We start from the raw sequence: 278,170 nt of genomic DNA, 5'->3' as shown, positions 1-278,170 counted from the left end.
CAGTTGCATATTTAGAATTTACAAGTGTAAATATTAACAAGCGGTTTCAACTGTACTGCTGTATGACTCCACAATGCTCAAATTATTTTAGGTCACTTTGGCAACAAATTTATATAATGTGCAATGATCTTAATTTCCAATGTAGTTGTGGCATACGGAGAAGAAAAAAAAACAGGTTTGGATCATGCTGCAGAGTATTCGCTGTGCTATCAAGTAAGTTTCCATTATGTTTTAATTGTTCATACTACAGCCCAGCATCAGATTACTACATTATATTATAAAAGATAAACAGTACCAATAAGGAAAGGAAAGCATAATTGTAGGCCTGCACTCCAATCTGTTGTTGGCCAGCTGAAAAGATGCATTTCCAGAACAATCAGCCTTTATGAAGATGAAAGGAAGGAGAATAAAGAATACTTAAGTCGCAAATTTAAAGAATGTTATAAGGCTCGTAAGTCATTGTCCTGTTACAGTAAACAAAACATCCATCAGGACCATTTCTAAGTTAAATATTTATTCATATATCTAAGACATTTTACATAAAGCATTTCATACTTTCTAGTTAAAATCTGCCAATTATATTTGAATCTAAATGAGGGAAAATATTTAACAAATATTTCTTTCCCCTCTAATCAATCAGGTTGGTTAATCAAGATATGACATTTTTTAGAAAACAGATCTTGTAGTCTTCCAGTTGTTGGCCAGTATGAAAATATCTTGACGTTTCAGGCATATTTTTTAGTAAATGTTGGTTTGGTACAATTGTAATTTTTTTTAATTTCAAGAAATAACTCTTTTCCTCCTTTCAAAAGTACTTTAAAACCATAAAATGGGGACCATAAGAATGCCAGCATAAACGAGTTAGACTAGATTGAACTCTAATTCTATTCCTCCTTCCGCCTTTCAACTTACTAAAGTTTGAAGGCTTATAAAAATGAATCCTTTTTAATAGTGAAAATTAAGCTCTATCTATTCCAAGCCATATTAGACTGTTAGAGGTGACTAATATTATGGATATATGTGTAATCAGCATAGGTAGCTTCATTTTTTTAACAAATGGATATTTTATTTTCTTTCTGTTTCATGAAATCATGTGCAGGACATTGCCACACTTCATACTTTCTATCGACATAATTCAAGTCTAACATTAAGGTTCATAAAGTCTCTACTTTGTGCACTGACTTCATTTTGTCTGTTAAACATGATTGAATTTAAAAATTATTTTTGTTAACAAGAATGGTCTATTTCTGAGAAGCTTTCTTCCAAAGTGAACAATGACGTCCCTGCTATATATCTATGGAAGTGTTAAGTCATACCAATTTATCCTCCAATAGTTTTAAGTAGGGATAGCATCTTTCATTCCTGGGAATGTCTTGTGAAGACATTTCAGAAAGATATTCCACATACTCACAGTGTTGATGTTGACTGAATTTTCCAATAGAGTCCTAACCAAGAGTCTGTCAGAGCCTGGTGAAAATACATCCAATTTGCCTTCCCTGTGAAGAAATCCACAAGCTGAGCATCCAACTGGTCCATTTTTCTCAGTATTCCCAATTACTTCAGATTGTGGCCTTTAAAATGCTGGACTGAGCCTGGTCCCCACAATCTTCATTAACAGCAGAAAAGTTGTCATCAATGCAGCCAGAGTTGTAAATAACTCCACCAATGATGTTTGAAGGGTTCAGAAACTAATACCTATCCATTTAACCTTTAAAAAAATTCTTAAATAACCAGACAAGTGGAAATGCTATCTTTAAGAAATATTCTTGTAAACAATGCTTAGTTCAAATGAAACGGGTCTTCACATATCCTTAAAGCAATAAATATAAATTAAAATTTACATACAGTAATACTGTCTATCACAACAGCACCAACACATTCCACTGTACTGACCTATCACAATGCAACAGAACACTTACATAGGAAAAGAGTTCACATTTCTAGGATCTACTAAGAATTGTTTAAGTTGAGTTTTCAGCCATTGATGATGATCAATTTTGTGCATTCAAATTTGTTTCTCTTTTGCATCCATTGAGAGTCCTGGGTAAGCAGTTTTCGTTTCCAAAGTTCATATCTATTAGTCAATCACAGAAACAACCCTGCCCATGTGCCCTGTACGATTCTGTTGCAGTAGACTATCCAATTCAGAAAGGGAAAACACTTTTAGGTGACACCTGGATATTTGTCCGCTTCTAAAAGTTAAAGGTGACAGGACAATAACCAGTCTCCTCCTGAATGATTCCAATGATTACATTCATCACACTTTCACTGGATCACTAGTCAAAGGAAGGATTCTAGTGATTTCCTTGGTCCTTTTTCCTTCTCTGGGTTCGTTCTTCCACCAAGATACAAAATTCTGCAATTAATCTTCTCAAGATCTATCTAACTAACATTATTCAAAACTTGACTCTGCAAATTTGTATCAAAAATAGATTTTACACTGTGGTCTGTTCCAAGTTATCATCCAAAAACAACAGGACCAGCAGCATCCAACATTTTTCATCATGTCAACGGTGTCAACAATTTTGAAATTATTTATGTAACAAGCAACTTCATGGGTCTGATGGTCTTTTCTGTTTGGGTGCTTTCCCAGTTATGCTTTCACTCACTGGATGTTAAATTTGGTCAATTGGCTATAGTGGGCTGATATGTACAATGTTTGTCAGTCTGAGTATTAAACATCAACCAAACTGGACATAACCAAAATTGTATAGTATTGCTTTGTTATAAATTGAATATTAATATGCTGTCATTGAGAGGTAAACAATGGATCTGAACAATTTACAGATTTAACTTTGTAGTTAAACATTTGTTGTTTTTCCATCTCACTCCAATGCTTTTGTCAACAGTTAATCAATTTGCTTTTATTATTTACAAAAATCGATTATTTAATGAAAATAGTTTGGCTCTTCTTCAGTCAAGTCAATAGTAGACAATGCACTTTTCATATTCAGTTTTAAGCCTGTTCTACATGAAAGCTGCATTCCATTTGCTAGATCTTGCATACAGCATGGAGTGTAAAATTCTTTCCAAAGGCTAAACGATTTAAGACAACCAAATCCATTGAAAAAATACAGCCTTACATGAGAGTTATGTAAGCTTATAATTTAAGAAGTGACATGGAAACTCTTTCCACTGATGTTATATGTTTAGTCCTCAATACATTGGTTATTAACAGGTCACCAAATCAGAGAACCTTTGCTTTATTGCAGTGCTATTGGCTTATTCCCTTGTGTGTTCAGGTATTGTGCCGGGACATTCTCCAAGCTAGCATAGGTGGTGTAAAGACCAGTAACCTGTAGATCAGAAAATGAATTCTCGCTTCCACTGGACACAGGAGTGAGACCTACTATTCCAAGAGGAGAGTCTGAGAGGCGGAGCGGAGATGTGCTAAATGCACTGAGCGTGTCCAGGTTGAAACTCTCATCTTTCATTTCTTCCCATAGATTTCCTGTTAAAGGAGAGAATGCTGGTTTAGGGTGAGTTGTTTTTAGCTTTACCTTAACATTTTGATTATTATACACTTGTTTTTGAGGGAAGTTCCCATGTCTAAAGAAGGAAAGGTCAAGTAAACAAAGATTTTATGACTAACAATTTTACCCAAAAGAAATCTATTGGAAGTTAATTCTTCAACTAATTTACAAATGCAAGCTCAAATTCTGCAGCATGGGGATACTTCAAGAATCATACTAATACATGCTGAGAAATGCAGTACAAATTAGGCATGTGTTTTAGCTTCAGCCTCCTGAAAACTGCAATACAAACCTCCTCAGTAATTCTTTCCGTTCTCAAGAATGAAAGCCCTGGGAAATATAACAACTGCAAGTCCAAGCTTCTGAGTGAAATTGAAGAGGGAATTATCAGTAACTGCAATTATGGTTAAAATAATTGTTTGGGAACCTTACTTGGGGCATTAAAAGTTTGGAAAAGGAAAAATGGCAAAACTTAATATTTTTAATTAACCATTGTGAACAATCCAATGAATTAAATTCTATTTTCCTTTGATAGCTTTTTCTCATTTCACAAATTTGGGGTTTTAGGAATTTGAAATTACATTTAATATAATGTAAGTATGTCTTGTAGCCACAGATGGAAGTGTAGTGTGACAGCTACTCTCGAGCAGTCTGCTGTTCTCCACTATTTGCCTTTCTTCAGTATATTAAGCACCCAGCAGAAGCTTCAGATCCACCACTAGTGGTTAAAAGGGAAAGAATCCAGCTCAGTTTAGCTTAAGTAGAAACTCAATGATAGTGTGAGCTCAACAAAAAACCGTGGCCTTCAATGGGATTAAAAAGGTCCCAGTTTTATAGTATCAGCATTCCTCTAACGAGAAAAGAGTTGACATGGCAACACAGAGTTACGCGTTCCTTTGTTTTCATTAGTGTCATTCTGAAATCACATACTTTGGATGCCATTCCCTTGGGGTATTCAGATCACTTTCAGTGCATCCTCACATTGTTACAACTAAATAGAGTTCAGGATGTGTTGGATCATAACTGCAGGTTGTATCCAAGTGATTCTTTCCACCCATTCCACTGTTGTTCTGATAGGTTTGTTCATCCCCCTCCTTCTGCTTTAGCATCTCAATGACCATTAATCATTTGCAAATCCTGACAAGTGTCAGCAGTTTGTTTTAGTATGGCAGACAACATACATCAAATGCTGTCTTACCTAACAACTACATGTCTTTAAGCAGGATTTGTGATGTGAACTCTGCTGGCTGTGCCAGTATTTGTTATCCAATCCTAATTGCCCTTGAGAAGATAGTAGTGAGCTATTTCTTGAAACATTGCAGTGTATGTGGTGCAGCTCCTCCCACAGCGCTGATAGGGAGGGACTTCCAGGATTTTGACCCAATGACAAAGATGAGAAGGCAATATGGTTCCAAGGCAGAATAGTATGTGACTTATCATGAGAATTCCCCAACACTAAAAATCCCTCAATTTAGCTGTGTGCTATTTCTGAGTCCTTTGTCTATGGTCTCACATTTGGTGCACAGACAGTAAAAATGCTAATTATCGCACCATCAACAGTGTGCACGTGGGTATTTCATATATTTGAAGGACAACAAGTGAAGGAACTAACGATTGCTCAACGTATATACAAAACTGGTGCTATTTTGATTGTGGACATGGTGCATGCTGCCATTTGGTCTTGAGGAATCCTGATTGATAGGATGAAAGGCTCCTTTTTGTAAATGGGTCTGCACACCCTCAACCCTCTGCTGTGTGAGCCTGTGTTGCACAAAGTTACTCAGTAGGGTACTAAATTTGCAATCTCACTCAGGTCCATGTGATGTCTGGTGTAGTAAATGGATTTGTCACACAAAATGAGACAATACTAAAGCATTTATGACGTTCGAACAAAGTGACTGCTGTTGTTGACTTGGAAATTAATTCCCTGAAATAAGCCAGAATTTAGTCCCTATCTCTTAACAGCTTTTGCCTTCATAAGCACATTCCATTCCTTTGACATGTCAGTTTCCATTGCACACTGATCAACTCTAATTAATATCACGAGAGATGGAGCAGAGCATTCTAATTCCAATTTGCAAATATTTGTTAATATTGTATACTTTGCTGTTAGCAGACAGAACCCATTCTCTCCCTTTCCCACTTTATATTAGATTAGATTCCCGACAGTGTGGAAACAGGCCCTTCGGCCCAACAAGTCCACACCAACCCTCTGAAGCCTAACCCACCCAGACCCATTCCCTCTGACTAACGTACCTAACACTATGGGCAATTTAGTATGGCCAATTTACCTGACCTGCACATCTTTGGATTGTGGGAGGAAACCGGAGCATCTGGAGGAAACTCACTCAGACACCGGGAGAATGTGCAAACTCCACATAAACAAACAGTCACCTGAGGCTGGAATCGAACCTGGGACCCTGGTGCTGTGGGGCAGCAGTGCTAACCACTGAGGCTCGAGTTTACATCCATTTTATATCTCTTTCTGTTTCGCCACCTCTGTCTTTTGCACTACACCATCTGCCCTCTTGCTCATCTTCTGTCTCTCTCAAAAGTATTTAAAAAACAACACTCCGACATCTTTCAGTTCTGAAGAAGTTATTTCGGACTCGAAACGTTAACTCTCTTTCTATAAATGCTGTCAGACCGCCTGAGTTTCTCTAGCATTCTCTGTGTTTGTTGTTAATATTCTTTATGATTTAGTTGAAATGCCATGCTAAGAGTTGGTATTTTCCCAAGTGCAGTCACAAAGTTTATTGTTTCCAGTAAGGAATAATGATGGGGAAGTAGTGTACTTTCATTTAAACAATGCTTCTCTCTGCAGAGATTACTCACCGTGCAATGCAAAGTCCATGATGGTTGGGTCAAGGGCATCAACGTCAGTGTTCATATCTGTTGTCATGCAGAATAAATCAGAAGCAACCCTGCTAGGTCCATGGTGTGATAAAGGACTGTGGCTAATATCTGGCATGGCGTGGAGAGGTGGGGTCTGAGCTGGTGCCGGTGAGTCAGGGCTAATCCGCGTCTGCTGCTGGTGCTGTTGGATATGGTGATGCAAAGGCAGGGGATGCAAGGAAAGGGTAGCCACAGACTGGTGGGGGAGATGTGGCATCGTGAGGCTTCCTTGTGTGCTGGTCACCTGTGTTGCCATGTGGATTGTTCTCTCTGAATATTTTGACAGTCTCCTGCAATTTTCTGGCCGATCAGATATCAATTTGTCCAGTTCATCTGCAGTGAGAAAGAGGTCGTTAGAAGATGAGATTTCTGGGAGCCTTACATAAGTTGACATCTACCAATATTTTGTCCCTCACATCTTTTGAAAGCACTGACATAGTGGAGTATAGTGCCACAACATCACCATTATCTGCTCATAATATATCAATTTGTGAAGGAAATTCTGTCTCCCCTCTGTCGTCCAACACCACTGATCATTACCTGGGTTTGCCATGCTCCTGCAAATCGCTCCAAGATCCTTGCGCTTCCATTTCTGCATCTCTTCCTCCATCTTTTCAATCTTGGCTGGGTTGAGTGCCCAAAGGCACCCTTTCCGTGAAGACCCACTCAGCTTGTTCTCCACCTTCTCGAAGCACTTGTTCAGCGAGAGGTTGTGCCTGACAGAATTCTTCCAGCCATCTGGAGCAGTCTGAAACAGAGGTTCAATGTCCTTACGCAGAAAAGGAAATTCAGAACTAATGGTCTCCTTCCACGCCAAACTGCAATTTGCATTGGTATGGATGGTACAGAGTTTATGCTTTCTATCTGTTTCCAATTTTCTTTGGTTCTCAAATGGAAAATTCATACTGATTAAGCAAAGGGTGTTAAGTAATGTGATTCTTTTTGTTACTAGCAACATCTGGCACAGATGATACATAGTAAAGCTTCCTACACTCCACACCTCTACATAAACCACCAAAATGGCCTATGAGTGAGTGAATTGCCAATTTGGTGACATATTATGGGTATTATTAGAGTCAGGATCTCTGTTGATGAGGTGTAGAATTTAAATTGCTTAAAATCACCGCAGTAGCAGAGTGGTGCAGCAGGAGCATGCTGGACTCATAACCCAGAGGTCGATCGAGGGTTGTGCAGGTTAGCTATGGTAAATGCGGGGTCTGGATGGGATGCTCTTTGGAGGGTCAGTGCAGACCTGATGGGCCGAGAGGCCACTAGCTGCACTACAGGGATTCTATGATCATTCTGTTTAAGAACTTTGCAGCCAACAGAGCTAGCTTGAGTTTTGGAATAAAAGAATAAAGTTTCTTGGTTGCAATTCCTTGGTCATATATTTCAGGGCAGAAGCAAGAGAGATTCCTGTGAGAGAAAATCTTGAAAGATTCATCCTCCCTTAACAACCTTGTGCTTTTTCTGTGAATGGAGATGGCCATTGTGATGGCTACTTTACTGTACTATTGAACTTAATGGGACCATTCTGTATGTTTCATGAATCTCCTACCTTGAAATAGGGAAAGTGCTCCTTCATGAAGCTGTAGATCTCACTGACTGGGAGACTTCCTGTCTTGCTGTTCTTCAGTGCCATGGCAATCAGGCAGCTGTCAATTAAATAAATGCAAGAAACAGTCTAAGGCTAGAAGAATGATGCACATAAACCATACTTTAAAGATTTGTTTGTGGTTTTGTTTGCCAAGTTTTGTCCTATTGTAGCTGTCATTGCAAGAGAATTGGACCTTTTACCATTCTGGTCACTCAATCAGTACTAAACACACCCAGGTTATCTGTGGCACAAGAACGGTTCTCTGCACTCTACCAAACCCCTTAACCACATACTGGTATCCTTACTGTACCAGTATCACACTTTCAGTTCCCAAAGTGGTCATCCTTATCTGTTCTGCTAGTAAAGGCTGCCAACTTGTATCAAATTGAGAACAGTTCAGTGAAGTGGTTATTGGACTATTCGGAACTGATTTCAGATAGCTTCAAGTTAATTTTATATCGGACACATCCAAGTAGAAAACATGAGGCATATTTCATCAGCCAGATTATGACTAAGGAAAGGGTTAGGCTTATCAGCGATGCATTTGGTGACTTGACTGTGAATGAAGAAAATGTGAGCAAGGTTCTAAGTTAGTATTTTGTCTTTGCCTTTGCAAAGGAGAGGGATAACCCAGACATTAGTTAAAGAGCAGAAGCATGAAATATTAGATAAAACCAGCACAATGCAAATGAAGTATTTGAGGGACTCTTTGTAGATGATGCACATGTCTCTCCACTTTCGTAAATGTCACTTGTGTTTTAGGAAAGAGGAAAACCAGGGAATTACAGATCAGTTAGCCTGACATCTGTGCTGGGGAAATTGTTACAGTCTATAATCAACAATAGGATAATTTAACACCTTAAAAATTGGCTGCTAATCAGGGAGACCAAGCATGGATTCATGACAGGCCAGGTTATGCCTGACAGTCATATATGACAGACCCCATTGAATTATTTGAGGAGGTGACTATGATAATGAAATTTCCATGGATGTTGTTTATATGGACGTCCAAAAGGCATTTGATAAAGTCGCACATAAGAGACTGTTACGGAAGGTAGATGCTCATGGAAGGGAGGAGGAATTACTGACATGGCTGGGAAATTGGTTGAGTGGTTGGAGACAGACTGGAGTGATAATGGGTAGGTACACAAACTGGCAGGATGTGACCAGAGGTGTCCCACTGGGTTCTGAGTTGGGACCTCAATTATTCACATTATTTATTAACAACTTGGAGAATGGCATGGATAGTCATATATCCAAATTTTTGATACTTGAAATGTCAGTTGGCATTGTTGTCAATGCAGGTGATAGTCTCTCAGTATCCCTTTATAATTTTATGCTAAGTAAATGGGCAGAACTGTGACAGGTAGAGTTCAATGTAAGCACATGTGAGGCTGTCCATTTCAAATCAAAAAATCAAGATACATTGTAAAAAATATGAAGTTAAATATAGTGGATAGCCAAAGAGCTGGAGCGGGCCATTCAGGTACATAGAGCACAAACAAGTCTTGAAAAAAAATCGAGAAAGCTAATCGAGAATGCTGACTTTTATATCTAGACAACTGGAGTATAAGGACACAGAAGTAATGCTGCAGTTACACAAAACCATGACTACATCCCCCTTGGGGTATGGTGAGTAGGTCTGGGTACCACACCTTAGGAAGGATAGATTGGCCTTGGAAGGAGTACAAAGTGGGTTTACAAGAATGATACGTGAACTTCAGGGGTTAGGTTATGAGGAGAAATTATACAAATTAGGCCTGTTTTACTAGGTTTATTAGGTTAAGGAGTGATCTTATTAAAGTCTTCATGATGTTAACAGGAAAAGACAGGGTTGATAAAGTTAAACTATTTCTACTGGTTGGAGGTATAGTTTATGAATTAGGGCCAGACTGTTCAGGAGAGATGTTGGAAAGGGTCATAGAGGTTTAGTACTCTCTTCCAGGAGCAGCAGCAGATGCTGGATCAGTTGTAAATTTTAAACTTGAGGTAGATACATTTTTGTTAAGCAAAGGTATTAAAGGGATATGGGCCAACAGCAGGCATAGTGAGATAGGCCAAGATCTGTAAATTGCGGAACAGGTCTGAGGGGCTGAATGGCCTACCCCAGCTCCTATATTATGATTTCTTCACTCAGCTACCTAAAAAAGTGTGAAGATTTAGTCATTCCAAACATCACTTCAGACTAGTGCAAGGTTAGACAGAAGTTTCCCATCTTCTTTGATTACACATCTATTGATTACATTGAAAGCAACATCCTCATACCAGATGTGGGGAGCAATATGCTGGCATTACATACCTGTAAGAGTAGATGGGTTTGGGGTAGGTCTTGGGTTGGAGGTCCTGGTCACTGTGAGTGGCAAGTCGGGGCTGTGCATACTGAGACTGTGTATGGTAAGTTGGGCTGTAAATATTTCCAGGAGAGCACTGAAGAGTAAGAAACAGAGCAACAGAAAAAGTCAACATACAGAAAACCAAAGGAAAAAGAATAGCAAAACGTGGCAGTAAAACCTTAACTTATTAGTTTCTTCTGTCCCCAGTCTCGTCATAGGGACGGATAACTAAGATGGGGCAAACTAACACCCACTCATTTTTCTACTCACTTCTTTTTGGTCAGGTAGCAATGCCAAAGGGCATGCAGAGGTGCCACTTAGGCACAGAGTGGTGCATTAAAGTACAAATGATTTAAAACAATGCAAACAGTTTTCAAAAGGAGAAAACATATCAGGTGTTCCTCTAACCGAGTTGGCCTTTGCTGGAAGACTATAGTTGGTCTAAGGCAGAAATGTGAGCAAGATGGTGTGTGAAATGGTAAGAGACCATAAGATCTGAGGGTTTCTAGTTCTTTGAGTGGGGGTATTGTGCAAAATGGCCACCCAATCTCCATTTGGCCTCTCCAGTGTTAAGCACTGTGAGCAGTGAAGGCAGTCATCCAAATGCAAAGAGGTACAAGCAAATCACTGTTTCACCTGGAAAGCAGTTGGGGCCTTGGATGGTTCGTTCTTCTATCATTCCCACACGTCATCCCTCTCCATAGAATCTTGCCATGCAATTTGCAGGAGGTGGGATTCTTGCTCTTTTACCACCTGTCCAAATACTTCTCTTAGTTACACTTTACTTGTACTCTTTCCACTTACTACACTGTCTTCACTGCTCACAATATGGTCTCCTCAACATCGGAGTCACAAACTGGGTGACTGCTTTGTAAATCATCTCCTCTCCACCAACAAGCATGACCTAGGCCTTCTGGTCCTTCACCATTTCACACTCCAGTTTGCTCTCATGCTGCAGTTTCTAACCGAGGCCAGTTACAGTGTCCACGAAGGCCCAATGCAAGCTGAAGGAACAGCACCTCGTTTTCTATTTCAGCACCTTATAGCTTTCAGGATCAACGTTGAGCCAAACAATTTCAGATCATGACCTCTGTCCTCTGTTTGTTTCCTCCATTCCCTCACAGATATCTGCTTTTTTTGGTTTTGCGGTCAGCAACTGAGCTACATTTTGCTCCTAATATTTACTACAAACACCTAATCTGGATCCACCTCTCTTTACAACCATTACATTTTCTCTGCCTTTTGATCTCCCTCGCCCTCCAGCCTTCTCTAACCTTCCCTCTTTTTCACTTGTTCCTTTACACCAATTTGGACAGCATAAAACCCATCACTTGTCCATGTCTTTCTTTAATTGCAAAGAAGAGTCATATCAAACTCGGAAACTTTAGCTCTGTTTCTCTCCCGATGTTTGCTGAATTTTTCTAGCACTCCTTTTTTAACTTGAAATTTCCACCATCCACAGCATTTTGCTTTTGATTTGTATTAACCCCAGGGTTTATTCCTCACAGCCTGAAGGATGATGCTTAGCAGATCACCAAACTCTGTCTGTGCCCTTACAGCGGCTGTCCCCTCCTGGCACCTTCCTCTGTCACCGCTGGAATTGCAAAACATGTGCCCATACTTCGCCCCTCACCTCCATCCAAGGCCCCAAAGGAACCTTCCACATCCATCAAAGTTTCACCTGCACATCCACAAATGTCATTTATTGTATCCGTAGCAGTCTCCTTTACATTGGGGAGACTGGATGCCTTCTCGCAGAGAGCTTTAGAGAACATCTCCAGGACACCCGCACTAATCAACCCCAATGCCCCTTGGCCCAATATTTAAACTCCTCCTCCCACTCTGCCAAGGACATGCAGGTCCTGGGCATCCTCCACCCGCCACTCCCTCACCACCCGACATCTGGAAGAAGAACGCCTCATCTTCTGCCTAGGAACACTTCAACCCCAGGTCATCAATGTGGACTTCACCAGTTTCCTCATTTCCCCTCCCCCCACCTTACTCTAGTTCCAACCTTCCAGCTCAGCACCATCCTCATGACCTGTCCTACCTGCCAATCCATCCACCTATTGTACTCTTGGCTACCTTCTCCCCAGCTGCACCCCCCTCCCATTTATCTCTCCACCCTGGAGATTCCCTGCCTCTATTCCTGATGAAGGGTTTATGCCTGAAATGTCAATTTTCCTGCTCCTTGGAGGCAGCCTGACCTGCTATGCTTTTCCAGCACCACTCTAATCTAGACTCTAATTTCAACAAATGTCTGTTCACTATAGGAATTAACTCATTGCAGAAAAATCACACCCAGGCCACTCCCACTTGAAATCATTGCATTGTGTGACCTCAACTTGGCTGCAAGCCTGTTTCCAATTATCCGATACTTCAATCGTTCTAAATTACATGTTGTGTTCCATAGATTTCACACGCAGTTTAGTGGTTTACGTACAATTCCTGGCACAATAGAATGCAAATGAGCAGGCCCAGCAAAACAAAACACACATGCAATTCCTTTAGAAGCCACTGGAGGGTGCAGTTGGGCTGTAACTCATTGCAGGAACACTAAGTCAATGCTGATCAGTAGCCACTTTCCAATTCATGTTGGAGCAAGATTGGAAAGGAGCACAGCTTTAATAATCTTTTTCCATTTTGCACATTTAATTTATCCATTTGATATCTGAAAAAAAATACAATGCTGTCCTCAAAACAACATCCCACAGGCCAGGCTAATCACAAGGTCCGAAGTAAAGTAACTGAATCCTACAGGATAAAAGTTGACTGAATTGTGAAGTGTAATAAGAAAGAATACTGTACCTGCTGGCCAGGTTGTGAAAGACTGTACAGCTGTTGAGAGTGTGCTTGGTAAAGGGACTGCTGTGTCTGAAACCCAGATGGGTGTTGTCCTGTAACAGAGTACTGCAAAATCAAAGTGGAGTTTGGGGAGGGGGTTGGGGAGGAATAGAGAAAGTTCTCATCAATAAAAGTAATTTCCAGTGTTTTAAGTATTTATGAAACTTCTGCATATTTCTTTTGTCAGATTTTTTTGTTGTCAACAGTTACAATGATTTACTTGAAAATGCAAGAAATGGGATAGGATTGAAAATCAGATTTGAGGTTCAGATCCTTCCTAAATAGTTTTGTTTAATTTCTAATTTTTAAGTGAAATGAAAATCATATTTAGCACTCAAAAAGACTGTATTAAGCTTTTGTATTCTCCTCAAACATGTGTTTCATCATTGTGCACAGTTTTTTTGGCTCAAGTCGGAGTTTCCATGTCTCTATCCTGTGCCTCTTCTCATTTGCAAAATTTCCTTCAATTTTCAAGTGATGCAGCATTCATCTTCTTTTACTATGAGACCTTCCAACCAGACCTTCCAGATGTCTCTTACAACTCATTTTGCCCTATAAAGTGCTAGATTCTCTTCCTTTTCCAATTATATTCAATAAACTTATTTCTTCATTAAGCATGTGTTTCTTAATTATGCAAACATAATTAAGGAACTGAAACTGAATGGGAAGATTGAATATGGAGAGTGATGTGATAATCTCCAATCATTTACTGTAGCACCTTGCTGATCCTTATATGATCTGCTTTTAAAGTTGTCAGTGGATTTCTGTGCGGAATGATGCAGAGCTCCCATAAATTTAAAATTAGACACCAAATTAAAGTTAGTGATTAGAACTAAGCCAGATGGAATAGTTTCATTGAAGAAATTGTATGGATTGTGAATTATATAATCATGGAATACCAGTACACGTAATTATTGGACTCAAGTAGACAATTAGATGCCGGTCTGAAGAGACAATGGACTGAGGTGTTCTCTGAGGAGATTGGACAGTGCATTCATCAATCAAATAAGAATAGCCTTTTGAGTCCAAATATTTTTCCTGGCGCTCAAGATCTTTGTTATGTTTTCTTTAAAAAGAATTGTACATATCTCTTGATCTCAGTCCAGACTTGTGGCTCAGTAAGAAATTAGAGTCAAACTGTCTCACCTAGACTAATGCTGGGTTCATCACACTTCAGTGAGGGGGCTTGGGAAATCAGTGTTCACTAGAAAAGGCAAATCACAGCCTCCTCTAGACCTTTCTACTCTTCCTTAACTCTACAAAAAAACAATAATTGGCACAAGCTTACATTTTGCCCATGTGTGGTCATGGTGTTCAATCCCATGATGCCATGCTGCATAGTTGCCTGTACCTGGATCATGGCTCCTTGGACTGATGTTGGCGTCATATTGTTAGACATGTCATGGAGAACCAGGCCTAAGGGAATCAATGGGAGGTGTGTTAAGTAATAATTAAATAAGTTTCAGTTCAGGAAACTGAAATTGGAACTAGCAAAATGCAAAAATAGTCCACAATAATATCAGTCTCCGTTTAGACCTGGATTTTTACCAGTTTTATAACATTACTGCCATGTTTCTCTAGATGTTTGTTTGTATTCTTGTACCACCAACTCTCATCCCTCCCATCATGCATCCTGGACAACTGAAACCTGCTGCCAATTCTGTATAATCATCTTTAGTGACTCACTGTGCAGTGGGTGAGATTGACAAAAGATGGTTCCCACTTGCAAAATTTCTGTCTGCTTCTCATAACATCCTGGATGGCAGGGTGGCACAGTGTTTAGCATTGCTGCCTTGCAGCACTAGAGACAGCCTTGGGCAACAGTCTGTGTAGAGTTTGCCCATTCTCCCTGTGTCTGACTGGGTTTCCTCCAGGTGCTCCAATTTCCTCCCACAGTCCAAAGACGTGCAGGCTGGGTGGGATGTTCTGTGGATGATCAGTGTGGATTTGATGGGCCAAATGGCCTCTGTCTGTACTGTAAGGATTCTATAATTATCGTCTTTATGATTATTCTGTTGTGATAGTCCACCAATACTGGGACTTTCTTACATTAGAATCAGACTATAGGGTTCCTGTGCACCATAGAGAGGAGAGGGAGTAGGAGCACTCTGGTACAACTGAGACTCACAACAGCAGAAGTCGGTGAATTTTAATGTTATCTTCAATGTCAGCAATGGGAGCATATCTCCTATATTTAACTTTACCATTACTCACTTCTTGACCAGTGGGGTCTGTGTTTTAACTTGAAAGAGGTCCCGTTCCCCAATCATTTACCTTAGCACCCTGTCAGCTATAGCTTGAGTTTAAAATTCCCATTCTCATTTTCACATCCCTGTATGGCCTTGCTTCTCCCTATCACTGTAATCTTCTTCAGCCCGGAACCCTCTGAGATATCTGTACAATCAGGCCTCCTTTGTAACTGCACGGCTATTGGCGACTATATCTTCAGTTGTTGAAGGCCCAAGCTCTGGAATTCCTTTCCTCCACCACACTGCCTTGCTTTCCCACTTTCAGACATTCCTGAACATTTTGACTAAGATTTGGTCACCTGATCTAACATCTCCTCAGTTGGTAGAGTGTCATTGTTTGTATTTGTTCATGGGATGTTAGGCCGTCCCATTTATTGCCCATCCCCAGTTGCCCTGGAGGTGAGCTGCCTCACTGCGGACCTGGAAGTGTAGGATCTCCCACTGTTTTTTATAATGTTTGTGGAAAGTGTGTTTCATTACATTATAGGTGCTATACAGGTTGTTGTTGTTGTCGACAGAAACCAGAGCTGCTTCTCAGTGCCTTGAGACGTTTTATTATGTTCCAGGTGCTGTGTAATTGTGAGTTGTTGTTGCTGCTTCAGTGTTACCTGTTTGCGTTGTCAACGTTGGATTCTGGGCACTCAGGTTAAAGTCCATGCGACCTGTCGCCATCTGTTGTAAACGGGGGACATCAACAGATGTCAGCCAAGACAAGGACTGCAGGTCACTCGGGAGGTCATCCTCACTCAACTGGCAAGGGTCAGGGGTCAAAAGGCTGGGCCTGGAGGCAGAAAGGTTCAACTTTTACTGAGGATACAAGCTGCTGTGTCCTGCATCAAGCTCAACAAAGGCTGTTTATTCTGCCAGTGCTCTCATGGGGCTATCAATTATCACTTTACATCAACACAGTCTGATATGTTAAAATACTGGTAACACTGCTTATCCTTAGAGACTATCTACTGCCAAGTAGTCTAAAATAATGCAGTGCTTGGATGCTGCTTCACTTCTTACTGTCTCCTGGCACTATTCTGCCATTTAGAACACAATGGTGCCATGTCTGTCTAGTCACTCCATACTTTTGAGGGACCGTTTCCTTTAGACTTCACACCAGTGAACATTCCTTCTTTCCTCTGGTCAGGTTCCACCTCTCCTTGGCACTATGTCAGGCTCTGAGGCTGGCTCCTCACAGCGGGGAGCCCAGTGCAAAACCATAGGTGGTGGTGCATCGGCTGCCACGGTACCATGGCAGAAGGTGCAAAGGACAATGGGCACTGCTCTCCTCTGGCAACTCCTCCGTTCCAGAGGCATCACCCTCCCATCACCAGCCAGGCCCAGTGTGCAGGCTGCGTCTTTGCCAAAGTGAGGAAAAAGGAATGAGAAAGGAAAGACACAGCCTGGTGATGCTTATGTCCGTGTTTGCGTACCAAGTACTGTCAGAGGGTTCCGGGCCCTTTGAATCACGGATGGGTGACCACCTGCATAGCCCCTTAAACGCTGCTTCCTGCCCCAAGGTTTCAGATGTACTGGACGGGAGGGAAGACAGTGGGAGGGAAGGCTTGCTGTTGAAGTGGAACTGAAGTTAAAGTACATCGTAATTCGATTTGATTCCTCATGACCAAATAACTTCGAAGATCAGAGCATCTTTTCATTGCTACCTCAAACTAAAAGTCTTCGTGAATTAGAGACAATGGCAAGGAGAGAAAGGAAAGGAAATGAAACAGTTTGAATTACGATTGGATGCAGAAGAAAAATAGGAAGAGAGAGAAGAAAAGAAGTGTCTTTTCCCTAAGGGGGGGGGGGGGGGTTCAAGAGGAGGGGGCTTGTTTTTAAAGTGAGAGGCAAGAAATTTTAAAAAGACATGAAGGACGGTTTGTTTACATGGGTTGTTCGTTTAAAAGACATTTAGATAAGTACATGAATAAGAAATATTTGGAGGAATACGGGCCAAGTGCAGGCAGTGGGACTAGTTTAGTTTGGGATTAATGGATCAGTGGTGCTGGAAGAGCACAGCAATTCAGGCAGCATCCGAGGACAGGCAAAATCGACGTTTCGGGCAAAAGCCCTTTTTACCTAGTTTGGGATTAAGTTCAGCCTGAACTGGTTGGACCGAAGGGTCTGTTTCCGTACTGTTTGACTGTATGACTCTGTTCACACAGAGAGGGTGGGTGTCCTACTGCTCGCTGGCATCCATTGAATCTCAGAGATGTACAATTCCCACATTTGGATGTCAAAGAACAATTTCTTTTCCCAGTGCAAGAGAAAGAGACCCCAATAAGTCTAAGGCTGATTTGCTCTCCATGGCTATTTTTGACAAACAGCGGTTTAATTTCGACTGTGCCTTCCAGTTTGTAAACACTCCACTGGCTGGGAGGGTGAACTGTGAGGAGGATGCTTCAGTGTGATTTGGACAAGTTGAGTGAGTGAGCCAATGCTTGGCTAATGAGGTATAATGTGGATAAATGTGAGATAAATTTGGCAGTAAAAGCATGTAGGCGAATTATTATCTGAGTGGCGATAAATTGGGGAAGGGGGACTTGCAATGAAAACTGGGTGTCCTCTTTGACCGGTCACTGAAGTAAAAAGCAGGTACAGTGGTAAACGGTATTGGGGGTCTTCCTAATGAGAGGATTCAAATCCAGGAGCAAGGATGTCTGGCCGCAATTGTACAGGGCCTTGGTGAGACTACACCTAGAATACTATGTGCAGTTTCCTTATCTGAGGTCTCCTTATCTGAGGAAAGATGTTCTCGCTATGTGGTGAAGATTTACCAGACTGATTCCAGGGATGGCAGGACAGATGTATGAAGAGACACTGTCTAATTAAAACTATATTCACTAGAGTTCTGAAGAATGAGAGGAAGGGGGTTGGATCTCATAGAAATCTTTAAAATTCAAACACGACGAGACAGGGTAAATGCAGCAAGGATGTTTCTGAAGACTAGGCAGTACAGCACCAGAGGTCACAATTCAAAGGTATGGGATTAGGCGGGGAGGAATTTCTTCACCCAGAGAGTGGGGAGCCTGTGGAATTCTCTGCCACAGAGAACGGTTGAGGCCAAAATATTGAATGTTTTCAAGGAGTTTGATATCATTTTTAGGCCAGATGGGATCAAAGGGTATGCAGCAAAAGCGGGAACAGGGTAGTGAAGAGGATAATCATATTGATTGGTGGAGCAGGCTCGAAAGGCCTCTCATTCCTATTTTCGATTGGTCAGTTAAGCTTCTGATCGCCTGTTCCAATGTGGCCACATGTCAAATTGTTTGATATTTACTCTTGTGTTAAAGGGCGTTATATAAAAGCAGGTCAGTGTTGTTGTTCACTGGGACCCTCATTGTACTAAGGTCTCGGGCAGTCAGTGAAGAAAACCCATAAAGTACACACACGAGGCCACACACAAACCAAGGAATATACTCCGACATATTTATGCCTGCACTCTGGAGATATTGATCAGAGGCAGTAATCTTGTACTTGATTCTGGTGTCGTTTGCACTGCAGACTGTGATTGGACGAAGTCCCCATGAAGTGGGTTCTGCTGACTTCATGGACGACTGGGTTGTTGGGGCACTGGGGGTGGGGGGAAGTGGTCAAATAAACCCCTGAAATAATTACCTCACTCGGGTAAGGCCTGAGGAAATCATGTCAGTGTCAGACACTGCTGCTAAAGTTTGTAACGTTGAACAGGGCAGTGGGGCGGGTGTGTGTGTGTGTGGTGTTCAGGAGGACAGTGAGTGCAAAAACGAAATGAAATGTTCAAACTGCCTCTTTAAAGTTCAGAGAGAGAAGCAGTTTGAATATTCAAAAGGAAGCCAATTACAGCCACTCAGTGATTAATAACGCACCTACTACTTAAAGAACAATAAAATTAGGGTTGCCATAGTGACAGGAACCAGGCAGTTAGTTTTGAGCTATGCAATTCAAAATAAAAGTCAGGATGGGAAGCCGTCAGATCCAGTTTTGTGATTGGTTGAAATCATAAGAAAACAAGAGAGACTGGGTGATGATTTGAAAGCTGGGCAGGGCTTGTCCAGAGGCTAACAGTTGGCTCTTGTTTGCTTGGCTGATGGCTCCATTGTCTCCTAAAACAGCTGCTTCACCCAGAGGCACGTGGGCCTATTGTGTCTCTCACTATCCCCTTAATTGTGTTTTTTAAACTTTACATTATTGTGAAGGGGAGAAACGACAGCATGTACTTAACAGACAGAGAATGCCATCTGCCACTTCACACTCTGCCAATCCAGCCATACAATTCAGCTCACTGCCCATCAATCCTAACCCAGCCTGGTAGACTCCAACCCCCTCCCCATCAGCCCCAGCCTCAGCCTGCTACAACTTCCCCTGGAGAGTGTTGGTACACTCTCCAACACCACTACCGCCCCACCCCACCCAGCCTGCTATCCTCTCCTCCTCTCCATCAAACCCACACACCCACCCTCAGCCTGCTTTTCCCGCAATCAGCTCCACCCCAGCCTGCTATACCCACCTCCCCTCATCTCCCCCCTCAACCTGGTGCACCCTCCATCCCCACTCCCACCCAACCCCTCCCCACCCCCCCTGCCCTGCTATACCCACCTCCCCCTCATCTCCCCCCTCAGCCTGGTGCACACTCCATCCCCACTCCCACACCCCCACCCCTGCTATACCCACCTCCCCCTCATCTCCCCCCCTCAGCCTGGTGCACACTCCATCCCCACTCATACCCCCCCAACGCTCAGCCCAGCTATACTCACCTCCCCCTCATCCAGGTATACACGCGGTCCCCACTCCTGCCCCAACCCCCCCAGCCTGCTATACCCACCTCCCCCTCATCTCCCCCCTCAGCCTGGTGCACACTCCATCCCTACTCCCACACCCCCACCCCTGCTATACCCACCTCCCCCTCATCTCCCCCTCAGCCTGGTGCACACTCCATCCCCACTCCCACCCCCATCCTTCAGCCTGCTGTAGCCCCATTCCCCCCTCAGCCTGGTATACACTCCAACCCTGCTGCCCTCCCCATCATTCTCCTGCTCCTTGGATGCTGCCTGACCTGCTGCGCTTTTCCAGCAACACATTTTTAAGCCCCCCTCCCCATCAGCGCTACACCCCCCTCCAACTTCCCCCCCCCCCCCACCTGAGCCTGCTAGATTCTCTGCCCCGTCACTAACTGAAATGTTTAGTTGTGTGGGTGGGAGCTGACCGTATACATTTTCCACTATAAATAAACCTTGTGCACTCATCCACAAAGATCTTTCTTTCACACAGTGTGGCTCACTCACAATTCTAAGTGGAATTCTTAACCTCTTCGAGGTGTTGCCGATTATTGAAAAGGAACTGATTTAACAGCAACTACAACTGCACCTTGTCATCTCTCATATATTAATCCCATAAGGAGAAACCCATTTTTAAACCGTGTATCTGCATTTTCTTTTAAGATATCACAGTCTCCAGTTTCTCCTTTCATTTCAACAATTCATTGCTTTAATATCTCTGGATTGATAGTGAATAAAACAGAAAATTATTCTTTATTTTATAAAGTCGATTTCAGTACTTCATATCAGTAAGTTTTTTTGAACTTGTCAATCTCATGGTGATTAAACGCTGGATGTTGTTATGGAACAAGGTTTTATGAACCCATGCCAAAGGTTTCAAGTGAACGAGGTATTGCTGAGCCCAGCAATTCTCAGGAAGCTGAATAAACCATCAGAGAATTGAAAAGACTAGACTGTGTGGACAGGGTCACACTTATCACGGTCTCAGTAAGAGAACAGGGAACAAATAACTAAGTTGGAGAACCAATGCATTCAGTCGGTAATATTGGAGCAATGGTTTCACCTCCTCCATCCCGCCTCATTATCCCTCACCCACTCCCTCCTCCTCCTTTCCACATCCCCAGCAGACATTTCACTGATGTTGATTTTTTTTTCATTCATTCACAGAATGAGGGCATGCTGGCTGGGCCAGCATTTGCAGCCAGTTGCTAATTGCCCAGGAGGAAGCTAAAAGTCTGGAGTCATGTGTAGGCCAGACTCAGGTAAGGATGGCAGTTTCCACATTAGTGACCCAGGTGGTTGTTTTCTCCTCCTCCTGGTAATGGATTCATGGTCATTGTTAGTCCCTTAATTCCAGATTCGTAAATTTGAATCTGGGTTCCCCGAACATTAGCTGACTTTCTGGATCATCTAGTCTAGTGATAATACCACTGGGCCATTGCCTTCCCGATTACTGTGCTCCAGACAGCAGTTTTGATATGCAAGGAACATCACTAGGATTGATCTTCTGGGCTACAGTCACATGGCTTCTCAGATGTAGCCAAAGAGGTGATTTTACCTGCGTAGCTGTCACGGAGCGGTGATTGGTGGTGTGAAATACCAAGAAGAAAATGGGGGGATGTTTACTGTTTGAGGGGAAAATCAGTGTATTTGGAACATCTCTTAAAAGCAACTGAGGCTGTTTAAAATGGGCATGGTGAAAATTAGGGCAAAATAAAGTTGCCACAGTTCATATAACCATAGCGCAGTCTCTCTCCCATTAGAGAGAGATTGAGAGAGAGAGAGAGAGACAGAGGGAGAGAGAGAGAGAGACAACTGGTGATGGTTCAAACCTAATTTGAGGGGAAAGGTTGGGAAAGGTTGAAAAGGTGCTTAATGGTAACCTCAGCCAGTGCAAGAATTCAACCCTCACTATTGGCATCACTCTGGAGAATGCATGTAGCACTATCCCCAAATGTCCTGATTTGGAAATGCTGGTGTTGGACTGGGGTGTACAAAGTTAAAAATCACACAACACCAGGTTATGGTCCAACGGGTTTATTTGGAAGCACTAGCTTTCGGAGCGATGCTCCTTCAGAACCACCTGATGAAGGAGCAGCGCTCCGAAAGCTAGTGCTTCCAATTAAACCTGTTGGACCATAACCTGGTGTTGTGTGATTTTTAACCCAAACGTCCTGGAAGTGATGGGCATGTTAACTTAAGTTTGTATGACCTGGCAGTGTAGCAATGGTGTGCTGATGAAACCACAGTTAAACTGCACTGATGGCATAGAATATGGAGATGTCAAATAGTTTGCTCTAATTGTCCATGGTTAACTTCTTAATATTTAATGTTCCTCTCTGCTTCAACACCAATGTAATCACCACATTGTGAATGTAAGAAAGGTATGTAATTTACAGTTATCTGTACACCATAGAGAAGATATTAATGGTAAATGCGTTCACATATATTTATAACTGAGATTCCAGAATAAACTAAATTCTGGGAGGGGAGCAGTGAGAAATAACATGCTCGGAATTAAACCTTATCACCTAAATACAGGTAAAATGTCTCTCTTCCCTCCATTTCATTAACAGTACCATCATTTCCTTAAGACCACAAGATATCGGCCATTCAGCCCATTGAGCCTGCTCCACCATTTCACTGAGATCATGACTGACCTGATAATCCTCCACTCCACTTTCCTGCCTTTTCCCCATTACCATTAATTTCCTTACTCATTAATAATCTCTCCCAGCTTTGAATGTACTTAATAACCCAACCTTGACACACAGCTGTTGCTCCTCATAATTTTTAAAAAATTATTTCTCCTCCTCTTGAATACTCTTCTTCCATTTCCAACCTCAGTTTATCAAAATTAAGACCCATCTCACCATCCCCTGATGACGTATTCTTTCCCAGGAACTCAAAACTGCAAAACCCATGTTCTTCCTTCCATCTTCCCACCCTCTTAAAGATCTTGAGGATTTTTAAACATAAGTTTGGTGTTTATTTCAAAGTTGATGGTACTACTTCAACTGTGGCCAGATCTTTCATTAGGGTTCTTTTTTCTCGATGATTCTTCCCCCATCTGCCATGAGTTATAGTTGACCTTAAATTCAGTTCCTGGGGAGAGTGTAAGACACAGGTACTAAGATAAGGGCTATGGCATCACTCAATATCATCAAAGTTCCTGATCAAGTTATGAACAAAGTATTTTAGTAAGAACGTGCCATGATGGATGTTGTATAAGTTAGTGGTTCTGAAGGGATTAATGTTCATGTTCCATCGGCTGCACTGATTCTACTCATATCACACAAAATCTGTGGGTAGATACAAGACGTTTGACTCTAGCTTTCGAGAGAGCAGATGTAGCTATAACAACTCCCCTAAGGTCCTACTAATTATGCCTGACCAATAGGATCTGTACTGTTTAGGGAGGCGTTTGTTGGACTACTAACCCAGAAACTTGGGTAATGACCCGGGACCCTGGGTTTGAATCCCACCATGGCAGATGGTGGAATTTGAATTCAGTAAAAGTCTGGGACTGAGAGTCTAATGATGACCGTTATTGATTGTTTGGAAAACCCCATCACTAATGTCCTTTAGGGAAGGAAACTGCTATCCTTACCTGGTCTGACCTACATGCAACTCCAGACCCACAGCAATATGGCTGACTCTTAATTGACCTCTGGGTAGTAAATGTTGGCAGATCCAGCGATGCCCTCATCCTATGACTGAATTTTTAAAACTCACTGCTATGACACAGTAAACTTCTTGATAACTAAGAACACGGGCTCTATTGTAGCGACTCCATGATGGTGTATTCTCTCCAACTAACATGCACAGGTCCGAGACAAAGTAAAGACAATGGAGGATTTGGTAGCAGAGTACAACCTCATAGCACCACATACTGGTAGAGGTAGCAAATATCACAAAGGTGCCAGGAAGTGGCATCTAGAAAATAATACATTGTTGTACTAGTGTGGATCTAGCCTCCACCAAAAAAAAAGAAAATCCATTAGAAAGGAAAATATTTCAAGTCAGTGGGTCTACACTTTAAAAGCATCAATGCTTTAAGAAGACACAGACAGTCAGCTAACAGCTGAAACGCAACAGAGAGAGAGAGCTACAGCATCAGCTATGGAGGCAGTAAAATGACAAGCACAGCACTCCAAAGGCAAAACTTCATCCAGAAGCTGATAAGAAGCGCAGTCGTAAATGTTTGGATGAGGAAAAGAGAGAAAGTCCAGTTACACTTAGAAATGCTAAGGCCTTAGTGATGGAGACTTTGTAAGCAGCATCTTAAGGCTCCACAATGTAAAGTTAGAAATACCCCAGGGGAACAAGGAATAGTGAAAGGGCCTGAAAAATATTTAGATTGGAACCACAGCCTCGGAAAGACCTCAGCATTTATTTAAACTGAACCCAAGTGAATTTAAAGCAGTTTTGTGTAAGAGTCTAGTGAAAGAAGAAAAGTCGAGGAAAATTAAAGGTGTAAAGGGTCAGGGCTCTGTAATTATACTGGGATTTTGATGAAGAGGGCTTTACTTTGAAACTCATGTCGAGCAAAGTGGCTGATATTTTGGATTATGCAAACTGGGAAAACATCCCGCTACAAAAGTATGGAAGAACTCCATCTTGCCAGCAGAAGGCAGAAAATCCTTAGAAGATGTGTGCATCCACCATTTTAATTGTTCAAAAAGGGAAAACCCTCAAAAAGGTTGGAAAACCCAGTAAGCCAATACAAATTTACAGTATTAGAAAGAAACAATTTTACAAACTTGAAAGAAGTAAATTACTACAGAGCAGTCAATAATATTATTTAAACCTTTATTGAAGAACTCAACACAGTATTATGGAAATACGGATTTAAAAAGAATAACAAATAAAGGCAATACTGCAGTATCAAGTCTCACAAGCTTTATAATTATTCAATTTAAAATAATATTGGCATATACAAGAGTACAAGCTTAAAAGAACAGCACATTTATAGTAATACTGAGATATACAGACTTAAATATCTTTGTGGGAATACACTTAATGGTAAGGACCTAGGGAATGTTGCTGAAGAGATCTTGGAGTGCAGGTTCATAGCTACTTGAAAGTGGAGTCGTAGGTAGATAGGATAGTGAAGAAGGCGTTTGGTATGTTTTCCCTTATTGGTCAGAGTACTGAGTACAGGAGTTGGGAGGTCATGTTGCGGCTGTACAGGACATTGGTTAGGCCACTGTTGGAATATTGCATGCAATTCTGGTCTCCTTCCTATCGGAAAGATGTTGTGAAACTTGAAAGGGGTCAGAAAAGATTTACAAGGGTGTTGTGTTGCCAGGGTTGGAGGATTTGAGCTACAGGGAGAGGTTGAATAGGCTGGGGCTGTTAACCTCCCTTTAGAGGTTTATAAAATCATGAGGGGCATGGATAGGATAAATAGAAAAAGTCTTTTTCCTGGGGTGGGGGGAATCCAGGACGAGAGGGCATAGGTTTAGGGTGAGAGGGGGGCAAGATATAAAAGAGACCTAAGGGGCAACCTTTTCACGCAGAGGGTGGTACGTGTATGGAATGAGCTTCCAGAGGAAGTGGTGGAGGCTGGTACAATTTCAACATTTAAAAGGCATCTGGATGGATATATGAATAAGAAGGGTTTGGAGGGATATGGGCTGGGTGCTGGCAGATGGGACTAGATTGAGTTGGGATATCTGGTTGGCATGGACGGGTTGGACCGAAGGGTCTGTTTCTGTGCTGTACATCTCTATGACTCTATAACTGGAATGAAATAATGATTCCTAGTAGATGCAAGGTCAGAAAAGGACTATACAGGACACAAGATTGGACTTCATGGTGGTGACAGTTCTTAAGTTAGAACATCACTTCAAAATTAAACAGCCACCAAAGCTGGGCAAAAACACTACTCAGTGGGTACAATTGAAGTTGGCACGATTAACAGACGAAACATCAAAGAGACTACAGACATTTTGAAGATGTCTCAGGAGCTTTTGATAAGCAATTCTATTTAAGAACAAATAAAATTCTTGAAAAAGCTAGATTTAACACAAGAGTTTCGCTTCCAGCAGAAACTGTAGACCTTTATAAATTTGTGAAAAAAATGTAAATTTGGAGCTTTGAAATCAGAATTCATAAGAATTAATTGTTGTTGGAATTCCATGAAACTTTGTCAGATTTTGTATGGTCCAAGAAAGCTTCAACTTTTCAGCAATATATTCAAATTGTGCTGAAAGCAGAAACCAGAAACTCTTGTAGGCAAATCCTGAGAGCAGAAACCAAAATATTCTCAACCAGTGAAAGAATCTATTCAATTTGTATGGTATAGACACCTTCTAGAGAAGTTTATGACAAGTTCTACACAGAGAACAAAACAAAGACCTAATGCTGAAACCAGTGTCAGCTTTGAGATCAACAGGACTCAGGTACAAACAACATTTAACCATCGCTAAGGAATATTACATATTAAAAACTGTACGTCATTTCTAGTTGATGTAAGACACTGTTACAGAACAGCAAAAGTACTGCTGGTCACATATGTAAAAAGAAATTCAAGTAGGACACTCACCACTATTAGACAAGATATCTATCTGAATTGGACAAGATGCCTCATTGAAGACACCCAAGGGGGAGCGAGCTAAATCCAGCCAAGCCAGAAGACACAGAGTTAATCTATGTCAATGAAAATCCTGTTGATTTTGTGCTTAATACAGGACCAAGTGTTACTGTCCTATCACAACAGTATGAGTGTACAGATAAGACTGCACAGGAGTAACTTACAGAAGTTTAGGAATGCTACAGGGGCACTATCACACAAGGCCCATGACAGAGTTGAAAATATGTGCATTGTTCACATTCAACCAGCTCCACTTTTGAGTCTGCATACTTGTCTCGACCTCAGTTTTGTCAGTAGACGTGGGTGTAATCGACAACTTCCTAGAGTCCAACTGATTCAGAGGCTAACTGCTGTCCAAACACTGGTCCAGAAATCAAACCATTATGGACTTCACTTAACTTCCCAATCTCATGGCAGGATCCAGATGTGAGAAAGAATCCAGTGAGATCACTTCAAGAAAAAGATGGATTTTTTTTTTAGATGTTAAAGGCAAGGGTAGATATTGGAACAAAGTAGGAACATGACATTGAGACGGAGAATCAGCCACGATCATATGGAATGGGAGAGCAGGCTCAAAGGACTGAAAAGCCTATTCCTGCTCCTAGTTCCTATGTTTGCATAAAAGTTCTGTTTACCATTGTCAACACAGAGGAAACCACCACCATCACAGGACTGGTGAAAATGTTCAATTCTCCGTCTCCTAAAATAGATGAGTTGATGAGTGTGACAGGGATAGTGCTGAGTAAGGAGTGGCCTTTCAGTAATGCAACTTAGAGTCGAAAAAATAGTTCAGTCAAACAACCCATAGGTGACTGAAGATGTCTAACCTATGCAGCAACCCAACAACTTATGGAAGGTAATGACTCAATGAGAGACAGACCAACATGCACAGCTTCAGGGCAGCATCAAGAAGAAGAAACTGCCTGGTCTAAGCATCTGGGATACTGCAAAAAAGAAGCTATCTCTTCCATTTTAGAAGGTGATTGCCTGTTCCAGAAATCCAGGATACTACAAGAATTTTAAAAAATCAATATTTCAACAGAACAACTGTCTTCTGAGAAATTCAGGAGATTGACGTTCCACCACATATGGTGAGAAACCAACAAGAATACCTACACAGCAACTACGTCCTTTGTGAAGGATTTTCAAGTGAAAGAAGGGCGGCACGGTGGCACAGTGGTTAGCACTGCTGCCTCACAGCGCCAGAGACCCAGGTTCAATTCCCGCCTCAGGCAACTGACTGTGTGGAGTTTGCACATTCTCCCCGTGTCTGCGTGGGTTTCCTCCGGGTGCTCCGGTTCCTCCCACAGTCCAAAGATGTGCAGGTCAGGTGAATTGGCCATGCTAAATTGCCCGTAGTGTTAGGTAAGGGGTAGATGTAGGGGTATGGGTGGGTTGCGCTTCGGTGGGGCGGTGTGGACTTGTTGGGCCAAAGGGCCTGTTTCCACACTGTAAGTAATCTAATCTAATCTAATCATCGAGCCAAGGACACATCCATTGATCAGATCTGGGATCAGTATTCCTCAAGCAAGGAGCCATTGATGCTTCCAAGTCGGAAGAAAATGCACTCTGAGAAAAAGTGCCAAATGTCCCCACCCGCATTTGTGAAGTTGGAGTCTTGGTAAAGTTATATACGTGATTGTAAAATGGGTTAACTATGCTGAAAAAAGCTCAGAGGGAGATGAATAAAGTTCTGAATGTACATGCTAAATTGCTTCCAACCATTCTATTGCTCTCAAACACAGTCTGTGGGGTAGACACAAGAAGTTATAATTTAGCTTTTGGAGGGGCAGATGTATCTGTATCAGCTCCCTGAATCCTTATAGTAATATCTGTCCAAATGTATTTGTACCTATTTCTTTCGTGCAATAAACCTTCTTAGAATTCAAGAACAGTGCCCCTTCTGTAGATACTCTAAGATGGTATATCCTCTACCATTAATTGTTACATCCAAGACAAAGCAAAGATGAAGGGACTGATGGCAGGGAACTACCAAAAATGACCCTTACCCCGTGCCACATACTGGTAAACATGGCAAATACTCAAGGTACCAAGAATGATCATCTGGGAAATGCAGTTGGCCAAGATGCATGATTGGGCACAGATGCTAGAAATCCTGGGCAGGCCTGATGGTGACCTGTACTTCAGCCGGCAGCAAGTGGGAGAATATGGGTGAGTGGGACGCCATAGGGAGCTGGTGGACAGATAGGGAGGCAAGTTTGGGAAGTTAGTGCAAGGAAACCCGCCAGGGCTCATGGTGAGAAACTCTCCAGGAAACTCATCAAAAATGGCACAGCCAATTTCTGATAAGATTCAGCCCTGGGTCCCCCTTCACCCAACTCTTCTAGGGGTTTAATATCTCCCTCATTCAAAGATGTATAATATGGACTGTGAACACTTGCCAGTATCTCTCAGACTCTGCCATTATAATGAATGAACTGATGCTTGTTGTTATGTCTTTGAAACACTAAGTAGTATGTTCAAGTAAGGGCCAAGTGCAGGCAAGTGAGACTAGTTTAGTTTGGGATTATGTTCAGCATGGACTGGTTGGTTCAAAGGGTCCAAATGTTTCCATGCTGTATGACTCTCTGACTCTATAAGCAGTATTAATATGGTTCAAAGTATGATTGTGGGGTTGGAGAGATAAAGTACAAGCAATGGAGGCTGAGTGAAATCCTCATGAGAGACTTGAAGACTAAACATAAAACATTCCTCGAAGATTTAAGTCTGAGTTCACATCTACATCTGCTTTTACTTTGAAAAAGGGTATGTCAGCCCATCACAATTTCTGTAATCAGTTTGATTGTCACCGCCCCACTCTTCTTCTGAAGATGTTGATTGATGCTAAGCTTCAATACCTCAGTGATAAACTAACACAAAGACCTGAATTAAATGGTTTGTCTCATGCACAATATCACCTCCAGATTTCCTGAACATCAAGGGATTCGGAACATTACAAAGTGCCCAGATGAAGACATTCTACCAAACTGAAGAAGGTTACCCATGAACCCTGAGATGACAGCTGCTGGAAAGAAAGGCTTCCATTTATATAGTGCCTGTCATGACCACAGGACGGTCCAAAATGCTTTCTCATCAATGAAATACCCTTGAACCATTTTTTTCACACAGCAAGATCCCACAAACAGCAACATGAAAATATTTAGATGAACTGTTTCTGTCATTTCAATTAAAGAATAAGTATTGGTTAGAACTCCAGAGATAATTCCCTGCTGTTCTTCAGAACAGATCTAAGTGATCTATAGGTCCACCAGAAGAGGCAAATGGGATCGCAGTTCAAAATCTGACATGAATGACAGCATTACTGACAGTGAAGCACAGGATTGGGTCCTGCAGTTGATCGTCAATTTTCATTTTTAGACTTAGATTGGGACTTGAGCTCACAACCTTCTGACTCAGAGGCAAGAGAGGTACCCAGTGATGTCACACATGTGGTAGGAAAAAGTTTCATTGTACTGTTTGGCTGCAAATATGAGACCATCCACTGATATATCCAGAGTTCCATGCCTAATCTGATCACATTAATGGCAATATGGAATACACAAAGCAAGTGTTCTGCCGCTGGCATATCCTACTGCAATGAAATGCTTCCAATTAATCCTTATGGATAGTGAAGGTTTTTTGGAACTTGCATATTTGAGAAATACCAGAAATATCAGGAATGCAGCTCAAGCTGAAGAAACCGTGTTCTGTAGATGTATGTTTACATTATGACTGCAGGAATCCATTTGATAGTAAATTAAACTGCTCATCTATTGTCCACTCAGTGAAGACTTAAACCCACATTTGATGGTGGTCTGATGAAATAAATACCGTCCTCTGGGTTTGGAGGGAGAGAAAAGAGACTGTAATTGGCTCTTCTTGGTTTGAAGGGAAATTCCGAATGTGTGTGGTGTGTAAGGCCAACATGGTAACCCTCATAGCTGAGGCAGGCTGGTATAATTCAGAGGAGAGCATCATTAACCAACCAGTCTGGCTCACTAATTCAACTTGGAAGGAGAACCTATCTAGGGCTGTTTCACACTGTAAGAACAGTCAGTGTTAAAGAAGGAGGTGTTTACCTCTGCCCTGTATTCGGTTTCACTAGTTTAGCTAGTTAAACTTCAGCACCTTAAGCCTTCAGCAGTGGGTGGGTAGCAGTTTTAACTCTGAGCCAGGAGATCATGGATTCAAACCCACTCCATGGTCTTGAGCACATAACCGAGGCTGACAGTTCAGACAGGGGTATCATCCTTCATGTGAGATAAATCCTAAACCCTGCACTTTGGGTTGTAGCCAATTATTCACCTTTAGGGCAGAGCTTGATGCTGATGAGCCAGTGCACATATGCACCTTCCAATATGGCTAGTGATACATTAGCTGATTTCGGTCCATGTTAGATCTGGGACACCAAAGCAAAGGGTATTATTGACTGTTGTGCTGGCTGAAAATTGGTTACCTTGGTGCTATTATTCATTCACAGGATTTGGGCATCACTGGCAAGGTCAGCATTTATTTCCCAATGAGATTATGATAATCTGCACCCATCTTGATCCACTGCAGTCTGGGTCATGGAATGGGAAAAGCATCAGCTAAACCTGGAACATTCCTGTTTTTTTTTTGTTTCTGTTTGAAGATCAAGGATTATCTTTATTGGATGAGTCCCAGTGGAACTCTAAAAAACTCCTTTTAAACAATACACTTGCAAAGGCAAAAGTGCTCAACTTCAATATGCATTTTATTCGTGTCCCTTGACTTCTGCCCAGGAGTTGTGTCCAGTGTGGCTGTGACAGAGTTGAATTAATGTCTGCAGAATGATTAAGGTGTGATTCAACATTTCAATTGTTTGTGCCTGTTCAGCTTCTTTCAGAATCTCAGCTTCTTTGACACAGGTTAGCAAATTCTGTCAGCATTCTCCATTTAAACAGATATTAATTTTTTGTAAAGAATAATAAATGCAAAACACAAAAAGTAAAATGCTTTCATTCACAAAAGGCCGCTGTAGTTACTGCACACAGCCACTGGGACTCAGCAACATGCATTGAAAACTCCAAATGAAACTGGGAATGGGACTGGATTGTGCAGTAACTATCCATTCACCTGGATCTGACTTTGAAACCTGCCTGAATGGTGAGAGATAGTTTTCTGTCTCAAGTCTCCCAGTGAAATGAATCTGCAGCAATGATGGGAGGTGCAGCGAAAAGTAGATTGTGCTAATGATCAAATACTAAATCAATTGTAGGGAGGTTTTGAACAGTCCTACCATTGAACCAAACACTCACGGACTTGATGCCCAAGGAACGTATGCTCATAATACAGCCAACCAGGCTGAATGTCAACTGATAAATCATTCCAACACATGCCAATGGTAGGCAGTAACAGCAGGAGAGATTTCTGGTCAGACATGTGGTAGAAAGAAATTGGAACCTCTCTCATCACTATCCACAGCACCGGATGACAACATCCAGATTAAAGTGTGTGTCACCACAACAGGTCAAAGACTCTTCACTGGTGGCTGGATGGTCAGTCTGACTCAGATCAGTGCCAGCAACCTGGGCATTAATTCTTTATCTGGCTGAGTGAACTGGGACCTGTCTCCTTGCCCAACCTGTGGTAATGGTTCTGGTAATTATGGGGAGGAACAACCTTCAAATAGAGAACTTGAGAAGAAGAGAGAAATAATTGGCCTCAGAAGGTCACCAGGGTGGCTGAGGTGATGGATAAACAATTATATATCATCGAAGTGGGAAGTTAGAGTTGAGGTAAATCAGTGGAAAATAAAATAGGAATTTTGCTGTAGACACTGCATACGTCTCCTTGCAGAGAGATCCCTCACTTTTATGCACTTAAAAGTTGTACAATGAATAACTATTAATTTAAGAAACCAGGAAAAAGACCTGTTTTGACATTTTGAAGCACTCTCTCATGCAGGTATTACAAAGTGAGCAGTAATGAGTATACATGAAGGGCTTATGCCTGAAACGTCGATTCTCCTGCTCTTCGGATGCTGCCTGACCTGCTGTGCTTTTCCAGCACAACACTCATGACTCTGATCTCCAGCATCTGCAGTCTTCAATTTCTCCTAGATGCTGTAGATGATAGCTGATTAATTCTAAATGAATGTATAACTCAGGAAATTAAACTGCAATGAACAATTCTGCATGAGGGGCATCGATGGAGTGAATAACCAAGGTCTTTTCCTCAGGGTGGGGGAGTCCAAAACTAAAGGGTGTAGATTTAAGGTGAGAGGGGGAAAATTTAAAAGGACCTGCAGAGAGTGGTATGTGTATGGAGTGAGCTGCCAGAGGAAGAGGTGGAGGCTGATACAACAATAGCATTTAAAAGGCATCTGGATGGATATATGAATAAGAAAGGTTTATAGGGATATGGGCCAAGTGCTTGCAAATGGGACTGGATTATGTTATTTGGTCAGCATGGACGAGTTGGACCGAAGGGTCTGTTTCTGTGCTGTGCAGCTTTATGACTCAATGACTAGAAGGTGAAGGCAGATGGCTACAATAACAGGCAGTCTTACACTGTTCAAAAAACCAATAATGTGTCTCTCCCACATTGGTTGTCTGGACATGATAATACTGCTTTCTGAAAATATGAAATACATTGGCAGTATCATTATTGCTTTAATAATAATATTGCCTGACAAAAACATGAAGGATATTCAAAATGTAGCTGGATAACAACAACATTAAAGGAATAGCCTTTGATATAGTGGACAGTATGTATCCTCTTCATTTAAAATGAAACATTACTGGGATCAGTTACAAAACAAGGAGATGTCAGGATAACTAAACAGTGGTGAAGACAGAGGGGCATCATATGCAATCTGTGCAGATATCACCATCTTACCCATATGCAACACGTGTATAACTTTGCCCTTTATACCCTACAATAACATATAGGGAATACACAACAATATGCACACTCTGGGGCTACTACACAACTCAACTCCTTGCGTACAATAATCACTTCCTGTATATACCTCAGTATAAGAGAAGCAGGATGTCAACTGAATGTAAAATATGATTTTAGGTTACCATGAAGGGCTCTCCATCTCAACCTCTCCCCTTGCCTAAGGTATGGTGACCCTCAGATTAAACCACCACCAGTCGACCCCTCTCTCCAATGAAGGAGCAGAGCTATGGCAGCTTTTACATTTTTCTACAAGAATTTGAATTGTTTTCTTCAGTTGCAGTTGTTATTAAGGGATGGATCCCCTATTCTGAGGATGGCAAGGACAGAAGCTGACAATCCATCTGATGCTGCAGAACACTGAAAATTCTCATGCAAGCACCAGAGGCTATGTGCAAAGATTGGATTAATGCATCTCAGAGGGAACAAGGAGAGCTTAGGGGTTTAAAACTAGAAGAATGGACACTTGAGAGTAAGTTAAAGTCTGAAGAAGAGCTTTTGATGATTTAAATATCAAACAGCATAGAGTTGGGACACAGGTGCAATCGAATTGAGGACATCAAATTTCTTCAATCCTGATTCATGACCACTTCATAATAACTCCAGAATATCATTAAAAACATATTGTTCATTTTACATTCATACTGTGGACTTAAGGCACTGAGGTAGAGTTATAACCTTCGATCCAACTCATCCATGCCGACCAGATACCCTAAATTAATCTAGTTAAAAATCACACAACACCAAGTTATAGTCCAACAGGTCTAATTGGAAGCACACTAGCTTTCGGAGCGACGCTCCTTCATCAGGTGATAGTGGAGGGCTCAAACCTAACACAGAATTTATAGCAAAAATTTACAGTGTGATGTAACTAAAATTATACATTGAAAAATTGATTGTCTGTTAAGCCCTTCATCTGTTAGAATACAGTGATGCTGTATTCACACTGTAAATTTTTGCTATAAATTCTGTGTTAGGATTGAGCCCTCCACTATCACCTGATGAAGGAGCGTCGCTCCAAAAGCTAGTGTGCTTCCGATTAAACCTGTTGGACTATAATCTGGTGTTGTGTGATTTTTAACATTGTACACCCCAGTCCAACACCGGCTTCTCCAAATCATAAATTAATCTAGTCCTATTTGCCAACTTTTGGCCTATATCCCCTAAACCTTTCCTATTCATATACCCATCCAGATGTCTTTTAAATGTTGTAATGTATCAGCCTCCACCACCTCGTCTGGCAGCTCATTGCACACACGCATCACCCTCAGTGTGAAAGAGTTGCCCCTTAGGTCTCTTTTAAATCCTTCTCCTCTCACCCTGAACCTTTAGTTTTAGACTCTCCTATTGTGAAAAAATTATCTAGGCTATTCACCATGCCCCTCATGATTTTATAAACCTCTATAAGGTCACCCCTCAGCCTCTGACACTCCAGGAAAAACAGCCCCAGCCTTTTCAGCCTCTCCCTCCAACCCTGGCAACATCCTTGTAATTGTTTTCTGAATCCTTTCAAGTTCAACAACATATTTCCAATAGCAGGGAGATCAGAATTTATCTCGTGACAATCTCACCCAAGGATAAATGACGGTGATAAAATTATTCCAAAACAAGTGAGAAACAGTTTGCAATCAGACACAAAGAAATTGGATGAATGATGCAGATTATCCTACAATGGGTGTGGACTTGTGTATGAATATAATGATTTTTTTTGGTTAGTTAACCACATTTATACAAGAGGATCTACATTCCAGTGTGACTGTTCCTTTGCTTGTGACTTCATTTGCTGAGAGGTCTCTGGGTGTGAAATGCAGTGAAGAGCTGCAGCTACCTTCTATTCCTCTCACCAATGTCTTTCACTTGGCATCACTGCTAAAATAGCTTACCCCCTTCAACAAAGGTATCTTGTCAGATTATCAAATCTATTCTTGTCCACTTTAACAGTATAATTTTTTTGTTAAGTTCACATGTAATGGATATTTATGTCAAGAATATCGTCAATTCTTCAAAGAGTTGCCTCCATTCTCAAGGTCACTGTGACTGCAGTAGCCATTTTAAACTTATAAGACAAATTATTATTGCAAGATGGAGATTTAAAATGGATGTTTTTAATTGTTGATTCACCCATACTTTAGCACATGTCCGCTTTAACAGTACAATTTTTTTCTTAAATTCATATGTAATGGATATTTATGTCAAGAATATCATCAGTTCTTCAAAGAGTTGCCTGTCTGCAAAGCATTTTTTGATTTAAATAGTCCTAGGAGTATGGTTTTGTCAGTCACTGTTCGCTGGCAGTGGGGACATGCAAGTGACTTATCCTTAGGTTCTCAGCCACTGTTTCTGTTCACCTGGACTTGAAGAGGAAGAGGAGTGAGGGAAAGTCAGATTAGACTTACTCTCCAGTTTTCTTGACTTCTAATGGTGCAGCAATTAACACACATTCTGAGATTTATCATGAAATTGAATCAAGCAGCCTCCATCACCCATTCTCCTCAGAGCCCTGTGCTCTGATTTTATTTTTTGTAGGGTGGAAAGACAAAAAGAAACAGTTGTAATTGCTGCTCCTGATTTTTCCCCTTCTCCACCCTTCCCCAAACCCCAGATGTCAATGTCAGGTATTCAGATTTGTAAAAGGTGCTATGTAAATGCAAGTCTTGACTTTTAATTCCGTTCAACTCCTTCCACAATGGTCAAGCTTGTGTGTATGGAGCTGTACAGTTTTTTTTTACTGACACGTCTACTAGAATGATCTGGATCATTTTAGTCCCTCAATTAGCCAACCATCACTCACAGCATCATGACTGAGACTGAAAGCTTGACAAAGATGGGGTTGCAGCTACATCACATTTCTGATATTGATTGGGAAAGCTATAGCTCAAGTTCGTTAGATGGGTCAGTGTTTGTTCAATGTGTGCAGGAGAGTTTCCTGACACAATATGTAGACAGGCCAACAAGAGGTGAGGCCATACTGGATTTGGTTCTGGGTAACGAACCAGGCCAGGTGTTAGAATTAGAGGTAGGTGAGCACTTTGGGGATAGTGACCATAATTCGGTGATTTTTTCTCTCGTGATGGAGAGGGATAAGTGTGTACTACAGGGCAAGAGTTATAGCTGGGGTCAGGGAAATTATGATGCGGTGAGGCATGACTTAGGATGTGTGGCTTGGAAAAGTAGACTCCAAGGCAAGAGTGTAAATGATATGTGGAGCTTGTTCAAGGAGCAACTATTGAGTGTCCTTGATAATTATGTACCTGTCAGGCAGGGAGGAAAGGGTCGTGCGAGGGAGCCGTGGTTTAATAAGGAATTGGAATCCCTTGTTAAATGGAAGAGGGCGGCCTATCTCAAGATGAGACGTGAAGGTTCAATTGGGGCGATTGAGAGTTATAAGGTAGCCAGGAAGGACCTGAAGAGAGAGCTAAGAGCAGCAAGGAGGGGACATGAAAGGCCCTTAGTCGGTAGGATTAGGGAAAACCCTAAGGCTTTCTATAGGTATGTTAGGAATAAAAGAATGACTAGGGTAGGAATAGGTCCAGTCAAGGATAGTAGTGGGAAGTTGCGTGTGGAGGCGGAAGAGATTGGGGAGACACTGAATGAATACTTTTCTTCAGTATTTACTCAGGAACAGGGCATTGTCGTCGATGTGAATACTGAGTCACAAATAAGTAGAATGGATGGCTTTGAGGTATGTAGAGAAGAGGTGTTGGAAATCCTGGAAAAGGTGACAATAGATAAGTCCCCTGGGCCTGATGGCATTTATCCTAGGATTCTTTGGGAAGCAAGGGAGGAGATTGCAGAGCCATTGGCCTTGATTTTTATGTCCTCTTTGTCTACAGGAGTAGTGCCAGAAGACTGGAGGATAGCAAATGTGGTTCCCTTGTTCAAAAAGGGGAGTAGGGATAACCCTAGTAACTATAGGCCGGTGAGTCTCACTTCTGTTGTGGGCAAAGTCTTAGAGAGAATTGTAAGGGATAGGATTTATGCACATCTGGATAGGAATAATGTGATCAAGGATAGTCAGCATGGTTTTGTGAAGGGCAGGTCGTGCCTCACAAACCTTATTGAATTCTTTGAAAAGGTGACGAAGGAGGTTGATGAGGGGAAAGCGGTAGATGTGGTATATATGGATTTTAGTAAGGCGTTTGATAAGGTTCCCCATGGTAGGCTACTTCAAAAAATACGGAGGTATGGCATTGAGGGTGAGTTGGAGGTTTGGATTAGGAATTGGCTGGATGGAAGAAGACAGAGGGTAGTAGTTGATGGTAAAGGTTCATCTTGGAGTGCAGTTACTAGCGGTGTTCCGCAAGGATCTGTTTTGGGACCATTGCTGTTTGTCATTTTTATAAATGACCTGGAAGAGGGGTTAGAAGGTTGGGTGAGCAAGTTTGCGGATGATACGAAAGTCGGAGGAGTTGTTGACAGTGAGGAAGGATGTGGCAGGTTACAGCAGGATATAGAGAAGCTGCAGAGCTGGGCAGAAAGGTGGCAAATGGAATTCAATGTAGCTAAGTGTGAGGTGATTCACTTTGGGAAGAATAACAAAAAGATGGGATACTGGGCTAATGGTCGGATACTTGGTAGTGTGGATGAGCAGAGGGATCTTGGTGTCCATGTACACAGATCTCTGAAAGTTGCCACCCAGGTAAATAGTGCGGTGAGGAAGGCATATGGCGTACTGGCTTTTATTGGTAGAGGAATTGAGTTCCGGAGTCCTGAGGTCATGATGCAGTTATATAAGACTCTGGTGCGGCCGCATCTGGAATATTGTGTGCAGTTTTGGTCGCCATACTATAGGAAGGATGTGGAGGCACTGGAACGGGTGCAGAGGAGGTTTACCAGGATGTTGCCTGGTATGGAAGGAAGATCGTATGAGGAAAGACTGAGACACTTGGGGCTGTTTTCATTAGAGAAAAGAAGGTTTAGGGGTGACTTGATTGAGGTGTACAAGATGATTAGGGGGTTAGATAGGGTTGACAGTGTGAACCTTTTCCCGCGTATGGAGTCGGGTATTACAAGGGGGCATAGCTTTAAATTAAGGGGGGGTAGATATAGGAATGAAGTTAGGGGTAGGTTCTTCACTCAGCGAGTTGTAAGTTCATGGAATGCCCTGCCAGTAGCAGTGGTGGACTCTTCCTCTTTATGGGCATTTAAGCGGGCATTGGATAGGTATATGGAGGATAGTGGGTTAGTATAGGTTAGGTGGGCTTGGATCGGCGCAACATCGAGGGCCAAAGGGCCTGTACTGCGCTGTATTCTTCTATGTTCTATGTTCTACATGTAGGAGATACATAGGCCATTCGGCCCATCAAGTTCCACTCCATCAATAAGATCACAGCTGATCTGACAATCCTCAACTTCATTTTCCTGTGTTTCCCCAGAAAACCAACTTTCTATGATACCATGAGCTGGTGCTCCAATGTGCCATTGGTTACATATATTGCACCCTTCAGGGTCATAGTTTTCACAAAAAATATCATCTCACGCCCTCTGATACCTCAACCATTTACAGGTGCCCGTGGTGTCAATCTCCTCTCAGTTGTTGAGGGAAGGAAACCACTTGCAAAAAGCAACAAAAAATAAAACGTAATTAATGCCTGTGCTATCAGGAAAACCTTCACACTTCAATACAGCCCAGGTGGGCAGTCAACCTCTCCATGACACTCGGCTCTCAAGATGTGCACTTACCTTATTTCAGCTTGGGGCAGAGACATATACAATATGCACAGTATCATGCCTGCCACTCTAGCTGATCTGCAGGGAACAGAGGGTTAGAATTCATGATAACAAAACTTGAATCAAAATGAGAGATATGTTGTCCTTCAATAAATATGTGTTATTTTCACTTCAAGAAGAACAGCTTTATTTAAAACAAAACAGTAGCTTTTTCAGCTCAAACAACACAGCTTTTTGGGAGGAGGATGACAGTAGGGTTCCAATGGAAAACAGCAAGTGGTGTTGTGGGTACAATTTCATTTGGTTCAGAGAATGCATATGAAAATATTCTCCAAGGACTCTATGACTACATTCATACAGAGTATGGTTCACACATAGAGCAAAATATAAAACCTTAATGCTTCCTTATATAAAGAATACCAACGAAAATGCTATAACATTTATTTCATTTACGATAGCAAATATTTAAGCAATTTTCTAGGTCTTGTCCAAGCTTTGGTCAATTCTGCTTTGGTATTTAAATGTATAATGACTAAACAAGGTACATATAAAGCCAACACCCTCAAAGAATTATGCTCAAATAAAATAAGTTTGCTTTTTAGTTGATTGTACCTTTTTGAAAAATGTATTTTTGTTTGAACATTGAGATTACCGTGAAGGGAGTGAGACTAGCTCAGTGCAGTAGCCAAGTCTGACAGCATGCAGGTTCTGAATTGACAACTGTAGAGCTACAATAATTTCGCTCAGCACAGTAATCCAGCTTCCTTACAAACATTGGACTTGGCCACTTTTTTGATCCGATTCCTTTGACACTCTCTGCAGCAATCACCATTGAAACAGGGCCATCAGCCAACAAGGGACTTAAGCTTAATGATAATTCTTTGCAATAGTTTTCTGTTGAAAGGACATAACTAGCTTATACGTTTGGCCTTGGCTGGATCTAATTAGATGATGTGTGTCATTAGATAGAACAGCAGAGACAAAATACCCCATCTTTCCTTATAAATTCTCTCACAAATTCTCTCATAATAGACCATCCAATATTAAATATCTGAGGTGAACTCTCATGAAAATCTGCCTTTATGCACTAAATGACACCTAAACTTATTGTTAAAGAGGATTTACTTTATTATTATTGACATTACTAACTTTTTTCTACAATTGTTTACACACAATACCAACAAGTCACTTTTAAACACATTAATACCACATTTATATGTTATGCCACCTCAACAAATATGACACAACTCTCCACCTCCCCTGACAGAATGGAGAAAGGTTCAGCAGACACTTATTTATATGAATGCAAAGGTCTCATTTTAGGTAACTCCTTTAAAATCACAAAAATCTAGTTGCAAATATTTGTAAACACTATCTGTCTTACTCTTTTTAGGCAGCATTGCAAAATCAGAACTTCCCATTGAGCAATGTTATAAGTGAAGCATCCTGCATGACAAAGAAGCTCCATCATGTACCGTGACACAATGCAGGACTCAGCAAATAGCTAATGGGGTTCAACAACTTTGCACTGTTTTGAATGTATCCATTTGATATTAATGAATTTCATCCAATCAAATAAGAACATTTTTTCAAGGGCAAAGTAAATATCACATTAAGACCAGAAAAGGAAATCCAGTTTCATTGTGAAATTAAGTTAGGACAGAATGCAACCTTTTCTGAACCTGCCAAATGTTACCGCGGTCAGGCAGCCACCTTTCCAAATGCATGCTCAATCAATTATTGCATTACATGGGTGACACGGTGGCTCAGTGGTTAGCATTGCTGCCTCACAGTGCCAGGGACCTGGGTTTGATTCCTGCCTTGGGCAACTTTCTGTGTGGAATTTGCACAGTCTCCCCGTGTCTGCGTGGGTTTGCTCCGGTTTCCTCCCACAGTCCAAAGATGTGCAGGTCAGGTGAATTGTCATGCTAAATTGTCTATAGTGTTAGGTGCATTAGTCAGAGGGATATGGGTCTGGGTGGGTTACTCTTCGGAGGATTGGTGTGGACTTGTTGGGCCGAAGGGCCTGTTTCCACACTGTAGGGCATCTAATCTAATTGGAACCTCTCTTACAAAAAAGGTTCAGATAAAAATCATTGCAAATTTTTAAACAGTATAATTAAAGAATTAAGATGTCATGAAGCATTTGATACAATTAATGATGTGATTGACTGTTAATTGGACAATAAATCTGTACCAGCAACTACTCAAGAAGAGCAGCAACCTTAATGATTAATTAACATTTTTGACTAAATCACTGGGTTATAGGAAAAGTGCAAGGGAGAAAGATTCACTAGGTTGTTCTTTCAAAGAGCTATCACATGTAAGATGGGCCAAATGGCCTCCTGTCTGATTTTAAGCAGTCTTTGTCAGGCAGGGCACAAGGAGATCTCTTGGCTAATTGGATAGGATGTTTAATACCAGACTGAACTATGGCCTTGATCAAATGCACGAATCACAGAAAGGCAGCTCCCAAACTGCAGAACTGCAGTACTGCACTGGAAGGCAGTGTTAGCATATCAGTTCAAAGTTTTACTGCAGAGTTGATCCTATAAACGTCTCACCACATAGTAACCCCTCCACCTCCACCCCCCTCCCCCACCAGATCAACTGGACCTTACTCAACACTATTTTGATGTTTAATTTCTTACTAGTAATATACACTCAAGGTGATTGCTATAAGATTCTTTTAAATTCAAACCTAGCTATTATTTAGGTGAATTTTTCTTTTCAGTTTTATGAATTTTCTCAAATTTGATCCAACCAGCATCTCCCCATGCAGGAAATATGAAGGTGAGATCACCCCGAGCTATCTATCTTGCCAACATATCACGTGTTAAATTTCATAAGACGGCACATGGAATACTTGCCTTTATTAGTCAAGGCATAGCGTTTGAGCAGGGAGGTTATGCTGCAACTGTATGAAATGTTGGTGAAGCCACAGCTAGAGTATTGTGTGCAGTTCTGGAATCCACATTATAGGTGTGATGTGATAGCACTGGAGAGGGTGCAGAGGATAATTACCAGGTTGTCGCTGAGGCTAGAGAGTTTTAGTTATGAAGAGAGATTGGACAGGCTGGGGTAAATTTCTCTGTGAAATTAAGTTAGGACAGAATGGCAACTAATGGCTTCATGTCATCTTAATGCAGAGGGGATTGGGAGGGACATAATTTAGATGTAAAACATTATGGGGGACATAGAAAAGGTAAACAAGATGGAAGAATCAATGACTAACAGTTATAGGTTTAAGGTACTGGACAAGAGGTTTCAAGGAAATGTGAGGAAAAATCTTTTACTGGCATAGAATCATAGAGATGTACAGCACGGAAAGAGACCCTTCGGTCCAACCCGTCCATGCCAACCCGATATCCCAACCTAATCTAGTCCCACCTGCCAGCACCCGGCCCATATCCCTCCAAACCCTTCCTATTAGTATACCCATCCAAATGCCTCTTAAATGTTGCAATTGTACCAGCCTCCTTCACTTTCTCTGGCAACTCATTCCACACACGCACACACCACACTCTGCATGAAAAAGTTGCCCCTTAGGTCTCTCTTATATCTTTCTCCTCCCACCTTAAACCTATGCCTCTAGTTCTGGACTCCCCGACCCCATGGAAAAGACTTTCTCTATTTATCCTATCCATGCCCTTCATGATTTTATAAACCTCTATAAGGTTACCCCTCAGCCTTCGTGCTCCAGGGAAAACAGCCCCAGTCTGTTCAGCCTCTCCCTATAGCTCAAATCTTCCAATCTGGCAATATCCTTGTAAATCTTTTCCGAACCCTTTCAAGTTTCACAACATCCTTTCAATAGGAAGGAGACCAGAATTGCACATAATATTGCAAAAGTGTCCTAACCAATGTCCTGTACAGCCGCAATATGACTTCCCAACTCCTGCACTCAATACTGTGTATTCAATACTCAATACTCAATAAAGGAAAGCATACCAAACGCCTTCTTCACTATCCTATCTACCTATGACTCTACTTTCAAGGAGTTATGAACCTGCACTCCAAGGTCTCTTTGTTCAGCAACACTCCCTAGGACCTTACCATTAAGTGTATATGTGCTGCTAAGATTTGCTTTCCCAAAACGCAGCATCTTGCATTTGTCTAAATTAAACTCCATCTGCCGCTCAGCGCATTGGCCTGTCTGATGAAGATCCCATTGTAATGTAAGGTAACCTTCTTTGCTGTCCTATATTCACATCCAAATCATTTATATAAATGACAAAATGTAGAGGACCCAGCACCGATCTTTGTGGCACTCCACTGGTCACAGGCCTCCAATCTGATAAAAACAACTCTCCACCACCACCCTCTGTCTTCTACTTTTGAGCCAGTTATGTAAACAAATGGCTAATTCTCCCTACATTACATGAGATCTAACTTTGCTATCTAGTCTCCCAAGGGGATCCTTGTTGAACGCCTTACTGAAGTCCATATAGATCATGTCCACCTCTCTGCCCTCATCAATCCTCTTTGTCACTTTTTCAAAAAACGCAATCAAGTTTGTGAGACATGATTTCCCATGCACAAAACCATGTTGTCTATCCCTAATCAGTCCTTGCCTTTCCCTCATGTAATTCCTGTCCCTCAGGATTCCTTCCAACAGCTTGCCCACACCTTCCACCCCAACAACCTCCACGTACATCACATCATCCTCTGCCATTTCCACCACCTAAAAGCACACCCCACCATCACAGATCTATTTCCCTCCCCACCCCTATCCGCTTTCCATTAAGACCGTTCCCTCCGTGACTACTTGGTCAGGTCCATGCCCTGAAGCAACCCACCCTCCCCTCCTGGCACCTTCCCCTGCCACCGCAGGAATTACAAAACCTGTGCCCACAGCTCCCTGCTCACCTGCATCCCAGGCCCCAAAGGAGCTTTCCACATCCATCAAAGTTTCACCTGCATGTCCACACGTCATTCACTGTATTTGTTGCTCTCGATGCGGTCTCCTCTACATTGGGGAGACTAGATGCCTACTTACAGAGCGCTTCAGAGAACATCTCCAGAACACCCGCACCAATCAACCCCACCACCCCATGGCCCAACATTTCAACTCCTCCTCCCACTCTGCCGAGGATATGCAGGTCCTGGGCCTCCTCCATCACCACTCCCTTACCACCCGACGCCTGGAGGAAGAATGCCTCATCTTCCGCCTCACTTTCCAACACCACTCTAATGCTGACTCTGATCTCCAGCATCTGCAGTACTCACTTCCACCACCGACATCAGGCTCACCAGTCTATAGTTCCCTGGCTTGTCCTTATCAACTTTCTTAAATACTCAAGGAAGTCAAGTTTTGCTCTTCTAAACTCAAGTCTAGGCCCATCCTAATCAACCTTAATTCACAAGACAAAGCCTTCATGCCAGGAATCAGTTTAGTGAACCTTCTTTGAACAGCTTTCAATGCAATTAAATCCCTCTTTTCACCCAGAGGAAGGTGGTAATCAGGAACTCACAGTCTGTAAGGGTGGAAGAGGCAGAAATCCTCATAAAATTGAAGAAATGTGCACCTATGGACTAAATGCTGGAAAATGGGGTTAGAATAGTTGGATGCTTGTTTTGGACTGGCTTGGAAATGATGGGCCGAAGAGACTTCTTTTTGTACTATAGACGTCTCTTACTCTAAATGTTCATCAATACTTTCTCAATTGGGGACTGGCAATAAATGTGGAACTAGCCAGCAACACTCATCCCACAAATGAGGAGTAGGCCATTCCTCATAACAAAGCAGGAGTAGGCCATTCAGTCCATCCGTCCTGCTCCACCACTCAAACAAGACTGCGGTCTCAACTCCACTCGCCCTTCGCCGCCCTTGTCAGTACTATCTCTCAGCCTGGAATATATTCAATGAGCCAACCCCCACTGGTCTCTGTGGAAGAGAATTCCTAAGACCAGACAGAGCGCCAGACAGAAGAAATTTATCCTGAAGTGGGACTTTCCCTTGCCTGGGAGTAGTTCAAAGACACATTGGCACCACATCAAAGCGACTGCGGACCGCGCCGGGGAAGAGAGACGGCCACTGAGCTCTCAGACACGGCCTGGGAGCTGGACTTCAGCGGGGCCCCTAAAGGATTACCAAAAATCGTTCCAGAAACAAAACATCGCGGTCAATCCTTTCCCATCGCTATTCCATTGCACCACAGACCTGTCCCGCCTACTTCACTCCGTCCCAGAAGTTTGGGGGTGGGGAGGTGAAACCTATTTTGGAGAGAGTCCCACTGCTGTACAGGATTTGACTCAGGTCAACAGAATGGGAGGAACTGACACCTTGTGGAAGAACAGGAGAGAGGGATGGGCTGGGAGGCAGTGGAATGGTCCAAACGAAACGACTCTAAACAATGCCCGGTATCACATCCAGATTTATCCAGTTTCCCATTTCCATGGCTCGATACTTTCTTTTCTAGAACGGTGTTGTCGTTAAAGTGAAGTCACAGCAACCCGCCCCCAAAAGTTCAGAATGGGAAAGAGGAATTTTAAGAAAGTTACAGTAGGAGGCCATTCGGCCCTCGGAAAGATCTGACCGCACTATTCTAAACTTGAACCCCTTTAAACTTGCAGATTTAATTTTCTTTTCACTGTTTTCTGTTGAACCTGTTCGCGCCAAGCGTGTGAAAAATCGGGTGTTGGAAAACATTTCGGATCGCGCCATATCTCATTTAAAGTGTTAAATGTGAAACCACAGCGAGAGAGACCATGACTGCCTTTCCTCTTTAGTAGTGACTGCTATTTGAGTTAATCTCCCCCCCCCCCACCCACTCCCTCAGCGTGTTCCCGACTTTACCTGTAATCCTGCGCTGAATGATCATGTCCCGAAGTCCTCAGTAACCCTGACATCTCCGATCTAATCTCGTTTTCTATCATCGCCTTCCAGAGACTGTACTGGTAGGGAGAAAGCAAAATGATTTTAGTTACCAATTCGTAGCTTTTAAATTGTAGCTATCCAGCATTTCAGCAAAACCATTTCATCCCAAAGAAACACCCCCCCCCCCAATAAAAAACAGGCAAACATTCGGGTGTCAATAAACATCACAAATCGAACAGATACAGTCGCTGAAATAGCAATATTTTAGACTATGGAGTAAATTAATTCCACTCTTCTGGAAGAGCAAATCCTTCCAGTTCTGTTCAATGCACAGGTGCGACTGTGTTAAAACTAAACTGTGCAAAAGAAAATAAAACAAACAAAATAAAAGCCACGGTGTGTGGAACTGAAAATCAAAGCAATCACCTTCACAGCAACAATTAGCTAATCATTAACCGGATTTCTTTTGGTATGCTTTTTTTGCAAATCCCTTCGAAACTCCACGCAACTCTCTCTCTCTCTCCTCCCTGTCCTTTAAAAACACAAAGTTTCAAAGTTGCATTTAGACAGCGAGGGAGAGGGAAGAGAATGCGAACTGGATTAATGCAACACAGTTGCAAGAGATTTGGGGTTTTTTTTTGTTGCTTTGTTGCGGAGGGGTTTTTGCAGAGAGATACTGAAGAGCTTTCTGTACCTGCAGAGATTTCCCCAATGCTGCGATCTCCTCTTTTGAATTTTTTGAATCGATACAAACGGTTTTTAAATTTCCCGGCGCTGGCAGGCAGCTCTCCCGGCGCATGCGCGCAGTCTGGGGATTTCTTTTTTTTGGTTGGGGAGGGGGGGAGGGGTGAGCCAAGGAGAAATCGATTTAATCGGGATTTACGATCAATCCCTCACTGCGATTTCTGCCTGATGTCAGCCCAGGCCAACCCCCCCGACCCCCTCCCCTAGTCGATCCTGCAGGGGGAAGGGGCGGGGAGATGTGTGGGGAAAATGCAGCCAGGAGTAAGTTCACCCCCTTCTCTCTCTCTCTCTCTCTCTCTTTCCAAATGGATACAGTTGAAGAATCCTTTTTCACTCCAAAATAACAAAGCTTCCTTTTCTTTTGCAAACTCCAGCAGAATTAAATTGCCATCGACTTTGGACTGAAGCTTTGGCAGAGTCTCCACTCCCCGGCAGCTGAAATTACAATCGCTTTTCCAATTATGACTTTTTTGTTAAAAGAAAAGTTATTTCTGCTTTTTTTTTGTTTGGGTTTTTGGGGGGTGAGGTTTGAACTGCTTTGAGCTTTGCTCTCCCTGGTGCTGGAAGCGCTCTCTCTCTCTCTCTGTGCTGACAGTTGGAGATAGTGAGTGAATGAATGACTGACTGAAGCCGTTGACTGGCTCCTGGTGCTGGGTATTGATTCACACACGCTCCCGCCTCCCCGCCCCAGTCCCCGCCGCTCTGCCCGCGCCTTCCTCTTGGCTCTGCCTCCGCGGGAAAGGGCGGCCAAACTGGCGGGGGCTGTGATCCCAGCAACTTCCTCCCTGCTCCCCCACCGTCACCCTTCTTGTGGAATATCTTAAATAAAACAAAAATAAAGTCAGGATTTTCTTGTTTGCTTTGGGGAAAAAAATCCTCGCAACACCAGCGACTCAAATAGTACAGCAGGTTCCTATAACAACCAGCGATAGTTGACAAGATCCCCATTTGCAACTATTCTGCGAATTACTTTTCTATAGTATTTTGCGCTCGCTTATCACAGAATTGTTCCGGGTGCAGAAGGAGGCCATTCTGTCCATCGTGCCTGCACTCGTTCTATCCCTCAGTGCCAAACTCCTGTCTTTCCCCCGAAAAAAAACCCTGTACACCATTTCTATCCAGATGATCATCCAATGCCTCAACTGAGCCTGCCCTCCAACCCCTGCCCCCCCCCCCCCCCCAACATTCCCAGGGAGCGCGTTGCAGACCCGAGCCGCTCACTGAGTGAAAAGGTGTTTTTCTCTCGCAACACCCTTGCTTTGTCTGCACATCCTTTTCAATGTGTGTCCTCTAGTTCTTTTTGCTTTCAGGCGCAGGTACAGTTCTATCTACTCTCGTCAACCTGCTTGTGATTTTGAAAAACTCTATCAAATCTCCTCTCAGCCCTCTCCCCTCCACGGAAAACAGGCCCAACCTCTTCACACCATCCTCTTAAACTGAAGTTTCTCATTCTTGTAAATCACTTCTACACTCTCTGTTGCGTCTTTCTGATAAATACAGATTTCATTTCTTGACTTTGAAGGAAGTCATTCCAGAATTTATGTCTTAGAAACATAAGAAATAGGAGCAGGAGTAGACCATTCAGCTCTTCAAACCTCCTCCACCATTCAATATGACCATAGCTGATCATCCCATTCATTTGTTCTCATTTTCAACAGAAATCTGTGTCATGATTGAGATGTTTTGACTTGAGTAAGTGCCTATCTGAAGCTACCGCTCTGTACATCAGTGAAAAGGGCCTCTTTTTCCTATTTCCCCTCCAATTCTGACTAGCCCCAAATCTTTCCTTGGAATATGCGTCTCTGAGGTCGAGTCCACCCAGATAGACTTCCTGTGGTTTCAGACAACACATATTGCCATTTGAAGATAGTGAGGACTGCAGATGCTGGAAGTCAGAGTTGATTAAAAAGTAGAGCTGGAAAGACACAGCAGGTCAGGCAGCATCAGAGGAGCAGGAAAGTCAACATTTTGGGTCATAGAGTCATAAAGATGTACAGCACAGAAACAGACTCTTTGGTCCAACTCATCCATGCCAAACAGATATCCTAACCTAAACTAGTCCCATTTGCCAGCATCAACTCAGCCTCCAAAGCTCCGCCCTATAGCTCAAACTCTCCAACCCTGATAACATCCTTGTAAATCTTTTCTGAACCATTTCGATTGGAGGGAGACCAGAATTTGCACACAACGTTTCAAAAGTGGCCTAACCAATGCCCTGTACAGCCGCAACATGACTTCCCAACTCCTATACACAATCCTCTGACCAATAAAGGAAAGCATACCAAACACCTTCTTCACTATCCTATCCACCTCTGATTCCACTTTCAAAGAACTACGAACCTGCACTCCAAGGTCTTCAGCAACACTCCGAAGGACCTTACCATTAAGTGTTTAAATCCTGCCCTGGTTTGTCTTTCCAAAATGCAGCACCTCACATTTATCTAAATTAAACTCCATCTGCTACTCCTGAGCCCATTAGCCCATCTGATCTGACCCTTCTTCAGGAATCATGGTGCCATTTGACTGAGAATGATTTAATGATCTACTCTTACCTTTGCTCACCCATGTCTACATGAGCCTTGTTTCTAGAATGAGAAATCACTGTGTTGGGAGCCTCCAGTCTGAACTTCCTGGGCTCTAATCCAATATTTGTAGGGCCTGAAGATGAGTCAAACAGGACACAAAATGTTAACTCTGTTTCTCTTTCCAGTTCCAGAATCCGTCAAGGTGGAGATATTCACTTCAACTCACCCTGGCAAATGGTCAAATACTGTTCATTTAGAAAGTTGTCGTTAATTAAACCAATTGGGTAGAATAAGCTTGCAGTACTTTGCAAACAATGAACCATTGTTTCAGTAACTGTAATTTGAACAGAATGAGACTGCTATTACAAGGAAATATTATAAACAAAGCCCTGAGCCACTCAGCTTCCTTTACAGGCAGAATCTGACATCTGGTACAGAAGTTCAGAGACACATCGTGGAGTCCAAAGGACTAAATAAAAAAGTTCTGGATACACCAGATTCTTTGCGTGTTTGGGTCTGTGTGGGATTCAGGGTAAAGAAAGAAAAGGGAGTGACTTGCCTCTCTGTCCTGGGCATAATGTACAAATCTGGTGACTCTAATGGATCAGAAAAAAATGAGTGTAAAATAGGTGGCTGAATTACTTTTCTTTATTCTGTGTTACTGTCCAAAACATATTTAGTCCCAATTATTCTTTCTCAATTGTAAGCAGAATTTTCAGGATGCTGAACTGTGCCATTGTTGATTCATTGCTGGTCACTAGCAAATATCTGGGATGTATCAGTTAGGTGGGATGTTTTAGGCTGACATATATTGTCTGTCTCCCAAGACAGAACACCCTCATTTCTCTTTGACTTCTCACCATGATGATGCAGTCAGGATAATAAGTTCACTGTGAGCATTGACTTATTAAATGGACACCCTACTTTTACCACTCACCTAAAGGAATCAGGTTATTGAGGACAGTAATCAATCATGTTAAAGTGGAGAAGGTGGCTTGTTGGACATTGCACTGGACTAGAAGTACCCCAGAGGCCCAGGTTAATATTCTTATGTTCCAAAGAAGACTCATATTGTACTTGATGTTTTAGCTCTGTTTTATTTTCTACAGATGCTGCCAGAATTGAATTTCTCCTGCATTTTCTGTTTTTATTGGCAATACTAAATGGATAAGAATAACATTAGTAATAATAAATAGGATGGCACAGTGGTTCAGTGATTAGCACTCCTGCCCCACAGCATCAGGGACCTGGGTTCGATTCTATCTTCAGTCAACTGTCTGAGTGGTGTTTGCACATTCTCCTCGACTCTGTGTGGGTTTTCTCCAAGTGCTCTGGTTTCCTCCCTCAGCCCAAAGATGTGTAGGTTAGGTAAGTTGCCTCATAGAGTCCAAGAATATGCACATTAGATGGATTAGTCTTGGGAAATGCAGAGTTACAGGGTTGGGTAGGTCTGGGTGGGATGCTGTTTGGAGGGTCAGTGTGGACCTGATGGAGTGAATGGCCTGCTTCCATACTGTCGGGATTCTATGAGTACTTTGGAGACATGTTCAAATCCCATCAGGGCAGTCTATGGCAATTCAAGTAATAGTTCTGGGAATAAAATGTAGCCATATCAATCTATCATTGCTTTTTGTAAAAATAAACTGGTTCACTATTGCCTTTTTCCAGAGGAATTCCAATATCTTACCTCATCTGACCTATATGTGACTCCAAACTACCCTCTGTAACAGCTTAGGAAGCCACTCAGTGCCAGAACAATGTAAGTGACACCCACATCCCCTTAAGAAACATGTTGATAATCTATTGCTTGTCACTTCTGAAAAGAGCATATATTTAATATTGTTTGAAGCTCCCAATTTGATTTTTTTCCCAAACAACTTATTAGCAAAATGAGCTCATCAAATATAAATCAGGTGTGGACTTTTACAAGATTAACCTGTATTGTGTAAATGTTAAGATTATTATGTTATGAAATGTGATTTAGTTGATCACAAAAAGATATTGAGAATACAAACATATTTTGATGGTGCAGACTGGATGGGCTGAAAGGCCTCTTCTGCACTGTAAGACTATGATTTAATAAAGCAAGCTTTCTTCATTGGAAAGGACATCGAATAAATGATAACATTGACAAACACAAGTGAATGAAAGATGATAGGCCAACCAAACAATTCATTAAATTGAGTATTGCTGAAAAAGGGCACATTTTATCAAAACTTATCATCTTGTGCTCATCAGGAGGGATTACCAGAGTAAAGAGAAAATAGCATTTACAATGACTGAAAGGAAAATGTTGATCGGTTGGCATGTGATCACTGATTTGCAGAGGTATTGCCATAGAGAATGCACCAGTTGATTATGGCTGACAGTTAACTGCCAAGCTTTGTATAAATTTGAAACCATGCGAGTTGTCTGACTACTCAAGGCATCACCTTGCGAAATTAACCATTGAATAACTTGCATCTATTTTGTTGCATGGAAGCAGGCATAATGCATGCACATGTTCATCATGTCTGCAAATAATAGGGTCCTGTGTATTAATATAAATAGTTTTCAGTACACAAAAATGCCCAATTTTCCATACACATTGCAAGCCTGACAAACAATCCTAACTTGGTTGTTAGCAGAATCTTCCACATGCTCACGTACTTGTTGTTTTCCTTTTAGTATGGTTTGCAGATTGCCCTGATGAGTGCAAGTGAAAAGCTTTCACAAAATGTGTCTCTTATAAGAAATACTCAAGTTCTGTACCCCCAGAAGACTAATTCATTCACTGTCACATGGATATATGGAGATATATACCTGTACACAACTATATTTTATCTAGTAAAAGCCAGTGAGTTTATTTCTTTAGCAACTTCCTCTCCAGGTTTGGTGTGACTTAATGTAGCAAGGATTGATTTGTTGTACTTCGAATGTAGCAATGTCAGGCATTTGGTTTCACTGAAAAAGAGTCTTCGAATGCAGTGAATGACAATCAAGCAATAACCAGCTGAAAGAGGGAATATAACTGGTCAACGTTTGTGTCCCAGAGATTGGGCCAATCCTGCATTAACAAAGGATTTCTCTTGGACTGAAGTAAACGGATGTGTAACAATGGTATGGAATGGTAAGGAAAGAGTGTGTGTGTGTATTTTATAAAAATATAAATACATATAATACATTAGGAATGCAATTATACATCTCTACATTCATACTTCTAGTGGAAACTCTGGAATAATCTGTGGAGAACGAGTAGCGGTAATAGCATAGATTAGTAATCCAGGTGAATGTCTGGAAAGGGCCCCTCACTGGGTAAGGTGTGAGCTGGAGAGGATCAGATGGTAAAGCACTGACAAACCAGCATGACAAAGGAGGGATGACATCAGCGGTGTTTGAACAGACATTTCCTGCGACATGTTGTAGTGAGCTGATGTCATGGGTCACCTCTGCATGAGCACAGGGGCATTTTGCCATGATTATGACCTCCCCACCCCCTGCAAAGGCAGGGTTGTAGCACTTTAATCTTGCATCCCTCAGCTCTCCAGTCACTATCACAGAAAGTCTCCCATTTTGTATAGCTTCTGGAGCTATCATTTCGTCTTGTCAAAGTATTATTTCAAACCAAGGACAGAACATTGGATTTTAAACTAGGGACTGAAAAGCATTCTTCAATTCCATACTATTTTGCTGCCCTCTAACTTACTTCTACCTTCAGTTTACACTCTCAATGTTCATTGGTGTAGGAGATCAACTCATATTTTGTAAATATAATTATTAAAAAACTTGTAGGAGGACCACACATCCAGTCTGCTAATTTGTTTTTCTTGTTGACAGATTATTTTTGTCATGTTCTGCTGTGAAAATTTATCATTGTAAATTGCTCTGTCAATATTTCCCACACGATGTTTCAATATCGACAGTCAGGATATAGCTCTAGTTGCTATATCAGAGGCTGCTGTCATCTCCAACGTACCTGGCAACAGAAAATAGAGGGAAGTCTGCCAGTTCCCAACCCTGGGAGTAGTTGGGGGCAGCATTAAATGTAGGGTAAGGAAATACAAAATTATCTGCTTGTGGATAGAATGGCCAAGTGAATTAGCACGATAATCTGACTGTTGGTCAGTTCAGCAGGTACAAAGCTTGAAAGCAGACACAGGCTTCTGTTGAAAGTCTGACAAGGATTCAATCACTGTCCATAACTCAACCTCTGTTCATTTATGGCACCCTGCACTGTCATTCTACAGCACTATAGCATGACCCACTCTCTATTAGAATTGCTACCTTGAAATTGCTGTTCAGCATTCACCCATAAATATTTTGGAACATTTTGCTATTGGAGATTGATATGTAAAACAAATCTAGAAGGAAAAAAGTTCAGACACGGTCTGCTTTAATTAACTTGTGCAAGTTATATTTGAGAAGAATTTAAACTGCGCGCTGAGGAATTAGGTATTGGTTTTGGCTTCTGTGACCGTCAACTGACTTTTTTATTCACTGTGGTTTAATGATTTTTTTTTCCATGGGATGCCTTGAACACTGTAGCTTTTAATATATTTCTTTGTGTTAAAAATGTCATTAATTGTGGAAGTGTGAGTTAATCCTTTAGGGAATCAGGATTTTACAACGTACCAGTTCCCTTTGGGACTGTGCAGATACCAGACAGATGGTGGGTCAAAGTATTTACAATAGACACAAAATGTGATTACACACAGAGATATAACGGTCAAAAAGAGAGAGAGAGAAAATGGGAGTGAGAGAGTGAGAGCCCTCTGCTCTTCTTCCCTCAAGCTTGAATATACTTATAACCTCAAGATAACATTTGCCTCTCATCTGAAGCTGTTAAAAAAGTTCATTCCACATGAGTGTAGTCCAGTCAGGAATAAATTGTGCAGCAGTGGATCAAAGGGAATGCTACTCAATGTTCTCATTTCCTCGAACAGTTGAATGTAAACCAATCTTCACGCTGATCAGTTCAGTGGTGTGTGGCACAGTTTAGTGGGTGGGCAAGCAGAAACATTTGGATAGCAGTCAGCCTTTCAGGTTGGCAAGTCATTCTGTGCCTGCGATGTTTCTGTGAATCACATTTCCACTGGCAGTGCCCATTAATTTGAAACCATTGCAGAGTCTACCTGTGCCGCATGTACAAAATGGCTGTGAGTTTACATCCAGAATGTCCGAACATAGTCAATTCATCGGATATGAGATGAGAAGGAAATACCTGAGGGAAAAATGCTGTTTCCAACTTCCAAATTGCCACCAATTTTACCTTGTTGCTGTACTCCACATGTTGTAATGAGGCTTTGTATAGGCTCCACAAACATTTGATCTCAATAGTGCCTTGCAGCTTGGAGATGTTTTGTTAAATCTGTAAGATATGTTTTTAAGGAAGGCTGAGTGAAAGAGGTCTTACACTTGGACAACCAGTTGGGAGAGGGCTTCATGTTCCTCTGTTTCCACAGCTGGTTAAGACAGGGACAAGTTGAGTCATGCATCAACCTCAATAGAAAAAAACCTACTTGGCAGCTTCAGTCACTGAAGAACTGAATTTGTGGCAGCCCCAGCAATATTTGACCAGGCCTGGGAATTCAGGTAATCTTTCTGAGGCTGTCATGCAGAGCAATCATTAGCATACATTCCAGTGTGGGGAACAGTGGGGGTTTGTCAATACTGTGGGACACTCATGAGCACAGTCTGCAGTTAATGGAGCAGCTTACCTGGAGTGAACAAATTAGTTCAACCGTCATTCCCAGCAAGAGCCTCAGAATTGCAGTGGCTCTTTCTCCTTCAATGACCACAAGAATGTGGAGGAATATCAGAGCTGGTGGGGGAGCTGGGGTACAATCATGTCATTTTTACCTCAATGAAAGTGCTGGAGAAGAAAGAGACTCACATTACTTTTTAACCTGGGAGCTAGGATTCTCTGTGTTGTTCCTTAGGTAAAATATTTTTTCTGCGTCGTATACAGTTGCCTTTAGAAGCAATGCTTTACTCACATAAGGGTCAACGTTTTATTAAATATATTCAATCTTTATTACAAGGCTGTGAGTCATACAGCCATAAGGCCATCTTTTTTACATGTCCCACTTTGATTGTAAACCTTGGAATTATGACACTCCTGTCATGTCTCCGTGCCATTATAAATGCCTGTCCACAAAAATCTCTCTACATAGGGAGTTAGCTCTCAGTTATAGCAATTATGTACAAATTAGGAGCAGGTATAAGCCACCCAGCCCATCGAGTCTGTCAGACGTTCCACAAGGTCATGAGTGATTTGGTTGCTCTGTATTCCTGCCTATTCACAGTATGCTTTCACTCTCTTGCTTATCAAGAATCAATCTACTTCTGCCCCTAAAAAATATTCAAGAATTCTACTTGCCCCATCTTTTGAGGAAGGAAGTTCCAAAGACCCATGACCCTCTGTGAGACAAAATGTTTCCTCCTATCTATCTTAAATGGGTGACCACTTATTTTTAAACAGTAGCCCCTAGTTCTGGATTCGCAGAAATATTTCTCTTTCACTCTGGATTGTAAGTGTCTCAGATCTAAAACATGTCCTTTTTTGTGTGAAATGTTCACTCCTGTCAGACCGATAGGAATGTATCTTGCAATGGGGTTACTGTCTTGCAGCTTCCCCCGCTTGTTACTGTTTCTCCTGTTGCTACTGCTTTTAATCTCCATGGAGGTTCCACAACAAGATATAAACTGTGCTTTACACAACGAACCACCTCAGGTTGGAGAACTTTGTTGGATTCTGCAGCATTCTACCACCAGGTTACACCAAGGGGAGGCAATAAGAGTGGGAGCGACTTCTGGTCAGCCATCATATGGAAAGGAATTGGATCTCCCACTCACTATCCACATTCATACTTTAGGTCAGTTGGCAGTGGAGTAGAACCCAGGGCTCAATTTTCTTTTTGGTTTTCTTTCTTCTCTTTCTTTCCTTGTGTCTTTTTTTTATTTTACTCATCTATGGTTGAAGAGCTCAGATGCAGCGACAGCATCAGTGGTGGTGAGTGAGCCCAGTGCAGACTAGAGGCAACAGCATCAGAGGTGACTTTGGTGCCCACACCCAGGGCAAATTCATGGAAGCAGGCATAGAGGTGATTTTGGGCCCAGTACAAGACCTGGAAGAGGTTGTATTGGCGAGTGGGCTCATGGCGCTGGTGGAGGCGAGAATGGGCCAGTGTGGTACAATGTGGCCTTGGCAGCAGCTGCAGTGGTGATGACTCATAGTAGTGAGGGCGTCAGTGGAGGCCAGGTGGCACCGAAGAATGGATGACCTTCATTCCATGGCAGCGGCAATGAAGTGGACCCGTGCCTGGCCACCAGGCCCATGGCCCACACTGGAGCAGTTAACAGGAAAGACTGTAAAGTTGGACACTATTTATTTTGCTGCCTTTATATTCTATGTTTTGGTTTATTTTTCTGAGTTTTCAGATGGCGCCAGAGAGGAACAACACTATGCAACACTTTTCACCATATTTTGTAACAAAATACACACAACGATAAATCAATCAAATCAAATAGCTGCAGGATGTGACGTGCAGAGAGAAGTGTATGTTGCCACAGCGACTGACTTCTCATTGGGTGATAGGTGGGGTGCAGGTCAGGCTGGAAAAGATTGATGTCAAATGTTTTGGAATCAAACCCCACTCCGCTCCCGCCTCCTCCAACACCCTTCCAGAAGGGGTAGAATGAGCACCTTGCTATAACCATGTCATGCCACTGTGGGCCAGAGAACTGAAGAAGGAGAGAATATTATCGGGGGATCAGGAAGCTGAAACATCATTTTGTAACGTCAGTATGATCTATATAGAGCAGTGGGTCTCTCTCCATTAGGAAGACAAGGATGAGATTGTCCCAATGTAATTCACATTGAACCCTCACAAACAAAGGAGACTTTTGTCCCATTTATCTGGGCCAGAGTCTGGACTCAGAATTGAATGGTTGGGTGAGGGGGTTTGGGGGCAGATTGTTCTCTGAAGGATCTCCTTCTAGGTCCAAGCCTACATTAATTCATTTTCCATGACTCATCCTGAGAACAAAGGAGCCCAACCCTTTTGCGTACCAACAGACATAGAGTGCTCCCAGTAAGGACTCACTCCCAGCAAGTTCTCACTCCCAGCAAGACCATACTCCCAGAAAGACCTTAACCCACACCTTTACTACCAGCAGGACCATACTCCCAGTTGGACCTTAATCCCAGCAGGACCTTACTGTAAGCAGGGTGTTACTCTCATTGGAGACTCAAGCCCATCAGAGACTCTCCCAGCAGAATCTCACTCTCAGGGAAGGGTTTTTCCAGTGGGATGCTGATTGCTGGCAGCAGCTTATTCCAGGCCTGGCCCTCATAGGGTTTTTGGAGGTAATACCATAGCTCCTGGCCATTGGCATCAGTGCCTCTGGTATTTGCTGGAGAAAAGTGGAAGGACCTGTGTGAAGGACTAGTTCAAAATCTTGCAAGATCTTTTGGACCAAAGGGTCTGTTTCCATGCTGTATGATTCTATGAGCTTTCCCTCTGCTATACTTAACTGACTTTCCAGAGTGATCTGCAGATCCTACAGTCTCAAAGTCCCATCAGAAAATCTGGTGTATGGATTCTTCAAATACTCCATTCTACTGCAATGGGCAGTCTCATTGAGATCCTTAGACTAAACTTAGGCCTTGTTAATGTGCAGATTTTCTGATCTAAATTGAGGAACGCTAGACAATCCCATAGCCATGAGACTGCACATTAGAACCAGTCTGTCTTCACCACTGTTTCTCTTTCTACTGTATCTCAGAACAGAGTCCAAATAACATGGAAAATCTACTCAATTGGATGAACCCACTATTGTACCGAGTCCCTAAATGGAAACATTTTGTAACAGACAAAAATTATGAAAAACAAAGGAAGTCCTCCAATTTTAATTTACCATTCATCGAGCAAACGGAACCAATTTGCAAAGATGTCCATACGACCATAAGATGTAAGAGCAGACTAGGCCAGTCAGCCCATCGAGTCTATCCCGCCAATCAATGAGACTGCGGCTGTTATGATAATCCTCAAATCCGCTTTGCTGCCTTTATCCTGGTAACCTTTAATTCTTTTACTGATTAAAAATCTGCCTCCCTCAGCCTTGAATATAACTTGACACACAACGTCAAGGTGTAAGTCCTATTTGCCAGAAATAATTTTCAGCAATGAGAAATTAGAACACAAGTAGAGTCACCATAGTCTTACCAGACCATAGGGCTCTGCTGTCATTACAGAGAGATGATTGATGGTGGTTTGACCTGAGGTTCACCACACCTAAGGCAAGGAGAGAGGTTGAGAAGGAGAGTCCATTAGAATGGCCTCAGTCAGTGTAGGAATTGAACCCAGGCTGTTAGCATCACTCTGCATTAGCAAGCGAGCTATCCAGCCAACTGAGCTAACCAGAATTAGAGCACAAACTGCTTTAGACATTCTGACCTTCACAGTGTTTTTTTTCAGACTGAAATGCACTGAAGTAGTTTTCACCACTTGAGCAAAACAGACTCAATCCCACTGAATGGTAACCCACTGGGTTTGAGGTTGTACAATAACTGAGGAGAATTACCACATCTACACTTTTTGTTTGGCTTTATTTTTGACTGCACTCGCATATGAAGTGAAAAGAGGAGGGATTTGAAATGTAGGACAACTTATTTTTCTTCCTCTTTCACTCTGCAAGCACTAATATAGATGGCTATACAGTAGTCTCCTAAACCAAGAAACATTGGGATCGCCGTCAATTTAAATAGGGACAGCTTTTAGGACAGATTCTGTACCTCAATCCAAAGGAACTGGGAAGAACAAAGTCTCCAGGATTTGAAGAACTGAAAAATAAAACACATTTCATTGATATTTGAAAAGGAGAGATAAAACATGGAAAATAAGGTAAAATACTATTTTACTTTTGTTTAAAATGAAATCTTTGATATATTAATGTTGCTTTCTACCAATAAGAATTAAATAATCATTAAATCAGAATCTTTTGGGATAACTGTTATTTAATTACAATGCAAAGAACTCTATTGACCTCTTGGAAAACATTGGGTTAAAATTTATAAACCAAACATCGAGTAATAGTTATTTCTTTATAGACTGGAGAACATGAGGAAAGCAACATACTGTAACATTTTTTTAATTGTGTTACATCTCAATTTGTCAATGTTTTGTAATAAAATGAGTCAAAAGGATGCATGCAACAGAAGGAATTTTATTATGACTGATCTTAATTAGTTGAATTCACTAACTGATTATTTTAAATATGGTACCTTTTGCTGTCTTAGAAACTGTCCAGTTATAAATGCGAAGCAATGACCCCATTTATTGCAATTCTGTTTCATTGCTAGAGAGGATTCCCACAAGTAAGTGGATCTAAGGGCACCGTGTCCTCATGCATAATGCTTGGCTAAACGTTCAGCCAAGACCTGTTTAATTATCTCAGGTTTGAGCACCGAACTTGCTAGAAGTGGAACGGCTCTGATTTTTTCTCCACTCCCGCACAAGGATTTGTAGTTTTGTGAATAGTTTGCTGCATGGCATTTGCAGGAGATGTGCTTTGATATTTGTGATTTCTTGGTGTAATTGTCCCTACATTTGGAACAATGCATTTTGGACAGTTGAGCCAATTCTTTGCATTTTACTCTTTGTCCTTGGGGTGCTGATTATGTGGGGGAGGTGTAACTGCAAAAAGATGTAACTCAAGGGCAACTGGGGATGAGCAATAAATATTGGCCCAGCTAGCAACAATTTATGAATGAATGTACAGAACATCTAAAGATTAATAATGGTGATGATCTGTTGAGTGAGAATGCCCCTAGTGTCCAAGGTTCATTTTACAGAATAAATGTGTGTTATTTTAACCAAGAGCTACATTTTCAATAATACTTTATAGTTTCTTATTGATGTTAAATATAACAGTTAGATACACTATGATTTAGCAATTTTTGGGTTTTTTAATAGTTTTTCATTTTCTCAGGTTCTTACTTAACACCTACTCGACTGAAGCCATCTTCAGAATTAAAGGCAGGAGTAGGACATTCTGCCCTTGCTCAGTTATTCAGCCAGATTAATACAGTATGGACATCTTGCACTGAATGGTCACCCATCTGCACTGTAATACCTCTGGCTCAACTTCATTTAACCATGCTGAAAAAGTAGAATACTGTACATGTCAGAAACCTGAAATAAATCAGAAAATGCTGGAGAAAACTGAAGCAGGTTAGGAAGCAAATCCCTACACAGAGATAAAAATCAGGAAGTACTGGAGGCTGAAGAAGAGTCATAGTGGACTCAAACCATTAACTCTGTTTCTTCCTCCACAGATGCTGCCAGAGCAACTGAGTTTTCTTATCCAGTGTTTTCAGTTGTTGTTCCATTTGCCCCATGAAAATCTCTCCATTCCAGTTTTGAAAACTCCAATTGTTCCAACATCCATTTGGAGGACAGATCTTGTCATTACTGCCTGTAGTGTAAAAAGGTGCTTCCCAATTTGTCCCTGGAATGTCCTAGCTCTAACTTCACCGTACATCTCCTAGTCCTAAGTCCCCCTACCAGGGGAAATAATTTCTCCATTACCCTTCTCCTTGTTTCAATAATTGGATAATCTCGATCAGATCTCCTCAAATCAGGGGAATATGAGCCAACTTTATGTAACCTGAGCTCATCATGTAACTCTCCGAAACTCCAGTACCATTCTGGTGAATCCATCCTGCACCCTTTCGAAGACTAGTAAATCATTCCTGAGGTGTAGTGTCCAAATTTAAACGTAGTATCTTAGACAAGATCTCACCAAGGCTTGATACAACTGAAGCATAATTTCTTCCTAGTTGTATTTCAACCACTAGATATAGGTCAACTTTGTAATTTTGCTTTGGCAGCTGTCTACCGGTTATTAATGACTTACAAACTTGAACTCCTAATTCTTTATACTGGTCTACAGTCATAGTTTCTCACCATTTAGTGAACGGTCCAATTTGTCTTTCTCAGCATTTTCATCAAAATGGCAGCCATCCTGAAGAAGGGCTTATGCCCGAAACGTCGACTCTCCTGTTCCTTGGATGCTGCCTGACCTGCTGCGCTTTTCCAGCAACACATTTTCAGCTCTGATCTCCAGCATCTGCAGCCCTCACTTTCTCTCAAAGCCACCTGTCAATGTTTGTTCCTGAACAGGATAGCAAGATGAAGACATGACAACAGTTCTTTCTTGGATGACTTCAGGAATTTGCAGTAGATAAATACCACCTTGTATAATGAGATAGAAATAATATAATTTCACCTTCAATGCAATTTACTAATCATTGCTCAAGAATCACTAACCGTGCAAGTCTAGTACATGTGGTGACCAACCTGAATCACAGACGTCTTACAGCACAGAGGAGGCCATTTGGTCCATCATACCTACACCAGGGTTGTTAAGTGATGAGCTATGCACAATATTAGATTCAAAATAAGGCAAAGATAATTTCTGTACCATTACGTTTTCATTTAGTCTGTTTAATTTGCGCTAGTTCATGGCTTTCGTAAGCCTTTGTGAGGCTTAAGGTTATGGGTTCAAGTCCAACCATGGAAAATCAGATTTAGAATGATGCTTCAGTACAGTGCTGAGGAAGAGCTGTACTGCCTGAGGTGCTATCTTTAAGACAAGACATTAAGTCAAAACACTGTCCATCCTCTTAGATGGATATAAAGGATTCCATGGCTCTAATCGAATAACATCAGTCAACAGACTAGCTGATCTTGTGAGACAAGATTCATCTGAACAAATTGGCCACCATGATTTTTGCATTAGAAACTGTATTACAACATTATCATCAAAACTTCAGAGACTGCAAAACACATTGGGATGTCCTAAAGATGAAGGTACAGGTGCTATAGAAATGAAAATCCTTTCCTTTCTTTCTTTTCATACCACATACTGCACTCATGTTTTCTTCTAAAACATCCTACCAACTCGTTTGCGAAATGGTTATGAAATGGTACAGATTGTGTGAAACAGGTTGTGCTGTGTGAAATAGTTGATAGATGTAATTCCGTCCACATATATGCCTTTGATGCAGTAAGCTGGGCTAAAGATAGAGGGAGTTGGCTGAAACATATGGCAGTGCTATACTTCCCATTAACTTCAGGTGACATGGCAACAGTGGGCGCAACTCTGTATGTTAGCAATCTGCTTGGCAGTTCTGTGGAAAGTAATTGCCCACAGTCATTACTGGCAAGACGTGACAAATATAGTTGGCAAAATCTTCCTTGCCTGCAACCTGTTTTGGCATAACAGTCATCTTCCAAAGAAGCCGCCAGTGTTGTGGTTGATGAAAACATTAATTCTGTTTCTTCCTCCAGAAGGCATTTACGGAAACGAGGAGGTGTTTGCAGGAATGTAGCTTTAGACTTGAAACGTTAACTCTGTTTCCTTCTCCAAAGATGCAGCCAGACCTGCTGAGTTTCTCCAGCACTTTTAGTTTTTTATTCCTGTATCTGAATGGTGCCATTGTTTCTATAGTCTCACCTTTCTTTGGGAAGATGAGAACATGCCTTTATCATTTGGTTAAGGCAGGAAAAACAATGGTTTGCCAATCATGTCCACATTTTAAACTATTTTTAGGTTGTAAGAATGTTTCCTCTCCTCACCCTGTTTTGCCACTTTTCTTCAATTATGGACATTAATCAGCATAAGCCTCCATCCCCACTGCTCTCATATTCTTGATGTAGACATTCAAATCTTCACTTGGAGCAATGAGTAACTATGGAAATAAATTGTTACTTGGAGTTTGTCGACTGCATACACCTTAATATCTGTATCATTTCACAACCATTTAGCATTTGTATTTTCCTTATCAGAAAGAGGCCGTTCAGTGATAGTTCTTTGAATGAATTATCCAATGCCCAATGCCCCCTTACCCAGCAAATATCTCCCATCTCTCGAATTGTTTATCCAATTCCTTTTTGAAATGTACTGTTGTATCTCACTCTGCGGAGCAGGTAAGGGCTGTTTGAGTTCCGGAGTCCTGAGGTCATGTTGCAGTTGTATAAGACTCTGGTGCGGCCGCATCTGGAGTATTGTGTGCAGTTTTGGTCGCCATACTATAGGAAGGATGTGGAGGCACTGGAACGGGTGCAGAGGAGGTTTACCAGGGTGTTGCCTGGTATGGTAGGAAGATCGTATAAGGAAAGGCTGAGACACTTGGGGCTGTTTTCATTAGAGAAAATAAGGTTTAGGGGTGACTTGATAGAGGTGTACAAGATGATTAGGGGTTTAGATAGGGTTGACCATGAGAACCTTTTTCCACGTATGGAGTCAGCTATTACAAGGGGGCATAGCTTTAAATTAAGGGGTGGTAGGTATAGGACAGATGTTAGGGGTAGATTCAACTCAGTGAGTCGTGAGTTGATGGAATGCCCTGCCAGTAGCAGTGGTGGACTCTCCCTCTTTATGGGCATTTAAACTGGCATTGGATAGGCATATGGAGGATAGTGGGCTAGTGTAGGTTAGGTGGGCTCGGATCGGCACAACATCGAGGGCCAAAGGGCCTGTACTGCGCTGTATTTTTTCTATGTTTCTATGTTTCTACAGTGGTTCATGTGTGGAATGAACTTCCACAGGAAATGGTGAATGTGGGTACACTTACAACATTTAAAAGACATTTAGGTAAGTACATGAATGTTTGAAGGGATATGGGTCAAGCACAGGCCAGTGGGATTACTTTAGTTTGTGATTATGGTTGGCATGGATTGGTTGGGCTGAAGGGTCTGTTTCTGTGCTGTATGATTCTATGACTAAGGTAAGATTCAGTCTTTTAGGATTCAAAGGTGTTCTGGATTGGTGCAAACCATTCACTAGTTGAACTAAAATAAGCCAAGTCACTAGGTTGTTTTCACACTAAAGGATAAATCACGGCTGATTGTTTAGAGTCTGAATCCTATAAAGAATTACTCGGACCCCCGTTATTAGGTTTTGAACTTCGGCCATTGAAAGATGGCAGCTATACTTTAACCCTGGGACTATTACAATTCTGAAAACCCAGTCAACTGAAAATTGCAAGGAACAATATGGGAGTGTCTCAATTTGCAAGACATCATTCAAAATAATTATTTATTGCAGGATTTGTTCCAATGTACACGATATTAAAACCCAAAAACCCCTTCTCCAATGTCCCCTTTAATATATCTTTCATGGAGATATTCCCTGGAAATATATAGTGTAGTTATGGAGCAATTGTATCTCATGGCTCCGCAGAGATGCATTAACTCTCAGAGATGTAATGCAGTCATGTTTATATTTATTCAGAATCTCGGGATATACTTTTGTTGCAACAATGCAGGGCTTAGCAGTAAGGGAATGAGGGAACAAACTAGGGGAAGGAAAGCATGAAGGAACACACAAAGACAGCAAAAAGCAAACAAAGAGCAGAGAGAATGGATTCAAGCATTGAAATGCCCAAAAGGACCATATGGATTCAAATTCAGGCAAATTGAGTTTAGAAAGTTGCACAAGCAAGCACGAATCAGTCAGCTACTCTGAGGTACTTGATAAGAGGTGTGGATTGGCCAAATCTTCCTTTTACACTTTGCACATCCATTGGAGAATTTCAACATTTTGGATTGTGTGTGTGGAAATTGTTGGGTGAGAGAATGTGAAACATGCAGATGCCACATTATCAACTCAAATTGGTACTTTGCCAATTATGCCAGTTGTGACATCATGCATTGTAACACTGCATCATTCTGCAATGACACCATCGTTAAAGATGAACTTGAAGATGATTATTAAACAGGAGAAAGTGAGGGTTCAAGACAGAAACTGTTCTCCAAGTCAGTCATTGTAGCTTAGATACAACTGGTTTATCCAGTTAAGAGCAAATTGAATGTTGGATCTTATCTCCAGCTATATTTCAATCATCTACTGAAGGCAGTAGTGGGCCAGAAGGATTGCAGCATTAAGAAATCCAAAACAAACTCTTGACAACTTGAAAATGCTGAAAAGTAGAGTTTCCAGTCCAGAGTGCCCTCCTGAATATACTTAGTCTGTCTAACACCCGAAAGGGTGCTTCTAAAGTTCAGAGTCAAGTGAATTATTGCACTGTCAGTTCATTCAATTTGTTGCTTGCCATGTCAGATAGGCACTGCCCTATATAGTGGGAACGATATTGACATTGTGGGACTTAACATGTTAGAACAGCAATAGGCCCTACAGTGGACCAGTGCACCCTTCACCACAAAGTGTCAGGGACTATTCGCAGAATTAGAGTCACAGAGTCATAGAGATGTACAGCATGGAAACAGACCCTTTGGTCCAACCCGTCCATGCCAAACAGATATCCCAACTTAATCTAGTCCCATTTGCCAGCACTTGGCCCATATCTCTCTAAACCCTTCCTATTCATATACCCATCTAGATGCCTTTTAAATGTTGCAATTGTACCAGCCTCCATCACTTCCTCTGGCAGTTCATTGCATACATGCACCACCCTCTGTGTGAAAAAGTTGCCCCTTATGTCCTTTTTATATCTTTCCCCTCTCACCCTAAACCTATATTCTCTAGTTCTGGACTCCCCCACCCCAGGAAAAAGATTTTGTCTATTTATCCTATCCATGCCCCTCAGGTTTTTATAAACCTTTATGAGGTCACCCCTCAGCCTGCGATGCCCCAGCCTATTCAGCCTATCCATATAGCTCAGATCCTCCAACCCTGGCAACATCCTTATAAATGTTTTTTGAATCCTTCCAAGTTTCACAATATCCTTCCGATAGGAAGGAGACCAGAATTGCACGCAATATTCCAACAGTGGCCTAAACAATGTCCTGTACAGCCACAATATCATCTCCCAACCCCTGTACTCAATACTCTGACCAATAAAGGAAAGCATACCAAACACCTTCTTCACTATCCCATCTACCTGCGACTCTACTTTCAAGGAACTATGGACATGCACCTCAAGGTCTCTTTGTTCAGCAACACTCCTGAGGACCTTACCATTAAGTGTATAAGTCCTACTAAGATTTGTTTTCCCAAAATGCAGCACCTCACATTTATCTAAATTAAACTCCATCTGCCACTCCTCAGCCCATTGGCTCATCTGATCAAGACCCTGTTGTAATCTGAGGTAACCCTCTTCGCTGTCCACTACACCTCCAATTTTGACGTCACCTGCAAACTTACTAACTACACCTCTTATGCTCACATCCAAATCATTTATATAAATGGTGAAAAGTAATGGACTCATCACTGATCCTTGTGGCACTCCACTGGTTACAGGCCTCTAGTCTGAAAAACAACCCTCCACCACCACCCCTGTCTTCTACCTTCAAGCCAGTTCTGCATCCAAATGGCTAGCTCTCCCTGTATTCCATGAGATCTAACCTTGCTAACCAGACTCCCATGGGGAACCTTGTCGAATGCCTTACTGAAATCCATTTAGATCACATCCACCACTCTGCCCTCATCAATCTTCTGTTACTTTTTCAAAAAACTCAATCAAGTTTGTGAGAAATGATTTCCCACGCACAAAGCCATGTTGACTATCCCTAATCAGTCCTTGCCTTTCCAAATATGTAGAAATCCTGTCCCTCAGGATTCCCTCCAACAACTTGCCCACCACCAACATCAGGCTCATCTGTCTATAGTTCCCTGGCTTGACCTTACCACATTTCTTAAATAATGGCATCACGTTAGCCATCTCCAGTCTTCTGGTACCTCACCTGTGACTATCGATGATACAAATATCTCAGCAAGGGGCCCAGCAATTACTTCTCTAGCTTCCCACAAAATTCTAGGGTACACCTGATCAGGTCCTGGGGATTTATCTACCTTTCTGCACTTCAAGACATCCTGCACTTCATCCTCTGTAATGTGGACATTTTGCAAGATGTCACCATCTATTTCCAATTGTTGAGGTGGCTACATCCCACTCCTGACCCGTACATCTCATTGCTTAATTAATGGATTCCTTCCTGTGCTAAGAAGAAATTAGTTAATCGCAAAATGGCAACAAAACTGAGGAAACAAATCTTAACTCATTTAACACCATGAAATGCAGCTTTCTTCATAGTTTAATAAATTTTGAGTTTCAGTCAAGCTGAGCTCCGATTTAACACCTGTCTGTATCCTGCCACAAACTGGTGAATTAAATCACTGTGGTCAGTACACAGTTTTCCATTCATTGGCGTCTGATTAATAGCCTCAGAACTTTATAATGTGCGGCTCACATTACTTTGGGTTTGGTATCAGATATCAGCTCCACCTTCTCTCTGATCTGAAATCAGGTACCTTACTGGGAAATGTCACTCCCACAGTGACATAAGCAGCGAGTCTGATGAGGGGCCCGTGGAGGTCAAAGAAAGGGCAAGTGATTTATTCTCACTCAGAAATTGTCACCATCCTTGCCTCCAGGACTTGCTAGTGTAAACACATACCTTGAACTGCAGCCAGTAGAGAAATCTACATGAAAGACACCTGAGGATGTCACATGACACAATATTATTTATCCAATTCAAATGCTGTTTCCCTCCTCTTCCCTGCCACATGATATTTGAAAAGTTATTTTCCCATGTATTTTGACTTCCAGCACTCCCCCAGGTCACATGTATTGTTCTTAGTGCTCTGAAAACCTTTCCAGTGTCTCAATGGATTTGCCACTAGATATATTCAAGAGCAACATAAGATCCTTTGCCTTCTTAATTTCCCTGTCCGGTTGCAGAAGATTTCTAGATATCTTTTAATCAACCTATTCAGAAATGCTATTGCACACTTCTGGAGTAACCTGGGCATCCTTGCTCAGAGATAGGGAGAAGTTTTATTTCCTCCTTTCGATGAGACTGATTTTTGCTTGGTCATATTGGTCGCAACAAGATACCAACAGTCTCAAAGTGGAATCAGTAGAATTACAGTTACATTAGGTAATGTTCCGGCACAACAGTTCTCTAAGGGATTTACCATAGGGCAGCTGGTCTCCCTCTTCAGGAAGTAGACAATTTTAATATGAAACTTAGGTTGTTAGGATGGAAATAGGACAAAAGTAGCCATTTTGGAAGGGAGAAGGAAATGAAGAAAAGAGTGAGTGGAAGAATCAAAGGAAGGAAGGGAGGGAGGAAGATGGATGGATTGATTTGCATTGCCTTTGAAGTGTAGTCATTGATATAATGTGAGAAACATGGCAGCCACTTTTGTTCAGGAATCTCTTACAAATAGTAAATGCTATAATGACCAGATAATTGGGGTCTGTGATATATTGGTTGAGGAATAAATATTGGTCAGGACATGATGAAGAATTTACCAGTTCTTCATTGATGAGAGTTATGCATTCTTGTATATCCTTCTGAGAGCTTTCATTTAACATTGGAATGGTTCCAGCCCCTTCATTCTTGGTGTCAGAATGTTCAATTGTAAATCTACCCAACATCTTTGTCAACCAGCACAACTAGAATGAGAAGCTCACAGGCTGTAGAGTCAGGATCTGGAGCTGGAAGTCAAAATACATAGGAAAATAACAATATTGTGTCATGCAACATGACAGACAAATGGATCTGAAAGGGGAAGCTATGTCCAGAGGGAGAAGGTGGGCTTATTGTAGGGTTGGGAGGTGTGCCATCTGATCCTTCTGCAGAACTCATTTGTGATCTTGCTCTTTCTCTCTTGGGTGAGTTTGCAGACAAGCTGTCCAAAATTCCTGGCCTGACTGCAGGCCACCTATGCCCAGGGATTCACTTTACCTGAACCATTAAATTTGGCAAAATGCCAATGTGTGAACTGGTTGCTATGATGATCAGATCAAGTTACAATTCTTCTTCACTTGTGGTGTGATTCTACCCTCCATGAATGGGAGCCTCAGAGGACACATGATATTTCCACTCTTCCAATGCTGTCCAGCTCTCCATAAGCAATACACATTAAAAGCTTTCTATCTCATCATTATTAATAACTGGCTCCCCAACATATATATTTACAAGGCATTATTAGTCACATCTTGCTAAGTAGAGTACCTACCCATTTTCCATATTCTGGTTCCTGCTCCTCAGCCAATTTCCTGACAGAGGTCAATAATCTGTCTTCAAATTCATAGCGTTCAGCTTTATCCAACAGTCTTTTATGAGACATTTGATCAAATGCTTTATTCAAGCCCATGTAATTAATGTTTCTTAGTTTACCATCTTAGTCACCCCTTCAAAAAGTTCCTCAAGTTCATTACGTTTGACCCACCCTTTACAAACCTTCTGATCAGTCATTCTATCTTTCATTTCCCAACAACAGGCAGCAAGCTTGTCCATAATTTCCCTTCTCCTATCTCTCTTAAATAGCAAATGGCATTCAGTTTTCCAACAGAATAGTTCCTAAATTGGAAAGGTTAGAATAATCAGAATTTGGGCATCACTGTTCTCACCTACTTCCTCTGAAAAAGGGAAACTATCTGCTGCTGGGGATTTGTCATGATTTAATGCTATGGTTCTTCTCACTGCTGTTATTTTGTTTCTATTAATTTCAGTAAATCACTGATTCCATATTCATCTCCTTGGGATGTTTGGCATGTTGACCTCTACCTAAGTACTAATACAAAGTAACTGCATGATGCATCCAGGATTTCCTGATTGTCATTGATATTATCATGATGTTACCAGTTTTCAAAGGTTCCCACAACATTCCTGATCACCCTCATTTATTGAATGTAATTGTAAAAAAGTTTGTGAGCTTTTCCTAACTTTGGCAACTTTCTCAGCACGCTTCTTTCTATTTAGCTCCTACTATCTGTTGTTCTTTCGATTTCTCCATGTTCCCAGAATCTCTGCTGGTGTAGGCATACCTTGTATGTAAAAAGTGTGGTGCTGGAAAAGCACAGCAGGTCAGGCAGTGTCTGAGGAGCAGGAGAATCGACATTTCAGGCATATGTCCATCATCAGGAATGAAGTACTACACTTTTCGACTCTGACTCTCCAGTATCTGACGTCCTCACTTTCTCCTACCTTGTATCTTAGTTTTGTGTTGTTCCTTATCCACTTGGCTATCAATGCCACTTTTTTTTTAACAAGTAAAGCTCTTGCTCTTCCTGAATATAAACTGATTCAGTACTATGTTGAATCCTTTCTTGACCATTTCTTACCAATTTTCTGTAACTCATTAATGATTTGCTCAGTTTACTGTGGACAGTCTTGACTATGTCACATTGGAGCCAGCCTTGACTCAAGCTAGAAGCTAAATAATTGTTTTTGAGTTTCTCCCACAAGTACCTAACGTATAATTTCCACTTCCCTCATGGTGATGAGGAGGGGAAATAATCAGCTCTGAGAGTACTTCACCCTCTTCATGCCATCTCACCCATTAAGTGCTGAGTGGAAAGGTCCACAGGGGACTTTCTCAACTTACAATTAAGACCCTTAATTTGGCAATTAATGGTCACTTAAGAAGTTCAACTTGCCGCCTCCCAGATTACCTGCCTTCCTGGCAGGTGAGAAAAGTAGCCCGTTTTGTGCCCGATAACTGGAGAAACCAGCCTGTTGAGTTGAGGATTGGAGCTATGTTTCCCAAATATGGGGCCAATCAGAGGCACAGATGAGGAGCAATGGGGTGGTCTCTGAAATATGCACCATTGCAATTGCCTTTGAATGCCTCTCCCTGTAACCTCAGCCAATGAGAAGCAAAAGGAAAAAGTCTTGGCTTTCACTGTTGCATCCCCCAAACAGTAAACCTCAACCAATAGTGTTTAGGGCTCAGAAGCTACCGGTCATTGATTGATCAGTAGCTTCTGGTGAGGCAGAACACCACTGTCAAGGCCCGTGATTAGTCCAGAAGCTTATGGAGTTTACCAGTTATCTCTGAACACCTTATAATGGATCGAGGGTATCTCCACGTGTTATTACCCCTGTATCTACCTCATCAATTTAAGCATGCTTCTATCTTCAAAACTCCCGTGCTTTCTCTAAAATTAAATATTTATCCCCATCATAATACTGCAGGTAGCCTTGGAGACAAACCTTATGAGCACTCATTTTAAAAATGTTTCTTTTTCATCATTATTGAACACTGGAATCTTTGTTTGGAAAACTCTTGGAGATGGGGAAGAGAAGTTCACTTGAGTGAGAGTCAAGGGTTATCCAATGGTATGACAATCTGCTTGCTTTCTAATGGGTGTAGGGCTATAGGGCTGCACAAAGGTGAGCCTGGTGGGTGGTTAATGCAGGAACACAGACCTCTTGAAAGTGTTGTCTCTTCCTACCACGTGGAACCCAGAGTTGCAACACCTTATTTTACATCTAAACATTTTCTAACTATGGATTTGGACAATGCCTGGAAGTGGAAGTTGATATTTTTACATCACAACTCTGGGACTCTGAGGCCAGTTGTAGCACCTACGTAATGCAGGTCAAGCTAAGTATGTCAAACACTGTATATCACAGGTCAGATCTAGAGACTTGCTGGATGCTTTAACCATTTCCTGAAAAACATACTGAAAACAAAAAATGAATGCTGGGGATCACAGAGGGTCAGGCAGCATCCATGGAGAGAGAGCGAGCTAACATTTCCAGTCGAGATGACTCTTCTTTAAAGCTCTGATTAAGAGTCATCGGGACTTGAAACATAATCTTGCGCTCTCTCTCCGTGGATCCTGCCTGACCTGCTGTGATTTCTGTTTTCAGCACAGATTCCAGCATCTGCAGTAATTTGCTCCAACCTGCAAAACGTTATCAGACATTGGAGAATCATTACTAGGAGGAAGGTGGTTATTCAGCCTATCTAGTCTGTAGTGGTTCTCTGTACTGCAATCCAGTCTGTCCCATTTCCCACTCTATCCTTACAGAGCTGCAAGCTTATTTCCCACAGGTGGCCATCCACTTTACTCTGACATCCTGAAGAAGGGCTAATGCCCGAAACGTCGATTCTCCTGTTCCCTAGATGCTGCCTGACCTGCTGCGCTTTTCCAGCAACACATTTCCATTCCTGACATCATTAACCATTTCTGCTTCCAGCATCCTTGTAAGCCTCCCACTTGGTCCCGCACTGTGCATGCAAAATTAAAACTTACTCAATTGAATATTTATTTTTCTGAAGTGTTGTAAATTAGTTTAATGGTTATGGTCAAGTGGTATCTTAACTACAACTTAACTACGACATATTCCAGCATGTGCATAAAATGCCCCATTAAAATGACAGTCTGTTGGTTTGGAATAAATGGTTAATGCAGGGTGTAGGGCTATAGGGCTGCACAAAGGTGAGCCTGGTGGGTGGTTAATGCAGAAACACAGACCTCTTGAAAGTGTTGTCTCTTCCTACCACGTGGAACCCAGAGTTGCAACACCTTATTTTACATCTAAACATTTTCTAACTATGGATTTGGACAATGCCTGGAAGTGGAAGTTGATATTTTTACATCACAACTCTGGGACTCTGAGGCCAGTTGTAGCACCTACGTAATGCAGGTCAAGCTAAGTATGTCAAACACTGTATATCACAGGTCAGATCTAGAGACTTGCTGGATGCTTTGACCATTTCCTGAAAAACATACTGAAAACAAAAAATGAATGCTGGGGATCACAGAGGGTCAGGCAGCATCCATGGAGAGAGAGCAAGCTAACATTTCCAGTCGAGATGACTCTTCTTTAAAGCTCTGATTAAGATTCATCTGGACTTGAAACATAATCTTGCGCTCTCTCTCCGTGGATCCTGCCTGACTTGCTGTGATTTCTGTTTTTAGCACAGATTCCAGCATCTGCAGTAATTTGCTCCAACCTGCAAAACGTTATCAGACATTGGAGAATCATTACTAGGAGGAAGGTGGTTATTCAGCCTATCTAGTCTGTAGTGGTTCTCTGTACTGCAATCTAGTCTGTCCCATTTCCCACTCTATCCTTACAGAGCTGCAAGCTTATTTCCCACAGGTGGCCATCCACTTTACTCCTGACATCATTAACCATTTCTGCTTCCAGCATCCTTGTAAGCCTCCCACTTGGTCCCGCACTGTGCATGTAAAATTAAAACTTACTCAATTGAATATTTATTTTTCTGAAGTGTTGTAAATTAGTTTAATGGTTATGGTCAAGTGGTATCTTAACTACAACTTAACCACAACATATTCCAGCATGTGCATAAAATGCCCCATTAAAATGACAGTCTGTTGGTTTGGAATAAATGGGTTAACCATATTTCTATCTGATTCTGCAACTAGAACAAATTTCTTTGAAATTCTATGCAGCTGCAAGCTTTGTCCTGTATCTGGGTCACTGCGGTAACATACCTTTCCCTCAGCTAAGACTAAAATAGTTGCACTTATTTTAGTCTAAGATAGGATGTGGAGACAAAGGATTGTAGTTGGTTTACTCTGTTTAAAGAGAACCATTGGATATTATACTGCTTACCTGTCAGTGTGTGCATAGATGTGTGTGTCAGTATATGTGCATGTATATGTGTTCGCATGTTTGTGTATGTCAATGTGTGTGTCATTATGTTTCTGCTGTGTGTCAGTGTGTGTCAATGTGTTTGTGTCAGCATATGTGTATGTATGTCCATGTTTGTAAGAGTATGTGTGTCAGCATGTGTGTTTGTCAGTAGGTTTGTGCCAGGATGTGTGCCAGCATGTGTATCTGCATGTGTTTGTGTGTCAGTATGCTTGTATCAGTGTATGTGTATGTATGTTTGTCAGTGTATTTGTGTCAGTGTGTGTATTAGTGTCTGTTGCTACACTCTCTGCTAGATTCTCCCAGCTCATTTTCCTGGCTGAAAGCAACAAATGCTGGAGATCACAGTGGGTCAGACAGAGGATCCATGGACATAACGTTTCGAATCTAGGGACTTGAAATGTTAGCTTGCTCTCTCTCTTTGGATGACGTCGGACCCACTGTCATCTCCAGCATTTGTTGTTTTCAGTACATATTCCAGCACCTGCAGTAATTTTACTGCATGTATGACTTGCAATGCAATCTGCAGGCAGTCCTAAGGAATTACTCTCAAATAAAATTATCTTAGATTGCACATATGTCATATTATTATGATTTCAGGCCAATGTCTCTGCTAATAATTTTTGAAGGTGGATACAGAACATAAAGGAGTTTCAAACACTCATTTCTCCTTCCAGAGCCACAGTCCAAGTTTACACTGTGTTTTCTTATCTTCCATTTTTATGCTTCATCTTTCCAACCTTTGGGCCTAATCTCCTGCTCAACATCCTGTACATTCATCCAGCTTTTATATTTATGAGTGGCCCTCCCTACTCATAATCATCACATTTCACCATTGATTTACCCATTCTGATTAATATTTCACTTTAGTGCTACTTTTGGTAATTGTTATGTGGAACTTTGGCATCATTTTGATCATCAGAACTATTCACTTCTTCATCAGACAAACTTTTAATTGAGACAGTCTGATCCTTGTGTCTGTGTAGTATGAGAGGTACCTGGGTCCATGTTGCTTTCTATAATTCCTTTCGAATTTGCAAATTTGTCATCCATGCCCAGTAACATTGAAGAGTGTTATTGAATAGTCTGCTTCCCATGCTATATAATAATGATTATTTTCGTCTTTGCCAATAACCTTTCTTGGAACTCTCCACTCTTTAAGCCCCTCCCTTTCATAACAAACCATGTCCCCAGATTGTAGCTGGTTTCCAATGGCCTTACATTATGTCTTAAGGCTGGCTAAATTCTTTCTCAGATAGTGGCCTTGCTATCTGCACTCACTTCGAGAGAAGCAAAGCTAATTATAAACATTGTTTTAGTTGGGGACTGACTTCTTCATAATTAAGATTTCAGTCAAAAACTAACTGATATCGATTATATCCTCCAATTGTCTGCAGCATGGAAAGCCCACGCTGGCACAGATGGTAATTCACATTTGCCAATGTTTCATGAACCATATTATCTATTACTGTACCGTTCTGTTCACATACCCTATTGCTAAAAGGGCTTTTTGCTTCTATATTCGTTAACATTTTGTTCCAATTTGTGCACAAATCTCTAAATTCATATTTAACAAATTCCCTTCCATTGTCAGTGAGAAATGTTGCTGGGAGGTCCAAGTCTAGATCCCATCCACTTTACCATTACCTTATCCACAATTGTTTTCTTAACTTTATTATGTATTGTTGTTGACTGACTAAATCTGGTTGTCAAGTGGACAAAATGTCAAATGGAAGTGCTTTTTTCCTTATTCCACATCTTTAAATCCATAGCCACTACCTCACTGAATCCCTCACAAAGGGCAGACTTACTCTAGGTCAGGATGGTGTCCTTCAGCATTTCATATTTAAAGTTCACATCAATTCTATATTTCTCTGATATGTTTGTTGCATCCCACATCCCTTATTCCTACATCCTTCACAAAAATGTATAACTCTGTCTAATTGTATAATTAATGCCTGTCTGGGTTAAAACAATTAACTTTGTCTTTTAAATCTTTGGTCCCTCCCTGATGTCAATAACATGTCTTTGATTTATTTTGAGGAAGGGATATGTTCCATTATAGGAATACAATCATGTCTGGATTGTGGAAATTGCAATTTCACACATTTTCTGAATACAATAGCTGTTTCATCAGTACATTTTTCATGAATGCCCCACTTAATAACAATAGTATTTCACTGGATATACATCCGTGCTAGTAAAATGACTGATTCTGGATATTTTACAATGGATGATGATCCTTTTTAAAGATTATAATGTGTTATCATCGCCAAGTCTGAAACTGTTGGAAATCTCAAATCCCTTAAAATAAAAGAGGAATGCTTTAGAGGCTGGAGATCTGTAATAAAAAAAAAGGTGCTGCTGAAATCTCAGGAACTCTGGCAGCAACTGTGGAGAGAGAAACAGAGTTAATGTGTTGAGTCCAATGATACTCTTTAAATGACTCTACTTTGTAACTATTCCAAAGCACTTCGTTTTTATCTCAAATTCCTTAACTTATTGTCTGTCCTCAATATTCAGAGAGTCGCGGTAACATTTAGCCAGTCTATTCCACACACTGTAGACAATGCATTTGCTGTCTAATACTACACAAAGAATCGTTCTGCCACTAACACATTCATCACTGGCCAGAAACCTCTTGTGAACAATACAATGCTCTCTTTTTGATCCACATTTTAATATTCTTCCTCAGAATCTTCTATTTTGAGTTTACTTTCAAATATTGCAGGAATATCATTTGGGACAGTTCATGGGTAATGATATTTTAAACCACAGCAGAAACATCAATTGACCACATCCTGGGTATTTCTGGAATTCAGCCTGTTTCAGCCTGAAAATTCTTTTCAGTTCACAAAACTGTCAACAGCATATCCTTCCCTATTTCCCTTGAAAAGATTTCTTCTTTCATTTTGTCACCTGCGACCTGTACCTAGACAGTTTTGCCGGCCTATTAACATTGTATCCTCCATTTTCTATCATATGGCTGATCTCCTTAAGATAGGAGCAGAATTAGACAATTCAGTCCATCAAGTCTGCTGCATCATTTTTGATCATGGCTGATATATTTCTCCACCCCATTCTCCTGCCTTCTCCCATAACCCCTGATCCCCTTACTAATCAAGAAAATATCAATTTCTGTCTTAAATACACTCAATGACTTGACCTCCACAGCCCTTTGTGGCATTGAGTTCCAGATTCACCCACTGTCTGGCTGAAGAAATTCCTCCTCATCTCAGTTCTTAAGGGCTGTCCCTTCACTCTGAGGCTGTGCCATTGGGTCTTAGTCTCTCCTACTAGTAGAAATATCTTCTCCATGTCCACTCTATCAGGCTTCTCACTATTCAGTAAATTTAAATCAGATAACCCCTCCTCCCCATCTCATCCTTCTAAACTCCATTGAGTACAGACCCAGAGTCCTCAACTGCTCCACATATGACAAGCCCTTCATCCCAGGGATCATTCTAGTGAACATCCCCTGAACCCCCTCCGACACCAGCACATCCTTCCATTGAAACTGGGCCCATTTGCGCAGGTGATCACTGCTGGAGAGGAATGTGTTCCAAAGAATATTTTCAGTTCTTCTGACATTTCTTTCTGTAGTGTGTGCTAATCTGCAAATTTGATTCCCATCAAAACTAGAAGTCTGTTAAAATTGATATTTTGACATAGTCTAATAACTAAATGGAGGAGAAAGTGAGGTCTGCAGATGCTGGAGATCAGAGCTGAAAATGTGTTGCTGGAAAAGCGCAGCAGGTCAGGCAGCATCCAGGGAACAGGAGAATCGACGTTTCGGGCATAAGCCCTTCTTCAGGCATTCCTGAAGAAGGGCTTATGCCTGAAACGTCGATTCTCCTGTTCCCTGGATGCTGCCTGACCTGCTGCGCTTTTCCAGCAACACATTTTCAGCTCTAATAACTAAATGCCAGCATAGATTAAAGTTAAAAATCACACAACACCAGGTTATAGTCCAACAGGTTTAATTGGAAGCACACTAGCTTTCGGAGCAACGCTCCTTCATCAGGTGATTGTGGAGGGCTCGATTGTAACACAGAATTTATAGCAAAAATTTGCAGTGTGATGTAACTGAAATTATACATTGAAGAATTGATTGTCTGTTAAGCCTTTCATCTGTTAGAATACAGTGATAGTTTCACTTCTTTCATGTGTAAATCACAAAACCCTTTTTTTTAAAGTTGCATTCTCGGGTTAGCTGTTAACAATGGTGATAGCTAGACAATATGTTGAAGGTGTTAGCCCTCTGTGTTCTCTGTCTATGACCTGATGTTTAGATTGATTCCAATCTAAAAAGTGAAATAACAGAGTTTTACATAAATTCATGCAGTTTTTGAGCTCAGAGTTCTACATGAATGTATGTGGTTTTTGAGCAAAGTGCAATGTAACTCTGAAAGTACCAAAAACAATTCACCACACACAATATATATGTGTGCATGTGGGTCTTTGTCTGTCTATGTGTGTGTCTGTCTGGGGTGGGGGTTGTGAGTGTGAGAAAGTGTGTGTGTGTGTGTGTGTGTGTGTAGTGAGTGCAGAGTGTCTTAAGTCTGTGAGGGGGTGCCTGTGTGGGAGTCTGTGTGTCTATAAGGGTGTGTGTGGGTGTCTGTGTGTGCGTCTGTGTGTATCTGTGTCCGTGTGCATGTGAGAGTGTGTGTGTGTGTGTAGGAATATCTGTGTGTGTGTAGTGCAATGGTGATCACCTGTAATGTGACATGAACCAAAGGTCCCGGTTGAGGCCCTCCCTATGGGTACCGAACTTAGCTATCAGCCTCTGCTCAGCCACTTTCCTCTGCTGCCTGTCCCGAAGTCCACCTTGGAGGATGGTCACCCGAAGGTCCGAGGCTGAATGTCCTGGACCACTGAAGTGTTCCCCAACTGGGAGGGAACCCTCCTGTCTGTTGATTGTTGTGCGGTGTCCATTCATCCGTTGTCGTAGCCTTGCTCAATTTCCCCAATGTACCATGCCTCTGGACCTTCAGGTGACCATCCTCCAAGGTGGACTTCGGGACAGGCGGCAGAGGAAAGTGGCTGCTGGAAAACACTGGAAGTTTAATGCAAGTTAAACAGAATCTAAGGCAATTTTTTTCTAGCCAGAGTTTTATTTACACCTACAGCCCACAAACTATGTCACCACTGATTCCCTCTTCCTTCAAGTGCCCAACCAATTGTCCCCTACTTCAATTTCGTTTAAGGCATTCCTGCCAGGCCATACTAGATGAATATACATTTCTCAATACCTTAAACATTTTCCTAATTTTGTTTAGCTTGTCATTCTTTAATAGATATATTAACTTCACACAGCCAGGTCTGAACATTTGCCTTAAGAATGTGAGTCTTATAGACAGATGTGCTTGGAAATGGCATGATGATAAATTGAAGGGGGACTACAGAGGACATGGGATCAGGGCTAGGATAGTGTACAGGGGAATAGCTTTTACCTGCTTTCATGTCAACTTTGGTTTTTTTCTGTGTGAGAATGTTATTGCATGTTAAGGCCACAATCATGAAATGTAGGAGCAGAAGTAGGCCATTCAGCCCATCGAGGCTTTTCTGTCATTCAATGGGATCAAAGCCGATTTGATAATCCTCAATTCCATTTCTTGCCTTTATCCCATAACCCTTGATCCTCTTACTGATTAGAAATCTGTCTATCTCAGTCTTGAATATACTTCACAACCTAGCCATGATAGCCCCCTGTGATAAAGAATGCCACAGATTCATTACCCTCTGACAGAAGAAATGCATCCTTGTCTCTGACTTAACTGGGGAGCCCCTTACACTTAGGTGATGCCTTTTGGTCCTAGACCTTCCCACAACAACTTCTCAGCATCTACCCTGTCAAGCCTCTAACAATCTGCTACGTTTTAACAAATTCATCTCTCATTCTTCTAAGCTCCAGTGCATCCAAACACAACCTAGTTAACCTCAGTTTCATACTCAGAATCAACTTAGCGAAACTTCTCTGGACTGCCTCCAATGCCAATATATCTTTCCTTTGGTAAAGGAACTACACTGTGCACTGTATTCTAGGTGTGGTTGAACTAGAGACTTATATATTTTTAGCAAGACACTATGTTTTCTTTAGAGGAAGTGAGGACTGAAGATGCTGGAAATCAGACTCAAAAAGTGTGGTGCTGGAAAAGCACAGCCGGTCAGGTGGCATCCAAGGAACAGGAGAGTTGCATTTCAAGCATAAACTCTTCATCAGGAATGCTTATGCATGAAACATTGACTCTCCTGCTCCTCAGATGCTGCCTGGCCGGCTGTGCTTTTCCAGCACCACACGTTTTGATTACATTTTCGTACACCATTCCCTTTGAAATAAAGGTCAACATTCCATTTGCCTTCCCAATGACTCACTGAACTTGGATGCTAACTTTTTGTAATGCATGACTGAGGACTCCCACTGGACTGCAAATTTCTGCAGTCTTTTACCATTGAAATAATATTCAGCACCTTTGTTCTTCCTGCCAAAGTGCATAACCTCACGTTACCTCACATGAAATTCCATCCATCAATTTTTTTGTCCAGTCACGTAAACCATCTGCATCCATCTGTAAACTCTGTGTGCCATCCTCACCACTTGCTTTCCTACCTATTTTTGTGTTGTCCGCCTGTACAGCTCTTAGAATCCTCATCCAACTGAGCGGTATATATTGTAAATAACTGTGGGCCCAGCACTAATCCACAAGTTACAGACAGCGGTGCCTCCAATTTTCTTTCCGGCTGCAGGAGGTCCGCAGGTGTCAGTGATGCCCAGATCAGGAAATCAATGCTGCAAGTGGAATACCAACAACCATTACCATGCAGTTACACAGCTTATAGCGTAGGTTGGTTACAAGTTGCCATCCTGAAAATGCACCCTTTATCCCAACTCTCTGACTTCTATTTTGTCCTCCATCATCTACATCTGAATCTCAACCCCAAACAGTGTATAAATGAGATAGATCTATTTTTGTCATTGCTTCACTTCTCTGAGAAGGGAGATAGACTATTTGGGTTTCAAAGATACTGAACAATAATAGTCTCTCAGGAAATGAGCCTTATAATTCATCTCATAAGAATAGAGGCTTATAATACAGCATTTTGTGGCACAATAGGAGTATGGGACCAAAGGTTTGGATTCAAGTCCAGGAGGTGTACCATAGCAGGTTTTGGAGGTTTACCATATCCTTAATTCTATCTAAAACTCTAAGCCACCATCTAAGATTCATGGAAGGTTGAATGATTCCAATCTAGTCATCATTAATTTACAGCCAGTGTAAGATGAGAAATGGCAGGGTATTATTTCCCCTACTTTTCTACAACTGTAAACTGTAACTAATATAATATTAACAATTGCAATTGTATAAAGAACAACCAGTCACACTGTTTCGCCGCAAGTGCTGCTTAGCCAGAAGGAACAGTATCTGCATCACAATCGGAATTCTCTTTTGCATCATACTTGCGTTTTTGTCTATAAACCTTTGTTGCTGTCTCTCGTTTTCAGGATGCGTTTGAGTCTGAGGTATGCAACAGTCAAAAAGATTCCTTGTTGGAAATTTATTGCAATTCCATCCTCAGTCTCTTCCCCACCCCCGCCCCCCACCAAGAAGATATGGTCTGACACATCTTGTAAACTTCAGAATTAAGCTCAGTGAGTACACTGTTTCCTGATATTTACTAGTTTTAGGGTTTCTTCTTTATCACTGGGCCATCCCAGATCCACCTCATCAATCCCCACAGCTTGAAGGTGGTGACTGAAGTGTTCAGAAAAAAATGCCTGAAATTGGATGGTGCGTCTCATTCAACTTGATGATATCAGATCTGTTAAATGTTTTTCTGCTTTAGGGCAAAGAGCTCATATCACTTTTGAAATATTAGTATTATTTTTCTTTTCAAAATTCACTCAAAGACCAAAGCCTAAACACACCGGGGACCATAATTATAGTCAAATTGAATCTTCTAATTGTTGACATTTCTATCCTGAATTCCACAGAAACACATTGGCAGAGCGGTAGATGTGATCTATATGGACTTCAGTAAGGCGTTCGACAAGGTTTCCCATGAAGGACTCATTAGCAAGGTTAGATCTCACAGATTACAGGGAGAACTAGCCATTTGGGTACAGAACTGGCTCAAAGCTGGGTGGTGGTAGAGGGTTGCTTTTCAGACTGGAGGCCTGTGACCAGTGAAGTGCCACAAGGATCGGTGCTGGGTCCTCTATTTTTTGACATTTACATAAATGATTTGAATGCGAGCATAAGAGGTACAGTTAGTAAGTTTGCAGATGACACCAAAATTGGAGGTGTAGTGGACAGCGAAGAGGGTTACCTCAGATTACAACAGGATCTTGACCAGATGGGCCAATGGGCTGAGAAGTGGCAGATGGAGTTTAATTCAGATAAATGTGAGGTGCTTCATTTTGGGAAGGCAAATCTTAGCAGGACTTATACACTTAATGGTAAGGTCCTAGGGAGTGTTACTGAACAAAGAGACCTTGGAGTGCAGGTTCATAGCTCCTCAAAAGTGGAGTTGCAGGCTGGTAGGATAGTGAAGAAGATGTTTGGTATGCTTTCCTTTATTGGTCAAAGTATTGAGTACAGGAGTTGGGAGGTCATGTTGCAGCTGTACAGGACGTTGGTTAGGCCACTTGTGGAATACTGCGTGCAGTTCTGGTCTCCTTCCTATTGAAAAGATGTTGTAAAACTTGAAAGGGTTCAGAAAAGATTTATAAGGATGTTGCCAGGGTTGAAGGATTTGAGCTTTAGGGATAATAGGCTGGGGTTGTTTTTCTTGGAGGGTTGGAGGCTGAGGGGTGACCTTATAGAGGTTTACAAAATTATGAGGGACATGAATAGGGTAAATAGGCAAAGTCTTTTCCCTGGGGTCAGAGAGTCCAGAACTAGAGGGCATAGGTTTAGGGTGAGAGGGGAAAGATATAAAAGAGACCTATGGGCAATTTTTTCACACAGAGGGTGGTACGTGTATGGAATGAGCTGCCAGAGGAAGTGGTGGAGGCTGATACAATTGCAACATTTAAGAGGCATTTGGATGGGTATATGAATAGGAAGGGTTTGGAGGGATATGGGCCAGGCGCTGGCAGGTGGGACTAGATTGGGTTGGGATATCTGGTTGGCATGGAAGGGTTGGACCGAAGGGTCTATTTCCGTGCTGTACATCTCTATGACTCTATGACATTTATTAGAGTTTACAGTGCAGCCAGAAGCAAAGAGTTATACAGAGAAGCTCATTTTCTCACTGGTTGTTGCTGAGACCTCGATCAGAACAGTTGCAACAAAGGTGAAAGTTTGTGGCTCATTCTTTACCATTGATCACAACTGTATAGTCCATGTGTCTGAATGATGAGTGAGTTTTGACTGTCAAGACATGAAGACAGTACTGTCTCCGACTGGGAATCAGATGGTAAGAGTTACCACTTCATAACAGAGAGGACGACATTAGAGGACAAAGTAAATTAAGAAAATGGAGGCAAAGAAAAGCAGAATAAATGGCAATAGAAACTGAGTACACACTGGGTACATTACCAAGGGAAAAGGAGAGAGAGAGAGAGAGAGAGTGAAAGAGAGAGCATGGATGTGTTCCTGTTGTACAGGTAACTGTGGGACAAATTCAGACACATTACTTCAGCTGCTGAATTTTTAATCACTCCCTGTCATGCAAGTAACTCACTGATGTGTCTTGTTTAGCACTAGTATGCAATGCAAAATTAAGGATCTGGGATCTTTTACTCTGTTACTTGCGAATAATTGAATAGAAGACCTTACAGTCACAATGCAGGTATTCTTTTCAATATAATTTGAAGGATAGTGGTGAGTTGCTGAAGAGAGACAGATTATCCCTTAACGATGCAATGAGTTATTTCACTCTATTACAATACCTGTGTTTGAAAATATTATCAAAAATACAAGAGGAATACCCATCCCTTTCAGAAGGGTGTTATGTTACAATGTAAATGTGGACTAACAGGATTATTGGAAGTTTGTTTTACTTGTGTTTGAGTTAACTTTGCATTGAGGTTGAGAGAGGCACAATTGAATTTTATGAAATATGGTAGCCAACAACATCAAAGTAGTGACATTTTTTGGTTAGAAAATGTCACTGTTGGATTTTTATATTGTATATTACAAGGCACCAATTTGTGTATCTCCTAGTGCTGGCTAGAATGAAGAGGCAGGAAATGTACCTGATAGCATGAATGTTTAAAAGGCATCTCTGGAGGTGTATCTGGTGCCATCTACTAACCCTAATTAAATGTTAACTCTAAAGGATGTTAACTCCTCTCACATTGTAAGAACCAACACTGTGTGTCAGAGGGGAAATAAGCAAGGAGTGGCAGGACATCAAGAGTCAAGAGAGTTTTAATATTTCCGACAGGGTAAGCACTTGGAAATCACAAATGTTATTTCATTTCCCCTAACCTGAGATGATACCATGTGGATAAGTGTCTCAGACTGAGCTGTTCTCTGCTAGTTTGAAAACAGAACAGAGACTCGACCTTAAACTGTGTTTAATTTCATTCCTGAAAGTTTTGGTGATGAAGGGACATGTATTAGGTTGGCACCAGTTTTCCCACTGGATTTTCTTTTATCAATCTGAATTTGGTCTGCTGAATTTCACTTTGCAATCAGATCTGCTTTTCAGAGCCAGCTTACCTTTGACAAAAAAAAGTTTAACTTACTATTTTAAACATAGTGACATTTTTCTTCTGTTCTGTCAAATGTTTGGATGTTTTCAATAAGAGACTGGTAGACATGACAGAACATGATTTCTTAAGGTAGGTTACTTTCCAAATATATTATATAGAAATTTTCATTATCAATTTGCTAAATTTTATGATTTAAATCATTCAAATCTACTTGCCCCAGTAGTGAAAATTTCAGAGATTGATGCCAAGCTCTGTTAGTGAATGTATGATCGTAGGTCTTGACAGTCCAGTGTTCTCTGAAAAAATATAGTCTAAGAAAGTTTTCAGTTTGGATATGTGTTGTAATTTTGGATATCCTGCATTTGATGTTCTCTGGAGAGTTTGGTGCTAAACTGGACAGCCTTGATTTATTTGCCATTGACCCCGTGCCTGTGGCTGAGACTGTAGAGTCCAGCCAGTGCTAATCCTACTGCTTGTTGGCTGCGCTCCTCAATAGGGGGTCAATATCTTGAGCACCTAGTACCATTTAGAGCTAGCTTGCATATCTTAGAGGGGAAGGGTATTGTGTCTAAAGAAGATGCTGGGAGTCTTGCTTGGTGAGATTCTGACTTGAGAGAAAGTGAGAAACAATGGAGAGCATGCTCCAAGGTGTTTTGGATGCTGCTCTGAAGATCTTGATGCAGGAGATGGAAAGCAGGAGGCCTACATCTACTATAAGCTGGGAGACCCCCAGACTAGGTGTCAAAGGAACTGGGAGCAGATGGCCATAGACACTATTAGCAGGAGTCAAATTCTGAGGAAGCTTAAGAAGGTTAATGGCCTCACATGAGTGGTCAAGGTTTGCATGTGAATCTTTGAATGTCACCACTACCCTCTGCCACTGCTCATTACTCTACCCACCAACAATCTCGATCAGTCAGGACTCATACTTATTAACATTTGTAAGTTTCACTGTAGTCTCATACTTAGCATTGCTGTGAGCTCATACCAATAATACATAATCTGTGCACACTATCAGATATTCAACCATGACAGCCTCATCACTCGAACTCACTGTCACACCTCTCTTGCATTGCTACATGGAGCTGACTGCTGCGAGAAAGGACTGTTTGGAAAGTAGCCACCCTGATATTTTAATTTTTTGTCCTTTTGGAAAACAAGTACTTTCCATAGAAGAGACTACCCTTCATTGTCACATATAGTCCAGTAAAGAGCCGCAGGGGTACAGTGAAAAGTTTTATAATGACACCTCATATGGCACCATTTTAGGTACAAGTACCGAGGTAGAAACCTTGGATACAAAGGAGAAATAAAAAGAAAAGTAGTTGCATTATTTTCCAGTGAGTAAAGGATAAACTAGAAATAAGACATAGTCAAAGGATTGACATTACAGTCAGAAAAAAAAATTCCAAGTAAGCTTGGCGTTGCAGTGGCTCAGAGCAGAGGCTTCCCAATACGGTCTGACCACCTGCCCGGTCCAATAGCTATCCCTGCTCTGTTCCAGCCTCCAGTCTGCTCCATACCAGCACTCAGCTGCTCCAAGGTAGATCTGGAACTGCCTTCCCATTTCGCCCTCCACCAGGGACTCGCTCCACAGGGCGCCCGCTGCTCCCGACTATGACCCTCACCCTGCCCCCTGCTCCAGTACTGTATCCCCCCACCCTGCCCCCTACTCCAGGACTGCACCTCCCCACCCTGCCCCCTGCTCCAGGACTGCATCCCCCTACCCTGCCCCCTGCTCCGGGACTGCATCCCCGGCACTGTCCCCTGCTCCAGGACTACATCCCCCCACACTGCCCCCAGCTCCAAGACTGCACCTCCCCACCCTGCCACCTGCTCCAGGAATGCATCCCCACACCCTGTCCCCTGCTCCATGACTGCATCCCCACACCCTGCCCCCTACTCCAGGACTGCATTCCCCCACCCTGCCCCCTGCTCTGGGACTGCATCCCCACACCCTGCCCCCTACTCCAGGACTGCATCTCCCCACCCTGCCCCTGCTCCAGGAATGCATCCCCACACCCTGCCCCCTACTCCAGGACTGCATCCCCCCACCCTGCCCCCTGCTCTGGGACTGCATCCCCGGCACTGTCCCCTGCTCCAGGACGACATTCCCCCCACACTGCCCCCTGCTCCAGTACTGCATCCCCCCACCCTGCTCCCTGCTCCAGGAATGCATCCCCACACCCTGTCCCCTGGTCCAGGACTACATCCCCCTCACCCTGCCCCCTGCACCAGGACCGCATCCCCCCACCCTGCCCCCTGCTCCGGGACTGCATCCCCCCACCCTGCCCCCTGCTCCAGGACTACATCCCCCTACCCTGCCCCCTGCTCCGGGACTGCATCCCCCCACCCTGCCCCCTGCTCCAGGACTACATCCCCCTACCCTGCCCCCTGCTCCGGGACTGCATCCCCCCACCCTGCCCCCTGCTCCGGGACTGCATCCCCCTACCCTGCCCCCTACTCCAGGACTACATCCCCACACCCTGCCCCCTGCTCCAGTACTGCATCCCCCCACCCTGCCCCCTACTCCAGGACTGCATCCCCCCACCCTGCCCCCTGCTCCGGGACTGCATCCCCCCACCCTGCCCCCTGCTCACGACTACTACCCCCACCCTGCCCCCTGCTCCAGGACTGCATCCACCCACCCTGTCCCCTGCTCCAGGACTGCATCGCCCTCCCCCCCCCCCCCCCAACCCTGCCCCCTGCTCCAGGACTGGATCCCCCACCCTAACCCTTCTCCCCACTACTACCCATGCACTGCCCCCTGCTCCCGGCTACTACCCCCACTCTACCCCCTGCTCCAGGACTGCATCCCCCACCCTCCCCTCTACTCCAGGACTGCATCCCCCCACACCCTGCCCCCTGCTCTGGGACTGCTCTCCCCCACTCTGCCCCCTGCTCCAGGACTGCTCCCCAAACCCTGCCCCCTGCTCCAGGATTGCTTCCCCCACCCGGCCCCCTGCTCCAGGACTGCTACCCACACCCTGCCCCCTGCTCTGGGACTGCATCCCCCCCACCCTGCCCCCTACACTGGGACTGCTCACCCCACCCTGCCCCCTGCTCTGGGACTGCATTCCCCCCAACGTGCCCCCTGCTCCAGGACTGCATCCCCCCCACCCTGCCCCCTGCTCCAGGACTGCATACCCCCACCCAGCCCCCCGCTCTGGACCTGCATCCCCCCACCATGCCCCCCTGCTCTGGGACTGCATCCCCTAACCCTGTTCTCTGCTCCGGGACTGCTCACCCCACCCTGCCCCCTGCTCCAGGACTGCTCCCCCCAACGTGCCCCCTGCTCCAAGACTGCATTCCCCCCCCACCCTGCCCCCTGCTCTGGGACTGCATCCACCACCCTGCCCCCTGCTCTGGGACTGCATTCCCCCCAACGTGCCCCCTGCTCCAAGACTGCATTCCCCCCCCACCCTGCCCCCTGCTCCAGGACCGCATCCCCCCACCCTGCCCCCTGCTCCAGGACCGCATCCCCCCACCTTGCCCTCTGCTCCAGGACCGCATCCCCCCACCCTGCCCCCTGCTCCAGGACCGCATCCCCCCACCCTGCCCCCTGCTCACGACTACTACCCCCACCCCGCCCCCTGCTCCAGGACTGCATCCCCCCCACCCTGTCCCCTGCTCCAGGACTGCATCCCCCACCCTGCCCCCTGCTCCAGGACTGCATCCCCCCCACCCCACCCTGCCCCCTGCTCCAGGACTGCATCCCCCCCACCCTGTCCCCTGCTCCAGGACTGCATCCCCCCCACCCTGCCCCCTGCTCCAGGACTGCATCCCCCCCACCCTGTCCCCTGCTCCAGGACTGCATCCCCCCCACCCTGCCCCCTGCTCCAGGACTGCTCCCCCCATCCTGCCCCCTGCTCTGCGTCTGCATCCCCTACCCTGCACCCTGCTCTGGGATGGCTTCCCCCACCTTGTCCCCTACTCCAGGACTGCATCCCATCCACCCTGCCCCCTGCTCTGGGACTGCGTCCCCCATCCTGCCCCCTGCTCTGGGACTGTATCCCCCACCTTGCCCACTGATCCGGGACTGCTCACCCTACCCTGCCCCCTGCTCTGGGACTGCACACCCACCCTGCCCCCTGCTCCAGGACTGCGTCCCCAACCCTGCCCCCTCCTCCAGGACTGCATCCACCACCCTGCCCCCTACTCTGGAACTGCATCCCCCCTCCCTCCCCCCTGCTCCAGGACTGCGTCCCCCACCCTGCCCCCTGCTCCGTGATTGCATCCCCCCACCCTGCCCCCTACTCTAGAACTGCATTCACCACCCTGCCCCCCTGCTCCACGACTGCATCCCCCAACTTGCCCCCTGCTCTGGGACTGCTCCCCACACCCTGCCCCCTACTCTGGGACTGCGTCCCCAACCCTGCCCCTTGCTCCAGGACTGTTCCCCTCACCCTGCCCCCTACTCTGGGACTGCATCCCCCACCATGCCCCCTGCTCCGCAACTGCATTCCCCCACCCTGCCCCCTGCTCTGAGACTGCATCCCCCACCCTGCCCCCTGCTCTGAGACTGCATACCCCACCCTGCCCCCTGCTCCGGGACTGCATCCCCCACCCTGCACCCTGCTCCAGGGCTGCTTCCCCCCCACTCTGCCCCCTGCTCTGGGACTGCATCCCCCACCGTGCCCCCTGCTCTGCGACTGTATCCCCCACCCTGCCCCCTGCTCCGGGACTGCATCCCCCACCCTGCACCCTGCTCCAGGACTGCTTCCCCCCCACTCTGGCCCCTGCTCCAGGACTGCTCCCCAAACCCTGCCCCCTGCTCCAGGATTGCTTCCCCCACCCTGCCCCCTGCTCCAGGACTGCTTCCCCCACCCTGCCCCCTGCTCTGGGACTGCATCCCCCTACCCTGCCCCCTGCTCCAGGACTGCTACTCAAACCCTGCCCCCTGCTCTGGGACTGCATTCCCCCACCGTGTCTCCTGCTCTGGGACTGCTCCTCCCACCCTGCCCCCTACTCCAGGACTGCTCACCCCATCCTGCCCCCTGCTCCGGACCTGCATCCCCCCACCATGCCCCCCTGCTCTGGGACTGCATCCCCTAACCCTGTCCCCTGCTCCGGGACTGCTTCCCACACCCTGCCCCCTGATCCAGGACTGCTCCCCCCACCCTGTCCCCTGCTCCAGGACTGCTCCCCCCACTCTGCCACCTGCTCTGGGACTGCATCCACCACCTTGCCCTCTGCTCCAGGACTGCCTTCCCCCCACCCTGCCCCCTGCTCCAGGACTGCATCCCCCCCACCCTGCCCCTTGCTCTAGGACTGCATCCCCCCCACCCTGCCCCCTGCTTCAGGACTGCTCCCCCCCACCCTGCCCCCTGCTCCAGGACTGCATCCCCCACCGTGCCCCCTGCTCCGCGACTGCATCCCCCACCCTGCCCCCTGTTCCGGGAGTGCATCTCCCACCCTGCCCCCTTCTCCAGGCCTGCTTCCCCCCACCCAGCCCCCTGCTCTGGGACTGCTCCCCCCAACCTGTCTACTGCTCTGGGACTCCATCCGCCCACCCTGCCCCCTGCTCTGGGGCTGCATCCCCCCACCCTGCCCCCTACTCCAGGACTGCATCCCCCACCCAGCCCCCTACTCCAGGACAGTTCCACCCACCCTGCCCCCTGCTCCAGGACTGCTTCCCCCACCCTGACCCCTGCCCTGGGACTGCTTCCCCTACCCTGCCCCCTGCTCTGGGACTGCATCCCCCCACCCTGCCCCTTGCTTTGTGACTGCTTCCCTCCCACATCATCCTCTGCCTTGTGACTCCTTCCTCTGCCCAGCCCCCTCCTCTGGGTCTCCTACCCCATACCGCCCCCCTGCTCCGGGACTGCTTTCCCTGAATTGGCTACTGCTCCAGAATATGCCAGCTCCTGCGATCTCTGAATGCCAAACGGGGATAAAGAAGAAGGGAGGCAAAAAAGAAAAAGGGAGGATAGGAACGGGCAAAGCCTTGCAGCTCCAGCTGGAGGGTCTTACTCTGGCTCCATCTTGCCAAAAATCCGCGTGTTTTTTGAAGGGAAGTCATGGTCAGGGTTTACATCAAACCCCGATCCCAGCACCACTCTGCAACACCCCCTGGCTCATTGTTCCTACCATGATTTCTGTTGCAGATTAAGTGATGTTTCAAGCACTCACAGACACCAACGCAATGAAAGATTTGACTCTGGACCAGGGTCCCTATTGTTGACAGGATATCTGTATTTGTGTTGGTTAAGGTGTGTTGCTTTTAGACACAAGCATGCCATTGTACCTACGTCCCATTGGGTACAGATTGTGGCTCCTATTTTGGATCCTGAACATATCAGCAACAAATGGCGATTTCTTCCCTGTACAGTTTGATGCTGGTCTGAATCCTTTGTGACAGAGAGTTGTGGCTGTGGGCATGGAATTCTGAAGGATCCAAAATAAAGGAATTTACTCCAGTGGAATGAATGGAAAAGTTTGGGAATGCTGGTGTTTATTGATGTCAAGTAAAATGCATTTGAATCAATATTTTCCAAATATCTTAAAAAGGTCAGTTTTATAAATCAGACCTCTTGAACTCTTGCCATTGTGATTCAATAGCAGTAACTCTGAGTGAAAGAGTCTGTGATACAGTTCTCTGCGTTTTAGTATTCAATAGAGGATCCTTATTCATTAATTAATGTTTACAACTGTTTTGGGCTCAATAATGTGTGTGAAGTGAAAGTCTGTGCATGAAATCCGATGTGTAATTGGTGAAAAGATTTGTGGCTCCATTTACAGCACCCCCAGTCAGTTTAGTTTTCATAATGGCTACTTTTCTCGGGTGTAGAGAGAAAGGAGGGGGTGGGGATATAAAGAGTGTCTGGACTGCTGGCTCCTAAACACCCTTCCCCCCAACTCCCCAAATCTACCCCCCCACCTGCCCTTCTCCCATCCTCTAATAACTTCAGTTCATTCTTAAAGTGTTTCTTGAGGTAAAGGAAATCCCAGTCCTGGAACAGAGGCTCCTAATGTTGTGGAAACTCAGCCTCAGTCATTGTCAGACTGTGACGGACAATTGTGATATTAGACCTGACATTTGTAATGGTGCTGTTTTAATGATATTGTCCACCTGTCTCATTTGGTTAAAGTGAGGGCAGACTGACTTGAGGCAGGGCCGGGTGGGGGAAGGGAAGTAGAGGCAGGAATGGGGGAGTGGTGAGGGTTGGGGGGGATGGGGGATGGAGGGCTGGTGGGTGCTGCCCTGTGGTTACATGCCTAGCAGGTGGAGAGAGCAGCCCGGCTCCTTTTCCCATTGTAACGACCGGCCCAAGCGACATCATCCTCACGATGAGGCAAGGAGGCCCCACGAACAAGAGCCAATTGTTCCTCTCAGCTTTTAAATGAGGGGCAAAGTGGGCAGGGGAGCTCTGACCGTTAACTGCACGTCCAGTCTGCCTGTTGTCTGGCGCAGACCCCACCTCATTCTTAGTCTCCCAGATTAGAAGTGGGTCCTCAGTGGGTCTTTAAAAGGGAGAAAAGCCAGTCCTTTGTGATGAGCGTTGTTGAAACTGGCCTGTGTGAAATGCGGCCTGACATTAAATGCTTTCTAATGAATATATATTCAAAGCAAATTTTGAAATATATTTGTAGTAGATTGTTACACTGTGGAACTTTTATTTTACGCGAGAAGTGCTGAGCTTTTCTCAATTATCCACACAAGTTTTACTTTGACAGCTGAAGGCTTTTAGAGGCAGCTTGGTTCAAAGGATTTTGAACACAAGGCTTTAAATATAAGATAGAGAGTCAGAGCATCTGTTGACAAAACCAGCATTACTCTAAAGGCAGGCCTGTGAAAAAGCCCCATTGATGGACTGAAAGTTTTCTCACAAAGGCCAAAGGGATTTATAATCATTATTCTGCTTTTATATTCAAAGCTTTTAAGGGCAAAACTGATAGTTCGGCTTAAATTTCCTCAGATTTTCAGTTTTAAATTAACCCCTTCAGTGCTGTCTCAGATAATAACGACTCAGTGAGCCAAAAGAAAACAGTTGCCCTGTTTTTTTTGGGTAGGATATGTGATAACTTTCATTGTTAAAAAGCTTCTGTTATTTTTTATCTTTATAAGAAATTTGTATTTAGTGAAATTAGAAAGATAGGAGAGAGTTACATAGAATACGGTAACATAGAAACAATCCAGCTGGTAAATGTTGGTATTTACAATGACACATGCCTTGCCCCACTGAAGTTACCTCTTCGGCCTCGTTCCCTCTTGTCCCCATTTTCCTCTATTTATTTTTTTTCAACATGTCTGCATAAAGCCTCTTTGTCGATGGCAGAGTGAGATGAAATAAGATGGGGCAGTCAGTGATGACTTATGTGAAATCTGGTCGAGAATCTCTACAGTATGGAAACTGGCCGTTCAACCCAACAAGTCCCTCCAAACAGTAACCCACCCAGACCCATTCCGCTACTGCTCTACATTTACCCCTGACTACTGCACCTAACCTAGACATCCCTGAACACTATGGGCAATTTAGCCATGGCCAGTTCATCTAACTTGCACATCTTTGAACTGTGGGAGGAATCTAGAGCACTCGGAGGAAATCCACACAGACAGGAGGAGAATGTGCAAACTCCACACAGACAGTCGTCCGAGGCTGGAATCGAACCTGGGTCCCTGGCGCTGTGAGGCACCAGTGCTAACCACTGAGCCACTGTGCTGCCCAAAACAGCCTGACTGGCCTTTTTCTGTGCTGGGGATTCTGTTTAATTCTATGCATTAATGTTATCCTCTTCAACCAATCTATGCGGCAGTGAGCTCTTAAACTCCTTAACCGCTTTATTGGAACCATTTGCGGTGATCTTATAGTTTCGTTCCTTGTTTTGCTGGGCTTGCTCAGCACTGGATGCTGTTTCATCACTTCTAACTTGTTGAAGATACTTATAAAGAACTCGATCAGTCTCCTTTCTGTCTTCTCTTATTCTTTCCACTTCTTTATGTTTCTCTCATCATCCATTCCTTCCCCTCTCCTTTTTGCTTTTCCTGTTGATTGAGATTCACTCTGTGTCCTTTCCTATTCCTCTTCAGCTTCTGCTCAGATTTTCCTGGTAGTTGTATTCTGTCAATTCCGTTAGTGGTCTTGTAAAACTTATTTGCTGTTTCCACTCTGCTTCAATGTCCTTTCAGTAATGGCCTATTCAGAATGCTTTGTCTCCCTGCTTATGTGTTTTATTTTTCTTAAAATGAACCCTGGTATATTGTCAACTTGCATCTGATCATTAGTTTGAAATCTCTTTGCTCTTCTACAAAGTTTAATTTCTAATTTACATGGAACTGAAGGTCATGAAAGGTAGCGAGGGTCTTGAGAAAAAGCAGGAGCTTGGTACTAGGTAAAAAAACATCCGTTTGAAGAGCTGGTGCAGGCCTGATAGGCCAAATGGCATCCTTCAGTGCCATAACAATTCCATGATTCTGTGATTTTATTTTGAACCAAAGGACTCCTAATTCCTCTCAACAGTTTGCTGTATCACATTTAATTCACCATTTATCCGTGACATGGTACATCTTGCTGTACTTCAGTGAGAAAGAACCTTAGATTGAAGGATCAAAATGTTTGGGTGGAGCTATAACTGAGGAAGAAGCAGGAAATATTGGTAAGAATTATTTATAGACCCTTAAACAGCGTGGTAATGTTGACTGTGATATAAATCAGGGCCTTAAGAGGTGCAGAGGTAACACAGTAACAACGGGCTTCTTCAGTTTTCGAATGGATTGGGTAAACCTATCCAGCACTGTTGCTGTGAAAGTTGATTAATGGAGTGAGTATAAGCTGGTTCACCAAACTGTTTCCTCAAATGGCAGTATGAAGAAAGGTTCAATCAGTTAGGATTATATTAGCTGGAGGTTATAAGAATGAAGGGTGATCTCATAAAAACCAATGAAACCCATGAGAGGACTTGACAGGGTAGATGCAGGAAGGATGTTTCTGTTGACAAGTGAGTTCAGAACTGTTGATCACAGCATTAGGGGGCAAGGTGAACCATTTAGAAGTGAGATGAGGAGAAATCTTTTCACCCAGAAAGGGGTGGTCCTGTGGAATTCTCTATCACTGAAAGTGGTCGAGGCCAAAACATTGTTTGATTTCAAGAAGGAGTTGGATATAGCTCTTGGGGCTAAAGAGATCAAAGATTATGGAGGATACACAGGAATAGGATATTGAGTTGGATGACCAGTCATAATCACAATGAATGGTGGAATAGGCTTGAAGGGCTGAACGGCCTAATCCCACTCCCATTTCCAATGTTCCTATGTATTTCTGGAGCAGTATGTTGAAGAACCAACCAGGGATTAGATTTAGATTTAACATAATGTATTGAGAAAGGACTATTTAACAAATTTGTTGTAAAATAAACTTTAGGAAATAATATGATGAGATTTTACATCAAGATTAAAAATGATATAGTTCATCTGGTTTCCTTCCTTTCGGAAAGATGTTGTGAAACTTGAAAGGGTTCAGAAAAGATTTACAAGGATGTTGCCAGGGTTGGAGGATTTGAGCTATAGGGAGAGGCTGAACAGGCTGGAGCTGTTTTCCCTGAAGTGTCGGAGGCTGAGGGGTGACCTTATAGAGGTTTACAAAATTAGGAGGGGCATGGATAGGGTAAATAGGCAAAGTCTTTTCCCTGGGGTCGGGGAGTCCAGATCTAGAGAGCATAGGTTTAGGGTGAGAGGGGAAAGATATAAAAGAGACCTAAGGGGCAACTTTTTCACGCAGAGGGTGGTACGTGTATGGAATGAGCTGCCAGAGAATGTGGTGGAGGCTGGTACAATTGCAACATTTAAGAGGCATTTGGATGGGTATATGAATAGGAATGGTTTGGAGAGATATGGGCCGGGTGCTGGTAGGTGGGACTAGATTGGGTTGGGATATCTGGTCGGCGTGGACGGGTTGGACCGAATGCTCTGTTTCCATGCTGTACATATCTATGGCTCTGTGATTTTATGTAGAAATTAGGATCTTAAATCAGAGCAAAAGAAACTACAAAGGTATAAGGAACACATTGGCTATAGTGGATTACAAAAATACACTAAAGGATTTAATGATTAGCAGGCAATACCTGCTAGTTAAAGAGCTGTTATATTATTAACAACAAATATATAATCTCCCAAGACACAAAAATTCAATAGGCAAGGTGAATCAACCACCATAGCTAACAAAATAAATCAAAGATTGCATTAGATCAAAAGAAATGGTTTATAAGGATATCAGAAAAAGTAGTAAACATGAAGATTGGAATCTCTTTTGAATCCAGCAAAAGATGGGCAAGAAATTGATAAAGAAAGGGAAAAGGGAATATAAATGCAAGCTAGTGAGTAGCTACTGGAAAAGCCTCTTTAGATTTGTGATAAAGGAAAAATTAGCAAGGACAAATCAGGGTCCATAATAAGTCGAGGTAAGGATATTTATTATGAAGAATAGAGAAACCAAACTATTACTCTGTATCTATCTTCACAGAGGAAGATACAGAAAAACTTTCAGTAATTCTAGGAAACCAATGGATTTAGGAAAATGAGAAACTGATAGAAACTAATAAAGAGGTAATGCTAAAAAGATTAATTATGTTAAAGGTTAATAAATCACCTGGACTGGGTGAGTTACATCCCAGAGTGATGATGCAGGTGACCACCGAAATAGTGGAGGCTTTGGTGCAAATGATTCAACTTCTTTAAATTCCAGCATGTTCCTGCAGGCTGGAAAGTAGCAAATGTAACCATAATGGAGGGAGAGAGAAAATGGAAAACTACAGTCCTGTTAATTTGATGTTAGTAGTGGTGACAATACTAGAATCTATTTTAGACGGTGCGATAATTAAACATTTAAGGCTGAATCTTAAATTTCTTTGGCTGGGCGCCAGTTTCATCAAGACCTTTGAACGGTTTTTCACTGTGAAGCCCGGTGAGTTTTCTCGCCATAAACTCACCCCATCTACTACCCAACCCAGCCCATTGTGTCCCTCTCATCTACTTCCAGCTCCATCTTCCCACACACTGATCCAGGAACATTTGCAGCATTTCCTGGAATGAATCTGCCATCCTGTAGCAGTGGTGTCCTCTTTACAAGGTCGTACACTTAAACAGGTGCTGTCAGGTTGGAGCTGTACTACTCGGTTCCTGATATTGTCCCAGATATGGCAGACAACATGTGGTGGTCCGGAGCAGGATGCCCTTGTCCCCAGGACCTGCAGAGGAGGCCACAATGCCAAACCATGCCAGTCTGGTAAGGGGTTGCCACCTGGGTCAGTGCAGTCTCAGTGGCTGGCCGATAAACATCGATGACCTTCTCCACTCTGCCAGAGTGAGTGTCACTCTCTTCTCCCTGTTACCACACACGCACTCTCTCACTGTTCCTGTACTCACCTCCCACTAAGGCACATGCTGTACCATACTCACTATCGCTTTCAGTGCCTTCTGTCACAACACACTGTCAGCCAGCCCCTGTCCCCCAACACCCTGACCCTGCATGCCCTCACTTGCTTTGGGAACCACCCACACATGGAGCAAACCTAACAGCTGTTCAATGCAGGTTCATCTCTCTTTATTCCTGCCTCCAAGAGGAAACCAGCCCAAAATAGGGCAAAAGGAGTCAAGACCAACATTCAGCTCCTCCCCCCTTGGGAAGAAAGACTCTTGACTCTTATCACCACCAACCACTAACTGGTCATTTCCAAGCCCTTGAATTGGTATTGAACACTGCCCTTGATTTACTCTGCCAGTACTACTCCATTCCTGATGAAGGGCTTTTGCCTGAAACGTCGATTTTCCTGCTCCTCGGATGCTGCCTGACCTGCTGTGCTTTTCCAGCACCACTCTAATCTAAATCCTTACTGTGCCAGTACCCCGTGAGGGAAGGCTATCCCCCTTGACTTGGCTAAGGCTTGCTCATTACAATGATAAGCTTCCTGACTCTCTGTATCTACGCTAAATGATGAGAAAACACAGTAGTACTGTGAGTTCTCTGGCTAAGGGGCAAGACTCAAATAAAAGCAAGCCAAGGCAAAGCAAAGCAGGAATTCTGTAAGCATCCAGGTCGGCTCAGAGGGAGTGAGCATTGTGAGAGCAAGTGAATGGACGGAGCTGCAGCCGGGCACAGTGACTGTCCCTGGGCTCCTTCATTCCTTACAATGATAGGTTGCGGAGCTGAAGCGCAGCATTGAAATGCAGAAACCTGCTAGAGTAAGATCAGAGATATACACCAAGGGCTGATAGAGTCAGCACATGTCAGATACCAATGTCTGTGGAAGTAGTGTGCCCTGTGATGACAGTGCCTAATGTCCAATATGGAGGTCACTTGGAGCAAGTGGCAAGCTGAAGTTGCTCACTCCCTGCTCTGGTTTTCTTGTCGAGAATTGTCAGCGTCAGCTTGTTTGACATGTTAGGTAAGATAAGAAGCTGAATATTAATGGGCAGTGTTGTGGCACTAATTTAGCATTTAGCAAGCTAGAATCTCCCTTCATTCCAACTCACCACCACCTAGCAAGAAACAAGCTTTGCTACTTGGCAAATTCCTAAAAGATTCACCAAGAGGACTTTACTTGTAGAATAGATAAAAGGGAAACCACAATCCTGAATTCTGTAGTTACATTCTCCTTTTCCAAAGCAAAGACAGAAGTGAAGCTCGCATTTATCATTCTGCCAATGTCCTCAAGCTCCACACTCAGATTGCCCCCTTGGTCTCTAATAGGTCCTACCCTTTCTCCAGTTATCTTTTTCCCCTTGCTACACATGGAGATTATCTTGGGATTCTCCCTGATCCTACCTACTAGTGCTTTTCCATGCTCCTTCTTTGCTCAACTACTTAATTTCTTAAGTTCCCCTTACACTTTCCGTATTCTATTTGGGCCTCTGTTGATTTGCTTCCTTTGTACCGAGTAAAAGGTTTTTATTCCCCTTTTTATTCAGTCCTGAATATTCTTAGATATCCAGGGTTGTCTGGCCATATTGATTCTACATTTCATTCTAAAGTGAACATGTTGGGCCTGGACTCTCACCAGTTCCATTTTGGATACTCTTCAATTCTGCTGTAGATTTACCCAGAAGTTGGAGCATTGGAGGCTGAGGGATGACCTTATAGAGGTTTATCAAACCATGAGGGGCATGGATAGAGTAAACAGAAAAGGTAGCCAGACGTTGGGATGGGGGAGTCCAGATCTAGAGGGCATAGGTTTAAGGTGAGAGGGGAAAGATTTAAAAGGGACCTAAGGGTGGTACGTGTATGGAATGAGCTGCCAGAGAAAGCGTTGGAGGCTGGTACAATAACAACATTTAAAAGGCATCTGGATGGGTACATGAATAAGAAGGGTTTAGAGGGCTATGGGCCAAGTGTTGGCAAATGGGACTAGATTAGGTTGGGATATCTTGGGGTCGGCATGGACAAGTTGGACCGAAGGGTCTGTTTCCATGCTGTACAGCTCTAAGACTCTAAGTAGCTGTTTCCAGTCTACTTTGGCCAGACTCTGCCTTATTTTAATAAAATCTGTCTCCCCCAATCCAAAATCTGTTTTTGCAGATCATCTTTTTTCCTTTTCCATAACAAATTTAAAATATACGGAGTTGTGGTTGCTATCAATAAAAAGCTCTTTCACTGCGAACTCAAATACATCATCAGTTTTCTTCCCCAAAATTAGGTTCAGCACTGTCCTGTCCCCTGTTGGACTTTCCACTTGTTGATATAAAAAGCTCTTGTGAAGGGCTGGGATCAGGATGAAGCTGTGTACCAGTAGCAGTGCGGGATTCTGTGTCCTCTCACATTCCTGCTATTCCTCCTATTTGGCTGTAAAACTTCCTCTTCCTGATATCATTCCTTGGTGACCACCTGCTTGCTGGAGATTACTGTGTGGGGATACATGTCCAGATCAGACTCAATGAAACACTCCAAGGAACTGATTCCTCATTGTCTTTAGACCAATGTGTAAAGGTGGGTTTGCTCCTTAAGTGACAGGGTCCAAGGAGAGACTGAATGTTGTGATTCCTTGCGTCAAACACCATTGTTGGTATGATATGTCCTGACTGCTACCCTCTGCATTCAGTCATGTGACATAGATCACAAAGACTGGGTTTCTGTTCAGACAGATGCCTGCTGTTTATTAATAACGTTGACTATTTACACTGGTGTGATATAAGACCATAATAAATAGCAACATGAGAAGTCCATTTGGTCCCTTGAACCTGTTCCAGCCATTCAATAGGATTGTGGCTGATCTACCATGCCTCAAGTCCACTGTTCTGTCTTTTACCCATAGCCCTTGATTCCCCAACTGATAAAGAATCTATCTTTCTCAGCCTTAAACATACACAAGGACTCTATCCCAACAGCTCTCTGTGACAAGGAGTTCCAAAGACACATAACCCCCTGAGAGAAGAAATTCCTCTTCATCTCAATCTTAAATTGGTGCCCCTTAATTCTCAGACTATCCCCTCCTGTCCTAGACTCTCCCATGAGGGGAAACATCATTAGCCAATTAAAAATCCTAAATGTTTCAATGAGATCACCTCTCATTCTTATAAACTCAATTGAATAGAATCCCAATCTGTTTAACCTTTGCTCATAAAACAATCCATCTATATCAGGAATCACCCAAGTGAACCTTCTCTGAACTGCCTCCAGTGGAAAAATATCTTTCCTTATATAAGCAAACCAAAACTGTTCACAGTCCTCCAGATGTGGTCTCACCTTGTACAGTCCATATCCCAGACTTATACATAGTTTCGGTTCTATGCTTACTGTTATGTATGCCTAAACTGATTCAACATACCACACTGACTCCTTTGCACTTAGCAGTGAGTGATTCAAAGCAAAATCCTTAATAACAAAGCTACACATGTGTTATATCGTGGAGCTCTTTTAAAGGTATACTGGCTCTCTGGATGGGAATCTATGCAACAACACAGTGGAGGATATTAGTTGGAAGAGCATACAAGATTGTTTAGCAAGTGCTGCCCAACTGCAGAATCACATCTAACAGTAGACATCTTGTTAACTTATCTGGAAAAGTAAATACCTCAAAACTGGTCAACCAAGGCATTTCATGGTGTTATTATGGAATGGCTATGTGAGGGGGATATTATCAACTACAAAAGGGTACTGTCACTTCAAAACGACATTCTGAGGAGCATCCAATTGAGCAATATTGTGTGTTAATTCCAATGGTAGTGCGATATCAGGTACATCCCAATGACGAGCTAATCAAATTAAACAGCATGTTCCTCCAAATGTTCATCATAGGCAGAGTGTAGCCCTGTGGTTGCAAAAATTCAAAAACGTCATCCACTGTTAGGTGTGATTCTAGGTTTAGGTGGGATTTCTTGAACAATTCTGAGTGTGCTAACAGCTCCATTAACAACCAATTTAAGATAATCAGTTGAGATTGTAACATGGCTTATTGACACTTGAATTGAATACAGTTATGCAAGGCATCTATTTTGTACAAGCCTTTCCATGTTATGAATTACCTGGGAGTACAGGGTCTCTGTTGGTTTCTCCTTGGCGATGCCTGGGCCAATCAGAGTCAACTTGCCAACCAATGAGCACCCTTTTCCACTCTGGTAGATGTTGTTGTATTCATTTGAAATTTGGTACTCTTGCATTCCTATCTCTCTTTTCAGCAAAATTAATCTCTATTTTTAAGAATGAGATATATCAAAACAATATACATGTTTAAGCTAGAATGATTGAATGGATCTCATTCCAAGCAAAAAGGCTAGAGAATATTTGAAAATATTCAGCAGAATTCGCAAACCAAACAGACTTCCTTCTGAAAATAGACAGAAAATGATAGCAAGATTCAACAGGTCTGGCAGCTTGGATGGAGGGAGAAACTGAACTAAGATTTCAGGTCAAATGTGACTCTCCTTCCTTTCTGATTTGTTGTATTTATAGTAGCCATCTTTAATAAAGAGCTTGTGGTGATATAATGCACGTTACATCTTCAGATTCTCTCAAACTGCCCTTCTGATGATCAAGTACTTCTGAGGTAAAAGTCGAAAATGCTCAAACTTTAGCAGGCCAGGCAGCATCTGTACATTAAGAAACAAAGTCATAGAGTCATACAGCAAGGAAACAAAGCCTCATTCATACTGGCCAGGTTTTTTCCAAACTAAATTAGCCCTACTCGTCTGCATTTGGCCCAGATCTGTCTAAACCTTTCCTATCCATGTATCTATCCAAATGTCTTTTAAATGTTGTAACTGTACCTGCATCTACCACTTTGTCTGGCAGTTCATTCCACACACAAACCACCCTCTGTGTGAAAAAGTAACCCCTCGGGTCCCTTTAAAATGTTTCTCCTCTCTCTTTGAAACTATGCCCTTTCGTTTTGAATTCCCCACCTAAGGGAAAAGGCCTTTGCTACTCACCTTATCTAAGTCCCCCATGATTTTATAAACCTGTATAAAGTCATCACTCAACCTTTTATGCTCCAGGGAACAAGTCCCAACCTCTCCATGTAACTCAAACTCTCTAGTCCTGGCAACATCCTTGTAAATCTTTTCTACATCCTTTCCAATTTAATAATATCCAAAATGTTCTTCAGGTGTTTGGTGTGAATTCAATGGGCCAAATGGCCTCCATGTGCACTGTAGGGATTCTATGAGAACCCCCCTGCTCTTTGAAGAAGCAGCATGGCATTTATACAGCAAGCGGAGAGGGCCAGAAAGGCCTCTGTTCAGCATCTCATCCAAAAGGCCATCCCTCCCTTGAGTGATCTTATATCCATGGAGTGGGTTTTGAATTCCCAAACCGCCTAACTCAGATGCGGGAGTGTTGCTGCTTGAGCCAAGGCTGAAAACCCAATGAATGTGGCAATAGATAATTTACCAGCTGTTTAGTCAAACAACAGAAGGAAATTGGAATGCTTTCAAAGCTCTTCACCACAAAGTGTTCAATCAATATGAATCTGTTCTACAGACAGATATGTCTACACATATTGGACTGGAAAATCTAACCTGGTATAAATCATTAGTAAGGGCACTAATACTAAGGACATCTAATACTAAAAATTAAACTGTACATTGGAGGGCTTCAGAGATGAATGGCAAGAAGGTGCCCAAGACTTTGAAAATAAACAGTGTTTTAAATTGCACAGAGCATGTCAAAGAGCTGATGCTGTTGGTTGTGCGAGAAAGAGAGCTGAGAGAAAGCACACACCCTGACGGCAGCCATGAAAGCAGGCAATTTAATTTGGACTGTGTTCACATTATTTATAAGTTTAAAAGCAGAACCACATTATTGTTATAGTGCAGAAGGAGTCTTTCAGCCCATCGTGCCTGTACTGAGTCCATTACTGAATACCAATCTCCTGCCTTTTTCCCTAGTCCATTCCCCATAACCCTGAACACCGATTTCTATCTATATAATGCCTTCTTGAATGTCTCAATGCCTTCAAAGAAAAATACCTGCATTTGTAGAATACTTTACATGACCACCAGATACGTCAAAGACCTTCACAGCCAGTGAAGTACTTTTTGAAATGCTCTTACAGCTGTAATGTAAGAACAAGCAGTTAATGTGTAAGCTTCCAGAACAACAACATGATAATTGTTGCATAGGATGGAAGGATTTGAAAGGATTGATACTAATGAGTGCCTTAATGGTCACCCACTATGATGATATTATTTGTTTCTGGTGGGATAACAGCTCAGGATCTCAAAGGAGTAAATTCCATAGTCCTGGTCCTCCTCATAATCTCTGCAACTTCTACTTGGTACTACTAAGCTGTAACAAACTGTATCTTATTTAAATCAATAGACTTTCGTCATTAGCCTAACAAGTGCATGTTCTCCCCTTTAGCAGACCAAGAAGATGTAGGTCTCTATCCTAAAAGACAATAGTGGCAGCAAAAATGCCCTATGTTGAGCATTACTGCAGACAAGCCTCATGCAACATAGTGAGCTGCAGTGAGATTAATTATAGAACATGGTAAGCTGTGGTGCAGATCTATTCATACAACATGATAAATTAATTATAGTGAGATTAATTTATAGAGTATGGTGAGGATACATGGTGAGCTGCAGTGCCGGTTCCATTTAGCTGCCACATCTCACGGATTAACAGTGGCAGAGGTCTGAAGGTTTCTTTGGACGCAGCCTTAAGGAGCCTGCTCATACAGCCAGTCAGCAGCTAGAAGAGCTGGAATTTATTGAACCTGCAGCTGAAATCCTCATGGCAAGATTCAACAAGACAGAATCTACAATCAACGGGAAAAGCATCTCAAATCTGGTGACGAGATAGGCTCCAGCAAGAGAGTTTGGAACTCCCTGGAGGAAACAAAACTACCATAGAGTGGTCACAAAACAATTCAAACTAAAGTTGCAGACTTCGGGATGTCACAAGGCCTGGTATAAAGTGATAATGGACCATATTCGAAGGCTAATCAGACTAGTTCTAATAGAAAAGAAAGAGTAGGAGATTTTATTAATGTCACAGAAATGGTGAAAGATCCTTTATTTAAACTTAGGCAGGAATTGTAGGCAGGAAGCATTTGGGAGAAATCATGAAAGAAACAAAGATTATGTTTGGAGATACAGATAGTGGGAATCTAATTAAAACAGGAGTGGTTATTAAAAGAGTAGGCAGCGGGATCCATTCCGTAAAGCCAGTATTTATTTTAGGCCATGAATAGAAGAGTTCATCCATAGAAGTTTTAACTTTTAACTGTACAATGTTTGCATCCTAAATTTTGACTATGCTATGCCTCACCAAGTTGTAAAAGAAGCAGCAGATTCTTGAAAATTAATTTAAACTCAGAACATATAAAATTCTTGAGACGGCAAGATTTAATGGAAGAGTTCAAAATTTAGAGGAATCTATTAAAGAACATTACTGATCTCTACATAGTAGAGGAAAAATGTGGCTATGATGATTTACATCAAGATTGATGAGAGACAAATCATTGTGGAATTGCTGTGGGCTCTTTCTCAGATTAGTTGCAGTCAAAGAAAGGTTTGACTCCAGAAAAATGCTTTTTCTCAGCTCTCTTTCTCACACAACCAACAGCTTCAGCTCTTTGACATGTTCTGTGCAATTTAAAACACTGTTTATTTTCAAAGTCTTGGGCACCTTCTTGCCATTCATCTCTGAAGCCCTCGAGATGATAAGTGAATTGGAAGTCTGGAAGCAGCATGGATCAATCTCAAGAGGAGAAGATCAATCTTCTCACAGGAGATCAACAGAATCCGTTCAGTTCTTAAATCATAAAAGAGACATGAGAAATCAGTGCAGTGAGTGGATATTAAAGGTTGTTGTCTGTGCTGTGGAGCAAAGAAACCTCACAGATACAGATAGTATCTAACTGTTGGAAAGGAATGCTTTATCTGTAAGACAATACCTCACTTTCAGAAAAAAATGTGCCAACATAGGACACAGTTGCAGAAAAACATTAAACCAAATAGTTGCTTACATAAAGAAGTTTTTGTGGTAGAACAGCCTACAATATAAAATAAGTCTTTATCTTCTTAGGGGAAATAAATGACCTAGCCTTTTAACAAGAGGACATTCATGTCAATGGGCATTTCACTAATTTCAAGTTTGATACAGGGGTAGTATCATTGTGTTAACAGATAGTGAACCTTGATTGAAAATGTAATGTCTACAGCAAACAACAGTGCAATTACATGATCCAGGAGATACAATACTTAAAATGAAAGTTGTGCTACAAGGAACTCAAGAGGTGTCAGATAGAAAACAACTTATGAGAATTGTAGTTGACCATCAAAGTTTCTGTTTCTTTCTCAAGTGTGAATGCGTGTCTTGATCTCAATCTTCTTCAGATGGCAGAAGGAGTCAAACTTGTTAAAGTAAAGAAACAACTGGTCAAGCAACAGCTGCAATGGAACAACAAATGAAGGAACATTCACAAAGGGAACAACTGGCTAAAGAACAATCAGTACAAAGTTTCACAGGGTTTCCTAGACTCAGTGCAGAACCCAACAGGATGCAGAATCCATTGCGATTGCTTCTGGGAGCACACAAAACATATATCATCCTGCCAACAGGAGCTGGTGGCCAACAAGCCACAGCTGGCTCAACCAAATACCACAGGAACAAAAAAAAGGCCAGGAATGTCTCACCATTCATCATCATTGTGTCAAAGATTGGCTGGCCCAAAGGCCCAGTCGGTTAGCTATTATGATATATGGTGAGCCCCTACAGCATTTCATAATCATTGATGACTTGATGGTGTACAATGGAAGACTAATTATTCCAGCTTGACCTCAGGAAACTTTCCTGGAATAATTTACTTGGGTATTGCCAGGTGCAGAGCCAAAGCTCCATCAGTTTTGTGGGGTCCTGAGATCTCCAAAGCCCGTTTTGAAATTTGTGACTATACAGGGTTGGCAGAAATGTTTTCCAGAAAGTTCAGACTGCAAGGACAGGTGAGGTTCATGAACAAACACCAGCAACCAGGGCTAGCTCCCTTGCTGTTCTTCAAAATATGCCATGTGATTTTATTACCACCTCCTGAGCAGCTAGATGAGCTTGGTTTAATCTTTTGTGGAAAGAACCCCTCTCTCAGTGTGTCTGTCTCTCAGTAACGCACAGAGGTGTCAGTCTTGATTCTTACACCAACAGCCCAGAAGCTTATGATTTTCAGGTAATTGGGCCACAGGTGAAACTAAGTTTTGGATCTAAGCAAAATTTGGCATTGAGAGGGTTCATATCCTGGGCTAAGGCAGTTAATAAGTTTTGAAAAGTGCTAAGATTCGAGGTAGGAGGTGTGCATTAGAGTTGGGGTTTGCTGCACTGGGTGGCTTCTCTGTTGTTGAGTCAGTAGATCTGGGTTTGAGACCCACTCCAGAACTTAATGGCCTTAATGTTGTATATGAAGTGATGCTAAACTGCAGAAAGAAGCAACTACAAAACAGACATAAGCACGTTCTTAGTTTGCCTGATGCATTACTAGATGAAGGGTGCTACTAAGTCCAGCAGATGTGGAGCCTAGCCACTAGAATGGGGGCGAATGACTTATGATTCTGTAAAGTTGGTCTTGTGTAATTCTATGTAAAAATTACAGCACAGAAACAGGCCACTGGCTCCACTTGGTCCATAACACAGTTTGTATTGATATGAGTCACCTCCCACCTTACTTCATCTCACCCCATCAGCAGTCTGGAATTTTATTTAATGTACATTGGATAATGGGGCAAACTGAGGCAAAGCCTGTGCAGCTGGGTCTGTAGAAGGAGCAGGCCACAGTGGGATGAATGGTCTCAATGATTCTCTGCACCTTCTTGTATTTGTGGACAAGCAGCTTTCAAAAAACTACTCACTCTTCCAAACTTCAGTGTGGACATGTTTTCACCTGTTTACTGTGCTATTTGCTTATTGTCATAGAGACATAGAGATGTACAGCACGGAAACAGACCCTCATTCCTACTCGTCCATGCTAACCAGATATCCTAACCTAATCTAGTGCCATTTGCCAGCACTTGGGCCATTTCCCTCCAAACCAGTCCTATTCATAAACCCATCCAGATGCCTTTTAAATGCTGGAATTGTACCAGCCACCATCACTTCATCTGATAGTGCAATCCATACATGCACCTCCCTTTTTGTGAAAAAGTTGCTCCTTAGATCCCTTTTAAAATTTTCCCCTCTCATCCTAAACCTATACCTCTAGTTCTGGACTCCCCAACCCCAGGGAAAGGATCTTGAATATTTACCCTATCCATGTTTCTCTTGATATTATAAACCTCAGGCACTCCAGGGAAAATAGCCCTAGCCTATTCAACTTCTCCCTATAGCTCAAATCCTCCAACCCTGACAACATCCTTGTAAGTCTTTTCTGAATCCTTTCGAGTTTCACAGCATCCTTCCAATAGGAAGGAGACCAGAATTGCACGCAATATTCCAAAAGTGGCCTAACCAATGTCCTGTACAGTGCAACATGACCTCCCAACTCTTATACTCAGTGCTCTGTCCAACAAAGGAAAGCATACCAAACGCCTTCTTCACTATCCTATCTACCTGCAACTCCACTTTCAAGGAGCTATGAACCTGCACTCCAAGGTATCTTGGTTCAGCAACACACCCTAGGACCTTACCATTAAGTGTATAAATCCTGCTAAGGTTTGCTTTTCAAAATGCAGCACCTCGCATTTATCTGAATTAAACTCCATCTGCCACTCCTCACCTGTTGGCCCATCTGATCAAGATCCTGTAGTACTCTGAGGTAACCTTCTTTGCTGTCCACTACACTTCCAACTTTGGTGTCATCTGCAAAATTACTAACTTTATCTCCTATGTTCACATTCAAATCATTTACATAAATGTTAAATTAATACAAAAAGTAGCGGACCCAGCACTGATCCTTGGGGCACATCACTGGTCACATGCCTCCAGTCTGAAAAACAACCCTCCACCACCACCCTCTGTCTTCTAGTTTCAAGCCAGTTCTGTATCCAAATGGCTAGTTCTCCCTGTATTCCATGAGATCTAACCTTGCTAACTAGTGTCCCATGGGGAATCTTGTCAAATGCCTTACTGAAGTCCATATAGATCACGTCTACTGTTCTGCCTTCATCAATCCTCTTTGTTACTTCTTCAAAAAACTTAATCAAGTTTGTAAGACATGATTTCCCATGCACAAAGCCATGTTGACTATCCCTAGTCACTTCTTCAAAATGCATGTAAATCCTTCCCTCAGGATTCCCTCCAACAACTTGCCCAATGCCGATGTCAGGCTCATTGGTTTATAGCTCCCTGGCTTGTCCTTACCACCCTTCTTTAATAGTGGCACCACATTTGCCAACCTCTAGTCTTCCAGCGCCTCACCTGTGACAATCAATGATACAAATATCTCAGCGAGGGGCCAGCAATCACTTCCCTAGCTTCCCACAGAGTTGGAGGGTACACCTGATCAGGTCCTAGGGATTTATCCACTTTTATGCGTTTTAAGACATCCAGCACCACCTCCTCTGTAATATGAACATTTTTCAAGATGTCCACTATCTACTTCCCCATATTCTGTATCTTCCATGTCCTTCTTCACAGTAAACACTGATGCAAAATACTTGTTTAGTATCTCTCCCATCCAGCAAGGCTGCCTTGCTGAATTTTGAGGGGCCCTATTCTCTCCCTAGTGACCCTTTTGTCCTTAATATATTTATAAAATCCATTTGGATTCTCCTTAATCCTATCAACCAAAGCTACTCATGTTCCTGTTTGCCCTCCTGATTTACCTCTTAAATATATTCCTACTGACTTCATACTCGTCGAAGGATTCACTCAATCTCTGCTGTCTATACCTAACATATGCTTCCTTCTTTTTCTTACCCCAAACCTCAATTTCTCTCGTCATCCAGCATCCCCGACACTTGCCTTTCATCCAAGCATGCTTGCCTTGACTTTCACCCAAACGGGATCATACTGTCTCTGGACTCTCGCTATCTCATTTTTGAAACTTACCATGTTCTAGCTGTCCCTTTACCTGCGAACATCTGCCCCTAATCAACTTTTGAATATTCTTGCCCAATACTGTCAAAATTGGCCTTTCTCCAATTTAGAACTTCAACTTTTAAATCCAGTCTATCCTTTTCCAACACTGTTTAAAAACTAATAGAATTATGGTTGTTGGCCTCAAAGTGCTCCCCCACTGAACCTTAGTCACCTGCCCTGCCTTATTTCCCAACAGTAGGTCAGGTTTTGCAGCTTCTTTAGTAGGTGCATCCACATACTGAATTAGAAAATTTTCATTATGGTCAATTCCATTTTCCATTCTGATTGCGCAGTTACAATTTGCATGAGATAGGGAAGGCAGTACAGGTTTCTTGGCACATTAAGTCTCAGGCTCAGCTAGGTAATCAAAGGATTCCTCTAAACAGCAATCTTCTTCCTTGCTGTTGTCCTATCAGTACTGAACTTCCACACATTCCCATACATCTCTTTGAAGTATAATGTTATCTGCAAACATTATTCCCGTGGGTCATGGCCCCGTTACTTAGTCATTCCAATCATCATGCTGCACTGATTGAGGAAGTGACAGTCAATAACTCCCACTCCCAAAGTAATTGAATTCCTCCAGTGCGCTGCACTTCATCCTCTTTAAGGTTGTGTTGTCCCCTTCACCATTGTTGTTCCCTCTGCATCCAAGCATGCTGCCTGAAATCTGGCTATTAACCGAAAGGTTGGTGGTTCGAGTCCAGTCAGTGACAGAGCTTCTGGGAAGATAACGTCCTAGTTGTTTTATCACTCGACTATTAATCCAGAAACTCAGTGAATGTTCTGGGAGCCAAGTTCAAATCTCATTCTGGCAGGTGGTGGAATTTGAATTCAATAATTGCTTTCACAACTGAGGCTGACCAATAGATTTCTGTCCTCAGAAAAGTCAAAATATCCTCAAGGAATATTTAAACAATATAACACTAATGATTCACCTCTATTATAAAGGCTGAAATTTTTATTTCATGTCCAAATTTTAAAGAAAGCATTTTAATGTGACTTGAGTAATATGTGTGTTTTTGCATTTGTACATGTGTATGCTCATGTATGTCTATTTGTATGTTTGTGCATGTGCATGTTTATGTATGAGTATGCATGTCCAGTTATATATGTTTACACATGTGTGCATTTGTATGTGTGCATGGTGTATGTTTGTATAGGTGTGTATGTCTGTACTTATCTGTATGGGCTTGTGTATATGTGTATGTGTCTGTGAAAGTGTGCACATGTATGTGTATGTGTACATGTATGTGTATCTATATATGTGCACATGCGTATGTTTGTGTTTTTGTGCATGTGTGTGTATATGTGCACATGTTCATGTTTATACATTTTTGCATGTGTATGTGAGCATGCGAATGGTTGTGCCTAGATTTGAGTTCACATTTCATTTGCTTGAAGAAACTTCCTCTAGTGGTAGAAACAGCATACTGCAAATAAATTCAGTTTCTGCTTGTACAGTCTGCATAAATCTGTGTGAATCCTCTGAACTGTATCATGCTGCCGAAATACAGACAGGTAAAAAAATCTGGAAAAAACTACTACTTCTGCCTTGCCACTCCAATTACTCCTGTATACTTAGACTCTTCCTTCCCCAAATGAAATTTTGACTATTAGTCACACAGCCTTGCATTCCTATCTTCAATAGTTCAATAAAATCGAAGTGAAATTCAAGGAAAATGCAAAGCGCTTGCCACTTTTTTGAATGTACCTATGATTTTCCACCAGGGTTGCTTACACCAATGTCTTGGAGGCCAATCTAGAACATTTTCCAACTCAACACCTACCTCTTATTAACTTGGCTGAGATGAGTAGGTACATAAGCGGCTCAGTGGGTATACATCCCAGGTACATGTCCAACCACTGCCTGGTATCCCAGCCTGGCATGTCTCTGTTCTGTGTCACTGAGCTTTGGTGCAATACCAGAGCTCAGATGTTTTTCTTAAATTATCTTTGTACTATCCATTTGTTTTTTAACTGTCTCACTTTGCTGTTGCACTGTGCTTTGGGAAGCTGTACATCTCCATGTGGAGGAAGGACTGGGCAATGTGTCAATGACACAATGCAGTCAGTGAAGGAAGCATTCCCTTTGCGTGGCTTTGTATCTGCTGGTAGTTATCAGTTAACTCTGAAATGATAGTAGGTAAATTGTGCTGTCAATGGGATTTTTAAACTTCATTCACGAGACTGACTGGGCCGACATTTATTGTCTGTCACGAATTGCCCTTGAGAAGAGATGCCTTCTTGAGCTGCTGCAGTCAATGTGGTGCTGTAAGGACGGGAATTCAAGGAGTTTAACCTAGCAACAGTGAAGGAAGGGGAATATAATTCAAAGTCAGGATGGTGTGTGATTTGGAGGGGAATGTGCTGGTGATGGTATCCCCATGTTTCCTCCTTGTTGGTCCAGGGTGTGGGTCTGGAAGGTACTGTCAAAGGAGCCTTGGTGAGTTCTGCAGTGCATCTTGACAAAAGTAGACACTGCTGCCACTGTCCATCAGAGGTGAAGGGAATGCATGTTGAAGATGGAGCCAGCAGATAGGTTTGATCCAGTTTCAGCTAATCTACAACTTGGATACAAATGGGGACAACTGTGCTAGCCCTTAGGATTCCCAGGAGTGGGATATGTAAACTTTACAGTGGAATATGAGACTCACCACCTCCCCCCCTTCGTCAAAGCCTGTCCATAATCTACAAAGTTGAAGAGGGTGGTGCTAGAAAAGCAAAGCCAGTCAAGCAGCATTCAAGGAGCAGGAGAATCAACGTTTTGGGCATAAGCCCTTCATCAGAAATGAGGCTGAGAGATAAGTGGGAGGGAATAGGGCTGGGGGGAAGGTAGCTGGGAAAGTGATAGGTCAATGAAGGTGGGGGGTAAAGGTGATAGATCAGAGAGGAGGGTGGAGGTGGGAAGGAAGATGGACAGGGAGGACAGTTCAAGAGGGCAGTGCCAAGTTGGAAGGTTGGGACTGAAATACGTTGGGGAGAGGGGAAATGGGGAAACTGGCGAAATCCACATTGATCCTGTAATCTCAAGTCATCTCCTCAGCCCTGAAGCTGTTCAGCCATGTGCTGAAGCAGACTTGCTAACACAGCCACATCACCTTCTTCAGCACCTGTCTACAGAACTGACTGATCCTGCAGGGACTCCAGACTACATTCAGGCCATTACAATTTGGACTTGAACCGACAACCAGTACCTACTCCAAACCACACAGGATCAATGTGGATTTCATCAGTTTCCCATTTCCCTACCCCCACCTTATCCCAGTCCCCACCCTCTAACTCAGCACTGCCCTCTTGAATGGTCTTCCCTGTCCATTTTCCTTCTCACCTATCTGCTCCACCCTCCTCTCCAACCTATCATTTTCACTCCCACCTTCATCTACCTATCGCATTCCCAGCTACATTCCCCCAGCCCCACCCCCATCCCATTTATCTCCAAGCCCCCTTGGCCCACAAGCCTCATTCCTGAAGAAGGGCTTATGCCCAAAACGATGACTCTCCTGCTTCTCAGATGCAGCCTGACCTGCTGTGCTTTTCCAGCACCACATTCTTCGACTCTAATCTCTAGTATCTGCAGTCCTCACTTTCTCACAATCTACAAAGTACAGGTCAGAAGTGTGATAGAATATACCCCAGTTGCCTGGATGGGTGCAGCCTCAATTAGCTCGCCACCATCCAGGACAAAGCAGCCTGGTTGATTGACATCACATCCACCAGCTTCCCAAGACCTCAGACAACTTTTTATTCATGGGAAGTGGGCGTAACTGACTAGACCCAGCAATTATTGCTCATCCCTAATTGCCCAGAGGGCAGTTAAGAGTCAACCTCACTACGGTGGGCCTGGAGTCACATGCAGGCCAGACCAGGTAAGAATGGCAGTTTCCTTCCCCAAAGGACATTAGTAAACCAGATGGGTTTTTCTGACATTGACAACAGTTTCATGATCATCATTAGACTCTTATTTCCAGATTTTTTTGTTGATTTCAAATTCCACATTCTGCCGTGGCAGGATTTGAACCCAAGTCCTCAGAATATTACTTGGGTCTCTGGATTCATAGTCTACTGACAATACCACTAGGCAATCGCCTCCCCCAAAAGATGGCACAATGACTCTGTTCACTCTGGAGTGTAGCACACAGGTTGTCTAATGTGCTCTTCAGTGACCAGCTTCACTCAATGATATTCAGTCAGTAACAGAGATGGCAGCATCTGATCCTTGGAAGTGAGCCATACTTAGACCAGATGGAACTGTTGTTCCAAATCAGACAGAGGTTTCTTTTTGTGACAGTGACATCCTCTTGAAACAACTCAGGAAAGAGCAGCATCTCATGCACAGTAAAATCATAGTTCAATCTGCTTGGCTTCAGATTTTAGCTTCCGACTTTCCTGTTCTTAGGATGGAATTTGGGTTTCCCTTATCATGTTTTAGTGGCATCTTGTTTAGCTTGGCCTCAGTTTATCAATAAGGGAAACTGAATTCAGGAAATTCTCCTCAGAACATTGGATTGTAGCCATCAAGTGGGGGCTGGCTCTCAACATACCCTGTGACCAGCGATTGAATAAAATCAAATGGAATTCAGCCTTTTTAATGCTTTGATCCAAGGTACAGGAAAGGATGTTGTGGTTCTGTTCGCCGAGCTGGAAATTTTTGTTGCAAACGTTTCGTCCCCTGTCTAGGTGACATCCTCAGTGCTTGGGAGCCTCCTGTGAAGCGCTTCTGTAGTGTTTCCTCTGGCATTTATAGTGGCCTGTCCCTGCCGCTTCCAGTTGTCAGTTTCAGCTGTCCGCTGTAGTGGCCGGTATATTGGGTCCAGGTCGATGTGTTTGTTGATGGAGTTTGTGGATGAGTGCCATGCTTCTAGGAATTCCCTGGCTGTTCTTTGTTTCGCTTGCCCTATAATGGTAGTGTTGTCCCAGTCAAATTCATGTTGCTTGTCGTCTACGTGTGTGGTTACTAGGGATAGCTGGTCGTGTCGTTTCGTGGCTAGTTGATGTTCGTGGATTCGGATTGTTAGCTGTCTTCCTGTTTGTCCTATATAGTGTTTTGTGCAGTCCTTGCATGGGATTTTGTACACTACATTAGTTTTGCTCACGCTGGGTATCGGGTCCTTCGTTCTGGTGAGTTGTTGTCTGAGTGTGGCTGTTGGTTTGTGTGCTGTTATAACTCCTAGTGGTCGCAATAGTCTGGCTGTCATTTCAGAGATGTTCTTGATGTATGGTAGTGTGGCTAGTCCTTTGGGTTGCGGCATTTCCTCGTTCCGTTGTCTTTCCCTTAGGCATCTGTTGATGAAATTGCGAGGATATCCGTTTTTGGCGAATATCTTGTATAGGTGTTCCTCTTCCTCTTTTTGCAGTTCTGGTGTGCTGTAGTGTGTTGTGGCCCTTTTGAATAGTGTCTTGATGCAACTTTGTTTGTGTGTATTGGGGTGGTTGCTTTCATAGTTTAGGACTTGGTCTGTGTGTGTGGCTTTCCTGTGTACCTTAGTGGTGAATTCTCCGTTTGGTGTTCTCTGTACCCTCACGTCTAGGAATGGGAGTTGGTTGTCCTTTTCTTCCTCTCTCGTGAATCGGATTCCTGTGAGTGTGGAGTTGATGATCTGGTGTGTTTTCTCTATTTACGTGTTTTTAATGATTACAAAGGTGTCATCAACGTATCTGATCCAGAGTTTGGGTTGAATTTGTGGTAAGACTGTTTGTTCTAACCTTTGCATTACTGCTTCTGCTATGAGTCCCGAGATCGGTGAGCCCATGGGTGTTCCGTTGATTTGTTCGTATATCTGGTTGTTGAATGTGAAGTGTGTTGTGAGGCACAAGTCCAGTAGTTTAAGTATGCCGTCTTTGTTGATGGGTTCAACGTCCTGTTGTCTGTTATGTCTGTTCAGCAGGTTGGCTATTGTTTCTCTGGCTAGGGCTTTGTCAATAGAGGTGAACAGTGCCGTTACGTCGAATGAGACCATGGTTTCTTCCTTGTCTATGTGTATATTTCTGATGATGTCCAAGAATTCCTGTGTTGATTGTATAGAGTGTCTGGATCCGCTGATCAGGTGTTTCAGTTTCTGCTGTAGTTCTTTAGCCAGTTTGTGTGATGGTGTCCCTGGTAGTGATACTATGGGTCTGAGTGGGATGTCTGGTTTGTGCACTTTAGGTAGTCCATAGAATCTGGGGGTGTTGTTGCTTTCAGGTTTCATTCTTTGTAGGTCAGCTCTGGTTATCTGTCCGTTTTTTTGTAGGTTCCTCAGTGTGTTGTTTATCCTCTTGGTGAGCTGTGGGGTGGGGTCAAACTCCCTCTTTTGGTAGGTGTTGGTATCTGCAAGTAGTTGTTGAGCTTTTTGGATGTACTCTGCTTTGTCCAGGATGACCGTCATTCTGCCTTTGTCTGCTGGTAGTATGATTATGTAGTTATCGTTTCTTCGTGATTTTTCTAAGAATCACTAAGTGTGCAACACCTGATCAGCGGATCCAGACACTCTATACAATCAACACAGGAATTCTTGGACATCATCAGAAATATACACATAGACAAGGAAGAAACCATAGTCTCATTCGACGTAACGGCACTGTTCACCTCTATTGACAAAGCCCTAGCCAGAGAAACAATAGCCAACCTGCTGAACAGACATAACAGACAACAGGACGTTGAACCCATCAACAAAGACGGCATACTTAAACTACTGGACTTGTGCCTCACAACACACTTCACATTCAACAACCAGATATACGAACAAATCAACGGAACACCCATGGGCTCACCGATCTCGGGACTCATAGCAGAAGCAGTAATGCAAAGGTTAGAACAAACAGTCTTACCACAAATTCAACCCAAACTCTGGGTCAGATACGTTGATGACACCTTTGTAATCATTAAAAACACAGAAATAGAGAAAACACACCGGATCGTCAACTCCACACTCACAGGAATCCGATTCACGAGAGAGGAAGAAAAGGACAACCAACTCCCATTCCTAGACGTGAGGGTACAGAGAACACCAAACGGAGAATTCACCACTAAGGTACACAGGAAAGCCACACACACAGACCAAGTCCTGAACTATGAAAGCAACCACCCCAATACACACAAACAAAGTTGCATCAAGACACTATTCAAAAGGGCCACAACACACTACAGCACACCAGAACTGCAAAAAGAGGAAGAGGAACACCTATACAAGATATTCGCCAAAAACGGATATCCTCGCAATTTCATCAATAGATGCATAAGGGAAAGACAACAGAACGAGGAAATGCCGCAACCCAAAGGACTAGCCACACTACCATACATCAAGAACATCTCTGAAATGACAGCCAGACTACTGCGACCACTAGGACTTATAACAGCACACAAACCAACAGCCACACTCAGACAACAACTCACCAGAACGAAGGACCCGATACCCAGCATGAGCAAAACTAATGTAGTGTACAAAATCCCATGCAAGGACTGCACAAAACACTATATAGGACAAACAGGAAGACAGCTAACGATCCGAATCCACGAACATCATCTAGCCACGAAACGACACGACCAGCTATCCCTAGTAACCACACACATAGACGACAAGCAACATGAATTTGACTGGGACAACACTACCATTATAGGGCAAGCGAAACAAAGAACAGCCAGGGAATTCCTAGAAGCATGGCACTCATCCACAAACTCCATCAACAAACACATCGACCTGGACCCAATATACCGGCCACTACAGCGGACAGCTGAAACTGACAACCGGAAGCGGCAGGGACAGGCCACTATAAATGCCGGAGGAAACACCACAGAAGTGCTTCACAGGAGGCTCCCAAGCACTGAGGATGTCACCTAGACAGGGGACGAAATGTTTGCAACAAAAATTTCCAGCTCGGCGAACAGAACCACAACAACGAGCACCCGAGCTACAAATCTTCACCCAAACTTTGTACAGGAAAGGATTCTGACAGATAGGATTTATGACTATTTGGAAAGAGATAGTTTGATTAAAGATAGTCAGCATGGCTTTGTGAGGGGCAGGTCATGCTTCACAAATCTTATTGAGTTCGTTGAGGATGTGATGAGATAAGTTGACGAAGGTCGAGCAGTGGATGTGGTGTATATGGATTTCAATAAGGCATTTGACAAGTGTCCCCATGGTAGGTCCATTCAGAAAGTTAGGAGGTATGGGATACAGGGAAATTTGTCTGTCTGGATACAGAATTGGCTGACCGAAAGAAGACAGTGAGTGGTAGTGGTTGGAAAGTATTCCACCTGGAGGTCAGTGACCAGTGGTGATCTGTAGGGGCCTGTTATTGGGCCTCTGCTCTTTATAGTTTTTATAAATGACGTGAATGAAGAAATGGAAGGGTGGGTTAGTAAGTTTGCCGATGACAGAATGGTTGGTGGTGTTGTGAATAGTGTCGAGGGCTGTTGCGGGCTACAACAAGACATTGACAGGATACAGAGCTGGGCTGAGAAGTGGCAGATGGAGTTCAACCTGGATAAATGTAAAGTGATTCATTTTGGAAGGTTGAATGTGAATGCTGAGTACAGGGTAAAAGACAGGATTCTTGGCAGTGTGGAGGACAGAGAAATCTTGGGGTCCACGTACATGGATCCCTCAGAGTTGCCACCCAAGTTGACAGGGTTGTTAAGAAGTCATATGGTGTTTTGCCTTTCATTAACAGGGTGACTGAGTTTAAGAGCCGCGAGGTTTTGCTGCAGCTCAATAAAACTCTGGTTAGACCACACTTGGAATATTGTGTCCTGTTCTGGTTGCCTCATTATAGGAAGGATGTCAATGCTTTAGAGATAGTGCAGAGGAAATTTACCAGGATGCTGCCAGGATTGGAGGACTTGTCTTATGAAGTGAAGTTAAGTGAGCTAGGGCTTTTCACACTGGGGAGAAGAAAGAAGAGTGGTATTTTGATAGAGGTATACAAGGTAATGAGAGGCATAGATACAGTAGATAGCCAGAGAATTTTCCCCAGGGCAGAAATGGCTGTCACAAGGGGTAATAATTATAAGGAGAAAGTGAGGACTGCAGATGCTGGAGATCAGAGCTGAAAATATGTTGCTGGAAAAGCGCAGCAGGTCAGGCAGCATCCAAGGAGCAGGAGAATCGACGTTTCGGGCATGAGCCCTTCTTCAGGAATCCATTCCTGAAGAAGGGCTCATGCCCAAAACGTCGATTCTCCTGCTCCTTGGATGCTGCCTGACCTGTTGCGCTTTTCCAGCAACACAGTAATAATTATAAGGTGATGGGAGGAGAAATATAAGGGAGATGTCAGAGATAGGTTCTTTACACAGGGAGTAGTGGGTGTGTGGAATGCATTGCCAGCGGTGGTAGTAGACCCAGAGACACTAGGGACATTTAAGCGACTGCTGGACAGGCACATGGACTGCAGTAAATTGAGGGGTGTGTAGGTTAGTCTGATCTTTGATTAAGATAAATGCTCGGCACAAAATTGTGGGCCGAAGGGCCTGTACTACACTGTACTGTTCTACGTTCTATGTTCTAAATTGCCTAATCAGGTCCAGGGATGTGTAGGATAGGTGGGTTAGCCATTGCAAATGCAGGATTATGGGGGCTCTGAGTCTAGGTCTTCAGAGTGGTCAGTGCGATGCAATAGGCAGAATGGTCTCTTTCTGCACTGTAGGGATTCTTTGATTCTACTGCACATAAGAACAGTTAGTGATGTCACACATGGGGCCCAAGTCCAGAGGTGTCTTCTTTTACCACCTATTATATTTAGGTATGTTCAATAAAGCCTGTTCATCTTCACTCAGCTGAGTGCCAACCTGATCTTACTACAGAAGGGTACTCCCTTTCTAATGCTGGTTATTTGATTGGGCATTATGTGTCTTTGAGAGACAGAACCCCTGTGGGGCCACCGATAGATTTTGGTGAGTAATGAGTATATACACCTGGGAGGCTGTCCAGCCTCCTCCTCAATCCTGTGCCATCTATCCCATCCTTGCATACTCCATTTAGTCCAGGCCACAGAGTGGGGATCAGACTTGAACCTTGCTGACCTTGATAATCACCTTCACCAGGGGGTGCAACCTTTGCCTGCTGAGCCATTGAACCATATACTTCAAGTTTCTCGGATGAGTTCCTGGGATAGTCTGGCTATTGCTGTCTGGCATCCCAGTTCCCAGGCTTCAGAAACCCATTCTAACCCAAAACTCTCCTGGCTGGATCCTATTTCATCCAACTTCCCAATGTTCACTATCCTACCTTGGCTTCTAATCTACCAACATCTTGGTGTTGACATTCTGAGCCCTGCGTTCAAGTCCCTCCACCTCCCAGTGCTCCCCTAACCCTGTGAGCTCCTCCATCTCTAGGATCCTTTGAGAACTTTGCACTCCTATTGCTCTAGCCTCTAATACATTCCCTACTGCCTTCACCCTACTATGGTAGGGCCACCCTTCTTATATTGAGACTTCTAAGTTCTGAAATTCCCTCCCTAAACACCACTGTCTCTCCACGTCCCCTTAAGGTGTTCAACCTACCTCTTCAACTGAGCGTTTTTCCACCCATTCTGCTATTTCCTTTGGATCCAGAGTCAATTTCTATCTGATTGAGGTCCTGTGAAGCATTCTTGTGCTAAAGTACTACATAAAAGCATGTTGTTGTAGCAATAGTGGGAATTCCATAGACCCACTCAGCCGTGGGACAATTTCACCAAATAACCCAGAACCAGAGCGAGATTGACACAAGCAGTGAAGCTATTGTACGAATGGCACAAATTATTTCACTCGATGTGGAAACAGAAGAGTTCACAATGATGTGGCTGGTGGTGGATTGTGAATCACAGATGACACCACAGTGTTAACCTTCCCATTAGCATGAATGAGTTGACTTGTCCTTTTGCTGCTGGGCTGTGTGATGGGGGCCTAAATGACAAGTCCAACCACTCAAGACTACAGCTTACCACTGGGCCACCATTTTCCTCAAAGGATTCACCCAATCACATCCACCATGAGATTGTTTCTGCGTGGAGAATCCGAGCTTTTGATTGGCTGGAAGACTTAATCCTGCCGAGTAAAGTGAGCATAGGAAAGAAAGTAGGATAAAGACCTGAGATTTTAATGAAGAAAAGTAATATCAAAGCTCAATTCAACAAAGGTAAGGGAAGGAAATAAAGGAATCAAAGATCAAAAAAGTGGATTTGATGTTAAATTTTGTTTTGTATAGATCCCAGTAATAATAAAAACAGATTATGAGAATTAAGTTTGTTTATTGCCAATATTTATACATCAATTTTAAACAGCTTCAGGGGAGCAACTGTTTCAGTGAATCAGCAGAATTACAAACTCAAAGGGACACCCTACCCTTTAGAAATCCTTTGCAAATGTTAGTGTGGTGTCTTACCTCAGTCAAGGGAGGCGATGTCAGACTGGTACTGCCAGTCTATTAATCAAGTAATGTTGTGGTGATCCAAGTACAAATCCTGCCATGGTGGAACCTGAATTTAATAAAAACATCTGGAATTTAATAAAAACATCTGGAATCTAGTAATAACCATGGAATTATTGCTGATAGTTGGAGGTAAACCCATCTTGGTTCACTAATGTCCTTTAATGCAGGAAGCTGAGGTTCTGGCCTACATGTGACTCCAGACCCACAAACAGGTGGATGAGGGTAAAGCGGTTGATGTGGTGTATATGAATTTCAGTAAAACATTTGATAAAGCGTTTCCCATGGTAGGCTATTGCACAAATACAGACGCATGAGATGGAGGGTGATTTAGTGGTTTGAATCAGAAATTGGCTAGCTGAAAGAAGACAGAGTGTCGTGGTTGACAGGAAATGTTCATCCTGGAGATCACTTACTAATGGTGTACCGCAAGGATCTGTTTTGGGGCCACTGCTGTTTGTCATTTTTATAAATGACCTGGATGAGGGCATGGAAGGATGGGTTAGTAAATTTGTGGATAACTCTAAGGTCGGTGGAGTTGCGGATAGTGCCAAAGGATGGTGCAGGTTACAGAGGGACATAGATAAGCTGCAGAATTGGGCTGAGAGGTGGCAAATGGAGTTTAATGTGGAAAAGTGTGAGGTGATTCACTTTGGAAGGAGCAACAGGAATAAAGAGTACTGGGCTAATGGTAAGCTTCTTGGTAGTGTCCATATACATAGATCCCTGAACGTTGTCACCCAGAGTGATAGAATTGTTAAAAAGGCATACAGTGTGTTAGCTTTTGTTGGTAGAGGGAATGAGTTTCGGAGCCACGAGGTCATGTTGCAGCTGTACAAATCTCTGGTGCGGCCGTATTTGGAATATTGCGTAGTTCTGGTCACCACATTATAGGAAGGATGTGGAAGCTTTGGAAAGGGTTCAAAGGAGATTTAATAGGATGTTGTCTGGTATGCAGGGAATGTCTTAGGGAAAGGCTGTGGCATGTGAGGCTGTTTCCGTTAGAGAGAAGACGGTTGAGGGGTGACTTAATTGAGACATGTAAGATAACCAGAGGGTTGGATAGGGTGGATAGTGAGAGCCTTTTTCCTCGGATGGTGATGGCTAGCACGAGGAGACATAGCTTTAAGTTGAGGAGTGATAGATATAGGACAGGTGTCAGAGGTAGTTTCTTTACTCAGAGAGCAGTAGGGATGTGGAATGCTCTGCCTGCAACAGTAGTGGACTCGTAAACTTTAAGGGCATTTAAATGGTCATTGGATAAACATATGGATGAAAATGGAATAATGTAGGATAGATAGGCTTCAGATTGGTTCCACAGGTCGGTGCAACATTGAGGGCTGAAGGGCCTGTACTGCACTTTAATGTTCTACGTTCTATGATATAGTTGACTTTTAACTGCCTGATGGATAATGAATGTTGGCCCAGTCAGAAATGCCCACATCCTGCGTACGAATTAGAGAATAGCACAAGTGGTCACTGGGGGAAAATATGGTGACAGATTTTGTTGGAAGTGAACCTTTCTGAACACTGCTGAATTCTGGGGCAGTGAATAGTTTGCAGATTAGGGCAGTAAGACTCTTTGCTCTCATACTCGGAAACAACTTCTGGCTGCCAGCTTTTGCAAGATTACTTGGCACAGCAGAGGGCAGCTATCCACGTACTCACAGACTGTCAAATGCAACTATTATCTTTTGACAGGCTGTGCTCTCAAATGAAGGTTTTACAAATCCAACTAGGCCAATGTTTTGAGCATCATGAGTTATTTTTTCCCTTTTGTGATACCCAGAACTGCTATCACACACAACTCAGCAACTTTACCACCACCAAATCACTCAGACATTTTTTTTTAAACTACTAACCGCCACCAGTAAAGAACCCAATTTGCTATTTACCAGCAAAACCCATAATGGGAAATGTGAACCATCAAAGGTGAAGGGCAGGTAAGGAAAGCAGGAAGAGGCTAAATCAAAATGGAGTTGGAAGGGGAAATAAAATTCAGTATACCCTGTGGTGCCCACCTGTTTCTAAAGACATCAAGATTATTGATGGATAGTGCATGGTCCTTCACCAAGGACACCTGGACACCAACCGCAGAAGAGGGGCAGGCAGCTAGCAGAGAAGGCCTCGCCCCACAGCCCGCTGCCTGGATCTATTTATAGCCAGCCTTGATCATGGGTTTTTTAGTATTACTGTGTGCAAATTGATTCTGCATTTCGTTCATTGGGACAGTGACAACACTTCAAAGTGACTTCGTTGGCTGCAAACCACTTTGCAATGTCCCTGGTGTGAAAGGCACTAAACAAATGCAAATATTTCTTTTCTGGGCTTCATAGAATTACCTAAAGGTTACAACATAAGAAGGAGGCAGTGTGGCTCAGCCAATCCATGTCAGTATGTAGTGTCCACATGATTGGCTATTCCTCAATTCGAATATGATGTGTAGTAAGGGTTATGAGTGACTCACCAGGCCAATAATCAACCTGCAGCTCTTTGGGAGCATGGGGCAGGACATTCCATGAGGTCATGGGGACCCAGAATCCAGGACCTACCTCCTTTCCTTCTCTTCTCTGCCGTTGTTCTGCCTCATCATTAAGTTGCTAATGCCAAAAAGCATGATGTAGCTCAATGGACAAGTTGTCACCAATTTGAGACTCTTCCCAGTCACTTACAGTCAATGCTGCCAGGTTTGAAGGAGAGCTTTCATCTGAGAGTTGCGAAGCCTGGTGGGAGGAGGTGTTTTTCAGCTTCTGGACACAGAATCCAGTCTATTAAAGCTAGTTTTGGAGGAGGCTTGCCTGAACGTTTGGAGATACTAGCATTTGCTGTTGTCCTTGCACTGGAACTGGTGATGCAAATTATTTTTTGCTGGAATTTCCTCAGTACTCCTGCAAATTGCTGATTCACAGTCTAAAGACTGTGCATTTACCATCCACACGTCCACGTGTCCTCTCTGTTCCTGCGTCCCTTTATCCCACTTTCCTTTGTAGTTGAGGCACATGGGTTAGATGTTATCAAATGAAAGTTGATGAGTGCATGAGAGAAAAGGGACTAGAAACAGATGGCGAAAAATTGAGATGAAGTAATTGGAATAGGAGGAGACCTGCATAGAAGCAGAAAACAAGTTGCTGTTTTAATGTTACATACAATGTTGAGATGGTCTCTGTTTTAATCACTAACTCCCACACACCATTCTATAATCACAAAGCCCCCTGTGTCAAATCATTTCTCCTACGCTCTACCCTAAAACTCATCCATTTATTTCTAAAATCTATGCCCCTTTCAGTCCTAGACCTCCCAAATATTAGAAACAGAGGTTTTCACTCTGTCTCATCCTTTCAGAATTTTAAGCATCTCCATGAAATCACTCTTTAATCACCTACGAGTATTGAAAATGCATCGATTTTTTCAGAGGCTTTGTTTGGAATTATATTTGAAAATGAATCCACACTGTACCCTCCTTATTACCTCTGTATCATTCTCTTGTTGTACAGCCTGAATCTCTCATATTCTGATTCAGGTAATATGTCGATTCACCCTCAAATGTTGACTTGTATACAATACTTTCTTGGCAGAAAATTCTGCATTTAAGTTATCTCCTTTGTAATGGCCTTTGTTATGGCCATTTCAAACGCTGCTTTTAAAACATTATGACTTTAAACATCCAAATCCTTCTATGCTTCCAGAGAATTATCCCACTCATCTGAAGTGTAATGATCACTTTATCTTTATCACGGTCTATCGCTGTGTATTTACCCAAGTTGAATTCCATCGGCCACTTGCCATCTTATCAATACCCTGTTGCACCTTCCTTTGATCCTTGAATGATTCGCCATGTTTTCTGTTTGAATTTTGTCCGCAATTTTGTAGCCAAACCATTAAATCCTTTAATGGATGGACACTGCAGTATCATTTGTGATAATCATTGCTTTAAATAATATTCACAGGGAACAGAAGAAGCAAAAACAAAACAATTCAAGTCCTTCTGGATCAACACCTCATTTGCCCTTTTGCACATTTAAGCTATCCTTGAACATTGCTTCCACCCTAAGCTTTTTCCACCGTAATTCAAACTGACAGCAACATTGGCCTCTCCTGCTGATTTCCTGTCCAGAGGTCAAGACCCATGCCTTACTTTCGTCTCCAAAGCCCTCCAGTTATCAGAGTGGATTGTACACACATTTCAAACATGAACCCTTCCCCCAACACCCATCCTTCATGTTGCAGTAAATAACAGTACAGGCTTCCTATTGGTTGGGCCTTAATCTCGATCCCCAAGTACTTTCCTGCACACAGATTCCCATCTCACATAATCTGCTTCTGTATGTGCAACCTACATAAGTGTACATGCCATACCCTTAAAGAGCAAAACCAGAACAAAATCCAGACCAAGACCAAGAAAGTGGTAGGGGAAAGGATTTCATTTGATGCAAGAGAAAAAGCCAGGGTTGGAAATCAGGCAAAAGCAAGGGTGAAGACGCATTGTAGATTCATCAGATGAGAAAATCGATTTAAAGTTTTTGATGAAGATCCAATTCTGAACTGCCAACAGCAAGGTATTCAAAATATTGACCTCTTCTCTTTTTTCAGTTTCAGATTAATTTTCTGTGTTGTTTTATTCTATAATTGATTTGTTGCTGTTGATTTGTTAAGTAAAATATTATTTTGGCTGTATATCTGATCAATAATATGTCTCTGATGAAGTGTAGCATTAAATTCTAAAATACGCTTATCAATCTATTCAGGATCTCTGCTTAAAGGCAGAGAGTGTATACACTGGCTGTCAATGCCCTCTGACTTTTTAAAACTGTTGTATGGAATAGTTTAATGCCTTTTTGCAGAGCTGGTACTGTTTTTGATTTATTTGCTTTTAACAATGATTGCATTGGGTGTAAAATGTTGGTATCCTGCAGTAAAAAGAACTTGTTTTGTGTCTAACAAGATAGAAATAGTGAGACACAGGGAAGAGGTTGTCACTTCCTTTCACCAGACTTCAGTTGAGGGGAGAGGTTGAGAAGGAGAATCTCTCATGATAACTTCTGCCTGAGCAGGAACCGAAACCACGCTCTTGGTATCGCTGTGCATCACAAACCAGCTGTCCAGCCAACTGAACTAACCGCTATTCCTGTAACTTGAGAGAGGGACAGTCAGAAGAGCTAGTGCTGTAGACATAGAGATGTATAGCACGGAAGCAGACCCTTTAGTTCTACTCGACCATTCTGACCAGATATCCTAAATTAATCTGGTCCCATTTGCCAGTACCCGGCCCATATTTCTCTAAACCCTTCCTATTCATATACCCATCCAGATGCCTTTTAAATGTTGTAATTGTGCCAGCATCCACCACCTCCTGTGGCAGCTCATTCTCTACACGCACCACCCTCAGTGTAAAAAGGTTGCTCCTTAGGTCCCTTTTAAATCTTTACCCTCTCACCTTAAACCTATGCCCTTTAGTTTTGGATTTCCCTGTCCTGGGAAAAAAAGATTTTGTCTATTTACCCTATCCATGCTCCTCATGATTTTATAAACCTCTATAAGGTCACCCCTCAATCTCCGACACTCCAGGAAAACAGCCCAAGCCTATTTTGCCTTTCCCTATGGCTCAAACCCTCCAACCCTGGCAATGTCCTTGTAAATCTTTTCAGCAACCTCTCACAGTTTCACAACATGTTTTCTATAGCAGGAAGACCAGAATGTTGGTTTTTGTTGGAGTGTTGGTCTTTTGTTGCACTAGTTTCTGGATCAAGCATCGTGACAAGGAATGAGCCTCATCCCTGATGAAGGGCTTATGCCTGAAACATCGACTCTCCCGCTCCTCAGATGCTGCCTGACCTGCTGTGCTTTTCCAGTGCCACACTCTTCGACTCTGATCTCCAGCATCTGCAGTCCTCACTTTCTCCTCAAGCATCGTGACAGTCAATTTGTGTTGTTTTCCACTGTGACTGGAATTATGAAAAAACAGTGCTTGGAAAACACAGAGGGAAACCCTGCTAAATTTTGTAGGATGCACTTAAAGAAAGCCTTGGGTTATCTGTATGTTTTAGTGTTCCTAATGTTCAACATCAGTTTAGAATGTAAAACTTTTTTTAGATTAGATTCCCTACCGTGTGGAAACAGGCCCTTAGGCCAAACAAGTCCACACCGACTCTCCAAAGGGTAAACCACCCAAACCCATTCCCCAACTCTATATTTACCCCTGACTAATGCACCTAAATAGTCAATTTATCATGGCCAATTCACCTAACCTGCACATCTTTGGATTGTGGGAGGAAACTGGAGCGCCCAGAGGAAACCCACACAGACACGGGGAGAATGTGCAAACTCCACACAGAGAGTCGCCCAAGGTAGGAATCAAACCCGGGACCACAGAGTCACTGTACCAATACATGTGGGAAAGAAAAGAAGGAAATGTTGACAGAGTGAGATGATGAGGACAGGAGGAAATTCGCGTGGAGCACCAAGACTACCATTGACCTGTTGGGCTCAATGGCCTGTTTCTGTGCTGGAAATACTGTGTAAATGTACTCAGACAGTAAATATAACATTATGGGATCTGTTAGTGTGCTTCACATGGCAGAGACAGGACTGGGGACGATTACGTAGGGGTAATAATTGACTAAGGCCATTTGAAAGTATTTTCTAAGAGATGGATTTAGACACTCTTCAAGGTAGAGGAGATGTAATAAGTTGGGATGTTTAAGATGACAATTTCCAAGTGCGGGACTGTTATCTTCGAAGGCTCTGATATCGGTAATAAGACAAAGAAAAGCCAGACCAACACCCCCACATAATCGCTGCAATGTAGCCACCAAGAATCTTCTTCCCTGAGCCTACAAGAGTATCCAGGGTCAGGGGTAAGTTCACGATTTATTGAAAATGGCTGCAACTTCTGAAATGTTAAGATGGTTTCCGTTGACTTTATCTTTTGAGGGAGTAATTTTCCGACCCACAAAATCTCGGGATTGAGACATTTACTATTTAAGCTCTCTCACAAAGGAGACACCTCTACATTTTCTCAATGAAACTAATATATTGCAGTTAGCTGTGATTAGGTGCTTATCCAAATTCAGGTAAAACACTTGTCAAAGATATTTCCTTTTGCCTTAACAAGTGATTATAGTGGGAAATGCTTGCAGTCAGTTCAAACTGGTTATACTTATGACGTTAGGGCCTGTATTTCCTGTGCTTAATACCTGGTGAAAGAGAAAGGAAAATATACACAGTGACCTGAGACACCAGCTCTCCTTCAGTTTCCTTTTAAGTTCTGGAGCCTCCCCCAACACACACAAGTTAATATCGGTAATTTAAACAAGGTTGGGAATGGCATTCTGGGTTTACTTTTCTTTTTCACCTACATTGAGGGCCTTTCCGAAAAGGTGGGCATCAATGGTTGTTAAACATCCAAGTAATTCAAATCCTAAGGGGCCAGTGCTATTGAATTGTGTTCCTCTTTCTTTCATTCTTTCCACCCAAAACACCAAAATGTTTTTATTTTGTCTCTCTGTTTGTGTGTGTCTAGGGGTTTTCGAGGTGGTAGAATTTTAAGAAGTAGACTCTATGTCATTAGTTCATAGTGTTTACCTGTGGCTACAATTTATAATAAATAGTAGTTCTTGTTCAATAACTGGTCTGTGTTTTCTGCTAACCTTTGTCTATCCAACATATAAATTGGGAACATTTGTAGTCTGAGAATTTTTTTTTAAATTTTTATAACCAACTTTGGGGATCATGGAGTTTGATTTCAAACACACTACCCAAGTGGGGCATACCATAAATGATAAGTTTAATCTTTGCTGATGCTTACTGTCGTGCTTAGTCACTGAAATATACTCATAGGAGGCTGCAGATGCTCTTTCACAATAGATCATAAGTTTATTGTAAAAAATACACAAAGCTTATATATATATATTTCTAAAGATCTCAAGACAACAGCATAGTAAAGCTTCACATTGATCCAAAACTCTCAGCTATTACAGATACTCAGTTCCAGAGAACATTTAACTGATTCCTCCTAGTTTATTTTCCTTGGACTGTGGAGACGGTTCTGCAATTCCTTTCCAGTTTCACTAGCATGAACTTTTCACAATTCTGAAGACCTAAGCTTTTTCTGTCAAACTTTCAACTTGAAAGCTTTTATTGAAGCGCTCCCAGTGTGGAAACTTATGAACCAGCAACAGTTTGGATGTCGTGACTGTTCTCCTGTACTAAACTCGGTTTGGCTGCTAGGAGAAACATTTATCCGTTCTGAATTTTTTTTATTTATCATGAGTCATGTATATCGCTACCTGAGCCATTATTATTGCCCATCCCTAGTTGCCCTTGAGAAGGAGGTGGTGAGCTGCCTTCTTGAACCACTGCTGTCCACCTGCTGTGGGTTGACCCATAATCCATTAGGGAGGGAGTTCCAGACTTTTGACCCATTGACACTGAAGGAATGACGATACATTTCCAAGTCAAAATGGTGAGTGGCTTGGAGGCAAAATTGTAGGTTGTGGTGTTCCCATGTATCTGCCGCCCTTCTCCTTCTATACAGAAGTGGTCGTGGGATGGAAAGTTGCATCTAAGGATCTTTGGTGAATTTCTGCAGTGGTTCTCGTAAATGTACACGCTGTTCCTACAGAGCATCGATGGTGCAGAGTGTAAGTGTTGAAGGTAAGGATGTAGTGCCAATCAAGCAGTTGCTTTGTCCTGGATGGTGTCAAGCTTTTTCAATGGTGTTGGAGCTGCTGCCATCCAAACAAGTGGGGAGTATCCCATTACACTCCTAACATGTGCCTTGTAGATGATGGGGAAGTTTTGAGAAGTCATGAGGTGCATTACTCACTGGAGGATTCTGGTAGCCATAGTATTTGTATGGTGTGTATGGGTTCTCATCAATGGTAAGCCACAGGATGTTGGTAGTGATGGAATCAGCTTTGATACTGCCCTTGTTGATTAATGGCAATAGTTTTCTCTTGTTGGAGATTGTCATTGCCTGGAACTTGTGTGGCATGAATGTTATTTGCTACTTGTCAGTTCAAGCCTGGATATTGTCCAGATCTTGTATTTGAACATGGACTGCTTCAGTATCTGAGGAGCCACAAATAGTGCTAAACATGGTGCAAGCATCGGTGGACATCCCTACTTCAGACCTTATGATGAAGGGAAGTTCATTGATGAGCAGCTGAAGATGGTTGGACCAAGGACACTGCCCTGAGGAACTCCTGCAGAGGTGACCTGGAGCTGAAAAGACTGACCTTCGACAACCAAAACCAGATTGCTTTGTTCTGGAATGATTCCAACCAGCAGAGAATTTTCTCCCTGATTCCCATTGACTCCATTTTTGCAAGGCCTCCTCAATGACACACTCCATCAAATGTGGGCTAGATGTCACAGCGGTCATTCTCAACCCCTGATCTTCTGAACTGAGACCTTGAATCTTCTATTTTAAAGTCAAACTAAAACTAATAGCATTCTGGTCTGTTATAAATTCTGCAATATTAACACTTTATCAACTAACACCTCAAGGGTTCTCCCAGATATTTGACTCTAGTGACATGCTTTCTTGGACACTTAAGGACGCTTTTCTAAGTGATATTTTGACTTTTTTTTAGAAAAAGAGCCTGACAAAGTATACAAGAAACAGGGGCTGGAGTGGATTGTCAGCTTTAGCCCACTCTGACATTTAAAATTATTGTGTCTGATCCTCAGCCTTAACTCCCTTCCTTCCCAATCCCAGAATCCCTTGATTCACCGAGAGATCATAAATCTGCCTATCGTGACCTTATGTATCTCGAATGAAGCAACATCCACATTCTTCTGGAGCAAAAAATTCGAAAGATTCATAACGCTTTGAGTGAAGACCTTTCTCTTCATCTCAAGTCCAGTCTACATTGTGTATGTGATGGTTTAACAAAGTGTGGAGTAAAATATATATTGAGGTAAAAACAATGACTGCAGATCATTGCCTGTCCTCGGCCTGTCCTCGGATGCTGCCTGAATTGCTGTGCTCTTCCAGCACCACTGATCCAGAACCTAAAATATATATTGGTCTACAGCGATAGCATGAAATGTGATCATAGTCTATCATCAGTCTATGTTTGTGCTATGTCAGGTGCTGGTGGGTGCCCCAGTCTCTCCTGATGTCATGAACACTCGTACAGTATAGACCATGCCATTTTGTAACCTCTGTGTCAGATTCCAAACTCCTTCTTGAGGGATTTAGCCTTTCATCCTAACGAATGGAAAATAGTTTCCTCAGTTGATATAAAGAGAATGCTTCATAAGATTTATTTTGTCATTTGAAAGTAAGTGCAACTGCAACATGATTCTTGTGTTTGTCTCAGGAAATCATTGAAGGGAAATATTTCATATTTTTAGAAACCTGGACAACAAAGAGTTTTCTAATTAAAGCTGAAACAATCAGAGATTATGGAACCTGCATTTCCTGTTGGTGGTCACAGGAGGCTCTTTCCCTTGGGCGACAGATTGAGTAGCTCTTTCTGGGCAGTGGGTTTTCTGCCAATTGGCCTTTCTGCCAATTCTAGCTTTGGCGATAATTTCCCTTCACTCCTCACTCTGACTGGGCCCTCCCCATCACATCTTTTCTTTTCTCTCGGTCTCGCTCTCCAGTCAAATTCAACTGTGAGAGGCACAAAACGATTGGGCACAGATCAAATGCCCAATATACACCCAGTTTGAAATTTCTCCTCATTTTCCATGGAGCGGAGAGTTAACAACAGCTTGCTGATTACATGAACATATAACACACAAATAGCAGCAAGGTTAGACCACTCAAGGCAACTATGTCATTCACTAAGGTCATGGCCAATCTGATAACATCAGTTCCTGCTAACGTTTCAAACCCTCACTTATCAAGATTCTATCTATCTCTGACTTAAATTCATTCAAGGACCCTGCTTCCACTGCCTTTTCAGGAAAAGAGCTCCAAATATTCACAACCCTCTGAGGTTAAAAAAAAAATCATCTTTAGCCCTGCTTTGAATGAATGGCTGACCCCCTTCTAGATTTTCCCATAGGATAAAACAATATTCCACATGCACCTTGCCAAGACCCCGCGGGACCTCATATATTTAAGTCAAGCCGCCTCTTACTCTTCTAAACTCTAGTGGATACAAGCTGAGCCTGTCCAACCTCTCCTCATTGGACAACAGCCCATTCCCGGTATTAGTCCAGTAAATCTTTTTCAAGCAATTTCCAACACACTTACAATCTTCCTTCAATAAGGTGATTGATAATGTGCACAATACTTCTGATGCAATCTCACCAGTGTCTTGTATAACGGAACCTTATTTTTGTATTCAATCTCTTCATGATAAATGACATTCTATTAGCTTTCCTAATTATTTGCTCTCCCTGCATGCTAGCCTTTATGATTCCTGCAGCTTTAGTGTTGTAAAAAGATTCCAAGGTGCTTTGAGGGAGATCTTACGAACAAAATAAAGCATGTGGGACGATATTAGGATACATGGCCAAAAGGTCGGTTTGAAGCAGTATCCCTGGAGGAGAGGAGGTAGAGAGACGAAAGCTTTTGGGTAGGAATTTCAGAGCTTAGGGCCTAGGTAACTGGGGTACACGGCCACCAGTGTGGGAGCTGCAACAATCAGATTTCCACAAGAAGATCCATTAACGTCAGTCCTGTACCCACGCCAAAGTTGAACTTTAATCTTCTAATACTTATCTCTCTACTTATCCCTCAACAAAGGTCATTAAAGCAGATCAATTAGTCACTTTCTTGTTGCTGTCTGTGGGAGCTTGCTGCGCTCAAGTTGGATGCTTAATTTTCAATGGTGCCTAGATTTCTAAAGTTGTTCATTGGCTGTATGGTGTTTTGGGATATTCCATGGTCATGAAATCCAAGTTATAGCCTGCAATTTGCTTAGGGAGGCACATTGTATTTTACCAGTACTGATCAATGACTAGGTGAGTCCAAGGGGTTCGGGTTGTGCTAAACATTAAGAAATATGTATATTTTTAAAGAGTTGCTCACACCCTAATATAGTAAACAAAACAAACAAATTCCTCTCTGATACCAATTCCCTAGCTGGCCTTCGGCAATTAATTATTGTGAGCAAATTTGAAAAAATATCTCTTGAATATCTCATGCTATCAAGTAGAACTCACTTGTGTTCATATTTTGCAGGGTGGATGCATATTGTGCTAATGTTTGAGGCCTTGAACTATATTTAACCATCATGTTGATATCCTGCTTAATGGGAAACAATAGGAACTAAGCAGCTTCTATGAAATACATAGGACACTCTCCCAATAACAAGCTTCTAGCACTGATTCTCATTCTGTCCTCCCACTTGCCCTGAAAACATTCATTCAAGCCATCATAAGATGCCATGCCGCATAAAATCCTTCTGCTCAAGAAACTATCTTTGAGGAAAGCCTAAATCATGAGTGTCTCAGGCTTTTTTGATCATGGTTATAGTCAGATTCTGGATCAGTGGTGCTGGAAGAGCACAGCAATTCAGGCAGCATCCGAGGACAGGCAAAATCGACGTTTCGGGCAAAAGCCCTTCATCAGGAATAAAGGCAGAGAGCCTGAAGCGTGGAGAGATAAGCTAGAGGAGGGTGGGGGTGGGGAGAGAGTGGCATCTGTTCTAACTTGTATATGCACACTCTCCAGCAGTGTTTGTGGAATGGAATCAGTGACCGCAACTGCGGCTCATCTGCTTGCTTCTGGAACAATGTTAAAATCCAATGATGTTAAAAATTACACAACACCGGGTTATATAACTTGGTTTTGTGTTATTTTTAACTTTGTTCTTTCCAGTCCAACACCAGCACCTCCACATCACAAATCCAATGAAAGCATTTTCTATCTCTGTCCGGATTGAGAGCAGTTGATTCAGCCTAGGCCTGACTGCAGCTATACAACTCCGGTCCACACCAGGCAGAATTTATTCTCCCCTTCTGCCTTTCACTAGCAACTTTCTCCATCTTGTTCTTCCAGCCCCAAAGACACCTCCTAACTGGGGCATTAGTTGGTCATTGGATAGTGAGCTGTTCGAAACACAAAAAGGGCCAACAGCTAAGAGGTACCAGCCTGCACCAAATAAACTGATTTAATTTATTTGATTTATTGTTGTCACATGTATCTAAGTACAGTGAAAAGTTTTGTTTTGCCAGCAGTACAGACACAACATACAAAGACATACAAATCACAGGGTGTTTAGACAGAGTAAGGAATACAAGGTTACGGCCGCACAGTAGGTGCACAAAAACAAGATCGATATTAGATTTGAAGTTATGGGGTCCATTCATCAGTCTAATAACAGCAGGGAAGAAGCTGTTCTTGAACCTGTTGGGGTGTGTGTGTGTGTGTGTTCAAGCTTCTGTATTTTCTACCCGGTGGAAGAGGTTGGAAGAGATTATAACGGAGTGGGAGGGGTCTTTGATGATGTTGGCAGCCTTTCCACATCAAGGAGAAGTGTAATTGGAACCCATGGATGGGAGGTTGGCTTTTGTGATGGTCTGTATAATGTACACAACTCTCTGTCGTTCCTTACTGTCCGGGGCACAGCAGTTGCCATACCAAGCAACTGCACATCCAGATGGAATGCTTTCTATGGTGCATTTATAAATGTTGGTGAGGGTTCTTATGAACATGCTGAATTTCCTAAGCCTCCTGAGGAAGAAGAGGTGTTGTTGTGTTTGTTTAACCGCTGCATTGATGTGGGGAGAATTGCCGCAGCTCGACAATGCAGCTCGCCATTCCTTTCTCAAGGACCGCTAGGGCTGGGCAATAATTGCTGACCCAGCTGACATATCCCACATCCCATCAATGACTGTTTTTAAAAATGCAGGTACATGTGAACTGCATCTGTTGTTCCCTTTCTAGTTCATTGACAGTTGAGACAGTTCAGTAATGCCTCCGACTGAAGATCATTCGACCCAGTACAAGGCAGTGTTTAAACCTTAGGTCTTCTGGAGTGTGTGACTTAGCGATATCCAATTGCATTCAAGTTATATGATGATCAACATTCGCACTACTCCCAGCAGAAACACTCCTTCCAATCTCATGATTGACTAGTGACTATCTAATGCTTGTTATTCTTCAGTCAGTGCAAATGTATTTTTTATTTCTTGTCCTACATACTAATGAAACTCACTTCAGTGTATATTTTCTATTTACTGAGAGCAGCTATTTCTAGTTCTCAAAAGGATGTTGACAGGAATTGAGTTGTTTACATCTCAGAGGAGACAATCTCCTTTTTTCTCTCTCTCTGTCTTTTCTCTTTCAGAACAGAGAAGTGGGCAGTAGATTCCACATTAACATGGAAGGAGCTCTGACAGCTCGCGACAGAGTGGGAGTACAAGACTTTGTCCTGCTCGATTCTTACACCAGCGAGATTTCCTTTCTGGACAACCTTCGCAAACGCTTTCGGGAGAACCTTATCTATGTAAGCACAACTTTATATCATGTGCTTTCACAAGAAAACATGTTCATTGTTTGCCCAAGCTAGACGCACTACATGAAGTAGATTAAATTTATCTTGAATACAATTCTTATTCCTCATGTTCTGAAACACACCATCGTAGGTAGCAGCAAGGCAATTCATATTCACATGTTACCCAGGCACTAATAACCAACACGTGGATTCCATCACTTAATTCCCACAACATGATTGTCCTCACCTTCTTTTAGGTACCTCCCCTTCAACACCAAACATGTAACACCTTCGATGGAATAAACCACCCTAAGGTCATTCACAGGGACCCTAGACATACAGACGTGCCATTGGGTGCAATATAGAGACATTAGGTCAGGTGAAAGAGTAGGATTTTAGCCATCTTTTTAAGATGTGCAGGAGATGCTGAGACTAAAATTTCATAAGAAATAGGACTCAGGAGTTGGGCATTTGGCCCCTCAAACCTGCTCTGCCATTCAACAAGATCATGGCTGATCTGATTTTACCCTCAACTCTATGTTCCTGTATATCCCTGATAATCTTTTATCCCTGAAATACAGCTCAGTGCTGTAGCCTTTCTCTTTTAGACCCCGAGAGAAGCTGCTTTCTTTCTGCTGGAATGCCTCAGACCAATTGGAACTAGAGCCTTTGGTCAGTGTTGACCCCATCAAAGTGTTCCATGGTCATGGGGAGATTCAGTCTTTAGCCTAAAATTGATGAGCATGATGATCACTATCTGTATGGTTAAAAATCATACAACACCAGGTTATAGTCCAACAGGTTTATTTGGCAGTACTAGTTTTCGGAGCACTGCTCCTTCATCGGGTAGCTGAACCTCCTCAACATCATTATCCGCATGGCTCAGGCAGAGAGATCCCCTACAAAAATGCCCCTTTAGAAACTAGTGGTGGGGGGAGGCTGAGATCCAGTGCATTCATGTTCCAAACGAAAACACCAGCCTTCCACAAGCTTTGGCCCAGGCGAGCAACTATGGACATCAAATGGAGATTATCCCACTCACTGAGGGACTCAGGTCAATGCCAAGGTTCGGAGTCCTGGGCAAGTTATCAGTCCACCCCTCCACACTCACCCCTAACCAGACCAGTGTTAGGCTCACACGTCCAGAATGCTGTCACTGAGACCTCTGCCAACAAACATACAATTCCTGGTGAGGTCAGAGGTCAGGCACAAATCCAGAGTAACAACCAGATTAATGGGCTGAGAAAATTCAGGTGGTCTAGATCCAACCAGACCCCTAACTGGTGTTTTATCAGGGACTGTTTACAGGAATGTCTATAGATATATGGTAACTGTATTTATAGAGATTTTCTGCTCAGACATGTTTTGACACACTTCAAGAACAGATGGATCTTTACCCAAATCCTCTCAACCAGAGATAGTGGCATTACCACTGCACTACAACAGCACTCACCTTGCATTGATATAGCACTTTTACCACTGAGACATCCCCAGGTACTTGGTTGGAAGGTTTAGACTCACTTAGCGTGACATAAAACTTTGGAACACACTGAAGTAAGGTCCCATTGGCAAATGATTGTGGAAGAGCATCACATTGTAACCTTCCTCTAATTGAAATCTCTTCTATTCTTCAGACATATATAGGGACTTTGTTGGTGTCTATGAATCCATATAAGGAGCTGGATATATACACACACAAAAAGAAGGAGCTATACCAGGGGGTGAACTTCTTCGAACTCCCTCCTCATATGTGAGTCATATAAATTGTGAATTTCGCAATGTTTCCCGCCACCTTTGACAGCGCAGGGCGCGAGGACAGGGAGACAAACTACCCCCAGCACAGCCACTACCAGTCGTAGAGGAGTTGGCCACCCATTTCCTCCAGCTTGCCCCTCCATTGAAGCATGGTTGATCGATGCCCAACTCTATATGCCCACCTTTGCCCCCACCGAATCCCTTGATGATGTTGATTATCAAAGGCAGATCCACAAATGGAGCCAAATCTGCATCTTAGACCATGCAGTGTCAAGACTGTTCGTTTTTCAGAAACGGCACAGGAAGTTCCTCCTCTCCCTAGGCAGTGATGTGTGGGGGTGCTATTGATACCCACCACAGCCAGAGGTTTCCTCTGCTCACTGCATTCCTGCAATATTGCCAATATACAGGATATATTCTTCACGTTTGCTACTTCTTGTATGTTGAATATGTCCAGTGTTTTATTACAAGAAGCAATCCACAATAAGCTTTACATGGTTAAGGTGTCACTGATGTATGCCTTGCCCCATCCTGACCTGCTCTTTATTTCAGTGCAGAATGATCTGACCTCTGTTGTTAAAGCTGGCTTCAGTCTTGCTAGAGACAGGTCAACATCAGTGAGGATTCCTGATGGTAATCCAGTTATCAGTGCTGGAATCGATCTGTGGTGAAGCCACCAACAGATTGAATTTTTTGGCTTCCTCTCTGCTGTAAATGAATGGCCTCTTGATGGTGTCATGTGCCATTGTTCTGTGTTTTCTAGAAGCATGGATCAGGCATTTTGAAACACTGTTTTCAAAAATTAACCTTGGCACATATAATTCTCATCTCTGTGAGGGATTAAGTAGAAATCACTCTGGATCACAGACGAGGATTGTTATAAGTCATCAAGGTTCTAGATGTAGGTTTGCTCGCTGAGCTGGAAGGTTTGTTTTCAGACGTTTCATCACCATACTAGGTAACATCTTCAGGGAGCCTCCGAGTAAAACACTGGTGGTGTAGCCCACTTTCTATTTATATGTTTGAGTTTCTTTGGGTTGGTGACATCATTTCTTATGGTGATGTCATTTCGTGTTCTTTTCCTCAGGGGGTGGTAATTGGGACATACTGGTAGAAAACTAGCCACCAGGATACATAAATATCAACTAGCCACAAAACGACATGACCCTCTGTCACTAGTATCCTTATATGTGGATGAGGAACGACACCACTTCGACTAGGACAACACATCCATTCTAGGACAAGCCAAACAGAGACACACACGAGAATACCTAGAAGCATGACATTCCAACTGAAACTCTATCAACAAACACATTAACTTGGATCCCATTTACCATCCCCAAGAAAAAGAACAGGAAATGACATCACCATAGGAAATGACATCACCAACCCAAGGAAACTCAAATATATAAATAGAAAGCGGGCCAAACCACCAGTGCTTCATTTGAGGGCTCACTGAAGATGCTACCTAGTATGGTGACAAACCATCTGAATATGAACCTTCCAGCTCAGCAAGCAAACCTACATCCAGAACCTCAACCTGAGCTACAACTCTTCTCAAAACTCGTTAAGTCATCAAAGTGTCTGTGGGATGTGATCGCAGTTTGTATTGGTTGCTTCAGGGGAGGGAGGGAAGCTGTGACTGGCCCTGCTCGAAAGGGGATGTTTCTCTTCACTCACAGGACCTGGGCCAGCATTTATTGCCCTTTCCTAGTTGCCCTCGAGGGGGTTAGAGTGAGCTGCCTTCTTGAACCTCTGCAGTCCATGTGCTGCAGGTTGACCCATAACACACAGTGAGAAGGGAATTCCAGATATTGACCCAACGACAGTGAAGGAACAGTAAAGGGATGTTGAACTTTTGTGGTATTGTTAGGTCAGGACTTCCAGTACCAAAGGAGATGAAGGAATGGGTATGAAATGCCCAGGTTAGGTGTATGGTATTGGCACTCTCCTCCTGTCCTTGTGGTGGTTCATGGGTCTGAGAGCAGGGGTGACAGGGGAGGAATGGAATGAGTGAATCACTCGGGGAAGGTGAGCTGTACCTCACATCCATCTGCCTCATTCCCCTACTCCAGCTATGCTATTGCTGACAATGCCTATCGGGTGATGTGCACTGAGTACACCAACCACTTCATCCTGATTTCGGGGGAGAGTGGAGCGGGGAAGACAGAAACCTCAAAAAAAATCCTCGAGTTCTATGCCAAGACCTGCCAGACCACAGAACAGCTGCAGGTGGTGCGAGATCGCCTCCTACTGTCCAACCCTGTACTCGAGGTGAGCAGCTATTCCATGGTCTTAGTAAAGATGAAAGCTCATCCTTCCCTGCGCCCATCCCTGTGCCCCTGTAAACATTGTTTCCAAAAAAAAAGAGCTTGCAATAGTTTGTGTTGTGTTTAATTCCAGGCTTTTGGGAATGCCAAGACCCTGAGGAATGATAACTCTAGCCGCTTTGGAAAATACATGGATATCCAGTTCAGTTACACGGTATGAGTGCCATTTTGGTTTTAATTTATAAACCAAGGAGAGGGATCAAATCTGCAAGGCATCCAACATCAAGAATCAAAGAGAAGATATGTAGGGGTGTGGGATAGATGTAGAATTAGAAATAGGTTTTATTGTCACATGTATTCGAGTGCAGGAACACAGTGAAAAGTGTACAAAGTCACCATTCCTGACGCCATTTTATGTACAAAGGTACCTAGGCAGAAAATCTTAGATACAATGTAGAAAAGTAAAGAAATAACAGTTAAATGTTACAGTTCTTCTGTAGAAGTAGAAAAGTAAAGTTAAAAGTTCAGCGATACAGTCCTTTAGCTGTGGGTCTGCAGATGCTTCACATTAGGCTTTCCCATGTGGGCTTGTTCTCTCCCCCAGTGCTGGGAACAATCTCTACGCCCACCCCATGCTGGGCTCTTCCCCCCCCATGCTTGGCTCATTCTCTCCCCCCAACCAACGTGCAGCACTCATTTTCCACACACTCCCCCCCGCCCCCACCGTGCTGGGCTCATTCTCCTCCCTCCCCACTCCCCGTGCTGGGCTCATTCTCCCCCCCCCACTCCTCATGCTGGGCTCTTCCCCCCCCCCCCCCCCCATGCTTGGCTCATTCTCTCCCCCCCACCAACGTGCAGCACTCATTTTCCACACTCTCCACCCCCCCCACCGTGCTGGGCTCATTCTCCCCCCCCCCCCCCCCCACTCCTCATGCTGGGCTCATTCTCCCCCCCCCCCCCCCCCCCCCACTCCTCATGCTGGGCTCATTCTCCTCCCCCCTCACACCCCCCTTCCCCGTGCTGGGCTCATTCTCCCCCCCCCACTCCCCGTGCTATGGTCATTCTCTCCCCCCCACTCCCCGTGCTACGCTTATTCTCTCCCCCCGCACTCCCTGTGCTGGGCTCATTCTCTCCCCCCCACATTGCCACGTCTCTGCCACCTGCCATCAAGGTTTGCCAGCTATCTTGTGCCATCCTGGACCTTGATGGTGCCACAATGCTCACCCCACTGGTGTTCCACCCAGCTTACCAGCTGTTCATTGCCGAGTGCCAAAGTCCCACTCCAGGCCAGCCCAGCCGCTGCCATTCTCCAGATCCCAATGCCCAACAACCGAGCTCCCTCCAGAAGGGAAGTTTAAACAAAAAACAGCCAAAACCTAAAGAAAAGAGAAGAAAAAAAGAGAAAAGAAGGAAAAAAAGGAAGACAGTTGGATTGAACAAGCCCCTGGCTCAGAGCCCAAGCGTTGCCTACTCCGGTGTCGCCATCTTGGTCACAGAGGAACAAGTGATTCATTCACATAAACCTTCAGTGGAAATATCCAAAATCTAAACGAGGAAAGAGAGCTTTAAGGCCAAACTTCAGTGTGTTGATGATGAAATGGGGACAGTAACAATGTACTAAGTCCTGATTTCAATCCAGTCAGGTTGTATTTACAGAAAGACATCGAGAGAGATCACAGCACCTTTCCCATTCTCCTGTCAAATGCTCCCAAAGGCAAGTCTGACCTTGTTTTCAAGAAAGAGTGAGATATCAATTTAGAGTTTAAAGGATCAAAGGGTATGGCGTGAAAGCGGGAACAGGGGACTAAGTTGGGTACTCAGCCATGATCATATTGAATGGCGGAACAGTCTCAAAGGGCTGAATGGCCTCCTCCTGTTCTGATTTTATGTCTCTATCATTCGGAGTTAATCACCTCTGTGATGTCCATTAAATATCCTCTAATGGTGTGTGTTACATATTAGAGGCAGAGTAAGATTCCTCTCACTACATTCCATGTTCCCATTGTAATAGATTAGATTAGATTAGATTACTTACAGTGTGAAAACAGGCCCTTCGGCCCAACAAGTCCACACCGACCCGCCGAAGCGAAACCCACCCATACCCCTACATTTACCCCTTACCTAACACTACGGGCAATTTAGTATGGCCAATTCACCTAACCTGCACATCTTTGTGACTGTTGGAGGAAACCGGAGCACCCGGAGGAAACCCACGCAGACACGGGGAGAACGTGCAAACTCCACACAGTCAGTCGCCTGAGTCGGGAATTGAACCCGGGTCTCTGGCGCTGCGAGGCAGCAGTGCTAACCACTGTGCCACCGTGCCGCCCATAATAGATTCTGGGTAAAGTCTAATCGACACAGCCCCATTTATATCCAAGTCAGGTTCGCTACAATATGGCTAAGAAGTGAACTGAAGTTAGGCTGGTCAAAACCAGGCAAGGTTAGTTGAATTGTGAACTTGGAGAGAGTTATTGTTTCAACTGAGAAGGTTGCACTGAGCATGAGAAATTTAACATCATTGCTATAGGGAGGCTATGTATCAACATGAATAGAACAAACAATATAATGTAAACTGAATGGGAAGATAAGCTGTGAGGACAACACAAAGAGACTGCAAAGATACATAAACAGGCTCTTAACTTAATCCAGGCGATAGAGGAGAGCTAGCAAAAACTGAAATTGCTCCAAAAGCTCAGCAGGTCAGGCAGCATCTGTGGAAAGAAATCACAATTAACATTTGGGGTTGAGTGACCCTTTCTCAGAACTGACCGCTATCCCATGTCCTCTACTTTGGGAACAGTCTGTAAATGGCCATCAGTGAACCTTATCCTGGGTCAGGTTCCTGAGAAGCAGAAATTCTAACCCTGCACTCCCAGAACTGCTGGCCAATCGAACGCCCACAATGCATCCACCATCGGCTTAGGATTGACAGGGGACCCAGGTCACTGGTTAGTGAGAGCTGGGAGTGGGAGTAGCAGGGAGGTGGTGGCGGAGGTTGGTGGGCAACTGCCTCAGGCAGTGAGATAGATGGGGGTTGGGGCTCAGATAAAGAGTTTGGGGATGAGAGCTCAGTAGGTATTTCCTTCTATATGCCAGGTCCCATACACGACGTAATTGCTCACTCAAGGCCATCAATCGGTCTAAAGGCATCCCATGAACCTTCCTACCCCAGGCATAAAGGGGGAAGATGTGGTTAAATGATTGGGTCCCCACTCCCACACCCTCCTGCCTGATTAAATGCTCAGCCTTGGCTCCAAGCTCACCTCAAGTTATGTGCTGGTGGTAAGAAATTTGGTCCTTTAAATGAGGCGACCACTAGGTGGCAGAGGGAGTATATTGTGGGAAATCACGAGCTGATACACTTTTGTTCATAAAATAGAAGAGCAATGATTTGAAATAATTGTTGATGTTCTCAGAGACTTCGGCACATGTATATGAGGAATATAGCAAGCAAGAATGCAGACACAGCAAGCAATTAGTAAGGCAAATAACAAGTTGGTCTTTATAACAAAGGGTTTAGAGTGCAAGAATAAAGACGTCTTGCAACTATTCAACAGAGCTTTGGCATCATCACACCTGGATAACCGTATGCAGGTTTGGTCTCTATATCTAAAGGTACACTGGCAAGGGAGGCAGAACAGTGAAGGTCCATAGGATTAGTCCCAGGTATGAGAGGATTGTCCTACAGTTGGAGTAAATATGGTCTGTATTTTCTGGAACTTAGAAGAACGAGAGGTGATTTCATTGAGACACTATAAGACTCTGAAGGGGCTTGACAGGGAGGTTATTTTTCTGGCTGAGGAATCCAGGAAGTGAAGCACAGTCTCAAGGTAAGGGCACTATCATTTAATACTGGAGCAAAGAGAAATATCTTCACTCTGACAGCCACAAACCTTTGCAATTGTCTGCCCAGCAGGCTGTGGGTGTATTCTCACTGAGTAAATTTAAAGCAGAGATAACCAGAAGATCTATTTCTCAGAGAATTGAGGGATATAAGGACAATGTGGAAAAATGGATTCACAGTGTTGAGCAGCCAGGGTCATATTGAATGATGCAGTCAGCCTTAGAGGGTAAATGGTCAATATCTGTTCCTATTTATTATGTTCCTGTGTTTTATTTCCAATCATATGCTTGTTATAATGATATGTTTCTACATATATCCATGATTAGCATATCATTCTACAACCAGCCACCACAGTATCCCAGTGTCATTAATGTTACAGGTTACACAATCCAATTGGATTTCTGGTTTTCATATTCTCTTGTGTATTTAGATCACATTCAATAAAGACTGAAGAGCAAACTTATTGGCAAAAACGTCCTGTACTTACTGCCACTGGCTTTTGCCTGGGATTTTCAAGCATTTACGCCCAGTTCAGTGTGTTCCGAATATTCCATTGTGTGGATTTTGATGATTCAGACTTTATTTTGTTGCAGACCAGAACAAAGTATTCCAAATGAACTGAGTTGTGTCAAATTCCTGGAACTATCTATAATAGAGGTTGAGTTAAACAGGGTTGAACTGAATCATTGTTTGAAACTAAAAGACATTTGTGACATGCCAGTGATACAATTAGAGACCAGATACCAATTGGACTGTATTTGGTGGAAGGTTAATTTAGAGTGATCAGTGCTGGAGATTGGGACAGAAATAGCAAAGCAACATGGTTAACCTAGTGCGATATAATCATCAGTGAAGATGATTTTTATTCAAAGCTAAATTTCAAACAGTGGGGAATCTTAGCAACACTGCAATAACTCACATTGGGAGTGTTTTTTAAATGTAGAACAACATCCAATTGTAGAAGCACAATTAGGAAATGAAAGAATTCTGTGGGAGTGAAGTTCCCTTGGCACTGCTCCAATAATCTCCTTCATTCTGCCCCAGTATAAGCTTCCGACAGTCCTCCTATGTTCTAGAATAGATCAGCTATCCTCCTGCTCTTTCAAACTAGGTATTATTGCTAAGCTCAGAAGAAATAAAAGGAAACAGTAAAACATGGATTTGGAAATAAAATGATAGCAAAATAGGGAAGATTTGGGCTCCCAATCCCACAGTGTGAACCTTATTAATGGAAAAATATCACAATGTGGAGGGCTGTGGAGGGATGCTTTAAGGAAGGATTCTCAGCATCTAAGCCATTCTTAAAGAGACAATTTAGTAGCTACAGTTCTTGCACTTCATCTACCAGGTTCAGTACAGCTCTACTGCTGACATCTGACAACATATAATACATGGTGATGATGTTGGATGGATATCAGCCAAGTTAGGTTTGTACACAAGGCCCAACTCTATCGGGCTCAGGTAGTAAAGGAGGCTACATTGAAAGTGCACTCATTTAGCCCATTCTGTTTGGAGAGCCAGAAATCATAAACACTGCCTTTTTTTTCAATTGACAGGATGTGGGAGCCATTGGCTGGGTCAGCAGTTATTACCCATCCCTAATTACTCTTGAGAAGGTAGTGAGCTACCTCTTAAACCTATGCCATTAGGGGCCCAGAGCCACTGAAGGAACAGCGAGTTATTTCCAAGTCAGGATGGTGATGGTTTGGAGGGGAATCTGCAGGTGGTGATATTGTTCCACATATCTGCTACCTTTCTCCTTCTAGATGGAAGCAGTTGTGGATTGGAAACATTTATTTTGGCGGAGCCTTGGTGAAATTCTGCAGCACATTGTATGCTTCCTGAGCTTCCCTCAATGGGAAGTGTCCAAATAAAGGACAGGACTGATAGAATAGGGTAAAAATGGCACTCATTTCACCAAAGAGTTTTCAAATCCCACAACTGCATTGAGCGGCACTGGATAAACTCTGGTGTTCATACAGATGTTACAGTGCCATGAGAGTCCTGTCCCCTCTCTATCTGCACTGTCTATCAAACAGCCCATCCCCAACTTGGTCTCTTTCCAGGGTGCCCCAGTCGGGGGCCACATCCTGAGCTACCTTCTGGAGAAGTCAAGGGTGGCCCATCAGAACCACGGAGAGCGCAACTTCCATATTTTCTACCAGCTGCTGGAGGGAGGTGAGGAGGAATTACTTCGCTGGCTGGGTCTAGATCGCAACCCACTGCAGTACCACTATCTTATCCAGGTAAGAACCAGGGGGAAAGTAACATGGTAAGGTGAAAAACACTTCAGTTAGAATTCAACTAAAAGCTAGTATCAACTAATCTTCATGGCAACACCTCCCTCAATCAGAATCCTTTTTATCACTCTATCTCACACAGTATGAGTTGTTGTTCCCTTAGAGATTTGGCATTCTTTGGGTTCTGTCCCGCAAGATGAAGAGCTTTGACTGCTTATCCCCATTCTGCTGCACTCGCGTATCGACTGGACACATGGATATCCAGCTGGTGGCATCTGTCCAAAGCTGAAAGCTTGTTTCCATATGTCTGATCCAGGGGACAGTGTTAGTGTTACTGTCAGCTACAGTTCAAGGCATTCTAAGCGAACACTCTGTCCTCTTCCAATTTTTATATTCATCGAATCACAGGGAGTGTTTGAAACGAATATTGGAGATGCACTTAATGGGAAATGGCACTAGTGCATGAGGGAGTGGAGATAAGAGGACTACGCTGGCAAATGTAGATGAGGAAACGTGAGAGAGAGGCTCAGGTTGAACATGTTTTTGTTCATTCTGTTCATTCAGTGTCATCCCGTGAAATCAACACAGGCAAAGTAAATGGGCAAAATGTGGGCAGTGGACTATAATGTGGGAAAATGTGAAGTTCTCCATTTTGAAAGGGAGAACAATGGAACAGAATATCATTTAGAAGAGAGACAACTGCAGAAAGCTGAATCGCAAAGGGATTTGAGGGTACCTGTGCATGAGCCACAGAAAGCGAGGTGCAGCAGGATATCAGAAAGGCTATAATGGAATATTGGCCCTTATTTCAAGGGGGTTGGAATACAAGAGTGGGGAAGTCTGACTGTACAAGGTGCTAGTGAAACCACATCTGGAGTACCTTGAGCACCTTGGTCCCCTTATTTAAGGAAAGATATAACTTCATTGCAGGCCATTCAAAGAGTGTTCACGAGGGCAATCCTTGGTATGGAGGGTTTGTCTCATGAACAAAGCTAAATAGATTGAGACTCTACTCACTGAAGTTTAGAAAAATGAGAGGTGATCTCATTGAAACATACAGAATTCTTAAGGAGTCTTGACAGGGTTAATGTTAAGAGGATGTTTTCTCTTATGGGAGAGTCTGGTACCAGAGGGCATAGCCTCAGATTAAAAGGGGCACCAATTTAACAATGACATGAGGTTCCATTTTCTGTCCCGTGACCTGGTTATTTTTCCTCCTTCCCCTCAATAGGGTGAGTGTGCCAAGGTAAGCTCCATCAATGACAAAAGTGGCTGGAAGACTGTTCGAAAAGCATTGTCTGTGATTGACTTCACCGACAACGACATTGACGTGAGTAACCTTTAGCATCGACTCTCGGGAGTGAGGGGAGCAAGTCCGGATTACAGTACCAATAGCAAGGCTGGGATTTATCACTGTGATTGCCTTTAGGAAACTGAGGGCGGGAGCCACTGTACAGTCTGTGCGATGATGGTACTCCCACAGTAACCATAGGGACAGGCTCCAGGACATTGATTCAGTTACAATGAAGGTGTAGTGATGGCACATGGGAGTGTTGTATAACATGGAGTAGAAACAAGAAGTCACATGACTGGCATGACCCTGATGCTGGGAAATTCTTCCACCTTCTCAGACCCTGTCTCTGACTGCAGATGTGTTGTGGGTGACCAGAATTTCTCACAAGCTGTCCCTTCCAGCACAGAACAGCTGAATTCTTGATGAATACAAGCTGGTGCTGCTGGGTTTCTTCCATTAAGTGTGGACCCCCACTATCCATCAATCAGAATCACTCCCCCAACTCCCCCCCCCCCACCCAACCGCACCCCCGCTCCCCCCCCCCCCCCCCACCCCCCAACCCCCCAACTCCCCACACTCCATAGCCTGCAACTTCAGTTTCAGTGCCTTAAGGAGTTCTGGTCTTCTTCACTTCGTACTCAGATATGTAGAATCCCCTTCATGAATTAAAAAGAAAGCCTTCAGATGAAATCTTAAACTAAGGCTCCCTCTGCTCACTCCTGTAATTCAAAAGGATTCTAAAACTTCTACAATGATTTTCAAAGAGTTGGAAGGTCTCCCTCAAGCAACTCCATCATAAACTAGTGAACTCACAGGGGAAAGTTCCCCTGTTGCATTCACTCAATGTCCAGACATTGGCTGAACTTCAAAGTAAGTCTGAGCATGTGATGCCTTGGAGAAGCTTGGGAATGAGTCTAACACTTGGCGCATAATATCAGCAATAAATACCAATGACTCATATTTGCTGCAGGTGATCAAACCTTTGAATGGAACTCTCATATATTAAAATTGATCTTCTCTGTAGCTGTAACACTATATTGTGCATTCTGTACTATTACCCTGATGTATTTGTGTAAGGTATGTTTTGCCTGGATAGCATGCAAGACACCATGTCTCAGTATATGTGACAATGATAAATCAAATCAAAAAGATATCTGCTGACTTATTGAATGATCAGATTCCATGACTTGATGGTGTCAAGTGAATGCCAATTTTGAGAATCAGACTCCTGATTTATCTGTACAAATATTAATAACTTACATTTTATATACCAGGATCTGTTGGGGGTTATAGCCAGTGTTCTGCACCTGGGAAACATCCAGTTCAATCCAGATAGCCAGGGACATGCCAACATCACTGTCGACAAGGAAATCAGGTGGATCTCCAAGGTAACGATGACATTGCAACAGAGAAAAACTATTTCCTTTGATAGAGGAATCTTAAACCTTTCCTTCAAGTTGGAACTAGGTCATTCAATGATGATGCCAAGAATTTCTTGTACAAGGGGGAGTGGACATCTAGAAATTTGTCTCCTGGAAACTGTTAAGACTAGCTCAATCAAAAATATCAAACGGAGTTTTTTGTTAGGTCTCACAGTGCCAGGAATCCAGGTTCAATTCCAGCCTCGGGTGACTGTGTGGAGTTTGCACATTCTCCCTGTGTCTGTGTGGGCTTCCTCCAGTTTCCTCCCACAGTCCAAAGATGTGCAGGTTAGGGTGGATTGGCCTTGCTAAATTGCCCGTAGTGTCCAGGGATGTTCTGGTCAGAGGATTGGAGTGGACTTTTTGGGTCAAATGGCCTGCTTCAACACTGTAGGGATTCTAATGATTCTATGATATTGAGGATTTTGGAATTATGGTGTAGGGGAAGTTAAGATATAAATTAGCTACAATCCAACTGAATGGTGGAACAGTCGGAATTCACGTTCCTAGGTAAGGGGCTGATCAGATGTTCAGATGAACAGTGTACAATCACCATTTAATTACAAAACAGTGCATGTACTTGTTCATTCTGTCTGCGATCATGTCTTTTCTGTCTCAGCCTTGCTGTGTATTAATGCAGTGCTACGTATATTGTGACATGTATAAATACAAAGGGCCCTGTTCACTGCAAGATCACGTCCGTGCACTCAGCATGTTACATCTCAACACAGTAGATGCCAGCCAGTAAATTAGATTACATTACAGCGTGGAAACAGGCCCTTCAGCCCAACAAGTCCACACCGACCCGCCACCCACCCATACCCCTACATTTACCCCTTACCTAACACTACAGGCAATTTAGCATGGCCAATTCACCTGACCTGCATATCTTTGGACTGTGGGAGGAAACCGGAGCACCCGGAGGAAACCCACACATACACGGGGAGAATGTGCAAACTCCACACAGTCGGTCGCCTGAGTCGGGAATTGAACCCGGGTCTCTGGCGCTGTGAGGCAGCAGTGCTAACCACTGTGCCGCCCACCAGAAATTAAAACAATAAACTACAGATCCTGGAAATCCAAACCAAAACTGAAATTGCAGAGAAACTCAGTGGGTCTGGCAGCATCTGTGGGAGGAAAGCAGAGTTAACACTTTAGGTCCAGTAATCCTTGTTCGAAACTGGTAGTAGCTAGGAAAATGGGGTATATATGCTGACGGCAGGGCTTTGGCCCGGGGGGGGGGGGGCGGTGGAGAGGGGTACTATAAAAGAGTAAGTGATAGATGGAGATGGAGCCCAGAGAAAGACAATAGGCAGACCAAGGGATGTATAATGGCAAGCCAGGGAAAAAGAAAAGCTGCTGGGCCCTATTACAAATTGTCCTGATGAAAAGTTTTAACAATGCCACCCTTTTGTTTCAGCAACACTGAAGAAAATTCGTAGAATACTTGCACCTTTTCACCTCTCTTCATCGTGTCTTTGCTTTCACAGCTACTGGGTGTACATGTCCTGGTCCTGCAGGAAGGTCTAACTCACAAGAAGATCGAAGCCAAAGCAGATGAGGTACATAAGGAATGGTTTCAGAAACACTTGCTGGGATATTGCGAGCAAAGCAGAGGCGGGGAATGTTGTGCAGTTCAACTCTGGTTGGCAGGGTGTATACACACGAGCCTGCCACTACTTTAGGAACTTCTAGACTGAGTAACCCATGCTGTTTGGCTGAGGGCTTCCCAATCTGAGCTCCATGAAGCTATGTGTTATTGTACAACCACAGATTCTCTATTGTCAGTCTGGTTTATTTGACAGCAATAGACATCAATAGTTTATTTTAAATTGATTAGATTAGATTAGATTAGATTAGATTACTTACAGTGTGGAAACAGGCCCTTCGGCCCAACAAGTCCACACCGACCCGCCGAAGCGCAACCCACCCATACCCCTACATTTACCCCTTTAACACTACGGGCAATTTAGCATGGCCAATTCACCTGACCTGCACATCTTTGGACTGTGGGAGGAAACCGGAGCACCCGGAGGAAACCCACGCAGACACGGGGAGAATGTGCAAACTCCACACAGGCAGTCGCCTGAGTCGGGAATTGAACCCGGGTCTCTGGCGCTGTGAGGCAGCAGTGCTAACCATTGTGCCACCGTGCCGCCCACATGTTTGTGATGAAAATATATGTTGTTCCTTATCTAAAAATACAATTGATATAGGCATATACACAATGAATTTTAAAAGGACTAAAACCTTTGTGGGAGGCAATTCTTGTTCAGTGTTAAAAACATACACCAACACTGAAAGGTTACTTTTTTTGTTTTTTCCTAATGTAAAACTCTTTTGTATTGTCTGCTTTCTTCACCCACCCAATAGTAGCAGTCATGCCTTCAGCTATCTCAGCCCTAAACCTTCCTGCAACTGTATCTCTCTACACTGCTTAAAACCTACTTTTTGAATATAGAAATAGAACATAGAACAATATAGCACAGAACAGACCTTTTGGCCCTCGATGTTGCGTCGACCTGTGAAATATTCTCAGCTCAACCCCTACACTATCCCAAAATCAACATTATATGTTTGATCACCTTGTCTCTTCTAATATCTTCTTGCTTTGGCTTACAGTCAATTTTATTTTGCCTGATTACAAGCCTTGAAAAATGCCTTTTGGTAAAACTTCAACAATTAAGGGCATTTATAGGTCACACAGCATGGAAGCAGACCCTAAATAACTGGTTAGTTATATCGCATTGTGGAGCAGCTGAGAAATAAAGAATATCCTCTATGCTTGAAGCGTAGGTCATCAGTATTTTGACTGGGATGATTTTGGTGCTGTTGTTGGAATGGAAACCAAACTCCAGCATTCTTTTTAAGATCAAGACAGCAGTTATAAAAGTGAGTGCTGGAGAAGTTCAGTAGGTCTTACAGCATCTATGGAGAGAGAAACAGAATTAAACATTGAATCTGATACTATTTCTTTAGAACATTAATTCTGTTTCTGTCCCCACAAATGTTGCCAGACATGCTGAATTGTGTTGGATATTTCTGTGTTTGTTTGAGATGTCACACTATAGAGGACTCTCGATTATCCGGCATTCGATTATCTGTATACTGGATTATCCAGCAAGCTCACGAGGTCCCGATGCTTGGCTACATTATGTTATCCGGAATTCAATTAACCGAACAAAATAGCCCTTGCCCGTGTCCTTTGAATGATTGAGGTTCCTCTGTATTTTGCTGTACAGAAAAAGTGAAAACAGGGTCGCACCTTTGCTGAAATGGATATCAACTTCACTGAATGACAAACAGACAAGTAGGATCTGGAATAATTGTAAAGTCCACCAGTGTTTCACTCCTTAAATTCATTTATTGGTTGGTTTTCACAGGTTTTGAGCCCTCTGAGTGTTGAACAAGCTTTTTGTGCTCGTGATGCATTAGCAAAAGCTATTTACGGACGTACTTTTACATGGCTCGTAAATAAGATCAATGAATCACTAGCTAATCAGGTAAGGAGAGGTATTCCCATAAAAGCAGCTCTAATCTTTATGGCAGTAATGCAGCTTGAATCCGGTGTACTGTAGAGTAATACAGCTCTGATCTCATACAGAGTAGGGCAGCTCTGATCTCATACAGAATAAGGCAGTTCTGATTTGGTAGAGAGAAATGTAGTTTTTTTTACAATTTGCACATAACACAAATGATCATGTTTGCAGCATTTATAACAACTGACATGTTTAAATTCATCAGTACAGATGCGCTGATATATATTTGTTTGAGAAGAGTAGGTCATTTTGCATTTGCTTGAATGTTGATTCCCCTAGAGAGGGAGAGATATAGAGAAAGAGAAAGAAAGCCATGATGTCTCAAGAGGAAAGGAAGCCAGAAAGATGAATGCTCATGTTATGCAATCAATTACTGTGCATAATTTTACATTTTTGAATGGGAGAGTACAGGTTCAAACAGAAGAGCAAGGACAGAGTTAAACTCTGGACTGGAGGTTACCTCAGAGCAAAAACAAGGGTGAATGAGACATGGGCTGAAAATGTGTTGCTGGAAAAGCACAGCAGGTCAGGCAGCATCCAAGGAACAGGAGAATCGACGTTTCGGGCATGAGCCCTTCTTCAGGAAGGTTCATGCCCGAAACGTCGATTCTCCTGCTCCTTGGATGCTGCCTGACCTGCTTTGCTTTTCCAGCAACACATTTTCCGCTCTGATCTCCAGCATCTGCAGTCCTCACTTTCTCCCTGAATGAGACAAGGGACTAATGGCCAAGTCATTGATACAGTATGATCACTAAGCATATCTAGTAAGAGATTTTGTCATTTTATACTTGCACAAATGTTTTGTTAAATGATTTATATGTCAATTGCTTAATACAGACTCTAATCTAAGCAAGATATTCAGGAGAAACATTGCCAGCCTCCTAATGATATAATAGAAAGAACTAACCAACTGTATATCCTGATTTTAACTCCTGGTCAGTTTTGGTGATAGATCAGTGACTGATTTGTGATTCTAGTTCATTTTTTTTGTAGGACCCAAGCAGAAAAACCGTGATTGGTCTATTGGATATCTATGGATTTGAAGTATTTGATGTCAACAGGTAAGAACTTGCTGGGATGAACCATGGCTTTCCTTACAACTGTCAATGTAATGTTACAGCCAGGATAAATAAATATGGAACTCATCCCTGTCTTTCAGCACTTTTTTCTTGTTCTGACTTAAGCATGAACAAGAACAATTGGTTCACCCATTGTACCAACTTTTCATTACCCACCCTGCACCTTATATTTAAATGGTTTGTTAAGTTTAATGGAAATTAACCTAGTCACCATTAGCTGGCAATGCCTGGGATAGTTTCTGCTGCAGTTTGAGGCCACATCTGACAGATTGAATAACCGCTGTTGATGAAAATTCATGTCTGAATATTACCTACCCATAATCTGGTTATATTCAAATAGACAGAAAATTTGGGAACAATGCAGCCTACTCAAACCAGTATGACATGAGAAATTACACACAACTTTTATTAATGAGTGTGTTGTTGTGGTGCCAATTATACAGAATTGACTTTGGTTGAAGGCATTGCCATTGAGCTAAGTCACTCATTCTATACCACATGGAATTCTGATCTCCATCAAAGTCAATGAGTGGGAAAATCAATATGGTGGATAGTCAATCAGACACCAGTCATCTTACATTCCCATCCCAAGTTAAATAATTTACAATAACTCCAGTTTGCACCTGCAGTATTACAAAATGACCACTTTAGTTAGCGGACTAAACTCCTGAACATACATTCTAGTCCAGTACTAGATGGATTGTTAAACTATCATCGGGGTTTGATTAGTCAGCTATCCTGCTTGAATTCGGACTCTCAATTTCCAACAGTTTACAAGACGTCTGCAGTCTTGTTGAAAGGACTATAATCACTTAATGATCTGGAAGATTGGCCTTTGATCTCCAGCCCCCTGAGTTTAAGGCTTTCCAGGTGTCAGTGTTTACAATGTGCATCTTCTGATATGGAATTAGAACCCTGACCTTTAAACTGTAGAAGCTAAAATTGAGTCTAAGCTAGTCAGATGGAAAGGGCACTTCCAGTGAAGAATGGCTCAAAACTTCCTCTTTTAAAGCATCTAGCATGTGCACAAGCTGTGGCTCAATTGGTAGCATACTTAACTCTAGGTTCAAGTCCTGCTCCAGGAGATGAGCACAGAAATATAATGCTTTTCAGTGCAGTACTGAGAGAGGATTGCAGTGTCAGAGACATAGCCTTTCAGATGAGATGTCAAACTGAGGACATAGGATAGCTTGGACAAATATGATAATCTCCATGGTGTTGTTATAAAGGGAGAGTTATCCCTAAAATCCTGACCAATACTTATCCCTCAATAAACAGCAAAATGATTATCTGATCATTATCACAATGTTGAGCGTTTATTAAGTGCAAATTGTCCCCAACAGTTACTACTATTTCAAAAGGTATTTCATTGCTGCAAGATGTTTAGAAACATCCAGAAAAGAGCTGTATAAATGCAAGTTTTTCAGTATTTTTATAGAAGCTCTGTCAGATTCCAATATGTTGCTATTTTAAGTGGGTGCCTTGCACTCTTGTCCCATTGACAGAATTGTCCGGATTTACTGCTGAATATCCGATTATCTGAATACAAGTGATACTTGCACAGTAACAACACAACAGTATGTATTTGATCAATAATAAAAACTGACACCTGTGGACACACAGCTTCTCATGACAAATCCGTGGAGGCATTAACAGTAATTATTACATGCTTACCTTAAATATCTGGTCTTTATTGCTTGCATCTCAATGAAAGCTCAGGAATATTTGATTTGTTTGATTCGTGGCCTGTGCTGAGTTGCAGGTGTGAAGGGAGATGCTACAACTTGTGTCAGCCGCCCCTGTGCCAGAGAAAAGGGACAATTATTAGATTAGATTAGATTACTTACAGTGTGGAAACAGGCCCTTCGGCCCAACAAGTCCACACCGCCCCGCCGAAGCGCAACCCACCCATACCCCTACCCCTACATTTACCCCTAACCAAACACTACGGACAATTTTAGTATGGCCAATTCACCTGACCTGCACATCTTTTGGATTGTGGGAGGAAACCGGAGCACCCGGAGGAAACCCACGCAGACACGGGGAGAACGTGCAAACTCCACACAGTCAGTCGCCTGAGGTGGGAATTGAACCCGGATCTCTGGCGCTAAGAGGCAGCAGTGCTAACCACTGTGCCACCGTGCCGCCCACTAATTATCAGTCGTCGCTGAACACTGTTGTACATGGGTCTGAAATTGTCTGAAAGGGTAATTCTTGATTATGTGCCATAAGCAACGCCCACTGTCATAAGATTATGTCATGGGAAAGAATGAAGATGGAGTTTGTCAGAGATAGACTGGGAGCCAGTGTGTACCTAACAGTGTGAATGGTAATGGGGTCATAGGCACATAATCCGCAAATAGTCACAACAATGCAATAAACATCACATTGTTCAGTCAGCAAGACTCTTCTAATTAGACCAGAAATGTGGCTATCTTAATCTGCAGCATGGTGGCCCAGTGGGTGGCACTGCTATCTCACAGTGGCAGGGTCCCTGGTTCAAATCCCATCATCAGGTGACTATCTGTGTGGAGCTTGCATATTCTCCAGTTTCCTCCCACAAAAATGTGCAGGGTAGTTGGATTGGCCATTGGAAATACAGGATCCCAGGGATAGGGTGTGGATGGGATGCTCTTCGGAGAGCTAATTTGGATTCGATGGGACGAACAGCCTGCACCCTTAACAATTTTACCTTCTTCCTCCATCCCAAAGGGATAGCCATGGGCACCCATATGGGCCTCAGCTATGCCTGTCTCTTTGTTGGCTACATAGAACAGTCCATCTTCCATAGTTACACCGGCACCACTCCCCACCTCTTCCTCCGCTACATTGATGACTGCATCGGCGCCACCTCGTGCTCACACGAGGAAGTTGAGCAGTTCATCAACTTCACCAACACATTCCACCCTGACCTTAAATTCACCATCTCTGACATCTCCCTCCCCTTCCTGGACCTCTCCGTCTCCATTAATGACGACCGACTTGACACTGACATTTTTTACAAACCCACTGACTTCCACTGCTACCTGGATTACACCTCTTCACACCCTATCTCCTGCAAAAATGCCATCCCGTATTCCCAATTCCTCTGCCTCTGCCGTATCTGCTCTCAGGAGGACCAGTTCCACCACAGAATACACCAGATGGCCTCCTTCTTTAAAGACCGCAATTTCCATTCCCATGTGGTTAAAGATGCCCTCCAATGCGTCTCGTCCACATCCCGCACCTCCGCCCTCAAACCCCACCCCTCCAACCGTAACAAGGACAGAACCCCCCTGGTGGTCACCTTCCACCTACAAACCTTCACATAAACTGCATCATCGGCCGACATTTCCGCCACCTCCAAACAGACCCCACCACCAGGGATATATTTCCCTCCCTATCCCTTTCCACTTTCCGCAAAGACCGTTTCCTCCGTGACTACATGGTCAGGTCCATAACGCCCAACAACCCGTCCTGGCACCTTCCCCTGCCACCGCAGGAATCGCAAAACCTGTGCCCACACCTCCTCCCTCACCTCTGTCAAAGGTCTCAAAGGAGCCTTCCACATCCATCAAAGTTTCACCTGCACATCCACCAATATCATTTATTGTATCCGTTGCTCCTGATGCGGTCTCCTCTGCATTGGGGAGACTGGATGCCTTCTCGCAGAGCGTTTTAGGGAACATCTCCGGGACACCCGCACCAATCAACCTGACCGTCCCGTGGCCCAACATTTCAACTCCCTCTCCCACTCTGCCGAGGACATGCAGGTCCTGGGCCTCCTCCATCTCCGCTCCCTCACCACCCAACGCCTGGAGGAAGAACGCCTCATCTTCTGCCTCGGGATCCCATCAACCCCAGGGCATCAATGTGGACTTCACCAGTTTTCTCATTTCCCCTCCCCCCCACCTTATCCTAGTTCCAAACTTCCAGCTCAGCACCATCCTCATGACCTGTCCTATCTGCCAATCTTCCTTCCCATCTATCCGCTCCACCCTCCTCTCTGACATATCACCTCCATCCCCACCCCCATTCACCTATTGTACTCTTTGCTACCTTGCCCCCAGCCCCACCCTCCCATTTATCTCTCCACCCTGGAGGCTCCCTGCCTCCATTCCTGATGAAGGGCTTTTGCCCAAAACATCGATTTTCCTGCTCCTCGGATGCTGCCTGACCTGCTGTGCTTTCTCAGCACCACTCTAACCTAGACTCTGGTTTCCAGCATTACTGCATTACTCACTTTTACCTAATTCCACACAATACAGATCCTATCATTAATCCATTTGGGATCACTTGAAGAAAACCACACACAACAAACACTAGTTAGTCTGCAGAGTGTACAGATGTCTCTGGACTTCAGCTCAGGTTAAGAATGGGGCTCATTGTGCTGGGTCCCAAAGTCAAATGGGCCACCATCACTCACCAGTCTCACAGGCAATGATCAGCCACTAGAGGGCAGTGCCTTGAGTATGTTAAGAAATGAGGAGGTAATGCAAGGACACAGGTCAGAATTGCATACACATGCACCCTCTTTTCTAGCTGTTACAATCCATTGTCTGCCCTTGTAAACTATTGTAGGGAAGTACAATATTTTAAATCTGCTACCCATTATCCTAAAACTGCGACCACTCGTTCTAGATTGCCTCAGGTGAGGAAATATCCCCTCCACGTCTACTTTGTCAATCACCTTTTGTGTCTGATATACCTAAGTTAGATCTCCTCTCATTCTGCTAAACATTAGACAGTGTAGGACTAAACTGATCAATCTCTCTTCATAAGACAAACCCTTCCACCTTTGGAATCAATAAGAGATAGATTCTCCCTTTTGAGAATTTATGTGGGGAACCAAACCCACTGGGATGGGTGGGTGAATGGGGAAACCAGAGGGCAATCCATGCTGTACCATTGCATGAGATTGTCCTGACAACTGGGCTCATGAAACAGCTATTAGGAATCAAACAGACCAGGAAAGAGTATCACAAATTGAAACAGGGATGGGGAGGACATCAATGAAACACTGACTCCTCTCCTGGATGTTTTTAATCAAGTGAATGACCTCCTTCTCTCTAGCTTTGAACAGTTCTGCATAAATTACTGTAATGAGAAGCTCCAGCAGCTGCTGATTGAGTTGACACTGAAGTCGGAACAGGAGGAGTATGAAGCTGAAGGAATCCAGGTACAGTCTATTCTGCAAATGTCACTTTAACCTCATACAACACCATGAGTTCAAATCCTTCATTGCTCACTGTCAAGAGTGTCCTTTTAGATCAAGTTGGCTTCAGAGCTCAAGATGAATTTCGATTATTGTTTACTCCTGAATGTTAAAGTATGGTAACCACTCCCTTAATTATTCATGGAAGTATGTCATGTAATGTTTTACAATAATAGCAACAATTTTATTGGAATTAATGCTTGGGGAAAACTTGCAAATAACAGATCTAATAAACGCAAAAAAAAGGGCAAACCAAAACCAATTTTTATTTATACAGCGCCTTGAACATGAAGGAACACTCTGAGATGTTAATTGAATAAGACTCGACACATTAAAATAAGGCAACATTAGGACAGGGATTGCTCAATATTTTAAATCCATTCTCAGGATATTACTGACTGAGCTAATATGTAATGCCCATCCTTAAATGCCCTTGAGAGTATGATAAACAGTTACCTTCTTGAACCATTGTGGTCCTTGAGATTAGGCACACCACTGTGTGGTTAGGGAGGGAGTTGGTGAATTTCAACCCAGTGACAGTGAAGTAATGGTGATGTAGTTCCAAGTCAGGATGGTGAGTTGCTTTGAGGGGAATACGTAAGTGATAGTGTTCCCATGTATATCTTGCTATTCTCATTCTAGATGGTAGAGGTCGCAGGTTTAGAAGGTGCTGTCAAGAGAGCCTCGGGGAATTGTCCCCAATGCTTTCTACCATTGCCACAGTGCATTGGCAGTGAAGGGAGTGGACGTCGAAGGTGGTGGATGTGATGCCAATCAATGTGGATGTGCTGACTGTTTCATTCTGGATGGTGTCAAGCTTCTTGGAACTGCATCCATCCAGAGCAGGGAGTGGGGAATATTTCATCACACTTGTGCTTTGTAGCTGGTGACAGACTATAAGTTACTTCCCACAGAATTCCTAACTTCTGACCCACTTTTGCAGTCACTGCATCTGTATGCTTAGTGCAGTTCAAGCTTTGGCCGATGATAACACTCAAGACGTTGATAGAGGACCTTAAAGGAGGACAGAGATGTCAAGACCCTCTACATGATTCATTCGATTATATATTAAGCTGTGTGGGAACGGAAAATCCCAAACATTATTTGTGACAAAATGATGTTATGCAGGGCAGCAATGTAGGTCTTGTTGTCCTGTTTCCTTTCTGAACATTGTGAGCTGGGTGGAGAGGGCTCTTGTGGAACAGTGGTAGTGTCCTTACCACTGAGCCAGGAGTCCTAGGTTTGTTATTACATATAGGGATTAGGTGGCTATATTGGAAAGGCATTGTTATTAATTTAGTTCTTCTTCCTTATTGTGAGTGGTGTCTGGACAGGTGAGAGGCATCAAAGAGTAGAAGGTTCACTAGGATGGTCTCTGGTGCAATGGAATTGTCTCATTAGCGAAGATTACACAGGTTGGCACTCTACTCACTGGAGTTTAGAAGTGAGAGGTGATCTCATTGAAATATACAGGATTCTTAAGGGGCTTGATGGGGTCAATGCTGAGAGGATGTTTCCCCTCATGGGAGAGTCTAGGACCAGAGGGTATAGTAGAACATAGAACATAGAACATAGAAGAATACAGCGCAGTACAGGCCCTTGGGCCCTCGATGTTGCGCCGATCCAAGCCCACCTAAACTACACTAACCCACTATCCTCCATATACCTATCCAATGCCCTCTTAAATGCCCATAAAGAGGGAGAGTCCACCACTGTTACTGGCAGGGCATTCCATGAACTAACGACTCGCTGAGTGAAGAACCTACCCCTAACATCAGTCCTATATCTACCCCCCCTTAATTTAAAGCTATGCCCCCTTGTAATACCCGACTCCATACGCGGGAAAAGGTTCATACTGTCGACCCTATCTAACCCCCTAATCATCTTGTACACCTCAATCAAGTCACCCCTAAACCTTCTTTTCTCTAGTGAAAACAGACCCAAGTGCCTCAGTCTTTCCTCATACGATTTTCCTTCCATACCAGGCAACATCCTGGTAAACCTCCTCTGCACCCGTTCCAATGCCTCCACATCCTTCCTATAGTATGGCGACCAAAACTGCACACAATATTCCAGATGCGGCCGTACCAGAGTCTTATACAACTGCATCATGACCTCAGGACTCCGGAACTCAATTCCTCTACCAATAAAAGCCAGTACGCCATATGCCTTCCTCACCGCACTATTTACCTGGGTGGCAACTTTCAGAGATCTGTGTACATGGACACCAAGATCCCTCTGCTCATCCACACTACCAAGTATCCGACCATTAGCCCAGTACCCCATCTTTTTGTTATTCTTCCCAAAGTGAATCACCTCGCACTTAGCTACATTGAATTCCATCTGCCACCTTTCTGCCCAGCTCTGCAGCTTCTCTATATCCTGCTGTAACCTGCCACATGCTTCCTCACTGTCAACAACTCCTCCGACTTTCGTATCATCCGCAAACTTGCTCACCCAACCTTCTAACCCCTCTTCCAGGTCATTTATAAAAATGACAAACAGCAATGGTCCCAAAACAGATCCTTGCGGAACACCGCTAGTGACGGCACTCCATGAAGAAACTTTGCCATCAACTACTACCCTCTGTCTTCTTCCATCCAGCCAATTCCTAATCCAAACCTCTAACTCACCCTCAATGCCATATCTCCGTATTTTCTGCAGTAGCCTACCATGGGGAACCTTATCAAACGCCTTACTAAAATCCATATATACCACATCTACCGCTTTCCCCTCATCAACCTCCTTCGTCACCTTTTCAAAGAATTCAATAAGGTTTGTGAGGCACGACTTGCCCTTCACAAAACCATGCTGACTATCCTTGATCACATTATTCCTATCTAGATGTGCATAAATCCTATCCCTTACAATTCTCTCTAAGACTTTGCCCACAACAGAAGTGAGACTCACCGGCCTATAGTTACTAGGGCTATCCCTACTCCCCTTTTTGAACAAGGGAACCACATTTGCTATCCTCCAGTCTTCTGGGACTACTCCTGTAGACAAAGAGGACATAAAAATCAAGGCCAATGGCTCTGCAATCTCCTCCCTTGCTTCCCAGAGAATCCTAGGATAAATGCCATCAGGCCCAGGGGACTTATCTATTTTCACCTTTTCCAGGATTTCCAACACCTCTTCTCTACATACCTCAAAGCCATCCATTCTACTTATTTGTGCCTCAGTATTCTCATCGACAACAATGCCCTGTTCCTGAGTGAATACTGAAGAAAAGTATTCATTCAGTGTCTCCCCAATCTCTTCCGCCTCCACACGCAACTTCCCCCTACTATCCTTGACTGGACCTATTCCTACCCTAGTCATTCTTTTATTCCTAACATACCTATAGAAAGCCTTAGGGTTTTCCCTAATCCTATCTACTAAGGACCTTTCATGTCCCCTCCTTGCTGCTTTTAGCTCTCTCTTCAGGTCCTTCCTGGCTACCCTATAACTCTCAATCGCCCCAATTGAACCTTCACGTCTCATCTTGAGATAGGCCGCCCTCTTCCATTTAACAAGGGATTCCAATTCCTTATTAAACCACGGCTCCCTCGCACGACCCTTTCCTTCCTGCCTGACAGGTACATAATTATCAAGGACACTCAATAGTTGCCCCTTGAACAAGTTCCACATATCATTTACACTCTTGCCTTGGAGTCTACTTTTCCAAGCCACACATCCTAAGTCATGCCTCACCGCATCATAATTTCCCTTACCCCAGCTATAATTCTTGCCCTGTAGTACACACTTATCCCTCTCCATCACGAGTGTAAAAATCACCGAATTATGGTCACTATCCCCAAAGTGCTCACCTACCTCTAATTCTAACACCTGGCCTGGTTCGTTACCCAGAACCAAATCCAGTATGGCCTCACCTCTTGTTGGCCTGTCTACATATTGTGTCAGGAAACTCTCCTGCACACATTGAACAAACACTGACCCATCTAACGAACTTGAGCTATAGCTTTCCCAATCAATATCAGGAAAGTTAAAGTCCCCCATAACAACCACCCTATTACTGTCACTCATCTCCTGAATCACCTTCCCAATCCTTTCTTCAATGATTCTAGGACTATTAGGAGGCCTGTAAAAGACTCCTAACAGGGTGACCTCACCTTTCCTATTCCTAACCTCAGCCCAAACTACCTCAGATGGAAAGTCCTCATCCATCGTCCTTTCCACCGCTGTAATACTATCTTTGACAAGCAATGCCACACCTCCCCCTCTTTTACCCCCACCTCTGACCCTACTAAAACATTTAAATCCCGGAACCTGCAACAGCCAATCCTGTCCCTGTTCTAGCCATGTCTCCGTAATAGCCACAACATCGAAGTCCCAGGTACCAACCAACGCTGCAAGTTCACCTACCTTATTTCGTATACTTCTTGCATTGAAGTATACACACTTCAAGCCACTTCCCTGTTTACAGGCACCCTCCTTGGAAATTGATGCCATGTTCCTCACCTCCCTACACTCCAGGCCCTGCACCCTGAAGCTACAATCTGGGTTCCCATGCCCCTGCCGAGTTAGTTTAAACCCCCCCCAAGAGCACTAGCAAACCTCCCCCCAAGGATACTGGTTCCCCTCAGGTTCAGGTGTAGACCATCCTGTTTATAGAGGTCCCACCGTCCCCAGAAAGAACCCCAGTTATCCAAAAACTGGAACCCCTCCCTCCTGCACCATCCCTGAAGCCACGCATTTAATTGTTCTCTCTCCCTATTCCTCGAATCTCTATCACGTGGCACGGGTAACAAACCAGAGACAACAACTCTGTTTGTTCTAACTCCAAGCTTCCAACCTAGCTCCCTGAAAGCCTGTCTAACATCCTCAGCACTCCTCCTACCTATGTCGTTGGTGCCAATGTGGACCACGACTTCGGGTTGCTCCCCCTCCCCCTCCAGGACCCGGAAAACACGATCAGAGACATCACGTACCCTTGCACCTGGGAGGCAACATACCAAACGTGAGTCTCTCTCGTTCCCACAAAACCGCCTATCTGTGCCACGAACTATCGAGTCCCCAATTACTACTGCTCTGCTCTTCTTCACCCTTCCCTTCTGAGTAACGGGGACAGGCTCCGTGCCAGAGACCTGAGCCCCGTTACTTACCCCTGGTAAGTCATCCCCCCCACAAGTATCCAAAACGGGGATACTTGTTGGTGCCCCTTTATCTCAGAATAAAGGGGCACCAACTTAAGACTGAGATGAGGAGGAGGAATTTCTTCTGTCAGAGTGTTGTGAATGTTCGAAACTCCTTGCTACAGAGAGCTGTGGGGGCAGAGTCCTTCCGCATATTTAAGGTGAATTTAGATTCTTGGTCAGTCAGGGAAGCAAGGATTATGAGGAAAGGGCAGGAAAATGGACATGAGGGATGTTGGTTTAGCCATGATCCAATGAATAGTGGAACAGACCCAAGGAGCTGAATGGCCTACTTTTGTTCATATTTCTTATGGTCTTGTGGAATACTTTGGCAGCAAGTTCCGTGTAAACTATGTCACTGCACAGAAAGGGACTGTAGTTTGGCAGCAATGTGGAGCATCAGGGGTTGAAGTTTTCAGTTCATCCTTGACCAGGCTTTCGGGTTTAAATTCAGTCAGGTTGACGGGATGCTGCGATGTCAATTCACAGAGCAAAATACTCCTCAATTCACGATTTACTAGTACTTTGAGCTCAGGGGAGATAACAAGGACGGTCAGTGCGAAAAGTAGGAGTGTCACTTTGCAGCAACATCTTGTGAGATTGGGTTCAGTCAGAGGGAGATTGACCCTCCATCCAGCTCCTGCGATAGCTCACAGCTGAGTACTCAGGGATAACACTGGGAAAATGTTGCCTGACTTTATTTTAAAAGTGTAAAGAAACCACTCACATTGTAGAACAAAATTAACGTCACTGAAGACCTCCTTAAAAATGAAAATCAAAAGAAAATAACTTCCATGTTAGATTTTCTTCTGAACCCACCCGAGGGTTCTCGTATATTCAATGACTGATTTATTTCCCAGTTCCAATTTTTCCTTAAGAGTAGATGGAGGAGAGGGGGATGGGCACATATTCCTCTCTGAGATGTATCTATGTTCAATGCCAGAGATGAACCCAAGTCATGCTCTTCCAATGGTACATAACAACCATTTATTAAACTGCTTCAGAGCCAGCTGTCTGGAAAAAAAACATTCACCAGTCAGCACAATGCCTGAAAGAGAGGTGGAAACAATATTCAGTGGTAACTTTCAAGAGGAAGTTGGTTAAATACTTGAAGAGAAAAACAAAATTGGCAAAACAATGGGGAAAGAGCAGGGAGTGGGACTTGTGAAAACTCTTCCAAAGAACTAGCACAAATGTGATGGGTCAAATGGCCTCCTTTTACCCTCATTCTATGATCTGGCGTCTGTCTGACTTTGTTCACCCTTGCGTCTGCAGTGGGAGCCAATCCAATACTTCAACAACAAGATCATCTGTGACCTAGTGGAACAAAAGTACAAGGGAATTATCTCCATTCTTGTAAGAAAACAAACTTTTCTCTATACCATGTAATTAGAAATAAGTCACCATCTCTTGTTGCTGCATTCCCATAGCCCATGTCTTCCTTTTAATTCATTCATGGGATATAGGTGTCACTAGCTAGACTAGCATTTTCCCTAAGAAGGTAATGGTGAGCTTCCTTCTTGAATACCAGTGACTGGCTTGGCTATTTTCTGTGGGCTTTGAGTCACTTATAGACCAGACCAGGTAAGGATATCACCTTCATCTCCGTAAAGGACATTAATGAGCCAGGGTGAAGGGCTACCATAAAAAGACATCTGAGCCATGATCTAATTTAAAGATAAAATTGTTTCAAAAAGTTGAATGGCCAATTTAAATTCCTATGTTCTTCCACCAAGATCCTACACTGAAGCATTGACAGAATCAATTGGCTTTATTCCAACATTTGTCTATTATCACTTTCCTTCTCTCTGCAGGCACTGACTCAGAGAGTCATAGAAATGTACAGCACGGAAAATCCGTGCCGATCAGATATCCTAACCTAATCTAGTCCCATTTGCGAGCACTTGACCCATATCCCTCTAAACTCTTCATATTCATATACCCATCCAGATGCCTTTAAATTCTTGCAATTGTACTAGCCTCCACTGCTTCCTCGGGCAGCTCATTCCATACACGTATCACCCTCTGCGTGAAAAAGTTGCCCCTTAGGTCCCTTTTATATCTTTCCCCTCTCACCCTAAACCTAAGCCTTCTAGTTCTGGGCTCCCCCACCCCAGGGAAAAGACTTTGTATATTTATTCTATCCATGCCCCTCATGGTTTTATAAACCTCTATGAGGTCACCCCCTCACCCTTTGACAGTCCAGGGAAAACAGCCCCAGTCTATTCAGCCTCTCCCTGTGGCTCAAATCCTCCTGGCAACATCCTTGTAAATCTTTTCTGAACCCTTTCAAGTTTCAGAACATCCTTCCAATAGGAAGGAGACCAGAATTACACACAACATTGTAAAAGTGGCCTAACCAATGTTCTGTACAGCCTCAACATGACCTCCCAACTCCTGTACTCAATGCTTTGACTGATAAAAAAAAACATAAAAACGCCTTCTTCACTATCCTATCTACCAGTGACTCTACTTTCAAGGAGCTATGATCCTGCACTCCAAGGTCTCTTTGTTCAGCAACAAATTTGTTAAATTTGGTATTACAGTCGCAATTTCCCTCAGCTTCATGCGTGGGATTCTCCATGTGTGACCTCAGACAGCAGGCTCCTAGACCACAATCACAGCAATGACCTTATCTCCACACACACACCCCACACATAGTTCACAACAGTGGAGGTGGAGGGTGGGTCCGGGGGCTGGGGAGGGGGGAGAGTGCTGGGGGGCAGATCCGAAGGCTGAATGGCCTTCACCTGTCCCTGTATTCTAGAGGGGAGATAAGAAGTAGTTGTTCTTTGTGAAAGGGTGATGGAAACAACAATTTCCAAAGGGGAAACAAAGTATGTATAGGGCTATGGGAAAAAGGAAAAAGAGTGGACTAATTGAATAACGCCAAGAGCCTGTACAGATATACAGGGTCATGGGTTCTAAAGTTTACATTCCTTCAATACTATTCACTGTTGTTACAATGGAATGTGATTTACAGCAACTTCTCTGCTTCTCCCCCTTTGAGCATTCTTCAACTTGCCTGGGTTACCTCTATCGGAGACATTTTTGGCATTTCTGTGTAACGTGGTGTTAATTGAGTGACACTGTGTTTCCTTTCTGTTAAGGATGAAGAGTGTCTACGACCTGGAGAAGCCACAGACCTTACTTTCCTGGACAGACTAGAGGAGAAAGTGGGAGCTCACCCTCATTTCCTGACGTGGGTATCTGAGGGGCTGTGTCTGAGCCCACAGCTTCCACTGCATCTCTGAGATTACAACTTTTACATCAAGGTTTTTATGGGAAGGGGTGGGGTAAGGGTTATGTTGATAACCAGGAATTGAATACTTTTTTGCCTTTTTTTTATAATTGAGAAGTTTGTTGTCATGGAGGTACAGTCCTGGAGAATAGAATGGTGTGTGTATTGGCGAGCATAAGTTGAGCATGCTCAGATCAGATTGTGCTCAGTGCTGTGCCACAGTCTGGCCTGAGAAAGAGAGAAGAGGCCGATCCCCTGACCAGCCAACTTCCATATTGCAATATAAGGAATAAATTGAGACCCCTCTGAACACTCTGCCCAGATCCAGAGACACTTAGCAGGAAGAGGAAATGCTCAGAATGAACAGGTTAGGATCTGAGATCTGAGTCACCCAATTGCAGCTTGCTCCTGTTTTTAAGCTTACCTCACTAAGCTTTCCTAGCTCAATGGGCAAATCGAACCCCATCCAAACCCCATCCATCTTCTTCTACTTTTAGACTCAAACTAGAAAAGGGACCTGATCTGCTTTTGTCTCCTTCGCATTTCCCACATTCCTTCAATATCTATTGAGGTATGACACAATAGCTCAGAGATTAGCACTGCTGCCTCACAGCGCTAGAAACCCGAGTTTTGATTCCACCCTCAGCTGACTGTCTGTGTGGAATTTGTATGTTCTCCCCGTGTCTGCATGGGTTTCCTCCCACAGTCCAAAGATGTGCAGGTCAGGTGGATTGACCATGCTCTGTTGTCCATAGTGTCCAAGGATGTGCAGTCTAGGTGGGCTAGCCATGTTGTTTACAGGGTTACAGAGATGTGATGGGTCTAGGTGGGATGCTGTTTAGAGGGTAGGTGTTGACTTGATGGGCCAAATGGCCTGCTTCCACACTGTTGGGATTCTATACTTTTATCTCTGAGTGAATTCAATGAAGTGGTGAAGTTTGGAATCCACTTACTTGAATCTAAGCTTTGATCTATTTCTTGGACCTGTGAAGCCATAGACTTTATTTCCATCTGCCCAATCCTAGTCCAGTGGTAATGACCATGGAGCTACATTGCACCAGTTAACCATCAGACAGCGCTGGGCATTGGCAACGTGCCCCCATTGTTGGGTATACAACCTTCCTTCTTTGTATCTGACTTAGACCCTTTCTATTTAGCCATTCTATATGCCCAAGTAGAGTTCCAATTTCAATCAGATCCAAAATTTCTGATTAGGAAAGACAACGCCACGATCCTTAGAGAAAGAAATTGTTTTTATTATTTTCCCAATCATTCTGGTTGCAGAGATCACCTTGGTGATTTAACTTAAAGATACTTGACAGTAAGTGATGGGTTTTTATGATTCTTAGAGACACAGTGGACAATACGAAATCCATCAGCGTGCTACTGAGCTACCCACCTCCCCACATTCAGACCCTGGTACATGCTGGTTTTGCTGACCACAGTGAGGATAGAAGTTGAATAACCAGTTGACCCAGTGTCCATTCAGCCTGGGAACATGCTGCATATGAGTCAACTCCTATCAAATGTGAAGATGTGCAGGTGACAGTCAAATGTAGAATTGTGTTGAATTTTGACACATTAGAGTCAGATAGTCTCCCGCCCCTCCCTGTCGGAATTATACATGGCTAGGTAGTGAAGAGCTGCTGGTGCCTATGGGATTGTGTGAGGAGCATTAGATCAGGAGAAGGAGGGAGAAAGTGAAGAAATGTGCAGAGATGCCAAATTAACTTTATTTTAGGTGACGGAAGGAAATGCAAACATTCACTTCTAAGCCTGAAGGGCATTTAAATTTTCATGGATCTAACCAGATGATTGCCGTCAACGAGGGTATATAAAGACTTTAACCCAATGACGGTCATCTGTTCTCCACTCTGCCTTGCAGACACAAGTTGGCAGATCAGAAGACCAGGAAGACCATGTGTCGTGGTGACTTCAGGCTGCTACATTATGCGGGAGAAGTCACATATAACGTTGTAGGTGAGTCAGGGGCCATAGACTAGGAGCAGGCTCATAACTGGTGGCCACTCCTAACCTACATGTAAAACCTTAAGCCAAATGCTAGAGGTCTGAAGTGAGAATGGAAAGTGCTGGAGAAACCCAGAAGACCTGGCATCAGAGAAACAGAGTTACCATTTCAAGTCCGATGTGACTTCTTTGCAATGGTTCTAATGAAGAACCATTTTGTACTCCATGGTAACTCTGTTTTTCTCTCTCCATAGATGCTGCCAGGCCTGTTGAGTTTCTCCAGCACTTACTGTTTTTAAATCTGTACCCATTCTTGTATATAACACATGCATCACTAACACTTTACCACAGAAATGCCGGCTCAGAGTGAATAATGATACTTGTTACTAATTTAATTGCATCCTTCTATCTGAAGATTGCAAGTGTTGTTAAAAGGTCTGGAAGTTCACATGCTGCCAAGTCCTGTGCTCACCAGACAGGGGGTCTCACTACAGTATTGTTTACTCAAATGGTGGGGTCACTTCCTTGTTTCATTGGGAGAAAAGACATTGCGTAACTTTTCAATATTGGAGAACGTTCCTTTATTAAACAGTTTGCGATGGCAAACTTTGTACCTCTTAATGTTCTGTAAAGGTATAATTCTGTTTTATTTCTCCTTCATCTAGGATTTCTTGATAAGAACAATGATCTCCTGTACAGGAATCTCAAAGAGGTAAGCATCAGCTTAGGAAAGGCAGTTTCAGGGCTGCCCTTCCTTAAAGGGGATGTGTGACTGTGGAGACAGAAATCATTGATGATGAGAAACTCTGACCGTACTCAACAATTCCATATCAAGAGCATTCCTCAATCCCACTGAATTAACTGTTATGACCTTGACTTAACATCCAATGCAAGTGATGGCAGCACTAACCAGCTAGATGATAATCTGTGTGGGTCGCTGTTGAGGTGATGGACACATAGGGATAGTTAGCTGAGCTGCTGCATGTTGAATCCTGTGATCTAATGCGGCAAACCATTCCAAAAGAGGAGAAATGAATCTAAATGTAAAATACCTTGTATCACCAAGCACTTATTTATAAGGAATATTGATCAATGTCACTGAAGGCCCAGTATTCATGGACCAGAGTAAAGAATAAGTTATAAAACAAGATAACTCAGAAAAATTCCCACAAGCTGGAACAAACTTGAAGCTTTAACAACTGAAAATTGAAAGGATATTGAAGGATCGCCATTCATGTTATAGCCAATTTTAGGTGATTTTACGAGTTCTATTTTAATAGATTTTTTCATGATTTAAATCCTCCAGGTCAGACACACCAACATTTCTTACAGATGTGGTTTAAGTGAAGGAATCTGGTTGCAAGGGATAATCAGCCAAAACAGATACACAAACAGAAATTGCTGGAAAAGCTCAGCAGGTCTGGTAGCATCTGTGGAGAGAATTCAGAGTTAACATTTCAGGTCCAGTGATCCTTCCTCAAAATAGATAACTGATTAGATTAGATTACTTACAATGTGGAAACAGGCCCTTCGGCCCAACAAGTCCACACCGACCCGCCACCCACCCATACCCCTACATTTACCCCTTACCTAACACTACGGGCAATTTAGCACGGCCAATTCACCTGACCTGCACATCTTTGGGAGGAAACCGGAGCACCCGGAGGAAACCCACGCAGACACAAGGAGAACGTGCAAACTCCACACAGACAGTCACCTGAGGCAGGAATTGAACCTGGGTCTCTGGCGCTGTGAGGCAGCAGTGCTAACCACTGTGCCACCGTGCCGCCCACTGGCTGTGACTTATGCAGGCAATTGTCTTTCAGACCTTGACTTGTGCATCTGCCCATTCTAAGCAATTTCCTGCTTGGCCTCAGTTTTTGTACTTTTATATTTTGTGTCTATGTGGGTATTCTAGAACGGACGGTGGGGAGTGAGAAGATGGATGACTGTGTCTTTGAACCTCACTTCCCCTTCCCTAACTTCTATTTGACTAATTAGCATGGATTTTGCAGTCACTGGCAAAGTAAAGACACTTTCCCCTGACCTCGAAGACAGCAGCTCCCAAAATGACTGACAGTCTCTGCAGCCTGGACTTATCCCCTTCCTCCTTCCTGATATTAGTTTGAATGTGGTGCCAAAATCAAGGGACCTCTAGCTGCCTAACATCAAACAGAATAAATAACGGATCACATCGAAGTATCTCGATGCACAGCAAAAGAGAAAGTTAAAAAAAAATTTGATTCTCTTCACTGTTTTCGATTTTACAGCTAACGGAATAAATGATTGGAACATACATGTGGGAGTTAGGCCAAAGTTAAACAACAAAAACTAAATTTACAAATATTTTTAAAAACATATGTAATTTCTTATTACAGAGAATGTTGGTATTCAAAAAATGTAAAACTATTCTTTTGAAGTAAGTAAGGTTGTTAAACAGTATTTATGAACTTAGCAAGTTGCTAATATCCCAGTTACAACTCATTCAACAACGTGTAACTTTTTTACAAGTTTTCTGGGTAGAAATAAGACCAAAAGAGTGGACGTTCTTGTCAGCTCAGTGATAACACATTGATCATAGTCGGAGGAAGCACAGCATGAATCCTTTCAAAAAACTTAGAATCACAGGCAGCAACTTCTGGATTTCCCCATTTTAATGTGCACATTCACAAATTTAGTGTTAGTTGCTGTCATACATTTTATATCTCCAGAGCAATGCAGAGATGACACCAGTTTGTTAATGTTTAACAGATTCCATTCGCAGAAGTTTAAAATGTTACAGCTTTTTGCTTCCAGCAACCTTTACACCAAAACCTAACTAATCAAACACAGTTAGCATCAATAGTAAACAAGTCTATGTTTTCAAATATAGAACAATTGAACATGACAATTACTGGCCATTTGGCCCCAACCCCCATCACTCTATGGATAGCCTATGCTTTTAGACTTTTTAAACTCTTTTTATTGAATTTGTTTCATACAAAAATTGACATTGTATCAAACATATGAATATGTGACTGGCAACTCTCTGTCTCTTTGTGCAGGTCATGTGTGATTCCACAAACTTCATAGTTAAAAACTGCTTCACTTCAAACGAATTAGATACCAAGAAAAGACCTGAGACAGTGAGTATTTGCTGTTGCTGTCTATTTAAATCATGATTAGCTCTAAATAACGTTCCTGTGTTTTTGTACCTCGCCAAGGCCAGCTCACCAATGTCTTGTTAATAGATTATTTTCTATCCATTGTTTTTGACTAATTTTATCCAGTTTCTCTGCTGAAGGAGTTGTGTGGCAATTCCTCACAAGAGAGCCAAGTCTGTCCGTGTATTTTGCATCTTCACCCATGTTTTCTTCCCTTTGGTGCATTGTGGGAAGGTGTTGAAAGGACTGGCAGCTTACTGTTTATCAGCTTATTAAACCATGGTATCATTATTCCTTCCACTGAGTCTGGGAGTGGGATTCGAACCCAGTGCTGCTGGCAGGGGCAGAGGCAGGGACTACCCACTAAGGAGCTGCCTCCAACTAACAGAATAAAGATGGCATTATTATAAAACGAGCTAATGTGAGGTGTGGGGAAGAACTGCCATTCACTTTTCATATAAAAGGAACAAAAACAGAAATTGCTGGAAAAGCTCAGCAGGTCTGGGAGCATCTGAGGAAAGGTCACTCGACCCGAAATGTTAACTCTGATTTTCTCTCCACAGATGCTACCAGACCTGCTGAGCTTTTCCAGCAATTTCTGTGTGTGTTTGTGATTTAAGCATCCACAGTGCTTTCAGTTTTCATGTAAAAGTAACTTCCAGCTGTCATCGGAATGAAAACAAGAAAAACCTGCATTTATATAACGCCTTTCACAACCTGCCCATGTTCCAAAAAAGCACCTAGTGGTAATTAAATAGTTTTGGAGCATAGTTCCAGGTGTAATGTAGGAAGTACATTTGCCAATTTGAGCAGCACCAGCCCCCATCAACAGCAATGAAGTGGTCTGTTTTAGTAATGCCTGTTAAACAATACTTGTTGGCCAGGAATCCCAGGGGAACATCCCTCCTCTTCTTTGACTAGTATCGTGGAATCTTTTTATGACAATCTGAGAGGGTGTGGTCTCTGTTTAACATTGCGTCTCTCAGTACTGTGTTGTTGGAGCAGCCACCTGGATTACCTGCACAATTTCTGGGACGGGGTTCAAACCCACGTTCTCTGACTCCAAGAAAACAGTCCTACCATCAGAATGAGACAATGCTGCATGAAGTTTCTCTCCCTAATCCAAGAGCCCTGAGATTGATTGTCATACCTGTGCTGTTACCCAGCTTAAGATCAGTTAGTTTAGCACAGAGAATCCTGTTGGACTGTGTGGCTCTTAACATTCTGTCCATTGACACACCCAGAGAATTGAATATCACTGTGAAGTCATGTGAATAATACAGGCCTATTGCCGACAAACGTATTGATCTTCACATTAAGAGCTGCCATAGTTTGTGGTGAAATATTTACGTTTTATTAAATATTGCTCATCTTTGTAACTCTAGAAGGAGCTGCAGCCCGCTTTCATTAAACATAGTTACTGGATACAACAACTGCAGACAATGTGTTTATTTACAAAGCGTTACAAAGAAAAATCTGATGTGAGCTGCCAAATTGGACACAAGAGCCCCGAGCTCTGACTCACTGTGCATTCCTACAACTGTTTTTTCCTCCAATAGGTGGCCACACAGTTCAGGTACAGCTTGATGGGTCTGATTGACATCCTGATGTCAAAGGTGCCTTCGTATGTCAGGTGTATCAAGCCGAATGATGCCAAGCAGCCAGGTAATCCTCAGACTTTGCACGAGCGTGTTGAATATTGCTGAACGCCACTTCAGGGTGGTGTACCTGACCTTGGGGCTGCTTGATGTGGCAAAAATGGTCAAGCTTTCCATTTCCCACTGCACATTCTCCTCCACACCATCAGGGGAGGCCGAGGCTGTGTGGTAATGTCACTAGACTAGCAATCATGGGTTCAAATCTCAGCCAAGGCACACCGTGAAATTTGAATTCAGTCAAGTATCTGGAATTAAGAAGCTTGCTTAATGGTAACCATATCACTACTGCTGATTGTCATAAAAACCCATCTGATTTGGTAATGCCCTTTCAGGAAGGCAACCCACTATCCTCCCTGGTCTGGCCTACATGTGACCTCAGATTCTTGATGTTAAAAAACCTTAGCACAATTAGGGATGGGCAATAAATGACATCATAGCCAGTGACATCCAAAAACCCATGGGTGAATTCTTTAAAACACCATGACAGTATGAAATTTAAATAGCGAGATAAAGGGAATTATGGTTCATTCAATGAATCAAAATCAATTATTAAAACTTCAATTTGTAGGGACTTTGGTACAGTGGTAATGTCCCTCCCTCTGAATCAGGAGGCCCGGTTCAAGTCCTACCTACTCCAGAGCAGTAGATTGACATTTCTGAACAGGTTGGTCGAAGATATCTAAAGTATTATGAACTAGACCAGACCCCATCCAAAGGAATAGAAGGAGATAGCCTAGATCCTAATTTTTACATTTATTTAAAGGCAAATGTAAGGTTCTGTGTTCCAAATGTGATTCAATTGGTTCACCACTAGAATTTAACCAAAACACACTTTATTCGTACAACATAGTTAATATACAAACAAAAGAAGAATTGGCACAACTTTATTGAAATACTCAACAAAATAAATGCACTTCAGTTCTGGTTCTCCCGTGCTGCCTCTCTCCAGTCCAGAAGAAAGAAACAATCTGCCCCTTCTGATCTTTAAGAGGAAGCTCCTCTCCCTAAGGCTTCATTCTGGCAGCTGGGAACTCAAGCTTTTTACCCAGCAGCCAGCAGAAAACCTTATTCAAACTGAGAGCTAAAACTAACAGCCTTCCTGGGTCTGTGTAAGCCCTCACCTCGCCTACTCTTTCATCTCATTTTTTGAAAAAAAACACCCAGAGAGAACTCAAAAACCATTTACCAACTGAAGGAGACGTTCCAGCACACACTCTGCAGGAGAAGTAGAATAGAACACATCTCTGTTAAAGGCACAGTACCATCACAAAAGGATTCATTTTGTGGCCGATTCTGGGCAATTAAGGATGGGCAATAGAAGCAGACCTTGCCAGCAACACAAATACCCCATAAGTGAATTTTTAAAGTTGTTCAGGTTGTAAGTTTGCTCGCTGATTTGGGTTTATTCTCAGACATTTCGTCACCACACTAGGTAACATCATCAGTGAGCATCCGATGAAACATTGGTGTTCTGTCTTCTTGCTATTTATCTGTCTCGGTTTGTTGTGATGGTAATATCATTTCCAGTTCTGTTTCTGAGAGCTTGGTAAATGGAATCCAAATTGATATCTATGTTAATGGAGTTCTGGTTTGAATGCCAGGCCTCGAGGAATTCCCATGCATGCCTTTGTTTAGCCTCGAGGCCTGGCATTGAAATGGGAACCCTATTAACAAACATATCGATTTGGACCCCATTTACCAACCTCTCAGAAACAGAACCGAAAATGGTGTCACCTACCACAACAAACCGAGACAGATAAATAGCAAGTGGGGCAGAACACCAGCGCTTCACCAGAGGCTCACTGATGATGTCACCTAGCATGGAGACGAAATGTCTGAGAACAAACCCACCAGCTCAGCGAACAAACCTACAACCTGGTTCACAACCTGAGCTACAAATCTTCTCCAAAATCCTCAAAAAACAGTTTTGTAAGTACAGAGATTTGCTACTGACAAAATGAATTTATTCTCCTGTCTCATCCGTCTCTTTGCAGGTAGATTTGATGACATGCTTGTGAGACATCAGGTGAAGTACCTGGGTCTGATGGAACACCTGCGTGTGAGGCGAGCGGGCTTCGCTTACCGCAGGAAGTTTGATGCTTTTTTGAAAAGGTGAGGAGATATGTCCAATGGATGTAGCTGTTCTGTTGACCGTTTCAAGGACAAAGAAACTTTCTTTTCCAGGCTACACAAATGAAGCAAACAGAGTCAAATTCTCCTTCCAGTGTTCATCCAGTACCAGCGCTTACTGGGTATTGATGCTCTGGTGGACGGCCATCCTCCAGTACTTCACCCAATTGGCTACTTTTCCTCTGAATGAGTGAGTGCCACGGGAGGTCCAATCTTGGCCGTGCCATCCTATTCTCACTTGATGTCCACACATGCACTGCCCAATGAATTGCAGCAGTGGCCTGGCCAATTTTCTCCCTTTTATTCACCTGGGGGCTCTGAGGCCAACATGAACCCAGTTTCACCCTGGCTGAAAGACAAATCAGACTGGGAGTAACTCAGCAGAGAATAGGACCTTGTTTCAAGATGACCCAGCCACAAACTTCTCAATGAACATAGGCACTGGAGAAACTAGTCAAGTATCAGGTCTGCCCTCTGGAATGATCCAATAGCTCAGAGAGAAATGGAATGTGGATCTGTACTGAGGTACAGACTGGTTTTAAACATAACACCCCGGGTTGCTTCGGGATATTTGGCTCTAATTAGCGACCGATAATCCCTTTACAGCTACAGCCCCGATTGTCTTAATAAATGCCTTTCACTTAACCTAAGTGGATTCTGAGGTAACACCACCTACTATTTGTATTTCCTCACTTTTCTCTCATGGAAGAATATAGAAAGGGAAAGGAAATCGTGTTGCATCTTGGGCAATATCCCACAGCTGGGTAGCCCATTAACCAATATCAATAGGCTCCTGGAGGAGGACATGTGCTGAAGGTACCAGAGAAAGGGGAATAGGACAGACATGTCATGAGATAGAATAGTGTCAGGCAAGTTTCAGGTAGTGACAGGCTCAGGGATAGTCCTCCTGTTTCCCTAATGGATTCAATTGGACAAGTGGACCATCCAGGTGCTGAATAATGCAAAGGGAGGCAAGATAAACAAGGACACTGACCTCCTTGATATCTTAAAGTTGGAGTTACCTGTTCACACATTTCCATCTTCTTTTCTTGTAGGTATAAGTTACTGTGTCCTGACACCTGGCCAAACTGGCATGGACCTGCTTCAGAAGGAGTTGAACGACTGGTGAAATATATCGGCTACAAACAGGAGGAATACAAAATGGGAAGGTACATAAAGAAAACATCATCTACAAATGTCAGAAGTGATATCAGGTTGGCTTTTTATACAGTGATAGAATCAGGGAAGTGATTTCTTTTTAATCTGTTCATAGGATGCAAGTATTGCTGGATGGTCCAGCATTTATTGCCCATTCCTAATTGCCCAGAGGATAGTTAAGAGTCCATCATATTGCTTTAGGTCTGGAGTCACATTTAGACCAGACCAGGTAAGGGTGGAAGCTTTCCCTCCCTAAAGGGCATTAGTGAACCAGATGGATTTATGACATTGACGGTGTTTACCTTTACAGTAGGGTTTTCTTCCAGATTATGATTGAATTCATATTTAATCATCTGTCATGATGAGGTTCAAACCCATGCTTGAGGGGGAGGTGATGGCCCGGTGGTGTTATCGCTGGACTGTCAATACAGAGACCCAGCTAATGTTCTGGGGACCCGGGTTTGAATCCTACCATGGCAGATGGGGACGTTTTAATTCAATAAAAATCTGGAATTAAGAGTCCAATAACTTGATTTGATTTGGTTGATATGTCAGCATGTGCACAAGTACCATGAAAAGCTTTGTTTACGAGCAGTACAGGTAGATCATAGTAAGCAAGGATGTACAGATCATAAAGACTTAGACAGAGGCATGCAGGTTATATTGCACAGGGCGTGCACTAGGCAACATCAATGTTAGCAACATCAGCATTTTTTTGAGACTGGAGAGTCCATTCATCAGTCTAAAAATGGCAGGGAAGAAGCTGTTCCTAAAACTGCTTGTGCGTGTGTTCAAGCTTCTGTATCTTCTGCCTGATAGAAGAAGTTATAGGAGAGCATTACTGGGTGGGACGGGTCTTTGATGATGTTGGCAGTCTTTCTGCAGCAGCAAGGCGTGTAAATGGAATGCGAAGTAAATGGATGCGAGGTTGGCTTCCGTCATGATCTGGACTGTGCACACCACCCTCTGTAGTTCCTTATGGTCCTGGGCAGAGCAGTTGCCATTATGCAGCTGGATGGTATGCTCTCAATGGTGCATCTGTTGAGGTTAGTGAGGGTCCTTATGGACATGCCAAATTTCCTGAGCTGCCTGAGGAAGAGGAGGTGTTATTGTCCCTTCTTGACCGTCGCATCGATGTGGAAAGTCCAGGAGAGGGTATCCTTTATCGTCACTCTGAGGAACTTGACACTCTCCATCCTCTCAACTTCAGTTCTGTTGATGTAGATGGAGGCATGTTCTCCTCTGAGCATGAAGATGAAGCCAATGTCAATTGTTGGAAAAACCCATCTGGTTGACTAATATCCTCTAGGGAAGGTGACTTCTGTCCTTCTCTGGTCTGGATAATGTGTTACTCCAGACTCACAGCAATGTGGTTGAGTCTCAACTATCCTCTGGAATAGGCAATAAGTGCTTGGCCTAGCCAGTGACACCTTCATCACATGAATGAATAAGAAACATTAGCCTGGGGTTCTGAATTACTAGTCCGGTAACATTACTGTGCACCACTCCCTCCCCTTGATGTATATGGTATTATATGTGATCTATGAAATGAAGACCAGCCATGATTTTATTGAAAGGAGCAGCAATTTTGAGGGGACATGTGGACATTCCTGATTACCTTGTTAAATTGACTGTAAAGCCCTTCCCTGAATTACAACGGACGCACAAGTATAGATCATTCTCTGTCTGTGTAGCCATTGGGTAATGTAGGAGCTGATGAACAATGAGATTTGGAATTTTTTGCAGGTTCCCTGCCATCTCACCAAGTGGCTGACTCCTCAGCCTTATCTGTTGGACCCCAGCAAAGTTGGGCAGGGTATAGAGGGGATGGAGGGTTCAGCCTCACCTGTTCTGCTGGTCCATTGACCGGCCTCCCATTTAGAATCATCAGGCTCATCGACCATTGGCAGCTTCTCCCCCACCTCAAAAAAACCATCATCCCACACTCATTGGCCAACATTGGTTAGGTGGCTTTGGCAGACAGGTGTCTGTGCCCCATAAGAGGGTACTGTCACTGGCAGCCTCTTAATAGCATGGCACCAGTAGAGAGCACCACAGGGGCACCCCAGTGATGGGGCCATCTTCCCTCCGTGGAATTATTCAGCACTGTCACTGTGTAGCCAGCAGACCCAAACGCCATGCCCCCAATGAGATAGGCATGGAACAGCTGACAAGAAGATGTAAACTCTTTTCAGGCATCTCTCAAGAGTGATACCCAAAACACAAATTGTAGATATTTCAAATCGACCTATTTGGATGCATTACCTCTGGCACAGGTGGCGCCTGAACCCAGACCTCCTACTTCAGAGGCAAGGGCACTACAACTGTGACTTATGAGCCCTACAACCTCAATCCTACCTGTGTAGAATTAGATGAAGGTGTGGCACAGATTCTAGTCAGTCCAGATTCGACAGGCATCTCCTCCTCACAGCCACCTTCAGCTAACACTTTGCTCATCCCCTTCATTTCTCCCTCAGTTACCTCTTCAGTTTCCCCATGGACATTCACCTCAACCCCTCGCGATATCCAATCTCACAATCTAAGTCCTTTCTGAGAAAATACATTTCTCCCAAATTCCCTCTTGCATTTATTAGTAAGCTTCTCATATTTAGAGCCTTAAAACCTGCAAGGAAGCATATGTTGACCTCATCAAATCCTGTCTTCCTCTTCAGATTCTTGGACACACTTCAGGCCACTTTCTTTCCAAACATAAGAGCAACACACAAGACCATGTCTCAGCTCCTTTCTGAATTAAAAATATTGATCAGAAACAAGTTTTCTTGAACTCCGCATTCCTGTGCCCATTTCCATTCCATCATTGGTATTTTTAATTAACCTGTTCAGAGATGTTATTAAACAACTCTGGAGCAGGTGGGACTTGAATCTAGGCATCCTGGCTCTGAGGTAGGGACACTACCACCCTACCAAAAGATCCAGCCTCAATCCTCTTTCTTTATATTTGGAGATGCAGTTACACACCACCGCACGGTTGTTAATCACTCTAATTACATTATCAATTGACGTGTAAAACCCATCAGGAGGTGGTGCTATGACAACAAAAGTGAGGAAGGAGGGAGGGGTCAAAATCAGAATGGAGTTAGAGTGAGAAATAAATCTTTCCACCCCCTGCAGTGCCCACCTCTCTCTAAAGACATTCAGAGTATTGATAGACACCATGTGCTCCCTCTCCAAGGACACAAGTGTAGCCTCAGAAGAGGGACACCCCATTCCATGATTTGGGTGTTTGATTAAGATTTAACAGGTGTTTCTTTTCGCTTTTCAGAACAAAGATATTTATCCGTTTTCCGAAGACGCTGTTTGCCACCGAAGATGCGTATCAAGCCAGCAAGAATGCCCTAGGTGTGATTGCGGACCTCTCTGCTCCCTGACTTTCTATCTAACTTTAAAAGTGTATGGGACAATAAATACAACAACACACATTCATAAATTACCTCCAACATCATGAAATGTCTCAAGGTGTTTCACAGGAGCATGAGCGTCACATGGCACTGAGGCACCTCATGTAAGAATCAGTCAGATGAACAAAAACTTAGTCAAGGGTGATTTTATCCTAACCCAGTGGGCATGATGCAGGCTGGGGGTTGAGTGTGGTGGGTGGAGGATTACATGTTCGTGGGCATTCAGGCCTCATTTCTGTATGTTCTCCAAACCATTTTTTTTGCCTTGTTTGATTGCAGGCATGAGAGAGCCACCCGTGCTAGAGAAGGGGAGACTGTTTAAACTGGCAGTGCCACATCTCGATGTCATTGGGTTGTCCACACCATTTTAACTGTGGGCCTGATTAACATCTGCAAGGTCATCATTGCACCTACCTGCGCTGCAGGAAAACTAAATAAGTGGAACTCGATTTTCTTTTTAATAAGTTTCTTGTTAGGCAGGTGTAGCAGGATCATTATTTTAAAACTTAACAAATCCATTCACATATTAACAACTGAACTCACGTGTCCTTCCACTTTGAATAATTTGTGCATTCGAGCCCATCTACTCAAAGTTTTCGAAGGTCTAGCACACCCACTCACTCATCATTATTCCTCCTGAAATGTGTTTGTTAGCAGGTCATCCTTTAGTCCATCAGTAACAGGTTTTAACCCAGAGACTCATGTATAAACTCCAGGGGAAGGGGGGCTCAAATATTGTATGGCATGCAGCAAGGATGAGGATGCATTTGAGTTCTGCTCTCTTTCAATCCCAACCCTCTGCACAGAGACGATATTCTCTCGATAATGAAAGAGGGAACTGAGATCAGCAGTCATCTCTTCAAACCACTGGCAACAGGTGACATTCAAACACCATGTATGTTTGAGAAAAACAAGGGATAATGGAACTTGAGCAGAATCATGCAAAAAACCCTCAATAAAATAGAAAATTTTTAATTGACTGGCATTAATTTTCCTCCTTTCATCCAGATTCCTCTTTCTGGGCCCTTATTAAAATTTGTTCTCAGGATCTGGGTTTCACTGGCTGGGCCAGTATTTATTGTCCATTCCTAGTTGCTCTTGAGAAGTTGATGATGAGCTACCTTCTTGAACTGCTGCAGTCTGTGTGCTGTAGGAAAAGCAATGCTGTGCTGTTAGGGAAGGACGCTTGAGGATTTTGACCCAGTGATGCTGAGGAAACGGTGATATATTGCCAGATCAAGATGGTGAGTGGCTTGGAGGATAGCTTGCAGGAGGTGGTGTTCCCATGTATCTGCTGGCATGATGATGAGCAATATTTCAATTTTCCACAACTGAACCATCGCCGTAGGTATCTTCTCCCTGTTCCATCCCTGCCTCACCCACCCCTGCATCTCTCTAATATAATATATATACAATCCTTATAGAGAGTTGTATAAGTTTTTGCAATTCTGGACACTTAGATTAGATTCCGTACAGTATGGAAACAGGCCCTTCAGCCCAACAAGTCCACATCGACCCTCGAAGAGTAACCCACTCCCCATATTTAGCCCTGACTAATGCACCTAACACTATGGGCAATTTAGTATGGCCAATTCACCTGACCTGCATATCTTTGGATTGTGGGATGAAACTGGAGCACCAGGAGGAAACCCACACAGACACAGGGAGAACGTGCACACACCATGCAGACAGTCACCAAGGCTGGAATCAAACCTGGGTCCCTGGTGCTGTGAGGCAGCAGTCCAACCACTGAGCCACCGTGCCTCCCTGATTTTCCACCATCATTGCTCTGTCTTCATTCCCCTGGACACTAAGCTCTGGAATTCCCTTCCTAAAGCTTTCTCTCTCTCTCCTATCCTATCCTTTAAGACATTCCTGAAAACCTTCGATCAAGCTTTTGGTCACCAGTCACCAGTACTAACATCTCCTTTTGTGGCCTGGTACACCATTTTGTCTGTGCACCCTTTTGTGAAGCGCCTTAAGATATTGTAATAATGGTGCTATGTAAGTGCAAATTGTTGTTGTAAGGCCCCCTCGCAAATCCGCTGGCGTGTTTCCTTACCCAGCTGTTGAAAGCTAAATGAAGGTAACAGGCATTCACTTCCCACTGCCCCATGGCCAAGAATGCAATCGTATTATTAACCACTGACTGTTTGACTGTTTGAACTGCTCCTGAATGTTGTCCATCACAATCCACCTTTCTCCCTTTCCCAGTTGCGAGACTCCAGGCTAAATACAGGGGCAAAATCCAAAGGGGCGAGTTTCAGAAACAGAAAAAAGCAGGTAAGAGGGAAAGAATGGGCACCCTGCCATTGCATCCATTTCATTTACCTCTTCATTTTATTACCAGCTGTGTATAAATTCACCTGACGGTTGACACAATGACAACATAAGGCTGTGACATTGATTTTACACCGTATCTGATTTTGCTAGGCCTTAAAGTCACCAAATGGTTAATAAGCCAGGGTGTAAAATCCTGATTGGTGGTTCTAAGTTCAAATTACCTCCAAGGTTTCTCAACCTATCAATATCTTATGTCGCGGCTTTCTGTAAACGATTTGCATGTATGGCATCCAATGTCCTACAGTGAGCAATCTCAGGCCCCTGCTGCTCCCTTTGAATTAGAGGAGGGAAACATGATGGATAAGAGATGGGGCAAATTGCAGAGGGACTGTTTTCTGCAACCATGGAAACACTTCCACTCCCCTGTACCTACACTGGAAGGGAAATAACGAAAACTATTGATGGATATTTGATGAGTGTATTTGATAAAAGAACGATTGGTCAGATTCTGGGCAACGCAATGATTTAGGGACAAGGAAACGAAGGGAAATGGTCACAGCAGGGTAAGCTGCTTTTGGTGTTTATTCCAGCCATCAAGATTGAGACCTGCTGGAGAGGAATTCAGGCAAGACAGGACGCAGGGAAGAGATCATGGGCTGTGAAAATCATCAAAAAGTAGGCAGTCTCGTTACATTTCCTTTTAATGGAATTGGCATGCCCAAACTGAGCTCTAACGGTCTCAAGAATCTATGTTTGCTCCACAAAAGTTGCTGGAAAAGCTCAGCAGATCTGGCAGCATCTGTGAAGAGAAATCAGAGTTACTGTTTCAAGTTCAGTGACCCTTCCTCAGAGGGGTTCTGAGGAAGGGTCACCAGACCTGAAAGGTTAATTCTGTTTTCTCTTCACAGATGCTGCCAGACCTGCTGTGCTTTTCCAGCGACTTCTGCTTCTGTTTCTGATTTTGCAGCATCCCCAGTTCTTTCGGTTTTTATGTTCGACCAATATGTTTTCATCAAATCTCACCGCATAATGGACAGGGCAGTAATAAAAGCAAAATACTGCAGATGTTGGAAGTCTGAAATAAGTACAGAGCACGTTGGAGAAACTCAGTAGGTCTGGCAGCGGATGTGGTGACAGAAACTGTTAATGTTTTGGGTCTGGTATAGGAACATAGGAACAGGTATAGGCCATTCAGCCCCTTGAGCCTGCTCTGCCATTCAGTGAAATTATGGCCGATCTGCAGCCTGACTCTATGCACCTGCCTTTGACCCATATCCCTTAATCCTCTTACTTAACAAATGTTTCAAATGTAACAACTGATCCAGCATCCATGGAAGAGAGTTCCACATATCTCACACCCTTTTTGTATAGAAGTGCTTCCTAACATCTCTCCTGAACAGTCTGGCCCTAATTCTCAGACTATGACCACTAGTTCTAGAAACCCCCAACCTGTGGAAGTAGTTTATCTATCCTGTTGTTTCCTGTTAATGTCTTGAAGACTTCTATCAGATAATCCCTTAACGTTCCAAATTCTGGAGAAAACAGGCCTACTTTGGATAATCTCTCCTCATAACTTAACCCCTGAAGTCCAGGTATCATTCTCATCAACCTATGTTGTACTCCCTCCAAGGCTAATAAATCCTTCCTAAGGTGTAGTACTCACAATACTCCAAGTGGGGCTCTAACCAGGATTTTGTATAACCGCAGCATAATGTCTGCATCCTTGTACTCTAGTTGTCTAGGTATAAAGGCCAGGATTCCCTTAGCCTTTTTTTTTTTAGCTTTCTTTCAAAACTATTATGACAAAGATTAAACAAGACTCAAAAGTATTAACTCTGTTTCTCTCTCCACTGATGCTGCCAGAAGTGCTGAATTTCTCCAACACTCTCTGTGTTTGAGGCAGTGAGCTGAGATTTATTGTCTTTAAGCAAAGAAATAGAAAATCATCTTCAAGTGTTCCCTAAAGCTACTAGTTCAGACCCATTACAAGTTATCGATTAATTGCTAAGATAACTAAAATAGGAAAATAATTATGGGATAAAACATTACAAATAATTATCTTTAAAACAATGTTATAAATTATTAAATATTTACTGGTAGCATGAGAAGATCAACCGTTCTAATGTTAACCATTATGATTAGGGCCAAATAAGGCAAGGTTTCTCAGTGGTGGAGGGCGGTGGGTTAGTCAACAGCTAACATGCCTGCTCTCATGTAAGGAACATCTCAGCTGTAGAGCCTTGTAGGAGATCGACTTTACTAAATCCTGTGCATCTGAGCTGTGTGAAACAGCAGGCTGGTGGGACCACTCAAAGTGGTTAGCACTGCTGCCTCCCAGCACCAGGACCCGGGTTCAATTCCCGCCTCAGACAACTGTCTTTGTGGAGTTTGCACATTCTCCCTGTGTCTGCATGGGTTTTCTCCCACAATCCAAAAGATGTGCAGGTCAGGTGAATTGGCCTTGCTAAATTGCCCATAGTGTTAGATGCATTAGTCAGGGATAAACATAGGGTAGGGGTCTGGATGGGTTACTCTTCGGAGAGTCAGTGTGGACTTGTTGGGCCGAAGGGCCTGTTTCTACACAGTAGGAAATCTAATCTAATCTAATTAAAATGCACTGTCCCTTTAAAGAATACCGTCCCTTTAGGAAATCTTCCTCTAAAATTCTTGCAATTCTGCTTCTTCTCTTCAGATTTATAAAAGGCTTCATGCTCAGAAATCAGCCTGCTTGCCCGGAAAATAAAGATTTCTTGGCTTTTGCTCGGTCAAACTATCTGATGAACCTCAGGAAAAATCTGCCGCAGACTGTTCTGGATAAAAAGACATGGCTCAAACCTCCGGCCTACCTGCAGACGGTAGGGAGAGGCTGGGGTGACAGCTTCACAGCAAATGCTTTCCCTTAATTTATGGCATTGTGAGTGTTCATTTATCAGGGGGTGCAGGAGAATCGAGGGTTCATGACCTACCTCAGGCACAGACTGTGTGTTCGCATAACAAGGAAATCTTTCTAACACTTACTTGTCAATGGCAGCTGGTTAAGAGCAGGAGAGATTCCTGGTCAACTGGGTTGAAGAGTAAGTTGGAGATGCTGGTCATTGCTATTTGTAACTACAGGTGACAACATATAGGTAAAAGTGTATGTTGCTAGACTCTCTACTGGAAAATCTGTTAGAAAATGAGCAGCAATAGTAGTTTTGTGAGAGATTTTTGATGTGATTCATTTCCCTTTGCAACAAGGTTCTCTCCTATTCTGACAAGTGCATTGGTCAGAGCATTGAGTACAGGGGTTGGGAGGTCATGTTGTGGCTGTACAGGACATTGGTTAGGCCACTATTGGAATACTACATTCAATTCTGATCTCCCTGCTACAGGAAGGATGTTGTGAAACCTGAAAGGGTTCTGAAAAGATTTACAAGCATGTTGCCAGGGTTGGAGGGTTTGACTTATGGGGAGAGGTTAAATAGGCTGGGGCTGTTTTCCCTGGAGTGTCGGGGGCTGAGGGGTGACCTTATAGAGGTTTATAAAATCATGACGGACATTGATAGAGCGAATAGACAAGGTCTTTTCTCGGGGCTGGGGGAGTCCAAAACTAGAGGGCATAGGTTTAAGGTAAGGTGGGAAAGATTTAAAAGGAAACTAAGGGTGAGATTTTCATCCAGAAGGTGGTACATAAATGGAATGACCTGTCAATGGAAGTGGTGGAGGCTGGAACAACATTTAAAATGCATCTGGATGGGTATATGAATAGGAAGAGTTTAAAGGTATATGGAACAAATACTAACAAATGGAATTAGATTTATCTAGGATATCTAGTCAGCATGGACGAGTTGAACCAAGGGTGTGTTTCCGTGCTGTACATCTCTATGACTGTATGACTGTCTCATGCTGAACAGCACACTGGGCTGAGCAGTATGAATTTAAATCTTTTACAGTAGGTGATATGAATTCGAATCTTTTTCCTTGCTGAGCTTCAGTATTGCAAACTCTAATTGGAGACAGTCCTGGAATTTTCCTCAGATTATTCTCCCCACCCCACACAATTTCAAACAGTCCTTTACTCCCTCTCCAAATACCTTCAAAAACCAAAGCACTTAGAGAAAATAAATGCAACATACATTTTCTGATCTTAATTTTGCTGAGCAATATTCCAGAGATGAAATCTGTAATTGCTGTCGATTCCAGGGTTATGGGTGAAGAGTTGGCAAGCTCTGACCTCAATCAGTGATGTAGATGTAGGCCATGCAGAAAAAGAGTCAAAGGGGGCTGTGCACTTAAAGGAAGTACCCATAAAACAATTTGTAAGGGATGGTTGTAGGGAACCATGTTGGGTTTTCAGTTTTGTTGTACAAGATGGAAGGTGATATTCAATGGAGAGAGATTTAATGGGCTGCTGAGATTGGCCACCTAGTGGTCAATTGAAGAACTTCACCAGGGAGGTCTGGTAGATTGTCCATCTAACTTGGTGAGAGTTAACACAGAAAGCAGTAAAAGTGACAAGTGACAGGACACTGTTACTGTCAACAAAAGGAAAGTAACCTTTTCTAAACTTTCTGCTCCGACAGACCTCGGAACTGCTCCAGAAACTGCACATGCGCACTTTGGTTCTGAAATATTGCAGGGGAATTTCTGCCCAACACAAGCTGCAGGTAATTATGTCTTTTTAGACGCCCATTTCTGGATGTGTACAAATTTAAAATCTCAGGCTGCAATCACATTCTACCCATCCACACCCTCAAGCAACCCCCCCCCCCCCCTCCCCCCCATAGCAGCAGTGGCGAGAAGGGGAAATGGTTGAAGGAGTGGCCCCTGGAGACATGCTTGACCTCTTTTTGACTTCTCACCCTTGCTGAGTGGGGACCTTCTCAACTCGCCTTCAATTAATGGCCACCTAAGTGTCTCAACTTTGCCAACTCCCTGATTACCTGCCTTCCGGGCAGCTGGGGAGGGTACCAGCTTTCCTGATGGGGTGACCAGGCCAATCTGCCTGCCACTTTGGTCAGGGGGTCTCCATTTGACACAACCTGGAGGCAAAGTGGTGGCCTCCGGAAGTCAGCCCCAGTCCCTTGCTTCTGGCACTACCATGACTTCCCTCTTCCTGTGCCCTTCACCCCAAGAGAAGCAAAAGTATAAATCTTACTTCCCTGCCATTGGATCCCCTGAAGATGAGGCCTCGACTAATGGTCTTTACGACCAAGTAGCTGCTGACAGCTGATAGGCCTGGATGAGGCTTCGGTACAGATTGAAATTTGCCAACAAGCTCATTGGTCAGCAAAGTAATTAGCACCAAATAGGGCAAGATTTCTCAGTGGTGGAGGGCGGTGAGTTAGTCAACAACTAACATGCCTGCTGTCATATATAACCTGAGAAAAGGAACATCTCAGACGTAGAGCCTTATAGCAGAGATTGACTTTACTCAGTCCTGTGCGCCCATGCTGAGTGTGTGAAACAGCAGGCTGATGGGACCACTCTCCTATTCTTTGCTCCATGCTCTACAGTTGTAGGGTTGAGGTTAAAATCAGATCAGCCGTGATGTAATTGAATGACAGAGTAGTCACGAAGGGCAGAGAGGACTGTTCTTGTTCCATGTTTGTAGGCCTGTGTACAGTTAGTGATAGGTGGACAATTCACAATAAAATAACATCTTGGCAGGAAGAGTGGTTTTGTCTGTATGTGAGCCACACTTCCTCAGCCCTTATCCCAAGGAGCTAGTTCTGTTTGTGTAAGATGCTCAGTAACCACAACATCTTGCCAATCTGGTTACATGAAGCTTTGTCTTTATTGAAACTTTTCTGCTGGTTTTGGCTGTGCAGATGTCTGTTGGATTATTGATGATTTCTGAAATTGATATGAAGTCCAAAAACTGAACTATTGCTGCCTGCAAGACAGAAGATGTTTGTTTTGTTTGCCAGATGGTCTGCCATATATAATCCACAAATGGAAATATCGCTCTCCTCCTTATTTTTGTTCCCTGCACAACCCCACCCCATACCAGGAGGGTGACTCTCCTCTCATGTCTCACCCTGAGCTGACATGAATACAGATGGCATAGTGACAGGCTATTGGGCTCTGTGGGCAGCATCTCAGCCACCTTTGATGATGGCCACAGACAATAGACAGGTGTTACTTGCAAAATGTGGGTGAGGGCAGGATTGAGCTAAGCTCTGATGCCCCCTGCTGTCTTACTGATCAATGGCACTCATTATGGCGCTCACAGGAAAGGCTGTTTAGTGTGGTACCAGACAGTACCTTATCGAAGAATTAACACATCCTTCATTTTCTAACGTGACTGCCTTTATTACACAGATGCAGCAAAAGGTTGTGGCCAGCACACTGTTTAAAGGGAAGAAAGAGGGTTACCAACAAAGTGTCACCAAACCCTTTAGTGACAGCAGACTTCGTAAGTACACACTGCACTTCTACTGGGCAACAAATTCCACGTGCTCCTCCTCCTTGTAACATTGTGTTTCCATCCTCAGGTGAACAGGACATCAACCCGAAGGCATTTCAGCTGATCCGACATGAACGGCTCAGGGTAAAATTCCAAATTCCATTCAGTCACACCTTGTCTGCAGGGCAGACCATTACAGAGATAGTAAGAGCTCTCATGGTGCACAGGGTAGTGTCCCTGCCTCTGAGTCTGAAGGTTTGAGTCCCATCTCAGGACTTGGTGGCTACAGAAGGTGCATTGATAAAGCAGTCAACAGGTTGGTTATCAACTTGCAAATCTTTCTGACAGGCAGGCGGTAAGAGAGGGGCATGTCCTGGTTAACCAGAACTATGTCGTAACTGCAGCACAACAGTCTCCGTTAGTTAAAGGAGCCTAGCAAATATTGTCACCATTTCAAGGGGAATGTGGGAGACAGACTGAAGAGGCAGTGACTCTGAGGAGACCAGCAAGTGGTCCCAAACTTACTGGATAACTTACTGAGGCGCTGGGTTATAAGGATGAGATGCTGCAGACATTCAGATTAATTTTAACCTATCTCATCAACAGGAACCTTGTGGAAATACCATTTACACCCAGATCATTCTGCATTATACCTTCAACAGTCACTCGGATTGTAAAATCAGCATTGTATCTGACCCCATGTGTATCATAGCATGTTCGGTTAAAATTGTCTCTATGTTACACTGCATTCTTTTGTGAAGTAAATTTCCTTGGTTTTTAGCTGGACTTTCTAAAAGTAAAAACTGCATTCATGACTGCCATAAAATGAATGTATGCTATTTTGATCAGCTGTTTGCTTACACCTTGGTGTAAGGTGACAACATGATGTTCCTCACATGGTACAGTCACTCTGTGCACACAGTTATTGAAGAAAGAGCAAAGAACAAAGAAAACTTACAGCCCAGGAACAGGCCCTTCGGCCCTCCAAGCCTGAGCCGATCCAAACGTACTGTCCAAACCTGTCGGTCAATTCCTAAGCATCTATATCCCTCTGCTCCCCACCTACTCATCTGTCCAGACTCATCTTGAATGAATCTATCGTGCCTATCTCTACCACCTCTGCTGGCAACGCGTGCCAAAAGCCCACCACCCTCTGTGTGAAGTACTTACTGTGTGTATCCCCCTTAAACTTTCCACCTCTCACCTTGAAAGCATGACCTCTCGTTATTGAATTCTTCACCCTGAGAAAAAGCTTGTCTCTATCCACCCTATCTATATCCTTCATGATTTTGTAAACCTTAATCAGGTCCCCCCTCAATCTCCTTTTTTCTAGTGAAAATAAACCTAATCTACTCAACCTGTCTTCATAGCTAGCACCTTCCATACCAGGCAACATCCTCGTAAACCTTCTCTGCACCCTCTCCAAAGCGTCCACATCCTTTTGGTAATGTGGCGCCCAGAACTGTACACAGTATTCCAAATGCTGCCGAACCAATGTCTTGTACAATTTTAACATGACTTGCCAGCTCTTATACTCAATACCCTGTCCAATGAAGGCAAGTATACTATATGCCTTCTTGACCACTCTATCCACCTGTGCAGCAGTCTTCAGGGTACAATGGACCTTCACTCCCCGATTTCTCTGCCCTTCAACCTTTCCTAAGGCTCTTCTATTCATTATATAATTCTCTCTAGAATTAGACTTGCCTAAATGCATCACCTCACATTTGTCTGGATTGAAAGCCATCTGCCACTTTTCCACCCAACTCTCCAGTCTATCTATATCCTCCTGTATTCTCTGACAGTCCCTTATGCTTTCTGCTACTCCACCAATCTTTGTGTCATCTGTAAACTTGCTGATCATACCAACAGTGCCCTCTTCTCGATCATTTATGTATATTATAAACAACAATGGCCCCAATACTGACCCCTGTGGAACACCACTGGTCACCTTTCTTCATTTTGAGAAACTCCCTTCAACTACTACTCTCTGTCTCCTGTTGCTCAACCAGTTCTTTATCCACCTAGCTCGAACATCCTGCACACCATGTGACTTCACTTTCTCCATTAGTCTACAATGGGAAACCTTATCAAACACTTTACTAAAGTCCATCTATATGATATCAACAGCCCTTCCTTCATCTAACAACTTGGTCACTTCCTCGAAGAACTCTATCAAGTTGGTAAGGCACGATCTTCCCCCACACAAAACCATGTTGTCTATCACCGATAAGCTCATTCCTTTCCAAATATAAATAGGTCCTATCTCTCAGTACCCTCTCCAGCAACTTCCCCACCACCGACGTCAGGCTCACTGGTCTGTAGTTACCTGGAATATCCCTGCTACCCTTCTTGTACAGGGGCATGTGATGCTGTGTATTCTGCACTGCCACATTTAAAGGGTTATCCATATTGACTTGCCAGATTTCAGCAGTGCGTGATGTGAGTTAGACAGCAGGTGGGCATTATCCTTTCGGAAGAGAATCCCTGAATACACTGCATTGTGGATAAATGCTGTTTGAACTCAGATGGCACATTATAGCTCAGATTTATAGCAGGAATTAAACTGATGTCACTGTTTAATGTGACAGTCAGGATACACTTTTTTTTTTAAATATCCCCTCTCACCTCCAGAAGGTAGCTGCTAATATCGACAGCTCATCTAGCAGCAGTGAATTTCTTGGGAAGATTCAGTGGAGGTGAGTTCAGAATCCGAGTGCTGCACTTGTTGTAAAAACAGGGATTCCTTTATTCCCTTTCTAGACTCCCTCAGGACAAAGTGCACATTGTGCTTCTGAAGAAACTGCAGCATGCGCTCCAGTGGCCTAGCCACTAGATCTCCAAATCTGATGGCTTTCCAAGTCTGACTGGAACTAATCACTGCACTGTCACTGAGTTCAATTAGGACAATATCAACCAAAGATCACACTGAAGAGCCACTGGGTCTCAATGGCTCGGTTTGACGTTGAGCAGATCATTCACCAATCATTCCAGAAGGAGAGATTCCCCAAGTTGAACATATTTGCTATTGATGAAAATATTGCAGATTATCATTAGATTATCATCACTCCTCCATTGTGACCTGCAGGTGAAGAGAGTGATATGAAAGAGTTCCAGGAAAGGTGTTACTAGCAAAAGCCTGATGATGGTTGTGAGTATTTGATTCTATCTGTGCTTACTTGTTTACAGTATGGTGTTCCTGTCATCAAATACAACAGAAATGGTTTCAAACCAAGACCTAGACAATTGCTCTTGATGCAGTCAAAAGCCTATATTGTTGAAGAAGACAAAATCAAACAGAAAATCGAATATGCGACTCTCAAAGGTAACTAGTCACTGTTTTCAGCAAACCTTTGATGGGTATGTGTTAAATATAGAACTTACCTGCTGACTACAGCCACTGCACCATGTGGCAGCTCAAGGTCAGGCCAAATGGGGAAAATAATATTTAATACATTGATGGAAGCTACAAAATATAAACAGTGCAATTTGTACCTCTTTTGGAATAGTACTCCTTTTAAAACCCATGTCTTATCTTTCCCATTCCTTTCATCCTCTCATCCCGATCCCTTTCCCATCCTACCCTTGCTTCCTAGGCCTCGCCTCCAGTCTTGTACCTCTCATGCATTCCCACAAATACTCTCCTCTCTATTCCATGCCCATGTCTCATTCCATAATGTCTCTACCTCCCCAAGCCCTTCAGCCAATGTCATTGTGTTGCTGAGTTCCCGACCTGCGGCCATTAAATCCTCCTCAATCCTGGTTCTTGTCAGCTGCTGTGCAACGGGAAATCAGAGGCAGGAATATTTCCTCTCAGGGTGGTGAGTGGCCCAGTGGGGAACTTGCAGGAGGCAGTGTTCTCATGTATTAGCTGTCCTTGTCCTTCTAGATGGAATTGGTTATGGGTTTGGAAGTAGCTATTTAATGATCATTGGTGAACTTCTACAGTGCCTCTTGTAGATAGTACACATCTACAGAGTGTCAATGTTGTTGGAGCTGCATGATCCAGGCAAGTGTAGAATCTTCCACCTCTTGACTTGTAGATGGTAGACAGGCTTTGGGGAGAGAGGAAGTGAGTTATTTATTGCAGGATTCCTCAGCTTTAACCTGTTCTTTTAGGTACTGTATTTATATGACTGGTTCAGTTCTGGTCAATGGTATCCCCAGGATGTTGATAGTTGGGGATACAGCAATGGGAATGCCTAGAGCCATTTCCCTCCCTTATTTCTTGTTTTTTTGCAAATGTTTCCTTGACAGATAAATAATCCAATTCCTTTTTGAAAGCTTCAGTTGACTGCACCCTCTACACTCCGAGGCAGCATGTTCCAGATCCTCTCCTTTCGCTACACCTAAACATTTTTTTTCCTCCTGTCACCATAGTTTCATTGGCAAATTACGTTGAGTCTGCAGCCTCTGTTTCTCACTCCATCCACCAACGGGAACAGTTTCTCCCCATCTACTCCGCACAGACTGGCGTGATTTTGAACGCCTCGCTCAATGTAATCTCACCCCCTTGTCTGAAACGCTCAGGCTGAGCTTTCCCACTGGGCGAAATAGAGGAGGGTAAGGCTGCAATGACCATCTACGTCATGTGATTTCATAGCCTTGGCCAGCAAAGCTGTATGGCCCTTGGCAGTGTGGGCAGTATAATGGGGCCAGAGACACAGGCAGAATGTGAACAATTGAAAACTGGATTATGCCCTCCTCATTTTGGTGCCCTTTATAATTGTTTGTATTCCAGGTCAACTACAGCCAGTACACACACCCACAGTCGCCACAGATGTCTGGATATTTTTGTACTTCACAAAATACAACTCTGATCCCAGAGGCCAAAGGTCATTCTCCTGAAGCCCATAGTGCCCCAACCCTATTCTTTAACAGCCACATCTTACACTTATATAATACCTCTGTCGTATGATTTCAACTAAAAGCATAGGTAACATTTCTGTCAAATATTGGCCTCAGATTATGAAAAATACTTTTGCTAAATATCCCAATTACTCTATCAGGTAAACAACATGCATTTTAACTTTAAAATGGGTTTAAAAAAAAACCCTTTACTGGAGATTTCGTACATAAAGTTTGACTTTGAACCATGTAAGGGGGTATTGGACGAAAAGAATAAATTAGATCAAAGAGGTAGATTTTGAAAAGCATTCTTAGAGAAAGAAAACAAAGTCAGAAGGTGGAAAAGTATGGAGGGAATTCCAGGCCTAGAGAAATGAAGACAATGCTGCAAGCTCTTAAATCCTAATAAATTAAAAAGGCAAATTGATCCATCAGAGAGATAGCACAGACTCACAAAGTGGGTCAAATGGCCTCCTCTTGTGTTGTAACCTGACTCTGTTGATCCTATAATACCATACTTAGGTATTTTGTGGGAATTGAACATTTTGGATCTCACTGTGTTGACAACCTCCATTTTTCTGTCTCCTTTAGGTGTGTCTGTTAGCAACCTTAGTGATGGGGTCTTTGTCATCCACGTTCCTTGTGAGAACAACAATCAGAAAGTAAGGATTCCCAACCTCTTTATTTCCTTCTCATTGATATAGGGACCATTCTTGACTTGGGTTTAACAATATAAAATGGGCAAAATTGGATCAGATGCTGTCATAAATCCCACATTAATTTGATTTGCATGGAGTTCAATGGAAGGCAAATTTGGATTATATGTATAATGTGATGATGCTGCTCCTTTAACAAAATTGTGTTGTCCTTGTTTTTTTTCAAAAATGTTTTACGAGACACAGGTTTCAAAATGTCTGGCTTGACCTACTTGAAGAAGTTATTAAGTTTAAAAACAAAATTGTACAACGAAAGGGGAGTGGCCAGTTCTCCCAGCTCAGTTTTACTCTGGTTTGGTTTGGGTTTTAGCAGTCTGGCTGTTCACTGAAAGCAGTCAGTCCGTTTGGAGGCTGCTGGTCAAAGAAACAGCTACATGGAAGAAGGTTCTCCATGCTGAATCTCCCTGTCATCTCTCTCTCTCTCTCTCTCTCTCTCCTGTAAGAAGCTGTGTTTGATTTTCCTTTTTTGCCAAGGGGTGTTTATGGGGATTGTTGCAAGTATTTGGAACAGCATCATTAAGTTGAGATAATCTGTTGGGTTTTTGGAGAGGTTATGCTATTCTGGATTCTGTTCTCTATTGTTTGTGTTTCATTCAGTAATCTTCCATAAAAATTGCCTTTTTTAAACTAAGTGGTTTTGACCAGCTGCATCACTCCTGAAACATCCACTATGCACGTACTTAAAACAACGAGAAAAGTTAGGGTCCGGGCTACTTTCTTGAAATGTTTTGAGGGGGTCTGGCCTGGTCCATAACAATAACGACCATCTGATCTATGAGCCATTTCTGATCAGTTCCCACAGCCGTACAAATCAGAATTAACCTGAGAGATTCCTTGTAGAGTTACATTGAAAACGAAGGCGAAACTAATGTCAATTGAAGGGGGCAAGTAAAGACAAAAACTGTCTAGAAACTAATAATAAAAGGAAGTTTATCAAAATTATCAGAAAATTCATCAACAGTGTCCAGAGTTCTCTGGAGCTTTATTTTGTTGTCTAGCTGTGCATGTTCCTGATACAGGATCTCCTCTGGGATCCACAAGGAATGTTTGGACCACCACTGCCCAGTGGCTACTCCTCACCCAGACCCTATCAATCCCTCCCACAAGACCATCCCAACAAACTCCATCCTCATATCCAGCTTTGTGCCAATAGGCAGCTAGGATCCGTACAATTCCTGAAATGTTGCCATTTGCCTCAACCTATTGCCCGCCCAGACAGGAAGTGGAGCAGCTTTATGGTACTGAGCTCAAGAGCTTAAATTCACTGCGGCCTCACATGGGTTCAAGAGGAACTGATTTCTGTGAATTCCTGCCATAAAGCCAAAGTTAAAATCAATCTCAACACCGTTTCTCTCAATTCCTCATTGCAGCATTAATCCCAGCACTGACAGATGTTTCGGGAACTGTCCTAAAGCACCCAAAGTATGATAGCAGGATAGGAAATGTAAGCAAAGTCTTCGTGATATTATGATGAACAGATAGGCTAGATCAAGAGAAACTCTTTCAACTGAATGGGCAGTCTCAAACAAGGTTAGACAGTCAACAAATCAAACCTAGGTTTTTCAGAGTCAAAGTAATTTCGACACACAATTTGGAACTCTCTTTTGCAAATAACAATAGATTAAGTGTTCATTTTAAAATGTGAGATTGATAGACCTTTGTTCAGCAAGAGTCATTAGCAGCACAGAAAGAGGCCTTTTGTCCCATCTAGCCCATGCTCGATGTTAAGGGATAAGACTACAATGGCTACATGGGGCTAGGGCACAAGCAGTAAATGGAGTGAGGGCACAGGTGGTCCATGGAGCTAGGTTGCAAATCAGCCATGATCTCTCTGAAAGATTTAACAAGCTCAAGGGGATAAATGGCGTGCTCCTGTTCGTACTCCCTGGGGGCTAGTGTCATTAACTCCTCTTTCTAAATGTATCCATCCTGTGTATAGTCAGGGAGATGAGTAACTTTACATATTACCCAGTGCCATTCTACACCAGTTCATGAAATGACTTCTGTTGGTCTGTTGTAGCGAAATTGATGGAGTTTGATTGGTCAACAAGTTCATTCGGGCCAAATATTGTCGATCTTGTTAATGTTGTTCTTTCCTTTCACATATCCTGTGTGATGTAACCTGTATGCCTTACTCTGTCCAAGTATTTTTTATCCCTATAATCTGTATGTCCTTGCTAACTATGATCTGCCTGTACTCTCACAAACAAAGTTTTTCACTGTACTTAGGTACACATGACAATAAATCACATCAAATCAATTCAAATCAACAGTACATGGTCCTTCCTTCTTTACATTCCTATGTGACTTAAAATAATCCCTTCTCATTGGGGCTTAGGGAAGGAAGAAGGATTTCGCTCTCTCAATGCCTGAGAGTAAGGAATTCAACCATGTGGTGAATTATAAACACAGACCGGAATTTTCAATCCCCAATCCCTCCGGAGCTGGCAATCGGGGAGGAAAACATAGCAGGGACATAAAGCTACTTGATATTCAATCAATGCGGAGTGCCCATATCAGATGGCAGCACCACTCTGAAAGCCTTGTTGGGAATGGTCCCTCCCTGGGCCCAATGGAGGACTCCCCTATAGCCGTTCCACAGCCTCACCATGCCTCCCATGACAGCACACACACAACACTATACCAGGGTCTGCCCGACTAGACCTGATGAAACCCCTCCCCTCCCATCACTCACATCCTTAACTGAATCCACTGACAATCATTGTCGAGACCGGCTGCAGTCCCAGCAGTGGCCACCATGCCCAGTGGCACTGTTAGGATTGTGGAGCCAATCTCGCCCAAGCCAACTAATGGCCCAACAGCCGTTCAGACAACTCAGGCATTTCCAGTCAAGGGTAAGTGGGAAATCTCACCTTGGATCTGGATGGGGACAGTAGCACAGTGGTTAGCACTGCTGCCTCACAGCGCCCAGGACCTTGATGTGAATCCACCCTGGGCCGACTGTCTGTGTGGAGTTTGCACAGTTTCCTCCGGCTGCTCTGATTTCCCCCAACAGTCCAAAGATTGGCCATGCTAAATTTCCCTGTGGTGTCCAGGGATACACAGGCTAGGTGGATCATCCTTGGAAAATGCAAGATTCCAGATATATGGTGGGTTATAGGGATGTATCTGTGTGGGATGCTCTTCAGAGAGTCAGTGTGGAGTTGATGGGCTGAATGGCCTGCTTCCACACTGTAGGGATTCCACAATTCTATCAAACATTTTTTGTGAGTGGACATCTAAGTCAAGAAGTGGTGCTACCGTCTCCATGTGAAATTCTGCCATGCTTTCTGCAGTGGCATACATCAGTGAAGTTAAAGTCGCATGCCACATGAGGGAAGTTGGTGGTGGTGGCTCATCCACTGGGTTTGGACTGACTGTCTGTCTCATGTATACAGGGAGATGTCATTCTACAGTGTGACTACGTATTTGAGACAGTGACCAAACTCTGTACAATAGCCAGCAAGCAAAACAGCTTCAAAATCGTCCAGGGCAGGTAGGTATAAAAAAAGCTCTTCAGAAAGACAGGTTTATCGCACAAACATAGATAGTATTAGAGAAACTCAGCAGGTCACGCAACATTCATGAAAAGAGAATGTTATTTAGCATGACTCTGCTTCAGAAAACAGCTTCATCCCCAATATCTTCAGTTCTGAAGAAGAATCATACTGGACTTGAAACTTCAACTCAGTTTCTGTCTCCACAGATGATGTCAGGCCTGCTGAGTTTCTCCAGCATTCTTGTTTTTTTCAATTCAGTATAGCAAAGGAACAGGCCCCTTAGCCCACCACGACTCATGTTTGTTTATGATTTCTAACATCTGTAGGACTTTGTTGTTATTATGAAAATACCTGAATAAAAGATGTTCAACTGTGAGGATAGACTCAACTTGGATGCCCTTGAGCGTAGAAGTCAGAGGAATGATCTAGTGAAGTGTTAAAGACATTTACAATAGATAGAGAAAAACTTTTTTCTTCATTATGGAGAGTCCACATCAAAAGGATAAAGTTAGGACTGGGCTATTCAAAGATAATATCACCTCTTCACACAAGGGGAAATGGAGTTCTGGAACTCTCCCTTTCAATAAAACAAATCAGGATGAGGGACAATGAGAGTTTCTAATTTGAGATAGTTGGATTTATGTAAAGCAAGGGTATTCAAGGTTATAGAACTAAACATGGTTAATATACAGATCAGCTGTGATCAGACTGAGCAACAGAACAGACCAGAGGGGTCTGCTTCTGTTGCCCCCACACAGTCTTTGACAAATCAATCTGCTTTATTGTGACATTATCACTGTTGGATTATGTTGAAGACATTGAGCCATGTTAGGCTTGTCAGTCTGAATCCAGGCAGCCTTTCTGAATCCAGAAGGCTTCCCTCCATGTACTGGGTTTGACCCAAGTATGCAAGCCCAATGTCTCTCTCAGTAGCAATGTTGGATGATGGTCAGGAGGAAGAATTTTGGCTGATTTGACCCCTTGCTAGTTCAGAAGCATTCAGGCCAATTGCATTTCCCAATCACCATCAGTTAAAACAGCACAGGCTGAGATTTCCCCGGACAGTCCTTCCATTTTCTGAATAATTTGCTGACTTGGCAGCAAAGATCTTGCATTACTTGCAAGTTAAGAGGAACTCTTGTCACTCAGTCGGCAGTGCCCCTTTCCCTGAGCAAGAAGCTCAAGTTGGAGTCCCACCTCAGCACTCGGTGGCCAAGTAGAACGTGTTGATATTATGGTCAAGCAGGTTGAGTATCAGCCTTGAAATCTTTCCACTGTGTACCAGTGGCAGGTGGTAAAACCAGGAAAGGTTCCTGGGCAAAGCATGTGATGGAAAGGAATTGGAGCCTCTCCCATCACCATCCATAGCCCCAGGCTATGACACAAAGGTCAAAGTGCATGTTGCCACAGTAACAGGGACTCTGTGGGGGCTGACTGTGTTGGTTGGCTGGGCAGCCTGCATGAAGCAGGTTGGTGCCTCAGAGTTTGATCTCCATCCCGGACGCAGTAGACTGGGCTCCTGTCTCCTGTTCATGGCGGAGGTAGGTAGCATTATGGGTCAGACCAGGATTCAAACAGAGAACTTGAAAAAAAGAAAACCTTCCAATAGAAGGTAAAGTGTTCGGGACGAAGTTTTAAGAGTGCAACCTGATTGCTCTAAAGGGGCTAGCAGGGAGAGATTCTGGTGACAAATGGGGCAGTGGTTTTAAAATGGTCAATCTGAGGATCTAGGCATTATAGGCAAGGCTGGTATTTCTTGTTTTCCTGATTGTTATAGGCATTCTTGAATCACTGCAGTAACCAATCATGGCTGTATTACCTGTTTCACATATGTAGTAGCAAAATCATGAAAGTTCAGCAGAGTCCTTGATGGCAGACAGCAGTGTGAATGATAATGACGTGATTATGTGAGTTAAATGTGAAAAGAACATTAAACTGAGAGTCTTATAATGACAGTGGACACATCAGAGAAAGTTATGTAACTTAGAGCCTTGTACTGGACTGAAGAAGTAACAGAGGATGTTATACCAGAGAACATTATACGAAGACAAACAAAAACAGAAATTGCTGGAGAAACTCAACAGGTTTGACAGCCTCTGGGAAGAGAGAAACCAATGTCCAGGTCTACAGAGGGATCACTGGAGTCGAAACATTAACTGTGTTTTCTCTTCACAGATGCTGAGTTTCTCCAGCAATTTCTGTTTTTGTTTGTTTCAGATCTCCAGCATCCACAGTTTTTTATGTAAGGTTATAATGAGGATGAGGCAGTGCGATCACTGAATTGTATAACCGAGCTGTTACAAAACTTCATAATGAGAAGGTAACATATTGTGGGTGTATCTGAAAATCTCATATTAACAGTAAAGTGGGGAATCTGTAACAAAGTATTACAGCAACTTTATAATAAATCCAGAAAAAAGTGTTGCATATTCTAATTAGTTTTTGCTCCCTTCTTAAGTATATATACAAAATTCCATGAAGTTCTAATATCCTACTCTGTTTCTAAATGTTCCTGTTTCAGCTTGAAATTTACGATTCAACCGGGCAAGGAAGGTATCGTCGATTTCACATCGGGCCATGAATCACAAGTCTTCAAAGGCAAAAATGGTCACCTGATGGTGGTAAGGTTTTCCATCAATGTTATTGGAATAGAAGGATTTGATTGAAGTGTTATTACTGAGAGAGTGAGTCCCCAATCTTGGTACAAGCAGGAATCTGACAGGCCACTGCTCTGGTGCAGTTGGCAGCAGAGGGAGAGAGGGAAGTAAGAAGAGGTGGGGACTAGGTGATTGGGTATGATATCCTGAGTCTGGTCCAGCCTTTATAAACTGTCCAGCAGCAAGCATCAGTGAGATGTTTCAAAGGACAAACATGTGACAGTGACAGTAAATGTGCCAGAAACCTTCTAATTGTGAAAACGTCAAAATGGTCACCTATGAATCTTCGCTTTTTGCGTGAGAGTAATCCACAATTTGCACTGGCTCAGTAACCAAAGGACATAGATTCAGCTAAATGGTGGAAGAATCAAAGGGGAGATGAGGATATTTTTGCTTGAGGCTGTGAGTTGTTCTGATCGGGAATGTACTGGAAAGCGATATAATGAGAGCTTTCAAAATGGGTTAGCATATCAACCTGAAAAGGAAATATCTACGATGTTATATGGAAACAGTAAGGAGGCTGTAAGATCACTTTGATAGCTCTTTCAAAGAGGAGGTCCAGTCACAATGGGCTTCCTTCTATGCTGTTTGATTCCAGCACATCCCCAGCTGCTTCACAAATGCAAAACACTGCAGGTGCTGGAACTCTGAAGTGAAAACTGAAAGGAAATAGGGGAACACTCAGTGAAACAGCTGCAGAGGGAGAAACAGAGTTAATGTTTCAGGTTATCTTGGTCTTTCATCCCAAATGTGGATTCCTCAGACCCAGAATTATCTCACTCACTCACATCTGAGGGGTAGGTGGGAGACCATACAGCACTGAGCAGGCCAAGGAGACCACAACCTCTTATAGCAGTGGTACTTCCTGTTTTGATTTTCACCCTCTCTTTGTTTTTCCAACCCATTCACAATCTTTAAGGTCTTCGACTGCAGCAACTTGTATTTATAACAGCATAAGAAATTCAGCAGGAGTTGGCCATTTGGCCCTTCAGGCCTGCTTTCCCATTTAGTAAGATCATGCCCAACTTCCACAACCAATCCACCTTTGCACCACCCCCATGATCTTTAATTATTGTAGCTCTTACAAATGTACCAAACTCTGTCTGCAATGTAACAATGATATGATTCCTTAGCAAATAAACTGTCCAAAGGTGATTCATAAATGTATTATCTAACAAAATATAACACTGAGTTACTCAAGGACAGATAACCATAAGTTTGGTCAAATAGTTAGTTTTAAGGAGCTTCTTAAAGGAGGAGAGGCAGAAACATTTATTGTGAAAATTGTAGAGATTTAGAGCCTGAAGGCAAGTGTATAAAATCAGAGATGATCAATGGATCAGAATTGGATGGCAACTGAATCTAGGAGTGTTGGCAGGATCAGGAAAGTTACAGAGGGGCGAGGCCATGGTAGGAAAGGATGAGAATTTAAAATTAATGGAGAGTGGAATGTCGACATTGGCTGCGAATCGGCCTGGACTCACAGGCTGAGCCAAGGCCCCAGGTCTACAGCTAGGTCTGGGTGACTGAAGGAGTGGAAGCTTTGGCGAAAGGATGGCAGAAGACCCCAATGACAGGCAGCAGGATCTGGAGGAGTGTTGGACTGGGTACAGGAGGGACGGAACCTGTAAATCCCCAGGCCCATGGCTCCAGCTCAAATGTGGTGGTTACAGGATTGGTAACACACAGCAGAGACTGCAGAAGCTGTTACAGAGGCTCTGGCTGATGTCAAGCAGTGACTGGAAGAGCAGTAATGGGGCAGGAACAAGAAGAAGAGAGTAAGATGAACTCTACTGCAGTAAAATCCTGCATTATATTCAGTGTTTCATGATGGCACTGGAGCATGGCAACACTTTGCATATAACATGTGAAAAGACACTTTTCATTGAGTTTTTATATACATATGGCAATAAATCTAAATCAAATCTATAGTTGCATTCTCGTGCAATCCCGTGTTATAAGAAAGTTGCATAATAGTAACACTGTTTAAACTAATATGGTCAGAATCACCAATTATAACCAATACTGGCTTTAAAAGTTCCCGCGATAGAAACAGTGTTCCCAAATTGTCAATCGCGTTATAGCAAATTTGTGTTAACGAAATGCACGCTATTACAGAATGACCAGTATGTTGGAATGATTAAGTCAAGAATTAACAAAGGCATGGAGGTGGGACTCAGCAGAGGGTCAGCTGAGCATGAGCTGATGTTTGATGATGTTTAAGAGGGAGAACAAGCAGAATTTGTGATGCTAGAGATATGTGGTTAAACATGAGAGCAAGTTACACACAGAGAAAGTGAGCACTGCAGATGCTGGAGATCAGAGTTGAAGAGTGTGGTGCTGGAAAAGCACAGCCGGGCAGGCAGCATCTGAGGAGCAGGCGAGTCAACATTTCAAGCATAAGCTCTTCATCAGGAATTTCAGATGCTGTCATTTTTAGAAAGAAGTAACCTAACCCACTGTCCCTCATTGACATGGGATGCATTTATCATTTTGAACTCTCACCATGTTTTGGATGACTTGTTCCACTTCAATGGCCCCATTTCACATTATCAGTGCAGTGCAGTGACCCTCTGAGTAGATCTGGGGCATTGCTGCTCCCTAACCGCAGCTTCGATTGACAAAACTAAGAACTATCTTCATTTTTCATCTTTCTGACAGTTTAATGTCCAGTCTGAGAGTCAATGGACTGAACATTGGGTATAAATGCTAATGCTTACTGAACATTGATTTTGGCAGGACTATTATAACAACTCCTCTCTCTTTTTCCTTTTTACAGATGACCCCGAGGGTAAAGTCCCGATGACCTTCCATTATTATTCATCTGTTTTTGTCGATAAATTTCAAGGGAAATAGCAACTCCTACAAGTTCCAGAAGTATTCATTGCCTTACCAGATTATCCACTCATTGATATGTTACTGTGTGGTCCTTTCATCTCGTACAGTGTAGGTCAAGGCTAATGGGCTTGTCTGATACAGTCTCATTGCCACAAACCTTTACAGTGCCTGCAAGGTACAAGCACCGAGTTACAGAAGGGGCTTGAGTCAATGAATGGGGACATATCTTGGTAATGGCAGTGTGTGAAATCTGCTACACAAATTCAGAATGCTCCCCACCAATCCTCGCCCTGACCTGTCAGCCTTCTGTCTCCTGATTGCCTTAAACGTCTCTGGGCTAGAACAAGAGGGTTGGAGTCTCGTGGCTGTCATTTTGTGGCAATGGTTCATGGTATAAGGTTGCAGAGACATGGTGGAGAAATTTAAAGAAAGGCATTAGGAATTTAAATTTCAGATGTTGAAGATCAGCCAATGCATGTCAGGGATAGGTGAGTGATGGGGCAATATGAGATGACATTAAATTGGTGGGGGTGGGGTGGAGGGAGCTCTCCCTGCATGAATCGTTTCATCAAAAGGACACCCAACGATCTCTGATTCAAATGTACCTCATGGGTCAACAGGTCATGAGCAGGGGTCACCAGTCATGGTCTGAGAGGCTAATCTGGAGGAGGACACAGGCAGCCGGAGAGGAGGGGTCACCTGATCGAGGTTGGGTGTGGGAGGGTGGCAGCGAGGGAGGAGCTAGCTTGCTAACAGTGTAGGGCAGCAGTTGACAATTCTAATAGGAAGCCAGAAGAATTACTCTACTCTTCCTGCTTCTACATTCAGCTGATCAAAAACATGATTTGTTACCTGTTTTGCTGATGGCCTCAAATTGTTTTTTACTTGAGAACACAGACCATGGATCACGATCAACTGGCAGCCATTCAGCCTCAAGCAGCCTGGATAGGCTTTGGGTCTCCGATCTTCACACCCAATGGCTCCAGAACAAGCCATTACAATCACTGCCTAATCTATATGGTGAATGGAGCACAGTGTTGTGTGTGTGGTGCTGGAAAATCACAGCAGGTCAGGCAGCATCCGAGGAGCAGGAGAATCAACGTTTTGGGCATAAGCCCTTCAATAGGGCTCCTGATTCCTGATGAAGAAGCTTATACCCAAAACCTCGATTCTCCTGCTCCACGGATGCTGCCTGACCTGCTGTGCTTTTTCAGCACAAGACTCTCAACTCTGATCTCCAGCATCTGCAGTCCTCATTTTCTCCGTGTGGAGGACATTGGGCACAGAATGAGTAGGCATATTGCCCAACTTGTCGTCTGAAAACTGACATCACATAATTGTGTTTGAGAGTCATTGTTCTTCTAACGATGTCCTCTGGTCCTCCCCTCATTGCAAAGCCTCCAACCACCTTGGTCATTGACTCTGGAAATGGGGAGGCTATGGCTTAATGGTATTATCTCTAGACTATTAATCTGGGGACCCAGGTTCAAATTCCACCAAGGAATTTGAATTCATATTTGAAAGGGGAGAAATAAAAGAGTCTAATGACCATGCTACCATTGCCAATTACTGGGAGAAAAATCCAACTGGTCCATAATTGAAGGAAATCTGCCATCCTTATCTGGTCTGACCTACATGTGACTCCAGATCCACAGCAATATGGTTGACTCTTCACTTCCCCATGGGAAATTATGGATGGGCAAAACTGCAGGCCCAGTCAGTGAAGGCCACACCCTGTGGCTGAATCAAAACAAAATCCTCCTGGAATCTCTCACTCTCTATTCATCCACCCTACTTTCTTCAAATTGGTGACAACTTTTCCAATTATGATCCTTGACACAATTTGGGACCTCTTTTGCATTAGGGATTACGACATAAATAAATGTAAGCTGTTGCCTTCCATTGTGGTCTACCTTTCTTTCTGATAAAATAGAAGTTAAACACTATTGCTGTTTAAGTTTGTTGTATCGTGATGTGAAATCACATTGGATTAAGATGCTTCACTAAAGGTCATTTCTGGGGAACAGCTTACCCATAAAGGTGAAAAGCGGTGGATCTGTTAACTTGTATCATCTTTAATCTGTGAAAATATGACAAAATAGAATATGTATTATCATGCAAGTAATCAACTGTATTATGTACCGTACAAGAATGTGTGTACATAATGATTGTTCTCTTTAGATAAATAAAAATGTAATTATGCTTTCTAGAATCGTGTTTATTATTTTGGTATTTACCAGTTTATTTATCTTTAAGTAATTTTTTTTAGACTTAAATGTAATGTTTGTTTTCTGAAGAGAGCTAGGGTTGTGGAATGTGTTAATCAGAGATTTCCTTTGTCATTCTTGGGATGTAGGTGGTGTTGATAAGATCAATATTTATTATTTATCCTTGAAGTAGTATTGGGGAGCCAACTGATTGGCTGCTTCGGCCTTTTGAGAGGACAGTTAAGATTTAACCACATTGCTGTGGGTCTGGAGTCACAGGCAGGTCAGACCAGGTAAAAATGAGATTTCCTTCCCTAAAGGATGTTATCATAAAACCTTAATTGTCTTACTAATCTGGGAGTTACATTACTAATACTAGCCCTTTTATTCCAGATTTGTTTAACTAATGGCTTAGTGGCGAGCAATGCTGCCTCACAGTGCCAGGGACTCACATTCAATTCCAGCCTTGGGCGGGTGTCAGTGTAGAGTTTGCACAATCTCCCTGTGTCTGTGTGAGTTTCCTCCCACAGTCCCAAGGCATGCAGATATGCACGCTTAAGGCTCTCTGCCTTTATTCCTGATGAAGGGCTTTTGCCCGAAACGTCGATTTTGCTGCTCCTTGGATGCTACCTGAACTGCTGTGCTCTTCCAGCACCACTAATCCAGAATGCAAGTTAGGTGATTGGCTATGCTAAATTGCCCATAAAGTCCAGGGATGTGCAAGTTATGTGAATTAGCCAATTAGAATTGCAGGTTATAGAGTAAGGGGGTGGGTGTGGATGGGATTCTCTTCGGAGGGTCGGTGTGGACTTGTTGGGCCAAATGGCCTGTTTCCACACTGTTGGGATTCTATTCTAAATGAATTTAAATTTTAAACTGTCGCTGTGGAAGTTGAATTTGTATCTCAGATCATCAATCCAGGGCCCAAATTATTAATCCGTTCTGTGGTGACTGCTTTTTATCTCATGAAACAATGGTTTCTGCTGTGGTGGTTAACTCTGTGTTAAATAATGCCTAGTGACATGTTTGTGTTTTTTCTATATATTAACCTATAATATACCAGAGACTAAGGTTGCTATTGAGTCAGATATCTGGAAATTTATTAATTAAATATATATACATATACACAAATATGATGAGTGTTATGAGCTGAGCGAGTATTTATTGCCTATGGCCAGTTGTCCTTGAGACGTGGTGGGGAGCTGCCTCTTGAACTGTTGCAGTCCATGTGCTATAGACACACAATGCCCTTCACAAGGGAATCCCACGATTTCAACCCAGCGAGTGAATGACCAATGATATGTTTGCAAGTCCAGACAGTGAATGGCTTGAAGGGGAACTGGCAGGTGGTCATGACCACCTATCTACGATCCTGGTCTTTCGAGATGGAGGAGGAGTGCTTTGAAGATGTCATGGGCTTGGAAGGTGCAAAGTATTTTTGGTGGTTGGAGTCATATCTGGCATATAGGAAGAGGGCTGAGATTGTGGGAAGTCAGCCATATTAGATCCAGACCATCTCAGCACAGAGTTTGTGCCTAACGCCAATTTATTGCAGTTTAGCAACACATGCTTTCTCTGCACATCCTGCAGGGGTCTACTCCTGTACTGTTGTCAAAACTTTCCAACTACCTCACTTTTATCATGAAACTTTCAAAATAGTAGCACTTAGTAACTAGCAATGATTAATAGCTGCCATTCAATCCACACACAGAGCAGCCTGTGGGTGTTCTCCATAAAAAGGTACAACTCTACATCTATGGATCTCCTCCAACATTTGAGAATGTTTCTGATTTAGTTCATTTCTTTTCCACCTTGGTCCTACTGTTGGAATATCTAACATTTTAAATGGTCTTGATTATTTTAATCGAGTCGACAGTGTGGTGCTGGAAAAGCAACAGCAGGTCAGGCTGCATCAGAGGAGCAGGAGAATTGACGTTTCAGGCATAAGCCCTTCATCGAGAATTTCCTGCCCCTCAGATACTCCCTGACCTGCTGTGCTTTTCTAGCACCACACAATTCTGACCTCCAGTCCTCACTTTCACCTACTTCATTTTTAATGGAATCAATGGGGTGGAGTCATAATTCTTTCCTGTTGGCACAGCCCAATGTTCAAATGCACTTTGAACTCTATTGCAAGACTAGGTGTTGAAGAGTTAGTTCAGTGAGTCAGTGTCACCTTTTGCACAGAAATATGGTTAGTGGTGGAGGTTTCAAAACTCCTTCCATCACACAGCAGAGAGGAGAATCTCCGACTGGTGTGTCCTAAAAAGACAGCCACGGAAGGTTGGTTCAACTAAGCACCAGCTTGGCTCTCCTTTGAGCTAACCTTCCATTGCCACCAACAGCTGGAGAGGGACTTGAAGGTGGAGCTTCTGGCTCAGAGGCAGGGACACTACTCACTGCATGGCAAGACTAATCTCTAAGAGGGAAAATAAAAAAATCTAGGTAAATGCAAGGGATGAAACTGCAAAAACAAAAAAAGGGGAGGAGATAATAGGAATTGATAGCAACCTTGCCTTTCAGACTTCATTGTCAACTGACCTCAGCGCACATGATGGAGAATTGATATCTTGTCAGAGTTGTGATATTTTAACTGAGACATTAAACCTATTGTTTTGTTACTACACAAGTGACCATAATAGATCAGATGGCCTGAGGGGCACACCCTTCAACCAAAACATCTTAACAGGTACTTCAGAACTGCTTGTACAATATGGAACCTGCATTACCTACAGAAAACTACCCACCCATTCACAAAACAGACTGGGATTGTCAAAAGTACCTGATGTCCAAAAAGTAAAAAGGATCCTTTCAAATGCAAGTAATTTTTCTTGTTGAAGTCATGAATACTTTAAAACCGTCACCTTGAAAATGCTCAGTCATGAATGAACTCAAATAGTAAAAAAATTTTATTTAAAACATATTTACAATGTCAAAGCAGTTTACAGCAAATAGAACATGAACAGATGAGTGAATGCACAGATATATTTACAATGAAATTACAACTGAAAAGCTCTGAGTCATGGACCAAATGCATGACATTGTAGAAATTCCATAGCTAAAAAAGGATATTAACTACACCTGGACATTCATTGGCCATCGGAGCAACAAAAAGAAAAACTCAATCTGATCTCTTCAGGGAGTGCTGAGGTCCCAGAGATTCAACATGTAACTATCCAGTAATAAAGGCCCCTTTAGCCACTTAAAATCAAGAATCTTGCCCAGCTTCGGCTCATGATAAATCTTCAGTGATTGGTGTCATTAGGATCAGCAGACTCCCAGAACACACACACACTCCCGACTGGACTCACAGCAACTTCCAATTGATAGGTGCCTTCCCCGATTTCTTCAGCAATTCATTGGTTTTGGAGAAGTGTTTGCAGCCAAAGAAGCCTCGGTTCGCAGACAGAGGAGATGGATGAACCGTCTGCAGTACGTGGTGACGTTTCTACAACAAAATGGCAATCCCAGTTAGAGCAAAGAGGATATTTGTACAAGGGGTGGTGAGTGAATATTACTGTAGAGTCTTGAGAGACTTCTACTCTTCATGGATGTTCTATTGCTTGCATTACAAGAACATTTCAGCCAGACTAACACAAAAGACTAGACAAGATGTCTACCTTAGCCAGTTTGGAACAAAGGAGACGTGTATCAATGGGTTTATTTGGTACAATTTATTGTATCAATAAATTAAAGGAGTCAAGCAACTGTGTACAGAGTACAGGGTCACATATAAATAAAACAATCATAACTGTTAAGATCACCACCCACTGGAGCTTTCCGTGCACAAACACAAACTTGATGGGTCTGGGAACAGAGCAAGGCAGCAGTCACAACCAGACAAATGCAAAGAGATGACCAGAACCAACAAAAAGATTCCCTTTACTGGCACTCCACTTTCTCTCCACCCAGCTGTGTCGCAGAAAAAGCAGTGAGCAGTGGGCGGCACGGTGGCACAGTGGTTAGCACTGCTGCCTCACAGCGCCTGAGACCCGGGTTCATTTCCCGCCTCAGGCGACTGACTGTGTGGAGTTTGCACGTTCTCCCCGTGTCTGCGTGGGTTTCCTCCGGGTGCTCCGGTTTCCTCCCACAGTCCAAAAGATGTGCAGGGTCAGGTGAATTGGCCATGCTAAATTGCCCGTAGTGTTAGGTAAGGGGTAAATGTAGGGGTATGGGTGGGTTTCGCTTCGGCGGGTCGGTGTGGACTTGTTGGGCCGAAGGGCCTGTTTCTACACTGTAATGTAATCTAATCTAATCTAATCTAAACTGCTTCAGATCTAGCAGGGGCATCATGCTGTATACAAAACTGCCTCTGTGCATCGAAGAGTTTAATCAAACTTTTGAAGGAAGTCCTTAACCAGGGCACCTCTACACACCACGTAATTGGCCAAGGTACATTACTACTTCAGCCAAATTGACTAGACTGACCACCCCCCCCTCCACCGAACTGTGTACTGCACAGCTGTCATCGTCACCCACAAAAAGAGTGAGCGCACTTCCTGAGCGATTAATTGGTTGAAGCATTTTGGCACATGCTAGGAATATGAAAGATGCTATATTAAAAAAAAAGGTGGTTTTCACAACACAGACAAACAAGCCTTCACCGGAGGAAGAGTTTCAAAGTCCTTACCCTGTTGATTACACTGCCTTTGCGCTGTGCGTACGCTCCCCACAGCATGAACACCAAACCATCCAGCTTGTCATTCAGACAAGACACAACTGCATCGGTGAAATCTTCCCAGCCTCGCTCCTTGTGAGAGTTTGCGTTGTGTGCTCGCACAGTGAGGACTGCATTCAGCAGCAACACCCCTGTTTCAATTGCCAAACAAATTCAGAAAAATTTGGTTAGTCTGGTATGCAAACTGCTAAACTGCCCTGACATGTGCTGACTAATTCTTCCCCATCTAGATTAGAGTGGTGCTGGAAAAGCACAGGTCAGGCAGCATTCTCCCCCATCCCCTCCACTTCTATTGGCAAGCCTGGTTTTTCATTTTCTAGATCCCGAAAAGGAACATCCACAAATTGAATGAAAAAAGTAATCATATAACAGCCAAGTTTAAAATGAACTAAAGTGCAATTTGATTCAGTTTCTGATGACACTACCACCTGAACTTCTGATGAGAAGTTCTTCTCCTGCTGAACACTCTGCTCATTCCTGAAGAAGGGCCTGTGCCCGAAACGTCGAATCTCCTGTTCCCTGGATGCTGCCTGACCTGCTGTGCTGTTCCAGCAATAAAGTTTCAACCAAGATGTCTACCTCACCCATTTCGGAACAAAGGAGACATTATGTGTATCAATGGGCTTATTTGGTACAAATTGATTCCACAGTAATCTGCTATGAAACACAATGGTTTCTAACAAGGAGGTCAATCTAACATGTTAACAGAGTGTCTCAATGTGAAGTCCCAGTCACATGACAAACTACTGAAATCACCTGTAACTAAACAACTTTCACTTTTTAGTCAGTCTGCTTCTAAGGTTATCAAAAGGAATTAGCAGCTCCAGGCTTGGTTAAACACTTGCCTCTAATCTCTCTCAAAGCTACTAAAAATAAATTGTGAAATAAACTAATCTCCAGTTTATAACTACAGCAGCAATTCACTGCTCCTACAAAAAAAAAGACAGCTGAGTACAGCCAACTGACCACAGGAGATGACCTGGGGGTTGCAGTGAGAGAGAGAGACTCACAGATTCTTGAGGAGAGGAGGAGAACTTCTTCAAGGTAGGCATCCTTGCAAAAGGATTCGCAGTAAGGTTAAAATCAACTAGGCAAAAGTGAGGACTGCAGATGCTGGAAACCAGAGTCTCAGTTAGAGTGATGCTGGAAAAGCACAGGTCAGGCAGCATCCGAGGAGCAGGAAAATTGACGTTTCGGGCAAAAGCTCTCATTTGAATTAGAGGGGCAACTTTTTCCACACAGAGGGTGGTGCATGTACGGAATGAGCTGCCAGAGGAAGTAGTGGAGGCTGGTATGATTACAACATTTAAAAAGGCATCTTGATGGGTATATGAATAGGAAGGGTTTGGCAGGATATGGGCTAAATGCTGTCAAATGGGGTTAGACTAATTTAGGATATCTGGTCAGCACGGACAAGTTGAAACAATGGGTCTGTTTGCATGCTGTACAACCCCATAACACTGACGAATTTAAAAATTAGACACGGATATATCTCTGTTTAAAAAAACAAAAAGATCCAATTTTAACCTTTGAGATCAGACTTACCAGACCTATTAATTGTCAACTCGTCTCCCCTCGCCCTATAAAGAAGCTGAACCCAATGTTTTGTGTGTATATTACCTTGCTTAGCCCAGCCAGTCAGATCACCATGTCCTGGGGGCTCAAAGCCTTCAATGTCAGACTGAAGCTCCTTGTACATGTTTTCCAGACTGCATGAAGACAAGATAGTTTCTGGTAATCTCAAGTTGATCATTCAATACAAAAAAAAACAAAGACTTCATTCCTTCACCTCAACTCCTTCAGGAAGCTCTTCATAAAATCAGAAGGCAATGCATTCAGAGAAGGAGTGTGCACCCACTGCTAGATAAAGATAACAAATACTTGTAGCAAGCAACTGCCAAACAGGTTTCAAACATTTGGGATTGAGAGGTTACAAAAAGGACAAATCATACTTATTAAGTTCCCTCTCTACTCAGGATGGGCACAAGACTACTGAAGCAGACATTAGGCCATTCAGCCCACAGAGTCTTCTCTGCCATTCTATCATGGCACATCTAGAAACCCTGCTTCCAAAGCCCCACTTAAATAAAAGTAAGGGCAGGGTCATTCAGTTTACACTCAGGATCACACTGAGTTATTGCAGAGAGCTGCCCTATAACCAACTACCTTTCAGATTCAGGTTGGTGAACTATGAAGAAAGGGCAAAGTCAGAAAGGATCCTCTGCCAACATCCAGCACAAAGCTGCAGGTGGCACTGGATGGTGACAAGGGACAAGAGCTTTGTCAACTTCCCTGAACCAGGGGACAAGACAACCAACTGCCGTGCCTAAAATCAGAGGCTGCTTCTAGGTCTCCAATTGCTGGCTACCAAACATCTGACATACACACAAAAAAGGTAGCAACTTTAGTTAACATACACATCTGAGCTGGCTTCAATTGTGGATGGGACTGGGGATTTGATACAGTAATTTTTCTCTAGTTGTCCTGAACTCAGCACTGCCTTCTTAAGCTGCAATCTTCTTCCTGACCTCTCCGCCCCCACCCCACTCCGGCCTATCACCCTCACCTTGACCTCCCTCCACCTATCACAATTCCAACACCCCTCCCCCAAGTCCCTCCTCCCTACCTTTTATCTTAGCCTGCCGGACACACTTTCCTCATTCCTGAAGAAGGGCTTATGCCCGAAACGTCGATTCTCCTGTTCCTTGGATGCTGCCTGACCTGCTCCGCTTTTCCAGCAACACATTTTCAGCTCTATCCTAGTGATAAAAAGGGGTTGAGGAAGAGGGGATACCTACAAATCAATGTTCAGACTTTCACCAGCATAGGGCAGGCTCAATGCAGCCAATGGGCTTTTCTTACTGAAAACTGGGTATGCCATCAGGAAAATTAAAACCACATACCTGCTTGGTTCTCCCTCTGAGACAATGGCAATCTAAGAATTGTAACACCTTACCCAATCTGCGAAGGAGATTTACTGATCAAACAGTTACACTTCTAATATTCCAAGAAGTGTTGAAGCAGGTTAGAGATAGAACCCAATAGTCAAAAAGTACTTCCTCAGACACAGAGTGTGCACGAGGCAATGACATACCTGGGGGGAGGTGGCACTGGGCGCTTTACACTGAAGCACAGTCCGTGGGCCTGATTCGGTCCATGGTACGGGTCCTGGCCAAGAATAACCACCTTCACCTAGACACAAAACACAAAGCTGCCACTTACCTCAAGAGTGTAGAATAATAGTGTAACATTGAACAACCCTCATGTTCAGCATTTAACATTGCCACCATCAAGCTAGTCTGAATTTATAAACTTCTCGCATTCTCCAAGAAAAACAAATGAAGGTTGCCCCAATGTTTCAACCCATGGCCCTAAACCAAGTCAATAAACCACACTGAGGACTGCAGGTGAGGGAGATCAGTCAAAAAGTGGGACACTAGAAACATGCATGTCAGGCAGTATCCAAGGAGCAGGAGAGTTGATGTTTCAGGGATAGGTGGGGAATGGGGTGAGGGGACACAGATAAATACTGGGTTGGAGAAGAAAGGGAGCTGGGAAGGCGATAGGTGGATGAAGGTGGGAAGGGTGACAGTGATAGGTTCAGAGGGGAGGGGGAATGAAGATGGACAGGTAGGACACTTAAAGAGGGTGGTGTCGGGTTGGAGGGGAGATGGAGAAGTTGATGAAATCTACATTGATGCAGTGTAATTGGAGAGTCCCAAGGCAGAAGATGGAGGTGTTCTTCCTCCAAGGATAGGACCCCCAGTCCTCCCCTTTCACCACCAACCCTCCCCCACCTCATCTTCAGATACAGGTCATCTTTCACCATTTCTGCCACCAATGATCAGACCCCAGTGATATATTTCCCTCCCCATCCCTACCAGCGTTCCACAGAGACCATTCCCCCCGCATCTCCCTAGTTAGGTTCAGACCCCCCACCAACCCACCCTCCATTCCTAGTACCTTCCCTTGCAACTGCAAGAGGTGCAAACTACAGATATCCTGCACATCCATACACCTCATTGAGAGCAACAGGCACAATAGATGTGGTCTCCTCTACACTGGGGAGGCAGGATGCCAACTCGCGGAGCATTTCAGGGAACACCTCTGGGAAACACTCACCCAAAACCCAACTGCCGTTTGGCCAAACATTTCAACTCCTCCAAGGACATGCAAACCCCCGCCCCCGCCCCCTTCACTACCTGATACCTGGAGGAAGAACGATTCATGTTTCACCTTGGGACTTTCCAATCAGATAGGATCAACATCAACTTCACCAGTTTTCTCATCTCCCCTCCCCACACCTCATCCCAGATCCAACCCTCCAAGTCAGCACCACCCTCCTGCCATCTCCTTCCCACCTATCCGCACCACCCGCATCTACCTATTGCCTTCCCAACCACATCCCCCACACCCTGTCGCATCCGGTTCCCCCCGATACATTCTGATGAAGGGCTTATGCTCAAAACATTGACTCTCTTGCTCCTCTGATGCTGCCTGACCTGCTGTGCTTTTCCAGCACCACACTTCAACAATAAACCACAGTGTAACTACAGGCTACATTCCCTTCAAATGGGAAGGCCCAGTGTCAAAGAAATAGATGCAACTCCCCAATAACCTTATAGTAGCTCAGGTTAGTCTGGGGGAAGAGGGAGTGCATTTCTCATTGCTGTTCCATTAGATATTGACACCAGTGACAAGGCCAGCTCCCAGTTTCCACAAGTACCTCAGTCATAGTTCACACGAGACAAGTCAAACATCAAAGGAAATCCCAAAGTAACTGAAGAGTTGTGATGCTGCTCCTCTAACAAGATTATGCTGTCCTTGGCACTCCCCTCCCGCCACAGGTCCTAAAAGACACAGACTCCGAAAGGTCTGGGGTTGAAGGGTTTCAGGGCCAGTTTGATTATAGCTAACAGATACTGCCTCAGGCAGAAGGCTTTCAAGTTAAAAATAAAACACTTATATAATGAAAGGGGTGTGGCCAATTCTCCCAGCTCAGCTTCTCTCTGGTTTGGTGCTTAGCAGTACAGCTGAAAAAGCTGCTGGACCCAATGCAGCAGGTCCAGGTGGATCCTCCGCTCTCCAGCAAGACCCTGTGTTTGATTTGACCTTTCGTAAAAAGAAGCATTTATGGGGATTGTTACAAGTATTTGGAACAGCATCACGAAGTTGGGTGATCTGTTGGGTTTTCAGATGGGTTAAGCTATGCAGTATTCTGTTCTTGTGTTTCATTTGGTAATCTTGTAAATAAATTCTGATTTGTTTGAAACTAAAACGGTTTAACCAATGACATCGCTCCTGGAATATCCGCAATACATCTGCTTAAGTTAGGGTCCGTGCTACTTTCTTGAAACGTTTTGAGGAGGTCTGGCCTGGCCCATAACAGAGTTAAACCCAGTGGACTGATGAGACAGCATGAAGAAACAAGAAACATGCTGAAAAATCAGAAAGAGAAAGTGCTGCAGCCTTAAATCAGACAAAAGGATTTTGTGGTTAATAGGGTTTACGAAGAAACTTTTTTCCTCCTGGACATACATTTTCAGTTTTTATTCCTGAAGGAACTGGAGAGGGGGTGGTAAATAGAAGCCAACTTCCTGATGGAAGCTGGAGTTCAAAATTACCCCTCGGTGTCACAGGTTAAAGCAAATGGAAACGTCATACTTGCACAACAGTGCAATTCCTTCTGGTTCAAAACTCAATGCTTTACCATTAGTTCCTGAAATGCATACAATGCTGATTGCCTTAAAAATGGCAAAGTTTCATGTAAGGGCTCTCCTCTACTTTGCTGATAATCTTCCAACCTGCTGCAAGTAACAATTCAAATCACTTTTCAACAAGCATTTACATTACTTACATCATGGAAGTTACACATCTCTGTCCACGTGAAGACTTCATGAGGTGGTGGGTAAACTGTGCACCGCCTCCTCTCTGACGCTATAAATCCCATCAGCTGCAAACAAACAGTACATTTAAACATGTGCATCAGATAGGGTTGCTGCTTTACATCTCTGTGCATTCATCTGTTCATTTATTTTTCTGTCTGCAATTCGCACGGTGGCTCAGTGGTTAGCACTGCTGCCTCACAGCACCAAGGTCCCAGGTTCGATTTCAGCCTCAGGCGACTGTCTGTGTGGAGTTTGCACATTCTGCGTAGGATTCCTCTGGGTGCTCTGGTTTCCTCCCACAGCCCAAAGATGTGCAGGTCAGGTGAATTAGACTATGGACAATTTGGCATGGCCAAGGATTCACCTTCATCCCCCTCCTCCAAGCATCAATTAATTTAGTACACGTCGTGACATCGAACACTTCTTCCACCGCCACCGAGCTTACTTTCACAATCAGGACTCCCGCCCACCTCCAACACACTGCATCCACCTGGACACCCCGCGCTGGCCTATTATCCATCCTTGATCTCTTCATTTCCAACTGCCACCGGGACATTAACCGCCTCAACCTGTCAACCCCCCCTCCCCCCACTCCAACCTCTCACCTTCACAACGTGCAGCCCTCCAATCCGAACCTCACCATCAAGCCAGCAGATAAAGGGGGTGCAGTGGTAGTCTGGCACACTGACCTCTACACCGCTGAAGCCAGACGCCAACTCGAGGACACCTCCTCCTACCGTTCCCTCGACCATGACCCCCCCCCACCCCCCAATCACCAAACCATAATCTCCCAGACCGTATAGAACCTCATCACCTCAGGAGATCTCTCACCCAGAGCTTCCAACCTCAGTCCGGGAACGCCGCACTGCCCGGTCCTACCTCCTTCCCAAGATCCACAAGCCTGTCCACCCTGGACGATGCATTGTCTCAGCATGCTCCTGCCCCACTGAACTCATTTCTACCTACCTCAACACTGTCCTATCCCCCCTAGTCCAGGAACTCCCCACATACATTCGAGACACCACCCACGCTCTCCACTTCCTCCAAAACTTCCATTTCCCCAGCCCCCAACACCTCATCTTCACCATGGATATCCAATCCCTCTACACCTCCATCCGCCATGACCAGGGCCTCCAAGCCCTCCATTTCTTTCTCTCCCAACGTCCCCAACAGTACCCTTCCACTGACACATTCGTTTGGCCGAACTGGTCCTCACCCTTAATTTCTCCTTCAACTCCTCCCACTTCCTCCAGACCAAAGGGGTAGCCATGGGCACCTGTATGGGCTCCAGCTACGTCTGTCTCTTTGTCGGCTACGTAGAACAGTCCATCTTCCGTAGTTACACCGGCACCGCTCCACACCTCTTCCTCCGCTACACTGATGACTGCATTGGCGCCACCTCGAGCTCCCGTGAGCAGGTTGAGCAATTCATCAACTTCACCAACGCATTCCACCCTGACCTTAAATTTACCTGGACCATCTCTGACACCTCCCTCCCCTTCCTGGATCTCTCCATCTCCATTAATGACGACCAACATTTTTTACAAACCCACCGACTCCCACAGCTACCCACCCTATCTCCTGCAAAAATGCCATCCCGTATTCCCAATTCCTCTGCCGTATCGGCTCTCAGGAGGACCAGTTCCACCACAGATGGCCTCCTTTAGAGACCGCAATTTCCCTTCCCACATGGTTAAAGATGCCCTCCAACGCATCTCGTCCACATCCCGCACCTCTGCCCTCAGACCCCACCCCTCCAACCGTAACAAGGACAGAACGCCCCTGGTGCTCACCTTCCACCCTACCAACGTTCGGATAAACCAAATCATCCGCCAACATTTCCACCACCAGGGATATATTTCCCTCCCCACCCCTTTCCACCTTCCGCAAAGACTGTTCCCTCCGTGACTACCTGGTCAGGTCCACATCCCCCTACAACCCACCCTCCAGTCCTGGCATCTTCCCCTGCCACCGCAGGAATTGCAAAACCTGCGCCCACACCTCCTCCATCCCTAAGGAGCCTTCCACATCCATCAAAGTTTTACCTGCACATCCACTAATACCATTTATTGTATCCGTTGCTCCCGATACGGTCTCCTCTACATTGGGGTGACTGGACACCTCCTAGCAGAGCGCTTTAGGGAACATCTCTGGGACACCCGCACCAATAAACCACACCGCCCTGTGGTCCAACATTTCAACTCCCCCTCTGCCGAGGACATGGAGGTCCTCCACCGCCGCTCCCTCACCACCCGACGCCTGGAGGAAGAATGCCTCCTTGGATGCCGTCTGACCTGCTGTGCTTTTCCAGCACCACTCTAATCCAGAATCTGGTTTCCAACATCTGCAGTCATTGTTTTTACCAAATTGCCCATAGTGTTAGGTGCATTAGTCAGAGGGAAATAGGTCTGGGTGGGTTACTCTTCGGAGGGTCTGTGTAGACTGGTTGGGTCGAAGGGCCTGTTTACACACTCTAGGGAATCTAATCCAACACTATTCTGATAGAATTACCCCAAATCATCCATGGACACCATCCCATCCTACCCAGCCCAACAAACAAGTGGACCCTTCTCGGATTTAAAACTTGGAGGCAAGGAGAACATGCTGTGCTGGGTGTGGCGTAAAACACAAACTGACTGCCATGACCCTCTGACACCTCATTCTGGCTTGACAGCAACCGACCACACTCACCTCCAAGTCAGAAAGATCCAAGCTCAAGTCCTACTCGAAAACATCAGCACAGAGGTTGATGCTGCTACTCCAGTCAGCACAGAGGGAGTGCGCTACTGTAAGCGGAGGCTTTGTCACTATTTCAAACAGGAGCACAGGAACTGGCCCTGGTATCCCAGCCAATACCCATCCCTTGATCAACATTACCAAAAAACACAATCACCACATTAGTATTTGAAGGGGCCTGCTGTATGAAAATTGATTGCTACATGTCCTACATTACAGTAGGGATTACACTTAAAGTCCTTCTTTGGCTGAAAAACATTTTGACTCAGATAGGAGGCAAGCACAGTGCTATATAAATGCAAATCTCTTCTCATTTACTGATCTAGTTATAAACACACACCTGGTCTAAAACAGTAGCCTCTGAAAAGTGGTTGATCTCATTAATCACAGTCTTGTCAGTAAACAACCGGATCTTGAAAATGAATGACTAACCCTTTTATTTAAAAAAAAAAACCACTTCCAAGAACTGCATTTTGGACTCTCCAGAAATATTAATAAATACTGCAAACGCTGAAAATCAAAAAAAACAGGGTGCTGCCATGGTCTGTAAAGAATCCCTAGATTGTGGAAACAGGCCCTTCTGCCTAACAAGTGGGACGGCTTAGTGGTTAGCACTGCTGCCTCACAGCGCCAGGGTCCCAGGTTCGATTCCAGCCTTGGGCACCTGTCTGTATGGAGTTTGTACATTCTCCCCGTGTCTGAATGGGTTTGCTCCGGTTTCCTCCCACAATCCAAAGATGTCAGGTGAATTGCCCATCGTGTTCAGGGATGTGCAGGTTAGGTGCATTAGTCAGGGTTGAATATAGGAAAATAGGGTAGGGGAATGGGTCTGGGTGGGTTTCTCTTTGGTGGGTCGGTGTGGACTTGATTAGATTCCCTACTATATGGAAACAGGCCCTTTGGGCCAATAAGTCCACACCGACTCTGACGAGTAAACCCACCCAGACCTGTTCACCAAGCCTACATTTACCCCTGACTAACACACCTAACCTGCACATCCCTGAACACGATGGGCAATTTACCACAGCCAATTCACTTAACCTGCACATCTTTGGACCGTGGGAGGAAACCCACGCAGACACAGAATGTGTAACCTCCACACAGACAAATCCAGGTCCCTGGTGCTGAGAGGCAGCAGGGTTAACCACTGAGCCACCCCAAACAAGTCAAAGGTCACTGGCGAGAGCACCAAATGTTGGAAGTTGATGAATTATTAGAAATAGACAAAGAGAGGAATACCACAGGTTTAAAATGAGTATAGATTTTAAAGAGCGAAGACGGGTTGAAATATTTAAAAAGAGGGGCAGGAAAGTGTTGTAGAAATTCAGCAGGCCTGGGAATATTGTGGAGAGAGAAACTTAGCAGCAGTTAGTTAGACCTCTACTTGGGAACTGCAAGTGTCAAGCTTGTTGTGCGAGGAGGGTGTTGCCGATTGAAAAGAAAAGCCTTGCCCCTCCCAACCTTGATAAAGTACGGTTTGCTGAACTCCATCAGCAGCTCGCTCTTCCAGCTCTCCCCAAAGCCCGGGGGCACGTTGCGGGCAGCGAGTCTCTGCAGGGCCGCCTGTTTGTTCCTCTCGATGCGGGACAGCTGCTCGGGGCTGAGCGGGGAGCTGGGCTTGACCACCGGCGCTTCCTCTCCGTCCGGGCCAGCCTTCAGCCTCTTGACCGGGGTCCTCATGCCATTGTGTTCCTGGTCACCGAAAGAGAACAGACGGGTCAAGCGGGGGTAGAGCCGGGGCCCAGCGGCACTGAGTGACCACAGGACCCTCATTCTAACCGGCAGAAGCCGCGGGAGATATTCGCAAACCCCGCCCCTGCTGCTCGCCACATTCCATTTCGGCCCCACCTCCGCGCTCCCATTGGCCGGCCCCGCCTCCTTCTTGTAACATTCCCTTCCACAAACAATCTTTCCCGCCAACTTTGGATTAAAAAGGAGGAAAAGACTGAGATTTTATCTGGAAACATTCGCAAAGACAAAGAAAATACCTACAAGTGTTTGGAGAACCAGAAGCCACTTTTAATAGAATAAATTACCTGTAATTCATCAAGTTCATGTTGCCATACAAATGGGTTTATGGATAAATTTAATCCGTAAACCTCCGAACTCCAATTAGTTTGTCTAATTTGCTAAATTAGTCCACATTAAGATTTATTAAAACTATCATTAAATTACACCACGCTGAAGATATAACTGGCTAGCTGGGGGGGAAAACAAACTGAATCGGGGGAATTTTTACAGAAAACTTTCTAAATTACTCAAAAGGCAAAACGCTCCTCACTCAAGAAAAGTTCAAACTCTTCAAAAGGCAGGTGTGGTTAATCTGAAACTCAAATATGTTAGAGCAACAGAATACTCGATTTAATTCACAATTTGGCTTCGATTTTACACTTTTTATTAAAATCATATCTTTAAAAAAACAGTACTGCGAATGCTGACTATCTGAAATAAAACGATGCAGTGCTGGAGAGACTCAGCGGGCCTGGCACCAATTGTATAGAGAGAATAACAAAGTGACTTTTTAATTACCTCCTCTTGATAATTGTCCTTCCCATTCTCAACACTTTCCTCTGAAGCCTCAGACAAAGTTCTTTTTTTAGCCGCGGGACCGAAATAAGATGCAATAGTTTTCTGCCCGATCATTTTGAAGAACCGTTTCCCTCCAAATGAGTTAATATTTTCAGAATTGTGAATAAGCTCAGCCCGGACACAGCAACCTTTCAGGATGTCTAACTAGCATGGCTTTTTTCGCGCCAGATCCCGAGGGCGGGGACAAGATTTCTACCAAAAATATTTAGCAAACTTCCCCTCCCCCGGAAACGACCCAACTGGGGAAACTTGGTTAAATCAACCCGACGGAAATAGCAAACCACTCAAAATGTGTTTCGCACAATTACTGGCAATTAGACCATTTCTCCTACACAAAATATCACATCTTCCCTAGAGATTTAACTGCAATCTCAATTAAATAAAACCCCATACTAGTGATATGTCCCATGTACTTTGTAATCAGCTCTTACAAGTTTAAAATATATTTATTCCAATCGATTTAACAATGGAAAACAAGAGTAAGTGGAGGAATAAAAATCTGTACTTTCAACTCGTTGAAATAGTTTGTCAAAATAAATTCCAATGACATTAATCTATTTGGCTACAACGGAGTATTGAGGGTTTGTGAGTGGAATTCGAAACTATTTGATAAAGCGTTTGTTATTGCATTTAAACAAATTATCCCGAGGTTCATTCATTGCTGTCCATTCATTCCCTGGGTTCATTTAGAGGAAGGTTGGGCGTTGATTCGCTGATCCCGGACACGTGCTCTGGAACAGGAAAGAGGAAGTGGACCTTTGTAATATGGTTTGGAGGAGGAGTTCAGTGTCAAGGTAAATTCCGCTTAAGTTAGGAAATAGCATGCATTCAAAATAAATTTGCAATAACCGTAGCCTTCAATTCAGTGAGAAGTAAAATTCAAAGTGGGGCTGTTCTGTAATTGACAATTAATTGCCCACGAGATGATGTTATTGAAATAAAACGAAGACTGGGGATGTAGTAAATCTGAAATAAAAACAGAAGTTGCTAGAGGGATTGCATTCTGAAGAAGAGTTATTCTGGACTCGAAACGTTAACTCTGCTTTCTCGCCACAGATGCGCCCAGACCTGCTGAGTTTCTCTAGCAATTTGTGTTAATGTTCTATCCACTTAGTTTCATTTAGAGGTAACCATGGTTAAAATAATTGTGGACGTTGGAGATCGGAAACAAAACCAGGAATTTCTGGAGAAACCCAGTAGTTCTGGCAGCATCTGTGCAGAGAAGGCAGATGTAATGTTTTGAGTCCAGTAAGTGGAGATGTGGGAGCGGGATTGCATTGAAGCGGATGCCTCATCTAGTTCACTGACTTGATTTGGGCACAATATGCCACTGATGACTCCAAGGAATCTCAGTGGACAAACAAACAAGCCAAATCAAAACACTGCATTGAAGCAGTTTAGACTATAGTCAGGCATGTGTATAATGGCCATGTGCTGTTTTCTGAACAGATTGCTACTGAAGGTGACTCTAACTCAACACCATCGTGCTGCTCAGTGTGACCAGGTGCAATGATGGACAAGTTTGTCATCAGGCGACCAAAGAACTATGGCAATTCCAAGTCAGAACAGTGTGAGGTCCAAAAGCAGATGGATAGTAAAGCAGTGAATGATCCAATGGCAGAGAGTCCAAGGAAGGAACTGAAAAGCAGGACAGGTGAAAGTGAATTAACAGAACTGACACCCCCCTTAAACGAGCAGGGCTTGCTGAGAGATGCTGACTGTTCTTGGAAGCAGCTGAGAGCGGAGGGACTGAACTGTGATTATACCAAAATATTCACCAAATCAGAGGCGGATGACATATTTTTGCAGTTGGAGAAAGAGCTGGAGTATTTTTCAGGTACAGATTAAGATATTGGAGTGGAACAAATTTACAAAAGCCCAAATTCCTTTAAACAAACCAGTATGACTTGAGCAGCGACTCTGGCTCATGCTCTGTAGGGCTTCTACTGTTTTCTAAACCAGATGCACATTGGGCATCATCTCATTTGAGTTGAACTACTGCTAAAAGCAGTTCTTTCCTGCCACCCAGTGCTAGAGAGACTGCTATATTGATATTGCTGAAGAGGGATGTCATTCAACCCATCTGAGTTCATGGATCTGGAAAGATCTCAAATGCTGTATTGCCCAATTGATGGTGAAATGTTTCCAGTGATTGTTCTTCCACTATTTCTTCATTGTCTTGAATGGGTTTCTGCTTTAAATGCATCCTGGTAACTCAGGAATCCAAGCACTTGTTGCTGTAACAGTGCGAGATCAGGACTTTATGACAACAGCATTTACTCATACTGGAGTTATTTCACAATTCCAATATGAGTAAATGTTGTACAGGATTTCACTTACAGCTCCTTTACTAATTCTAACATTAAAAATGTTCCAAGCATATGACAAATAAATCATCTTAAAATCAAGGGATGGGCATAAAATAACAACGTGGATCCAGCATTATCCCTCCATCTTTTGTGAGCATTCTGCTGCCATGGTTATCCTGCACTTTTGAACTCCTCCATCATTGTAATATTATGAAATTAGCAGATCATATTTACGGCTGTGTGAATTTCACGTGTACTGTATTCTCACTTTCTTTTCTGAGAAAAGATCCATGGCAAACACTTGTTTTAAACCATGCTTGCACGCTCAGAGGAAAGTTCTTTTTAACTTATTGCCTAACTTAGATGTTGAAGATACTTTCACAACGTCAGTTCCTGATCCCACACAATAAAGAAGTTTCCAGACCTCTGTCTGTGGTCCCTTAACTAACATTCACAGTTGAAAGTAGTATTTCTGCTTTCTCCTCATTGCATTTAGCCCAAAGTCAACTCTCAAGTCTTTCATAGTTGAAAGTTTGACCTTGATTATTGTCGAGAGTGTGGTGCTGGAAAAGCACAGCAGGTCAGGCAGCATCTGAGAAGCAGGGGAATTGATGTTTCAGGCTTAAGCCCAACTCCTCAGATGCTGCCTGAAATGCTGTGCTTTTCCAGCACCACACTCTCGACTCTGATCTCCTGCATCTGTAGTCCTCACTTGTTCCTGATATTGATTTTTGTACTGTTTCAAGCATTGGCAACTACATTTCTGAGGAAAAAATCCTGATTCTTCGTAAAAGAGACATGGAGTTGATTAAACCAACATTAGGAAAGCAACTTTTTAAAATAAAAAATCATTCACAGGATATGGGTGGTGCTGGTTATGCCCATTCCTAGTTGCCCAGGATGGCGGTTAAGTTGCTTTGGGTCTGGAGTCGCAGGTAGGCCAGACCAGATAAGAATGACTGATTTCCTTCCCAAAAGGTCATCTAGATGGGTTTTTCTGACAATTGATAATGATTTCATGGTTAGCATTAGACTGCCAAATCCAAATCTCTATTTAGTTCGAACTTCACTGTTGGCCATGATGGGATTGGAATCCATGTCCCCAGAACATGTGGAGCTTGCGCATTCTCCCCGTGTCTGCGTGGGTTTCCTCCGGGTGCTCCGGTTTCCTCCCACGGTCCAAAGATGTGCAGGTCAGGTGAATTGACCATGCAAAATTGCCCATAGTGCTAGGTGCATTAGTCAGAGGGAAATGGGTCTGGGTGGGTCACTCTTTGGAGGGTCAGTGTGGACTAGTTGGGCTGAAGGGCCTGTTTTCACACTGTAGGGAATCTAATCTAATCTTAAAAAAATAATTACCTGGGTGTCTGGATTAATAGTCTAGCAATAATACCATTAGCTCACCATATTGACAAAGTTAGCCCATTGGTGTAAATGTTATGATTTCTGTCTTGACTCCAGTTTCTTTTCTGAAGATTTTTTTTTCTCCCAAGGTGAAGAGACCAAAGTGCAAGTGTTTGGCAAATGGCACAATATTCCACGTAAACAGGTGACATATGGGGACCTTGGCTTGACCTACACTTACTCAGGGGTGACCCTGGCTCCTAAGCCCTGGCTTCCCGTGCTGGAGATGATCAGAGCCCGAGTAACGCAGGCTACAGGACACACATTCAACTTTGTGCTGATCAACAGGTGAACAGTCAAAGACATTGTGGTGGGAGAGTTCAGATAGGAACCAGTAGAGAGAAGCTTTGAAATAACAGTTTATTACCTGGTAACCACAGACTCCAGTTTTTCAGGGTACAGAAGGCAGGTGATTAACCGTTTCAGTGGTTGACCACAGGGTTTGTATTATTGGTCATGCTGATGCTGGCCCTGAGGCAGGGAATATCTGCATAGGGGAAAGTTGCATTTGTATAACAACATTAGGTTATTTACAACCAAGAAAATGTTTTTGAAGTGTAGTCACTATTCTACTATAAAAATATTGCAGCCAATTTGTTCACAATAAGCTTCCACAAACAACAATTTGTTTATAACCAGAAGAATAATAATCTGTTTTTGTCAGAGGTACGGGTTCTACCCAGAGCTGACAAGGATCTGGGTACTTTTGCTTCATACTATCCCTGCTTTAGAACCTTGACCCAGGGTTCCAACCTATGGGATAATGACCTGATAGCTTTTCACTGATACATGTGTTGGGTAAGAAGCCAGTTGTCTTTTAAAAGTGAGTTGACAAGTTTTCAAATGTAAGCTGTCAATTATTAATCGGCTTGAGAACATATGCCTGTCAGTGCCCTGGTTTATCAAAGGATGTCTTGAATTGGTTGCAGTTTATTTATCACTTCCAGGGAGAGTGTATGAGATCAATTAGACAGGGGGAATACTGATTATCCAGCTTAGCTTTCCTCTACCTTTCATCCAATTGCTTGGCAAATGGAGGAGAAAATAATCATGTATTCAATCATTCAGACAAACTCAATTGGCTACAGTCCTCGTGCCTTGTGCTTTGGCTGTCTGTGTAACTCAATAAAAGAGTGCAGTGTCAGTGGGAAATGTTGGTTTGGGAAGAAGCAGTACATTCAAAGAAGGAAAATGAAGAGTGTGAGCTAAAATGGCATCTTTCTCATTCTCACACAACCAAAAGTGTTCACAGCCACTGAACTACTTTGTAGTAAAATTACTTATCATACAGAACAGTGAGAGTCACTGAGGCGTTTTCTTGTGCAGTTCTGGCTGCCCTGTTATGGGAAGGATATTGTTTAAACTGGAGAGGGCCCAGAAAAGATTTACCAGAATGTTGCTGGGAATGGAGGGTTTGAGATATAAAAACATGCTGGAAAGGCTGGGATTTTCTTTCACTAGAGTGTAGGAGGTTGAGGGATGTGCTTGTAGAGGTTTAGGGATATGTTTATAGAGGTTTATAAAATCACGAGTTGAATGACCAGGGTCTTTTCCCCAGAGTGGGAGAGTTCAAAATTCGGCATATTTTTAAGGTGAAAGGAGAAAGATTTCAAAAGGACGAGGGGCAACATTGTTACACAGACAGCAGTTCATATATGGAATGAATTTCCAGAGGAAGTGGTGGATGTGGTTACAGTTACAACATTTAAAAGACACTTGAATGAGTTCATGAATAGGAAAGGTTTGGAAGGATATGGGCCAAGTGCAGGCAGATGGGACTAGTTTGGGAATATGGTTGGTGTGTACTGGTTGCACGAAGGATCTGTTTCGGTGCTGTATGATGCTATGATCATGAATCTTTGATAGCTTGTTTAATGCACACATAAATAACTGATGGACCTGGGTGAAGGATGAATGTTCTCCTGGAAGCCCAGAGAAACTCCCTTGATTTTTGAACAGTGCTATGCTGTTTTTTTTAATGTCCAGTTGGAGTCTGGAGTTACTGTCAGCTATAAAAGGTGATGGGTTTGTTAACGTAGCACTCATTCAAATGTCAGCAGGGAGTGGGTGGGTGTGTAATTTTATTTTAATATTGACCCGTGTTGGGTGAAGATAATTGCTGAGTTAATTTCTTAATTTCAGATATGGTTTTGCTGTCTCCCATTGTAAAAGTCAGGTATTCATTTTCTTCTTAAATTATCTGCCTGTGAGCTGCAACATGGGTGGGCCATGGAGAGGCTTTCTGAATACACTCTGACTGGATGTGATTTTTTCGTACCTAAGTATGGTGAAAAGTTTTATTTTGTGAACAGTACAGACAGATCATAGCAAACAAGGACATAGAGATCAGAGGGCGCTTAGACAGAGCGAGGTGTACAAGGTTACAGCTGCATGGGAGGTGCACAAAACAAGATCATTATTATTAGAGATTGATGAGCTGATACTTGAAGAAAACACATTAATTAGTAACTTATTGCTACTGGACAGTTGTCTTCTTTGTTTGTGTGAGGAAATGTCCCCTGAGAGCAATTTGCTTTGGGAAGAATTTTACAGTGCACTGGTGTTAGATAAATGTTAAAAGAAACTCCAGAAAGACTAAAGGTTAATGGATGGTGTAAGAATCAGACTGACACAGTGACGGTACTGAGTGGGAGAGACCCGCATTCGATCCTTGGGTCATGTCGACTCAGCTGTGAGGAGATTTAGTAGCTTCACAATTTAAAGGAGACTTAAACAATTCTGAGTGCTCACTCCTGATCACTAAATGATCTCTGCTGGATGTCCCTATGCCTGAAATTCTGGTGTCCCTCTGGGATTTATCTCTGCCCCCTCTCCTTTTGGCGACATCATGTGAAAACACAGTGATATGTCCAATGTGCAGACTGACCACATCAGGGTATAACTCACCACCACCCCTCCACTGCCTCAGATTTATGACTGCTTAAGCAACACCATTGCTGGAGAAGTATATGCTTGCTCTGATTCCTGATCCTGAGTTACCAACTCCATCTTTTCCGGGCAACTGTGAGGCTGAGCCAGGCTGTACGTGACTTTGGTCTTGCTTTTTGACCCCCAAATGAGCTTTTGACTACAATTTGTTCCATCACCAAGACTGTGCGCTCTTCACCCTCATGACATTACCTGGTACTGCTCCTGCCTCAGCTCCTCTGCTGCTGAAACCCTCATCTGTGCTGTTTTGTTCTTTCTGGACTTGACGAACGCAACACTTCCCTGTTTCCCATCTCCCACCTGACCCAGAGCCTATCTCTCTCGCCCAGTCTTCCTGTCCATCATCCTTATACCCACTGACCTACAGCAATGTTCTGTTTGAAAATTGTCAAGCGTGTTCACATATCCCACCATAAGTCTTCCCCTTCCCAGGCCTAAACCCCCTCTGATATCTACGTTCCCAGAATTTGGGCCTCCATTTCCTTTTAGTCTTTGGCGTCGCTGATTTAAGTAACCATTTATTACTCACCTTTAAGGGGACGACGAGCCTACTACAATCCATGGGGTGTAGAAAAGGGGTTGTGTGAACTACCGCCTTCAGCTACAGCAGCCTACGAGATGCAGGTACACCCACAGGGCTGTAATGAAGGGAGTTCCAAGATTTGAGCCAGAAACAATGAAGAAATGGAGATATATTTCAAAGTCGGGATGGTGTGTGACTGGGGGGAGACTTGCGTGGGAAACTTGGTGTTCCCATGCATCTGCTGTCCACCCCTTCAAGAGGGAATGGTTTGGAAGATGTGGTCGGTTGATGAAGCCATGGTGAGCACTGCTGCTGCTGGAGGCAGTGTGTATATAAAGGAGTGGATAGGGTGCCAATCCAGCAGGCTACATTTGTTCTTAATAGAATCAGGTTTTTTGTGCAGGCAAGTGGAGAATATCCCAACACACCTTGTGACTTTGACCTTTATAGATGGCCAACACTTTGGGGAGTTAGAAGTCCTAGGCGTGTGTAGACCCTACCTCACTCACATCATTGGCAGCTGGATTGTTGTCATGGTCTAGAATTTTCTCCATAAATCTTGTTCCCTCCAAATATGTGAAACCCTTCCCACAGGCAGGATGCAAGGATACGTTTGGACAAATATCTCCAAGTTACCTCTGTCATATTTTGTCTGGTAATGCTGCTGTGAAGCACCTTGGAATGTTTTACTCCAGCTAAAAGTGCTTAATAAATGCAAGTTCTTGTTGGACTGGATTGTGGGCTCCGCTCCCATTGAGGAGTTGCCTGCTGACCATAGGTGTGTAGGACAATCCTAAGGAGAATGGGCTGCTGGGTCAGCTATCACTAGTGAGCTGCTTACTAACAAAAACAGCAATTGCTGGAAAAGCTCAGCAGGTCTGGCAACATAGAGTCCTAGAGATGTACAGCATGGAAACAGACCCTTCGGTCTAACCCGTCCATGCCAACCAGATATCCCAACCCAATCTAGTCCCACCTGCCAGCACCTGGTCCATATCCCTCCAAACCCTTCCTATTCATATACCTATCCAAATGCCTCTTAAATATTGCAATTGTACCAGCCTCCACCACTTCCTCTGGCAGCTCATTCCATACACCTACCACCCTCTGTGTGAAAAGGTTGCCCCATAGGTCTATTTTATATCTTTCCCCTCACCCTAAACCTATGCCCTCCAATTTTGGACTCCCTGACCCCAGGGAAAAGACTTTGTCTATTTACCCTACCCATGCCCCTCATGATTTTATAAACCTCTATAAGGTCACCCCTCAGCCTCCGACACTCCAGGGAAAACAGCCCGAGCCTGTTCAGCCTCTCCCTATAGCTCAAATCCTCCAACCCTGGCAACATCCTTGTAAATCTTTTCTGAACCCTTTCAAGTTTCACAACATCTTTCTGATAGGAAGGAGACCAGAATTGCGTGCAATATTGCAACAGTGGCCTAACCAATGTACAGCTGCAACATGATCGCCCAACTCCTGTACTCAGTATTCTGACCAATAAAGGAAAGCATACCAAACGCCTCCTTCACTATCCTATCTACCTGCGACTCCACTTTCAAGGAGCTATGAACCTGCACTCCAAGGTCTCCAAGCATCTGTGGAGAGAAAGCAATTTTTCAGGTTCAGTGTCCCTTCCTGAGAACTAGTGAACTGCTCCTGGGACTAAGGGGAATTGCATTTTTTAAACTGAGTCAGAGTTTGTATCACAATCAACTGACCACCAGATGCGAGTTAGGAATGCTGATGTTTTGTTCTCACTGACAGGTACAAAGATGGACGAGACCACATAGGGGAGCACCGTGATGATGAGAAGGAACTGGAGCCTTTCAGCCCCATCGCATCAGTCTCCTTTGGTGCCTGCCGGGACTTCATCTTCCGTCACCGGGACTCCCGAAGTAAACATGCGACACGCCGCCTGGAACCAGTGAAACTGCTTCTGGGCCACGGCAGCCTGTTGATGATGAACTACCCCACCAACATCTACTGGTACCACAGCCTGCCAGTCCGCAAAAACGTGCTGAGCCCCCGCATCAATCTGACCTTCCGCAAAGTCTTACCTCTGGCAAAGGCTGATTGAGAGCATTCCCCTCAGCATAACTGATAGACAAGTGAGAGTCAACAGTCCGTTTCTGAACTTAGTCCTTGAAACTGCTGGGCTGAGATTTGCCTTCAGCAGCAGTGGCTCTGTTGCTACTTCAGTCCGACTGTCTTGTGGATGAGTCAAATTGAAGACCTGTTTGCCACCTCCTCGTGTGGATTAAGGGATCCTATTTGTGTTGTTTGGAAGAAGGGCAGGCAGCTATGGTTGGTGTTTCACTCCGTGTTTAATTCTTCAAACAACATTGCGAAAATAATTGCTCTCTTCACTGTTACTGTCGGTGGGATCTTTCTGTGCGCACATTGGCTACCACTTTTCTTGTATAATGAGCAAACTACTTTGAGGCTGATAGAGGTGCTTTATAAATGTAGGGTCGTCTTGATACGAATTGTCTGTTCGTACAGTAATTAGAGGCCTTTACAGCTCATAGTCACGACTGTCATCCCGTAATGCTACAAGCATTAGGATGGAGAGTATTGCATATAGCACTGAGTGGGAAACCTACCTGATGTAAATGCCCCCCCAGTGATGCTAACATAAACCAATGACAGCATCACAAACACCTTGCTGAAACTGGGCTAACAAAGACAAAGAATCAAGCTCATAACTCTTTGTATTCATAGCACCAGGTTGATACTGGTCATCCTTATATGCAATAAAAGTTGTGTTATTGATTTTCAAGGAACACAATGGTCTTCCATAAGTTTTGTTCAGAATATTTTTATATCAGGAATTGATGAAATCAATAACAGCACATGACTTAGACACATTAATTATCAATAGTTTAATTGGAATGTGCATTTTTTTTAGGGATTCCCATTGACTATGATCAAATCGAATAATATAGACCTCCCTGGAAGTACCTTTTCTAATCAACCTGTTCAGGGATGTTATTACACATCTCTGGAGTAGGTGAGACTTGAACTCACACCTCTTAGCCCAAACATCTAGACACTACCACTGTGCCACAAGACTTAGTCTTAAATTGGTACACCTGTTTCCTTTGCATGGAATTTCAGTTGAAAACCATCTTTTGGCGTGCCCATTTGCCACCGGGCGGTGGGGATCCCCAGTGGAGGGCTCTCTACGCGGGAGTCCTCCCCCTTTCTCTCGGGGATCTGGGGTGGAGGGTGCTGCACGCAGCAGTCCCCTGCAACCGCAGATTGCGGTGGTTCACGGACTCCCAGCCCAACTGCTTGTTCTGTGGCGCTGTGGAGTCCGTGGACCATGTATATATTGGGTGTGGGCGTTTGCACTCCCTTTTTGATTTCCTTAAAAACCTTCTCCTCTGTTTTTGGCTGCACTTCAGTCCCACGCTCCTGATCTTTGGGCACCCAGTACGGAGGAAGGAGGGCAGGTCTGAAGACCTCCTCGTGGGTCTGCTCCTGGGCCTGGCCAAACTGGCCATCAACAGGTCCAGGCAGCGGGCCGTGGAGGGGGTCGTTAGGGCCGACTGCCTGCCCCTCTTCCGCGGTTATGTTAGAGCCCGAGTGTCCTTGGAGAAGGAGCACGCGGTGTCCACCAACACCCTGGAGTTGTTCAGGGAGAGGTGGGCGCCGCAGGGAGTGGAGTGCATCATTTCTCCCTCCAACTCTATTTTGATTTAGTCCCTACCCTCCCCTTCACTGTTTTGATCACACAGCACTGTCCCTTGATGTGAAGGGCAGTGTTTGTCACTGGCCACCCGGGTGTTTTCCTATCTTCCTGGTGGTGGAAATTGAATAAAGATTCGTGCACTTTGTGTCTTCCACTGTGTCTCACACCTGCACACACACACCATGGGTTCTGGGGATAAAATAAGCACTACCGCACTTAGGTGGTAGTGTGGGGGTTAAAAGAAAAAAAAATAAACAGGAAATAAACAGGAGTGTCCTCCCTCCAACTCTATTTTGATTTAGTCCCTACCCTCCCCTTAAAAAAAAAGAAAACCATCTTTACCACCAGCAGTTGTATAATAGGAATGTGTCTGGTCCTATATCTGTATATATTTTACATATAAGAATCATATACTGCTGCAACATTTCTTTATGCAGAGTCCATCCTTGCACAGATTAATTGTGAATTCCTATGTAAATATGCTACTCTCTACTTATAGTCTGTTGCCTTGTGTGCTATAATATGCAGTTTGGCTTCTCAGAGGAAATTTCTTCTCCGACCAACTTCTGCTGCATTATAGCACCATTGGGTCTGTATTAGCTCCAGGCATGAGGCCGCTCCAGGCATGAGGCCACTCTCGGCTAGTAGAGAAAATCTGTCAGATAATGCTATCTTACTAATATAGCCACTTGCTATACAAAGGCCTCTGCTATTCTTCACCTGAAGAATGCCAATTTTTTCCTAAATTATGTTTTGTTTTAACCCATTGTGATCGATATTGTGTATACATGTGCCCTTCCCAGTATGGTTATCAAGTGAAAACTTGATTACGTATTTTTGAGGGGCATGATAACAAATGGTAAATACTCTAAGATTATATTCCACATGAGCATCAAAATTTATTAATAGAACCAAAAATGGTTTTCTTAATGCACTTTTTTTGTAATGCAGTATAAAGGAAGCAACTAGTTACAGCTCGCTGGATTACATTAACAAGATAATTTAATTTCCTTTCCTTGTTGGGAGCATTCTTTTTCTTTTACTTAACTGTTGTTGCTGCATGTCTGATTTAGCACCTATCTTGATCACATCTGATTGTGGGCTAAAAATTTTCCAGCAGGGTTGTTCAGTCATGATCAATGGTGGAAGTATGTTTGCTTTCTCTAGTGTAGGTGCACTGAGGCATATTGTAGTCCTCCAACCATTGACTCAGCTCAGATCAGTCAACTTGTTGACAAATTGAGGATTGAGAATGCTAGTCCCATCGAGTGCATCACTCAGCACATGCTACATAATTTACAGGCCACTCAAGAAGCATTTTTATAGATTTGAGTTAATTAAAAAGGAATATTCTCATGGCAAAGGTTTGGCTATTCAGGACTGAGGTTAGAAATGATTTGGGGCACTAATGTTACGGTGAGCCATCATTGGTTGTAACCCTATCAGGACAACGTAGACTAATCAATTGGTGTTTTAACGGTCTGTGTTACAATGTTATACTTTGGTTTATCTAAACAAGACCATAAGAAATAGGAACAGGATTAGGCTGTTCAGTCCCTTTGGCCTGTTCCATCATTCAATAAGATAATTCCTTACATCCACTTTGCTGCCATTTCCACAAAACCCTCAACTCCCCAACTAATCAAGAATCTATAATCTCAGCCTCAAGTATACACAAGGACGCTGTCCCCACAGCTCTCTGTGCCAAGTAATTCTAAAGACCTACACTCCACAGCGATGAAATTTCTCCTTCTCAGTCTTAAATTCGTGCACTTTATTCTGAGACTGTGCCACCTGGTCCTAGAGTCTCCAATGACGGCAAACATCCTTTCAGTATTTACCCTGTCAACCTCAATAAATATGTTATTGGGGACTAAGATTTTACAAGCTTATAATGTTGAGAAGCAAAAGTTTCTGCAATAGATTTTGATGTTGCTGTATCTGTGGAAACGCAAACTCCTGAAGGGATCTCCTGATCTATTATTATAGGTAGACCACAGAAGGCCAATGTCAAACACCTTGTGTACATTTTAGGAAAAGTATAGATAAGAACTTGTTGAAATCGCAATTCTGGTAAGAGTCCTTGTTTCTAGTAAAAGGGCTGATTAATTATCAGACCATATCACACGGCAACACTCCATCTAGAGTGGCATTGCCCATAAACACAGCCCTAAGGTATATGTGACTAGGGCAGGAAGCAAGTAAATTCTGTTCCCTGTTGTCATTTTCATGGATAAAAGTCAGGGCCCAAACAGAGCAAAGCAGAAGGGGGAACAAGAGCAGGGAATAGGTGGCATTAAGTTTCAAAAAATGGTATCCCAGGAAGAAAAGAGGTGGAAGGGAGTCTCCACAATTCTGCAGCCTGGAGAATGAGTTGAAACAGAACACATTCTTGGTTTAGACACATTGAAGAGTTTAGGAGGGAAGTGTCTGAGAAGTATTGATAAACTCCACACTAAAGTGGAACTGTTCTGTTAGCCCAGAAGTAAACTTTATTAGTTTTCTGTCTGACAAATTAAAACTGACCTTTCCTGCGATAATTTCATTCATATATACATATACACAGATGTACAATTAATGTTAGTGCAAAAATTGCTTTCGTTTTGCAGTTTCTTGTTTATACAATCAGAACTTCATTACTTTTCTCACAAAAATATTAAAAATCCAACATTTAACATTTCCCACTCTCTCCAGCTTGCACATTGGCACAACAAATACACAGCTTTTTATAAATTCAGGGCGATGAACTGGCACACCAACAACTAAGTCAGGGCTTGACAGTGAAGGGTGTTTGTTTTGGGCTAGACCAGAGGCATGTGACTGGACACGTAAAATATCAAGATATTTACTGTAAAGTTTGACTTTTTCACACAATCCTGCTGCACATCAGACTCCCTTGGCACTGCCCTTCAATGCCTCTCGGTAGGAAAGCACTGATTTTGCAATAAGTTTTTCAGAAACAGGTCTGACGCGTACAATGAAGTGCATGGACTCAAGTTAACAGTCATGAAAAAAAATTCTGGTGGCATTGGAAGGTCATCTTCTCCCAACCTATTGACATGTAGTAAGTATAAGATAAAGTAGACTTTTTGTGAACATACAAAACTAAGGGCACTTTGAGGGATCCCTATCCTTGACTCGTCTATAGCACATGATTCACAGCCTAAGTCTTTGGGATAAACTGCTTAAATGAACAGAATAGTACTGGGATTTCTGAATAGTTACATATTTAACAACACTACCAAGACAATCTTAAATTACCGTTACATCCAAGCATTTAGGAATGATATCAGGAAGCATTTTTTCATACTTAGAATGGTGGAAATCTGCTCCCAAAAGGCTGATGGGATAATTGTAACTTTGAAGGCTGAGTGCGCTGGTTAAGGCTGTCAAAGGAGATGGTACAATGCAGGAATAGATCAGCCAAGACCTAACTGAATGGCCTGCTGATGTTCTTATGAAACAATTGAAATACAAAATGATGAGAACCAGCAGTTGGAGTTTATAGTCTTTTGCAGCCATCACATTCATAGGTCTCCGATAAACCCATCAGCTTCAAACCACTGCAACTCCATGGCAGTATAAGACATTGTACTGAATTCAACCAACAGGCACCTGAACATGTTCATCTCTTGCATTGTAAGTTTAAATAAATGGTTATAGCAACATTTATATATCAAATGTTTAATTTGAACTAGTAATGTGGGTTAGGTGCTGTCTATCCATTGACATATTATACAAACCACCTAAAAAGTCCAGCTCCAGGTGAGCAGGACTGCACCCCACATTCTGTCTGTCCATATTAGGGAGGACTTTGAGAATTCGAATTCCATTACTGAGAGTGTTGGGATCAGAAAATGTTCTGGCAGATTGCTCCTGGTAAAATTGTTTTAGTGGTCATACTATACCTACCCCATCCAACATGCACTGGCCTGCTCTCAGAGACCTTTGAGCCAGGGGTAAATACATCACTCAATGGACAATTCCAGATCCAGAACTTGTTAAAATTCCCTGTAAAACTTCCTGATTATGGCTGGATCAACTATTCCCAAACTAGTGATCACTGCTCGGAGGAAGTCAGGTCAAAAATGCACCAGGCCTAGGGTTGGGCAAAGACTAGGTAAGATACTGGAAGGTGATCAGCATTTATGTAACTACCTATACCCAACAATCATCAGAGGAGTATGACTGAGAACTGGGGAATCGTCACAATAATGTAAAGTGTGGAGATGGAAGGGAAAGTGGTCATTCTGTCAAAACCAATGAGATTTGGCTCACATCAGGCCACCAGAACTGGTGGTTGAGTCCACTGCCACACCAACCTTGGACTTGACATGAACGGCACATAGCATATTATTGCCATTCCACTAGACAAAGATCATTTTACTGAACAACCCCCTTCCTCCCAATCAACTATCCCAAAATTTCTTGCCCTCTTTCCAAAGTTTCCAATGTTAAGGTAAGCTTTCACCAGAGATGTGACCACTAATAAGGTTTTGTAAGGCAAAATCAGTGACATTTCTGGGATTTTGTCTGAGCTGAGCACAGCTTTTGCAAAAACATGTGTCCGTAGGTCATGTGATCACATTGAGTTTCGCTGACAAAGCCTGCCAAATCACCATCTAATGTCCACACAGAAAGACTTGCAAAGTGGTGGTGGTGGTGGTGGTGGTGGCGGGGGGGCCTTTGGTGCAAAGGAGGTCTCTGTCACCCCAGCCAATGTCAACTCCCTGGTCCACTTTACCCGAGGTGTTCCTGATAATTATGATTTGGTCCCATACTGCATTTGCCAACAGCCAGCGAGAGGGTGCCATTCAATGCACTCCAATCTTCTTTATACAACAGATTATTATCGCCCACCGCTTTATCCAACTGAACATCACACAACATTACTAATACTGAAATGGAACAACGTCTAGCTAATATTGAACTTATACTTTCAATTTAAAGTAGATAGTAAGTAAAACTGAAGGGCGTATAAATACTGTATGTGGCAAAATGGACAAAAGCTGACCAATTCAACCTAAGTCTTTCCACCTTTGCTGTCTGTGCCACTGTGTTGCAGTGTCCTCTAAAGCTACCATACATGACCCAGACTGATTGAGCCATCAATATTCACATCGTGGACTGGAGTTGTTTATGTAACACACTACACAGACACCCTACCCGCTTTTTCCCTGAATGGTAATGACAATGCTATTTTAATGCCCTCCCGATTTCCCTGACACGAGCTCACGTACAGCTTCAGTGCCTCAGACACTGGGCAGCCATTCAACCAGAAACAGCAGAATAGTCATACTATGGATCTTACTCACACACCCTATGATAAACACATATATACAGTTATACAAGTGAGCAGGAACTCCGGATCATTTCTTCCCATTTCAATGAGAGATCAGGTCATCTGTAGCTTTGCCCTGTCTGAGGTATTTTGTTTGCTACATGTGTCTGTTTCTGTTTGGCAGATCACAACTTTTACCTCTGATCATAAAATGACTCACTTTGTGCTATTTTGTACGGGCATGCCATGCCAGTTAGACTTGTCCCTATGAATGAGGACTCACAATTGCCAGCATGATTGCATAGAGATATGCATTTTCTGAAAACTGGTGAAAATCACCTTGCCTGTTACATTCAGGGATTATATCAGCACTTCCTCCCATCACATTTCAAGGCAGTGAGCATAACACATGGGCAATTTATAACCAGACTAATCTGTATGATCTTGAAGCTATATCGTCTAATCCCTCCGCTTCTGATGCTGTCAACTCTTCCACAGGCTGTGGTGGGCCTATAATAATTCAGCCAAGACTTTATTGTTAGTGCACAAATCTCAGAGAGCTGGGGCACCACTGTCTCGCCCTCACCTGACAGACTCTCAATCTACAGGCAGTTAATTGGAACCCACGTTTTTGCTCTCCCTGTGAAGGGGTAATTTGTAGCAACCCCAACTATTGTCACATTTTGGAATGAGCACAGACTGAAGGGGGTACCTGGGACAAATGCTACATGCAGTGTACATAGCCACAGGTCTTAAAGGGAACTTCTTCAATCTTCCTTTAAAACTTTTTCACTAAACCCATGCCTCTATTGCTATGGTTCCCTGGAAACTGGGGTCATGACTGTAGAAATATTCAAATAGCTAGCACCCAAGGGGGTAGTGGTTCCAACTTGGATACATACGTAGATGAATTGATTCTCACTTTAGGATTTCAACTCATTAATCCAACATGACACTGCTCAGTGACGCTGACTTTTCTTTGCAATAACACTACACACATGAAGAAACACATTTCTCAACTGTTTCAAGCACACAGGTATAGGTATCTAACTATTATTCTCTTTATAGATGGAATTGGGTGGAAAATTAATATTTAAATATGGGTAGACCTCAATCTTTTTGGTTCACTGCACAAATATTGGGACTCTGGGTGGGTAGTAATGGGGCTCCATTTCCTTCCAGCAGTTGGTTTACTCTAAGAACCCATGAAGATTACATGTCCTTTCAAAGCAGCAGCCAAAAGGCTGGCTCTGTCTACAAGCTCACTCCTCTGGCCCGAGCTCACGGCTCGCTCGCCTCACCAGCGGCCGAACTCGCTCGTAGAAGAGCAGGTAGGCATTGGAGGCAAGGACTTCCTGCAGGCTGGCTCTGCGCACCGTGTCATCTGATATCCACAGCCAATGGTTGCTGACGGCCACTGGGTTCTTCGATGCCGATGGCGAGCGGCGGTAGGTGACAAAGTGGCCCGAGTGGATATCGCCGTGGTGGACAACCACAGACATCAGTCGGAACAAATACATCGATGAGCTGTGGGAATGAAGCAGAACATTAGGCTCACACTGGAAAGAAAGGTTCTCTTTTACCTTCCTCCTCCCCGACTCTAATGGACATTTACTCAGTGGGTGACCTTCTCCAAGATTTCAGTGAAAACTCCAGTCTCAATAATGTCAGGGGAAGAGTGTCTCAATAGCAGTTTGGAATTATCACTCTGTTGCCCATCCCTTCTTGGCAGAGTTGAGACCATTTGTTCAGTAAATAGAAACATTGGGTCGATTGTAAAAGTTGCACCACAGGAAGGATGCAACAAGACACTGTAAGATAAGCTAATTAGCCATTGTCCACAAAGAACCACAAGATAGCGAGAGACAATTGGTTATAAATAGTTTGAGGAACTCCAATCGGTAAGGGTGGGGTAATGTCAGGAGTCAGGCCTCCAGGACCTACCTACAGGGACAGGACCTGTGCTCTGATCTCATCATTCTGCAGTGCATTGTAGCCATCAACCAATTGTACTCACTAGCCACTTCATAGGAAGCATGTGCACTAACAAGTGGTATTCTACTGTATATATTGTACATACTGAATGATTCAGTACAGGCCAAGCAGCCCATCCTGCCTGATCCAATTCTTCTCTCTCCCATTGGCCTGCAACATTTTCCTCTTCCAGAAGATAATTCTCGGTCGTTATCTTTTTCCATTAAAAGAACGCCATTATTTAACCCAGAGGATCTTTAATCACAGAAATCCAGTACGAGTACAGATGCACTATCCTTTATCCGAAATGCTCGGGACCAGCTGGTTTTCAGAATTCAGAATTTTTAGACTTTCAGAATAAGTGACAGTTTGATGGTGGAAGTTTTAAAAATCTTACCTGACAGCAGACTGAGTAAAATGGGCCCTGAAACAGAATTGAGGCCTGCCAGTGCTGGGCCACGCCCCCTCACGTCACATCTGAGTGACATGCATCAAGTGGGTGTGGAGTTGGGTTAACTGTCTGCATGCCAAACAAACTTGTTAATTAGAAAAAAAACTACTAAAAACCTTCAGATTTCGGAACTTTTCAGATTTCAGATAAAGGGTTGTCTACCTTTAATACCATACTCATCCCTGAAACCCGTCTGAAGGATCAAATGACTCTGGAGTGCATATTGATGGTCACATAGTTCTGTTGAGAGCAAACTTAAATTTTAAGTTTTGGGAGAAGAAAAAACAAACTAGAAAGACTCACGCGTAACTTTGTGTAACAGGAGACGGAGAGGTTGCAAAGGAAGTTGACAGCAGAGATGATGAGCATGCTCCATTTGCAACTTGCATTTTACTAAGGCTGGGCTGTGTGGATCCTAAAAGAGGAGAAACGGAGAAATAAAAGAATTTAAAGTATCATTTTTGAACTAATTCACTGATAGCTGCTGGGAAGCAATGAAATGTTTAAAAGTAGGGTCAACAGCACTTGTAAAAGATCGACTGTCATTAACAGTCATATTCAAAGCAAGCTGCAGTCATTCTATACACAAAACCAAATCATGATTCTGAAATCAAGAAAATGCCAGATGGATCCATCAGTGATTGAAATAAACACTTATAGCCATTCTGTACTGATTGATTTAATTCCCTTATTCGTAAGGATTACACTGTCATCCTGTTTGAAGGACATGTCTGATTTGGGAGATGGTTGACAGAGGAGCTATACCTTAATTGCTTCGGGATGTTCCTTCAATTATTCCTCGTTCCTGTCTCCCTGCAGAGAAACATCTGGCCTGCCATCAATGGCAGCACACGCCAGTAACTCAGAAGGTAGGTGGAGTTAGGAATTCACATCTCTGCACTCCAGTTAATGGCAGGTTGGCAATGTTCTAACACTACGTGTCATCTTACTGAGTGTTTGGCAGTGTTCACCTTACTGAGTGTAAAAAGCACACAGCACCTCCATGCCACCTTGGTAAGGTTTGAAGAGATATTAAACACCAACCTCACAGCAAAATTATCATCTTCCTGAAGTTATATACACTCAAATAAGATGTGCCCTCTTTGAAATTGGTTTTCTAACCACATTAATAAAATGATTAAATGTCTTGGCACTTGGAACCTGATGCTGAATAAATTCTCTTTTCCCAAAGAGTGGCAAGAACATTGTAAGCCCTCTCATAGGAGTGGGTGAATAAAATAGCACCGTTACATTTAAGGAGAAACTGGACAAACAAGTGAAAGTGATTCTTAGAATGATAGATTTAGATCAGAAAATAGGTGGATTGTTCAGTGAAAAAGAAACACTAGTTGTGTCAAGTGGCCAGCTTCTACAGAATGAAATGGATATTTGCAGCAAAGTTGTTTTCTTCAAAGTTAGAAACCAAATCTGTTACTGAATGTTTAGCTTTAATCTTCATCTTTCTCATCAGACGTGGGCATTTCTGGCTCGGCCAGCCCTAACTGCCCTGGTGAAGATGGATGCGAGCCACCTTCTTCAACTGCACCAGTCCATGAGATCAAGGTACAGCCACAGTGACGTCAGGCAGGCAAGTTAACCCAGCCACAGTGAAGTAACGGTGGTATAGTTTCAAGTCAGGATGGTGTGTTGATTGGAGGGGAACCTGTAAGTGGTGGTGTTCCAATGCATTTGATACCCTTGTCCTTCTGGGTGATAAAGGTCATAGGTTTGGAAGGTGTTGCTAATATGTTCTTAGAGAATTGCTATATACTGCTGCCAAGGCATGTGAATGTTGAAGGTGATGGATGTGGTGCCAATCATGTGAGTTTTTTGTCCTGAATGATGCTGAACGTCTTCAGTATTATTAGACCTGCACTCACCCTGGCAAGTGAAGCATTTAAATCACACTCTTGGACTTTTTTGAGGCGGATAGACTCTAGGGAGTCAGGTGAGTTACTCACCACAGGATTCCCTCCATGCTGAGTTCAGTGGTTATTGGCTGAGAAACTGGAGGTGGTGAAGAGCAATGAGAGAGGAGTGGGGAGGGGGAGCATACAGTAACAACCTCACTGCACCAGATGTAAGGGCTAGTCACAAGTTAACCAGAAGATGGTGGACGAGTCACACTATTACATTCTACATCCCATGGAGATGGTTGCAGTGATCAGTCCTTGCTCTAATGTGGCTCAACAGTTGGAATGAGTTTGTTCAGAGGAAGCGAGATGGAGGTGAGATGAGCAGTGACTGAAAAGACAGCGAGAATCTGAAGAAAGGTCAGTTGAGCGGGCCTGCTCTGTGTAATAATGACCCAGTTGGGAGCAGCTGGAGATGAGAGAATTGAAGGAACAAAATGTGTCTCTTGGTCGGCTGGAGTAGTGACACAGAATGATAAATTGAAGTTGATTCTTTTGGAGGATGTATGAAAAACCTTAATTGAAACAAAAGAACGTGAGGTAGTGCCTCCTGGCATTGTTTTTAAATGCTGCCCACTGCGTTTCCTGTTAATATGGTGAGTACCTGGCTTGGTGCCCTCTAGCATGCGTGGTAAACTCCCTGTGCTGGCTGGTCTGCTCATTCTGCGTTGGCCCAGCCTCTGAGATGGGCTGCGGTACTTGTAGGTATCGAGTGAGAGGAGCTCACTGAACTGCACGTGCTCATTGCGTTTCAGAGGTGTCCCATGGTTGGACCACGAGAGCCTTTGCAGATGGATACACAGGCACTGAGGGAGCTTAGGACAAAAGACAGAGAAGAAAATATCAGGGGGAAGGCTCATCGTGGGTCTTCATTGTCCCCAGTTTAATCTTTATCATGCTTTCTCACTAAATAGCACCGACCCCTATCTAGGATCCTGTTTCTCAAATATCAGTTTCCCTTTCAAACTAACAAATAATGCCTACTCCAGTTTGTATTATATTGCACCTTTAATGTGGTAAACTGTCTCAAGGTGCTCTACAAGAATGATTATCAAATAAAATTCAACAACAAATCAAACAACATGATATTAAAACAGGTGACCAAAGGTAGAGTTAAAGATTTCAGGAGCATTGTAAAGGAGGTGAGAAAGGTTTGGAGAGAGATGGAAAGCTTGAAGGAAGGTATTCCCAGGCAGCTAAATGCATGGCTGCTAACAACGAAGTGGTAAAAATTAGAGACACACAAGCATCAGCACAGGTGGGGTGCAGAGCCCAGAAGGAGGAATAAAATTGGGGCCCAAACCCCATGCTCATGTAAAGCAGTCGAGAGTGTGTTGCTAGAAAAGCACAGCAGGTCAGGCAGCATCTGAGGAGCAGATGAATTGACGTTTCAGGCATAAGCCCTCCATCAGGAATCCAAGTTTATGCCTGAAACGTTGACTCTCCTGCTCCTCAGATGCTGCCTGACCTGCTGTGCCTTTCCAGCAACACACTCTCGACTCTGATCTCCAGCCCTCACTTTCTCCTAATGTCACATGTGAAGCAATCAGCTACTGCACAGCAATCAAAGGGGATGTAGCTTCTCTTGGCATTTCATTAACTCAAGTGCGGCGAAGGTCAATTTACTCTTTCTTTGGTCACCCTGGATGAGATTGGTTCATTCTTTCTTTGAAAAGGAAACTAGTTCAGAATTAAAAGCCATACTGTGCAGGAAAGGCAGTTCTGTTCTGAATTTTTTAAAAAGTTACTTCATATTCATAGACTTTAGTCTATTCAAATCAATAAACAATTGTATTATTTTTTAAACTGTATGTCTGTTCCTTTCCCTCAAGGACTTTACAGCTGTTGTTTTCTCTGAACTATTGTTTCTCCCCCCTTCTTGCTAGATTTGGTTTTCCAATTAATAACCTTTGAACTACAGTCAGGACAATGGATATTCTTGATGGAGTTTCATTGATTGATAGCACAAATTGGCTGATGGCAGATGGGAAACAAGATCAAACAGATGCATAATCTGCCCGAGTTCTGTGGGGTCTGCATGCCTTGCAGTGCCTGTAAAACAAATTTGATTATAACTCGTGGTTGTCAGTTTCTTGTTTTGAGTAAAACAGAAACTGCTGGAGAAACTCAGTCAGTTTGGCAGAATCTGATGACAGAGAAAAACTGTGTTAATATTTTGTGTTCAGTGACCCTTCTGCAGAATTGGTCACTGGACCCACAATGGGAACTCTGCTTCTTTCTCCACAGATGCTCCCAGACCTGCTGAGTTTCTCCAGCAATTTTTTCAGCTTATGTTTCAGATTTCTAGCATCCACAGTTCTTTTATTTTTGTTTGGAGGATGTTTGGACAGGAGACTCAAAAGGCTGAAATGGATTCAGAATTTGGACTTAAAGGAGGAATAATACCTAGCATCCGCTGCTGTGGCTACAGAGACTAAGCAGATCATCCACTTCCTTTGAAACTTTCATCAGAGACCTAGTTCTTATTGTTAATAATTTTTTAGTAATACTGTTGTTTTCACACATTATTCAGTATTGAGTCACTGATCCTTCTTACGTCTACGGCTCCAAATCTAAGTGGGTCTCCTCAAAGGACTCTCTCATCCTGTAACAGGGACATATCATGTGGCTGCATCAAGAAATCTGTCATGGCACTGATTCCCAACGTGTGTGCGAATACTGAGGGTGAACCAGTAATTTTTCACTCCACAATGCTGCATAAAGCTGCAAACACTCACTATATAAACTCGTGGCTACAGAATGACTCCTTGAAGGGAATAGGATGATGGGTCGATCCTGCAAAGCAAACCTGAGGAAAAGTAAATCCTTCAGGTGCCAGAACCAAACTGAAGAGAAGGGGATGAAAGATGGTTGTGAACCCATTTATCAAACAGAAGAGGTATTAATACGATAATTCTGATGCTGAGATGTCACTATTTAGCTTGAGATCTTGGTTGTGCCGTTTAGAACCAGAAAATACCAGAAATATTCTGCAGGATCCGTTACAGAGGGATGGTAAAATCGTCATTTCAAATCATAATTCCTCATCAGAACCACATTTGATGAAGCATTAGAGACCTGAAACATTGACCCTATCATCATCGTCATCCAGGGACAGTTACTGCCTGATCTGCTTGGTGTTTCTGGTGTCACAATGTCTCCTCTTTTTTGAATTCCTATAAAGTAACCCTTTAAAGACTGACGGTGGCATAACCATCAGCTGCCCTACTCCTCCTCCACTCCCACGAAGCAGATCCTGCCGTTGTTGTAAAGCTCACCTTTCCAATTTTCAGCTGCTTGATGAACGTTGTCCTTTGATTTTCTACAGTTTGCCCATTCAGTGTTTCTCCTGCCTGGATTTATAGAAAGAGTGGAGATCGTCATCAGAGAGTATAAAAAAAATTAAAAAGCTAGCTGATGGCAACTCTGTCCAAACATGCACATTGAAGCCAGTTGCTGTGGCCAACTTCTTGCATTCTTACTTCTCCATCTCCAGCCAGTGTTTGGTTCTCCTCGTACATCCCAGGTTATTCAAAGTTCACAATTACGATGATCCGAGGCAATGGTAATACTGAAAATGTCAGATTCCAGAAGTGAATCTGACTCGACAGATCCTATGTCATTTTTTGTTTAGTTAGTTAACGTGGTAGTTAGTTACTGAAACAGTCACCAGGCTGCAGTTTACTTTAATAACCGAACAGAATTACATTACACAAAAAGATAACAGCAGAGCTATCCAAATATCAAAGACAGTTAGTTAGATCTAAAACATACAGCAAAATACTTTGTAACCCATTTCAGACACTATCCAATACAGAGACTCAAGTCCAGAGAAATTACAACCATACATCAACTCTTCTTCTAAGCCTTTACTAGTTATGTTTCTATTTAAGTGACTCCTGACAGTTTCTTTGCCGTGAACTGTGGAGACAATTTGTTGAATCGTTTCCAAATCTACCCATATGAACTTATGTAAATCTAAACACCTAAACTTTCTTAGTTCTAATGACCTGCAAGTTTCTAACCACTTCAGAAACTTTACCAACTCAACCCTTCTGCCGTTATATGCCATCCACCAAATCTTTGCCCAATCACTGAACCTGTCTATCTCCTTCTGTAGATTCTTTGTACCATCTTCACCACTTGACTATGCAATTATTTTTGTGTTATCTGCAAACTCGACTATAGTACATTCACTTGCATTATCAATGGCAGAAATACATATATTGCAAATAATGGTAGTCCCAGCACCGATCGCTGTGCACTCCACTAGTTACAGGATATGCCCCCTTTGTCTGAACTCACTGTCTTCTTTTAGTTAGCCAATCCTCTACCCATCATAATATGCTAGCCCCAACACAAAATGCTTTTATCTTATTAAGATACAGGCAGTGCCTTAAGAAATGCCTTTTGCAAATCCTAACAGATGCCCCCTTGCCTATCCTGCTTGTTATCTTCTAAACGAATTGCAATAAATTTGTTGGCATCATTTGCCCTTCACACAGGACGCTGACTCTGCTTGATCATACTAAGTACTTCTAAATAATCTACTATTATATCCTTTATAATAGATCCTAATGTTTTTCTCAATGACAGATGGTAAGCTAACTGGCCTATACTTCCTGGTTTTCAGCTTCCTTTTTGAATAACATTGGCAGTTTTCCAACCATCTGGGATTTTTCCACAATTTAAGAATGTTTGGAAGATTGCTACTGGCACATCCACTATTTCTGTAGTGACTTCCTTTAAAGTCCAGGTATGCAACCCACCAGGAACAGGGGACTTATCAGTCTTTAACCCCTTAGTTTCTCGAGTACTTTTTCCTCTAGTGATAGTTATTATATTGACTGCCTCCCTACTTTTACCCCTTGATTTAGTATTTTTGGAATACTATTAGTGTCTTCTTCAGTGAAGAGTGATGCAAAGTATTTATTCAGCTCCTTTGCCATTTCCTAGTTTCCCGTTATTATTTTCCCAGCTGTGTCCTTCTAGTGGCTTATGTTCACTTCGGTCTCACTTCCTTGTCATATATTTGAAGCAGCTCTTATTTTAAGATCATGGTGTGTAGGATTCTGCTTCTGTGCAAGAAATGTCACCAATGTTTATTGGAATGAATGATGGAAGGACTCTCACCTTGGTACAGTTCTCACACACCACATCTTTGATATACTCTGAAGAAATGAAGTGTTGCAAGCAGAGGTCTAGGGTAACAGGTCTGCCCTGGAGGAATATAAAACAGGTCATTTTAAACCAGAGTTGATTCCCACAATCTTTACATTAATATAATAACCATAAGCCCATGATAATCATGCCAGTAATGTATGGGATGACAAATAGTCAATTAACTTTCAAGCTTCAGTGAACTGAGCAAGTAATTAGCTTAAATAAAAACAAAATGCTGGAGAAACTCAACAGGTCTGGCAGTTTTGAAAACATTTTTGATGAAGACCCAGTAAATTTGAAATATTAACACTGATTCTCTCTCCACAAATGCTGCCAGATGCACTGAGTTTCTCCAGCACTTGTTTTGTTTTTATTCATTCACAGGATGTAGGCATCACTGACCAGTCCAGTATTTATTGCCTATCCCTTAATTGCCCAGAAGGAGTTGATTATCAACCACAATGTTGTGGGTCTAGAGTCACATGTAGGCCAGACTAGGGAAGGACAGCGGTTTCCTTCCAGATGGGTTTTTTCAACAATTGACAATGGCTCCATCATCATCATTAGACTCTTAATTTCAGATCTTTATTGAATTTAGAATCCACCATCTGCCACGTCTCCAGAACATTACCATGGTCTCTGAATGAATAATTGAGGGATAATTCAAAGTTTGTGCGAAGATTTGTAGCTCGGGTGCTCGTTGCTGTGGTTCTGTTTGCCGAGCTGGAAGTTTTTGTTGCAAACGTTTCGTCCCCTGGCTAGGCGACATCATCAGTGCTTGGGAGCCTCCTGCGAAGCGCTTCTTTGATGTTTCCTCCAGTGTTTATAGTGGTCTGTCCCTGCCACTGTCCCTGAGGGATAATACCAGTAGGCCATCACCTCCCCAATGTATTTTAGATCTCCAGAATCCACAGTATTTTGCTTTTATTTAAGTAAATAGCTTATTATGCTTCCTCTATTGCAGCCACCCTAAACCCATTCAAACTATGACAATATATCCAATGAGAAGTGCATTGCAGGAGTTTATTTAGTTGACAAGACATGTGCACATCCTCACAGAGTGTAAATCTAAATGTTGTTCACTCCTTTTGAATTAGCACTGTCAACATTTACAAATGAAACTGCCTATAGAAGCAACTACAATGGGAAAACTACATAATTAATACTTGATAATGGGAAATCCGTAATCAGATTCCTGTCACAATGCGTTACACACACGCAGCCTCTAGGATGCAGTATGACATAAATAAAGACTTAACCTTTCAGGATCTCAGGCCATTTACAACCAGGTCAGGGCTTTTGGAAATGCAGTCTGTGCTGAAATGTACGAAATATTGTAATGACAGACTCCAAACACATCTTCCACAGGTGAAACTTTACATTTAATTTCCCAATTTTTTTTAACAAAGCAATTATTTTGATTAAATCCCATTGTTTTGCTCATCATTGGTCCTTTTCGCTGCTACATTACTACTTTCTTTAGTACCCTTCAAAGCTTTGTAGCACTCTATCTCTGCCAGCACCCCTGTCCTAGCTCTGCTGCTTCTGCTCTCACTTCACTGATCCCCTCAAACTTGTCTCAGACTACCTATTTCATTGTCTCTACTTCACAGCCAGGCATCCAACTGAACTGTCCAACTCCAGTTCTCACTGTAGAACCAACTCACTAGTGCTCTCTAGGTCTAAACTGGAAAGGAGTTATTTGCTTTAAAACACAATTTATTACAATATCATTCAATAAGAGGAAAAAAAATGGCAATTATAGACTGCATTTCCTCACCTTAGAAGGTCTCAAAGCACTTTACAGATAGCAAAGAACTTAAACTGCGGTGACTGTCACCTGCACTCAGCAAATCCCCACAAAAATTTAATAGTAATTGGACAATCTGCTTCTGTTTTGCAGGCTGCAGGACACATACAGGCCAGAACACGAGGGAAATCTCCCTCTGCTCCTCATAAAAGAAAAATGGCAAGTGACCTTTGTTGTCCACCTGAGAAGACAGACAATATTTCATCTGAGGAACACCCCCACTCAATAGGACAGTACTGCACGAGACAGTCAGCCGAGGGTTTTATTCTCAAATCTCTGAAGTGGGTTACAGTTCTATATCCAAAAGAGAAAATGCTGGAAAATCTCAGCTGTCGAGCTTTGACAAACGGTCAGTTAGACTTGAAATGTTAGCTCTCTTCTCTTCTTACAGATGCTGCCAGACCTGCTGAGATTTTCCAGCATTTTCTCTTTTGGTTTCAGATTCCAGCATCCGCAGTAATTTGCTTTTATACAGTTCTACATCACTTGGAAGCATAATATTTTATATGTAAAAATAATAGTGTAATCAGCACAAAATAAAATGCAGACAGTACATACCCATGTGACTGTTGGAATGCTGAGAGAGAGACTGTCAAATGTGTCGTACCTCACGGGACTCTGATAAGAAAATGCAAAGGCAGTGATAATGTTTTGAAGTTCTTGCAGTGCATTCTCCTGATGCCACTGGTTCAAATAATATACTCTAGCCAGACAGGAAAGGGAGGGTGATAGTGGTCCATCCCCCTTCCCCCATGGCCCCCACTCTTTATTTGCAATCTTAACAAACCCATTTTGTTCCAAATGTCTTTGGCTGAATTTACAGCTCACTGTCAGCACAGCCAATCCCAGAGAAACTGGGGCAAGTAAACAAAATGAAGCAAAGACCACCTTGCATCTGAACTTGCATTACAGGAGGTCCAGACTGAATCACAGCTCAGTATTATTGCTTTCAAAAACAGATAGCAAGTATCCTGGTCTTCTGTACAAGGCAGGAACATTTGGACAGGCTGTTCTTTTAGATTTACAAAGTTTGTACAAATTATGATGATGCTTGACAAGGTAGAGGTAGGGAAGATGCATCTACTCGCAGGGGAGTTTAAAATTAAGAGGCATCACTCCAGTTTAGAGACTGTAAAAGGTCACTGTTAAGTCCCTTAAAGAATTCAGGGAAATGGTCTTTAACCAGTGTGCTTAAAATGTGGAATACTCTACCACAAAAGATGAATGAGGGACTACTATTGCTGCATTGAAAAGGGAAGTTGATTAAACTGGAAGGTAAAATGAACGGAAAGTTTTGGTGATGTGGAGAAGTGGGAGGAGACTCTAACGGAGCATGAACACTGGCTGAAGACCAGCTGACCTGAATGGCCTGTTCCTGGGCTAATTCTACTCTGATAGGGGCACCATCAATTGCAATAGGGAACAAGTCAATCATCCACAATTCTGTTCTTTGCATTCATTATCATGCACAAGGATTTTTAAACGTGAGTTAATCCACCAGAGCTTGTGAGAATTGGTCAACAAGCAGTGGAAGGGTTGAAATCGATTGTTCAGGCTGAAGAACAAGTACAGACTTACAATATATAGCACTGACAGTTGGAAGCTCGCGCGTGTTTAGATGTCATCATCTACAGTTTGAATATCTGATTTTTACAATGGGAAAAGGAATTAAATTCATGTTGGGAACTTCATTTGGTAAGTAAAATGGGCAAATGAAAAACTCAAAAACATGTGTATGTGTATATATCTCACTGTTTGTGTGTGTATGTGCATATGTGTGTATATCTGCATGTTTGTGTATGTATATATGTCTGTTTACATACGCAAGTATCTGTGTGTGTGTATACACATGTGTGTGTATGTAAGTGTGTGCATACATGTGCGTGTATGTGTGTGTATCTGGGCGTTTATGTGTTTACACAGAAATAGCAGCAGGCCATTTGGCACCTGGAGTCTATCCTGCCTTTCGATGAAATCACGGCTGATGCCCAAGTTTGCCTTCATTCCATATTCCTTGACAGATTTTTGAAATTCTTTGATCTTAATCTCCATTTTAAAATCTAAAACTGCCCTTGCATCAATTGTTTTTTGTAGACTTCCAAACTGTGTTTGCTCGCTTGTTGAAACGCTTTCGAATTTCACTTGTGAAAGTCCTGGCCCTAAATTTTAGACTGAGCTTCCCATCTCTGTACTACCTGGCTAAGTTATTTCTATCTAACTTACATGTTGCTATTAATATCTTGAAAACTTCTTTCAAATCACATCTTAACCATCTAAATTCCAGAGAATATAACCCTAGTTGTACTGCTCCTCCTCATAATATAAACCCTTAGATCCTAGTTATTATTCTGGTAGATGTAAGCACAGTCAGTATTAGGTAAAGTGATACCTTTCTTTATGTAAACTCACCTGTTGCTCACACCGTTTGCACACCATATTACTGGTCAGTCGGCCATGGAAAGGGTGCTGAGATCTCCAGGGACTTGGTGGTGGCAGCAAAGGCCCTGAAATGAGAAATAGGTAGATGAATTAGCCATAGATGAATTAGTTTGTCCATTGCAAACGCATGACTTAATTTAAATCAGTTTTAATGGCTGCTGTAAAAAAGATACAAAACAATCTCAAAGCCAGCTAGAATTATGAACTGTAAAGTTTAAAGCTGCAGTAAATGAATAACAATAGTTATTCAATAATTATTGAGATGTGCTTGTTTAGTCACTGGATTGAGTTCATGTTCACTCCAATTAGTTTGATTAAGGTAAGATTTGTGACATTGTGCAGAAAACATGCTCAAGATGAACTTCTGGGTAACTGCACTACCCTGTCTGATCTCTGAGCTAAGAGACAAGAAAGTCTGCTCTACTTTGAACTCTACACTTGCCAAGTTAACAGATCACTCCTAGCACTACATCTGACCTCAATTCTCCAGGACCAGTTTGCAAAGGAAGAATACAATATTCAGAGAAATCATTAATGATTATTATTTAATGATCTCCCTGATTGAAAATGAGGCACATTCTAACACTGAGGGTGAACAATACTTATACCATACGGTAAAAACAATGACTGCAGATGCTGGAAACCAGATTCTGGATTAGTGGTGCTGGAAGAGCACAGCAATTCAGGCAGCATCCAAGGAGCAGTAAAATTGACGTTTCGGGCAAAAGCCCTTCATTCTGATGAAGGGCTTTTGCCTGAAACGTCGATTTTACTGCTCCTCGGATGCTGCCTAAACTGCTGTGCTCTTCCAGCACCACTAATCCAGAATACTTATACCATAGCCTAGCAATAGTCTCTTGGTTTGGAGTTTTGACCACTTCCTTGAATATGAATCCACAATTGCTCAGAATTTCAAAATTTTACTCAGAGTCAGAAATATAAACATGTCACACTGGTCAGAGCAAGGTGTACTGTTGTGTATGTGGGGATGAGGCAAGTTCTAGAACTATGTAGTGTCACTCCTCATCTGAACACTTGTGAGGTTAACACTGGCATAAAAAAAATGGCAAGTCTGCTCGTCAGCACCAAACAAAGTCCAGACGGAACAATATGAAGAAAGGCCTGGATGTGCACAACTCTTCCTAGATCGTCTTTGCTCCACCATCAGTGGCTGTGCATTCATCTGTGTGAGTCCTGAGCTCTGGAGTTTTCTCTCTGTACCTCTCCAGCTCTCTCATCTCCTTCAACACCTACCTCTTCAGGCCAAGCTTTTAGTCACACGTCCCAATATTATTTTGTCTGATGTAATGTCAAATGTTTGATAACACTCCTGTGAGATGCTTTGGGGCATTTTTCTTAAGTTAAAGGTGACTTTTAAACTAAATGTATAAGCAACTTTCTTTAAAGATTGAATGCAGGGAAATGTTTTTCAGTGTTGGTCAGTGCCAAGGCCTTATCAATCCTGCCGGTACTAGGAAAATGCAGAGCTTAAATCTCTCCAGTCAAGTTGCTGTTATTCAGTACCCCACTACCCAGATGGATTTACTAACATAGAGTGGATCAAGACATATGTTAGTAAGGTTACTTTTGGAATAAAGCTTCTTACCTCGGCTCCTGCAGCTCAGCTGTTTTTCCTCCGATTCTGGTGGAGTCTACAAAACCAGAGATACAGATTGATTGGAGACGTAACATATACTTTTCTTCTAAAAACCAAGAAGGAATTTACTGATTTCAGTCATGGACCAGATAAGAAACGAAAAATGCTTTTCAAAGGTTTGAAATGATCTGGCGCTGCAGGCCTTCTTATGATTAGAAGGTGGATTTGGTTGCGGAAGGGTGAGCAAGGGATGTTTTGTGAACAAGTAACAAAGATCTAATCTGACATTATCTTGGGTCATGTGTATTTGGGACATGCACATCTTGCATTTAGGTCAACAATCATATTGTTGACTATCTACATAATTCATAGTATAAGCCAAAAGGAATGTTGGTGATGTCTCATTACACTGACCCCAAAGAACTGGATATTGTATCTTTTACGTGTCCTCACATCTGTCATATGTGTTTCAGTCAGACTGAACTCAGCTGCCCATAATCAGACTCACACTAAGTCCCGTTCACTGGTTCCCAGTCTATCAATGCTTTGAATTTAAAATTCTGATCTTCATGTTCAGACTGTTCTATAACCTTGCCTCTCCTTAGCTCCATAATCTCCTCCAGCTCTGCAAATCTCCATCAGCTCTACATTATTACAAGTCTGGCTTCCTGTCCATTCCCCACTTCCTTCCCCCATCACTGTCAGTGGTGACGCAGGGAGTAGGGCCTAAGTTCTGAAATTCCCTCTCAGCCCTTCTTTAAGATGTTCCTTATAACCCACCACTTTAACCGATCTTGGTGTCACTTGCCCTTACAGCTTCTTCGTTAGCTTGTAAAGTGCTTTGGGTTATTTGTTGAGAATTAGTGTTAAGATACTTATTTACAGACTGCAAAAGAACATAGGGAGTTATAATCATAAAAATACTACCTCAGGAGTATATGAAAACAGATTGTATTATTCCACAGAAGTGACCAAAGTTAACTTTTCATCAGATTCCGATTACAGTCAAGCGTGTGGTTTTCCCTCACTTAGGCTCACTCCCATCTCTAGAGTTCTAAGGAAGGGTCACTAGACCCGAAACATTAACTCTGATCTCTCTCCACAGATGCTGCCAGACCTGCAGAGCTTTTCTAGCAATTTCTGTTTTTATCACTCCCAGCTCAGGTTGGATTTCTAACTTCAAGCTCTTTTCCTTTTATTGTTCTGTTTTTGTAGTAAATGGGAGGTTGTTCTTCCAACTTCCACCTTCTCGTGAAAACAGATAGCTCTTCCCACCCCATCCCAATCTGTCCCCTCTCGACACTGTGCTAACCAGCTTCTGCAAGTGTCATATTGAATGGGGACTATCTCAAGTTAATGAATGGGAAACCAGTCAATTGACTTTTACCATTTGAAGCCTCATTGTTTAAAAAACCGTTCAACAGGTTTTAACACACATTATCAACGCAAGGCTCGTTATAGAAAAAAATAACCTCCTCTTTGCCTCAGCAACTTCTGTTTGAACTGGCCCTGATTTAAAAGATGCCACGTAAAATGCAAGTTATCCTAGTTCTGAAGAGGAGTCATACTGGATTCAAAATGGTAACTCTACTTCTCTGCACAGATGCTGCCAGATCAGCTGAGTTTCTCCAGCATTCTGTGTTTGTTGCTAATTGTTTCCAAATACTTCCTGTAGAAAATGGTGAAATAGGCAACTACCACTATTGGAATACCTAGTGTTTGTACAGTCTCTTTTTCAAAAGGCCATTTCAGGTCCAGACCCAACAAAAGGTGGTCTAGCTGTTTCTCAGCATAAGGCCTCACTTGCCATATGTCCTGTAGTCACTTCTTTTAGATTCACTGATCTGATGTGGGCATTGCACATTTATTACACATTCCTAGTTGGCCTGGAGGTGGCGGTGGTGAGTTTACAATGACTAGAACACAATTCCAATGTAAAGCCGTTTTACCTCCAAAGACTGAACGTCGAATAAATGTGCAACTCGAGGCTGGTGATCTCGTTCGTCTTCCAAAGCCGCGGTGAGAACATGGAACAACTCATGAGCATCCTGTAAACACAAGGCAATATGACCGGCAGGGAAAGAGGACAGAAAAAGCATGTGACGTGGCAGTAAAGAGCAAACTCCTAGACAAGAAGAAATTAGTTAGCAAGGACTGTGGCAGGAATTTACAAATTTTTCATTTTGCATGTGAAAACAATACAGAAATGCAGCTTATTGTGCCAGCAGCTCTCAGTGGCAGTACCACAATGAAATGGAGAGCCATTACCTTTCTGGAGATAAATGATCCTAGGTGTTGCTATTAATGACAATATAGAAAACCTCAGAAATTACAGCGTAGAAACAGTCACGTGGCCTGGTACAGCACTGACCGTTCTTTATCAGGATCTCTCCTCTTGACTTATTGAGGGATGCTCACTCAATATCCCATCACTGAGGGCACTTGGGAAGTCTCTACAGCTGAAACTTTATTGCTGGAACAGCACAGCAGGTCAGGCAGCATCTAGGGAACAGAAGATTCGACGTTTCGGGCACATGCCCTTCTTCAGGAACGAGCAGAGAGTGTTCAGCAGGAGAAGATAAAAGGGAGGGAGGAGGGACTTGGAGGAGGGGCGTTGGAAATGTGATAGGTGGAAAGAGGTCAAGGTGAGGGTGATAGGTCGGAGTAGGGTGGAGGCGGAGAGGTCAAGAAGAAGACTGCAGGTCAGGAAGGCGGTGCCGGGCTGGAGGGATTCGGCTGAGACAAGGTGGGGGGAGGGGGGATGAAGAAACTGGTGAAGTCCAAGTTCATCCCCTGTGGTTGGAGGGTTCCCAGTCGGAAGATAAGACGCTCCTCCTCCGACCGTCGCGTTGTTGTGGTTTGGCGGTGGATGAGTCCAATGACCTGCATATCCTCGGTGGAGTGGGAGGGGGAGTTGAAATGCTGTGCTACAGGGTGATTGGGTTGGTTCGTCCGGGTGGCCCAGAGGTGCTCTCTGAATCGCTCCGCAAGTAGGTGGCCTGTCTCCCCAATATAGAGGAGGCCACACCGGCTGCAGCGGATGCAGTAGATAATGTGGGTGGAGGTGCAGGTGAATCTGTGGCGGATATGGAAGTTTCCTTTGGGGCCTTGGAGAGAAGTGAGGGGGGAGGTGTGGGCGCAAGTGTTGCACCTCCTGCGGTTGCAAGGGAAGGTGCCGGGAGTGGAGGTTGGGTTGGTGGGGGGTATGGATCTGACAAGGGAGTCGCGGAGGGAGTGGTCTCTACGGAAAGCTGATAGAGGAGGGGAGGGAAATATATCCTTGGTGGTGGGGTCCGTTTGGAGGTGGCGGAAGTGACGGCGGATGATGCGCTGTACATGGAGATTGGTGGGGTGGTAGGTGAGGACCAGTGGGGTTCTGTCCTGGTCTCTACAGTCTCTACAGCTTCACTGAACAGTATCAACCACGTAAGATCCCTTCTGAGTGCAATTGTGTACATTCAGACAGCAGTCTTGATCCTTAATTGTGATGACACTGGTCTACCACGGGCTTATTGATATCCAAGTTTTTACCTGTTCTTCAAATGAAGACATCTGCCACTTGTACATCCTCAAGACTTCCAGGAGACTTCCTGCATCCACCACATCTTCTGCGGTCTCTTCCCCATTGGATAACACTAGTAGCAGGAAAGGAGAAAGTAAAACTCACAACATGTGACCAAGACCACTCCCCCCCCCCAAACTATCTCACTTCCCTGCCCCACAGTTCACCCAGCAATCAAGACAACTCAGTCCTGCATCTTAAACACAGCTCGCTGGAAACAAAACATTGCAGTCTAAAGGATATGAGAGTTGCATTTAAATAGCATTATTAGCAACCTCAGGACATCCCATGGCATATTTCAGACAATGTGGTACATTCATATATCTACGGTAATCAACATACTTCACAAACACTGACAAAAAATTGGCAAGGAAATTCTAGAAATTATACTGTTGAATTCTTGAACATCTACATTTTGAACTGTTGGCAAAATAATTCCAGACATCCATTTGTTGCAGGTAGATAAAGGTCTGTCACAAAAGCCATTCATTATTTGATCCCTGGTTTGTGGTTGAGCAATGTTCCTTCTAAAGTTCTGAAGAAAGAACTGCGGAGTTCTTCCAGCAATTTCTGTTGTTGTTGCCTCTGAACATCTGCCTTGAGCATCCACGCGCACCGCATGCACCGATCAGCGCTCGCGCGCACCGATCAGCGCCCAAGCTCACCGATCAGCGTCCGCGCAAATCGATCAGCGTCCGCGCGCACCGATCAGCGCCCGCGCACACCGATCAGCGTCCGCGCTCACCGATCAGCGCCCGCGCTCACCGATCAGCGCCCGCGCTCACCGATCAGCGCCCGCGCTCACCGATCAGCGCCCGCGCTCACCGATCTGCGCCCGCGCACACCGATCGGCCTCCACGCTCATTGATCAGCGCCCACGCTCACTGATCAGCGTCCACGCTCACCGATCAGCGTCCACGCTCACCGATCAGCGCCCACGCTCACCGATCAGCGCCCACGCTCACCGATCAGCGTCCACGCTCACCGATCAGCGTCCGCGCTCACCGATCAGCGTCCGCGCACACCGATCAGCGTCCGCGCACACCGATCAGCGTCCGCGCTCACCGATCAGCGCCCGCGCTCACCGATCTGCGCCCGCGCACACCGATCAGCGTCTACGCTCACCGATCAGCGCCCGCGCTCACCGGTCAGCGTCCGCGCTCACCGGTCAGCGTCCGCGCTCACCGGTCAGCGTCCGCGCTCACCGGTCAGCGCCCGCGCGCACCGATCAGCGCCCGCGCTCACCGATCAGCGCCCGCGCTCACCGATCAGCGCCCGCGCTCACCGATCAGCGTCCGCGCACACCGATCAGCGTCCGCGCACACCGATCAGCGTCCGCGCACACCGATCAGCGTCCGCGCACACCGATCAGCGCCCGCGCTCACCGATCTGCGCCCGCGCTCACCGATCTGCGCCCGCGCTCACCGATCTGCGCCCGCGCTCACCGATCTGCGCCCGCGCTCACCGATCTGCGCCCGCGCTCACCGATCAGCGTCTACGCTAATTGATCAGTGTCCGCGCACACCGATCAGCGTCCACGCTCACCGATCAGCGCCCACGCTCACCGATCAGCGCCCACGCTCACCGATCAGCGCCCACGCTCACCGATCAGCGCCCACGCTCACCGATCAGCGCCCACGCTCACCGATCAGCGCCCACGCACACCGATCAGCGCCCACGCACACCGATCAGCGCCCACGCACACCGATCAGCGCCCACGCACACCGATCAGCGCCCACGCACACCGATCAGCGCCCACGCTCACCGATCAGCGCCCACGCTCACCGATCAGCGCCCACGCTCACCGATCAGTGCCCACGCTCACCGATCAGCGCCCACGCTCACCGATGAGCGCCCACGCACACTGATTCGCATCCGCGCACTGATCAGCATGCAGATGCACAGATTCCCTTTTATAGATGCCACTTTCACAAATGGACCTCAGATTCTGGACAGCGGCAGGAATAATTACAGGGAACGCAAATGCTGAGTGGATTCACCTTCATCAGGTTGACAACACTGTAATTTGCCTCAGTATTATTGATTTTCAGAGTAAAAGGAAAATAAGTTACAGCTTTTGCATTGATTGTTCCCCAATGACCCGTGTGCTGCTACCAGATCAGGTTTGGCACTAGTGCCCACTACAGGTGAACATAAGTGTTACATTTACGTCTTTAGGATACCCACCTGGCAGAGATACCATAAGAGGTGTTAGCTCACACTGGACTGTACCCAAGCAGGAGCTGGCACAGAATGGGCAGACAAAAATCAATGATCAAAGAATCACACAAAAAGAAGGCAGCCATTCAACCTGTGCCTCTTTGAGAGAGCTGTCCAATTAGTCCCACTCACTCATTCTGTTGCTATGGCCTTGCAAATGTTTCCCTTTTAAAGTACCTATGCAATTCCTTTTGAAAGTTAATATTGAATCTGTACCCACTATTTTACATGCCAATGCCCATGAGTTCTCTCAGTAAGTCCCCTCAGAGACCAATCTTGCCAAGTGCAGGGGAAACACACATGAAGAAATAAACTGCAGAAATAGTTTTCAAGGATTTCTTTTTGTAAAAATGTGAAATAATGTACAGCTGAAATACAATGCTCGAAATACACAAGGAGGCTGCCAACTCATTTAAGATCAAAATCTGAACAAAACAAACTGATGTATGGTCAGTCATTGGTTGGAAATGATTGGTAGTTCAATAACTCTCAAGGCGATAATGGAAGAACTTTGAGAGACTGAATAAGACAGTGGGTTAAACAAAGCTCAGCCATGGTTGAATAGGTGGTGCATAAATAGCATCCCATTCACCACTGATGCTCAGTGACAGCAACACGTGCCACCAATAAGATGCACTGCAGCAAAGGTTTCTACAAAAGTGCCACCCAAACTTGAAACCCCTACCATTGGACAAAAAATATTTTCTTTTATGAGGGCTCTTTCTTGAGATTTTCTTGAGGGTTACTGTTTTGATTTTCAAGTGTAGCTTTTACATTCTTATTAAATCATTAAACTTGTAAGGAGATCTCAGCTATCTGGAAGAATACTAGGGTGGTTATGGTAGTGGATTTTAACTTTCCAAACATAGACTGGGACTGCCACAGTGTTAAGGGTTTAGATGGAAAGGAATTTGTTAAGTGTGTACAAGAAAATTTTCTGATTCAGTATGTGAATGTACCTTCTAGAGAAGGTGCAAAACTTGACCTACTCTTGGGAAATAAGGCAGAACAGGTGACTGAGGTGTCAGTGGGGGAGCACCTTGGGGCCAACAAACATAATTCTATTAGATTTAAAATAATGATGGAAAAGGAGAGACCAGATCTAAAAGTTGAAGTTCTAAATTGGAGAAAGGCCAAAGGTATTATTCAAGAACTTTCGAAAGCTGATTGGGGGCAGATGTTCACAGGTAAAGGGACGGCTGAAAAATGGGAAGCCTTCAGGAATGAGAGAACAAGAATCCAGAGAAAGTATATTCCTGTCAGGGTGAAAGGGAAGGCTGGTAGGCATAGGGAATGATGGATGACTAAAGAAATTGAGGGTTTAGTGAAGAAAAAGACGGAAGCATATGTCAGGTATAGACAGGATAGATCGAGTGAATCCTTAGAAGTGTATAAAGAAAGTAGGAGTACACTTAAGAGGGAAATCAGGAGGGCAAAATGGGGACATGAGATAGCTTTAGCAAATACAATTAAGGAGAATCCAAAGGCTTTTTACAAATACATTAAGGACAAAAGTGTAACGAGGGAGAGAATAGGGCACCTCAAAGATCAGCAAGTCAGCCTTTGTGTAGAGCCACAGAAAATGGGGGGGATACTAAACGAGTATTTTGCATCAGTATTTACTGTGGAAAAGGACATGCAAGATATAGACTGTTGGGAAATAGATGGTATACCTTGCAAAATGTCCAGATTACAGAGGAGGAAATGTTGGATGTCTTGAAACACAAAGGTGGATAAATCCCCAGGACCTGATCAGGTATACCCGAGAACTCTGTGGGAAGCGATTTCTGGGCCTCTTGCTGAGATATTTGTATCATCGATAGTCACAGGTGAGGTGCCAGAAGACTGGAGGTTGGCAAACGTGGTGCCACTGTTTAAGAAGGGTGGTAAGGGCAAGCCAGGGAACTATAGACCAGTGAGCCTGACATCGGTGGTGGGCAAGTTGTTGGAGGGAATCCTGAGGGACAGGATGTACATGTATTTGAAAAGGTAAGGACTGATTAGGGACAGTCAACACGGCTTTGTGCGTGGGAAATCGTGTCTCACAAACTTGATTGAGTTTTTTAGGGAAGTAACAAAGAGGATTGATGAGGGCAGAGCAGTAGATGTGATCTATATGGACTTCAGTAAGGCGTTTGACAAGGTTCCCCATGGGAGACTGATTAGCAAGGTTAGATCTCACGGAATACAGGGAGAACTAGCCATTTGGATACCGAACTGGCTCAAAGGTAGAAGACAGAAGGTGGTGATAGAGGGCTATTTTTCAGACTGGAGGCCTGTGACCAGTAGAGTGCCACAATGATCGGTGCTGGGTCCTCTACTTTTTGTCATTTACATAAATGATTTGGATGCGAGCATAAGAGATACAGTTAGTAAGTTTGCAGATGACACCAAAATTGGAGGTGTAGTGGACAGCGAAGAGGGATGCCTCAGATTACAACAGAATCTTGACCAGATGGGCCAATGGGCTGAGAAGTGGCAGATGGAGTTTAATTCAGATAAATGCGAGATGCTGCATTTTGGGAAAGCAAATCTTAGCAGGACTTATACACTTAATGGTAAGGTCCTAGGGAGTGTTGCTGAACAAAGAGACCTTGGAGTGCAGGTTCATAGCTCCTTGAAAGTGGAGTCACAGGTAGTTAGGATAGTGAAGATGATGTTTGGTATGCTTTCTTTTATTGGTCAGAGTATTGAGTACAGGAGTTGGGAGGTCATGTTGCGGCTGTACAGGACATTGGTTAGGCCACTGTTGGAATAGTGCGTGCAATTCTGGTCTCCTTCCTATCGGAAAGATGTTGTGAAACTTGAAAGGGTTCAGAAAAGATTTACAAGGATGTTGCCAGGGGTAGAGGATTTGAGCTATCGGGGGAGGCTGAACAGGCTGGGGCTGTTTTCCCTGGAGCGTCAGAGGCTGATGGGTGACCTTATAGAGGTTTACAAAAGTATGAGGGGCATGGATAGGGTAAATAGACAAAGTCTTTTCCCTGGGGTCGGGGAGGCCAGAACTAGAGGGCATAGGTTTAGAGTGAGAGGGGAAAGATATAAAAGAGACCTAAGGGGCAACCTTTTCACACAGAGGGTGGTACATGTATGGAATGAGCTGTCGGAGGAAGTGGTGGAGGCTGGTACAATTGCAACATTTAAGAGGCATTTGGATGGGTATATGAATAGGAAGGGTTTGGAGGGATATGGGCCGGATGCTGGCAGATGGGACTAGATTGGGTTGGGTTATCTAGTCAGCATGGACGGGTTGGACCGAAAGGTCTGTTTCCATGCTGTACATCTCTATGACTGTATTTGTTCGGTGATTCAGTCATGTAGTAACAATATCTTTTGTATTTGTATTGAGGTTTGCAGTACTGTATTTGGACCGAAACAAAATTAGAAGATTTTGTCATTCTCCTCAATAATCACTGATCCATCATCAAATTTAAAGCTACAGCACAGAAGGAAAGTATTAATTTTCGAGACACGCTATCTAAATTGATACAAGACAACAGGCAAAAATTAGCAACAAAGACTTCTTTCAAAATAATGATGTACACTTCTACACAAAAAGCTCATCTCACACCTAAACACATCTTCCACAGAAGGTAAAGTCACAGCAAATGTATTTCCATCACACATATACAAAGTTGGATTATTTTAAACAGGTTGACACTATTGTTTTTACGGCATCTCAGATCTTAATCTCAAATTTACATTTAACAAATGATGGCATTCATTAAAAGAGTGTTCACTACATTTTTATCTCATATTGTAGCTCCTGGACATATGCGCCCTTAAACTAGAGACTCTCGAAGCATTTGCAAGGAATTTGTTACCCGTGATTTCAAGGTTTCTTGCTGCCTAGTTAGCTGACAGGTTTCAGAGATCTGTTGCCAGGTTTAATACTGTTCTCTCCCTATTGTAACCTCCCACTCCACCCTCCTTGCAGCTCCCCTCTCTTCACCCTGCAGCTGTACCTAGCCTGTGAGTGGGAAAGCAACTCCTCAGCAACTACTTATGGTGACGGTGCTGGTGAATTTTCTCTGTCAGGTCAGTTCCTGTGATTTAATTTCCCAGGTGTTTTGGAAATTTCAGTGTGCTGCATACATCTGCTGCTCCCATGTATTTTGATCATTGCTCTCTCATCCAGAAAGTTATGAAGCGTGGAAACACCACTGTCTTCGATTCTCATACCCTCCTGAATTGGAACTATACTGCTGCTCTTTCACTATCACTGGGTCAAAATCCTAAAATTTCCTTTCTAACAGTTCTGTGGACGCATCTAAACTTCATGGACTACACTGGTTCCAGAAGGCAGCTTACTATCTGAAGGACAATTAGGGATGAACATGTGCTGGCTTAGCCAGTGGTACTCATAAGCAACCAATGAATGATAAACAGCACAGCGCTATGACAACGTTAAAGATTTGCAATGGGCATTTCTGTTGGCCTTTCCTACCCTGATTACATTAAAGACAATAATCTGCAGATTAACCCGACAGAACCTTGATCCCTCTTTAGTATCTCACCTCGCAATAATCGGAGAAGTGTGACAGACAGATATGGACACCGCTCCTCCTGGGGGCTGTCCAGGTTGTAATGCCTGGTAAAATCATCAAGCCAGCGAATGAAGGATGGACAAGCAGCCAGCCCCTGGACCAGCGAGTTCATAAAGCAGGTGTTTCCCAGGTTCAAGAGGCCTGGAACTAAGCCTGGAAAAGAATGATATTCAAAGTCACAATAAGCTCTTAGCAATTCAGTTAATAATCTGCACCAGTAATAAAATCAGGCTGTTCAAATGTGCCATGGGTTACAATGTTTAAATCCCTGCTCTTTTTATTTTGCATACATTTCAAAATCCTCTGATTCTGCACATCTAAGAGTAAAAGCATCGAGAATTGCCCTTTCCAAGCTTTTAATGAAAACGACACACTAGCATCAGTTGATTGAGTTGCCTTGGCACCAGGGTTTCGATTGCTGGGCAATGGGAAACCTTTAGCAGTCCTTACGCCAAAATCTAGATTTTGAAAGAGTCCGGTATTTCTATCACTCTGCATTCATCACATTTCAATCATGAGACAATGGTCAAAACTATGTCAGGTCATTCCTCCTGGGGAGTGCAATTTTACAAGAAATTACTTACATTACTTGGGTTACCACACAGTGCGCTGCAGCAGTGGTCTTAAAGGGGCAGGTCACATTCAAACCTATATACGATAAATATCCTGCAGACCATTCCCAAACAACTTCAAGGAATGTCCTCCAGCAAATAAGAACGAACATCCCGTACTCATTGACTACGAAACCTTGAACCCAACCTATGTCCAGTCCTCCGCCATTCAGCTGATTATCAATATAGCTCTTCCAGAGGTGAGACAGAGCTGAGCAAGGAAATTGGAGTTTTCTCTCTCCGAATGCTAATTTGGCTGCACCATGCTATTTTATCTCAGCACTTAAAACAATAGAAAGAAAGTCACGAGTGGAAAAGCAGTGGGGAGGGGTGGGAAGAGGAGAGAAATATAGAGAATGCGATAGAAACAGACGAACATACAGCGCGTCTTACCATCAGGATTACTCTTGAATAATAAACAATTACACAAAATCATGACTTAAGGATAAAGCAATTTTCTGTTTTGCTCCATTCAAGCTGGTTGATTGCTTAAAATGATTTTTTTTTTGCTTAAAAGGTGGAATGCTAATAACTCTGGGGGAGCGTTAGCGTGGCAAGGTTACTGAGCCTGACCATTTGACAGAGCTGAATTAGCATCCCCAGTCAATGCTGAATCATCCTCCCTTGATCGATGACTACAATATATTCAGCCCATAGCAGCGGCCGACCTCTGTGACTCCTTGAAGACAACACATACCAGCAATGCCATCAGAATTCACGGGTCAAGAAAAGAGAAGTGGATTGTGTCATGTTCAGTTGGTGAACTTTTCCACTCAGGGTGAGGGTGATAGCAGTAGGAAATTATATTGTATTGTCAGTGCTCAGTCTCTATATGAAGTACCCTGAACATCAGGTACAGTATGGAATGAGGCGCTGAGAGAGACTTCTGTGCCCTGTATCAAAATTCGAAAGTCTTCCCCCACAGCTCCAGCTGAGACGCTTGCCCACTCTAACATCTTCTGAGAATGATCACCAATCAGCAGCTGAACATCGAGACCCATGGCAACTAGCCCTGGATCTGAGACCAACCAAATGCATTTCACATCAGATTGGCACAGCCAACAGACAAAAATAAAGAGATGCTCAATTCATTTCACTCTGAGCTCGATTCATGGGAGTAATTACAGCAAAGCAGGAGGCCATTTGGCCAATTCGACTTGTGCCAGCCTGGTGAAACAGCTATCCAGTTAGTTGCTCTCCCTTGCCCATTTCTCACAGCCATGAACATTGTCACTCTTTTTATCATTTATCTAACTCCCTTTAGAAAGTTTCTACTGAATCAACTTTCAATACCATTTCAGACAGTGCAATTGTATTACGTATCCTTATAACTATCAGCATTAAAAACATGATAATCTCCACTATTTTTCTTTTGCCAATTCATATAAATTTGATTTATTATTGTCACATGTACTGACATACAGTGAAAAGTATTGTTTTGTGTGCAACCAGACAAATCACACATTACATAACTACGTTAGGGTAATAGAACAGAACAAAAAATATAGTGTTTACTGCTATAGAGAAGGTACAGAGAAAGATGAACATATGAGCAGTCCATTCATAAGTCTGGTAACAGTGGGGAAGAAGCTGTTTTGAATCTGTTGGTATGCTTTCAAACTTTTGTATCTTCTGCACAATGGAAGAGGGTGGGAGAGAGTATAACTGGGATATGTTCCTCATTGTTCGATATCCAACCCACAATGATGGTGCCATCAGAACATTTGTAAATGGAGTTAGAGCTGAATTTGTCCAGACAGTCGTGAGTGTAAAAGGAGTATAATAAGAAGCTGTGTACACCATCTTGCAGGGCACTGATGTTGAGGATTATTGTGAAGTAGGTGTGGTCGCCTATTCTTACTGACTGCAATCTCTGGGTTGGAAATCGAGGATCCAGTCATAGAGGGGAAAAGCAGAGTCTTGGGGTTTTGAAGATGAGTTTGATTGGAATTGTGGTGTTGAAGGTGGAGCTAAAGTCAATAAATAGGACTCTGATGCAGATGTCCTTTTTATCCAGATATTCCAGGAATGAGTGTAAGGCCAGGGAGGTGACATCTGCCTATTGTGACAGTAGGTGATTTGTAGTGATCAAGGTGATCTGGGAGGCTGGAGGTGATGTGTGCCATTACTGTGATCTCATAATGATGGATGTCAGAGCCACTGGGTGGCAGTCATTACAGCCTGATTTGCGTCCTCTGGCTAGGAACCTTTTGCCACTGAAACCCGTTTCTAGAATCATAGAGTCATTTGGCACGGAAACAGACCCTTCGGTCCAACCCATCCATACCGACCAAGTTTCCCAAATTAAAATAGTTCCACTTGCCTGCGCTTAGCCCATACCTCTCTAAATCTTTCCTATTCATGTGCCTATCCAAATGCCTTTTAAATGTTGTAACTGTACCTGCATCTACCACTTCCTCTGACAGTTCATTCCACACACAAACCATCCTCTGTGTGAAAACATTGCCCCTCAGGGTCCCTCGTTAGATCTTTCTCCTCTCACCTTATAAATATGCCCTCTAGTTTTGAAATCACCCACCCCAGGGAAAAGACCTTTGCTAGTCACCTTCTCTATGCTGCTCGTGATTTTATAAAGCTCTATAAGGTCATCCCTCCACCTCCTATGTTCAGTGAAAATAAAAGTACCAGTCTATCCTTATAACTCAAACCCTCCAGTCCTGGTAGCATCTTGGTAAATCTTTTCTGAACCCTCTCTAATTTAATAATTATCCTCCCAGTTGCAGGGAGACCAGAGCTTTATATAGTACTCCAAAAGTGGTTCACCAACATCCATACAACCTCAACATGATGTCCCAACTCCTATACTCAACAGTCTGAGCAATGAAGGCGCTAAACACCTTCTTAACCACTCTGTTTAGCTGTGATGTAACTTTTCCGGTAGCTGTGATGTAAAACCTTCTTAACCGCCTTGTTTAGCTGTGATGTAACTTTCAAAGAACTATGTACCTGAACCCCTTGGGGGGTTCTCTAGGTATCTCTCGGTCACTACCTGAATCCCTACCACTAACTGTACAAGTCCTGTCTCGTTTGTTTTCCAAAATGAAATACCTCACCTTTTATCAAAATTAAACTCCATCTGTCACTCCTTAGTCCAATGGCACAATTGATCAAGATTCCTTTGTAATCTTAGAAAACCTTCTTCAATGTCGACTATACCACCAATTTTGTGTCATCTGCAAACTTACTAACCACGCATCTTAATATCTCATCCAAATTGTTCATATAAATGACAAACAAAAGTGGATCCCTGTGGAACACTGCTTGTCACAGGCCTCCAGTCTGAAAAACAATCCTCCTCCACCACCACCCTCTGTCTCCTACCATCAAGCCAATTACATGTGCAGTTGGCAAGCTCTCCCTGAAAGGCATGAATAAGATAAAGAGACAAGGTCTTTTTCCAAGTATGGAGGAGTCCAAATCTAGACGGTATAGGTGTAAGGTGAAAGGGGAAAGATTTAAAAAGGACCTGAGGGGTAACTTTTTCACACAGAGGGTGGTGCATATATGGTATGAACTGCCAGAGGAAGTGGTGGAGGATGGTGCAGTCACAACATTTAAAAAACATCTAGATTGGTATATGAATAGGAAGGGTTTAGAAGGATTTGGGTCAAATATTGGCAAATGGGACTGGGTCAGGTTGGGATGTCTGGTCAGTGCAGAGGAGTTGGACTGAAGGGTCTGTTTCTGTGCTCTATGACTCTACGACCAAGAAGTTGAAAATGAGGGAGTAATTACAATATGAATGCACACGGCTAAGAAATATATAAACAGATTGTAAGAGCTTTTATAAGTAAATAGGAAGATTTAAAAATGTAAATACAGGAGCAATTATAGTGGGGAATAAAGAAACCACAGGCACAATCAAACATTTGGTGACTCCGTTCACAGGTGAAGCACAACTAACCCACAAGAAATTGGGATGACCCAACATTCGAATGGAAATCTAAAGTAATTAATTTTAGTAAAGAATAAAGAGTCATAGAGATGTACAGCATGGAAACAGACCCTTCAGTCCAACCCATCCATGCCGACCAGATATCCAACCCAATCTAGTCCCACCTGCCAGTACCCGGCCCATATCCCTCCAATGTCCTGAAGAAATTAATAGAAAAGCTGACAAGTCCTCAAAAGACCTGGCAGTGTACATTTTCTTATAGTCTGCCCAAAAGTTGCTTCCACTCATCGGACCATGATGGACGAGAAAGTGAGGACTGCAGATGCTGGAGATCAGAGTTGAGAGTGTGGTGCTAGAAAAGCACAGCAGGTCAGGCAACATCTCAGAAGCAGGAGAATCGACAGTTTGGGCATAAGCCCTTCATCAGAATGCATGATGAGGCCCACAAGCCTCATTCCTGATGAAGGGCTTATGCCCAAAATGTCGATTCTCCTGCTTCTCGGATGTTGCCTGACCTGCTGTGCTTTTTCAGCACCACACTCTCAACACAGGACCATGACCTCTACCATGGGTAGGGCAAAGAGGGAGGTTCCAAATTTACCCCAGCCAGTTAGGGATTGAATCCTATGATACTGGCAAAATCTGATCCAGATTCGTTACCCAACCAGGTGACTTCCCAAGTTGAGTTGCAGAACAGCAAATAAGTATATTGTATGCCCAGAGCAACAGATAGTCATGTGTTGCTGGAAAAGCGCAGCAGGTCAGGCAGCATCCAGGGAACAGGAGAATCGACGTTTCGGGCATAAGCCCTTCTTCAGGAATGAGGAAAGTTTGTCCAGCAGGCTAAGATAAAAGGTGGGGAGGAGGGACTTGGGGGAGGGGCGTCGGAAATGTGATAGGTGGAAAGAGGTCAAGGTGAGGGTGATAGGTCAGACTGGGGTGGGGGCGGAGAGGTCGGGAAGAAGATTGCAGGTTAGGAAGGCGGTGCTGAATTCGATGGATTAGACTGAGACAAGGTGGGGGGAGGGGAAATGAGGAAACTGGTGAAATCCGAGTTCATCCCTTGTGGTTGGAGGGTTCCTAGGGGGAAGATGAGGCGCTCTTCCTCCAACCATCATTTTGTTGTGGTCTGGCGATGGAGGAGTCCAAAGACCTGCATATCCTTGGTGGAGTGGGAGGGGGAATTGAAATGTTGAGCCACAGGGTGGTTGGGTTGGTTGGTCCGGGTGTCCCAGAGGTGTTCTCTGAAAAGCTCCGCAACTTGCCTTCCTAACCTGCAATCTTCTTCCCGACCTCTCCGCTCCCACCCCAGTCTGACCTATCACCCTCACCTTGACCTCTTTCCACCTATCACATTTCCGACGCCCCTCCCCCAAGTCCCTCCTCCCCACCTTTTATCTTAGCCTGCTGGACAAACTTTCCTCATTCCTGAAGAAGGGCTTATGCCCGAAACGTCGATTCTCCTGTTCCCTGGATGCTGCCTGACCTGCTGCGCTTTTCCAGCAACACATTTTCAGCTCTGATCTCCAGCATCTGCAGACCTCACTTTCTTCCCAACAGATAGTCATGGTCGAGGTAAGGCTCTGGTTTCTTTTTATTTTGTGACTGAGTGGAAATACCTGTACACTTACTAATTGGCATATGTTGGAAGGATTTACAAGTTGATAAACCATCTTTGTGGCTATGCTACAACTCCTCCAATTATCAAGTCCTCGAGTGAGACATTTACTTGGATATTCATTCCTGGGGTATGGGTGTTCTTGGCTGGACCAGCAATTGTCCACAGGGCAGTTATGAATCAACTAAGTTATTGGTCTGAAGCCAAATGTAGGCCAGACCAGATAAAGATGGCAGATTTACTTCTCTAAAAAAAAATGAGTGAACCTGTTAGGTTTCTACAACAATCAACAGTGATTTCATAATCACTAGTTTTGTGTTTCAATTCTAGAAATTTGAAGAAATTATCTACTTTGGGAGAAAGAACAGAAATGCACATTTCAACAGTTGTCATTTGAACCCATGTTCCCTGAACAGTAGTCTGGGATTCTGAAATAAGAGTCTAGTGCCATTACCACATTTCCACCATCTTCCCTTTGAATCCAAACCTTCTGGCTCAGAGGCAAGGATGCTACACACTGCACCACAATGGCCCATTATATTAGAGGTTTTAAAGGTTTGTTGCAGAAATAGTTATGATTTGGATTCCAGAATACTCCTTGTTGATTGAAAGGCAGCATGTATAACCCTACCTTTTAAGAAAGAAGGAAAGGGAGAAGAAACAGGACAGTCTGCCTTTCCCTGGAAATTGACGACATTCTTTAATCTGTTATTAAACAAATGCTAACAAGGGCACTTTGAAAATCGTCAACACAACTTTAATAAAGGAATATCATGATGGACATGCCTACCAGGAGTCCTTGTTTGAGGTTGTAATTAGCAGGGTAGATAAGTGGAAACCTGTGATTTTCAAATCAACCTTTTCTAGAATGTTATAACACACCTCTGGGACCTGAACCTATGCCTCCTGGTTCAAAGAGTAGGGACACTACCATCGGACCACAAGAGCCCCTCCCCGCCTTCTTGATGTGTCATGGAGTTTCAGAAGGCATTTAATAATACACTATTGATGACAATTAGGGCTTATGGGATTGGAGGTAATATATTAGCAGGGCCAGAGGACAAAATCAGAAGTTAGGAATAAATTGGTTATTTTTAGATGGCAGGTATAACTAGTAAAGTACTGGAGCCTCGGTTACTTACAAATCTGTATCAATGACTTCGATGGATACCTATACTTGGTCCTTCAATGTTGTTAATGTTACAAAGCTATGTGACAGAGTAAAGTACAAGACCGCAATATTTAGGTAGACCAGTTAAATGATTGGTAAGATGATGCCAGAAGGAGTTTAAAAGGATGTTAAGATTATACCGGACATGGTGAGGCCTCTTCTGGAATACTGTGTCCAGTTCTGGTCCCCTTGTTATAGGAAGGATATTACTAAGCTGGAGAGGGTTCAGAAGAGATTTACCAGGATGTTGCTGGGTATGGAAGATTTGAGTTTTAAAAAAAGGCTGGGTAGGCTGGGTCTTTTTTCACTGGAACATAGGAAGTTGAGGGGTGACCTTATATAAGTTAGTAAAATAATGAGGGGCATAGATGGTAATTGTCTTTTCCATAGGATGGAGGATTTCAAGACCAGGAGACACATCTTTAAGGTGAGAGGAGAGAGATTTTAAAAAGACATAAGAGACAAATATTTTGCACAGAGGGTGGTTCATGTGTGGAATGAACTTCCTGAGAAAGTGTTGGATGTGGGCACAATTACAATGTTTAAAAGACATTTAGATAAGTATGCCATTATGAAAGATTTGGAGGGATTTGGGCCAGGAGCAGGCAGGTGGGACTAGTTTAGTTTGGGATTATGTTTAGCATGGGGGACTAGCTGGACCGAAGGGTCTGTTTCTGTGCTGTATGACTCGATGAATATGAAATTATCCACTTTGGGAGAAAGAACAGAAATGCAGATTTTTTTTTTGTTGAAAGTAAATTTTGATACGCAGAGACTTAGGTGTTATTGTACACAAAATGAACCAAGAAATGCAGATACAGAAAGTAATTACAGGAGGGCAAACAGCATGTTGGCTGTTAATAAAGAGGAATTGAAGTTTCTTACTGCGGTTATGCAGGGTTTTGAAAAACCCAAATGTAGAGTACAACGGATAGTCTTGGTCTCCTTACGAAGGAAAAATATACTTGCCTTAACGAGGACGTAACAAGGATTCAAGAGATTTAATCTTGGTTGCAAGGAGAGACGGAATTAATGAAATGCGCTGACAAACTTGAAGGTTTGGAAAAATGAGGGGAAGAACCCATTGTGATGTCTAACATTCTGAGAGGGCCTGACAGGATAAATATTGAGAGGCTATTTGTGCTGATTTAGGCATGTAGGTGTCATAAACCAAGAATAAAGTGGTGATCATTTAGAACTGAAATGAGAAGAAATCTCTTAATTCAGGCTGTTTTGGATCTTTAGCATTCTCTAGCTGCGTTATTGAGTATATTTAAGGCTGAGATCGATGAATTTTTAGGCACTAATGGAATCAAAGGACAAAAAAACAAGTGGAGTTGATGCAGCAGTTCAGACATGATTTTACTGAGTGGTGGAGCAGGCTATAGAGGCCAGAGGGCTTAGTTTTGCTGCAACTTCATACAATTTAACCATTATTCTACGGAAAAACGTCATTCACATAAGCAAAATTCTATACTCATTTTACAATAACTAGTGTTATCAATATTTAAAATCGATTAATCAAAAGACAACTAATCTTGATCATATTTATTTAAAAGAATTCTGATTTTGAAACAAAAAAAAATCTCCTTTATGTAAGCCATATTCTAAGAAGACCAGATTAGGAAAAAACGTCACAGATCATAAAGTCACAAATCATTTCAGCCAAAGTTAATTGTTTCGGAGCGATATCTTATGTGCTTGTGCATCACTTATAGTGATTTTTAAAGCTATAATCATGCAGAGAATGAGTGTGGGTACAGCGTGTACTCGTAGTAGTTTCTTACAGTATAATTTCACACCAGAAAAGATACATTCCGCCACATCAAGTTATCGGTAAGACACTGAGAAAAAGCACTGCAACAGTTCAAAGGATGTAATTATCTATTTTACGTTATGGAAAGAGGCATGGATGCGAGTTTGCTCACTGAGCTGCAAGGTTCAGTATCAGACATTTCATCACCACACTAGGTAACATCGCATGGCCCCAGTAGTCCTAGCCACTTTACCTCACATCAAAGACATTTCGGAAATGACCGCCAGACTACTCAGACCCCTTGGCATCATAGTAGCCCACAAACCCACCAACACACTTAAACAGCAGCTAATGAGCTTAAAAGACACTATACAGACAACAAGCAAAATGAACGTCATTTACAAAATACCTTGCAAGGACTGCAACAAATACTACATTGGACAAACAGGCAGAAAACTAGCCACCAGGATACATGAATATCAACTAGCCACAAAAAGACATGATCCACTATCACTAGTATATTAATACATTCAGAACAAAAAGCATAAAATACGAGGAAAAGAAAGAACTTAATGCAATTACTGACAGTCACATTTCTTGTATACACTACCTTTTCTGCGCTTCTTCCTCTCAGTAATTGGTCCCCACAATACATAGATACTTGCTGCCAAGGCTGCAGCTATTCCTCCAATAACACCCCAGTTCTTCATCATTCTGGTTCTGTAAAATAATAAACACATTTTTAGTTTTTTTGCAGCCAAAACTTTTCAATAGCATCTCCAGTGACCTGTCCACCCACTTGGACAAGGGCAGGAGTTGCGTGGGAAAACACAACCTGCATGTTCCCTCCAAGTCCTACACCATCTTGATTTGAAAATGTATCAGAAAATACACTGAAAACAACAATAGCAAAAAGTATTCAGAATTAGTTATCAGAGAATGACCTCAATAATTGAAAAATGACCAAAATTATTGCAGATGAAAGTCCTATTCTACTCATCTTAATTCACTCATGTAAAGGCATAGTATCATTTACCTCTTTGTAGCACTAGATTATTTCTTAAATTCCCAGATGTTCACCTAATTGTTCTTTCTCAAGTTTATTTTACATGAGACAACATTTGCACAACACAATTCACAGTGTCAGTAGATCCTAGAGCTCTTTAATACCAATTAACTATTTGTAAAAATGTACTTCCAGCAGCCAATTTACACACAGCAACCTCTAACAAACAGCAAACTGATAATGATCTGATCTTTTTTTCCTCAGTGATGCTTTTTGACAAATGGTCAAGACAAGCTGATTCCACAAATATTCTTATTCTATAGATTTTAAGTTTGGATGATACTACCTTCCCAATTACACTGTCCTTACAAAAGGAGAGGGGCACTTGTTGATTGTCAGAATGTCAGGATGCATTGGGCAGTCGGCCCCTGCTACTCAGTGATCTACACAAAATACTAGTGCTTCCACAAACTTGGACATCCCATTAAACATAAGAAGCCCTGTCCTTTTCAATGCTGGGCTCATTGACTTGTACAGTTCGGAAGGGTTTTCAGCCCATTCACTCTGAAAGAACCATATAACCACAACTGGTCCTGTCACACCCCCCAGTCCTCTGAATAAGGCGATCTTTGCTGCAACACCAGGTGGTCTGTGACAATTGCCCTCAGTTCCCACCAGAGGCTAAGCAAAAAGGGGCTCCTGTCATGCAGTGGTCATGTCCCAACCTATACCTACTAACCCTTGAAGGTCTTCTGCATACGTTTTAAAGCTCTTGTGGTGCAGTCGTAGTGACTCTACCTTTGGACCAGGAGAACCTCTATAACATTTCCGAACAGGTTGATGTAGGAAAATATCAAGGAGGATGAGCAAAAGGATTGCAGACCCCTCCCTACCCCCTCAGCCCACATCCTGGAGACACAGACAGACAGACACTGAACCACAACATGTTCGCCGCGATGCCCCCAGCAGTCGAATAGCTCGCGGTTCGTTCCCGCGAGAAGTGGCCGCCAGGGAGCCTCACTGAGGTTTGGTTATGGAGAGGCCTGGGCTGGGGGGGGGGGGATAGTCTCCCAATCCCCCGGGGTGGGGTCGGGTCGGGTCGGGTCGGGTCGGGGGGGGGGGGTGTAAGGGGCAGGGGGGGGGGTGTGTAAGGGGCAGGGGGGGGTTGTAAGGGGCAGGGGGGGGTGTAAGGGGCAGGGGGGGGTGTAAGGGGCAGGGGGGGGGTGTAAGGGGCAGGGGGGGGTGTAAGGGGCAGGTGTAAGGGGCGGGGGGGGTGTAAGGGGCGGGGGGGTGTAAGGGGCGGGGGGGTGTAAGGGGCGGGGGGGGTGTAAGGGGCAGGGGGGGGTGTAAGGGGCAGGGGGGGGGTGTAAGGGGCAGGGGGGGGTGTAAGGGGCGGGGGGGGTGTAAGGGGCGGGGGGGGGTGTAAGGGGCGGGGGGGGGTGTAAGGGGCGGGGGGGGTGTAAGGGGCGGGGGGGGTGTAAGGGGCAGGGGGGGGTGTAAGGGGCGGGGGGGGGTGTAAGGGGCGGGGGGGGGGTGTAAGGGGCGGGGGGGGGTGTAAGGGGCGGGGGGGGGTGTAAGGGGCGGGGGGGGTGTAAGGGGCAGGGGGGGGTGTAAGGGGCAGGGGGGGGTGTAAGGGGCAGGGGGGGTGTAAGGGGCAGAGGGGGGGGTGTAAGGGGCGGGGGGGGTGTAAGGGGCGGGGGGGGTGTAAGGGGCGGGGGGGGTGTAAGGGGCGGGGGGGGTGTAAGGGGCGGGGGGGGTTGTAAGGGGCAGGGGGGGGTGTAAGGGGCAGGGGGGGGTGTAAGGGGCAGGGGGGGGTGTAAGGGGCAGGGGGGGGGTGTAAGGGGCAGGGGGGGGTGTAAGGGGCAGGTGTAAGGGGCGGGGGGGGTGTAAGGGGCGGGGGGGTGTAAGGGGCGGGGGGGTGTAAGGGGCGGGGGGGGGTGTAAGGGGCAGGGGGGGGTGTAAGGGGCAGGGGGGGGTGTAAGGGGCAGGGGGGGGTGTAAGGGGCAGGGGGGGGGTGTAAGGGGCAGGGGGGGGGTGTAAGGGGCGGGGGGGGGTGTAAGGGGCGGGGGGGGGTGTAAGGGGCGGGGGGGGTGTAAGGGGCGGGGGGGGGTGTAAGGGGCGGGGGGGTGTAAGGGGCGGGGGGGTGTAAGGGGCGGGGGGGGTGTAAGGGGCGGGGGGGGTGTAAGGGGCGGGGGGGGTGTAAGGGGCGGGGGGGGTGTAAGTGGCAGGGGGGGGTGTAAGGGGCAGGGGGGGGGGTGTAAGGGGCAGGGGGGGTGTAAGGGGCGGGGGGGGTGTAAGGGGCGGGGCGGGGGGGTGTGTAAGGGGCGGGGCGGGGGGGTGTGTAAGGGGCGGGGGGGGTGTAAGGGGGGGGGGTGTAAGGGGCGGGGGGGGTGTAAGGGGCGGGGGGGGTGTAAGGGGCGGGGGGGGTGTAAGGGGCGGGGGGGGTGTAAGGGGCAGGGGGGGGTGTAAGGGGCGGGGGGGGTGTGTAAGGGGCGGGGCGGGGGGGGTGTGTAAGGGGCGGGGCGGGGGGGGTGTGTAAGGGGCGGGGCGGGGGGGGTGTGTAAGGGGCGGGGCGGGGGGGTGTGTAAGGGGCGGGGCGGGGGGGGTGTAAGGGGCGGGGGGGTGTGTAAGGGGCGGGGGGGGGTGTAAGGGGCGGGGGGGGGTGTAAGGGGCGGGGGGGGTGTAAGGGGCGGGGGGGGTGTAAGGGGCGGGGGGGGTGTAAGGGGCGGGGGGGGGTGTAAGGGGCGGGGGGGGGGTGTAAGGGGCGGGGGGGGTGTAAGGGGCGGGGGGGGGTGTAAGGGGCGGGGGGGGGTGTAAGGGGCGGGGGGGGGTGTAAGGGGCGGGGGGGGGGTGTAAGGGGCGGGGGGGGGGTGTAAGGGGCGGGGGGGGTGTAAGGGGCAGGGGGGGGTGTAAGGGGCGGGGGGGGTGTGTAAGGGGCGGGGCGGGGGGGGTGTGTAAGGGGCGGGGCGGGGGGGGTGTGTAAGGGGCGGGGCGGGGGGGGTGTGTAAGGGGCGGGGCGGGGGGTGTGTAAGGGGCGGGGGGGGGGTGTGTAAGGGGCGGGGGGGGGGTGTGTAAGGGGCGGGGGGGGGGTGTAAGGGGCGGGGGGGGGGGGTGTAAGGGGCGGGGGGGGTGTAAGGGGCAGGGGGGGGTGTAAGGGGCGGGGGGGGGGTGTAAGGGGCGGGGGGGGTGTGTAAGGGGCGGGGCGGGGCGGGTGTGTAAGGGGCGGGGCGGGGGGGGTGTGTAAGGGGCGGGGCGGGGGGGTGTGTAAGGGGCGGGGCGGGGCGGGGGGGTGTGTAAGGGGCGGGGCGGTGTAAGGGGCAGGGGGGGGGTGTAAGGGGCAGGGGGGGGGTGTAAGGGGCAGGGGGGGGGGGTGTAAGGGGCAGGGGGGGGGGTGTAAGGGGCAGGGGGGGGGGTGTAAGGGGCAGGGGGGGGGGTGTAAGGGGCGGGGGGGGTGTAAGGGGCAGGGGGGGGGGCCAGACCAGGCGAGGATGTGCCGGTCACCGCCAGCCGCTCAGGCCCAGGCCCGGCTCCGGCCTCACCTCACGGTGGCTCCGCTCTGCAGGAACTCCCGGACCAGCCTGTCACCAGCCTCCGAGCGGGCCCCGGGCCCACTCCGCATCCCCGCACTCGGCTCCGACACACTGACGGCGGCCCTCCCACACGGATCCGGAACCAAAACTCGCAGCGAACAGCCTTCCGGGCTCCCAGCCGGACGGGAAAGCGGGACGTACCGTGGGTGTGGGCGGGCAGACGGACAATCCTGACACACACACCCCCTTCCCCCCCCCCGCCTGGGAGGAGACGGTACCTGGGGCGGGAGGTGGGGGTGTGTGGTCCTCCTGTGCGCTGGGTGGCGCTGTCACTGCCTCTCCGGTGAAGTCTATGAGAAGCTGGTCCATTGGACTGACAGTGATGGAGAGAATGTGTTCTCATAGAATATATCCCCCTCCTCAACACATGGGATTGGCAACCAATCCTGCACCTTCACCCCCATCCACACCTTCAATGCATCCCTCCCACCTTCGCCCTCCACATTCACCCCATCCCCCCCCCCCCCACCTTCACCACATCCCACATGTTCAACCCATCCTCCACATTCACCCCGACCATCACCCCATCCCCCACCTTCACCCCATTCCCCCACCCTTTACCCCATCCTCCACCTTTGGCCTCTCCCTCGCCTTCACCCCAACCCACATCTTCATCCTCCATCTTCGTCCCATCCCCCACCTTTGTCCATCCTCCACCTTTGCCCTATCCTCCACCTTCACCACTTCCCATCCCCTCCCAAGTTCACTCCATTTTCCCATTCATGCCCCCAGTAGTCGAAAGACTTGGAGATTTATCATCAGTCCTTCAGTGTCACTAGGTCAAAGTCCTGGTACTCCCTCCCTATCACCACTGTGGGTCTACATACACATCAAGCACCACTACTTTCTACAGGGTATGATTTGGAGATGCCGGTGTTGGACTGGGGTGTACAAAGTTAAAAATCACACAACACCAGGTTATAGTCCAACAGGTAAAAACAATGACTGCAGATGCTGGAAACTAGATTCTGGATCAGTAGTGCTGGAAGAGCACAGCAATTCAGGCAGCATCCGAGGACAGGCAAAATCGACGTTTCGGGCAAAAGCCCTTCATCAGGATGAAGGGCTTTTGCCCGAAACGTCGATTTTGCCTGTCCTCGGATGCTGCCTGAATTGCTGTGCTCTTCCAGCACTACTGATCCAGAATATAGTCCAACAGGTTTAATTGGAAGCACACTAGCTTTCGGAGCGACGCTCCTTCATCAGGTGATTCTACAGGGTACTTAGGGATGGACCGAGCGACATTTGTGCATTTGAGATCTCTTTGTTCCAGTCCTACCTAGACTTATACCTCCCCAGAAATAAGTGATCTCTTTACTGTACCCAGAATGGACTACCTCACCTTTATCTTTGTGGAACTTCATTTGACAACTTATTGACCATTCTGCGAGATCAGTTATGTTGTCCTGTAAATTTTTTGCTATTTTCCTCAGTAATGACCATCTGAAATTCAGAATTTATTATTTTGAATCCAAATTATTATTGTAAATTGTAAACAGTAGCAATCCCAGCTTGGATCCTTGTGGAACACTTCTTCCCTCTCTCTGTTATTTTCATTCTCTACTTTCCATCTTCAGACAACTAGCAATCAGTTCTTTCACTTGGCCCCTGACTCCACATTTGACCTTATTCATTGTTCTATTATGGGGCACTTCTAAAAAGGCCTTTTTAAAATCCAAATAAATAACATCTGTCACATCACCATCGTCGAGTCTCTTTGCTACTTGCTACAGCTGTTTTTACCAACAACAGTGACTACAGTTCAAAAAACAAGGAAAAGGCTATCATTTGAAACATCCTGAGGTTGTGAAAGGTACTTTCATCTGGCCCTTCTCTACTTCCCATGGCAATTTGATTACTTCCCATTCTTAACACTTGTTATGATCAAGCCGATGTTATGAGAGGACAAGCCAGATCCCAGACTGAAATCTGGCTTGATAGATCATTGTTTTATTTAACAGGGTGATCTTTCATTGAAAGACAAAGGTGCAAACCTGCAGTTTCTATTTTAATGGTAAAAGAAGTTTGTAATGCAACCGAAATGAAGTTAAAAGAGAATCAATAAAGCTATTTACATTTAACACAATTTTAACAATCTTGAAACGCACAGTAACATACAATATTCCATGTATTCTAGCAGCAACCCTTTACAGTACTCAAACAGCAGAGA

General features: G+C 43.6%; 5 protein-coding genes across 7 annotated transcripts; 2 read left to right on the top strand and 3 right to left on the bottom strand.

The window, feature by feature from the left end:
* Window positions 1-2,427: 2,427 nt before the first annotated feature.
* Window positions 2,428-46,885, bottom strand: foxn4 (forkhead box N4). The gene is made up of 10 exons (XM_043715301.2): window positions 46,846-46,885; window positions 46,131-46,228; window positions 16,000-16,172; window positions 14,431-14,558; window positions 13,107-13,208; window positions 10,265-10,392; window positions 7,927-8,023; window positions 6,909-7,116; window positions 6,309-6,701; window positions 2,428-3,451 (listed from the first exon to the last, which is right to left on the bottom strand). The coding sequence occupies exons 2-10, from the start codon at window positions 46,208-46,210 to the stop codon at window positions 3,204-3,206; spliced, it is 1,557 nt and encodes a 518-aa protein (XP_043571236.2). The 5' UTR covers window positions 46,211-46,228; window positions 46,846-46,885; the 3' UTR covers window positions 2,428-3,203.
* Window positions 46,886-124,591: 77,706 nt separating this feature from the next.
* On the top strand, window positions 124,592-204,602 carry myo1ha (myosin IHa). Its single transcript, XM_043715494.2, has 32 exons — window positions 124,592-124,834; window positions 134,531-134,689; window positions 136,312-136,427; window positions 138,508-138,706; window positions 138,836-138,916; window positions 144,616-144,795; window positions 146,021-146,119; window positions 147,358-147,471; window positions 148,995-149,066; window positions 150,888-151,007; window positions 152,037-152,104; window positions 157,175-157,280; window positions 163,727-163,807; window positions 165,562-165,653; window positions 167,578-167,672; window positions 168,326-168,372; window positions 170,705-170,785; window positions 172,363-172,468; window positions 174,456-174,573; window positions 175,647-175,760; window positions 179,033-179,109; window positions 181,383-181,451; window positions 182,042-182,126; window positions 184,144-184,306; window positions 186,014-186,097; window positions 187,755-187,848; window positions 187,928-187,983; window positions 191,029-191,164; window positions 193,279-193,349; window positions 196,802-196,899; window positions 199,425-199,524; window positions 202,340-204,602. Exons 2-32 carry the CDS (start codon window positions 134,564-134,566, stop codon window positions 202,364-202,366), a joined length of 3,075 nt encoding a protein of 1,024 aa, XP_043571429.2. The 5' UTR covers window positions 124,592-124,834; window positions 134,531-134,563; the 3' UTR covers window positions 202,367-204,602.
* Window positions 204,603-207,491: 2,889 nt separating this feature from the next.
* Window positions 207,492-220,656, bottom strand: unga (uracil DNA glycosylase a). The gene is made up of 7 exons (XM_043715492.2): window positions 220,437-220,656; window positions 219,369-219,599; window positions 215,141-215,236; window positions 212,378-212,475; window positions 210,904-210,992; window positions 209,236-209,414; window positions 207,492-208,053 (listed from the first exon to the last, which is right to left on the bottom strand). The coding sequence occupies exons 1-7, from the start codon at window positions 220,548-220,550 to the stop codon at window positions 207,913-207,915; spliced, it is 948 nt and encodes a 315-aa protein (XP_043571427.2). The 5' UTR covers window positions 220,551-220,656; the 3' UTR covers window positions 207,492-207,912.
* A 563-nt stretch (window positions 220,657-221,219) lies between these two features.
* Window positions 221,220-231,026, top strand: alkbh2 (alkB homolog 2, alpha-ketoglutarate dependent dioxygenase). 2 transcript variants are annotated; one of them, XM_043715493.2, is made up of 4 exons: window positions 221,220-221,290; window positions 221,946-222,333; window positions 224,299-224,497; window positions 229,446-231,026. In XM_043715493.2, exons 2-4 carry the CDS (start codon window positions 222,006-222,008, stop codon window positions 229,756-229,758), a joined length of 840 nt encoding a protein of 279 aa, XP_043571428.2. In that variant the 5' UTR covers window positions 221,220-221,290; window positions 221,946-222,005; the 3' UTR covers window positions 229,759-231,026. The 2 variants fall into 2 exon arrangements, with proteins under 2 accessions (XP_043571428.2, XP_087856430.1); XM_088000304.1 differs by lacking the exon at window positions 221,220-221,290 and having other exon boundaries at window positions 221,491-222,333.
* Window positions 231,027-233,839: 2,813 nt separating this feature from the next.
* On the bottom strand, window positions 233,840-276,160 carry usp30 (ubiquitin specific peptidase 30). Of its 2 annotated transcripts, none has more exons than XM_087999926.1 (13): window positions 276,142-276,160; window positions 272,015-272,124; window positions 262,303-262,485; window positions 255,535-255,638; window positions 253,953-254,051; window positions 252,013-252,058; window positions 250,377-250,471; window positions 248,526-248,585; window positions 246,128-246,214; window positions 244,273-244,347; window positions 241,599-241,809; window positions 239,385-239,496; window positions 233,840-238,183 (listed from the first exon to the last, which is right to left on the bottom strand). In XM_087999926.1, the coding sequence occupies exons 2-13, from the start codon at window positions 272,115-272,117 to the stop codon at window positions 237,919-237,921; spliced, it is 1,440 nt and encodes a 479-aa protein (XP_087856052.1). In that variant the 5' UTR covers window positions 272,118-272,124; window positions 276,142-276,160; the 3' UTR covers window positions 233,840-237,918. The 2 variants fall into 2 exon arrangements, with proteins under 2 accessions (XP_087856052.1, XP_087856050.1); XM_087999924.1 differs by lacking the exon at window positions 276,142-276,160 and adding an exon at window positions 275,950-276,132.
* Window positions 276,161-278,170: the final 2,010 nt, after the last annotated feature.

The sequence above is a fragment of the Chiloscyllium plagiosum genome, unplaced genomic scaffold (genome assembly GCF_037043375.1).
Source record: "Chiloscyllium plagiosum isolate Xiang-an unplaced genomic scaffold, Cpla_swu_hap1 HiC_scaffold_24, whole genome shotgun sequence".
In the NCBI taxonomy this organism is placed as follows: domain Eukaryota; kingdom Metazoa; phylum Chordata; class Chondrichthyes; order Orectolobiformes; family Hemiscylliidae; genus Chiloscyllium; species Chiloscyllium plagiosum.
Note: the sequence above shows the minus strand (reverse complement) of the source record. Positions and strands in the feature narration are given on the sequence as shown.

Bases quoted from the DNA above. Each gene is read 5' to 3' on its own strand.
- foxn4 (XM_043715301.2), bottom strand. From the start codon at position 46,210: ATGATAGAAAACGAGATTAGATCGGAGATGTCAGGGTTACTGAGGACT. The intron at 13,209-14,430 runs GTAAGCTTGTGC...TTGATTTTGCAG, and splicing joins TGACCACACATGGGCAAAAT to TACTCTGTTACAGGACAACA. The intron at 7,117-7,926 runs GTAGGAGATTCA...CCTCTGTTTCAG, and splicing joins AGCACTTTCCCTATTTCAAG to ACTGCTCCAGATGGCTGGAA.
- myo1ha (XM_043715494.2), top strand. From the start codon at position 134,564: ATGGAAGGAGCTCTGACAGCTCGCGACAGAGTGGGAGTACAAGACTTT. The intron at 191,165-193,278 runs GTAACTAGTCAC...TGTCTCCTTTAG, and splicing joins CGAATATGCGACTCTCAAAG to GTGTGTCTGTTAGCAACCTT. The intron at 199,525-202,339 runs GTAAGGTTTTCC...TCCTTTTTACAG, and splicing joins AAAATGGTCACCTGATGGTG to ATGACCCCGAGGGTAAAGTC.
- unga (XM_043715492.2), bottom strand. From the start codon at position 220,550: ATGATCGGGCAGAAAACTATTGCATCTTATTTCGGTCCCGCGGCTAAA. The intron at 219,600-220,436 runs GTAATTAAAAAG...TTCGGTGACCAG, and splicing joins AGGACAATTATCAAGAGGAG to GAACACAATGGCATGAGGAC. The intron at 209,415-210,903 runs GTAATATACACA...CAATTGAAACAG, and splicing joins GACTGGCTGGGCTAAGCAAG to GGGTGTTGCTGCTGAATGCA.
- alkbh2 (XM_043715493.2), top strand. From the start codon at position 222,006: ATGATGGACAAGTTTGTCATCAGGCGACCAAAGAACTATGGCAATTCC. The intron at 222,334-224,298 runs GTACAGATTAAG...TTTTCTCCCAAG, and splicing joins AGAGCTGGAGTATTTTTCAG to GTGAAGAGACCAAAGTGCAA. The intron at 224,498-229,445 runs GTGAACAGTCAA...TCTCACTGACAG, and splicing joins AACTTTGTGCTGATCAACAG to GTACAAAGATGGACGAGACC.
- usp30 (XM_087999924.1), bottom strand. From the start codon at position 276,029: ATGCGGAGTGGGCCCGGGGCCCGCTCGGAGGCTGGTGACAGGCTGGTC. The intron at 255,639-262,302 runs GTGAGATACTAA...TCCTGCTACTAG, and splicing joins ACTTCTCCGATTATTGCGAG to TGTTATCCAATGGGGAAGAG. The intron at 244,348-246,127 runs GTGAGAGTCCTT...CTATAAATCCAG, and splicing joins TGTGTGAGAACTGTACCAAG to GCAGGAGAAACACTGAATGG.